A 288358-nucleotide genomic window follows, 5' to 3' on the forward strand; every position below is an offset into this window, starting at 1 on the left:
TGGATGAACTGTACAATGGGTACAGAGTGAATAGGGTTAATAACGTGAGAGTCCAGTCCATAGCGAGGCCAGCAGGGGATCTTCTTGCATGTAGACAAGTCAGCCGCTCAGAGACGCCAGCAACTGATGCAGAGGAGAGGTCCAGACTTGGAACAGCTAGCGCTCCCTTTGTGGAAACTGATCCGTGGACAACCGATAACATCTCTGCACGGGAAAGTGGAGCAAAGCAAAAGAGAGAGACAGCTGATCAACTGGTCTAACTGGTCTGGGACTTAAATGCTTCTACTGAGGTAGCATCTCTAACTGTTAGCAGTAGGGCATTTGAAAGTACTGGAGCCCAAATAGAAAACGCTCGATAGCCCACAGCCTTTTTTGGTCAATGGGAATCACTAATAAACAGGAGTTCTTAAAATGATCCGATCCACCTGTAGAACTCACGATCCACTCGTCCCTCTCTTGTTAACAAGACTCCGAGGTACTTGAACTCCTCCATTCGGGTAAAGATCTCTTCCCCAACCCAGAGATATCACTCCACCCTTTTTCGGGCGGGATCCATGGACTCGGACTTGGAGGTGCTAAGTCTTATCCCAGTCGCTTCACACTCTACTGGAAATCAATCCAGTGAGAGTTAAAGATCCTGGCCAGATGAACCCATCAGGACCACATCATCCGGAAAAGGCAGAGACCTAATCTTGCAGCCACCAAACAGGATCCCCTCAATGTCCTGATTGCGCCCAGAAGTTTTGTCCATAAAGGATATGAACAGAATCTGTGACAAAGGGCAGCCTTTGTGGAGTCCAACCCTCACTGAAAATGGGTCCAGTTTACTGTCGGTAATGCAGACCAAGCTCTGACACCCATCATACAGGGAGCAGACCGCCACAATCAAACAGTTCAATATTCTATACTTCCTGAGTACTCCCCACAGGAATTCCCGAGGGGATCGGTCGAAACTCTAACGTGCAGGTTTTGAGCAACAAGAATTGCCATTCCAGTCAGAGTGGAAGAGTGTCCAGCTCCTCTCGAAAGAACTACTTCCATAGCCCTTGCTGTACGTCAAAGTGAGTCCGAATATATCTAGCTGTAACTTCTCCATCTCGCGCACCAGCTCAGGCTCCTTACCTCCCAGCGAGATGACGTTCCACGTCCCAAGTGCTAGCTTATGTAGCTGAATATCAAACCGTCAAGTGCCCTGCCCAGCTTACCCTGCACCCCACCTCTATGCCCCCTCTTATGAGTGGTAAGCCCATTGGAGGGGGGTCTCACATTTCCTTTTCAGGCTATGCCTGGTTGGGCCCCATGGCGCCGGCCACTGCGCTCACCATCGAGCCCCATCTCCGGGTGAGAGACATCTGAGTCCTCATTGTTTCTTCATCATAAAGGTCTTCGAGCTGCTCTTTGTCTGATCCCTCACCTAGGACATGCTGGTCTTGGGAGACCCGACCAGGGGGCATAGAAGTTCCCGGACAATACAGATTATTTGGACACATAAACTCCTCTTCCACGATATCATGGCAGCTCAGAAATGAGGGCTGCTAAAGCATTGGTTATTAGTAACTTGACAATGAGTCAGAACTTCACATTTTATAAGGCAGTGATCGGACGTTTCTTTAGAGACTTAGACTTAAATTTAGATTTAGACTTATTTTTCTTGTCATTAAAATGTGAACATTACAGTCCAGATAAGAACAACAATGTGTTGCATTAGCTCATTGTAGTGCAGGATAAAAGAGCAAAAAAGTGCAGATATAAATAAATAGATAAGGGTCAATTATCCATAAACATTCTCTACAAAAACTAACAGCCACTCGTTAAGCGAGACTAATCTGCGATACCTCGGCCCGAAACAAGTACTCGTTGCCCAGACATCTTTCTGGCGAGATTACAAGTCTGAGCTATTTTCCTCTTGGTAATTTCTGAATGTATCATCCTCGTGTCATTGGAGCCAACATGTACAACCATGATTTCATTGCTAGTGGTGCATAGAGCCTGCCGTACGTGTTTACTAGGCATGTTGCGAGTAAGCTCCTTAAGACAAGCTTCAATTTCGGGTGCTGTGGCCCCAGGAATACACTTAATTATGGCTTGTTTACCAAGCAGCATATTCTGGGTGATGGAGTCCCCTATGACTAAGGTGTGGCGTCCGGTAGACTGGGGTGTGGGACTAGCTAAAGGGCTCAATCTATTATGCGTCTGAACCGATTCACTTAGGCTTGTAAGCCGCCTAGGGCTGCTACCACCTGAGCTAGTCAGCTCGGTACAGATAATGCTAGGAAACGTGTCCCCTGTGTCTAAAGTTACAAAATGACTCTGCTCTGACTGGCGGACACAGTCTTCTAGTAGAGCCAACCTATCCATGAGAACGGTGCACAAAAAACAGGCAGCCATACTCACTTTGTTTCTTTCGCTTAGTCGAGTTATTCCTATCTTCGGAGCACAGTGGTTACAGACCGGAACTAGCTTAGTTTTTCTAGCTCAGCAACTGTCTAGCTGAAAGTGAGGCGGTTAAACGGAGAGTGGGTACTTTGTTAGTTTGATTATATTAACAAATGCGTTGGAGAAGAAATAAAGAAAGCTGTAAAACAATTAGAAAGATAGCACTTAGCTTCAAACAAGGGCACTCACGTTTCGCCGACACCTGGAGTCACTGTGCAAAAAGACAACAACAAGCATTGGGCTTTTGAGACAACTGGCTGGATCTAGCTGGGGTGCTGGCGGTGTTATACTTTGTACAGCCACCCTTGCTTTGGTCCACTCTTCCGCTGAGTAGTAAATTTGAAGTGAATTTACCGTATATAGCGCTTTTCCCTATTGACTCAAAGCGCTTTACATAGTGAAACCCAATATCTAAGTTACATTTAAACCAGTGTGGGTGGCACTGGGAGCAGGTGGGTAAAGTGTCTTGCCCAAGGACACAACGGCAGTGACTAGGATGGCGGGGACGGGAATCGAACCTGGAACCCTCAAGTTGCTGGCACGGCCACACTACCAACCTACTCAGTGGCCTAATGGTAAGTGTCCGCCCTGAGATCGGTAGATCGTGAGTTCAAATCCCGGCCAAGTCATACCAAAGACTATAAAAAAATGGGACCCATTACCTCCCTGCTTGGCACTCAGCAATCAAAGGTTGGAATTGGGGGTTAAATCACCATAAATGATTCCCGGGCGCAGCACCACTGCTGCCCACTGCTCCCCTCACCTCCCAGGGGGTGATCAAGGGGATGGGTCAAATGCAGAGGACAAATTTCACCACACCTAATGTGTGTGTGATAATCATTGGTACTTTAACCGAGCTCTGCCGCCCCTGCACACCTGCTTGGTGTCGTCGTGCTCACACTCGTCTCATAGATAAGCCGATTAACGACGCTTTGCTTTTGGAGACTGGATGCTTGCGTCCCACACCAACGGACAATCTTTCCATCTTAGCAAGTATTCAACGATTTGAGCTTTGTTGCAAGAGAGCCATACTGTGTCTTGCATGCCGGGCACTGAAGCCTGGGAACCTTCTTCCTCTCCGGCTTCTGTCTCCTTCTCTTAGAGGACATCGGTAGCTTAAATCGAGACACCCATTTGTACCTGCTGCATTGGAATTGCTAAATGACTTCAACCTCTGAAAAGGCAGTGTAGCAAACTGGGCGGACAACAAATGGAAGAACATGGAATGGCGGGAAAACTCTTTTAGACTCCATGATTACATAACTGAGGCCAGTACATCACTAACGGTAATATGCTTTCCCAGGCCTGCTTGGGTCAGGCTTGATTGCCTTTGTACTGGCGTCTGCCTCCTCCGCTCAACTTTGTGCAAACATCATAACATCCTGTCCCATATACCGCCATCCTAACGGGAATCGTGGTCTGGCAGCTGTGGACAAGAACTTGGTCAGTTGGCTGTTAAACACTTGCCCAGCCATATTGTGGTTACACCTCTAATCAACATCTTTATCAACATCCAAACAAAGAGGAAGAAGAAGGTTTAAAGGGCGAACAACAGCAGCGTGAGGTGCAGACAATCCTCTAGTAGAGCTAACCTATCCATGAGAAAGGTGCACAAAAAACAGGCAGCCATACTCATGTTGTTTCTTTCGCTGAGTCAAGTTATTGCTGTCTTCGGAGCTCAGTAGCTTCGGACCGGGATTAGTTTAGCTCTGCCAGCTTAGCAGTTAGCTAGCTGAAAGAGAGGCGGTGAATAAGAGAGTGGGTTCTTTGGAAGTTTGATAAGACTACTAAATATGTTGGAAAAGGATTAAAGACAGATGTACAACAATTAGAACCACACAGATAGAAAGATAATCCTTACTGTAGCTCTGAGTGGCATACCTTGGCAAAAATAAGGCATTGCAATTGCACATTTTAGTGTTTATCATTGAAACCATAAAACAATGAAAATTATGAAAATAAGTATGATTATTTATGTCCATATTCATGAATATCTGCAACAATACAGGTGTAAAATTGCCAAATTATCCCACAACTGCTAATTTCCCTCTGTTGAGCCCAAGCAGGTAACAGAAATAAGATAACAAATACAAAAGCACAAATAAAAACATTAAAAAAAAATGAAAATAAATATAATAAGAGACAGAGACATGCTACTGGTATTGCAACAATATCAAATGAAAATAATGATGCATTGTGAAGGCCAAATACTGGATGGCGTCACAGTCAACGTGCTTGAGAGTACTTTCCTTTTCTGTGCTGTTTTTCAAATAATCAGAATGTCGAAGGGAATGTTTTGATTTTTAATTCGTCTGTTAGAATAATTATGTGTAAGTTATCACACAACTCTTATGTTTAAAGACCGTTGCTATAGTTATTATTAATTGTGCTGAAGTTGTACTTTCTATCTCTGCAAAGGGGAAAACTTGCAATCCAAAGATTGCGAGTCGTCTCGTATCAGTGTTTGTGTCCAGACCTGGCCTGCTGACTGCCAAGGGCGAACATCCTATTCGTGCCGCAGGCAAAACAGAGATTGGGCGATATCACGAATGTCAGCACATTTGTATTTCTGAATAGTCATATATGGTGTCTAACTTGGGATGCTGAAATTACCCCCCTTCCTTCAGAAGCAACCTATGTGATGTAACCAGGAACCTCCAAAATACAAAGAGGAGCATGTGGGACTGGACCTTAGAGCGTTGTGGGAGACTGTAATTGGGTGTGCAGCCCCAAACTTCTCCCCTCATTGAGCTAAATTGAACTCTGTCTGCATGATTCCTTTTTTCTTGTCTGTTTAATAGATGTCATCAGTGTTTGAACCTGACATTGTCATACAGCATTCAGAGCTGTGTGCAGCAAGAAGGGTCCTGATATTACCAATGCAGCTACATGCGACCAGAAAGATTTCTAACTTTAACTACGAAGTAAAACTCTAGTAGTACAAGAGGTTAGTTCCAAAACATAAAGAAATTGCGCATTTTGTGATAAAAGCATGAAATTTGGTACACTTATAGCCAACGGCATTCTCAAAAGATTTAGATGTGGAGCCATCATAATTTTTCAACATGGCACCCATGGCAGCCATTTTTCAAAATGTCCACCAGCAACAACTGTTTTCTTATGAATGATGGATTTAATATGATATTTCAGACTTATTTACCATTCATACTACCTGGTAAATGTCTTTTGGATAGTGGAACATTTTCATTGAAAATTCAAAATGGCCGCCAACTGGTTAGATATGGATAATCTCTATGTTTAATTATACATTTATCTTGATGCAGAATTTGAATTGGAAACTTTGGAATTTCTAAGAATCTTCTTTCCATCTCAAAATACTCATGTTAAGCAAGGGAAACCTAGGGTCTATCACCAGGGAAGACTAGTCACACTCGCCTTCACAGACACAAAGGGCTGTGCACTGTAAGTGGAATTTTTTGCACTTACACTGCCCAACACAACCCTTCTTGCATTTGCATGAGACAAGTTCATAACTTGACTGGCCTGCATCTGGTAGGCATGTCCAGAAGGATTCATAGTCCCCCTCAGGTGACTTTGACCAGCCCCATTCGGACGGTGAAGGTCGTTCTGGTGTTGACACCAGGACTGTACCCTACACGTGCCCTCCTTGGTGTACAGCTCTCTTAACATGCTCTTCTAGGGCAGCCTTGGTAGGGGGGATTGTTTGCACATTGTGCCTCTTTGCAAATAACTTCCTCCTTGCCGTATTGATTTCTGTACTTGTGCTGGTTCGGTCATAGACTAAGATAACACACCTCTCAATTGTGGCCATTACCTCCTGTGGTATGTCATCTGGGGCTGAAGACACTTTCAACAGGGCATGTGTAAGTTCTAGAAGCACAGACCATACAGCCCATGCAGTCTTTTTCCCATGGCCAACAAAGCCTGACACAGTGTCACAACCCGTCAATGCATGGAACACTGGTAGTGCACATGCTTTCTCGGGCCCGAGCCCTACTGCAATTTCATGGGCTGCCAAATATCGAAAATTCTTACCAGTACCAAAAGCCAACCAAAGCTCATCCTCTGGTTGTAGAGTCTGAGCCTCTGCCACAGACAGCACCACAACATCAGTATCAACTGTTTGAATCATAATTTTGTGGTGGCCGTTTCTTGCTGCATGGGCTACGTGCAATAACATGCGATTATCTGCTTCCTCATGCGTGCAAGGAGCAATCGATGTCCTATCTGGGAGAGGTGGCTTGCTAAGGAATCCCATGTCACTTGTGATGACAAGCTGCTTATCATCCTGCACAAACCATCTGAGCAGAGCTTCCGAGAAAAAGACAAACAACTCAGTCTTATTGCTGTCATCCCTAAGAAAGTTTTGCCAGTTCCTGGGAATGGCTGCATCACCTACCACACGTCTCTGAATTCCAGTGCCACGCTTTGCTCTCGTAGCAGCTTTCATAGAGTCAGATAAGTAGCGGTCCCACACCAGATCAAGCCTGTACACAGTTTCAAACTTTCTGGTCAGATATGGAATGAAGATCACATGGGCATAGTCATTGAAGGTTTTTACTGAACTTGGTTTCGGCATCTGGATGATGGCTGCCTCATCTACAATGGTGCAGGTAACCTTTGGACTGTCAGAGTATGCATTGTGAACTTGTTCCAGGCATGGAAACAGATCACTTTTCACTCCCAGTCGGAGACCTCCCCCATCAGAAAGCGCTGGTGGAAATGGTTGGTTCTCGTTTCGAAAGAACTCCTCTAGGTTTCCATCTGGGGTCTGGCAAGCAATGAGTAACATTGAAAAGAGCTCCATGTCCTGTTTGAGAGAGACCAGTTTCTGTTTCGGTTTTGATACTCTCCTCACGGTTGAAGTACCAAACACCTGAAGCTTATTTCTTGGTATGGTGTTGTCCACTGTCTTAGTTCTCTCAACAAGGCGTTCTGTGGTGAAAGCTTCAAATTGGTGCTCTCCTATCTGCCTCACCTTTCTGTCTACCTCAGCAGTTGAAGGTCCAGCAAGTTCCTTTGAGTGGAGAATAATCAGGTCCTTGCTTTCCTCTTCAAATGGATTTCCAAAGTGTTCCATTGCACTCACCAAATATTGTACATCTTTGACAAATGAGACCTGGAAACTTGTTGTTTGGTCATGGTGACGTGTGTTATCTGATTTCTTGGAATCAATCTCAAACTCCTGTATGGATTGTGCAATTTCTGGTCTTGCTACCATCCATCGCAATAGTGTAGAGGGGTTGTCAGTAAGGCCCACAGCACCACCATCTCCTTTAATGCAAGCATTCATCTTTTACCAGTGGTCACCAAGTGTAACTACTGTGGTCACCATTTCTGAGTTTGAAGGAAGCTTCTGGCCGATTGTAAAGTTCCAAATTTGAATTCTGCACAAAGAAAAGGAAATAAAAAATAATACTGGTTTGACACCGAGATCACCCATATCAGTAAAAGTGATGGCTGCAATCTTGAAGATTTCAGCCATCTTGAATATTTAATGACACATTTAGATTATCCAAAAGACATTTACCAAGTACTATGTATGGTAAATAAGTCTGAAATATCATATTATATCCATCATTCATAAGCGAACAGTTTTTACTGACAGCCATTTTGAAAGATGGGTGCCATGGGCGCCAATTTGAAGTTCATGGTGGCTCCATATCCAAATCTTTTGAGAATGCCTTTGGCTATAAGTGTACCAAATCTCATGTTTTTATCACAAAATGCACGATCGTTCTGGTTACCAGCTGCACTATGGTGGCTTTTAGAGGGGAATCACATTTTTTATGACTTTTGCCTATCATTTACAGTTGGTATGTGAGACAAGAACACAATATTTTCCTCTTTTTATACTAAAAACCGAGGGAACTACTTTTAGTAACACGACTCTCTGATCATGGAAGTAATGTAGGTACTGCAGCTATTGAAATACTGAGCTCCTGCTACTGTTGCATCGCCTCTGAGTTGATAAATCTTTGTGCTAAATCATAAATCCCGTTTTAAACTTTTATAGTAGAAGGTTGTGGCCATGACCATACACCTGAAGACATCGCAAGGGTGACGTGACAAAAGATGATCAATGACTCTGACCTTTTCTTTTTTACCTTGGTAAGGATTATGACAATTCCATCATCTAAATGGGTAACACAAGTATAGTGCTGAAAGATAAAAACATCCCATCAGTCGGCATCCCAGTGAGACATTAGACAGTAAGTGATTGTTTTATTGTGTTTGTAGTTTGTTTTTCTAGTTTAGCACTTCGTAATACTGATATGATGCCCAGTATTTCACTGTAGCACCCAGCTTTTAAGACAAAACAAACTCCTCTGTGTATTCAGGCTTTAAAATATAAGGTTCTGGATCACATTTCTCCCAAAGTAGATGTTGACTTCCATGAAGTCTGCCACGTTTAGTAGTTGTAGTCAGAGGTGGGTATAGTAGCCAGAAATTGTACTCAAGTAAGAGTACAGTTACTTTATAGATGTACTACTCAAGTAAAAGTAAGGAGTAGTCACCCAAATATTTACTTGAGTAAAAGTAAAAAGTATGTTGTGAAAAAACTACTCAAGTACTGAGTAACTGATGAGTAACCTGTTCGTTTAATGATGACGGCAACAAGTAATGCGCAAAAACATAAAAATAGCAATTAACCAATTCAGAGCCAGGAATATCTCTTAAGCAACTAAAACACAAATATATATTAAATAATATATACCGTATTTCCTTGAATTGCCGCCGGGGCGCTAATTAATTTAAAACTTCTTCTCACTCCTGCGCTTACCAAAGGCATGCGGTAAAAGTAAGCATGCGCTAATTATTTTAAAAGCTCTTCTCACTCCGGCACTTACCAAAGGCATGCAGTAAAAATTGGAGTGTGATGTAAGCTTGGACCTTAAATCCTACTGAATAGCTCTTAATCTTCTTCTCTTTATGCAATTTCAAATTACCGGCATTGAAATCAGCCTCTTCCATTTTTAAAATGATGACAGGGGAAGTGTCACTCATGACGTCACGAGTTTGACCAGGCGGTAATACGAAGCATGCGCTAATTTTTTGCGAAGCGAGTTTGACCCGGCAGTAATTCAAGGCAGGCGCATACTATATGCCCTGCGGCAATTCAAAGAAATACGGTATGTTTCATTTCATGGTTAAAGGGCAACATTATCACAATTTCAAAAGGGTTAAAAACAATAAAAATCAGTTCCCAGTGGCTTGTTTTATTTTTCAAAGTTTTTTTCAAAATGTTACACCTCCCGGAATATCCCTAAAAAAAGCTATAAAGTTTTTGATTTTCGCTATTTGCGATGCGACTGTCCATTTCCCTGTGACGTCATACAGGGCTGCCAATACAAACAACATGGTGGTTACCACAGCAAGATATAACGACATTTTTTAAATGAATTTTACCTTTGCAACCTCATTATACTATTGGCCAAGTTTTTTGCTCATAAATGTAAGTTTGTCAATACCCGACCTGTTTTTTGCGCCTTTAAAAAAGATTTAGAACTCTACATTAAAACACTCTGCCTCTAACAACCAAAAAGCTCTGAAAACGATGATGCTGTGTTCGAAATTTAAGTTATTTACTGAGATTGAGTGAGCCTATGGCTTTACATTTTGTTTATTATATATATATATATATATATATATATATATATATATATATATATATATATATATATATTATATATATATATGTATATATATATATATACATACATATATATATATATATATATATATATATATATATATATATATGTATGTATATATATATATATATATATATTGCATTCTATTTTAGTTACTCTGAATGTACAACCCCCTGACGCTGTTTTGTACGGTTTTTATACTGTTTTGTACTTACTTTGATTATTATTTTCAACTGTTTGTAAATGTTGAAATGTATAAGTAAAGGTTTATAAAAATGTTTGCAGTTAATCATGTGACCGCCTGGCTCTGTTTGATTGGCATAACGGAGTCAAACGCCACCAGTGACTGCATTTGATTGGTGAAACGTAGTCAAACGTCACCAGTGACTGCATTTGATGAAACGCAGGCATGTGATGGATCCTACTTTGAAGGTCTGTCCGACAAACCAAAACAAACAAAGCATGCATTAACAGATCGATAGTAGCGAGCTGAATGTAGATAAATAGAGCGGAGTAAAAGTAGCGTTTCTTCACTATAAATATACTCAAGTAAAAGTAAAAGTATGTTGCATTAAAACTACTCTTAGAAGTACAATTCATCCCAAAAGTTACTCAAATAGATGTAACGGAGTAAATGTAGTGCGTTACTACCCACCTCTTGTTGTAGTTGAAGGAAATGCAAATGTTGTGATGCGCTCTGTGAGATCAATGGGTTGCCATAATGTCCATGTCATGCTTAAAATAACCAACATACTTAACTGTTATACGGTGCAGTAGGTAAAGTTTAATTCTTGCCCAATTTTCTGAAACATTAAAGAGTGGGTGTAGATAAGCTGCAGTGAGTTCAATAAACCACCAGGTTTCTAATTTCGAACATTAAATATCTTGTCTTTGCAGTGCATTCAATTGAATATAGGTTGAAGAAGAGTTGCAAATCATATAATTCTCTTTTTATTTACGATTTACACAACATGCCAACTTCACTGGTTTTGGGGTTTGTAGATCTAATCCCCATTACTTGAATTTTTAGCAAGCTGTTGCAAGCTTCTATTAACGAGAATACAAAAAAAAAAGACATGTTTTCTTGTCTGTTATTGTCCCTTTAGCCGTTGTCTAGTTGAAGGGGACTTGTAACATAAAATACAGACACTTTGGACTTATTCTTATTTACTTTGGTTTTATTTAACAAAGGAATGTAAAGGTAACACACATCACATGAATCTACTCAAGCGAGGCCTGGCAGCTTACGTCGGTGTGCGCTCATCAGCTGTGTTGGCTGTCCGCTGGACTGAGCAAGTCAGCGAGAGAGTGCGTCTGGCTCCACTTCTAGGCTTTATTTCCTAGACACCATTAAGAACATACATTGTCACTTTTACGAAAATATCTATTTTCTAAAGATATGAGTTCATTTTGAATTACAATTTATTTCCCTTCTAACAAATCTGTTTTGAATGTTTGACAGATTTTTTGTGTATGCTTTGTATATTATTTTTAAGATTTTATAAACTACCAAGGGCTTCACGGTGGCAGAGGGGTTAGTGCGTCTGCCGCACAATACGAAGGTCCTGCAGTCCTGGGTTCAAATCCAGGCTCGGGATCTTTCTGTGTGGAGTTTGCATGTTCTCCCTGTGACTGCGTGGGTTCCCTCCGGGTACTCCGGCTTCCTCCCACTTCCAAAGACATGCACCTGGGGATAGGTTGATTGGCAACACTAAATTGGCCCTAGTGTGTGAATGTGAGTGTGAATGTTGTCTGTCTATCTGTGTTGGCCCTGCGATGAGGTGGCGACTTGTCCAGGGTGTACCCCGCCTTCCGCCCGATTGTAGCTGAGATAGGCGCCAGTGCCCCCCGCGACCCCAAAAGGGAATAAGCGGTAGAAAATGGATGGATGGATGGATAAACTACCAATTCATTAAATTTCAATAAGTTTACCTGTTTGAATCTTTTGTTTGTGGGTTCCCTGAATGCATTTCCTCTTATGATTCTTATGGCTCTCTTCTACAAACGCAAGATAAGATTTAGATGTGTTTTACAATGGTTTACATATTTAAAGGCCTACTGAAACCCACTACTACCGACCACACAGTCTGATAGTTTATATATCAATGATGAAATATTAACATTGCAACACATGCCAATACGGCCTTTTTAGTTTAGTGAATTGCAATTTTAAATTTCCCGCCAGTTTCTTGTTGAAAACGGCGCGGAATGATGACACGTACGCGTGACGTCACGGACTGTCAGGAAATATTAGCAGTTGCACCACTCGCGGCTAAAAGTCGTCTGCTTTAACCGCATAATTACACAGTATTTTGGACATCTGTGTTCCTGAATCTTTTGCAATTTGTTCATTTAATAATGGAGACTACAAAAAAACAATGCTGTTGGTGGAAAGCGGTGTATTGCAGCTGTCTTTAGCACCGAGACACAGCCGATGTTTCTTTGTTTGTTGTGAAGCGGTCATGTTTTCTCTACGTCAACCAGCATGTTTTTGGATAGGGAAATTGTGATATATACCTTACCGGAGAAATCATTGGATTATTCGTCGTCCTGCAGCAGCGGCAGCTGTGAGCTTGGCTCCTCGGCTTCTCTCTGAAACACTTCGTGTTCACCGCAGCCATCCAACCTCGAGGTATGTCTTTATAATCTTTTACAATCTTTAAAATCTCACTAACACACTATTAAAACAATAAGCAGATAAGGGATCTTCCAGAATTATCCTAAAAATGTGTGTAATTACATCTGAAACGCTCACACTGCCGTCGCCCGGAGCCGTCGCTTTTTTTTTTTCCACAAATCTTTCATCCTCGCTCAAATTAATGGAGAAATTGTCGCTTTCTCTGTCCCAATTGCTCTTACTGCTGGTGGCTCCCATTAAAAACAATGTGAATATGTGTGGAGCTCTGCAACTCGTGACGTCACGCGCACATACTTCCGGTACAGGCAGGGCTTTTCTATTAGCGACCAAAAGTTGCAAACTTTATCGTCGATGTTCTCTACTAAATCCTTTCAGGAAAAATATGTCAATATAGTGAAATGATCAAGTATGACACATAGAATGGACCTGCTATCCCCGTTTGAATAAGAAAATCTCATTTCAGTAGGCCTTTAAACACAGTATGTGAGATATGTAACAAACAGTAAATTATACAGAAAATACTGAACAATGCTTTTTGAGTCATCAATTCCTTCCCCTTTGTCACATCTGTGAGGGCGCATGGCTGCGATTGTCATGTTCCTCAGCAACGCAGGAAGCAAGCAAAAGTAGCGTGGAGGGAAGATGAAGTTTATTTTAATATATTTAAAGCAGAATCAAAAATACAAACTCAGGAAGCTAACAAGTGTGGAGCTAAACAAAACCAAAATGTCAACAAAGGGTGAAAAAACGAGGAAAGCTAGACTGTACAAATTACATGAGAGCGAGGAAAGAAAACAGGAGAAACGTCAATGTTGCCTCCAGCAAACATTGAACCAGCAACTACTGCTGGGTGACAGAAAACTATAAAGGGGAGTGAGTAACCTAAACACCTGGTGGGAACACTACTTGCTAAACTAAGACAGGTGAGGAGAATCAGTGCCCATGGAAACCAACAGAAAACAGGGAAAGAGGGTGCACCCAGGAAACAGACTAAAGCAGAAACATTACCAAACATAAAGCATGCCATGACCCGTGTAACGGATCATGACACCCTTGTGTAAAATAGCAACAGTTTTAGATGCATTAACCTTTGTATAATTAATATGTGATGTCCATTGTCATCAGTCATAACACCCAAGAACTTGATCTCTTTTGTTCTTTGAATATCAACTCCTTCAACATATAACGAGGCATTCACACTTTTCTACGACTAGAAAATAAATTAAGGGAATAAGCGGTAGAAAATGGATGGATGGATAAATTTAGTTTTACTAATAATCAAGGATACTGTATTAACATGAAGCCATCTGTTAATTTAATGAATTTGATTTCAACCACCTATAGCACAATTTGTTTTACTATTGTAAAATAGGGGTTGTGTCACTTGCAAAAAAAAATACACTTAAACAGTTTGGAAACCATGGTAATGGTCCATGGACCGATCCTTGTGGTACTCCACAACTGATATTATGTAAGGCAGATTTTCTATTGTTAACTTTTACAAACTGTTTTGTATTTTTCAGACAACTTTTGACCCACTCCTCTTATTCCATATTTTTACAATTTGTCCAATAATATTTCATGATCGAGCGTAGCAAACGCTTTTTGAAGTTCTACAAAAATACTTACCATTGTTTTTCATTGGTCTCCCCATGTCTAGCATTAAAAGATTACAGTTGGTACAAAATGCGGCTGCTAGACTTTTGACAAGAACAAGAAAGTTTGATCACATTACGCCTGTACTGGCTCACCTCCACTGGCTTCCTGTGCACTTAAGATGTGACTTTAAGGTTTTACTACTTACGTATAAAATACTACACGGTCTAGCTCCATCCTATCTTGCCGATTGTATTGTACCATATGTCCCGGCAAGAAATCTGCATTCAAAAGACTCCGGATTATTAGTGATTCCCAAAGCCCAAAAAAAGTCTGCGGGCTATAGAGTGTTTTCCGTTCGGGCTCCAGTACTCTGGAATGCCCTCCCGGTAAGAGTTCGAGATGCCACCTCAGTAGAAGCATTTAAGTCTCACCTTAAAACTCATTTGTATACTCTAGCCTTTAAATAGACTCCCTTTTTAGACCAGTTGATCTGCCGTTTCTTTTCTTTTCTCCTCCGCCTCCCTCTTGTGGGGAGGGGGGCACAGGTCCAGTAGCCATGGATGAAGTGGACCGCTCGCCTGTGCATCGGTTGGGGACAACCCTGCACTGCTGACCTGTCCCAGCTTGAAAGGTCTCCTGCTGGCCCCACTATGGACTGGACTCTCACTATTATGTTACATCCACTGTGGACTGGACTTTCACAATATTATGTTAGACCCACTCGACGTCCATTGCTTTCCCACATATGCGGTCCTCTCCAAGGTTTCTCATAGTCATTCACATCGACGTCCCACTGGAGTGAATTTTTCCTTGCCCTTATGTGGGCTCTGTACCACGGATGTCGTTGTGTCTTGTGCAGCCCTTTGAGACACTTGTGATTTAGGGCTATATAAATAAACATTGATTGACATTGATTGATTGTTTTTCTAACTGTTGCAATTTAAATGTATCCACAAAATCTATTATTAGTGTTGCAGTTATGTGATAAGGATGGAAGCCATATTGACTTTTGCTCAAAAAATTATAACAATTAATAAGGTCTAAGGTCTTTGAGAATTGGTGAACCAGTGATATTGGTCTATATTCGGAGTACTTCTGGCTGTTTCCACCTTTTATAAAGTGATATTATTTTCATGGTTTTCATATAATCTGGGAATACTCCTTCCATTTCCATCCATCCATTTTCTACCGCTTGTCCCTTTCGGGGTGGCGGGGGGTGCTGCAGCTTATTTTAGCTGCATTCAGGCGGAAGGCGGCGTACACCCTGGACAAGTCGCCATCTCACCATAGGGCCAACATAGATAACCAGACAACATTCACACTCACATTCACACACTAGGGCCAATTTAGTGTTGCCAATCAATCTATCCCCAGGTGCATGTCTTTGGAGGTGGGAGGAAACCGGAGTACCCGGAGGGAACCCATGCAGTCATGGGGAGAACATGCAAACTCCACACAGAAAGATGCCGAGGCCGGGATTGAACACAGGACTTTCATATTGTGAGTCACATGCACTAACCTCTGGTCTACCGTGCTGCCGGAATATTTCTTCATTAATCACAAAGTACAAATGTGAATCGCTCAATAACTGAATATATAATGAACAGCATGTTCATGTCTACATATTCGTTTATTTGGACTCCGCTTCACTATTGGTAATATTTCAATCTTGTCCACTTTATCAAGAAAAATACAATGAATATTGTCTGTTATTGTTTTTTCCATTATTTTATCAAGTTTAACTTTTGGTATTTGTTTAGCCAAAGAAAGGCCGATGTTGACAAATCCATCCATCCATCCATCCATTTCTACCGCTTATTCCCTTCGGGGTCGCGGGGGGCGCTGTAGCCTATCTCAGCTACAATCGAGCAGAAGGCGGGTACACCCTGGACAAGTCGCCATCGCAGGGTCAACACAGATAGACAGACAACATTCCCACTCACATTCGCACACTAGGGCCAATTTAGTGTTGCCAATCAACCTATCCCCAGGTGCATGTCTTTGGATGTGGGAGGAAGCCGGAGTACCCGGAGGGAACCCACGCAGTCACGGGGAGAACATGCAAACTCCACACAAAAAGATCCCAAGGCCAGGATTGAACACAGGACCTTCATATTGTGAGGCACATGCACTAAGCCCTGTGTCACCGTGCTGCCGTAATACTTCATCATTAGTCACAAATTACAAATGTATCAGTCGCTCAATAACTGAATCTGTAATGCTCTTTACAAACGGCATATTCATGTCTACATATTTGTTTCAGGTCTTATTTGGACACCGCTTCACTATTTGTAATATTTCAATCTTGTCCACATTATCAAGAAAAATACAATGAATATTGTCTGTTATTGTTTTTCTTATTATTTTAACCAGTTTAACTTTTGGTATTTGTTAAACCAAAGAAAGGCCGATGTTGACAAATATTTTATTAAAATCAAGCATCTTTTTGTGTCGTTCTTGCCTTTTCCGGGCTTTTAATTACTGTCAATGTGTACCAACTTGTGGGAAACACTATGTACAGTAAATAATCATTGATATCAAATAATTACTATTAATTTTGCCATAATTGTGCAGCTTAACCCCACACTACAACCTCAAGTTGTCAATCTATTAGTTATTGTCAATGGTGTTTGCTGTGGTTGTGTTACTTACAGTAGCAAGCTGTATACCATCAATGATGCAATATTTAATATAGAGAAATTCTCAAGTTTGTGTGAAGTGTACATATTGAAAAAGGAAGGCGTTCATTAGTGTGATTCATAACTGTCTAATGCGTTCTTTCTTTTGCTTCCTCATTTGATCTCATCTGTTCTAATGTTTGAAGACATCATTGCATTGCTTTAGCAACTCAGCATAAAATACAGACTGATAGTATTTGTGGTCTATAACAGGGTGCAGCCTTGAACACCAACCACGCTTAATGCAGCCTCTCATGTCAGTCTGGTCAGTTCTCTCCATGCTTGCATGAAATTGCGTGTTTTACATCCCAAAATAAACTGCTCAAGGGTTTGAAAGCTATCATGAAATACGCTGAAGCTTTTTAGAAAACTGTATTTCTTGAACTAATTATAGACCGAAAATTATCCCAAAACCTCAAAGGAGTATTAGAATTTGATTGCAGCACCCCGTTAGCGAGGAGTTCAAGTAAAGTTCAGAGTTAAAAAACAAAGTCTTGCATTTGGTGAAAAAGTTGTGTTAACATATGTTGGTATTCATGAAGGTGCCTAAAGGCCCTGTTTTCCCAAGTTACTGTGTATCCTTTTTCACATACTGTTCAGGGTTTGTTATTTTTTTTGTGATAAATATGTCCTGGTTTTCATGCTGGGCCGATCAATTAATTAGACGATAAATTAAAATTAACACAGTAACTTTAATGTCATTGATAAATTGCCATGTCTGTCTCTGTAAATCGCTCTCAGCACCTGAGACGGTTTATTCAACAGCAGAACTTAAATAAACAGAGTGAATCTTTTGTCAGTCATCCACAATCTTTATCTCAGCTTACACACACAGGAATCACGGGCAGAGTGTGGGAAAATTTCCGCTTTAAAAGAATGAGCAAGATGAGCCCATCAACATGTACAAACGAGCAAGTGTTACATGTTTGTTAAAAGGGTATGCAACAAAAAAGACAACAAAACAAACCACCCATCGCAGTTTCTCCAACTGAAGAAAAACTGCCCTTCAAGATTTTCAATTGTTGTTTACGTATTCAAAATAAATAAAAGTTATTGATTTTTCATTTACATCAGGTAAAAAAAATAATGAAAATGTCAAAGAAATACATTTGAAAACAAAACTTTCATTATTATCATATGAAGTATTATGATACACCAGTACTCAATTTGGTCTCTAAAATTGCTGACAATAATATTCATTATCAGCAATATTTGGTAGGACAATATTTCATCTGTCAATATGTATTGGTACAGGCTTATAATACTTACTAGGTTAAAAATCTTTTTATTCAATTTATGTCAAATGGGTATGTAAAGTACTGCGATGTATAAATGGTAGTCACCATTTGAGCCAAGCAGAACAAAGTGGAAATGCCAGCACGCGTATGTTGTCCTTTGGAAGAAAATTACTGAATACATCAACGGCTTAAGGTTATGTCATCAGTAAGTACTTAAAGTTTTACGTTTTTGACTTGCCTTCTCAAAGAAATATTCAATCTTCAGATAAGTCATTTTTGTACGGAAAGAACCATGTCTTTTTATGCAATTAATCAAATAAATTTACTTGCAAAGAAAACTATATGTCATGATCCTCAGTTCGGATCATGGCATATTCTGGTTTTGTTCTGTTTTGTATCACATCCTGTTAGTATTTTGTCTTCCTTAGTTCCTGGTGGCACTTCTTGTTTTGTTCCGTTTCCATTGTAACACATTTGTGTCACCTGCCTTTTGTCTTTCTCGCGCACCTGCCTTTTTGATTATCCCCTCTATTTAAGCATGCCCTTGTTTGTCATTCGTCCTCGCAGTCTAATTTGCTATTTCATGCAACAGGTGACGCCGCTATCCCCGCTTGTGGTAAAGATTATTTTTGTGTACTTTAGCTTCCACGCTATTCCCTTGTTTGTCTATTTCCCTAACTCACATGCTAGCGTCTTTTGTTCTTTCTAGCTCACATGCTAGTTCTGTTGGTTTGTCTCTAGTGCCTTTGTGCAAGTATTTATGTTCTTAGTTTGTTCTGTAGTGTTAGATACATCCTCATTCTTACATTCACGCTGTGTCCATTCCGCCTGCACGATTGAGAGAACTTACCCGCATCAACACAATGCCAACGAAACGTCACACTATATTTTTTGACCAAAATGCAAGTTTCGTTTACATATCAAATATTTTTGTTTACATTGCGAATGAACTTCAATCATACGGAGCTTCCTCTGAACAGTATTTTAGAAGGTGTTTCATTAGTCGGTCTGAAGACTGGCTTGAAGTACTGTGAAGGAGGACTTATTTTAATACTGCAAGAATTTGAGGATTAAGTCAGGAACTAATTACGGTATTAGGCATAATATAATAAATTGTTGAACTATCCAAGTTGTATTGTTTTCTTTTGCTCTAACGTGATTCAAGTACATTGTTTAATCATGCATTGAAGAAAAACAACAACAAAACAAAACAAACAAAAAAATATATATATAAATATGTATATATAAATATACATACATATATATATATAAACATGTTTACTTATTTATTTTTGATTATTTTATTTAAAAAAATGTTTTTCAAGAATATTGTTTGCCCATGTATATAAATATATGTATATATATATATATATATATATATATATTTATGCACGAGGCCACAGGGAAGACCCCCGGACACGTTGGGAAGACGAAGTGGCTGAACGAAGTCATACCAAAGACTATAAAAATGGCACCCAATACCTCCCTGCTTGGGACTCAGCATCAAAAGTTTGAATTGGGGGTTAAATCACCTAAAATGATTCCTGGGCGCGGCACCTTGCTTCCCACTGCTCCCCTCACCTCCCAAGGAGTGAACAAGGGGGTGGGTCAAATGCAGAGGACAAATTTCACCACACCTAGTGTGTGTGTGACCAGGGGCGTCACCAGACAGATTTCACTGGGGCACGTGCCCCAGTGTTGATCTGCAGTGCCCCAGTAAAAATTTCACCAATTAAAAAAAAAAAACGCTTCAGAGTTTTAAGTCTACATAACATAGACAACAGCGCACATACTACTTAGTATGGTAATTGATTGCTACTGTATTTACTCCACGTAACGATGAGCACATGGCTACTTAATATGGTAATTTATTCACGTGTGGATCGAGACTTCGCTTGAGAGAGAGAGAAAGAGAGAGAGAGAGAGAGAGAGAGAGAGAGAGAGGGGGGATGCGAATCACTGCTGAGGTAGGTAACGTTAGCCAACAACAATTTGTTAATTATATTATATTGATTTTGATTTGACTCAAACTGTAACTCCTATATGGATATCAGAAAGTTATTCGCCCGCAGCAGGGAAGAAGCACAGGAATGAGAGATGTAAGTGAAGTCCTAGCTAGCTAGGCAACATCATTGTCTTAAGTTGATGCTAAGTTAGCTAACGTTATTCCTTGTATCAAGACAAACATATTCATTTGCTGTACGAGCTGTCGGGGGAATTTCCAATGAACATGAAACATAATGTTGGTTATTGTCTGCTGGTTCTGCATCAATGATGATTTGGAGTAAGCATGTGTGAGTTGAGTGCTTCTCAAATGGTTTATCTTCAGGAAGGAAACATTTTTTCCATATCAAGTCGTGAGCCAAATTTTTAAATCATTCAAGTTTATTTCACAGAAAAATAGCACAGTGGACTTGTCTTGTTAATCGGTGTGAACTCGACTAAAATAATCTTGTTTTATCACCATAAAAATGGCTACAGCTAAAGCATCTGGTTTTGTTTCCAGAAAAAATAGTAACATTTCTGTATTTGTTTTTAGAAAGATGGCTTAAATTATCGGGTTTTGTTGCCCCAATTAGATTTTTTTTTTAAATATTTCCATGTCTGTCCTAAGTCCTCCTCCAGCTTGTTAGTCGGTTTGCCTTTTGCTAAAATACTCACTAATAGTCACTAGAAAAATGGCTAAAAATATCTGGTTTTGTTGCCACAATTTCATTTTTTTGTCCCTTAACTTTTTTTTTTTTCATGCACACATTTGACTGCGACTCCCTGTAAATGACACACAATCCACTTTTATGTCACGACCCAGCAGTTGGGAACCACTGGTCAACTGTATAACAGTTACTGTAATGTACATGTCTGTCCAGAGTGATTGACCACTTTGCAAAAATTAAAACAAGACTTTACAGTTTACTTCTCAGAAAATGATTCCCTGAACAGACACACAACAGTTGTTCATTTATTCTACTACTGTGGCTTTATTGCTTTGTGTATATTTTATAGTTTTGTGTATCTGAAATAGGATTAGCCACATTGCCATAAATGGAAATTAAATAATATAAAAGAACCCAGAGATGTAGGGGTGCTTTATTTTTTGTTTTACTTTTGTAGAGGTTAAATTTGCAGATGATTACTGCAATATATATTTCAAAAAGATTCATTGCTCTTCCTTTTTGCTTTTACCAGTAGCAGTTTAGAAGTCTGGAGTAAAAAAGTGCACAAGTAGGTCAAATGCATTAGTTAATTTCAGGTGGTTAATCAAAGATCCACACAACATAATCTGATATGATTTCATAGTTTAAAGCACTATTTATGTATTTTTTATGATAAATAAGTGCTAAAAATGTTTTTGCTTGCGCGCTTTGCACGCTCACATGAATTATTTGTGCCCCAGGTGTGCCCCAGTACAGTATTAGGTCTAGTGACGCCCCTGTGTGTGACAATCATTGGTATTTTAACTTTAACTTGTAAAACCCTGGCAAAAATGATAGAATCACCTGATTTGAAGGATGTTCATTAAGTTGTTTAGTTCTATAGTGAAAAACATAACATACATGACACAAATTCTAAGTGGTTACTTGCTGGCTTTAAGAAACACTATAATAACGCAAGAACATACATTGTCTAGTCAATAACAGTTTCAGTTTCAGATCAAGCAGAATGAAAAATATGGAATCTATCTATCCATCCTTTCGGAGTCACGGGGCAGCTGGAGCCTATCCAAGCTGCACTCGGGCGGACAGCAGGGTACACCCTGGACAAGTCGCCACCTCATCGCATGGTCAAAACAGATAGACAGACAACTTTTATAATAACATTTACCTAGTAAATTGTCATTTCCAAAGCTGGATAGAAATCATATTCAGTGATGGATAACAAATCTGCATTGGCCAAGGTGGTGATGCTGGAACTTTTGTTGTTGTGCCGTTCCAATGAGATTTAAGAAGACGACTGCCTGGAGAAAAAATGCAAATGTCCACAGTCAATGAAAATATGGGGTTACATGTCAAGTTATGGCACTGGGGAGATGGCTGTCATTACATATTCAATAAATATACAAATTGACTTTGATATTTTGGAAATGTTTCTTATTCCATTTAACCGGTATAGCTCGGTTGGTTGAGCGGCCATGCCAGCAACTTGAGGGTTGCAGGTTCGATCCCCGCTTGCACCATCCTAGTCACTGCCGTTGTGTCCTTGGGCAAGACACTTTACCCACCTGCTACAAGTGCCACCCACACTGGTTTTAAATGTAACTTAAATATTGGGTTTCACTATGTAAAGCGCTTTGAGTCACAAATATAATTCACTTCACTTCATTGAATTGATGTTTGGGGATGATAAAAAAAAAAGTTTCAAGATGATAACGCATTCTACTATCAAGCAAAAATGGTAAAACCTTTCCTTAAACAAAGATGTTTTTAGGTCAATATCATGGCCCTGCAAGTTGTCCTGATTTAAATACAATTGAAAATCTCTGTTGGAAATCGAAAAAAATTGTCCAAGACTTCAACCTGCAAATCTGATCAACAGCAAAGTTGGAGCAACGTTGATGAAGAGTGCTGTTTGTCACTCATCAAGTCCATGCCTCAGAGACTGCAAGCTGTTACATAAGCCAGAGGTGGTGCAAGAAAGTACTCGCGATATATATCAGTGTTTTTTGTTTCATGATTCCATATTTTTTTTCACTCAGAATTGAAAACAGACACTGTAAAATTGTAACTGTTACTTACAACCGCAATGTATGTTCTTGATCTCTTTGAGTTTTTCTTTAAGCAATAAATATTCCATTTGCAATTATTACAGTGCTGTGTCATGTCTGTTAACTTAATGAACATCCTAAAAGTCTGATTTTACAGGGGTTGTATGTACGTACGTACATACGTATGTTTGTCACCCAGTATGTGCGGAAGCCAAAGCACATCTATATTCTGTTTTGGCGGGATTTTTTCTCATGATTTACTCTCTGGGTGATTCCAGATAAACAACACAGAGAGTAGCGAGCAAAAAAAGAGTCTTTAATCAGACAAAACAGGTGATTACAACAAAAAGGACTGATCCAGGAAAAATAGCAAACTGTATCATCAAGCTTGCAATGACGCTATTTAGGAGATGCAACAAAATCAATGTCACTGGTGGGAGGCAGACAGTGGCATGAAGAAATCAGCATAAACAAAGAAAAACAACAAAAGGGTGTCTTCAGGGGAAGTCAGGATGACTGAGCACAAGGTAGAAACAAAAACTGCAAAATGGCTAAGCAACATAATACTTAGCAGATATACTAGCCACAGGAGACATAGGAGTTGGAGGCAAACCACTGTAGCCCTACATTTAACTATCTTAATTGCAGAGGGGGTCGAGTGTCGGTAATCAAAATATTGTTTTCCTGTCTGGTAAAATGCATGTCATACCCAAATTATATCGTGTGTATTTTATTTACCTGCTCAGTGGCCTAGTGGTTACAGTGTCCGCCCTGAGATTGGTAGGTTGTGAGTTCAATCCCCGGCCCAGTCATACCAAAGACTATAAAAGTGGGTCCCATTACCTCCCTGCTTGACACTCAGCATCAATGGGTCGGAATTGGGGGTTAAATCACCAAAAAAGATTCCCGGGCGTGTCCACCGCTGCTGCTCACTGCTCCCCTCACCTCCCAGGAGGTGATCAAGGGTGATGGGTCAAATGCAGAGAATACTTTTGCCACACCTAGGGTGTGTGTGACAATAATTGGTACTTTAACTTGAACTTTATTGGGATAATATTAAAAGTATATCCAAGACTTGAGGCTATCCCTGCACCAACTCGTCCTGGTCCACTAGCACACAAACGTACATGCACACGCATGTTCGGACCCACACACACACACGCACACACCCATCTCGTTCTCTTCAGCAGCGAGCTACTGACCCTAATCCAAAAGTGCTGCTGTCACTTGTACTTACCCCAGCAGTGTCTGATGACTCTACAGGGGAGCGCAATGAAGACACAGTTTGGCCATGACATATGATGTCCCCAAATTCCTGATCAGAGCTCTCATTTGTATTCGACTGTTGGCACTTGTTTGCTCCTTCAACTTTAATGGCTGTGGTGAATTGGACAGGTGTGCTATTTTTTCCATTATTTTACCTTTTGATTTCTCTCAATATTGAAATATATACGTGTATTGTTGTATGGACCATAGGGTCTGATCTACTAAAGGTTTGCATTTATTAAAAAAATGTGCAAACCTAAAAGTGCATACAAAGCTGACCTACTAAAGTTGTGTACCAAGGATTGTGCCGATCAGATTATCCAAATGCTGAGTGCAATCTATTTAGCGCAGGGGTCAACAACGCGGTGCCCGCGGGCACCAGGTCGCCCGTAAGGACCAGATGAGTCGCCCGCTGGCCTGTTCTAAAAATAGCTCAAATAACAGCACTTACCAGTGAGCTGCCTCTATTTTTTTAAATTGTATTTATTTACTAGCAAGCTGGTCTCGCCTTGCTGGACATTTTTAAATCTAAGAGAGACAAAACTTAAATAGAATTTGAAAATCCCAAAAAATATTTTAAAGACTTGGTCTTCACTTGTTTGAATAAATTAATTTATTTTTTTAGAAAAAATCCAACCTTAAAAATGATTTTAGAATTTTTAAACACATATACCTTTTTACCTTTTAAATTCCTTCCTCTTCTTTCCTGACAATTTAAATCAATGTTCAAGTACATTTACTTTTTTTATTGTAAAGAATAATAAATACATTTTAATTTAATTCTTCATTTTAGCTTCTGTTTTTTCGACAAAGAATATTTGTGAAATGCTTCTTCAAACTTATTATGATTAAAATTCAAAAAAAATATTCTGGCAAATCTAGAAAATCTGTAGAATCAAATTTAAATCTTATTTCAAAGTCTTTTGAATTTCTATTAAATTTTTTGTTCCGGAAAATCCAGAAGAAATAATGATTTGTCTTTGTTAGAGATATAGCTTGGTCCAACTTGTTATATATTCTAACAAAGTGCAAATTGTATTTTAACCTATTTAAAACATGTCATCAAAATTCTAAAATTAATCTTAATCAGGAATGACTAATGATGTTCCATAAATTATTTTTTTCAAAAAGATTTGAATTAGCTATTTTTTCTCTTTCTTTTTTTCGGTTGAAGTTTGAATTTTAAAGAGTCAAAATTGAAGATAAACTATGTTTCAAAATTTTATTTTCATTTTTTTCCGTGTTTTCTCCTCTTTCAAACCGTTCAATTAAGTGTTTTTTTCAGAATTTATTCTCTACAAAAAATCTTCTATAAGAGGAAAAAAAATGTACAATGGAATGACAGACAGAAAAATGTCTTTTTTATATATATATAAATTTATTTATTAAAAGTAAATTGAGCAAATTGGCTATTTCTGGCAATTTATTTAAGTGTGTATCAAACTGGTAGCCCTTCGCATTAATCAGAACCCAAGAAGCAGCTTTTGGTTTCAAAAAGGTTGGTGACCCCTGATTTAGCGTATCCGTCTTCAGTGTGAGGGAGGGAAGTCAGTATCCACGTCAAAGTTGAAAAACCTGCCTGTACATAGAAGGTGGTCTGTGGCACCACCTACAGTATTTTCCACCAATAATGCTAATTCTAACAAGAAGGACTCCATCCTTATGAGTGATACTGTGCTGGTAGAGGTAGCTTTAAAGGGAAACTGCACTTTTTTGGAATGTTGTTTATACTTTTCAATCATTATGAGAGACAAGCAGATGGATGTATTTTTAATGCATTCTGAATCACAAACAAACGTAAATGAAAGTCTGCTAATGAAGCTAATGGACGTTCCTCTTTTCGGCCCATAACGCCTTTATAATAAATACATCGAAAATGCGGCAACAATACATAATTTTCATTTCATGACTTGAATTTGAACCAAGAATTAGTGATATTGTTATTATTAGGACTGACGCAGACAAATTATTTTTAGGGGCACAATGTCAAATAGAGCTAACAGATTTGTGCTGCTATGTTGACATGCTTTCCCGCCTTGGAGCTCGTGAAAGTTCATTGTAAATCATAAATATGGCCTTTCACCTTAACAGTAAAATGATGTGGACATAAATTGAGAAGTTGGTAAACTTTGACAGCCAATTTAAGTCCCGGAGATGGCGAGAAAGACCTGCAAAAGACAGTTTTTTTTAAACTCTTTTGTGAAGACTATGATTAATTTTTTAATCTAACCGGGAATATGACAACATCCTAAGACAGCAGCCATCATAGTGACAGCAGACATTGTACAGCAAGAGATGTTTTATTATGTTTGTTGGCTCTCATAAAGTCTGCAGTAAGCAGTAATGATGCCGTCGAAGGAAAAGGCGAATGTTAAATGCGTTTTTTTATTGTGCAGCCGTGTGCTTAAAATGATCAAATATTCATATTAACATGTAAATATTACATATTATTATGAAAGTGCTAGTTACCACATTACACATATTCTTACAGTGTTTATAAAATGTTGATGGAGGTGTTCAAGTGTTATTTGAATCGCTTTATAGAGCAATTCATATAGTCTCCATTGGAAGCGGACTTTTGATAACATTTATTTATTAGTTAGAATGCATGAACAAGAAAAAAAAAGTATGTGCTTGTCTTTAACATAAACAATTCCAACATTTCAAAAGAAGTGCAGTTCTATTTTAAAGTGTTTTTTTTTTTTTTTTGCCACACAATACTTGAATGCAGTGCTGCACGATTATGGCTGAAATAAAAATCACAATTAGTTTCATCAATATTAAAATCATCTTTAACATGTATTTTTGGTTTTTGATGATTATTAGTTTAACAATTTTTATTTTTACGTGATACGGGATTAATTTAGTTCTATTTAACCATTTATAATAGTTTTTTTTTTTTTTACCATCCATCCATCCATCCATCCATCCATTTTCTACCGCTTATTCCCTTTCGGGGTCGCGGGGGGCGCCGGCGCCCATCCCAGCTGCAATCGGGCGGAAGGCGGGGTACACCCCGGACAAGTCGCCACCTTATCGCAGGGCCAACACAGATAGACAGACAACATTCACACTCACATTCACACACTAGGGCCAATTTAGTGTTGCCAATCAACCTATCCCCAGGTGCATGTCTTTGGAAGTGGGAGGAAGCCGGAGTACCCGGAGGGAACCCACGCATTCACGGGGAGAACATGCAAACTCCACACAGAAAGATCCCGAGCCTGGATTTGAACCCAGGACTGCAGGACCTTCGTATTGTGAGGCAGACGTCCATCCATATTCTACCGCTTTTTCCCTTTTGGGATCGTGGGGGGCGCTGGTGCCTATCTCAGCTGCAATCGGGCGGAAGGCGGCGTATACCTTGGACAAGTCGCCACCTTAGGTTTTTTTTCACATTAATTTAAATTGTGACAGCCAAAATTGGGATTGTGAAGAAAATCAAATAAATTGTGCAGCCCTACTTCAATGCAGAGGAAGGGGATTCTAGTGTAATGACTGCAATAAGTGTTGTCCCTCCTTTGCATCTTAAGAACTGTTTATTTTTTGACTAATATTTTTTAAAACACCACAATAGAGAGAAATCCTTCTTGCCTGGGCATGCACCCCTCCTCAGGTCCATAGTTGGGCTATTAGAAATACCTCCCAGTATAAAGCAGTACAGTTCCTCAATTATCATATTCCACAGTGCTAATACCACTGTGAGCAATAATGTATTGGAAAATATTAAATTATGTATAAGTGTAAAGCATTCATAATCACAGATGCTATTGTGTGTGTGTGTGTGTGTGTGTGTGTGTGTGTGTGTGTGTGTGTGTGTGTGTGTGTGTGTGTGCGCGTGTGTGTGTGTGTGTGTGCGTGTGTGTGTGTGTGTGTGTGTGTGTGTGTGCGCACGTTTTTTTTTTCTCGCTCGGTGTATTAACACTCAAAACAACAACGAGATGTGCAACTCATTGAATGTTTGAGTTACTGCTTTAATCTGTTACAAGTATCAGCTGATCAAGGAATATTGCAGTTTTTCTGGAAAAAAAAAGCGCAAAAGTAGTGATGTATACAAAACAGATTAAGGTATTTTCCAGACTCTAAGCCGCTACTTTTTTCTAATGCTTTGAACCCTGTGGCTTATAAAACGATGCGCTATTTTATGGATTCGTATTAGCTAAAGCCCATTATGTTTTATATTCAACAAATGGTTTTCCTGTAACATCAACAGTTACACTAAAAAGTTGTCTTATTGCTTGTGCTATTGCGATCTCTTTTGGATTGAGTTCCTCATTGCAAGTCCTGCTGGTTGTAATTGTACTTCCTGTTTCATGCTTTGGAAGTATAAACGTCCATAGTGGTTTTTGCTCGAAAATATTCTACATTCATCACACAAAGCAATGTTTGTAAGTTTTACAATACAACTAAAACCATTCATACTTAATGAATGGTCCCATGTCTGATGTCTGTAGGAGTGTTTTCATGCAGACTTGCACATGCTACTATAAGGTAATCAAACAAATGTTGTTTGCATTAGCGAATATTAGCCCTGTGATGAGGTGGCGACATTTTCATGGTGTAACCCTGGCTTCCGTCTGAATGCTGCTGAGATAGGCTCCAACACCCCCCTGCGACCCTGAACGGGACAAGGAATAGAAAATGGATGGATGGATTAGGCATGAGATGGGAGGTTGTGTGTGGGGTTAGTGAGTCCCAACTAACGTCTATAAAATGCACCGTTTGCACCTTCTCTTGTGACTGGCGGGTGGTCAGCGCCATAAAGCTGAGCGGGTCCCTGGGTAAATGGGGCGCGGACAACCAACAGGACAGACTAAGTTCAACAGCCCAGTAAGGCAATTAGTCTAGGAGAAGGATCTCTGATATAAAATACCCCTTCGAACCCGCACCAAGCCAGCGTGGAAGGTGTAGGCTAATAACCAGCATGAAAAGTACGCCGAGAAGACGGCCTCCAGTCCCCAGCAGTTCCAGAGCTCCAGACCAAGATGGTGGTTCGTTAAGGCAAGGAACAGGGGGTGCTAAGAATCCCTGGGTTCATACAGGCCGTCATTGGGATCTGCGAGTGGCAATGGCAGGGAGCAGCTAGAGATCGTTCACTACGGCAGAAACATGCTGAGGCTTTCGTCCAGCAGTGGACTGACAACGGCTGATGATGATGATTACATTGATATGAATCACAAGTGTATGTCTTATTATTATTAACTCACAATAACATTATTTTTGTATCATATTATATTTCGTAAATTCACTAAAATGCCGTAGGAGTTATTAAGTCCGTCCAGCTGCTTGAAGAGCTAGCCCACACAGCTAGTGGGTCCATGGCGATGTTTTGTGCTTTGTATGATCAGCCATTTCACTGCCATTTTACAGGCACTATTTGGAAACAATTAAGGTATAAAATACTTAATTTAACCTTTAGCTATGCAGGTTGAGTGCAACTTAGGTTGTGTATGATAACTTTTTAGCCAGGTGCTTTCTGTGAGGGGTTTTAAAGGCCTACTGAAACCCACTACTACCCACCACACAGTCTGATAGTTTATATATCAATGATGAAATATTAACATTGCAACACATGTCAATACGGCCTTTTTGGTTTACCAAATTACAATTTTAAATTTCCCGGGAGTTTTGTCTTGAAAACGTTGTGTAATGATGACGTGTACGCAAGACGTCACAGGTTTATAGGAAGTATGAGCGCTGCACACACACACAGCTAAAATGTGTCTGCTTTAACGGCATAACTACACAGTATTTTGGACATCTTTTTTGCTGAATCTTTTGCAATTTGTTCAATTAATATTGCAGAAGTCAAAGTAGAAAGATGGAGTTGGGGAGCTTTAGCATTTAGCCACACAAACACAAGGTGATTCCTTGTTTAAAATTCCCGGAGGTGAAACTTTTCTATGGATCTGAGCGCGGTCAAGCGAACATGGATCCCATCCACATGTCAACCAGCAGGTTTCGGTGAGAAAATTGTGGTTAAAAAGTCGCTTCTTACCGGAGAAAAGCTGAGCTTGTGGCGTCCGTAGCTGCCGTCGACTCCACCTGGGCGTCAACACACCCGTGGACAAACATCTCCGACTATCAGGTAATATCAAACTCACTAAAACACTAGCAACACAATAGAAAGATAAGGGATTTCCCAGAATTATCCTAGTAAATATGTTTAAAAACATCAGAATCTGTCCATATGCAATCGCGTTTTTTTTTTTTTTCTATTCCGTCGCTATCAATATCCTCAAACACGAATCTTTCATCCTTGCTCAAATTAATGGGAAAATTGTTGTTTTCTCGGTCCGAATAGCGCTTTTTGTTGGAGGCTCCCATTATAAACAATGTGAAGATGTGAGGAGCCCCCACACTTGTGACTTCATCGTCTACGACTTCCGGTAGAGGCAGGGCTTTTTTCGTAAGACCGAAAGTTGGGAACTTTATCGTCGATGTTCTCTACTAATTCCTTTCAGCAAAAATATGGCAATATCGCGAAATGATCAAGTATGACACATAGAATGGACCTGCTATCCCCGTTTAAATAAGAAAATATAATTTCAGTAGGCCTTTAATAGTAATATTTACAAATATTATGTGTACTACATCTATGACTTATAGTCCAGGGCGGCTAATTTATGTTAACGCATTTTTTGGTTCTAAAATTTGTGGCTGCAGCCTAAATACTGGTGCTATAGCATGGAACATTTGGTATATGTACATTTGGCAGACGATAGAGATGTATGATAATGCATATTGGTTACACACTCCAGCTGTGTCCTAAAACCAGTGGTCCCCAACCTTTTTGTATCCACGGACCGGTCAACGCTTGATAATTTGTCCCACGGCCCGGGGGGAGGGATCCTTTTTTTTTTTTTTTTTTCTTTGTCATGAAAAAGGGGATTTATTGTCATGAAAAAGGGAGGTTTTTGTGGTTGGTGCACTAATTGTAAGTGTATATTGTGTTTTTTTATGTTGATTAAAAACAAAAAAACAAAAAAACGTTTTGTTTTTTTTAAATAAAAATGAATAAAAAATTATTCTGCGGCCCGGTACCAATCGGGACACTACCGGGCCGCGGCCCGGTGGTTGGGGACCACTGCTAAAACATTGACAGTGACAAGCTGCAAACATGACCTCATTGCAATGTAGCGTCACAGCGGTAAATAAATGATCTTTCTAACAAGATTCTTGACAACGGAAAGAACGAAGAACAAAAGGAACTTTTGAGTTGCATCTGTGTGTTTCCAAACTCTAATTTGTGGCACAATCTTAGTCTACTCTTTAAACTATTGTGCAGTTAAATATGGATTGATAATTTTTGCAAACTTAATTTCAATCCACTAAGCTACGAGAAGTGGACTGACTATTTTGAACATATTTACAAAGGAATAACTTGTATTCAGCTGAACGTTGAAGGGCAACTCCAGCTGCAACCTTGTTATTTCAGGATATTTGTTATACAAAGGAGGCAGTAAACAAGTGGAATGAAGCTAAAGCACATCAAATGTTCACTATTATTTTTGTCCCAGGCTGTAACAGTAGTCAGCTACACCCCATTCGTGTTATTTATAGACTCAACCCGAAAAAGCGAACGCTAATGCTAATAGTTTAACACTAAATTTGAAGTGTTAGTGTTGTCGCTTTGAGAAAAATACTGACATCTAATCTTTATACATTGTTTTTTTACAGCTGAAATAGATCACAGGGGCTAGAACTTTTAATGTAAAATCTTGTGCACTTTGTTTTTAAATCAGATCCTTTTCATATCGTACTACTTTATTTATACTGAACAAAAATATAAACACAATACTCTTTTTTTGCTCCCATTTTTTATGAGTTAAAAGCAAAGACTTAAAACGTTTACTATATACACAAAATACCTTTTCCTCTCAAATATTGTTCACAAATCTGTCTACATCTGTTTTAGTAAAGATGTTTTATTTGCCAAGGTGATCCAGTCCACCTCACAGACGTGGCATATGAAGATGGTGATTAAACAGCACCATTATTGCACCGGTTTGCCTTAGGCTGCCCACAACAAAAGACCACTCCGAAATGTGCAGTTTTATCACACATGCCGCAAATGTCGCAAGTTTTGAAGGGGCATGCAGTTGGCATATTGACTTCAGGATTGTCTACCGCAGCTGTTACCCGTGAATTAAATGTTCATATTTTGACCATAAACCGTCCCCAAAGGCTGAAACGTTGTACATTTGTATGCACGTACAACACTTAGAACTTTTAGCATGTGGGATTCAATTATGGAATGGATTAAGTAAAGAAGTTTAAAAATGTACTGATTTGATCCAGTTTTAGAGGTTGTTCAAATGAATCGTGCTTACAAAGTACAAAGAAGAAGAATTATGAGAAACACTTTCAACCTTATTGAAAATAAGATATTCTTCATCTCAGTATGTGTATCATGACTGACTTAATTATATATAACAAAACTGCTTTATGAATCATTCACGGATGTCATTGTGCTACAAAAAGAAGTCAGTAAATGAACATACGTATTTGTAAACTGTTACGGCCACGGCACATTCCAATGTGCCCTCATCTTTGCGCTCTGCTTGCCGCGCCTTGGGACGCGGCCTCGGCAAGGCTGTACCGATCAGCAATCAGCGCACCTGAACCTGATGAGAGGGAGCTGTATAAAGGACCAGTGGACCTAAGGATCCATGCGGGAACTATGTTTAGCCTTTGTGTACCGTAAGCCGAAGCCTTATCGCTCTCTCTCTCTCTCTCTCTCTCTCTCTTTCTCTCTCTCTCTGTATCTCTCTCTCCCTGCATTTTCCCTCCGTGTCTTACATCCTTGTTTGTTCTCCCGTAGTTCCTTCTCAAGTCTTCCGTTGTTTTCCCCTGTGGCCCTTGGGACTGCTTTCCTTGACCCTCGCCAGGACATGGGCCTTGTCAGTCCTCTCCTGCCCTGGACCACCTGCCTGCCCCACGGACCGCATCATTCCTTCGCTCTCAACACTTGGTAACACACACCTCAGCTAACTACACACATAGCCTTACACACACACACACTTTTGGGTTTTTGACACTCTTCATTTCCTTGGTGCAGTTTATTAGTTAGTATTGTTTATTATTATTATTATATATATTGAATATATATATCATAAATTATTGAACATTATGTTTTGGACACTCGGATGAAGAGAGGGGCGGAGCTTTCTACCGATCACCACCTGGTGGGGAGTTGGCTGCGATGGTGGGGGAGGTTGCCGGACAGACCTGGCAGGCCCAAACGCATTGTGAGGGTCTGCTGGGAACGTCTGGCAGAGTCTCCTGTCAGACAAAGTTTCAATTCCCACCTCCGGAAGAACTTTGAACATGTCACGAGGGAGGTGCTGGACATTGAGTCCGAGTGGACCATGTTCCGCACCTCTATTGTCGAGGCGGCAGATCGGAGCTGTGGCCGCAAGGTAGTTGGTGCCTGTCGGGGCGGCAATCCTAAAACCCCTTGGTGGACACCAGCGGTGAGGGATGCCGTCAAGCTGAAGAAGGAGTCCTATCGGGTCCTTTTGGCTCATAGGACTCTGGAGGCAGTGGACGGGTACCGACAGGCCAAGCGGTGTGCAGCTTCAGCGGTCGCGGAGGCAAAAACTCGGACATGGGAGGAGTTCGGGGAAGCCATGGAAAACGACTTCCGGACGGCTTCGAAGTGATTCTGGACCACCGTCCGCCGCCTCAGGAAGGGGAAGCAGTGCACTATCAACACCGTGTATGCTGCGGATGGTGTTCTGCTGACCTCAACTGCGGATGTTGTGGATAGGTGGAAGGAATACTTCGAAGACCTCCTCAATCCCACCAACACGTCTTCATATGAGGAAGCAGTGCCTGGGGAATCTGTGGTGGACTCTCCTATTTCTGGGGCTGAGGTCGCTGAGGTAGTTGAAAAGCTCCTCGGTGGCAAGGCCCCAGGGGTGGATGAGGTCCGCCCGGAGTTCCTTAAGGCTCTGGATGCTGTGGGGCTGTCTTGGTTGACAAGACTCTGCAGCATCGCGTGGACATCGGGGGCGGTACCTCTGGATTGGCAGACCGGGGTGGTAGTTCCTCTCTTTAAGAAGGGGGACCGGAGGGTGTGTTCCAACTATCGTGGGATCACACTCCTCAGCCTTCCCGGTAAGGTTTATTCATGTTTACTGGAGAGGAGGCTACGCCGGATAGTCGAACCTCGGATTCAGGAGGAACAGTGTGGTTTTCGTCCTGGTTGTGGAACTGTGGACCAGCTCTATACTCTCGGCAGGGTTCTTGAGGGTGCATGGGAGTTTGCCCAACCAGTCTACATGTGCTTTGTGGACTTGGAGAAGGCATTCGACCATGTCCCTCGGGAAGTCCTGTGGGGAGTGCTCAGAGAGTATGGGGTATCGGACTGTCTTATTGTGGCGGTCCGCTCCCTGTACGATCAGTGCCAGAGCTTGGTCCGCATTGCCGGCAGTAAGTCGAACACATTTCCAGTGAGGGTTGGACTCCGCCAAGGCTGTCCTTTGTCACCGATTCTGTTCATAACTTTTATGGACAGAATTTCTAGGCGCAGTCAAGGCTTTGAGGGGTTCCGGTTTGGTAACCGCAGGATTAGGTCCCTGCTTTTTGCAGATGATGTGGTCCTGATGGCTTCATCTGACCGGGATCTTCAGCTCTCGCTGGATCGGTTCGCAGCCGAGTGTGAAGCGACTGGAATGAGAATCAGCACCTCCAAGTCCGAGTGCATGGTTCTCGCCCGGAAAAGGGTGGAATGCCATCTCCGGGTTGGGGAGGAGACCCTGCCCCAAGTGGAAGAGTTCAAGTACCTAGGAGTCTTGTTCACGAGTGAGGGAAGAGTGGATCGTGAGATCGACAGGCGGATCGGTGCGGCGTCTTCAGTAATGGGGACGTTGTACCGATCCGTTGTGGTGAAGAAGGAGCTGAGCCGGAAGTCAAAGCTCTCAATTTACCGGTCGATCTACGTTCCCATCCTCACCTATGGTCATGAGCTTTGGGTCATGACCGAAAGGATAAGATCACGGGTACAAGCGGCCGAAATGAGTTTCCTCCGCCGGGTGGCGGGGCTCTCCCTTAGAGATAGGGTGAGAAGCTCTGCCATCCGGGAGGAACTCAAAGTAAAGCCGCTGCTCCTTCACAGCGAGAGGAGCCAGATGAGGTGGTTCGGGCATCTGGTCAGGATGCCACCCGAACGCCTCCCTGGGGAGGTGTTTAGGGCACGTCCAACCGTTAGGAGGCCACGGGGAAGACCCAGGACACGTTGGGAAGACTATGTCTCCCGGCTGGCCTGGGAACGCCTCGGGATCCCCCGGGAAGAGCTAGACGAAGTGGCTGGGGAGAGGGAAGTCTGGGTTTCCCTGCTTAGGCTGTTGCCCCCGCGACCCGACCTCGGATAAGCGGAAGATGATGGATGGATGGATGGACCACCCCCTGGTGTCCGAGCCGTCATCTCCCTCTGCAAACATAACATAAACGCTCTGAAGTGGAAAAGGGGTAGGATTAAAACAGCTTTGCTTTTTCCTACTCCTTTTTGGACATGATGTAAAGAGAAAATATTTGAAATGATGTGATGTATTATGCTGTAAGTGTGTTCATGTTCAAAATTAACAAAAGAAAGAAAGATAATTTAGCAGTATATCCAACCGGCCCCACAACCGCGGACCACATGTAACCACACCAGCCCAGGACCTCCACATACAGCAGGCACACCTTCAGAATCGTCTGCGATCAGCCACCCGCACATGTACTGCGACAATTGTTTTGCATAACAGAATCATTTCTCCACAAACTGTGAGAAACCATATCTGGGAAACTCATCTGCATGCGTGTCAGCCTCACTGGGGTATCGATCTGGCTGCCAATCGTCGTCGTAACTGACTTGAGTGGGCAAATGCTAATCTGGCATGTTGGAGAGGTGTTCTCTGCACGGACGACTCCCGGTTTTCACTGTTTAGGGCAGATGGCATGTGTGGCGTCGTGTGGGAGAGCAGTTTGCTGATGTCAACATTGAGAATGGAGTGGCCCATGGTTGGGGTGGGGTTAAGGAATGCAAGTGCATTTTATTAATGGCATTTTGAATGCACAGGGATATCGTGACGAAATCCGAGGCCCATTGTTGTGCCATCCACCCGAAACCATCACCTCATGTTGCTGCATGACAATGCACGGCCCCATAGTATCAACCATTGAGCATCTTTGGGAATCTGTGTATACGAGATCGTGTTCCAGTTCCTGCCAATATCCAGCAACTTGGCACAGCCATTGAAGAGGTGTGGACAAACATTCCACAGGCCACAATCAACAACCTGATGAACTCTATGTGAAGGAGATGTGTTGCACTGTCAGGCAAATGGTGATCACACCAGAGACTGACTGCTTGTCTGACCCCTCTGACCACAAAAAAGCAAAACTTCACATTTGAGAGGGGCCTTTTATCGTGGGCAGACTAAGGCACACCTGTGCAATAATCATGCTGTTTAATCAGCATCTTCATATGCCACACCTGTGAGGTGGGATGGATTATCTTGGTAAATAATAAATGGTCACTAACACAGATTTAGACAGATTTGTGAACTATATTTGAAAGGAGTAGGTCTTGTGTGTGTATATAGTAAACGTTTTAGAAAAATAAAAATCGGGAGCAAAAACAAAAGTGACAACAAAAGTACATATTTGTTCTTACTCTTTAATAAAATGATTATGACTTATTTATGTTTGTTTACATGATATCAATGTATAAATATAGTGTACCACTCACTCATATGTCACTTAGCTTGTTTTGTATAAACTACCATGAACTGTGAAATGTCGTGAAAGTTAAACAGGAACCTTTAGTTCTATAAATTCCTGATCTTCAAGGTCAAGGTCAAGGTTCAACTTTATTGTCCCCGCGGGGAAATTTTTCTTGGGCACAGTGCATCATTCAATCAATCAATCAATGTTTATTTATATAGCCCTAAATCACAAATGTCTCAAAGGACTGTACAAACCATTACGACCAGGACATCCTCGGAAGAACCCACATAAGGGCAAGGAAAACTCGCACCCAGTGGGCAGGGAGAATTCACACCCAGTGGGACGCCAGTGACAATGATGACTATGAGAAACCTTGGAGAGGACCTCAAATGTGGGCAACCCACCCCCCCTCTAGGGGACCGAAAGCAATGGATGTCGAGCGGGTCTAACATGATACTGTGAAAGTTATTGAACTTTCATAGTATGCCACTATGGATTACCATAGTGGCTCCAACACAGCCACGAGAGTTCAGTTCAAAGCGGATCCTAGACAGCAGCGAGAGTCCCGTCCACAGGAAACCATCCCAAGCGGAGGCGGATCAGCAGCGTAGAGATGTCTCCAACCGATACACAGGCGAGCGGTCCATCCTGGGTCCTGACGAGCGGTCCATCCTGGGTCTTGACTCTGGACAGCCAGTACTTCATCCATGGTCATCATTGCTTTCTTAACATACACAAAAACACAAGCACAGACACAACCACAACCAGACAACTAACATTTAAACATCAGAACATGGAGCTTGATAGACATAGGTGGCACTTTGGTGGAAGATGGCCTAAGCATGCAAATAAGTGGTCGAAGAAGAGTTTGTCTTGATAATTTAAATGGTCAGTGCAAAATATTTATACTTGACACTTCTCCCAGTTTTTTTTTAATGTTTATTTGAAATAGGGACAGATACAGAAACATACATATCTTTAGTCATAGATACAGTATTGACGGTGTTCAATTAATAACCATGTATTCCGAATTAGTATGAAAACAGACAAGCTAAATGTAATTTGCTCTTTATTTTACTTATTCAAGAGACATAATCCTAACAATTTTAGTCAATTAGCTTTGCGTGCGCAATCAAGTTGTATTTAATACACGCAACCCTTTAGTAGATCAGACCCCAAATGTATTACGCTCATCTGAGTGCATGGAAATATGTGCTGTTTTCACTTTAGATGTCAGTCCTATCCATTTCCGTGTCCCTGATGTGGGCCACTTGTTTGCGTTACTGCACCCTCACAGAAGTTTCCAGGCTGAGCACTTTTCCTGGGCGGATGTCAAATCTATGCAGTCATCACTGCAGCACAGCAAGAAAGCAAGTGAGTGAAAAACTGAAATATACATCACAGCATGCTTCTCTTTGGAAATCTTTCTGCAGTCTCTGGAGGTGCTTGCCTGCTCTTTAGTCACTGATAGCGTTACCTGAAACAAGATGCAGTGCAAAACCCTCCGAATGTAGCTGGGTGTTATGTCGTGTGAATATCAATCGGAATCAGACGGAAATTAATCAGGGATGCAGAAGGCTCTCGATGTTTCCAGCTAAAAAAAAAAAAGAAAAAGTGAATGTGATCACATGGACGTCACACTGCAGCATTTTACAGGATCAGGGTTAGACAATGAGATAATCTGCCACTGAAATGAGCCATAATTATGCATAACAATGTACGTGAATGAGTGTGTGTCCATGAATATTCTCTTGGCAAAGATGAATGTATTACTCAAAAGCGTGTTAACGCCTCGTTAACAGTATTCTTACTTCCTTTGCTGCAGTGAAGAAAACGTAAACTCCGGATTTGTGCATGTTGGTGCTTCTTTCAACATACTGTATGCTCTCTTATAATTTTTTTTTTTCCCCCAACCTTCCGAAGGTGTACATGCTGGTAAATAGTGCTTAGTATTCCAGACTCCCCACTATGTTGCAGAGGCTTCAGACTGAGCTATGACTCATCACGGACGCTCGGCGAGAGCTCTGAGGTCAGGCACAAAAGAGTGCAGGCAGGCAAAGTGGCAGAGGGATGTACTGAGTGGAATATGCCAGGTTAGAGCCATTAAACTAAAAATAACCTCTGTATAGCACCATGATTCAGGAAATAAAAATAAATAAGGCAGGGAAAGCTGCCAAATATGAATGTAACCTGCATCTGCAACTATATGATTAGCACTACAAATACGACAAAAGCAGTCCAGTAGACCAAACTGCCAATTAAAAGTATCAGATTCAGTCTTTAGAGGAAAACGTCTATATACGTTTTTGGAATGTATCCATTCATATTTTTGTCCATTTGTGATGTCATAGTCCACTGACCTTGGACCTGATAGGGGATATGTTGGCTCCAGGCTTGTGCAAGATTCTGAAGTGAATTCCAATTATATTCCATTAGGGATTCACAATATATATTTTTCAAGCCCATACTGATAGTGTTGTGTCGTTCGCGAACGATTCGTTCGAACGAACAAATCTTTTGAGTGAACGTACTGAAACAAATCACTTCATGAACTGATTCGTTCCTTTCTCAGTTCAGTTGAGCTCCACCGCGACCATGCCGGCATGAGTGGAATTGGCGCATTCTGTGACTCACCGAACCCTCGACGTCGGCGAACGACGCAGCCAGCTACTCATCATGGGGGCGGGGTAGGGATTGAGTGAACGATTCGTTCACCGCGGATTAACGACATGAATCACTCAGTGAACGACAACCCTCTCGCTCTCTGCTCGCCCCAATGCCGCGAGTGATTCTCCTCCCGTCGCGGAGATATTTTTCATGTCATTGGCATCCGTTCTGCATTCATTCTCCAAGCTAACGGCTAATGTTGACTCAAGCCACATGAAAAAAAACACACACACGAGCCCCGTCCCCATTATCTCAACACATAAAATTGTTATTGCATATTTAAGTTGATATTTCCATTTTTATATTTTTAAACGTAAGCTACAGAAATGTTTGTTTTTATGTTGGCATTTCTGGCACTTGGTTTAATATTTGTTTTCTTTTATTTAAGGTAGCCGATTTATTTTCTTTTTGTTTGCACATTTAAGTTGATATTTTCTTTGTTATATTTTTAAAATTAGGCTACAGAACATTTAATCTTTATGTTGGCATTTCTGGCTCTTAATTTATTTGTTTTAATTTCCATCCATCCATCCATCATCTTCCGCTTATCCGAGGTCGGGTCGCGGGGGCAATTTGAAGGTATTTATTTTCTTTTTGTTTGCATATTTAAGTTTAAATTTATTTTGCTACAGAACATTTAGTTTTTATGTTGTCATTTATTAAGGGTTGTTTATTATTTGTTTTTGCAGGGAGCGATTCACGTCTGTCGCCCTCTGGCCCACAGAACTGTAGCTGAGTAATTCACGAACCTACAAGAACTGACTGATTGTCGCTGAGGACGTGAATCACGTTTGCGCTGCACTCACTCACTCATTCAGAATCAGGACTCGCGATTCGCGAACCTACTGACACAGAGAAGTGACTGTGTCGCGGAAGATGACATCACATTGAGGCTCTCATTCAGTCACTGTGCGTGTCGTTCATCGGGTGCTGAGGGCTTGTGTCGTTCGCGAACTGACACACACCGAGATCTGCCGCGGGGGAAGCTGTTACTGACTGACTCATGATTCGCCGACATGCACACAGAACTGCTGCTGCAGAAGTGTTTCGGTGAACACATTTTTTGAACGAATCAATTTAAGGAACTGATTCTAGTGATTCAGTACAGTCAAAAGAACTGCTGATCCCGTCATTACATACTGATACTGATAACCTCCCACATTTATTATTTTTTAAATGTTGATTTAACTGTAGTTTGTGCAAACCATTATTTGTGGCTGGCTTTTCTTTATCAGCAGGCGTCTGCCTGGGTCGTCAACACACCATCTTAACGGTGCTGGTGTTTCAGGTGGCAGAAAAGGTTTGATGTGTTAATCAATGTTTTTTTGGTGCAGATAGCACACAAAGGGCCTGATTCACCGAGATCCAAACAGCAGGCGCTGAACAATGTGTGTAATCCATAAAATATTGTTTACTGTGTGTACGATTGTAAAAAGGTGCAGACTGCCTAATTTGAGTATTTTGCGTTACTATAAGGAGGAATCACCACAGAGACACTGTCATTTACTGCATAGACCGCGTTGTCATAGATAGATAGATAGTACTAGATAGATAGTACTTTATTGATTCCTTCAGGAGAGTTATTTCAGGAAAATTAAAACGCGCCTACCTGTGGCGTTTTGCTATGTTTTCAAACAAGCAGCAGACATGTACCACTTTTTATGGGCATTTTAGAAGCAGTTGTGCAGTGCATTTACATTGAAAACAGTTGTTTGGGGTTATTTTTTTTACAGCTGAAAGTGATTTCATTGAAAGTACGCAAAAAAATGCATACTTAAGGAATTTTTTTTCATATAAGATATGTTTTGATTATATATTCTATATGGAAAAAAATAAACATCATTACACAAATAGTAAAGAACACTAAAAGACATACATTTAATTTGTTTTAATCAGCCCCCTTCATTATAAAATGAAGTTGCTGAATCGAAGATATGTCTAATGTTTTTTTATTTCTGACCCTCCAAAATGTGGACTCACACATGTAAGACGGGGGTTTAACTTAAGTCCATCGTCTGTGCATTGCAAGCACAGATCCTGCAACCGTGTGTATAACAGTCAGTACAATGCAAAATAGTGCTCACAAAACGTTGATGAGTGTTGATAAAAAGCATTGTGTGTGTTAAATGATTAGATTTGCATTTTCTCTTTCAAGTATTGTGGCCGTTTTGAAAATATATATTTTCTGATAATATATTTTGCATATTAATGAAGACAAAAATGCAAAGTGGATTTCACACCTTATTCTGCTCGTTTAACAGACGCAATCCACTCTGCAGACGTTTAGTAGATTAGCTTTGCATGTGATATCAGGTTTGCACATGTTTTAGTACACGCAAAATGTCTAGTCAAATGAGTTACCAGGCCCGATTAACCCACCCTAACCGACCTACAGTACGGTATGGGTCATCTAATTGGAGCTGTTGTTTTAATATGTTATTGGAGCTTTTTTGAAATGTTATCAAATTTATCGGTTTGATGCCATAATGTACCATATATTCCGAAATATTAACCACTACTTTTTTTCCACTCTTAGCTGTGCCTTTTCTTTTTTGTATAGTTTCAGTTTCGTAATTTCCCCAAAATGTCGCCATGGCGCAGTGACCAAACCCATGTCAGAGCCAGTGGGCCCAATGACGGGGCTCCTAAACCCAAATAATAAAGCTCATTGGAACATCATTTTACAACGTGAATGGTAATGGTAATGTACCAGGTTTTGAAAATTTAGCCAGCCAGAAACTTTTGCTTGGATTTGCATTTTCTTTACATATGTTTATTTTCTTGCTTTCGCCAAAGCATCAGCACATTCACAGGATGTAGACAAATTATTGACCAAATTTTATTTTTATTTTGCCTTTCACAATATTTATGTAAAACAAGAAGACATATGTTTTTATTTTTTTATGCCTTATGAGTCATAAATAAATATTAGCTAACACCCAACTATTCTTATACCAACAATGGAGTCATTGGGTTCGCCTCAATTCCACCCCCATAGCCCCCTAAATAAGAATAAGTTGATCATTATAATATACCCGGAAGTAATGTTTTAGATGTTGATACATCTCTTTAAAACATGCTATAAAAATGCATATCCACTGAATATCCATCCATCCATCCATCTTCTTCCGCTTATCCGAGGTTGGGTCACGGGGGCAGCAGCCTAAGCAGAAAAGCCCAGACTTCCCTCTCCCCAGCCACTTCGTCCAGCTCTTCTCGGGGGATCCCAGGCGTTCTTAGGCCAACCGGGAGACTCGTGGCCTCCTACCAGTCGAACGTGCCCTAAATACCTCCCTCGGGAGGCGTTCGGGAGGCATCCTGACCAGATGCCCGAACCAACTCATCTGGCTCCTCTCGATGTGGAGGAGCAGCGTCTTTACTTTGAGCTCCCTCCGGATGGCAGAGCTTCTCACCCTGTCTCTAAGGGAGAGCCCGCCACCCGGCGGAGGAAACTCATTTCGGCCGCTTGTACCCGTGATCTTATCCTTCCCGTCATGACCCAAAGCTCATGGCCATAGGTGAAGATGGGAACGTAGATCGACCGGTAAATTGAGAGTTTTACTTTTCGGCTCAGCTCCTTCTTCACCACAACGGATCGATACAGCGTCCGCAATACTGAGAATGCCGCACCAATCCACCTGTTGATCTCATGATCCACTCTTCCCTCACTAGTGAACAAGACTCCCAGGTACTTGAACTCCTCCACTTGGGGCAGGGTCTCCTCCCCAACCTGGAGATGGCACTCCACCCTTTTCCGGGTGAGAACCATGGACTCGGACTTGGAGGTGATGATTTTCATCCCAGTCGCTTCACACTCGGCTGCGAACCGATCCAGTGAGAGCTGAAGATTTTGGCTAGGTGAAGCCATTAGGACCACATTAGATTTTAGATTTAGATTTATTGGTCTCCGTGGGGAAATTCATTTTCACTGCCGTACATTTAAACATATAGACATTGCACATCACTAAACAAAAATAACAAAAAGACATCATACATGACCAACACATTTACAGGCTTTATCAGACGGGTCGGCCAGGCCTGCTGTTTAGGGCGGCTATAGCTGCAGGGATAAGACTTTTCCTGAGGCCGGCCCTCCGGAATTTGATTGTTCTGTACCTGCGCCCTGATGGTAGTGGGATTATGTATTTGTGTAGCGGGTGACTGATATCCTAGACTATTGTGTTTGCCAGTTGAGTGATGGACGGGTGGTTTAAATCGGAAATGTTTAGTGTGGGTAGGCCGATGATTTTAGCTGCTATGTTTGTAACGCGTGTGAGTTTGGTCCGGTTGGTTACAGAAAGCATGGTGAAAAAACATGCGTAACAGTACATAAGGATGGGTTGAACAATGCTTTGGTAAAGTAACAGCATTAGATATGGTGCTAGGTACAGTCCTTTGAGTTTTTGGATGGCTGACAGTCTTTGTTGACTTCTTTTTTGAATGTCTGTGGTGTGCAGATCAAAGGTGAGTTTATTGTCCAAAGTTACACCCAGGTATTTAAAAGTGTCAACTGTTTTGACTGTTTGTGTGTTTATGATGATGGGGTGCTGAGGTGAGGGGGGGTTGAACCATATTTCTTCTGTTTTATTGACATTGATTTCCAGATAACCGGCTGTGTGTGACTGTGAAATGTTTGACTGTGTTTTGATAGTCCAGGATGGATTGACTGTTTGAGAGGAGTGCGAGAATGGCTGTGTCATCTGAGTATTTTAAGTATTGTATGTTGTGGTGGGTGAGATGCTACGGCAGAGACCTAATCCTGCAGCCACCAAACTGGGTCTCCTCAATGCCCTGACTGCGCCTCGAAATTCTGTCCATCAAAGTTATTCACAGAATCGGTGACAAAGGGCAGCCTTGGCGGAGTCCAACCCTCACTGGCAACGTGTTTGACTTACCGCCGGCAATGTGGACCAAGCTCTGACACTAATCGTACAGGGAGCGGACCGCCACAATCAGACAGTCCGGTACCCCATACTCTCTGAGCACTCCCCACCGGACTTCCAGAGGGACAAGGTCGAATGCCTTCTCCAAGTCCACAAAGCACTGGTTGGGCAAACTCCCATGCACCCTCAAGAACCCTGCCGAGAGTATTGCGCTGGTCCACAGTTCCACGACCAGGTCAAAAACCACACTGTTCCTCCTGAATCAGAGGTTTGACTATCCGGCGTAGCCTCCTCTCCAGTACACCTGAATAAACCTTACCGGGAAGGCTGAGGAGTGTGATCACATGATAGTTGGAACACACCGTCCGGTTCCCCTTCCTAAAGAGAGGAACCACTACCCCGGTCTGCCAATCCAGAGGTACCGCTCACGATGTCCACGCGATGCTGCAGAGTCTTGTCAACCAAGACAGCCCCACAGCATCCAGAGCCTTAAGGAACTCTGGGCGGATCTCATCCACCCCCGGGGCCTTGCCATCCAGGAACCTTAACTAGCTCAGCAACCTAAGCCACATAAATAGGAGAGCCCACCACAGATTCCCCAGGCACTGCTTCCTCATAGGAATATGTATTGGTGGGATTGAGGAGGTCTGCGAAGTATTCCCTCCACCGATCCACAACATCCGCAGTCGAGATCAGCAGAACACCATCCGCACCATACACGGTGTTGACAGTGCACTGCTTCCCTTTCCTGAGGCGGCGAGTGGTGGTCCAGAATCACTTCGAAGCAGTCTGGAAGTCCTTTTCCATGGCTTCCCCGAACTCCTCCCATGTCCGAGTTTTTTCTTCCACGACCGCTGAAGCCGCACATCGCTTGGCCTGTCGGTACCTGTCCGCTGCCTCTGTTGTCCTATGAGCCAAAAGTAAAAGATAGGACTCTTTCTTCAGCATGACGGAATCCCTCACCGCTGGTGTCCACCAACGAGTTCTAGGATTACTGCCACGACAGGCACCAGCTACCCTGCAGCCACAGCTCCAATCACCCTCCTCGACTATAGAGGTGCAGAACATGGTTCACTCGGACTCAATGTCCACCACCTCCCTTGTGACATGTTCAAAGTTCTTCTGGAGGTGGGAATTGAAACTCTCTTTGACAGGAGACTCGCCATCGCAGCCAAATCACCACCAGGTGGTGATAGGTAGAAAGCGCCTCTCCTCTCTTCAACCGAGTGTCAAAAACATGGGGCTGAAAATCCGATAACACAACTACAAAGTCGATCATGGAACTGCGGCTTAGGGTGTCCTGGTGCCAAGTGCACATATGGACACCCTTATGTTTGAACATTTGAACTTTCCACATTGGCTCCTCTCGAGAGAACTGGTTCCGGGGGCCCCCTGAATATATAATTTATAGTAGCCACAAACCAGAGGATACATTTTAAACAGGGATACCATTTTTTTTGGAATAGTTAAAAGGTTTTATGGAATGATAAATGAACATTATACTAGGAATGTAAATGATGCATGAGTTTAATAAATGGATGACTGATTTAAATATTTTACAAAAAGATGTCATGAAATGATATTTGTATGCTTTAGACACATTAAAAATAAGATCAGTCAATTAAACATCTGTAAATGTTGTTTAAAATGGGTACAGTTGATAACAAGTTATGTATAAAGTGTCATGCAGCTGATGGAACGTTTACTCATTTAGTGCGGGGATGTCAGAAAATAAAATGTTATACATGTCACATATGAGCAGGATGGCTTGATTGTGTTGTTGTTAGACAACAAGTCTTCTCTTATTCTTGGAAAAAAAAAAAAAGATCTTGCTTCTACATTTTAGCCCATATTTTTATTGCAGGAATCAGTCATCACACCACTGCACAGACCGTTCTCAACAGAGGCTAAACGCTGCCATTCAACTACAATCTCACAGACAGGCGGAGTGGAAAGCACATAGGGTAAGGTGTGCGTGGGAGAAAGGCACACCGGATAAGAGTTGGTAGCACATCTGATAAGAGTGTTGTGGCTAAAGGTGTAGAGCTGAACAAGCGACAGACACAGCAGGGACCTCTTACTCAATTTATGGGCAAAAACTTAGAGGCACTCAGCTTGCAACACAAGCATCAATCACAACCCTGTGATTGACTTATTTATTCCACAATTACCACCTTCGCATTTAATCATGCAAGCTCAAGTGCTCAATGAAGGAACAATAGCCTTTGTCCCAATACTATATATAGCATGATGAACCATTGCCAACGTTGACAAGCAAAATGAATCTCAAAACAACTCAGTGTTTCTACTTATAGAAAATTGGTGAGGGGAAAAAAACACATGCATGGAGATTTGTTGCAAAATATGGTTTGCAACCTTTGGATTTGAAACTGCATCTTAATTGTATTCTACACTTCCCATTGAGTTGACTATCCAACAGAGGTGGGTAGAGGAGCCAAACATTGTACTTAACACAGATGTGTTCAAAATGCTTTTTTCTTTTATCGGCTCACAATATATCCTAAAGACAAATTAAACGTTTCCCGGATTAGAACATTACATAAAACAACTATGCCCCTAAATAGGGGACCTGAAAAAAACTAAACTGCCGACGAGCCATGGGTCATGATAAACATGTGTACACATTTTTTAATTTTCTAAAGCCCTACAAATGGTTTTAGTAGGCAGAATGATATTAGTTGAAAATAATAATATTTGGAAATTAAATATCTGAAGGGATCAGATATTACACTAATTTGCTTTGCTGACTACAACAACAAGTTAAGTTGTGGATGTTTTGTTTAAATAGTTCAAAATGAATTGATTGACATCTGTTGTATCTGTTTTAGTATCTTTAATGTACAAAATGTATCAAAGTGGACTCTGGAACGTTTGAATTTTCCGTATTTTCGGCCCTTGCTGGAAAATTTTGGACACCCGTGCTTTCGAGTAATATGACTCAAGTCAAAGTACAAAATGGTTGTGCAAATAAAAAAACTACTCAACCACTGAGTAACAATTAAGTATTTTTAATGGTGTGTGTGAGAGAGAAAGAGAAAAAGACAGATCCAGTATTACAGCATGTATTACAAATTATGTACGTCTTACTCTCACTTATGATGTTATAACAGGCTTAATGTTAGCATATGCACAACAAAAACAAAAAACATATACAACTTACCACAACTTGGTTTCTCTAGTTAGAAGTAGCATTCTTACTGCTGCTGTGACCCAAGGTCAGCTCCATATTTATACTTTTGACTGTCAATCAGAATGTGCAATAATGTTATGTTACTTACTGTGCCTTGTATATAAAATTTATATTTTTTACTTTTTTTTTTTATTTTTTACTTTTGGCTAAGTACCGTGTGACTTGTTGAAGGGTGGACTAGCAAAGTAAGATTTTCATTTCACGGCAAACTGTCTGTTTGTGCATATGATAATAAAACAATCTTGAATCTTGAATCTTATATATGAATTTTTCTACTGACACAGATGACAGCACACAATTTAAATGTCTTACTCAAAGTCTGTTGATGACAAACCCCAAGATGCAGAGACGGTGGCAGGCATTGAATAGGAAAACATGATTTAATTAAAATACTAGAACAAGAACAAACAAAAGGGTACTAAGAAAAGGCGCACACGAGGCAGATAAAAAACTTGCCAATGAACAAACAAACTGGAAGCAGGGAACAAAAGACAGTATGCTACAAACAGCTACCGAATATAGTTTACAATGACACGACCAGTAAAAGCGACAAGTAGAAATGACATTGACACGGCACCACACGACCATAATCCAGCACAGACTGGATGGGAAGGCAGGTTCAAATAGCAACTGGCTGATTGACACCAGGTGTGGCCAGGTGCCAATCAGTCACAGCTGAGGGGGACACAGCACGCAGGGAGACAAACAGGAAACAGAACCAAAACAAGAGCACTGACAGGAAATACTACACACACACACAGAGGAAAAACTAAAACACAACCAAACTGTCAGGGGCAAGCCTGACAGTAGCCCCCCTTCCCATAACGCATACCAGACGTTTTAGAAAACCGACACCCGACCCCCAAAATAAAAAAGTTCAAAGTCACGGGAGGGTGGAGGGAGGACAGGGAGGTGGGCCGCCAGGCCAGGTGTCCCTGCAACCAGCGGGGAAGAGTCAGGTGGTGACAGCGAGTTCAATGCCGCTGCAATTGGCAAGGCGGTCGCCCACGGAACGACCATATCTGTGGCCGACAAGAGGATGATGGCGCCCTCTGCTGGCCCACCGGAAAGGATGTTGGCGCCCTCTGCTGGCCCACCGGAGAGGATGTTGGCGCCCTCTGCTGGCCCACCGGAGAGGATGGTGGCGGCGACCCCTGAGGCCCACCGGAGAGGATGGTGGTGGCGACCCCTGCTGGCCCCCTAGAGAAAATGATGTTGGCTACCCCTGCTGGTCCACCGGAGAGGATGGTGGTGGTGACCCCTGCTGGCCCACTGGAGAGGATGGAGGTGGCGACCTCTGCTTGTCCACCCGAGATTATGGTGGTGGATCCCCCTGCTGCTGGCCCACCGGAGAGAATGGTGGTGGCACCCCTTGTCGCTGGCCCACCGGAGTGCGTGGTGGCGTCTGCTGGCTCACCGAAGTGCGTATTCTGTCAAAGATTGTTGATGACGAACCCCAGGATGCAGAGACGGTGGCAGGCATTGAATATGAAGATGATTAATTGAAATACTAGAACAAGAACAAACAAATGGGTACTACCAAAAGGGTACTACCAAAAGGTGCGCACAAGGCGGATAACAAACTTGTTTATGAACAAACAAACTGGAAGCAGGGAACAAAAGACAGTAAGCTACAAACAGCTACCGAATATAGCTTACCGCTACGCTGCAATGACACGACCAGTAGGAACGACAAGTAGTAATGACATTGACACGGCACCACACGACAATAATAACCAAGCACAGACTGGATGGGAAGGCAGGTTCAAATAGCAGCTGGATGATTGACACTAGGTGTGACCAGGTGCCAATTAGCCGCAGCTGAGGGGACACAGCACTAAGAGAGACAAACAGGAAACAGAACCAAAACAAGAGCGCTGACAAGAAATACTACACACACAGAGGAAAAACTAAAACACAACCAAACTGTCAGGGGCATGCCTGACACTTTTCTTCCTAGTTTGTGTCAGGAAGTGTTGGTGACGAACCACAAGATGCATAAATGGCAGGCTTGTCGCATGCAGGAAAATATGAGTTTTATCGTCAAAAATAAAATGCAGCAACTTAGGAATCAGGAACCAGGAACAGGCAAACTGCAAACAGCTAACAGGAACCAACATAGAGGAAACCAGGGAGAACTGGAGACAGCTAGTAATACTCCAGCACTGACTGGAGGGCGAGGCAGGTATAAATAGACCTCTGATTGGCAATTTCCACCAGGTGTGCCAGACTGCCAATCAGGTACAGGTGAGGGAAACAAGCGCTCAAGAAGACGTGCAGGAAAAGGAACCAAAATAGGAGCGCTGACAGGTAATAAAACACAAAAACAGAGGAAAAAACAAAACATAACCAAGCTGTCCGTTGTGTTTTATCATTTTTCCCTGCATTCTCCTTTTCATTGTGATGTCTGTTTCCTCAGCTAATTAGTCCCCAGCGAGGGGCAGACACAAGGCACACTTGCCACCAATTTCAACCTAGGATTATTTAAGCTCATCACTGACAGCTTGGTCTTGCCGGTTATTGTCTCCTGAACCTCCCACGTGCATGCGCCTGCTTCACTTTGTCAGTCTTGGTATGTTGTCTCTCCTTATTCCTGTTATCCCTCACCTCTTTGTGTTTGTTTCCTAGCCTGCCTGAAGTCACAAGGATTCTGTGTTGGACTTTATGCTTTGCTCAGTGTGCCCTGGCCTTTTTCACTGCCGACGACTGAGGAACCTGTTTTTGTATTCATGGTGTGCGCTTCTACCCCATCGCCTTTTGTTACACTTTTTGGAGTCATTACATTTGTTTCGCTTTTTGTAATTCAACGTTGCCGCCCGTCTCTGCATCCTGGGGTCACCCCCTTGATCATTTCCTAACACTGTCAGTCAGAAGCCTGACAGTTTGTAGGTAAACATTGAAGAGTTGTGCAGAATCAACTGATGTCATGTCACTTTTTACAGGAATACTCAGGACCTTCGTATTGTGAGGCAGATGCACTAACCCCTTCTTCCACCGTGCTGCCGATTATGATAACTTAATTGATAAAATGCAAAGCCAATGTATTCAATGTACAGGGAAGGCGTGGCGCAGTGGGAGAGTGGCCGTGCGCAACCCGAGGGTCCCTGGTTCAATCCCCACCTAGTACCAACTTTGTCACGTCCGTTGTGTTCTGAGTAAGACACTTCACCCTTGCTCCTGATGGGTGCTGGTTAGCGCCTTACATGGCAGCTCCCTCCATCAGTGTGTGAATGTGTGTGTGAATGGGTAAATGTGGAAATAGTGTCAAAGCGCTTTGAATACCTTGAAGGTAGAAAAGCGCTTTACAAGTACAACCCATTTATTTATTTATACAGTAGGCCTTTTACGTGGAGCATTTTATTATTGTTTTTTAGTTCCAAAAGATCAATAATGATGACTAAAAAAGACATGTGACGTGCCAGTCCTCTGACTTTGTTGAGAGCTGTTACTAATGAGCGAAAGAAGTGCGTCCTATTGAAGTGTTTCCTGTTTTGCTGTCAAAGGATAAAGCAAATGTATTGGTCACATGTTTTTTTCTCTTAAAGTTACACACACATTGATGCTTTGAAGGACACAGTAGTGCTTGTGTTTCATAAGGCATCGAAGCTTCAGTATCGTTTGACCCATCACTAGTTAAAAACCAACAGAGGAATATAGCGGAAATGTATGTCGACATTCCATAACAAATATTGAACAATCAGCATCAAAGTGGATATGCATACAGACAATGAGGGTGTGTTTCATTGTTCCAATGGGAGGAATGTTGAATGGCATTCCCTGAGAGCAGCTGTAAGAGATGACTGCTCCTTCTGGCACCGCGGGGGCTGCCACCTGTTGCTGCAGGTGCTGCACGAAGTTGTCAACAAGTGCTGCATGGAGCACGATGTGTTGGTCGTGAGAGATAACAGCTTGTGGCATTCTTCTAACACACCAAACCCCACGAGAACCAGATCCGACCCAAGACTGAACTATCTTGTGCCAACTTTGTCCTCATCTAACATGCTTCAGGGGACATTACCATTAAAGATTGAAGAAAAAAACCAAGACATTACTATAAACTTAGTTGTATTTTAAAGGCCTACTGAAATGAGATATTCTTATTTAAACGGGGATAGCAGGTCCATTCTATGTGTCATACTTTATCATTTCTTTTGCCATATTTTTGCTGAAATGATTTAGTAGAGAACATCCATGATAAAGTTTGCAACTGGAGAAAAGTCCTGCCTCTACCGAAAGTCGCAGACGATGACGTCACATGTTGATGACTCCTCATATATTCACATTGATTTTAATGGGAGCCTCCAACAAAAACAGCTATTCAGACCGAGAAAACGACACACTCCCCATTAATTTGAGCGAGGATGAAAGATTCGTGTTTGAGGATATTGATAGCAACGGACTAGAAAAAACAACAACAAAAAAAACAAGTTAAAAAACAAAAAACGCGATTGCAATTGCGTTGCATTGAGACGAATTCATATGTTTATAGAGACATTTACTAGGATAATTCTGGGAAATCCCTTATCTTTCTATTGTGTTGCTAGTGTTTTAGTGAGTTTAACAGTACCTGATAGTCGGAGGTGTACGTCCACGGCCGGGTGTTGACGCGCAGTGTCTCTGGGAAGTCGACGGCAGCTGTATGGACGGCACAAGCTCAGCTGATATCCGGTAAGAAGCGACTTTTTAACCACAATTTTCTCACCGAAACCTGCTGGTTGACATGTAGTCGGGATCCATGTCCGCTGTGATCCATACTAAAGTTTCACCTCCGTGAATTTTAAACAAGGAAGCACCGTGTGTTGGTGTGGCTAAAGGCTAAAGCTTCCCAACTCTGTCTTTCTACTTTGACTTCTCCAATATTAATTGAACAAATTGCAAAAGATTCAGCAACACAGATCTCCAAAATACTGTGTAATTATGCCGTTAAAGCAGACGACTTTTAGCTGAGTGTGTACGCAGCGCTCTTATTCGTAATAGCCCGTGAAGTCTTGTGTACACGTCATCATTACGCGACGTTTTCAAGAAAAAAGTCCCGGGAAATTTAGAATTGTAATTTAGTAAACTAAAAAGGCCGTATTGGCATGTGTTGCAATGTTAATATTTCATCATTGATTTATAAACTATCAGACTGCGTGGTGGGTAGTAGTGGGTTTCAGTAGGCCTTTAAACAGACTGTAGTTAACTGGTGGTTCTTTGACGGAGCTCATAACTCATAATAATTGTATGTCAAATCCATCCATCCATCCATATTCAACCGCTTATTCCCTTTGGGGTTGCAGGGTGCGCTGGAGATTAATGTTCCAAATTTAGAGTGATTAAAAATCAGTGATACCGTTTTGAGCCCCCCCAAAACAGCCAAATTTTAACATACTATTTCATAAGAAAACAACAAACTTTAAACAAAGTTGTTTAACAAACAACACAATAGAATATACCGCAAGTAGGGATGGGTACTAAATTTGGTACTTCAGTACCAATTTCAATCAATTAGTGTAGTGTTACTTTATTAGTGCCGGTATATATTGAACAACCCTACACCATACGCTTGCTACTGATTAGCATTAGCAATTTCACATGGCGATTTTAACACCCCACAATTTGAAAATGAAACTAAAACGCACGATACAATCAAAATTGTTGGTCTGTAAAAATAAAGACTCTTTTGCAACACACTGTAGTCTATGCAATACTTCCACCTAACGTCTTGGAATTGCAACTACATGCAAAGTCTACTATATCATACTTGCAATTAGATCAGAAGTGTAGAAGCTGGACAGCACCCTTATTACTATCAGTGTTAATTATCATATAATAACATATATTTTATGTTTAAACAAATTAACATTCATGATCACATGAATAAACACTAAAAGCACACACAATTTTTATTCTTAAGTACCAGTATGGAAGGTGATTGTTATGGTTTGCAGAGGGAAGATGACGGCAGACCCCAGGTGGCAGTAATGTTCAATAATTGATTATATATAGACCATGTATATAATAATAAAACAATAATAATATAAACTAAGGCAAAAAAGGAGTTTGACAAAATCCAAGAGTGTGTATAGTGTAAGACTATGTGTGTGGTTAGCTGATATGTGTGTTACCAAGTGTGTTGGACGAGATACGAGGAAGTCCAGGGGAGAGAGAAGTCTAATGGTTCGAGTCCAAAGCCAGGGAAGTAAAAGATCAAGGGAGGCGGTCAGAGTCCAGAGGAAGATTCGGGGAAAAGTGAGACGCAAAGCTCACTTTCCAGGCGACGGAGGGTACTGCAGGGGCGACACAAGAAAACACACTGAGATCACGGAGGGGCAAAACACTGAGGGAGCAGGATTACATCAAGCAGAATGATCGCTTACTGTACGCCAACTGAAGACTATACTCCGGCGCTGTATGGCAGGTTGTGCGAGCTTATGAAGGCAGCTAGTTCATCCCAGACAGGTGCGCTAATTACAGATCTCCTGCAGCCGTGCGGATGTGCGCACAGACGGATGAGTGGCGTTGGCCGAGGTCTGAGCCGTAACAGTGATACCATATTAGTTCGAATGCGAAATGTACCCATTCCAAACAACAAACAATTACAGTAGTTTTATGATCTAATAGTGTACTGCATTTACTTTTGAGAGTAGACTTCCATGGTATGGCCTGCTAGCTGCTTCTTCATTAAAAACACAATCAGCAGCTTCTCCATATTTTGATGGATAAATGTCTGCAGTTTTATTATTTATTATTTATTTATGATTTGTAAGTCCTTGGCTGGCGTTAATACAATCTTTAAAGAAGACTAACGCTTCATTATAGTGCAGATTGCTATGCTAGTACTGCTTCGCCAAGTTATGTTTTTCCTTTTTTGCAGACTTTTTTCCTTTAATTTAATGACCCTACCACGTCAAACACATTTGAAATTGCAAATTAAAGCAAATAAAAAAATTTAAAAAACTGACATAAAGGTTGTATCCCCCAAAAATGTGTAAAGTGGGTAAGCGAAGATATTACTGTATTTAAAAAGAAATGCAACATGCATGCATGGAAGTGATAGTGCAGCTCATGTGTCATGGCAATCAGTCAAATGAGTTTAAGAGGCAACGGCCAATTAAAGTTCACAAAGCGAAAGCTAAATGTGTGTTAAGTCATTTAACAGCTAATTATGAAGCTGTCACACCACCAGCCATTATTTATTCTCATTTAGCTTTTACTAACGTCTCTTTTTTTTTTTTGCTCCAATGCATTGTGGGTCGAATATCAACATTATCGTCATACTGAAACTAAAGGATTTCTATTGAGAGTAAAATAACTCTAACCTCATCAGGTCTTGGAAAAGGCAATGTTCCGAATCAGCAATTTTTAGTTATGGCTTGTAGAGAGAATTAGAACAGAGCAAGTGAGTGAGAAGGACAGTTCTGGAAGAAAAAAGTGGAATATGATTATTGAGTTAAAGAAACAAATCGACTTGGTGAAGCAGTTGGAGTGTATCAGTGCTAGTTTGCACCAAACTGAAGCAGGTGAGTACAATGCCAGCCAAGGATGTGCAAATGATATCCAAACAGTGACCATGTATCCATGAAAATATGGAGAAGCTGCCTAATGGTGTTTGACAAAGAAGGAGATACTGTAGAAGTCCACTCTCCAAGGGAAACACTGTACAATATATAATTTAATAGAATAGACCACAATAGAACTTCATTGTAATTGCACTGAAAGAGTCCAACAAATTAGTTTTTAACACAACCCACAATATACAGTTTCAGGGTATACAAAATGGGACGACGGATGGGTGGCAACCTGGCGGCCCCCCGTAAAGAGGTGGGAAGGGGAGGTAAAACAAACTCCCAAACAAAGCTTCTATGATTTGAAACACATGCGTTTTGAGGTAAGAAGTCAGTCAAAGACCTAACTAAGCTCACAAGGTATATTATTGTGTGTACCTATTGATGTCATCACAGAAGTGAAGTGAAGTATATTTATATAGCACTCTTCTCTAGCGACTTACACCACTTTACATTGTGAAAGCCATTATCTAAGGTACATTTAAACCAGTGTGGGTGGCACTGGGAGCAGGTGGGTGAAGTATCTTGCCCAAGGACACAACGGCAGTGAGTAGGATGGCGGAAGCGAGGATTGAACCTGGAACCCTCAGGTTGCAGGCACGGCCGCTCTACCAACCGAGCCACACTGCCTCTAATGAAATATGATCTTTTATATGAGGGGTGTCACACTCTTTCCTCACTGCACAAGGTTATTTGTCTCTGTCAAAGAAATAGAGATGTATTAACTACAGCCATGGGCGGAGCTAAAGGGGGTATCCCTCAGCCGGGGTCCACTGAGGCCCGACATGAAGTCAACTTATTAAAGGTTTTCATACATAATTTCATCTTGTTGATACAAGTGGAAATTAAAGAATAATATAAAGGCATATCCCTGGCATCTAAAATGGGGAAAAGGGGACCAGTGTCAACTATCAGCTGATACAGAGACTGGGAAAGCAAAGAAGTGGTTGTGTGACACGCTCGCAATGTTAATGTATTGTTCCTTGCTGCAGAAAATAAAGTGGTTTATCAAGTCAGGGCCAAGTTTACGTGCTTCTGCTTCTCTGGAAGGACAGAACAAACTTTTTTGTGGTTCGCTTTATTATTACTTCTTTTATTACCTGATTACACACGAATATGTGAGCTCTCGTTAAGGGCTGCTCTTTTTTGCTCCCCGACAGAGCCTCAACAGAACGGCTGTGGGGACTGCCGAACGGCAGAGGGCGGCGCACTCCTTCGGTGAAACTTGTCCGCGGCAGTTTCGCATTCAGTGGAAATACATGTATGTATATGTATACATATGTATGTATGTTCATGTACTGTAGTTTTGGGAAAATAAGGAACACTTAAAATCCTTTCATTTTCTCAAAACTTGACAGTGTGATTTATAACCCTGTGCGCCGAATGTACAGAATCATTTTCGGTTGGGCTTACAGACCTCAAAGCTATTTTGTACCTGGTGAAATGATAAGTCTCACCGTAAGATACATGTGTAGACTACAATATGACTCAGGTAAACGACACAAAAATGTTATATGTTCCTCTGAAAATATAGAACATTACACACGGCACTCAAAAATATATCTAAACGTTTTTGTACAACTTTGGTAGGATTTGTATACTGAAATATGACTCAAGTAAACAACACACAAAATGAGTGTGTTCCATTGAAAATATAGAACATTACACACGGTGCTCCAAAATCGATCAAAATGTTTCAGTACGACTTTGGTAAGCTATGAAGCCGCACCGCTTGAAGGATTGTACTGTGCTTCAACATACGAGTATTATTATGACGTGTGTATAAGATAAGACATATCTGGTGTTTTGTTTCGCAATATTATGCAAAAGAGACTTTTCTTTCCTTCTGTTACTTACTGATCTGCATTTGGGTTTTGCAAGTCCTGAAAATTTGCCCGCGTCCGCCATTGTGGTGCGTGCCAACACCGTAATCTTCTTCTTCTTCTTCTTCTTCTTTTTCCCTATCTTCGTATTATGTGACATTGATCCTCCGCTGTTGTCTTTTGTACAAACCCCGTTTCCATATGAGTTGGGAAATTGTGTTGGATGTAAATATAAACGGAATACAATGATTTGCAAATCCTTTTCAACCCTAATTCAATTGAATGCACTACAAAGACAAGATATTTGATTTTTAAACTCATAAACTTAATTTTTTTTTGCAAATAATAATTCACTTTGAATTTCATGGCTGCAACACATGCCAAAGTAGTTGGGAAAGGGCATGTTCACCACTGTGTTACATCACATTTTATTTTAACAACACTCAATAAACGTTTGGGAACTGAGGAAACTAATTGTTAAAGCTTTGAAAGTGGAATTCTTTACCATTCTTGCTTGATGTACACTTTAAGTTGTGCAACAGTCCAGGGTCTTGTTGTCGTATTTTACACTTCATAATGCGCCACACATTTTCGATAGGAGACAGGTCTGGATTGCAGGCGGTCCAGGAAAGTACCAGCACTCTTTTACTATGAAGCCACGCTGTTGTAACACGTGGCTTGGCATTGTTTTGCTGAAATAAGCAGGGGCGTCCATGATAACGTTGCTTGGATGACAATACTGTATACAGTATGTTGCTCCAAAACCTGTATGGACCATTCAGCATTAATGGTGCCTTCCCAGTGGTTTAAGTTACCCATGTCTTGGGCACTAATACACCTCTATACCATCACAGATGCTGGCTTTTGAACTTTGCGCCTATAACAATCCGGATGGTTATTTTCCTCTTTGTTCCGGAGGACACCACGTCCACAGTTTCCAAATATAATTTGAAATGTGGACTCGTCAGACCACAGAACACTTTTCCAGTTTGCCTCAGTCCATCTTAGATGAGCTTGGGCCTAGCGAAGCCGGCGGTGTTCCTGGATGTTGTTAATGGCTTTGGCTTTGCAAAGTAGAGTTTTAACTTGCACTTACAGATGTAGCGACCAACTGTAGTTACTGACAGTGGTTTTATGAAGTATTCCTGATCCGGTGTGGTGATATCCTTTACACACTGATGTCGGTTTTTGATGCAGTACTGCCTGAGGGATCAACGCTCTGTAATATCATCGCTTATGTACAGTGATTTCTCTAGATTCTCTGAACCTTTTGATGATTTTACGGACCATAAATGGTAAAATCCCTAAATTCCTTGCAATAGCTCGTTGAGAAATGTTTTACTAAAACTGTTCGACAATTTGCTTACAATTTGGTGACCCTAACCCTATCTTTGTTTGTGAATTACTTAGCATTTCATGGAAGCAGCTTTTATACACAACCATGGCAGCCACCTGTTCTCATTTAGCCTGCACACCTGTGGTATGTTCGAAATAAGTGTTTGATGAGCATTCCTCAACTTAATTAGTATATATTAGTATATTAGTATATACAGGGACGGCGTGGCGCAGTGGGAGAGTGGCCGTGCGCAACCCGAGGGTGCCTGGTTCATATCCCACCTAGTACCAACCTCGTCACGTCCGTTGTGTGCTGAGCAAGACACTTCACCCTTGCTCCTGATGGGTGCTGGTTGGCGCCTTGCATGGCAGCTCCCTCCATCAGTGTGTGAATGGGTAAATGTGGAAGTAGTGTCAAAGCGCTTTGAGTACCTTGAAGGTAGAAAAGCGCTATACAAGTACAACCCATTTATCATTTATATTGCCACCTTTCCCAACTTCTTGGTCACGTGGTGCTGGCCTCAAATTCTAAAGTTAATGATTATTTGCAAAAAAACAACAACATGTTTATTAGTTTGAACATCAAATCTGTTATCTTTGTAGCATATTCAACTGAATATGGGTTTAAAATGATTTGCAAATCATTGTATTCCGTTAATATTTACATCTAACACAGTCTCCCAACTCATATGGAAACAGGGTTTGTAATATAAAGTAGAGTAAAGTGCTTACTTACAGTATATCTGTCATTAAACTCGCCATGAAAGCGCTAAAAACTACTGATGTAGTGAGTTTACATTATTCACCCGAGTAACTTTATTATTAGAGAGTTCAGGTCAGACGGTTTTTCACGGACAGATTTAAGGGGTTGATGTTGCACTAGTGAACTACCGATAAGAAGATGCTGCTCAGCTATTGATTTAAGTAAAGTCTAAATGTCATTAAAACAGCTAGCTCCATCTTTTGACACTTTTTCCACTTCTGTCTTTGCACACTACACCGCTACAACAAAGATGACGGAGAAAAGACGCTGTCAACGGTGAGCCATGTAATAGGACCGCCCACAAATTGGAGCATCTTGAAGCGACTGTCAGAAAGCGGCTTGAAGATGATCCGTCAAACATAATCCATGAAACATTTTGACCAAAGAACCACCATTACATGTGATGTAGACCGCAAGGAAGAGTTTTCTATTTAGAAAAATAAAAAGGTATAAAGTTTGAAAATAGACTTGACCAAACCCGCTCATCGGTATTTATATATGCGTGTGTATTTATGTCTCTATTCCATTATAATATCTGAGTCTGTGTATTTTATTGTACTGTTTATGATGTCTGATGTCAGTGATGTCTAACTTTTAAGTACATCTTTTTTTTAACTGACTTTGTTGTATGTACCATCAACCTGCCAGAGACTGTAGATGGAAATTACCCTTTCCAAACAATCTTGCACTTTTTTTTTCTAATGCCCATGGGCAATGCCCCAAGTTTCAAGTAAATATATGCAATACCGTGAGTCTATTAAGTATTTTGGGTTTGACCAGAAGAAAGCCACTGGGTTTGACTCTGACACCTGTGTTCTATACCATGACTTCAGTTTAACCCGAAACCCCATATTTAAAAGGAGTATTTTGACATGTATGAAATCTATATTTAAGGGGCCTTTCAGGACAGACATGCAAATACGACACAATTGTCGAGAACACCAAGTCATGACTTTAAAGATGTAATGTATATTTAATTTACAATCCATTAGCCAGCTATTTTCCACACACGCCTACACCTGTGGCTCCACCTGCAGCTCTGTCTTTGCATTAGCACTGCAACTGTTAATTTTTTTCCACAATATGAATAGCAATCATAATAAGTATAAGAATAATAATCCATTTAAAACAGGAATGCTGTCAATAGATGCACTCATCCCTCCTTGCATTCTTGTGAAATAATTGTTGATGTTGTCTCATCCAAATACATTGCAGCAGGGTTTAGCAAGTGAACTGTTATTCCACAGCGCTCTCTTGTGGTCGTACAAAGTATCACACACCTTGCCGTGTTTATGCAATTTACACAATTATATGGTTTATTGATTTAAATTCACAGCATTAGTTGGTTGTGAGCACTTTATGTGCACAACTGCCATAACCAAGTTACTTTCCAATACGACAATTTTATTACAAAAATGTATGAGTAAACTAATAGGCGTGGATATTGTCGTCATGTACAAACTGTATTATTACACTGGCACGGATTTCTTGCCAAGGTTCAAAAGTGACACTGGCATCAGTGATCTTCAGGTTGTTGATGTCCTGTATCTTGGTTTAATACATGTAATCTTAAACATAATTTGATTAAAAAAGAAATAAGTCCAGAAAAGTGTTATCGATAGTAAACCAGCTGACCAGGGAATTGTATTATTTATGTTTTTGTTAAAAACAAATCTAATATGTTTTTTTTAAACTCAGTAGTCTTTGTGGTATCATACCACACAAACACACATGCATTGATGCCAACTGAGATGCATTTATCACACAGGTTTCAAAAGGCTCATCAAGCTCACATCAATATTCTCCATGGTTTAAGTTATCATTTGTCTTCTTTACATTCTCAGGCAGCTTGTCTGCCAAGACAAATGAGATATTGTATTGGTATAACTCATGCTAAATGTGTTTGTGTGCTAATTTTTGCTGCCACGCTCCATCAGTCAGCTTCAAATTCTTCTGCCAACACCCTGACAACAATATCGCCACTGGTACACACTTAAAACGATGACGAAAAAAATACAACCATACAGTGTCATAGAGAGCATTATTGTGTTAGCTGATGCACCTTTGAATCTTATTTGATGATGCAGGCCGTATACTGTTGTAGTATGTCAGTGTTTTTCAACCACTGTGCCGCGGCACACTAGTGTGCCGTGAGATACAGGCTGGTGTGCCATGGGAGATGATCTAATTTCACCTAATTGGGTTAAAATATTTTTTTGCAAACCAGTAATTATAGTCTGAAAATTATGTGTTGTTGAATGACTGTGCTGTCTAGAGCTCGGCAGAGTAATCGTGTAATACTTTTCCATATCAGTAGGTGACACCCGATAGCTAATTGCTTTGTAGATTTCGAAAACAGCGGAAGGCAGCGTGAAGGTAGAAAGGTGTCTAATTCTTAAACCAAAAATAAACAAAAGGTAAGTGCCCCTAAGAAAAAACATTGAAGCTCAGAGAAGGCTATGCAGAACAAAACTAAAACTGAACTGGGTACAAAGTAAACAAAAACAGAATGCTCGACGACAGCAAAGACTTACTGCATACTTTCCACCAACCTTGAGACCTCCGAAGTCGGGAGATTGAGGGGGGAGTATATTTTTAGCTAGAATTCACTGAAATTCAAGTATTTCTTTTATTTATATGTATATATATACAGTATATATAAATTCAAGTATATATATATATATATATATATATATATATATATATATATATATATATATATATATATATACTTGAATTTCAGTGTTCATTTATTTACACATATACACACACATAACACTCCTCTCTACTCATTGTTGTATTTGAAAGTGCAATGCTTTGCAGCCAGTAGCAAAACCTTTGAAGGAGCAAAGGTATGGGCAGCATCTGGGACATTTAATATGCAGGAAAGGAGTGAGTTTAGGGTTGAATTGTCCATCCTCGTTCTATTCTCTGTCACTATCTTTTTTTGGACATAACTACTTGCCGTGGTTTTGAAGCAATGCATAATGGGATTCCGGATGTTGTGTGTTAGTGTATTAACGTGCTAGCTGGAATAAACACACGCTGAGAAATAGCTCCGTGCCTGCCTAATTTATGCGTTATAGATAAACCTATGGATAACGGAGACATATATAATAGTGTCCTTCCTGTTGTGTGTGCAGTTGTGCACTCTCCAAAAGCTGTAGATGTTATAACGTGACTGGGCCGGCACGCTGTTTTTATGGAGGAAAGGTGGACGTGACGACAGGTTTTCCTCACTCAGGTCTGGCTGGAAATCGGGAGAAATTCGGGAGAAGGGTTGTCCCGGGAGATTTTCGGGAGAGGCACTGAAATGCGGGAGTCTCCCGGAAAATTGGGGAGGGTTGGCAAGTAGGACTTACTGTGGAGCAAAGACAGCGTCCACAATGTACATCCGAACATGACATGACAATCATTAATATCTCCACAGAGAAAGATAAAAACAACTGATATATTCTTGATTGCTAAAACAAAATAGATGTGGGAAATACCTCTCAAAGGAAGACATGAAACTGCTACAGGAAAATACCAAAAAGTGAGAAAAAGCCACAAAAAAGTAATGCAAGACAAGAACTAAAACACTACACATAGGAAAACAGCAAAAAAATCAAAATAAGACACAACGTGATGTGACAGGTCATGACAGTGCACCTACTTTGAGACAAGAGCTATATTGATGCATGGTCGGTTATGGTTTATGGTCATATCCAACAATTGCGGCAACAACGTTTTACTGTCATCTGAGTTTCGTTTTAATGATTTCTGCTGGTGGTGTGCCTCCGGATGTTTTCTAAGCAAAAGCCTTGGTTCAAAAAGGGTTGAAAAAAATGGTTTAAACGGCATTGCTGTGCAGAACAGTTTGCAGACAAGTAACTAACTGCAGTATAATCAGTCCTTTTAAGTCAAATTCAACATAAACTGTACTTCTGGTATTTTAAATGCAGCATTAAAAGACCCATAGTCTTTGTATTTGACATACATTTTATGAATCATTTCTTAATGTATTTTTTGCACCTTAAAGTAAATCTGCCAGTCAATTCCCATAACATCACTTAGATTTTGAGTAATCCTTGAAAAACTAACTGTACTTGGATGCCGCCCACTCTTGGTGCCAATTTCCTTGCACAGAGTCATAGACAGTATCCATCCATCCATCCATCCATCCATTCATCTTCTTCTGCTTATAAGAGGTGGAGTCGCGGGGGCAGCAGGCTAAGCAGGGAAGCCCAGACTTCCCTCTCCCCAGCCACCTCGTCTAGCTCTTCCCGGGGGATCCCGAGGCGTTCCCAGGCCAGCCAGGAGAAATAGTCTTCTCAAAGTGTCCTGGGTCTTCCCCGAAACTCCTCCCTTGGGAGGCGTTCGGGTGGCATCAGGACCAGATGCCCGAACCACCTCATCTGGCTCCTCTCAATGTGGAGGAGCAGCGGCTTTACTTTGAGCTCCCTCCGGATGGCAGAGCTTCTCACCCTAACTCTAAGGGAGAGCCTAGCCACCCGGCAGAGGAAACTCATTTCGGCTGCTTGTATGCGTGATCTTGTCCTTTCGGTCATAACCTATAGCTCATGACCATAGGTAAGAATGGGAACGTATATCGACGGGTAAATTGAGAGCTTTGTCTTCTGGCTCAGCTACTGCTTCACCACGACGGATCGATACAGTGTCCGCATTACTGAAGACGCCGCATCGATCCGCCTGTCGATCTCACGATCCACTCTTCCCTCACTTGTGAATAAGACTCAGATGTGCTTGACAGTGGATAGTATGGATAGAGAAATGTAAAACTTTTATTTTGATTACTTCATTGCCTACCATAGACAACATAGCCTGTATTCACTCATGCTTGTACAGCATTTGAAAGGGACACATCAGTAGAAAAGGACTTAAAATAGAATATTAGCAGCTCTGTCATGGCGCAGACTCGAACCCGCCTCCCTCCTGCAACTGAGTGTCACAGTTCCTCTTCTGGCTGCTCGCCCAGACACGCCCCCGCTCATGCTGAGCGCAGCATGCCCACGCTCCGACAAGCCTGCAGACAATAGGCAATCTGCAAACCTGAGACTGATGAGGGCGAGCTGGACCAGTGGACCCAAAGATTTATGCGGGAAATTAGTTACCTTTTTGTGTACCGTAAGCCTTATGCTGTCTCTCTGCGTTGTTTCTGACGTCCGTTGTTTCTGACGTCTCTTCTCTCCTGCCCTGAATTATCTGCCTGCCCCTCGGACTGCCTTGTTCCTTAGCTCTCGACAACACTTGGTAACACACACTCTCAGCAAGACAAGTGTTACAACAGCGTGGCTATGTTAAAAATAGAGTGCAGGTACTTTCCTGGCCCGCCTGCAGTCCAGACCTGTCTCCCATCGAAAATGTGTGACGCATTATGACGCATAAAATACGACAGCGGAGACCCCGGACTATTGAACGATTGAAGCTCTACATAAAACAAGAATGAGAAAGAATTCCACTTTCAAAGCTTCAACAATTAGTTTCCTCAGTTCCCAAACGTTTATTGATTGTTGTTAAAACAAAAGGTGATGTATATTTATTGTTAATTATTATTTGCAAAAAAAAAATAAAGTTTATGAGTTTGAACATCAAATATCTTGTCTTTGTATTGCATTCAATTGAATAAGGGTTGAAAAGGATTTGCAAATCATTGTATTCCGTTTATTTTTATATCTAACACAATTTCCCAACTCATTTGGAATCGGGGTTTGTACAAAAATTACACAATTCAGGATTAAGTTGCTACAAAACACATACTACACAGCATGAAATTGACTCCAAACCTCTGTAGTTGACGTCAGCAGGCTGATGCAGGCCCGCCCACCTTTTGAAGCGAAACAGGTGGACGTTCCAATACATCCTAAAAACTCTTTAGAAAACAAGCCTAAAACCCACTACTGTGTTGATAGTTAGGGGAATTGTACATGAAGATATCCACTTTAGGTCCAGAAGTGTGAAATACAATGTTGTCATTAATAGAGGGATATACAATTGTAGCTGATATAGGCACCAGCGCCCCCCGCGACCCCAAAGGGAATAAGCGGTAGAAAATGGATGTGTGTGTATATATATATATATATATATATATATATATATATATATATATATATATATATATATATATATATATATATATATATATATATATATTAGGGCTGGGCAAAGATTCAAAATTTTAATCGAAGTTAATCGCACTTTTTCTCCGATTAATCGCGATTAACTACATTGTATACGGAAAGCCCAATAATGAATTCAAAAGTAGTGTGTAGTGCACCTTTATTGGAATATTCTCCCACATGAACAAAAGCGCCAAAACATTTGTTGTGCAAACACAATTCAAATCATTCCTTGTTAAACAGTAGCAGTTAAATAGCATATTTTATGAAAATCAACTCAAAAAATGTAAATACAAACATTTAAGCTTATTTCCACTGCCAGGGTATTCAAGGTATCCTGTTTGTTATGGCAAATAAATATAATCTACATACAAATCTCTGAGCCACAATCATAACATCCGAACAGGCAATTTCTGAGGTAACAGCAGGAACATTTTTTTTTATCAGGGATCTTATGTTTAAAAAACCTATATTATAGGTAGTGGGCTGTTTTAGGGAATTTTTGATTAAATTATCCATAGTAGCAGTATTAATAATGTTGTGTTTATTATGCGTAGTGCACTTAAAATAATTACGACCATATCTAGGAATTGATATGGTGGGAATTTTCCGATTGTTTGCTTGGTGCTTTGATAAACTGAACGCATATACATGGTACTATATTGTGATGTTATGAGCCAGGGAATAAAATAACTACCCTACCCAGCATGCAACAGGAGTGAGGAGCATGCGCGGTAGCCCGGTAAAGGTTGTGTGTCGCCATGACGGCATCTTGTATGAAAGTAAACGTTAAGAACTCAGCCAAAACTCCTCGTCTGCATTATTCATTAATAGAAAGACAACGCATATACTCTGCTGCTTCACAGGCCGCTGGATGTAGCCGGCAAAGTATTCCCATGCTAGCTAGCCGGTCTAGCAAGCACGCGTCATTCAGTCCAAAACGGCCCGATCTATCCACATTCAGAATTGTCTGGCGGTCGTAAGTGATCCCGGAGTGACCACGCTGTAAGCCAGCCATGAAATTTGCAGAATTGTCCGGTATTTTTGCCAAATCTTCCATCTTTACCAAGAGCCCCTCCACGCCGAAGCCCGTCCGGGCACCGCCATCTTTGTAAGAAAAGGCGTTAACAAAATAAAAGCATGCAAAGAACATACGCAAATACGCGATAAAATAATTGTCGGCGTTAATAGATTGATGAGTTAACTCGTAATTAACGCATTAATTTGCCCACCCCTAATATATATATATATATATATATATATATATATATATATATATACAGTATGGGCTGGGCAGCACAGTGAAACAGGGGTTAGTGGGTCTGCCTCACAATACAAAGGTCCTGAGTTTTCATGGGTTCAATCCCGGGCTCGGGATCTTTCTGTGTGGAGTTTGCATGTCCTCCCCTTGACTGCGTGGGTTCAGTCCAGGTACTCCGACTTCCTCCCACGGCCAAAAACATGCACCTGGGGATAGGTTGATTGGCAACACCAAATTGTCCCTAGTGTGTGAATGTGAGTGTGAATGTTGTCTGTCTATCTGTGTTGGCCCTGCGATGAGGTGGCAACTTGTCCAAGGTGTACACCGCCTTCCGCCCGATTGTAGCTGGGATAGGCACCAGCGCCCCCCGCGACCCCAAAGGCGGTAGAAAATGGATGGATGGATATATATATATATATATATATATATATATATATATATATATATATATATATATATATATATATATATATATATATATATATTTTTTTTTTTATATATATATATATATATACATATATATATATATATTTATATATATATGTATATAAAGTATGCTTATATATATAGTATGTCACGTTCATAGTAACAACCACACAATGTGCATCTTTTATTCAGGAAGAAAAAAAATCACATCAATCTTGTGTAGTCACTCTTTTTGTATTATACATTTTGATGAATAATTTTAATTTCGTGTTGACTCAAAACAAATTAAACCGTATAAACATGAAGACATCTTGTTTCCACCCACATTAGGACGGTGCTGCTCCAGAATATAGAATGTCAAAAACACAGCATTTTTATTTACAGTTTATTTACAAACTTGTAAACTTCTCCTTGGAGAGAGGGTCACTTGGTAGGTCAAATGAAGGTCATGTCTTGTCTATCATGTGCTTCACATCAGTGATGTGCTCTCAGGAAAACTGGCTGTTCTAATATTAAATAAAAACATATAATAAAATCAAGTAAATGCTAATATTTGCCCAATGTAAATGCATTGTTTGTATAATTTAAATCGTTTCCCAAATGTTCCGAAGTAAAAATAGCTGAATTTGCACATGTCATGATCAAATTAAGGGCAGCGATTTAAGATGATTGCACAATCCCACATAAACTGGATTGGATAGCCAGTGCCTGTTTCTGTTGGTCATCATGTTGCAAATATAATGTTAGTATAGCATTTATTATACAACATAACTTGTTGAATACAGCCTGTGTGAGAGTTTGACAATATTTTTTTGGCACAACAAACACTAAGCTGCAGATAGATGTCATACATTGAGGTGCACATAACTGTAAAGTGGTGGGGGTGTTTGTGAGCTGGCAGGTGCTTGTCACTGCTGTTTTTCTACAAAGAGGAAAACCCATATTCTGGCTTGTTCCTTTTATGTACAGTAGTCATTTACAGTAAACCAAAGAGGTTCATTAGGTCTTAAAAAAAGTATGCAATTTGGTATTCTTATAGCCAGACCTGTGTGTTTATTTTCGTACCTGACGGTTTGTCACTTGACAAACCGTCAGGTACGGAAATAAACAGAATGGTGACGTCATGCAGTGGGTTTTAGAAAATAAACATGGCACTTTTTTGGGCAATTTAAAGGATGCTTTTTAGCGCTATGCCTATCGATCGGCTTGTTCATGGTGGCTAGCAATGCAGCTAATGGGAGCCATCAATTCTACCACTGAATCACTTTAAAAATGTATTCACAAACCGTCACCAATACTTCATTTACGTTCCATAACCTGTATTAAAACCAAGCTGTAGCGACATTGTCATCGTCAGAGTGAACACTGAGAAACTATTTTTGTAGTGTAGTAACACATTGCCGTGCTACAGTATTAGCCCTCTTTCTTTTCTTATAAAGTGTAATTTCACTGCTTTTTTTACATCATGGCCAGGGGACTACAGAAGAAAACTAGCCTTCCGGCTAATTCTGGCTTTTTTAACCATAGGTGGTCGTGTGTTTTTATGACATTGCATTGTCCACTTTGAAATAAACTAATCTAATCTAATTGTCATAATCAGTACACAACACAAAAGAGTAGGGTGGATCATAAATTTGTGGTGTAGTATCAGTATGTGATCTATACCAGAGTGATTACCTCAATATTTTTATTCTCTCAAAATATTTTTTTGTTGTTTTTGTTAATGTTTACAAATTCAGTGAATAATTCCATGGAAACAGGAGGAATTTGAGGGCAAAAACAAAAGGATTTAAACGAGTAGTACATAGTAGTGTTTGCTTTTGTTCAGTTATTGTGTAATATCGCAGCAAGGCTCAGATGATAGAGCGGCTGTGTTAGCATATAGAGCAGGTTCTTAACCCGGGTTCGATGAGTCTGTCTCACGGGTTTGGTGGAGCTTCCGCCGCGGAGGGCAAGAGTAAGACACACCCAACTCATTGTGTCAATTTGTGATGACACGCCCCGCTTGGCCAACACTGGCTGCAGATGATGATGTAGTGGCTGGTTACGGAGTGTTAGTCGATGGCTTTGGCTGGGGGGCGGGACGACCAGGGAAGTTGCATTGTTGATAGGAAGTGGGGATTCGAGTTTTGCCGGGAAAGAGGAGAGACGCACATTGGAGCTGTTGTGTGGTTAAATTGCATCTTGTACAATAAAGACAAGACAAATAAAAAAGAAGTATGAGCCTACATTCCAGGGATTATTACAATACATTGCTTGGCCAATCCGTGCTACAGGGAATTTATTACACTCCGTAGTCAACGTGTGACTGTCAATTCGTGATGACACGCCCCGCTTGGCCATTACTGGCTGCAGGTGATACATTGATTGGCCAATCAGTGCTGCGGGGAATTTAGTACACTCCGTAGTCAACATGTGACTGTCGTGGTAGTACGTCGTGTGATTTATTTCTTGATGTTTTAATCCATACTATGTCGAGTAAAAAAAGGAAGTGGTCGGACGAATATGTACAACATGGATTCACATTTATCACGGAATGTGATGGGACCCAGCGTCTTATCTGCATGATTTGCAATGTCAAGTTGACCAACTCTAGTCTCACACCGGCAAAACTAAAGGAACTCTCCATGAACCTACATGAAGATGGGGAATACAAGAACACAACACTTGCTGAATTCAAATTGAAGCGAGCCAGATTTGATGAGAAAGCCACTCTGCCTGCTTTTGGATTTGTACCCATTAAAGGGGAACATTATCACAATTTCAAAAGGGTTAAAAACAATAAAAATCAGTTCCCAGTGGCTTGTTGTATTTTTTTAATTTTTTTTTCAAAATTTTACCGGTCCCGGAATATCCGTAAAAAAAGCTTTAAAGCGCTTGATTTTTGCTATTTTCCTGTGACGTCATACAGTGCTGCCAATGTAAACAAACACCGGCGAATACCACAGCAAGATATAGCGACATTAGCTCGGATTCAGACTCGGATTTCAGCGACTTAAGCAATTTAACAGATTACGCATGTATTGAAACGGATGGTTGGAGTATGAAAGTATTGAAGAAGAAACTGAAGCTATTGAGCGAATAGCTATTGACGCTATTCATAGCCATAGCATGGCCGAATAGCTGCGTTAGCATCGCCGGTAAAATGTGCAGATAAAACGATCAGGACTTTCGCATCTTTTGCCACTGGAACAACTTAAATCCTTCGATTGGTAAGTGTTTTTTTTGCATTAAATGTGGGTGGAAGTAAACGTAATATAGTTGCAAATGCATCTGCAAGTTATCCATACATCTCTGTGCCATGTCCACTTTAGCACCGCCGGTAAATATCATGTTAGCATCGATTAGCATAGTATGTTAGCATCGATTAGCTGGCAGTCAACATCAACAAAACTCACCTTTGTGAATTCGTTGACTTTATAGTTGCAAATGCATCTGCAGGTTATCCCTACATCTCTGTGCCATGTCTGCTTTAGCACCGCCGGTAAATATCATGTTAGCATCGATTAGCATAGCATGTTAGCATCGATTAGCTGGCAGTCAACATCAACAAAACTCACCTTTGTGAATTTGTTGACTTTATAGTTGCAAATGCATATGCAGGTTATCCATACATTTTTGTGCCATATTTGCTTTAGCACCGCCGGTAAATAGCATGTTAGCGTCAATTAGCGTAGCATGTTAGCATCGATTAGCTGGCAGTCACGCCGCAACCAAATATGTCTGATTAGCACATAAGTCAACTATATCAACAAAACTCACCTTTGTGATTTAGTTGAATTTATCGTTGGAAATGCATCTGCAGGTTATCCATACATCTCTGTGCCATGTCTGTCATCGCCGGTAAAATGTGGCGACACTTTGGCACATTCAATGGGGGTCTGGCGGCAGACACTTTCGCATCTTCGGGCCAGTGGTGCAACTTGAATCCCTCCCTGTTAATGTTGTTACACCCTCCAACAACACACCGACGAGGCATGATGTCTCCAAGGTTCCAAAAAATAGTAGAAAAAACGGAAAATAACAGAGCTGAGAGCTCTCTGTTATTTATAAATGGCGGCTGTATTACCTCGTAGACGTCACGTACAGACGTCATCGCAAAAAGAGCGATAAACAGAAAGGCGTTTAATTTGCCAAAATTCACCCATTTAGAGTTCGGAAATCGGTTAAAAAAATATATGGTCTTTTTTCTGCACCATCAAGGTATATATTGACGCTTACATAGGTCTGGTGATAATGTTCACCTTTAAGAAACCGTTCCTCACAGCATCGTACAAAGTTGCTTACCTGATCGCAAAGCAAGGCAAGCCAGACACCATTGATGAAACACTCATAAAACCAGCTGTACTAAAGATGACAAATCTGATACTCGGAACAGCGGCCGAAGGTAAATTATCCCAAACTCCTCTTTCAAATGACACCATCAGCAACAAAATAGAGTATATGAGTAAAGACATCTTGGCTCAAGTAGTCGCTGATCTGATTTCAAGCCTGGCAAAATTCAGCCTTCAACTCGACGAGTCCACAGACATTTCTAATCTAAGCCAGCTTGCTGTTTTTGTGCGCTATGTGAAAGACGACATGATAAAAGAAGATTTTTTATTTTGTAAGCCTTTTACAACAACAACTAAGGCAGTGGATGTGAAGAAGCTTGTGGATGACTTCTTCAGAGACAACAATCTTTCCTGGGATATGGTTTCTGCAGTTTGTACGGACGGAGCTCCAGTCATGCTGGGAAGAAAGTCTGGTTTTGGCGTGTTAGTAAAAGATGATGCACCACACATCATCGATACGCATTGTATTCTGCACAGACATGTGTTGGCAACAAAAACATCGCCTCCAAAAATGGCAGAAGTATTAAAAACTGCAGTGGAATGTGTGAACTATGTGCGAAATAGTGCTCTGAGGCACCGCATCTTCAGTGAACTGTGTAAAGAAATGGGCTTTGAATTCGAGGTACTTCTGTACCATTCTAATGTTCAGGGGTTATCCCGGGTACAAGTGCTGAATCGTGTTTTTGCCATGCGTGTGGAATTAGCCCCGTTTTTGCAAGAGCACCAACATTGTCATGCAGATTGCTTCAAAAATTCCGAGTTGATTCTCATTTAAGCATACATGACTGATGCATTTGCAGCTCTCAATAATTTCAATCAGCAGATGCAGAGTGGTGGAGTCAACATCATGGAAGCGGAAGAAAACCTGAAGGTTTTGTAAAAAAAGCTACCGTTATGGAAACGACGAACAGAGAACAATAACTTCGCAAACTTTCCCCTTCTTGACGACTGTGTAAGTAAGATCAAAGATGTGTCTGGATACGGACTTAGATGAGCTTGCAAAGTCTCTCGACGGATACTTCCCTACAAGAGAGTAATATCCAGCATGGGTGAGACAGCCGTTCACGTTTGCTGTTGAGACAGCAGATGTCAATGATGAATACCTCGACGAAATCATTGAAATTCAGCAGAGCCAGGTTCAACAGCAATTCTTCAGAACAACAACGCTCTCAACATTTTGGTGTCAACAAATGGAAACGTATCCAGTTATTGCTAAGAAAGCAATATCTTTGCGAGCAATCATTTACGAGGATGCTGGACATAAAAACGAAGAAAAGGAACAGACTTTGCTGTGAGAATGACATGAGAGTGCAACTTGCCAAGGTGAAGCCACGCATATCTGAAATGGTCTCTCAAAGGCAACAGCTGAAGTCACACTGATTAGCAGGTGTGTAAATTGTTGTGAGTTCATGCACTGTGTTGGTTTTGTTATTTGAACAAGGTGATATTCATGCACGGTTCATTTTGTGCACCAGTAAAAAAAATATATATCTATGTCTTTGGCTGATTGACTGATTGATTGATACTTTTATTAGTAGATTGCACAGTTCAGTACATATTCAGTACAATTGACCACTAAATGGTAACACCCGAATAAGTTTTTCAACTTGTTTAAGTCGGGGTCCACGTTAATCAATTCATGGTACAAATATATACTATAAACATAATACAGTCATCACACAAGTTAATCATCATAGTATGTACATTGAATTATTTACATTATTTACAATCCGGGGGGTGGGATGAGGAGCTTTGGTTGATATCAGTACTTCAGTCATCAACAATTGCATCAACAGAGAAATGTGGACATTGAAACAGTGTAGGTCGTATTTAGTAGGATATGTACAGCCGGCAGAGAACATAGTGAGTTCAGATAGCATAAGAACAAGTATATACATTAGAAGTACATTTGAGTTGTTTATAATCCGGGGAGATGGGATGTGAATGGAGGAGGGTATTAGTAAAGTGTTGAAGTTGCCTGGAGGTGTTGTTTTAGAGCGGTTTTGAAGGAGGTTAGAGATGCACTTACTTTTATACCTGTTGGGAGTGCATTCCACATTGATGTGGCATAGAAAGAGAATGAGTTAAAACCTTTGTTAGATCGGAATCTGGGTTTAACATGGTTTGTGGAGCTCCCCCTGGTGTTGTGGATATGACTTGAATTAAAAAAAAGATAATTTTTTATTTTTCACTAAAGAAGGGTTCGGTGAATGCGCATATGAAACTGGTGAGGTTCGGTACCTCCAACAAGGTTAAGAACCACTGATATAGAGGGTTACAGGTTGGATTCCAGCCCTCGCCATTCCAGTCACTGTTGTTGTGCAGTCCTTACGCAACGTTACTCACCTTGTAGCTTAAAAGATGTAGATAATGGGTTTCACAATGGGAAGTCTCAAGAGACAAAGCGTGATACAGATATACTCTTATTGACTTTTTTTGCTCAATTGTAGGCAAAGATAGAGAAACAGGAACTAGTTTACATATTGTGTTGATGTTGTTAAAGGGGAACATAATCACCAGACCTATGTAAGTGTCAATATATACCTTGATGTTGCAGAAAAAAGACCATATGTTATTTTAACTGATTTCCGAACTCTAAAAGGGTGAATTTGGCGATTGAAACGTCTTTCAATTGTTCGCTGTCAGAGCAATGACCTTTCACCTGTGACGTCACAACAGGAAGCAATCCGCCATTTTCTCAAACACATTACACACACCAAGTCAAATCAGCTCTGTTATTTTCCGTTTTTTCGACTGTTTTCCGAACCTCGTGTGTTGTCGGAGGGTGTAACAACACGAACAGAGACGGATTCAAGTTGACTTATGTGGAGTGTGTTAATCATACATATCAATGGTCACGGCATGCTAATCAATGCTAACATGCTATTTAGGCTAGCTGTATGTACATATTGCATCATTATGCCTCATTTGTAGCTATATTTGCATCCAGCCTTTCCCTCCACCCACATTTAATGCCAAACAAACACATACCAATCGAAAGATTCAAGTTGCACCAGTGGTCAAAAGATGCGAAAGTCCCTCGTTTGTTCCGCACACCTTGCCGACGATACCGTTGCTACGACAGAGATGGCACAGAGATATGTGGATATCCTGCGACACTCAAAGCAGATACATTTCCAACGATAAATTCAACGAAATCAGAAAGGTGAGTTTTGTTGATGTTATTGAATAATGTGCTAATCAGACATATTTGGTCACGGCATGACTGCAAGCTAATCGATGCTATCATGCTATTTAGGCTATCTGTATGTACATATTGCATCATTATGCCTCATTTGTAGCTATATTTGCATCCATCCTTTCCCTCCACCCACATTTAATGCCAAACAAACACATACCAATCGACGGATTCAAGTTGCACCAGTGGTCAAAAGATGCAATTGTTGGTTAGAAGGCGATCGCCGAATTCGTCCTCGTTGCCGCTGTCTGTCGTGATATGGCTCAATAGCTTCAGTTTCTTCTTCAATTTAATTTTCGCTATCTGCCTCCACACTCCCACCATCCGTTTCAATACATGCGTAATCTGTTGAATCGCTTAAACCGCTGAAATCCGAGCTAATGTCGCTATATCTTTCTGTTCTATCCGCCAAGTTTGTTTGTATTGGCATCAGGAAGTGACCTCACAGGAAAATGGACGGGTGGATATAGCGATGCTGAAAATCAGGCACTTTGAAGCAGTTTTTCAGGATATTGCGTGATGGGTAAAATTGAGAAAAAAACTTCGAAACTAAAATAAGCCACTGGGAACTGTTTTTTATTGGTTTTAACCCTTCTGAAATTGTGATAATGTTCCGCTTTAAACCTGTCAATAGCACACAACATGAACAAAGTGAAATATTTACAGTTAATACATGTGTTTGGAATCATCCGATCTCACACATGGATCATCGGAATTGGCAGATTATTTTCTTCAATGTTGTTATCCTAATGTGCAAAAATGTCAGTGCCTCACCAGCCATGTACCTGACCGCACGCCACTGACTTGAATGATTTTATTGCTGTCATTTATTTACAATCAACATGCATATCAGCAGGATTTATTTACAAGTACAGGTTGAGCAGAACAATATCCAAATCATTATTGTGCTACAATATTAATACAAGTCACATGAAGACGTCCCAGGTGGTCGCCAACATAACATGAGGTATTTTTTCCACACGTCCTACAACATGATAAGGAAAATGGTTCAGTCCATCTCTGAAAAAAAATGTCCAACCTTATCTATTGTCCACATTTGATGATTTTTTTTTCTGGCAATTTTGATGAAAGTCAAAACTACTAAGACATGGTCGGAAGAATCATATGTCCGTGACTTTTCATCATGCACTTTTCAAGGTTTTGCCTTTAGATTCCATGTATTTTTACAACATTAATTACTTTTATAACCGTTACTTAACTGGAAGATTTCTTCTCAAATCGTTTATGTAACATGTTCAATTTGTCACTGCTTCCATAGGACACGTCAGTCGTATACGTTAGAACAGAACCCTGAAGAGCCCGACCTTTTGGTCTAAGAAGAGGCATCATTGACAATCAAAGCATCGGGTTAGTTATTTTCTTTCTTAGTAAAACCCAAACAAACCACAAACAAAAGTTATATATTGAGAAGCATGCAGGAAGAAACCATTAAGGAAATAGTTTGTCAGTTTTGACGCCATCAATACAAACAGTGAAACGACGCAGATGAAATAATTACACAAGGCAATGAATTATGCTCTCAGTAATCACCTCAGTAATTTCACTGAGTAAATGTTAAAAAAGACTGAATGAGGCAACAATAAAATCAACAAGCAGCTTCGTCCTGTTGTCTGATGTATGAAATGTTCACTGACAACATGCGATCATCGGAAAATGTACAACTCTTCTAATCTTTGGTACACATCATTAGTTGCCAGTGATGCTGCTTCACTGAAAGATAGCAAACAGACTACATCCCGTTTAAGGAAAACAGATTTTTTGGGGGGATCTTGGCCTTTATCCACAATCCTTATGTGGGACAAGACATGTCTTTCTCTTTTCGTGTATTTGAAATACTGAAAAAATGGTTGTACGAGGCTACCAACAATTCATCTACTCCGCTCCAAAAACCGCCAACAACGTTGCAGTTACATGCTGTGACCAGCGTATTAACCAAGCTATAGCAACATTTTTATGGTAAGCGCTTACTACTTTTCTGCGGTATTGACACATTACCTTGCTCACACTGCTCCTCCGACCACTAGCGAGTAGCCAACTACTAGCTAGCTTGAGCTGCTAATAATGTTGGTAGTGACCCGCCAAGAAATAAAGAAGAAAAAGAAGGAGCTTGAGCTGTTGCTGCCTTAGTAAAAGTTAATGCTGTTATAAATCATGACTCTATCACCTGTATAGTAGAAGGTTGCGGCACCAAGCTAAGAAGTTGGTCAACTTGGAAAATCCACATGCTACCAACTTGATGCGCTATTTTCTCCCAACAAATAGATAGATCAGGAGTCACCAACCTTTTTGAAACCAAGAGCTACTTCTTGGGTACTGATTAATGGGAAGGGATACCAGTTTGAATTGCCAATTTGTTCAATTTACCTTAAATAAATCTATATATATAAAAAAAAATGATATTTCTGTCTGTCATTCCGTCATACATTTTTTTTCCTTTTTCGAAATGGTTTTTTGAAGAAAATAAATGATGAAAAAAACACTTAATTGAACGGTTTAAAAGAGGAGAATACGGGAAAAAAATTTAAATACAATTTTGAAACACAGTTTATCTTCAATTTCGACTATTTAAAATTCAAAATTCAACCGAAAAAAATTAAGAGAAAAACTAGCTAATTCAAATCTTTTTGAAAAAATAAAAAAATATATCTATGGAACATCATTAATAATTTTTCCTGATTAAGATTAATTTTAGAATTTTGATGACATGTTTTAAATAGGTTAAAATCCAATCTGCATTTTGTTATAATATATAACAAATTGGACCAAGATATATTTCTAACAAAGACAAATCATTATTTCTTCTAGATTTTACAGAACAATTTTTTTTAAAAGAAATTCAAAAGACTTTGAAATAAGATTTAAATTTGATTCTACAGATTTTCTAGATTTGCCAGAATAATTTTTTTGAATTTTGATCATAGTAAGTTTGAATAAATATTTCACAAATATTCTTTGTCGAAAAAACAGAAACTAAAATGAAGAATTAAATCAAAATGTATTTATTATTCTTTACAATAAAAAAAAAATACTTGAACATTGATTTAAATTGTCAGGAAAGTAGAGGAAGGAATTTAAAAGGTAAAAAGGTATCTGTGTTTAAAAAACGTAAAATCATTTTTAAAGTTGTATTTTTTCTCTAAAATTGTCTTTCTAAAAGTTATAAGAAATAAATGCATTTATTTAAACAAGTGAAGACCAAGTCTTTAAAATATGTTCTTGGATTTGTCTCTCTTAGAATTAAAAATGTTGAGCAAAGCGAGACCAGTTTGCTAGTACATAAATACAATTTAAAAAATAGAGGCAGCTCACTGGTAAGTGCTGCTATTTGAGCTATTTTAGAACAGGCCAGCGGGCTACTCATCTGGTCCTTATGGGCTACCTGGTGCCCGCGGGCACCGCGTTGGTGACTCCTGAGATAGATAGTACTTTATTGATTCCTTCAGGAGAGTTCACTCAGGTAAATTAGAATGGAACACAGCATAAGACCATCACAAAATCTCCAGGAATTAGTTTTATTTGTTGAGGTTTATTCTGAATTTCGATAGATAGATATTACTTTATTGATTCCTTCAAAAGAGTTTCTTCAGGAAAATTTAAATTAGCAGTTCAAGAACAGAAAAAGTGCTGAACAATACAAAATCCTATCAGTCCGCCTCCCTGTAAGGGCGGACAACGTAAGTCACTGTTTGAACTTTTCATTTGAACTATTTAACAATAGGGCTACGTGATAATGCAGGATGGCTCTCGCAAAGCGGTAGCAAACACTCAAAGTGCTTTCTATGTTGCGGTTTCACAGAGCAACGGAAGTGTTCCTAACTATGCGCCCAGGAAAGAAGTTGCAAACCAAAGTGCTGTAAATGATAACATGTTATCATGAATGTGCTCGCTATTATTTCATACATGCTCATAGCATGTAAATAAAACTGTGTTGGATGGTTCTAGAGGGCTTTATAGATGGAATAGATCACATCCACATTACTCGCATTGTTAGCTGCCTCTTACTAGCAGTTTTTCACTATATAGAATTCACAGAAAAGCGCGTGTGGGTTTTTGCCTCACACAAAGATTGTTACTAATGACAAACATAAAAAATAAAAAGTGCAGTTCCCCTTTAAAGTGGCAGTTCTCATTCAATACTCAGCTAAGTTTGGTTCATGTATCACTCTAAACATGTCTTTATATGTCCTTCAAATTAATATATTGCTACACTGCATCTGTTTTCTTTCTTAGATATTTTCTTTTAAGAGACTATTTGGTTTGAAAGGGACTTAATGTGAACCAAAATCCCCCAAAATAGTAATTTGGGAGTTTGAGGCAAACATCCTTGCAAATAATAAAAACAATGGAATAATGGAAATGATTTGTTGATACAAGTTACACAGAACATAAAATGACCAAAATGTTTGTTACAAAAAAACATCCTCAATTACATCACATGAAATAATTCAAATATTTAAAAAGAAGTCAAGCAGCAATATAGTTTCTGTAAAAACAATACTAGCGATCACTTTGAGATACATAAAACTGTTACGTACGGAATAGCATTTACAAGTGAGTACGTTACCAATATGACTCCAATGGAAATATTCCAAGAACAAAAAAGCAGCCACAGATCAGAAGAATTTGTAAGAAGTATACAAAGTATTACATTTGTGTATCTTGTAAGCAGAAATCTGATGATGAACTGCTTGGAATTTTCACAGCAGCTAAAAGGTATTAAATATGACGTTACTTTTAATTTAGCGATCCATGCAGAAGAGATGATCAGTGCTTTCACCATTGTCTCAATTATATACCATAATTTCATTTCAACAATAATATTATGAAATAATATACTTGATATATGTTATGAACATCCATCCATCCATTTTCTACCACTTATTCCCTTTTGGGGTCGCGGGGGCGCAAACAATATCAGGGAATTTTTATAAAATATTGTATACTATTGGCTTTCATAGAAGAAGTCAGAAAACAACAAGGTTTTATAGTTTTTCAAACGCTTCCATCATCAGTGAAATCCACCATTACTCCTCTTTTTCCACTCACTGACTCGGCATGTGTTCCTATTTCACTCCAAGGCAGAGAGAGAAAATTAATACCGTATCAATCCATCACAAGCGAGACTAAAAGAAAAACGACCATTTGTCCTCACTCAGCGCCGCAGGACATTTTGGCCATCAAGTCATAAATTACTATCTTCTCCGTGTTATCCGCTAACCTGAGCAGAGACATAATTGCAATAATTGTGCTACGGTGATAAATATGCATATCCTTGGAAGAATTTCTGAGTTTATGAAACCTCACCAGTTTGCATTGAGGAGGCTGAAACAGCTACGAAACCAAACTTCAAGTATGTGCTCACATATCAAAACAGTAGCATAGGCCATGAAGGCATTAACTCTTTCCTTCTCATAAACCCAAACATAAACACAGAGATATTTAAGATCAAAGGAATACTGGTATAGATGCTAAAAGTACAGATAATATGTCCAGTAGAGAAGGTTAACCATAACAAAAGACAATGGAAAGGTGACTCTGGAATAGTTGTCTATGTGATGTGGGTTCTTTATATGACAGCAGCTTATGAAACTAAGGACTTTTCGAAGGGTGGCCAAAACTGTGAAGCACCAGTGGGTGGGTTCTGGGGGCGACACTTCGGGTTTGGGCTCGCTGCCTGTCGGGCTTGACGGGCTGACGGCCAATTCGGTGGAGGCGGGAGCAGGGGCAGGACTTGTGTCGGGCTCCTTGCGTCTGTTGGTGCGATGCGTGGAGATGGTGGTGACGATGCCGTTCATGTCGTCATCCAGGCTGTGCATTTGATGGCCATACTAAAGAAAATTAAAAGACAGCGTTAAAGGGGAACATTATCACCAAACCTATGCAAGCGTCAATATATACCTTGATGGTGCAGAAACAAGACCATGTATTTTTTTAACCGATTTCCGAACTCTAAATGGGTGAATTTTGGCGAATTAAACGCCTTTCTGTTAATCGGTCTTGTAGCGATGACGTCAGAACGTGACGTCACCAAGGTAATACACCCGCCATTTTCATTTTCACATTACAAACACCGGGTCTCAGCTTTGTTATTTTCCGTTTTTTCGACTATTTTTTGGAACCTTGTCGGAGGGTGTAACAACACTAACAGGGAGGGATTTAAGTTGCACCACTGGCAAGAAATCTGCCGCCAGACCCCCATTGAATGTACCAGTGTCTTCACATTTTACCGGCGATGCTAAGACAGACATGGCACAGAGATGTATGGATAACCTGCAGATGCATTTGCAAAGATTAAGTCAACGAAATCACAAAGGTGAGTTTTGTTGATGTTGTTGACTTATGTGCTAATCAGACATATTTGGTCGCAGCATGACTGCCAGCTAATCGATGCTAACATGCTACGCTAATCGATGCTAACATGCTATTTACGCTAGCTGTATGTACATTTGAAACTAGATACCCACATTTAATGCGAAACAAACACTTACCAATTGACGGATTTAAGTTGCTCCGGTGTCACAAGATGCAAAAGTCCTGATCGTTTGGTCCGCACATTTTACCGGCGATGCTAATATGGCCGCCATGCTATGGGTCACTTCATTAGGTACACCCATGCTATGGCAGAATAGCGTTAATAGCTATTCGCTCAATAGCTTCGGTTTCTTCTTCAATTTCGTTTTCGCTATCTGCCTCCATACTCCGACCATCTGTTTCAATACATGCGTAATCTGTTGAATCGCTTAAACCGCTGAAATCCGAGTCTGAATTCGAGCTAATATCGCTATATCTTGCTGTGGTAACCGCCATGTTGTTTGTATTGGCAGCACTGTATGACGTCACAGGGAAATGGACAGTCGCATCGCAAATAGCAAAAATCAAGAACTTTAAAGCTTTTTTTAGGGATATTCCGCGAGGTGTAAAATTTTGAAAAAAACTTCGAAAAATAAAACAAGCCCCTGGGAACTGATTTTTATTGTTTTTAACCCTTTTGAAATTGTGATAATCCCTTTTAACCATGAAATGAAACATACCGTATTTCCTTGAATTGCCGCAGGGCATATAGTATGCGCCTGCCTTGAATTACTGCCGGGTCAAACTCGCTTCCGAAAATGAATTAGCGCATGCTTAGTATTACCGCCTGGTCAAACTCGTGATGTCACGAGTGACACTTCCCCTGCCATCATTTTCAAAATGAAGGGGGCTGATTTCAATACCGGTAATTTGAAATCGCATAAAGGGAAGAAGAGTAAGAGCTATTCAGTAGGATTTAAGGTCCAAGCTTACATCACACTCAAATTTTTACCGCATACCTTTGGTAAGGGCCGGAGTGAGAAGAGGTTTTAAAATAATTAGCGCATGCTTACTTTTACCGCATGCCTTTGGTAAGCGCAGGAGTGAGAAGAGGTTTTAAATTACTTAGCGCCCCGGCCGCAATTCAAAGAAATACGGTAAATAAAACGGCTCTCAGTGGCGGGCAGACCTCCACCTGTTCACTGTTAACAAGTACGCAGTGGAACGTCAATTTACGAACCTCTCATTGTACAAACTTTTCAATATATGAACCACAGATCGGATAAAAATATGCTTTGAGGAACAAACGTCTTTGTGTAAGAGTGCTGCTCTTAGCGACTGCGCTTTGCAAGTTTTTTTTTTTTTTAGTCTGGTTACATTTTTTTCTTGTTTTGCGAGCTCAAATTGAGTCCAAACGAAACAACGAACAAGCAATGTGTGGTTTGAAACATTCAGGAAGTATCCACAGTTTTGTTGACACAGCTTTCCCCACCTCTCCTTCTTCGGCTACACAAAAAAGTTAACCGACAAGGTAAATTGGATTTATTTTTTATTACTAATCATTTTAGTGACCTGACTGTTAAAGTTAAGGAGTTTTGTGATTTCAAACTGTGAGTGCACCACAGGGCTAGTGACAATGTGTACACATGTCGACAGGGCCGCTGCAAATGAGGACAGTTCAGGTTGTCATGAGGGCAGTTCTCCGGCCTTTTTTGTCTGTAAGTCCCCTACCCGGTCATCAGTTGCAGGTCTTCTGCCAGTCAACCGAGCCCACCTGCTTTTAATCAACCACCTGACTTAAACCCTGACTCTCCACCCAGCAAGTGCCAGTTCGTTCGTTGCCTGCGGTACAATCCAGCCTGAGCTCACTTACTCTGACCTTTGTCCTGAACCCTTTGTGATTCCTGTTTTTTGTATTTCCTCAGGTGTAAAACAGACTTCTGACCCGGTTTTCCTGGAGCTGATTTTTCATTACTACTGAGTTATTTTCTCCAGTGATTTTTGGTTATTGAATAGAGATTTTTTACTGATCTGCATTTTGATTATTTTTTTTGTTGAGGCCCCAACACAGGTAGTAAATACATTAAAAAGTTGATCCATCACTCCGTGTTATGTTTGTTTGATTAACAGCTTTTTTTATACATCTTTATATTGTGTTAAAATGTGTACAAACATTTATAATATATGGTCTTTTGTCAAGTCTGTAACACATTATTCATATTTAAATTGATTTTTATAGAGAAATGTGTTTCAACATACAAACATTTCTTTTTACAACCATGTTTGAAAACCGATTAAGTTCATAAGTGGAGGTCCCATCGTGATGAATATTTTCTGTATTTTCTGATGAATGGAGAAGGACGTAGACATTACAACCAGATAGTACAGTACTGTATTCATGATATTGGACAGCGACCAACAACAAAGAAGTGAAACAGTGGTCATCCTGGACATTCCAGGGCAAATTCTTATTCATTGAAAGTTCTGCTGAGCACTGGTAGCCAACAAGCTGGAAGTGTTGTACTGTCAAGTCATCGTTTAGTGCAGCTCTTCAAAAGGCCTACTGAAACCCACTACTACTCACCACACAGTCTGATAGTTTATATATCAATGATGAAAAAATAACATTGCAACATATGCCAATACGGCCTTTTTAGTTTACTAAATTGCAATTTAAAATTTCCCGTGAGTTTCGTCTTGAAAACGTTGTGTAATGATGACGTGTACGCATGACGTCACGGGTTTTTAGGAAGTATGAGCGCTACGCATACACACAGCTAATTGTTATCTGCTTTAACGGCATAATTACACAGTATTTTGGAGAACTGTGTTGCTGAATCTTTTGCAATTTGTTCAATTAATATTGGAGAAGTCAAAGTAGCAAGATGGAGTTGGGAAGCTTTAGCCTTTAGCCACACAAACACACGGTGATTCCTTGTTTAAACTTCACGGAGTTGAAACTTTCCTATGGATCACAGCGGACATGGATCCCGACCACTTGTCAACCAGCAGGTTTCGGTGAGAAAATTGTGGTTAAAAAGTCGCCTCTTACCGGATATCAGCTGAGCTTCTGCCTCCCGTACAGCTGCCGTCGACCTCCCTGAGACACTGCGCGTGGACGTACACCTCCGAATATCAGGTACTTTAAACTCACTAAAACACTAGCAGAATTATCCTAGTATATGTCTCTAAAAACATATGAATCTGTCTCAATGCAAAGCAATTGCAATAATGTTTTTTTTTTTTCTAGTCCGTCACTATTAATATCCTCAAAAACGAACCTTTCATCCTCGCTCAAATTAATGGGGAAATGGTCATTTTCTCGGTCCGAATAGCACTTTTTGTTGGAGGCTCCCATTAAAAACAATGTGAATATGTGAGGAGCCATCACACGTGTGACCTCATCGTCTGCGACTTCCGGTAGAACCAGGGCTTTTCTCCAATTGCGAACTTTATCGTGGATGTTCTCTACTAAATCCTTTCAGTAAAAATATGGCAATATCGCAAAATGATCAAGTATGACACATAGAATGGACCTGCTATCCCCGTTTGAATAAGAAAATCTCATTTCAGTAGGCCTTTAAGGTATCGGGGAGTGAGGTTTACACAATGTACAATCAGACAGCCACAATAGATGGCATTCGTGAACCTCACTCCCTCGACGTCGCTCTCTTCCGATTAGACAAACCAAAACAATTGAATTATTTTCAGATGGCCGAGTGGTTATGATCTTGGATTCTAAAGCCGATGGAAATATTTCCTTTTCGATTCAAACTTGTTAATATTTCAGTGCTGGTAATACACAGCTGCACCTTCTTAACAATACATATACAGTCTCGATCAAAAGTTTACATACACTTGTAAAGAGCATAATGTCATGACTGTCTTGACTTTCCAATACTTTTGTGATAGAGTGACTGGAGCACATACTTGTTGGTCACAAAAAACATACATGAATTTTGGTTATTTTATGAATTTTTTATGGGTGTACAGAACATTTGACCACATCTGCTGGGTCAAAAGTATACATACAGCAATGTTAATATTTGGTTATATGTCTTTTGGCAAGCTTCACTGCAATAAAGTGCTTTTGGTAGCCATCCACAAGCTTCTTGTTGAATTTTTGACCACTTATCTTGACAACATTGGTGCAGTTCAGCTAAATTTGTTGGTTTTCTGACATAGACTTGTTTCTTCAGCATTGTCTACACAATAAAGTCAGGACTTTGGGGAGGCCATTCTAAAACCTTAATTCTAGCCCTATTTAGCCATTCCTTGACCACTTTTGACGTGTGTTTGGGGTCATTGTCCTGTTGGAACACCCAACTGGGCCCAACACCCAACATCCGGCCTGATGATTTTAGGTTTTCCTGAAGAATTTGGAGGTAATCCTCCTTTTTCATTGTCCCATTTAAATCACCAGTTCCATTCTCAACAAAACAGGCCCGTAGCATAATGCTACCACCACCATGCTTGATGGTAGGATGGTGTTCCTGTGATTAAAGGCCTCACCTTTTCTCCTCCAAACATATTGCTGAGTATTGTGGCTAAACAGCTCAATTTTTGTTGAGAGTTGTAGAAATTACTGGAAACTCAAGACAGCCATGACGTTATGGTCTTTACAAATGTATCGTGATCGCGACTGTATTGTCTATATTATTGTATTTTTCTATAATACGTGTTGATACTTTGCAAATGTAATTGTAAATATCATATGACCGGTTGGAACGTGAAGCTTTGTTACATACTGTGTGCAATGACAATACAAAAATTCTAATTAGAATGAAGCCAATTTACAAGAAACTGCAGCTGAGGACGTTAATAACTGCCGATAGTAATAGAAGTGTCTCACCATGAGCATGTGCGTGTCACTGTAAGTGAGGGTGCAGAAGTGGGCTACAGCGTACTCTATGAGGGCCCCAAAGATAAAACTGAAGCAGATTCCCAAGTACACATCAATAGCTTTGATGAAGCAGTTGGCGTTGGGCAGCGAAGTGCGGGCCCCCATCATCAGAGTGGTCATGGTCAACACTGTGGTCACTCCTGGCAAGGAACACAAACACACTATAACAACACACTATAGTAACACAGTCACACATTACAATAATCAATTATTATAAACATGCTGCAGTGTTTCCTGACACACATAGTCATGTACTACAAGACGCTAAATGTTTATAAAGACATTATAATATCTGTGAAAGTAGATGTTAGTTACAAGTAGATGTGATCGTAACTGTTTTTTTTTTAGCACACAATCCATCCAGATGAAGCAGTCTTAAAACTGATTTGTTTAACCACTTAATTATGCCTTATGGGCCGTGTAGAATTGTTTGGCATGAAAACTGAATGCTGCACTTAAAAAACAAAAACTTATTAAATATGCAACCATAACTCGGGCTCACCATGAAGTCAGCAAACTAAATCGTGAAGTTTCCTATCTGAATCGTTATGGCTGATACACCTGAAGAAGCATCATGTTCTTAAATAGCAAACATTAACAACGACAGGCCGGGAGATGTGTGCATTAAAGCTCACTCAGTAAATTCCATCTATCCATCCATCTATTTTCTACCGCTTGTCCCTTTTGGGGTGGCGGGGGGTGCTGGAACCTATTTCAGCTGCATTTGGGCGGAAGGCAGTGTACACCCTGGACAAATCGCCACCTCATCGCAGGGCCAACACAGATAGACAGACAACATTTGCACTAACATTCACACACTAGGGCCAATTTAGTGTTGCCAATCAACAATTGTAAAAACTCAGTAATATTTATATTGTCTCTGTTCGTATCGAGAAATACATTTTATTATTGGTAAATGTAGTGGCAGAGTTTCCTGGCACCTTCACTGTACTTTAAAGCAGTGATCCCCAGAACTTGGTTGTATAAAATGTTTGTTTGAAATTACATGTTTTTATTTCATTGTCTTCTGCCTATCTTATTTTGAAAGGATCTCCACTCATGTCCATACCTCAAACCAGTGGTTTTCAACCTTTTTTCAGTGATGTACCCCCTGTGAACATGTTTTTATTCAAGTACCCCCTAATCAGAGCAAAGCATTTTTGGTTGAAAAAAAGAGATAAAGAAGTAAAATACAGCAATATGCCATTAGTTTCTGATTTATTAAATTGTATAACATTGCAAAATATTGCTCATTTGTAGTGGTTTTTCTTGAACTATTTGGAAAAAAGGATATAAAAATAACTAAAAACTTGTTGAAAAATAAACAAGTGATTCAATTATGAATAAAGATTTCCACACATAGAAGTAATCATCAACTTAAAGTGCCCTCTTTGGGGATTGTAATAGAGATCCATCTGGATTTATGAACTTAATTCTAAACATTTCTTCACAAAAAAATAAATCTTTAACATCAATATTTATGGAACATGTCCACAAAAAATCTAGCTGTCAACACTGAATATTGCATTGTTGCATTTCTTTTCACACTTTATGAGCTTACATTCATATTTTGTTGAAGTATTATTCAATAAATATATTTATAAAGGATTTTTGAATTGTTGCTATTTTTAGAATATTTAAAATAAAAATCTCATGTACCCCTTGGCATACCTTCAAGTACCCCCAGGGGAACGCGTACCCCCATCTGAGAACCACTACCTCACACTAACACACTTGATTGAACCTGGTGGTTTCAGTATGCGAGCAAAATAAGTTAATGGTAGATAAGGACAGGGGTACCATTGATTTTAAATTAATGTGAGTGTATTTTTGGTGTGATAATGCAGTCGTCTTTGGTGTGATACATGTAACTATGAAAATAGTGATACACATGAAAAGTCAGTAAAGGTAAAGTTTTTTTAAATCAATAACACCCCATTTGTGTTGCAATGTATACAATGATAACAAATAAATGAAATGCAGTCTTTATAAAAATAAATTAATATTAATTCTGGCATAGTGTTATGCATTACGTATATGCAAAATTATAATATTTATTTGTGTAAAGAATTAGAGCTAAAAGAGAGTTTACTTTCTACTTCATATGTTCATACTAGCACTAGCAATGATACAGTTTTTGAAAATCAGATGAATCACAATTCTAAATATGGATTAACCATGATTAATAATAGGTTCTTACAAACTTGAATGATTGAAGTTAACTTTAAAAAGACCACCAAATATGCACACATATCAAGTGTTAGTGTCAAAATGTCATCCAAGAACATTTTTAAATGTTTTACTTGAATGTCATTTATTTGCTCAAACCTTGGTAACAGTTTTATCTAAAGTCCAGTTGGAGTCTCCTCATTCATCTTTGGACTGCCGTATGCATTAACCTGATCACTGACTGTAACCATTCGAGGTTAAGGTAAAGAAGCATGTGCAGTCAAAATAAATTGTGTAATTAATCTGTGTATATACATGATTAATGCAAAAAATTGTGATTAATTATTTAATTGAGTGCACGGTTATTTTGACATCCCTATTTACAAGTATCAGTACTGTTATTGCAGGTTTATTTCACATATTGATGGCGTCATTGCTTTTGACTTCTACATACCTATACAAATCCGGGCTGGAACAGAGGACAGGGATATCCAGAAGGAGACCCATGAAAGGACCACCAGCAGGCTTGAAGGGACATATGTCTCCAGGATGAAGTACAGGATGCTCCTCTTTAGTTCAAAGTGGAATACCAGCTTTGGGTAGTGACCTATTACACAACAGATAAAAAGTGGGTAAGTTGACATTCTATTAACAGGTACTACTATTTTCTAAAAGAAGACAGTGATTTCCTTGTATTTTCATATAGTTACTTGAAAAAATGTACTGTTACATAATCATAATTAATACTATCTGTCTTATCGCTAATATCTAGCACTTTTGTCCTATATCTTTACAGGTGAACTGTTTGAGAGTGCATAAGGGATAATTAAAAGACTAATTCTGACCAGCGCTGAAAATGGAAAACAGGTAAAGTACTAATTTGTTGTAATTCAATAATACTAAAACCATTGGGTATTTTACACAAATTAGCATACAGCTATAGCAAGCACAGAAGTATCTTAATGAATCCCCGAGGGGAAATGGAGATTGACTTGAAAGCATTAGCTCAAAATGCTTAGCAACGCTTTTCTGTCAAATTATCCATCCATCCATCCATCCGTTTTGTACCGCTTATCCCTTTCGGGGTCGCGGGGAGAGCTGGAGCCTATCTCAGCTACAATCAAGCGGAAGGGCGGAAGGCGAAGTACACCCTGGACAAGTCGCAAGACCAACTCAGTTGGACAGACAACATTCACACTCACATTTTACAAAATATATTATACAGAATTACATAGTTAAAGTACAATTATGTTGAGCTATCTATAGGGTCATGGTAAGCTGGGGCCTATCCCAGCTGAGTTTGTACAACCTAGACTGTTCGCCAGCCAATCGCAGGGCACATAGAGGCAAACACCCATTCCCCCTCACATTCATACCTATTAAGAATAGATTGTATTTACTTGACTTCATGTCCGGCTCGTTAACTATGCGAGGCTCGAAGTGGTGGGTTAGCAAGTGTCTGTTGTCATAGCGAAATGGGTGGGATTTAGGCTTTCTCTGAGTAAAATGCCCTATGCCTGCATTGTTTTAGGCTGTTGGAACTGTTCAAATCGCTAAGGATAAATGATTCTTCAGAGTTCCTCAAGAGAATCAATTAGGGCGAAAGAGTGCAAGACTTCACAAAATAAATTGAGGAAAGGTGTACGCACTCCAGTCCAAAGGAGCAGTGTTTGAGCTCATCACTCAGGCTGTTCCATATTTTCACCCCACAGACTGAGACACAAAAATTGTTCCCTGTGCTAAGTACTGAAGCGTGTTTAAATCGCCTCCGATTGGCTGTTCTGTCGTGTTTTTTACTATGCTTTGCAGCGGCACCTGCATGTCATAATTACGACAACAAGCTGGACAAAAAAGTACAGATACGTGCTTTTTTCGAACAGAAACACTGTGTTTGAGTGATTGATTCGTTGGCGTACCACTGGTGGTTTGTGATTTATATTTTTGAGTGGAAATTACATTTATATAACGTTTTAGATTTAGGTTTAGCCCAGAATTTTAAATCTTTGACAGACCCAGATGGGAACTGGTACCAAAAAATACTGGCACTCTGTACACATCACTAAACACATGTGCATGTAAAATGCGTCAATTGCGTGACTCTCACACTGATTGTGTGAGTGTTGGCCGCCCTGTGGTAAAGCAGCACTAGCACTAGCGTTGGCTGAACTGTAGTCCTAGTCCTAGCTTAGTGACAATTTGGTCTCAAAACTGGCAGTGAGGTTAATGCACTCATTTTCAAATAGTGGGGCAAAGGTTGCTGTGATATTCCTGGAGTTGTCTGAAAGACAAGGGACTTCCAATACTAGCATAGTTTTTTTTATCCTTGAACCATACACTTTGCTTTGTTTTTTGGCTGAAACCAGCTATATTGGGCTCTAAAAGGTTGGTGAACACTGGCCTAGAGGCTGCAGCTACCTAAGAGATGGATAAGCATTTTTGTACAAAAGAGTTTCCTGTGTGATGGTAACATTATACAGCTTTATTGTAAGTGTATGTGTGTTCTGTGTTGGGAGGTGGAGCTTTATTTTTTCTTGAGTGTAAAATGTATGTGTGGCGCCCCCTGTTGGATGTGCAAAAATATGCTTGCAAACATGAAATTCAGATATCATTGAGCCTTTTATAATCATTAGACCAGTACTTCTTATCGGGCAGGATATTATAAGTTATCAGGGGGGCGTGAGAAAAAAATACACGTCTTTAGTGCGGTAGCATGTAAGTTTTGGTGCCAACAACTCATAGAGAGGTTTGTATAGATTAAAAAAAAAAAACCATATAACTATTATTATGTTCTCATTCGTATTTCCATTTTTTGGGGTGGGGGCCGGGGGAGCAGTAGAGATTTCCGATAATATCAGGCTGGCGATATTATCGGCCAATAAATGCTTTAAAATGTACTATCGGAAAATATTGGTATCTGTTTCAAAAAGTAAAATGTATGACTTTTTAAAACGCCGCCGTGTACATGGACGTAGGGAGAACTACAGAGCGTCAATAAACCTTAAAGGCACTGCTTTTGCGTGCCAGTCCAATCACATAATATCTACGGCTTTTCACACACACAAGTGAATGCAAGCCGTACTTGGTCAACAGCCTTACAGGTCACACTGAGGGTGGCCGAATAAACAACTTTAACACTGTTACAAATATGTGCCACACTGTGAACCCATACCAAACAATAATGACAAACAAATTTCGGGAGAATATCCGCACTGTAACACAACATAAACACAACAGAACAAATGCTCAGAACCCCTTGCAGCACTAACTATTTCGGGACGCTGCAATATACCCCCCCCACAACAAAATTAGGCATAATAATGTGTTGATTTCACGACTGTATATATCGTGTCAATTGATATCGGAATCAGTAATTAAGAGTTTGCCAATATCGGAATATCGGATATCAGCAAAAAAGCCATTATCGGACATCTCTAGCAAGCATTATGGATTATTTAGATGTGGCATTGGTGTAACGCCTGCATTATCGCAGACTGCGAGCTAGGAGGAGATAGCGGCGTGTACCAGTGCTTGCTGTTTTACTGGACCATGGAGTGTCGTTGTCTCTGTAGCCTGATGATCAGTTTCGAGGCTGTTCTCCTATCAACCATTTATTATTATCACTCCTGAGTGGTGAGTACCTGTTAGTAAATAAGTGTGTGGAATATATCATTAAAGCTTAAAGCGTAAACAAGTGGCGTTTTTATAAGTACGTCTCTCCATGAGTGTTCTCAATGTGTAACAGACACTCTTAGCAGAGATCTACTGTTCTGAGTGTATGTATTTTCAACCAGAGAAAACAGACATTTTTTTTGCGCATGAGAACTTGATCCAAGGAAAAAAAACAGTTATTTATGTAATGAGATCAAGAAGGCAAAAAAATAAAGGCATACACTTAGCTTTAGGGTTGTTTGGTCATGCTGACGAGGCTGTCTGATGACAAAAGTTCTCAGCGCATGTTTACGGGCAACCAGGGCTCCACCCATGTGACACAGCCACATACTTCTATCGGATAAAAAGTATGAGGAGCATTCGGTTACCAGTTTCATAGATGGCCTCTGACACAGAGGTGTAGTGGTCCTCCACTGTGTACTGAGCCAGCTGCAGAGTGTCTAGGCCGCTGACAGACTCATTCCCTCTGGTCCAGTAGAACATGACATCGTTGATATTGTAACCCCCTATAGAAGGAGTAACAGATGGAAAGTGAAATACAAATGCTAGAACATTGCACCAAATTAGTTTTAGAAAAGATTTGTCAGAGGAAATACATAATTTACAATCTAAAAAAAAAAAAAAAAATACATACCGTTGATGGAATATTAACAGAAATTATGCATTTCTTTTGATTACACTCAGTGTAGTGCACTCTTGGTCAAATGGAATAAACTTGGTGCATTAAGCTTGTGTCCTCGTATGACACAGCACAGCCAATATTATGATGGCTGGTAGAAGATCATGTAGCATAGATTGTCAGTAAAGTAAAACAAAGCACTGATGAGGACACCTTGTAAAGTGAATTAACTGCCATACTAAGTTCTGCACCTCCCACGGTTAAGTTGTCATGGGATTACAAGCTTCAGTTGGCGGCAAAGTCCCTTTTGGAGCACTACAAGTGCACATCAATTTATAAAAGTATCCATAAAAACTACTTTAAAGAGGATGGGTTCCTCTCAAGAGGCGTATGCTGTGGGCAATTCAGTGCAACATTTCATAACACCAGAAACCGACAAACTAGAAAAACCTCCAAGAAGCTTTCAAAACATTGTTTTGTTCAATATGTTCGACCCACTGTGGAAAGAAAAAACAAAACATTTTTGTTGTGATCAAACTAAAACAGCTTGAAACAAAAGGTCCGATAGGAATTGTTCAGGGATATGCAGCCGTCCTGTAAAAGTCCTGATGAAAGGCATAACTATTGCCTTGTATGAAACAAAGGAATAATACCTTATGCCTTGTACAATATGCTTGGTATGGTAAAAAGCCGTCACCAGAAATGTACCGTAAAAATAACAGATGCACCGTTTTTAAATGTACAGTAATTTGTTTTTTTGTAAAGACTTACAGTCAATTTCTGGCTGCCAGTTTGTTTGTTTTTTACCGCAAAATTTACAGATTTCTTTTTACAGTGTAATGTGATGTACATGTAGTACATGTACCGTACTTTTCGGAGTATAAGTTGCTCCGGAGTATAAGTCGCACCTGCCGAAAATACATAATAAAGAAGGGAAAAAAAACATATATAAGTCACATTTTGGGGGGAAATTTATTTGATAAAACCCAACACCAAGAATAGACATTTGAACGGCAATTTAAAATACATTAAGAATAGTGAACAACAGGCTGAATAAGTGTATGTTATATGACGCATAAATAACCAACTGAGAAGGTGCCTGGTATGTTAACGTAACATATTATGGTAAGAGTCATTCAAATAACTATAACATATAGAACATGCTATACGTTTACCAAACAATCTGTCACTCCTAATTGCTAAATCCCATGAAATCTTATACGTCTAGTCTCTTACACGAATGAGCTAAATAATATTATTTTATATTTTACGGTAATGTGTTAATAATTTCACACATAAGTCGCTCCTGAGTATAAGTCTGCGACTTATAGTCCGAAAAATACGGTACTTGTTCATGTATTAGTTTGTAAGCTTTATTGAGCATGAACAGGTTCAAATCCAATTCAGATCTCCTGTAAACCGCAATAATAACACAAGTATAAAGGCAATGTCCACATGAACAGAGATACTTTCAAAACCACATATCCAGGTTTGAAACAATCTCCATCTACACAAGACTAGTTTCAAAACAGTCTATCTATGTCTACACACAAACGCATACACCAGCTGGCATACACATTTTGTGCATTCAGAAGCCAAAAGCAGCCACAGCTGACTTGGTGGCATTACGCCTCTGTCAATATGATGTTTACTGTGATATACTACATGTACAATGACAAGTACTTTATCTTTATAACCAACCCAAATTTACATGGAGCCCTTTCCAGGGAACGTTATACATATTTTCTTAAAGGATAACTTTTTTTTTTATAATCTTGCCTACCATTCACAATCGTTATGTTTGACAAGAACACATATGTTTTTCTTGTTTTATAAAAATATTTCTTTCTTTCTTTCTGTATTTCTTTTATTTGGAACATGAACACACTTATGGTATAATACATTACACAATTCCATATAATTCTCTGTACATCATGTCCGAAAAGGAGTAGGAAGAAGTAAAGGTTATTTAATCTTGCCCTTTTCCCACTTCAGAGTGTTTATAAATACAATTATTTGTGTTTTGTAACACAATTACATCAGTGAATGATTAATACAGCAGATATTGTAATAGATAATTAAGTCAGTCATGATGAATGCAGCTGAGATAGGCTCCAGCGACCCCCCGCGATCCCAAACAAGGGACAAGCGGTAGAAAATGGATGGATGGATGATAAACATACTGAGATGAAGAATATCCCATTTTCAATAAGGTTGAAGGTTTTTCTCAAAATTCTTCTTCTTTGTGCTTTTAATTTGAAAAACCTGTTGAACTGGACTATATCAGCACATTGTTTAACTTCTTTACGTAATCCATTCCATAATTTAATATTTTAAATAGTAAAATTAATGCGATCAAAAGTAACCGAATTACTTTTAAAACAAAACAGTCCTTCCTTAAAGGGGAACTCCACTTTTTGGGGGATTTTTTCCTATCGTTCACAATAATTATGAAAGACATGACGATGGATGTATTTAAATTTTTATTTTTTTGCATTCTAAATATTGAATAAATGCGACCAAAAGTTTGTTTACAATGGACCCTATGGGAGCCACACAAATCCAACTACAAAGCCCTTAAAAAACATCCAAACATCTCCATTGACATTCCATAAACATGATATAAGTATATAGTATGTTATTTAGTAACGGGCATATTTATAATAACTTTCAATATTAATGTATTTTGATAATTTTAAGCATAAGCATGAAGCAACATTCTCTTTTTTTTAACATTATCACTGATTATTACTCACTGCAGGTTATAGAGAGCCAAGAAACATAATAAAACATCACTTTATGTGTACGGTCTGCTGTCATGCTAGGATGTTTATATATTTCCATTTAGATAAAGAATGGACCATATGTCTTTTTGTGCCATTCTTGGTATTTCTGGTACCAAATTGGGTGTCAAAATGTCCCAACTTGTCGGATTATATTCTCTTCCTTCTACTATGCAGGTGAGAGGCATTATTTATGATCTACAATAAACTTGCACAATGGAGTATTGTTGGCGTTGTGTGGATGTTTTTTTATTGGGTTCAATGGGCAGAATGGAGGATCTCCCATTGGATCCACCGTAAGGGGACTCAATTTTTTTGTTTATTTACGAGTTAAAATGCATTAAAAAAAACATCCGTTGTCATGTCTTTCATAATGGTTGTGAGCGATAGGGAAAAAAAAAAAAAAGTGCAGTTTCCCTTTAACAATCCTTGTGTAAGACAAGAACACATATGTTTTTCTTGTTTTATGCATTCTAACTACTAATTAAATGCAAGCAAAAATTATCTTACAATGGAGCCTATGGGAGTTGCTCTTTTCTGCCTATGAACTGTTTAAAAAAACATCCAAACACCTCCATCAATGTTTTATATACATTATGTAAGTATATATGTAATGTAGTAATGTGCACATTTATAATAGCATGTAATATTTATGTATTTTGATCATTTCAAGCAAATTAGTTTTGCAAACGCATCGCAACGTTAGCTTTTCCCTTCAACAACATTGCTGATTATTACTTACTGCAGACTTCATGAGAGCCACCAAACATGATAAAAAATCTCTTACTGTACAATGTCTGCTGTGACTGGGACACCGACTGTTAGGATGTCGATACATTTAGATAAAGAATGACTAATAATCCTCGTAGAGAAAAAAGAGGTCGAACCAAGTTTTTTTCAGGCCTTTCTCGCCATTTCCGGGTCTACATTGAATGCTAAAGTTGACCGACTTGTCGGATAATGTCCACATCCTTCCACAATCAGGGTGAGAGGCATTTTTTATGATATAAAATAAACGTCCACAAGCTGCGAGGCAAGAGAGAAAGCAGCTCTCCATCTGATGATGTCAATATAGCAGCACAAGCTACTATGTGATTACGGCGCCACTATAAATAGTCTGTCTGCATTACGCTTATAATAACAATATCACTAATAATTGGTTAATATTCAGGCCACGAAATGTAAATGGAGTATTGTTGCGGGTATTTAGATATTTTTTTACAGGGCCTTATGGGCGGAAGAGAGAACCTCCCATTGACTCCATTGTAAACTGAAATTTTTTTGTGTTTACTTACGAGTTAGAATGCTTTAAAATTTTACTTGAACTTGAACGGTCAACTTCGGTGATGATTATTGGTTTAAAATGCATCCATCTTCTTGTCTCTTGTAATGAGTGTGAACGATAGCCCACATTTTAAAAAAAGTGCAGTTCCGCTTTAAGGGCCTAAAACGGGGGTCATCAGCCTGTGGCTCTCTAGGCGCATGGGGCTCTTTAGTGCCACCCTACTGGCTCCCTGGAGCACTTTTAAAAAAGGGAATGAAAATGGAACAAGATGGGCGAAATGCTTTTTGTTTGTTTTAGTGTGTTTTTGTTTGAGGACAAACATGACACAAACCTTCCCAATTGTTAGAAAGCCCACTGTTTAAAATGTTTGTGTGTATGCTTCACTGATGAGAGTATTTGGTGAACATTGTTTTGTTTTACTAATTACGGTGGTTCTTGAACTCATCATACTGTGGACTGTGACACAACAGTTTGTTTTATATTTAAAATATTTCTCTCCTTGTATCCTTGTAACAGTTGTATGCTGTGCGTGAATGCACAAAGGTGAGCTTTGTTGGTGTTGTTGACTTGTTGGGGTGCTAATCAGGCATGACTGTAAGCTAATCAATGCTAACATGCTATTTAGGCTAGCTGTATGTACATACTGCCTCATTATGGCTCATTTGTAGGTATATTTGAAATTAATTAATATCCTTTACCTTTATCCTCTGTATATAATTTAGCTTTGTGTTTCTCGGAATGCATTGTCTGTATAGACTTAGACTTAGACAAACTGGGAAATTGTTCAACACAATAGCTCAATTACAATGATGGAGAGTGTAAGGATGGAAAGGACAATGCAGGTATAAATAGACTAGATATAGCAATATAAAATACAACATCTGCAAATATATACAATATATACTTAATATGTGTACAGTATATTATGTATACAGATATATTATGTCTATAACATATATACAATATATACCAATTACCATGTACAATATTACTGTATATGTGGCAGCCGCAGCATAAAATAGAGAGTAAATCCAGCATAAAATAGAAAATAGACATTAAAAACAAAGAGAAGTAGCTGACATGTAAGGTGTCAGGTAATAGACGGATATCATCTATTGCTGTATGGGGAGTGATTATACAGCTGAATGGAGTGCGGAAGGACGGAGTTCTTGAATCGCACAGTGCGGGAAGGAAGCTGAAGGAGCCTGTTGGAGTATGAACTCCGCTGTCCCTCAATTGTCTGATGGAGTGGGTGGGCAGAATTGTCCATAATGGCCAGTAGTTTGTCCAGTGTCCTCCTGTCCCTCACTGACACAAACGCCTCCAACTACGAGCCAATAGTTTGGCCGGCTTTCCGGATCAGTTTCTCGATCCGGTTTGAGTCCCTTTTGCTGGTGCTGCTCCCCCGATAAACCACTGCAAAGTGCAGGGCACTGGCCACAACAGACTGATAAAAGATCTCCAACAGCTTGCTGCACACATTAAAGGTCCTAAGCTTCCTCAGGAAAAAAGAGTCTGCTCATGCCCTTCTTGTAAACAGCTTTGCAGTTGTCCTTCCAGTCCAGTCTGCTGTTCAATTGCACTCCCAGGTACTTATACTGCCCCAGTACTGCCACCTCCCGGCCCTGGATCTTGATGGGCTCCACCGGGGTCATGCTCTTCCTGAAGTTGATGAACAGCTCCTTGGTCTTGTCCAAATTAAGGACCAGATCGTTCGCCTGAGCCCACTCCACAAAGTCAGCGATCAGTGTCCTGTACTCCAATTCCTTTCCCTCTCTGACACACCCAACCACAGCAGCGGTATGTAATATTGGCTGCATTTCTGTTGTTGTTTGTCTGCCATGTTGTTCCAGACCACAGCAAACATTACCTAGTGTCACGGTTTGGTATTACAAGTGTGGCGAGGAACCCAAGGATGCAGACACACGAAAGGTGAGTAAAACAGTCTTTACTCAGTAGAATGTACTTACAACTAAGGGTGCTCCAAAAAGGAGAGAACTAAGGACGACGAAGCAAGAAGGTAAACTCAAAAAGGGCTTCGTGGCAAAAACAACAAAAGTTATCCAATCTAAACTAAAACTTGGGCTGGAGTTTGCAAGACCTGCAACTACAAACTAAGACACAGGCTGGATGGCACCAGGAGCAGTCAGGAACAAGCGTAGCAAAATGCAGGAGAGGTCTCGGAGTGAAGCCACAGGGTTGAATCGCCAAGTGCCATCCAGCTGCCAAATTGCAGGTTAAATATCCTCAATCAAAATTAGAAACAGCTGTGCACGTCTCGCAGCTCCACTCACGACAGAGACGGGAACTGCAGGGGGAAGAGAACTGAAGTGAGGTCACAAGGTCAACTGCACCAACAAAGGAAACTGAATACAAACCACTAGGTGGCAGCAGGTGGTGACAGTATCCCCCCCCCCTTAATTAACGGACGCCACCTGGCGGACCTACTGGCTTCTCAGGAAATCTACGATAAAAATCAGTGATTAAGGATTTATCAAGTATAAGAGAAGGAGATATCCACGAGCGATCCTCTGGCGAGTAACCCTTCCAGTCAATCAGAAACTGCACCCCCTTGCCTCGCCTCCTGGCGTCCAGAATGGTGTTGACAATGTAGGCCGGATGACCCTTCACCTGCAGAGGAGCTGGGGGGGACACTGAAGGGGGACTAAGGTCGCTTGACTCAACGGGCTTCAGGCGGGAGACATGGTAGACAGGGTATGACTTGAAGGACTTAGGTACCTTGAGTCGAGCTGTGACAGGGGTGATCATCCGTTCCACCTCATATGGTCCTATGAATCTGGGTGCCAGTTTCCTTGACTCTCCTGGCAGCGTAACGTCTCTGGATGAGAGCAAAACCTTTTGGCCGGGTTTGTAGTCAGGGGCTGGTCTTCGGTGACGATTAGCCACGGTCTGGTTTCGTCTGGCAGTTTGAGACAAGGCGGCACGGGTATCACGCCAAACACGGTGCGCCCGGCGCAGGAAGGCATTCACGGAAGGAACTGCGGACTCAACCTCCTGAGAGGGAAATATAGGAGGTTGAAAGCCATGCACAACATGAAAAGGAGACCGGCCAGTAGATGAACAAATGAGGGTGTTACGGGCATACTCCACCCAAGGGAGATAGGTGGACCACAATGCTGGATGTTGGTGACAGACACATCTCAAGGCCGCTCCTAAGTCCCGGTTGGCTCTTTCGGATTGTCCATTAGATTGAGGGTGGTATCCTGATGACATACTGACGGTCGCCCCCAACAGGTTGCAGAATGCTCTCCATGTAGCCAAAGAAAACTGAGGTCCTCTGTCAGATACCACATCCATTGGGATTCCGTGAAGACGAACCACGTGGGTGACCAGCAATTTTGCCGTTTCCAGGGAGGAGGGAAGTCTACGAAGGGGGATAAAATGTGTAAACTTAGAAAACCTATCAACAATGGTGAGGATAACAGAAAACCCCCTGGAGATGGGTAGACCTGTGACAAAGTCCAGAGCAATGTGCGACCATGGACGAGAGGGGATGGGAAGGGGCTGCAGCAACCCCGCCGGAGCCATATGGGATGGTTTGCTCCTGGCGCAGACCTGGCATGCGGCCACAAATCTCCTAGTGTCCTTTTGAACGGTTGGCCACCAAAATCGCTGAGTCAGTAGGAAGTCAGTGCGTTTGGCCCCGGGGTGGCAGGCGATCTTGGAGGAGTGAGCCCAAGACAAGACTTCTGAACGGAGAGTCTTTGGTACAAAAAGGCGACCAGGGGGGCAACCAGCCGGAGTAGGAGAGTCCCTGGTAGCCTCCGACACCCGCTTCTCAATTTTCCACTGTACTGCACCAATGATCCGGGACTGGGGAATGATGGTCTCTGGGGGGGTGTCTTCTGTAGAGGGAGAGAACATCCTCGACAAGGCATCAGGTTTAACGTTGTGTGACCCTGGGCGAAAAGTGATGCAATAATCAAACCCTGTGAGGAATAGTGACCAACGGGCCTGGCGGGGATTGAGGCGGTTGTCCAAGCGGATGGAAAGCGAGATGAGCTCTTCAAGGGTCTGGGTCTCGTCACGGGCCGCCAGCTTGTCTTGGATGCGGGGGCTGAGACTAGCCAGGAAAATTCCCCGCAATGCTCTCTCCTCCCAGCCGCTCTCTGCTGCCAGGATCCGGAAGGAGATAGAGTGGTCGGCTACGGAGAAAGTCCCCTGTCGAAGCGCGAGGAGGCGGCTGCCTGCCTCTCGTTCCCTCACAGGATGGTCAAACACACTGCACAGCTCAGCAGAGAACAGGGTTAGACTAGAGCAAAGTTCTGGTTTGCTCTCACATACCTCTATAGCCCAGCGTGCTGCTCTTCCGGCCAGTAGGCTGAGTATATATGCCACTCGGGCGGGATCAGATGAATATGAGTGAGGCTGCTGTGCAAATACTAAAGAGCACTGGTACAAAAAGAGTCTGCATTTACCAAAGTCCCCTTCATACCTAGATGGGTGTGGTATGCTGGGTTCCCGGGCACAAAAACTCGGTGTCGAGACGTCGGGGGAACCGAGGTTTGCTGCTGCCGGTTGAACTACCTTTGGGTTTTGTAGCGGATGAGGGACAAGCATGCGGGTGTGCATCTCCCGCACCAGTGCTGTCAGTTCGGCCAGACTTTGATCATGTTGACTTATTTGCTGGCCATGAGCCCTGAGGGCCCGTCGAACTGGATCTTCGTCTGCGGGTTCCATCTTGACTTGGCGATTCTGTCACGGTTTGGTATTACAAGTGTGGCGAGGAACCCAAGGATGCAGACACACGAAAGGTGAGTAAAACAGTCTTTACTCAGTAGAATGTACTTACAACTAAGGGTGCTCCAAAAAGGAGAGAACTAAGGACGACGAAGCAAGAAGGTAAACTCAAAAAGGGCTTCGTGGCAAAAACAACAAAAGTTATCCAATCTAAACTAAAACTTGGGCTGGAGTTTGCAAGACGTGCAACTACACACTAAGACACAGGCTGGATGGCACCAGGAGCAGTCAGGAACAAGCGTAGCAAAATGCAGGAGAGGTCTCGGAGTGAAGCCACAGGGTTGAATCGCCAAGTGCCATCCAGCTGCCAAATTGCAGGTTAAATATCCTCAATCAAAATTAGAAACAGCTGTGCACGTCTCGCAGCTCCACCCACGAGAGAGACGGGAACTGCAGGGGGAAGAGAACTGAAGTGAGGTCACAAGGTCAACTGCACCAACAAAGGAAACTGAATACAAACCACTAGGTGGCAGCAGGTGGTGACACCTAGCTTGCCAAAGATTGTAATAAATCTATTAAAAGAGGATTGTCAGGCTTGTCCCTGACAGTTTGGCTATGTTTAATTTTTCCTCTGCGTTTGTCTTTGTTTCCTGTCAGGGCTTTTATTTTGTCTATTTCCTGCTTGTTTCTCTGAGTGTTGTGTCCCCTCAGCTGCGGCTGATTGGCACCTGGCCACACCTGGTGTCAATCAGCCAACCACTATCTAGACCTGCTTTCTCCTCCAGTCAGTGCTGGATTATTGTCGCTAATACTTGTCGATGTCATTTATACTTGTTGTTCCTACTGGTCGTGTCGATGTCAGTGCAGTGGTAGCGGTAAGCTTTATTTGGTAGCTATCATCTCCGGTGGGCCAGCAGCAGGGGGCGCCACCATCCTCTCCGGTGGGCCAGCAGAAGGTGGGCGCCACCACCATCCTCTCCGGTGGGCCAGAAGCAGGGGGCGCCACCACCATCATGTCCGTTGGACCAGCAGGGGTCGCCACCACCATCCTGTCCGGTGGACCATCAGGAGTCGCCACCACCATCCTGTCTGGTGGGCCAGCAGAGGGCGACACGATACTCTTGTTGGCCACAGATGTGGTCGTTGCATGGGCGACCGCCTCGCCAATTGCGACGGCGTTCAACTCGCTGTCGCCACCTGACTCTGAGTGCTGTGTCCCCTCAGCTGCGGCTGATTGGCACCTGGCTACACCTGGTGTCAATCAGCCAGCCACAATTTAAACCTGCTTTCTCCTCCAGTCAGTGCTGGATTATTGTCGGTAATCCCTGTCGATGTAATTTCTACTTGTCGTTCCTACTGGTCGTGTCGATGTCAGTGTAGTGGTAGCGGTAAGCCATATTTCCTAGCTGTTTGTAGCTTACTGTCTTTTTGTTCCCTGCTTCCAGTTTGTTTGTTCCTAGTACCTGTTTGCTGGATTCCTGTTCCCTGCTTCCAGTTTGTCCTCCCAGTTTCTGGTTTGTGTATCTTCTTTTTTAAAATATTTTTGGACATTAAATTATGTTTTCTTGCAAAATGCCTGCCGCCTTCTATGCATCTTGGGGTTCATCAACAACTCAACCTGACAGAAAAATCCAGCCTAGTATGAACCCCGCGGAGATTTCCATGGCGGAGAGGCTTAACAAAGTGTTATAATTGATGGCTAAATCGAGGAAAAGCTTTGCCTCATTTTGCAATCCCTCCCACCCATCCCTGTCCTATGTTGGCGTCCCGGGGGACGTCTGGGATCTGTCCCTTGAGGGGTGGGGTGGGGTGTGGGGGGCTAGGAGTAGCTGTGTAGCTGGGGAGCAACAGCTCCTTCTCACCCCAGTGGGTCTGCAACAGACGACACCACCATCTCAAGTGGGTCTACAACAGACGCCACCATCATCTCCGGTGGGCCGCCAGATGCCACCATCATCTCCTGTGGGTCTGCAACCTACGGCGCCATAATCTCCGGTGAGCCAGCAGCAGGGGGCGCCACCATCCTCTCCAGTGGGCCAGCAGCAGGTGGGTTCCCCCACCATCCTCTCCGGTGGGCCAGCAGCAGGGGGCGCCACCATCATCATGTTCGGTGGACCAGCAGGGGTCGCCACCACCATCCTGTCCGGTGGACCAGCAGAGGTCGCCACCACCATCCTGTCCGGTGGACCAGCAGGAGTCGCCACCACCGTCCTGTCCGGTGGGCCAGCAGAGGGCGACACGATACGCTTGCCGGCCACAGATGTGGACGTTGCATAGGCGACCGCCTCGCCACTTGCGACGGCGTTCAACTCGACGTCGCCACCTGACTCTTCCCCGCTGGTTGCGGGGACACTTGGCCTGGCGGCCCACCGCCTTGTCCTCCCTACACCCTCCTTTGACTTTGGACTGTTTCTTTTTTTTGGGGGGTTGGGGGGGGGGGGGGGGGGGGTCTAGAACGTCCGGTATCCATTATGGGGAGGGGGGCTAATGTCAGGCTTGTCCCTGACAGTTTGGCTATGTTTTAGTTTTTCCTCTGCGTTTGTCTTTGTTTCCTGTCAGCGCTTTTATTTTGTCTATTTCCTGCTTGTTTCTTTGAGTGTTGTGTCCCCTCAGCTGCGGCGGATTGGTACCCGGCCACATTTGGTGTCAATCAGCCAGTACGGTTTAGACCTGCTTTCTCCTCCAGTCAGTGCTGGATTATTGTTGGTAATACCTGTCGATGTCATTTTTACTTGCCGTTCCTACTGGTCGTGTGTGGAGCGGTAGCGGTAAGCTATATTCCATAGCTGTTTGTAGCTTACTGTCTTTTTGTTCCCTGCTTCCAGTTTTTGTGTTCCTAATCCCTGTTTGCTGGACTCCTGTTTCCTGCTTCCAGTTTGTTTGTCCCTGGTTCCTGGTTTGTGTTTTTTCTTCATTTTTGAACATTACATCACGTTTTCATGCCCAATGCCTGCCACCATCTCTGCATCTTGGCGTTCGTCATCAACACAACATGACAAAGACAGTCTGCCGTTTCCTTAAACCTGGACACACACATATACCGTTGGCCATTAAAAGCCGTCATTTCCAAGAGTTATCTCACCTTCTGAGTAGCTTATGATTTACTAATGGTTTCTAATGTTGTAAAAATGTGTAGAATAAATATTATATTTCAATATTTCTGTCAACGAAGATTTGCTTCAGCCAGCGACACATAGTCATTTTGATAGTAGGCTATTATATACAGTACAAACCCCATTTCCGTATGAGTTGGGAAATTGTGTTAGATGTATATATAAACAGAATATAATTATTTGCAATCATTTTCAACCCATATTCAGTTGAATATGCTACAAAGACAACATATTTGATGTTCAAACTGATAAACATTTTTTTTTTTTAAATAATCATTAACTTTAGAATTTGATGCCAGCAACACGTGACAAAGAAGTTGGGAAAGGTGGCAATAAATCCTGATAAAGTTGAAGAATGCTCATCAAACACTTATTTGGAACATCCCACAGGTGTGCAGGATAATTGGGAAGAGGTATAATTGGAGGTATGATTGGGTATAAAAACAGCTTCCATTAAATGCTCAGTAATTCACAATCACGGAACGGGTGTGGGTCACCACTTTGTGAGCAAATAGTCAAACAGTTTAAGAACAACGTTTCTCAAAGTACAATTGCAAGACATTTTGGGATTTCATCATCTATGGTCCATAATGTCATCAAAAAGTTCAGAGAATCTGGAGAAATCACTCCACGTAAGCGGCATGGCCGGAAACCAACATTGAATGACCGTGACTTTCGATCCCTCAGATGGCACTGTATAAAAAACAGACATCAATCTCTACACGATGTCAGCACATGGGCTCAGGAACACTTAAAAAAAACACTGTCACTAAATACAGTTTGTCGCTACATCTGTAAGTGCAAGTTAAAGCTCTACTATGCAAAGCGAAAGCCATTTATCAACAACATCCAGAAACGCCGCCGGCTTTTCTGGGCCCGAGATCATCTAAGATGGACTGATACAAAGTGGAAAAGTGTTCTGTGGTCTGACGAGTCCACATTTCCAATTGTTTTTGGAAATATTCGACATTGTGTCATCCTCCCCTGCTTATTTCAGCAAGACAATGCCAAGCCACATTCAGCACGTGTTAAAACAGCCTGGCTTCGTAAAAAAAGAGTGCGTTTACTTTCCTGGCCCGCCTGCAGTTCAGACCTGCCTCCCACCGAAAATGTGTGGCGCATTATGAGCGTAAAATGCGACAGCGGACACCCCGGACTGTTGAATGACTGAAGCTCTACATAAAACAAGAATATGAAAGAATTCCACTTTCAAAGCTTCAACAATTAGTTTCCTCAGTTCCCAAACGTTTATTGAGTGTTGTTAAAAGAAAATGTGATGTAACAAAGTGGTGAACATGCCCTTTCCCAACCACTTTGGCATGTGTTGCAGCCATGAAATTGTAAGTTAATTATTTGCAAAAAAAAATAAATGAAGTTTATGAGTTTGAACATCAAATATCTTGTCTTTGTAGTGCATTCAATATGAATGTGGGTTGAAAAGGATTTGCAAATCATTGTATTCCGTTTATATTTACATCTAACACAATTTCCCATTTTATATGGAAACGGGTTTTGTAGACAGGTCATGTGTTGCCTTTATTATAACACTTATATATGGCTTTTCATTATATGCGGCTCCAGACAGTTTTGTTTTTTGTATTTTTGGTCACACAGAGAGATCCCGAGCACAGGATCGAACCCAGGACCTTTGTATTGTGAAGCACATGCACTAAACCCTGTTACACCATGCTGCCCCTGTGTCCCTGGAAATTAAGTGTAACAGCAGCAGCTTCATTTCCATCAATGTAGGGTGAAAATAGCGGTGTGTTTACCTCTAAACATACCGCCATTAATCTTCGTGTGTGTAAAGCCAGCAAGGCAGTGTTGTTTTCTATATACTCTGAATTTTGGTGTCAGTGCACAAACGTTATGCCATCAGAGGAGTTCAAATTCAAGCCGTGGACATGCATTCGTTGAGGAGAGAGTTTTGGATCGCTTTCCTCTGGCCAGTGTTTACAAAGGTATGTGTTTTGAAGGCCAAAAGGCCCAAATGCATAAAAAGTATGCGTTTATTAAAAATCCATGTTCGGTTGTTTAAACCGAGCACCGTTATCATATCATATCATCGGCGATCACTCGAAACGAGTATGATAGTTCTCCTGTTGGTGGGTCTGGTCATCTGTGAGTCCTAAGGTGGCTGTAGAGGCCGATTCGTGATCCACAGACTGTATTGCAGTGGGGGCATATGTGGGTGATTGTCGTGGTAGTAGTGGTGGTAGTGGTGTTGGTCTGAGGAGCTGTTTTGGTAGTGGATCTCTCCTTTCTTTGTTGCCTCTTGGTTTCCGCGGCACGGTGGAGGTCCTTTTCTAATTGTGCTGTGTCTTCATGGACCATCCTGCTCCACAAATCCCTCTGTTGGGCAGCCTCCTCCCAGGTGTTGAGGTTGAAGCACCATTTCCTCAGGTATATTTTTGTCAGGACTATGACATGGATTGGTTTTGCTTCTTCGATGCAGAGATGATTTGGAACGAGTCAGGCGTGGATGTGAGTACATGGTTATTTATTAATACACTAAATACAAAAATAATCAAACAAAGGGTGCTCACAAGGAGGTATAAGACTAAGCTACAAAATACAAACAGGAAACAAAAACACTTGCACGATGGCATGAATTAACTACAAACATCAACAGCACGATGGCATGGCTATAAACAACTAAAACAAAACACTTACTGTGACCAAAAACAAGTGGCATGAAAAGCAAGGAGCGTGGCAGGTGATCAAGGGCATGGAGCATGAGCAGGATAGGTAGGCAAAGTTCCCAGACCGATGAACAGAAAGCAAATGACATAAATTGAAAACAGGTGTGAGAGGCTGAGGATCGGGGCGTGACTAGGAGAACAGGTGGAAACTAATGGGTAGCCATGGTGACAAAGAAAACAAGGAAGTGCAAACGCAAGAGCTTAATGTCCAAAAAACTAAGGAAAACATGATCAAACATAAAACCAGATTAACAGGCATGACAATTTTGAGGTTCTTTATACCCCTTCTTCTGCCCCCCTGATCATATCATACTGGGGACGGCGTGGCGCGGTTGGGAGAGTGGCCGTGCCAGCAACCTGAAGGTTCCTGGTTCGATACCCAGCTTCTACCAACCTACTCACGTTCGTAGTGTCCTTGAGCAAGACACTTCACTCTTGCTCCTGATGGGTTGCGGTTAGTGGCTTGCATGGCAGCTCCCGCCATCAGTGTGTGAATGTGTGTGAGTGAATGTAGAAATAGTGTCAAACCGCTTTGAGTACGTTGAAGGTAGAACAACGCTATTCTAGTATTACCCATGTACCATTTATAATTGCAGTGCAAGTGTCCCCAATGCTGTGGCCAGTATTTGTACCTCACTTCTTTGGTGTAATTCCCACATTGTTCACTAGAGAGAGCAAGAGATACAAAAGTGCCAAGGAAGTGTTGTTTATTGACTGTACTGTACATTGATTACCTGACATAAAGCCTTGTATTACTTGCTGGGTTATGGACTCTCTGAATAATTAACTAGAAGTGTGCCTTATAAAGAGCAATTGTTCAGAGCTATTTGTTTTCCCCCATCTTGCCTTGACAACTATGGGCTCAAGCGCATTACAGTATACGAGGAGGAACTAACACAGCACACTTCTTGGTTCCTTTAAAATACAACGGCTCACAGGTTACTGCTCACCAAATGTACGTTACAGCAGATATATCTTTGACACCGTGTGCTGTCAGAAGCTACTAAATATTTGACCACAATCCTGATATTAAAACTCAATGTTCTCCCCACAGTGGCACTGTTTAAAACTGACTTTTTGCATAACTTCGAAAGAAATAAATATTTGACAACATAAACACATGCTAGCGAGGAGGGATAATAAAGGGGAAAAAAAGGCAAGATAAAGAAGGAAAGAGAAAGTTGAAGAAACTGAGTGAGAGACGAGAGATGCAGATATTTAGCCAGGATTTATTGAGGCAGTGGAGGAAGGAGCTGTTATCCTCTCAGTTACTTAACTTCAACCTCCAGATGTCTTTTTGTCTGTTAAGGAGGATTGTGGCTCCTGTACTGTTTCGTTTGGCACTGAGGTCTTGGTGGGCTTTTGGAAGGGACCGGAATAGGCTAAGCCTGCATCATTTAAAAGTAACACGTTAAGAGTGACAGCAGATCCATGTGGGTGGATGAAACTGGAGATGGGGGCTTTTTCCCCCCACTATTGTAGGTAATTCAGTTTCTATAAACTTGTACTGATAAAGATGCCTCAGCTGTCTTCCTGATAAAATTAAATCAGATAACTTCTTTTTTGTACCACAGGGCACACCGGATTCTAAGGCACACTGCCGATGAGCAGGTATATTCAGGTCTAGTTTCATTATAAGCAGCATTAATATTGTTGTTGTATGTTTAAAACAATTTCTTAGAGATAGATAGATAGATAATACTTTATTGATTCCTTCAGGAGAGTTCCTTCAGGAAAATTAAAATTGACATAACATGAAATGGTGGTTCCTGAGCAAAATGTTTCACATATTATATTTTACTGACCATCTCTTCAAGATTCACCGTTTTGTGGGCGGTCTTATTTAAGTAGCTTTACTTCAACCGCATCTTTTCCACGCCATCTGTGTTGTACTAGTAGTTTTTACCACTTCCATAGCGAGTCTACTGAAGGACATCAGTTAGAAATGTACGCTATTTTGTACTATTAATGGCAACAGTGGAGGATGAATGCACCACAACAATAGGATAGAGAATAAATGGAGCTTACCTACAGCCCGAATGCAGCTGAGATAGGCTCCAGCACCCGCCCCTCCTGTGACCCCAAAATGGACAAGCGGTAGAAAATGGATGGATATTTACAACCGTTTAGTTTGAACTGCAGTGGTGGACGTGTGCAAATTTCCGGTACTTATGCAGATTCCAAATACGCAACAGCAGGAACTAATTGGTAAGAAAAGTTGGTTTTGCACAAAAGTTCGAAAGTCTCCTAATAAGTGCCATTTTGGGGTCCTTATATACACACCATAATAATACCTGTATGTTGAAGCACAGTACGTCTGATAAACCAAGCGGCACGGTTTCATAGTTTACAAAGGTTGGATTTACACATTTTGACATATTTTTGAGTGCTGTGTGTAATGTTCGTTAATCTCAATGAAACGTTAACGTTTTGGTGTTACTTCTTTCTACACATTTAGTCCACATGTATCTTTTGTGTGACTGCCATCCACCGGTCAGACTTATCATTACAAGATGTACCAAATAAAGTTGCTTTGAAGTTGGTGAGCACAACCAGGACTAATCAGTACATTAGACCCACCGTGTTATAAGGAGCCCAGTCGATTTTTAAGAAAATGAAGTAATCTAAGAGCACCTTACCACATTATCTTTTTCTTGCCACTGTCAATGGCAGTACATGTTACTCCAAGTTTCTGTGGAGGAAATTTTAAAGACTGTTTACCTCAACACCTGTGACTCCCACCTTGGGATCCAATGTGTTGCACACCGCGATACAATCAACAGATTTATAGTTGAAAAAAAACAAAAAAACTAAATGTATTATTCACGTTTCAACAGACAACCTACTCAGTGGCCTATTGGTTTGAGTGTCCGCCCTGAGATCGGTAGGTTGCCAGTTCAAACTCCGGCCGAGTCATACCAACGACTATAAAAAGGGCACCCATTACCTCCCTGCTTGGCACTCAGCATCAAGGGTTGGAATTGGGAGTTACATCACCAAAAATGATTCCCGGGCGCGACCACTGTTGCTGCCCACTGCTCCCCTCACCTCCCAGGGGGTGAACAAGGGGATGGGTCAAATACAGAGGACAAATTTCACCACACTTAGTGTGTGTGTGACAATCATTTGTACTTTAACTTTAACAATCGGCACCAATTCAGTGGAATAACCCTATAATGGTCAAGACAATCCTCAGGATAAAGCAATAGAGTTTTGCTGATGAAACAAAACCTAAAATGTTGTCTTTTACAGTGTCCATCAATACAAAACTCTTTTGTGTCAACGCAGAATTACTGACACAGTTGTTATATTAGATCCCAAAGATTGCATAAAGCAAAGCTTATGTCGTACTAAAACAATCCAACGTGAATTTAGATACAGGACTTACAGCTCTCCAGTTGGAGTGTGCAGGTCTGCTTGTCCATGGGGTACTTTGTCAGATCCATGTTACAGGCCACAGTGGTGGTAATCCTAAAGAACATGAATGTAGAAGTTGTTAAACAATCCAAGACTTTAACAGTGCACAAAATATTGATGACATATTTGGTACTACAATTATAATTTAAGATTTTACACGTCTTGGAATAAACAATTAAAGGGGGACCTATGATGATTCTAATCTACATTTAATACACGTGCTTGAGGTATAAATTCCGATTGATAATTTTGTTTATTTCCGGAATCATGCGTTACAATATGTATATATATTGCTTTTATTTTTATATATTCAATAAAAAACATTATTACTATGAACCTCATTTAGACATATTTTATTTATATTAAAATGTTTCGACATTTTGAAAAAAAAAAAAAACGTCTACAATTTGACTTGATTTATTAAAACTATTAAATTATAGAACATGGAACAATGTGCCATTTCCTAATATGCTTTATTCTAGCCAAGTATAAATGGAGGTATATTTTTGTTAAAGTTTAGTGAGTGTAAATTATTCTTAGTATTTAAACCAAAACCTCTGTTGGACATAACCAATTATTCATTTACAGTATATATATATATATATATATATATATATATATATATATATATATATATATATATGGTTATATGGTTGACATATATTTATATAAACTGTATATATACTCGATTTATCGCACGTTTGTCTGCGATATAGAACATGACTATATCGTGCTATTCGGGTATACGTCCTCACGCAGTTACTTTTAGCTGCGGGCATAACACTACAGGCTCTATATATATATATATATATATATATATATATATATATATATATATATATATATATATATATATATATATATATATATATGTATATATATGTATATATATACATATATATATATGTATATATATATGTATATATATATACATATATATATGTATATATATATATATGTATATATATATATGATGAGTACAAGATGGCGGCGCCCGGACGGGCTACAACATCGAGGGGCTCTTGCTAAAGATGGAACATTTGGCAGAAATACCGGTCAATTCTGCAAACTTCATGGCTGGCTCACATCGTGGTTACTCCGTGATCACGTACGACCGCCGGACACTTCTGGATGTGGACATATCGGGCCGTTTTGGACTGATAGACGCGTGCGTGCTAGACGTGCTAACTAGCATGGGAATAATTTGGCGGCTACATCCAGCGGCCTGTGAAGCAGGGGAGTATAGTAGCAGCGGGGGCCGTCTACAGAGCAGACGCCAGCGGTGTGATCGGAACGCGGATGCCGAGCGGGGCTAAAAACAAAGCAGAAGGCTAATCCCCACAGAACACCACTTCCCTCCATCCTGAAGCCGGATTTAAATGGAAGATGCGAGACTACTGGTCCGGGTAAGGAGTCAGTTAAATTAGAACAAGTTTTTTCTGCTTTGAGAGTTTCAGAGTTGGACATGTGTTCTACCGAGGTGGCTAACTATGATGCGTGCAGTTTATCAAAGCAACAAACAAACAATCGGAAAATGCCCGTTACTGAGGTGGCTAACCATGATGCGTGCAGTTTATCAAAGCAACAATCAAACAATCGGAAAATTCCCGTCGTATCAATTCCTAGATATGGTCGTAATTATACTAAATGCACTGGGCATAATAAACACAATATTATTAATATTGCTACTACGGATAATTTGATCAAAAATTCCCTAAAACAGCCCACTACCTATAATATAGGTTTTTTAAACATAAGATCATTGTCTCCCAAAATGTTGTTAGTTAATGATATTATCAGAGACAACAATCTTAACGTCATCGGTCTCAGCGAAACCTGGCTTAAACCAAACGACTTTTTTGCGCTAAATGAGGCATGTCCTCCTAACTTTACACATGCGCATATTGCCCGTCCGCTTAAAAGGGGTGGGGGGGTCGCACTAATATACAACGAAAACTTTAACCTTAGTCCTAATATAAATAATAAATATAAATCGTTTGAGGTGCTTACTATGAGGGCTGTCACACCGCTGCCTCTACACCTGGCTGTTATCTACCGCCCCCCAGGGCGCTATTCGGACTTTATCAATGAATTGTAAGAGTTTGTTGCTGATCTAGTGACACACGCCAATAATATAATCATAATGGGGGACTTTAATATCCATATGAATACCCCATCGGACCCACCGTGCGTAGCGCTCCAGACTACAATTGATAGCTGTGGTCTCACACAAATAATAAATGAACCCACGCATCGCAACGGTAGTACGATAGACCTAGTGCTTGTCAGGGGTATCACCGTTTCCAAAGTTACGATACTCCCGTATACTAAAGTATTGTCCGATCATTACCTTATAAAATTCGAGGTTCAGACGCATGTTCGTCAAACTAATAATAATAATAATAACTGCTATAGCAGCCGCAACATTAATACGGCCACAACGACAACTCTTGCTGACCTACTGCCCTCGGTAATGGCACCATTCCCAAAATATGTGGGCTCTATTGATAACCTCACTAACAACTTTAACGACGCCCTGCGCGAAACCATTGATAACATAGCACCGCTAAAGTTAAAAAAGGCTCCAAAAAAGCGTACCCCGTGGTTTACAGAAGAAACTAGAGCTCAGAAATTATTATGTAGAAAGCTGGAACGCATATGGTGCACGACTAAACTTGAGGTGCACCATCAAGCATGGATATGGTTTAATAACTTATAAACGCATGCTTACCTTAGCTAAAGCTAAATATTACTCAAATCTCATCCACCGTAATAAAAACGATCCTAAATTTTTGTTTAGTACGGTAGCATCGCTAACCCAACAAGGGACCCCTTCCAGTAGCTCAACCCACTCAGCTGATGACTTTATGCAATACTTTAGTAAGAAAATTGAAGTCATTAGAAAGGAGATTAAAGACAATGCGTCCCAGCTACAACGGGGTTCAATTAACACTGACACGATTGTATATACGGCGGATACTGCCCTCCAAAATAGTTTCTCTTGTTTTGAGGAAATAACATTAGAGGAATTGTTACAACGTGTAAATGGAATAAAACAAACAACATGTTTACTTGACCCTCTTCCTGGGAAACTGATCAAGGAGCTCTTTGTATTATTAGGTCCATCAGTGCTAAATATTATAAACTTATCACTTTCCTCGGGCACTGTTCCCCTAGCATTCAAAAAAGCGGTTATTCATCCTCTTCTTAAAAGACCTAACCTCGATCCTGACCTCATGGTAAACTACCGACCGGTGTCTCACCTTCCCTTTATTTAAAAAATCCTCGAAAAAATTGTTGCGGAGCAGTTAAATGAACACTTAGCGTCTAACAATCTATGTGAAACCTTTCAATCCGGTTTCAGGGCAAATCACTCCACGGAGACAACCCTCGCAAAAATGTCTAATGATCTATTGCTAACGATGGATTCTGATGCGTCATCTATGTTGCTGCTCCTCGATCTTAGCGCTGCTTTCGATACTGTCGATCATAATATTTTATTAGAACGTATCAAAACACGAATTGGTATGTCAGACTTAGCCCTGTCTTGGTTTAAATCTTATCTTACTGATAGGATGCAGTGTGTCTCCCATAACAATGTGCCCTCGGACTACGTTAAGGTAACGTGTGGAGTTCCCCAGGGTTCGGTCCTTTGCCCTGCACTCTTCAGCATCTACATGCTGCCGCTAGGTGACATCATACGCAAATACGGTGTTAGCTTTCACTGTTATGCTGATGACACCCAACTCTACATGCCCCTAAAGCTGACCAACACGCCGGATTGTAGTCAGCTGGAGGCGTGTCTTAATGAAATTAAACAATGGATGTCCGCTAACTTTTTGCAACTCAACGCCAAAAAAACGGAAATGCTGATTATCGGTCCTGCTAGACACCGAACTGTATTTAATAATACAACTCTAACATTTGACAACCAAACAATTAAACAAGGCGACACGGTAAAGAATCTGGGTATTATCTTCGACCCAACTCTCTCCTTTGAGGCACACATTAACAGCGTTACAAAAACGGCCTTCTTTCATCTCCGTAATATCGCTAAAATTCGCTCCATTCTGTCCACTTAAGACGCTGAAATCATTATCCATGCGTTTGTTACGTCTCGCCTCGACTACTGTAACGTATTATTCTCGGGTGTCCCGATGTCTAGCATTAAAAGATTACAGTTGGTACAAAATGCGGCTGCTAGACTTTTGACAAGAACAAGAAAGTTTGATCACATTACGCCTGTACTGGCTCACCTGCACTGGCTTCCTGTGCACTTAAGATGTGACTTTAAGGTTTTACTACTTACGTATAAAATACTACACGGTCTAGCTCCAGCCTATCTTGCCGATTGTATTGTACCATATGTCCCGGCAAGAAATCTGCGTCCAAAGGACTCCGGCTTATTAGTGATTCCCAAAGCCCGAAAAAAGTCTGCGGGCTATAGAGCTTTTTCATTTCGGGCTCCAGTACTCTGGAATGCCCTCCCGGTAACAGTTCGAGATGCCACCTCAGTAGAAGCATTTAAGTCTCACCTTAAAACTCATTTGTATACTCTAGCCTTTAAATAGACTCCCTTTTTAGACCAGTTGATCTGCCGTTTCTTTTCTTTTTCTTCTATGTCCCACTCTCCCTTGTGGTATGGGTCCGGTCCCATCCGGTGGCCATGTACTGCTTGCCTGTGTATCGGCTGGGGACATCTCTGCACTGCTGATCCGCCTCCGCTGTGAACGGGACTCTCGCTGCTGTGTTGGATCCGCTTTGGACTGTACTCTCGCGACTGTGTTGGATCCATTAAAGATTGAACTTTCACAGTATCATGTTAGACCCGCTCGACATCCATTACTTTCGTCCTCTCCAAGGTTCTCATAGTCATCATTGTCACCGACGTCCCACTGGGTCATTATTGTCACCGATGTCCCACTGGGTGTGAGTTTTCCTTGCCCTTATGTGGGCCTACGAGGATGCCGTAGTGGTTTGTGCAGCCCTTTGAGACACTAGTGATTTAGGGCTATATAAGTAAACATTGATTGATTGATTGATTGATATATATATATGGTTGACATATATTTATATAAACTGTATATATATATATATATATACTCGATTTATCGCACGTTTGTCTGCGATATAGAACATGACTATATCGTGATATTCGAGTGTACGTCCTCACGCAGTTACTTTTAGCTGCGGGCATAACACTACAGGCTCTTCCCACTCTTTGTTGTCGCTCCTTCTCACAGAGACTTAAAACAAGCACACCTTCTTACACACGTCACGTGTGCAACATCACACGCCCTCCCTGAGCAGAGAGATAGCTACATAGGTAACATTAGCTGTGATGCAAACGGTGTGTTGCGAGTGGTAATACGAGAGAGAGAAGGTACGAATCTGGTAACAAATGGAGGAAGAACTAATTCCTAAGAAAAACAGCATTGGGTCCATCGTATGGCGGTGGTTTGGCTTCAAGCAGGGATATGTTGAACATTTATGCGGTGGAATTGTTGCTACAAAAAGTAGCAGCACTGCTCATTTGTAGCATCATTTGAAACGTCACCCGCTATAGAATAAAGAGTGCTTCAAACTCTGCGTGTCAACATCTCCGTTTGGTGTCACACCAACAAAATGCCGAAGCAACTATTTCCACATCAACACCGTAGGACATATACTATTTGATATGTAGCTCATTTATATGTGAGACTTATTGAGATATCTTGGGTGACATCTTACACAAAAGTGCACTTTATTTAATGTTTAACAATTGCAGTGGCTTTCTGTACAAAAAGTACACTTGAATTTAATGTTTTTTTGATATGTCATCTTAGTGACATCATGCACAAAAGTGCACTAAAAGCTTGTTTTAAAATGCATCTGACAATATTACACTTTCTGTTTTGGAAACGACATGAATGTATGTGCCACTTCTTAATAACAGTTTAATAAATACAGTTTTGGTCAATTGACTTACTTGTGAATTCCACCTCTGCATGAAAGTTTAAAATGAGCATATATTAAAGCAGTATGAAGAAGAAAGTTTTAATGTAGACACATAGAATCATCTTCCTTCTGTGATTATATGTATCAAGTGTTAATTCAAGGCTAAGGCATAATATTGAAGTATATATCGCGATATGGTCTAAAAATATGGAGATATTAAAAAAGGCCATATCGCCCACCCTTAATATATATATGTGTATATATATATATCTCCGTGTATATATATACATATATATATATATATATATATATATATATATATATATATATATATATATATATATATATATATATATATATATATATATATATGTATACATACATACATACATGCATACATACATACATACATGCATACATACATAAAATGTATGCATGCATGCTTTGGAGCCCCTGCCTCGGAAGAAAATAATGTTTGCCTTGGTGCCCTAAAATATGAGCCCTCCTTTAAGGCAACACTTGCCTTGACCTTAAAAAGTTAAAATTCGAAGCCTGCAATTCTTCACAAAAATAAAAATTCCAAGTTTAGCAAATGCCTGTTGTACATCCAACATGTTGATTATAAAATAATGTACTGATTAATTAACCTTTTGAAGTGTATACTCTCCCGTACTCTCTGAGAACAGTCAATTATTTACAGCAAGATTAAACAATATTCAGGCATGTCTTCAATACATACGGATGCACTGGAGAAGAAAGATTAATTAGTCTTACTTCTATTATATTATCTGTCAGAACCAGATGGTTGACATCCTTTTTTGGACAGCCAATGATAAGACTATATAGGGATTTCAAGGTGGTAAGTATGCCATACAGTATGTATTAGACAGGTAACACAGTCAGTGATGGAACACAGTTTTGATATATTTGTGCATGTGGCCCCGGATTCTGATTAGCACCCCATCTGTCCTGTCCAATGTCCCCAAATGATCTCTCGCTTTACCGATCTAAATTTGATCCCAAATGTGTTATTGTGAATGAATGCCCTTGACTAATTCCTTAATGAAATTCCTCCTCTGAATCACTCTCCAGTACATTTATCTCAGTGCTTTCTCATGTATTCCCTTAGGCAAAGAACTGAAACATTTACCAATGCATCATCACTTCATTCCTCAGCTCACTCTTTTTACATTCCCCATGGAAGAACCCCTCCACCCCCACAGTCTATAACGTACATTCAGGTATAGAAAATGGATGGTTTGGAAAACATTTCACAAAATGAAATATACAACATACTTGCCAACCCTTCCGATTTTTCCGAGAGACTCCCAAATTTCAGCGCCCCTCCAGAAAATCTCCGGGGCAACCATTCTCCCGAGTTTCTCCCGATTTCCACCCAGACAGAAATTTTGGGGCGTGCCTTAAATGCACAGCCTTTAGCTTCCTCTCCAACCTGTCGTCAAGTCCACTTTCCCTCCGTACTAACAGTGTCTGCCCTGCCACATACTATGTGAGGCTTTTTACCACACACTTAAGCGAATGCAACGCATAGTTGATCAACAGCCATACAGGTCACACTGAGGGTGGCCATATAAACAACTTAAATACTGTTGCAAATATGTGCCACACTGTGAACCCACACCAAACAAAAATGACAAACACAGTTCAGGAGAACATCCGCACCGTAACACAACATAAACACGACAGAAAAAATACCCAGAACCCCTTGCAGTACTAACTCTTCCGGGACGCTACAATATACACCCCCCGCTACAACCAAACCCCGCCCCCCCAAAACAACCCACCTCAACCCCCCTTCCCCCTGAATTTGGACGTCTCAAGGTTGGCAAGTATGATATACAATGGTAGCTCGGTGTGGTACATTTGCTTTGCAGGCTTGCATGTTCCCTCTCACTGAGCATGCATGGGTTTTCTGCCGTGACACTCTATGGTAAATTTTCAATTTTGAATTGAACAATTACTGATATTATTGATAAACAGTGGTAAAACTCCTGATGGCTATTATTAACATTTCAAATTACAAATATCGTAAAACCATGATTGAACCGCATTTTGATACCTGGACTGATGCTGTTGCTCTTTTCTAAAGAAGCAAGCTAGCGTGCAAATCGCTATCTAGCCTAAATGCAAACATGAATATTAGACACATTAACGTCTTACCAAGTACAACGTAATTTCTCATTCACAACTTATATTAGAATATTTTCTGTCTGAGTAACTAAGCTCTTCAACTGTACACATTGAACCTATAGTTGTGCTCTATGAGAGGTGAACATGGAGTGCCATACACAGAGGGACAGAAAGTGAACCCGCAAGGTGTTTTACAAACCAAAATTGTTTACATTTAAAAAGAATAAGAATAGCATAAAATTAAAATAATACTATGGCTCTTAAAAAGCCAGAACAATGTTCAAAGTTTATTTTGCCAAGGAAAGTTTATTGTGTATGTAAATTCAAATACAATTAAATACAACTCGGTCATTTGATTTAAGTGTTTGTACCAACATTTTCGGCCTACATATTTTAAAAGCCCCAGTTGTGGACACTGAAACATAAAAGTGTTCATTTATAAACTAACTGCTGGAGAGGTCACTGAGTGTGGTTTTCGTCCTTCTTCTCGTTCTGTGTGCTCAAACCGTTAATATTGTCTTTTTCTGTTTTTCATGAGTATTGTACTAGTATTATACAAAACCCAAAACCAATGAAGTTGGCACGTTGCGTAAATCTTAAATAAAAACAGAATCCAATGATTTGCAAATCCTTTTCAAATTATATTCAATTGAATGAACTTCAAAGACAAGATATTTATTGTTAAAACTGAGAAACTTGGTTTTTTTTGCAAAACAATCATTAACTTAGAATTTAATGGCAGCAACGCATTGCAAAAAAGTTGGCACAGGGGCATTTTTACTACTGTGTTACATGGCCTTTCCTTTTAAAAACACTAAGTAAATATTTGGGAACTGAGGAGACCAATTTTTGAAGTGGAATTCTTTCCCATTCTTGCTTGATGTACAGCTTGAGTTGTTTGACAGTCCGGGGTCTCCTTTGTGGTATTTAAGGCTTCATAATGCGCCGCACTTTTTCAACGGGAGACAGATCCGGACTACAGGCAGGCCAGTCTAGTACCCGCACTCTTACTACCAAGCCACACAGTTGTAACACGTGAATAATGTGGTTTGGCATTGTCTTGCTGAAATAAGATGTTCCTTGGATGGCAACATATAGTATGTTGCTCCAAAACCTGTATGTACCTTTCAGCATTAATGGTGCCTTCACAGATGTGTAAGTTACCCATGCCTTGGGCACTAATACACCCCCATGCCATCACAGATTTGTTCACAAAGTAGTAACCCTCACCCCATCCTAGTTTGAGAATGACTGAGCGTTTCATGGAAGCTGCTTTTATACCCAATCAAGGTACCCACCTGTTCCCAATTAGTCTGTTCAGCTGTGGGATGTTCTAAATAAGTGTTTGATGAGCATTCCTCAACTTTCTCAGTCTCTTTTCAGACATCATATTCCAAATGAGGTAATATTTGCAAAAAATAACAACGTGTTTCAGTTTGAACGTTAAGTAGCTTGTCTTAGCAGTCTATTTAATTTAATATAGATTCAAAAGGATTTGCAAATCATTGTATTCTGTTTTTATTTCCGATTTACACAGTGTGCCAACATCACTTGTTTTGGGTTTTGTATGTCTGGGTGGGTGTCCTACTTAGGAAATAATTTTAGCGATCACATTTAGTTCCCCTTAAAACATTCACATGTTGCATAATAAGATATATGCTGTGATACATGCAGGGGATAAAGTGTGCATTCCTGTAACTTTATGTCTGTAAAATCATTACAGTTTTTTATTAGCATTTCTGTAATCAAGTATTAACCTTTTATGATGAATATCCATAAATCAACATTCTTAATAAATGACAATAGAATAAGTACACATCTGATTGGAGACTGTGAGTGTACAGTTTGTGTTTGTTTCAACATAATAAGAGTTATAAGCATTTACCTTGCTAGAAAAAAACAGCGACACACCTGCAACCAACTTTTTGTGTGGCCATAAATGCATCAGTGGCTAAGTCTAATGAGTGTGTCTTTTGGCGCAAGTGAGAGCAGCTGCTATTGATGTGACAGATGAAAGAGAGTTGGGCGTGGTTTGTGGGGCAGAAAATGACCATGGGTCTCATGTTTTAAGAGTTACGTGGATTTCATACTAAAAATTGGCCTACGTTCAAATGCAGAAAACATTCAGACGTATTTAAGTGTGCGCACTCACTAAATCCAGCACAATTCTTGGTTACATCCCAATAAATGTGGAATTGATCGCAAATGTTGGTTCGGCCAGGCACGCCCAGGCCACGCCTCTTATTAAAACGCGAATTGTGTTGAAATTAGCCATGTGCCTGACATCTACACACTCTGCCCAATCAGAATTCAGTCGTAGTCGGGAGGACGCGCCTCTTTCTTGTGTTTACAGCGAACGAAAGGGGGTTGATATTTTGGGGTTGTCAATGATGTGGAGTCAGAGAACCGCACCCAGGAACAAATAAAAAAAAAGTGGTACCACATCAGGAAGGAAGTTTGGAAGATGGACCAAAACTGAATTGGGTAGAACAGATATGTCCTCCTTCCAACATCTGTAAAGCTCGACGGAACTAAGAGGGAATACCCGACTCAATTTTGTCCACATCAATGTCTTCCCCCTCTGTTGATTGCATAGCTGCCATTTATCTATTTACAGCAGTGAGGATGTCTCCCATGTGAAATGTTCCTTCTTTTTACTCGATTTTGCTGTGACAATCATTGAGGGCAATACAGTATATTAACTCACATGGTGAGTCAACATATTTCAAGATTGAACAGTGGCTCCTACATAACCCACTGATAAGATTAAAGGATAGTAAAGCATACCATATACTGCATAAAAAAAAACAAAAAAAAACATAATCACAGTCGTCACTCACCTGAGCATCAACAAACTCAATTTTGGTCAGTCTACCTAACCTAAAATCTAATCCATGCACTGAATGAGTGCAGGATTTAGGCTTGTGCTCACAAAGCAATATACTGTACACAGCACCAAGCTCTTTGTATTGAAATATCACATGCTGCTCCTCTCCTACAGCCCTTTGATAGCAGCATTGACACAATTCCCTGATCTGCAATTCTGTCTCAGCTTCTACCCACGCTTCTTCATCACCCTTAGCCAAACACTTCTCCATTCCCCAGCCTGCATTTCTATTGCATCCAAACAAAAAAACAGCCAACGACCTGATAAACCAGTAATTATGTCCGCAATCTGACCTCAGTGCGTAAAGGACGGTTCCATTTGGAAAGATGCGAATCAGTCTATTTTCCACGGTGATGTCATGAAGAAAAGACTTCTTGGAGTCCACAATGAAGGTGTCGGGTACCCAGAGGAGCTCCACGAGCCGTCCGTCGAGGCTCAGACTCTTGTTGCCTTCAAAAACCAAACGCTCATCTGTCCAGCGCTGCCGGAGGAATATGGTGGCTGTGTAGTCCTGAAAGATTGTGCCACAAAGGTTATAACAATGCCAATGGATTTTTTTGCTAGGCATGTCCAAATATGCTGACCGACAAGCAATAATTTCAAAAACCATGACTTTCCGGTGTATTTTTTAAACTGTTTTCTATTGCTGGATATTGATGGTGTCAGGTCCCTTAGCCCCTTTGTGCCTAAAGCAATTGGGTCCAGAAATTACCTAAGTCAGCAACTTAGCTTCCATGTCAGAGAGCACAGCTTGCTGTGTGCTACTGTGTGTTTGTATATCAGTGTGGCAAGTAGAGGTGAGTACACTCCACATTTGAATCAATATGTTAACAATTCCCTGAACATAACTAGCAATTGATTCCGAAACTCAAATAATAAAATCCCTTGTGTTAACTTTAACAATTCATAACGATAACTGAGATGTCCAGTTGTTAAATATCAATCAATCAATCAATCAATCAATCAATGTTTACTTACATAGCCCTAAATCATGAGTGTCTCAAAGGGCTGCACAAGCCACAACGACATCTTCGGCTCAGATTCCACATCAGGGCAAGAAAAAACTCAACCCAATGGGATGACAACGACAAACCTTGAAGGTGTTTTATTTCCACAGCCATACACCTTGTGCATTGTAAAACTTGGTTTATGAAACATGCTGACTGTTATCATGCTATCGTGAGCACACATGCTAAATTTTAGCATTTTTATGTAAACATGCTACTGTTTTAGGCTAGCTCTGTGGCTTGTCTTGTCCAGTTACACCTAAAACTCAGGGATTCAGACACTCGGCACCATCTAATAACTCGGCGGCTTCCGGCAACCCCTGACCAGAGGTCCAGGGCACAGATAGCAAGCCCATCCAAATTTTCTAGTTACACATTATTATTTTATTGTAACATGCACCTTAATTGTAGTTAGTAGTCTTCATTGCTCATAAGTTTTCTGTGCATGACTGCTGTTTGCGGGTGAGTTATAGCAATTGTCCAGATAATTTGTTTACATTCTGGGGTGATATGTCATCAATTCATGGCTTCTGATGAGCTCGGCAATGGATGGGCAGCAATCAAGAGGTGATTATTGGAGGAGGACTATTTCTCTATTTCTTGAAGTAAAACGCTCTTTCTGTTCATCAGTCTGTACTAAATTTGTCTTAATTTTTAAATAATTCAGTTTCTTAAATTTTTACCCCTCATGTGAAGTCCCAGTTTTAATAATCTATCTCTAACACAACTGTTTGCCAAACGCAATGTGGCTTTTGTTCCACTAAGGTGCTATAGGAGCTCTCAAGCTCCGGATCCAACCGATACCTACAGCTTTCCACTGCTATCGTGTTGTTGGTAATGTTTTAGTGTGTTTCAATGACACATGTGGTTATTATGATCAACACAGACATAGAAAAATATCGCTATTTTTGGTGAACTGCTTGGATTATATCATTTTAATGCAAACTATGCAGTGTTTTAATTGCTGTCTTACATTTCAATGACATTGTCTGAATTGTTGTACATGGACGTTTAATTCTTACATCACAAACTAAAGTATGAATAAGGCAATTGTGGATGAGCTGAATGAATGAGCTCGATGCTGTTTTAAAGTGTTGTAATCGATTAATTAAAGTTTAAATATATAGTCCTTAGTCACAAATGCCTCAAAGGACTGCTATTGCTATTATTATTGTTGTCTACTGATTGACAAAACATACATGTATTTTTATGTATTGATTTCATTTTGTATACAAACATGGGTTAGTGTCAAAATATGCCTGTTAGGAGACTTTTTTCTTCCCCGGCCGGGACGGGCTAGCGTCATGTCACGTACAGTATCTGAAGTGTCTTCTTTCAGAATATCCTGACACTTACTAGACGGGTAGGTTTTTATAACATGAATTTAAAAATATAGATTTATTTCAGCTTCTGTGAATTTACTTTGTTGTTTTTGGTGTAAACTACTTAGGAGTCCCCAAACTAGACAATGTGAGCCGGATTCGGCCCGCCATCATCTACAAATGTAGGCACTACAATCTGCTCAATACTGTACTGATTAACATTACAAAAGAGAACCGTGGGATACTTCTTGTGTTTCCTTATTTGTATTTGACTTTATCAAATGGAAATATTTAGTGTTTGGGGCAGCCGAACCGGAACAGGAAAGAACAGAAAGAAAAAAGAAAAGACAACATTTTTTTTAAATTAAATAAATAATAAATAAACACATAAATAAATGTTTTATATACATATACACACACACACACAAAGCCTGGCCAGCATCAGAATTATTTTAACCCAATATCGCTACCCGGGTCAAAAACTTTGGGGACCCCTGGTGTTATCAGTTCTAAACTGCCCACCGGCTTGTTCTTCTTCGCTTGTCGATATCGTAGTGAGGAACTGGTTTCCAATCGCATAATCTTAGTGTGTCAATCTGATTCTCCCAAAGCCAAACACGATCAGATTAAGTTGTTTCTGGATCATTTTGAGCCAAATTATTTGAGGACTAATTTAGTGCATAGAAAAGTACTGAGTGTTTTAGCCCATTCCTACAGTTAGATTCCTACAGTCTTACTGTCAATGACAGTAAGTGTTTTTACGGTAATCCGAGGGCCAGCAGTCACAGTAGTTATGTGAAGATCAGACTTAGATACAAAGCAAATTGGGTACTTTCTTACCTATTAATTTATTTTATACTGAAGTAGCTTTGCGTGTAATGCTACTGTGTTGGTGTTGCTCTATTCTACTGCTGTTGTTGATATGTATGTGATACTTAATTGTAGTTAGTAGTGCAGGAGTACTATAGAGCAATTTCTCACAACCAATTTAGAAAACAGAGACTTTTCTAAACAATTGTAATGTTTTTGTTTTTTTATTGAAATCCACAACACATTTTATCCATGTTCATTCTGGTTGCCTTATTGTGGAAAAATGTAAGATTGTATTCGTTATTTCACTTGGTCAGTTATACAACACTTAAAGCATGCAGTTATGCAAACTAACTGCCAGATATTAAGAGTAGTCCTAAAAAAAATAAAAAAACAAGCATTGTCTTTGCATAGATTGATGAACAAATATTGTCTTACCATGTTGATCTCTGAAATGGTATCAATGCTGGCAATGTCCAAGCTCATACCAACGGTAACAGGACCATCTAGAAAAAAAAATATAAACAGTTTTCTTTTGCATGTGTCTCATATATTAATTGCATATTTATTTTAATGTCACTGAATGATACAATATTATGGGTAATCCAAAACCTTATCCTCATAAGTACCAATGACCTTATATTTTGGTACAATTAATAACTATCATTCGTTGTGAAATCATCCAGGAATTAGAGTTGTTTTCCCTCTATCACAATTAAAAATTACTACTTACTGTATCACTTCTAACATTTCAAAAAGAAAGCGGGTGTCTATGGTGCCTTCTGTTTCTCTACTGTAATGGGTTAGGATGTTTTGTAGACAAGTCTGACAGTGTGGACACATAATAAAGCTCTGCCATCTTTGAAAATTCCTTGCAGCTAAAAAAGGAAATAGCAAGAAATAATTTATATTAAGTCAGAACAATCCCAATTGTACCAAAGTTCATAGGGTGTTTAAGTGTCCTCTGTTTAGCTGAACAATGGAATATTTTTCGGCACGAAAGACCTTCTTCATGATCCATTTTTAAATATACCGTGCAATACAGACTCCACTAATTACAGAAGGAACAAGAATAGGCCAGCAAGTCTACATTAAACAAATAAATTAAGATTTTCCCTACTGCAACTCCCCCTCCGATGTAATACATTTCTAGTAAAACACAGTTTGCATCTAGCCCAGATTTACTGTAAGTAATTTTCCTTACTTTAAAATAAAGCATACACCTAAAAATGTATATTGTACGACATGCTGTTCTGTATATATATGTTTTTCATTTCCTCTTTGTGTTTCTCCAAGTAGTTGTTTCCTGTTTTCTGACAATTTTTCTTTCTGTTTCATTACCATGACGACCAAGGGAGGGAGGAGTACCTGCGCACACCTGTCCACAATCACCGTGATGGCATTTAAGCCAACCTGATTCACCTTGGGCTGTTGGATCTTTGATTCGTGCCCCAACATGTTCTTTCCACACCATTTTTGCCTCTGTTTCATGTCATTCCAGCTTGTTGTCTTTTGTTTAGTGTGAGATGGTGACTTGTCCAGAGTGTACCACGCCTGATATAGCGCTGAGATAGCCACCAGCACCCCCCGTGACCCCGAAAGGGACACGCGGTAGAAATGGATAGATAGATGATTACTTGGTACTTCTTACCCCAGCCTTCCTGATATTCGTTTTACTCTATCCTTAGATATATATTTATGTATATATATATATATATATATATATATATATATATATATATATATATATATATATATATATATATGTTCTGTCTTTCTCTTTTTCGTAGTTCTGTCGTTTCACTAGCTTCTCCCACTAGTGTCACTAGTTTTTTGTCACATTTAGAATTACATTTCCCCCTTGATCACTTCACTTATCTTCTCTGCAGTCTTCCTTTTGGTCCCTGTGGTCAGATCCTAACAAAAGATCCCACCATAGACATGGACACCGCAGAGACAGACCCCCTTAAAAAAGCTTGTCCATGAGCATGCCCAATGTACGCACCACCAGGAGAAACATCTCACCGAATTGGGTGCTGGTGTGAGCGGTCTTGCTGCACGCCAAGAGATTTGGATGGAAACCATCGAAGTCCAACTTACCACCATTGCCGCCTTGCTCCAGCTTGGGGCATCCGTTCGTCACACGCAGACTCCTGCTAATAGCGTCCTGTTTTACCCGGAGCTTTTTTCTTGTGACTCAGGTGATGTCAGAGCCTTTTCTGTCCAGTGTTCTGACCATTTTGAGCTTCAGCCAGCCGCTTTCCAAACCGAGCAAGCTCAAGTCGCGTTTGCCATCTCCAATTATGGGAATACTCGATATAGGGGAGGTTGTGAGACCATGAAGCAGGTTGTTGAAGACAGATACAGTGGATAGTGGCCTCGAAATCCTGGTTTCTTTGCTCTGTCCGGCCATTAGTCTGCGGGTGATACCCTGAGGACAAACAGACTAAGACTCCCACTGCCTTGCAAAAGGCCTTCCAGATGGCGGATGTGAACTGGGGGCCGCTGTCGGGGACCACATCTGCGGGGATACAATGGAGCATGTAGCCTGGGTAGGGCTGTGAAGTGAGCCTTTTAAAAAAAATGATTGACCATGATTAAATTAAAGTACCAATGATTGTCACACACACACACAAAGTGTGGCGAAATTATCCTCTGCATTTGACCCATTATCCTTGATCAGGATGATGGGTCGTCCTCATTTGACCATCATCCTTGATCAGGATGATGGGTCAAATGAAGACGACAGTGGGGCCGTTAGAAGGCGGAAGTGCTGTGAGACCAGGCCAATGTCAGATCATGGTCGAAAAGGGATGGAGGGAGGTCTTGGATGTCCAGCGGGAGCCTGGTGAGAGGGCTTTTTTTGCGGGAAGAGACAGAACAATCTCTGCCAAACTCCTTGACATCTGCCCTCATGGAAGGCCACCGAAACAGCTGTGCCAAAAGACAAAATGTACGGCTAACACCTGCCAGTCTGTAATTGTGGATCCAGAATAATGTATTGGAGTGGAGCTTGGGACCGACAAACGGCTGACCAACAGAACATTCAGCCAGAGCAGCTGGGTCCTTAAAGGCCGCCTACACCTCTTGTTCCACATCCTACCGGAGGCCCCTGAAGATCTGAGATGCAAGAAAAATTGCTACCGGGGGACGGTTATCCTCCACCACCGGGGAGTGTAACCTGGAAAGTGCATCAGGCTTGCCATACAAGAAACCTGGACAAAAAGTCAGGGTGTGACTAAATCTGGATAACAATAATGCCCACCGTGCCTGTCTGGGATTTAGTTTTTGGGTGGCATGAATGTAGGCCAGGTTTTTATGATCAGTGAATTGAGTGATTGGTCTTTGAGAGCCTTCCAAGAGATTGTGCTACTCCTGCAAGGCTAATTAATACTACGGCCAAAATGTCCCTGTTGCCAAGGTCATCATTTCTTTGAGCCGAAGTCAGGCAACGAGAAAAGAAGGCACAGGGGTGTATTTCACCACAGGAGTAGTCGCGCTTAGAGAGGATGGCCCCCACAACAGAGTGCCCGATAATCCATACAGGGTCTGCAGCTAATGGTGAGGAAGAAGGACGCAAGAGAATTAAAAATATATAGCTCAAAAGCCTCACGTTCTGGATTGGATATATTAAAAAGGCAAGATGTAGGGAGGGAGGCACCGAGAAAGTAAATGCGGGGGTAATGGCGTAGCTTGTTCCTCGCTGAACACCTCACGCAAGTCATGGTACATATGTGGAACAATAAAGAGATCGACCTCCTCTGGAATTACATTAACAATCGGATGGAGACACAGACGTGCAAATCTAAGACTGTGTGAATGGCAAAAAACACTCCACCTAAAAATATTAAATTTTTTCCAGTCAATATGTGGACTGTTCATGATGAACCATATGAGAAAGCACTACAAGTTCCAATTGTCAGGGATAGGACAAAACAATTGGTGCTCTATATGATTCCCCGACAATCGAAGGGTATGAGAAGCAGTCTGAAATGCTGTTTTGGCCAGCAGACGCCCGTCTAGTGAGTGTACAACTTTGGTTATCTCAAGCGGCAACACAGGTATATTATTTGTATCCTGACCTACTCTTCATTTAAAAAACAGTCATCAGGTCCAGAATCAATTCAAGTTTTACTGTCTAGGTTGTAGGTAGACCAGGACAGCATACCTGAAAGATACAGACGCTGGCAATGAGTACGGTGGAGGAAGAGCCAACATCAGTGTCACCCCACTAGGAGCATTGAACTATACCTGCTCACGTGGCCGCTGAATCGCAGGTCGTACAGGACACCGGGTGATGTTGTGGCTGACTTGTCCACATTACTGGCAGAAGTGTAGTCGCAAATGCTGACCTCTTTCGACTGATGCAGCTCTTCCAAGCTGTATCGGTTCCTCCAAGAGCTGCATGGAAGGCGGCCCGGATGTGCAGGAAGATGGAAAGATGGGTGTGGGATTCCCCTCCGTGTGGGATTCCCCTCCGTCAGTGTCGATCCTCTCGTTGTTTGTTGAGTCTCCTCTTGATACGGATAGCAAGGGCAATGAGCTCATTGATGTCCTTGGGAATGTCAATAGACACTATGTGGCTTTTTATGCAATCGTCCAAACCCTGACTAAAGGCGCCCAACAAGGAAGCTGAATTCCAGTCACTCTTCGTGGCGAGGGTACGAAACTGGATAGCATAGTCAGATACAGTCTTGTCGAGTCTTTTGAAAAGTCAATTCCAAGAGAATGAATGTCGCAATTTATATTTCATTGTAACATTCTTGCTGGCACAAAATCTGGCATTGTTGCGCTCAAATAGCCTCACCAATTTGGCCACACGGTTGGTTGTGTTTTTGATTGTTTCTTTAATTTAATGAATATCATCCGCTTGTTCTTCTAAGCACTCTCTTTAACATCCACTATCTCCTTTCCAATGGTTAGAATACAACGTTATGTCATTCTCTAGCTATAAGCTAATGCTAGCAAGTAAGACAGGATGTTTAGGGGCTAACGGTGGGGAAGTTCACAAGTCAAATTTATGTCCACGAACTAAAGCATAAAAAAGCCAAGAGACACCACCTATTTCTCGTGAGTGAGGTAACACTGTACCTCAGTCCTACAGGCGGTAAAAAATGGATGGATGGATGACTGTGCTTGTGGACCCTACATTACATACATACTTGCAGAATGTACAGTCATGATCAAAAGTTTACATACACTTGTAAATAACATAATGTCATGGCTGTCTTGAGTTTACAATAATTTCTACAACTCTTATTTTTTGGTGATAGAGTGATTGGAGCACATACTTGTTGGTCACAAAAAAAAACATTAATAAGGTTTGGTTCTTTTATAAATTTATTATGGGTCTACTGAAAATGTGACCAAATCTGCTGGGTCAAAAGTATACATAATATTCGGTTACATGTCCCTTGGCAAGTTTCACTGCAATAAGGCGCTTTTGGTAGCCATACACAAGCTTCTGGTAAGCTCCTGGTTGAATTGTTGACCACTCCTCTTGGTGCAGTTCAGCTAAATTTGTTGGTTTTTTGACATGGACGTCTTTCTTCAGCATTGTCCACACCTTTAAGCAAGGACTTTGGGAAGGCCATTCTAAAACTTTAATTCTAGTCTGATTTCGCCATTCCTTTACAACTTATGACATGTGTTTAGTGTCCTTGTCCTGTTGGAACACCCAACTGTGCCCAAAACCCAACCTCCAGGCTGTGATTTTAGGTTTTGAAGAATTTGGAGATAATCCTCCTTTTTCATTGTCTCATTTAAAACACCAGTTCCATTGGCAGCAAAACATAATGGTAAATGGGTTGTACTTGTATAGCGCTTTTCTAACCCTTTTTAAGGAGCCCAAAGCGCTTTGACAGTATTTCAACATTCGCCCATTCACAAACACATTCACACACTGACGGCGGGAGCTGCCATGCAAGGCGCTCACCAGGCCCCATCAGGAGTAAGGGTGAAGTGTCTTGCCCTAGGACACAACGGACGTGACTAGGATGGTAGAAGGTGGGGATTGAACCAGTAACCCTCAGATTGCTGGCACAGCCACTCTACCAACTTCGTCACGCCGTCCCCAATAATAATACTACCACCACCATGCTTGACGGTAGATTGTGTTCCTGGGATTAAAGGCCTCACCTTTTCTACTCCAAACATATTGCTGGATATTGTGGCTAAACAGCTCAATTTTTGTCTCATCTGACCACAGAAATTTCCTCCAGAAGGTCTTATCTTTGTCCATATGATGTAAAATGAAACATAAATTGAATTTTTTGTGACCAACAAGTATGTGCTACAATCACTCTATCACAAAAAAATAAGAATTGCAGAAATTATTGGAAACTCAAGACAGCCATGACATTATGTTCTTTACAAGTGTATGTAAACATTTGACCACCACGGTATATAAAACAGGGTTGAAGGTTTTTACAGGCGAAATAAATTGCATCCACATCATTGTGAGCTGCCTCTTATGAGCGTTTTTTTTTTTCATTATCGAGAATGCACAGAAAAGGAAAAAAAACATGTGTTCATGTCTTACAACAAGATTATGGATAATGGGCAAAATTCACCAAAAATTGCAGTTCCCCTTTAATACAGTAGTTGTTAATTATTATAGGATTATATGATAAACCAATTGAGTATCACAGCAAGCTTTGTTTTTAATAACAATTTCCCAAGCCATTTGTGCAGCTACATGTTGTTGCCTTTATCTTACTCTCAAAAAAGGGCCTCAGGTACTTGTTGTATCCTTTCATCAACTTCTGAATGGTTGGAGGCAAAATTTCTCCTTCCTTCACTTCTGCATTGAGCATGGTGTTCTCTAACAACCTAGAGGTGGACAGAAATAAATACAATTAGTAAGATTGTCTTCATTATTATACAATTTGTCACGCTTATGCATTGCAAACATTGCAAACATACATTTTGTCTCCCTTGCAAACTGACTGTGTACTGTATCTATAGCGTATTCGGTTAGTGCTGCTACAAATCTTGTAAACACATGCTGAGAGAAGACACAGCAGGATACAAATTGGTAAATTGGATTTTTTTTTTTAAAGAAACGGTGAAAAGGAAGCACACACATGAAAGGCTCATTTCAATTGTTTTCACTCACTTGGTTTCAGAATATTTGATCCACACCATCCAATCTCCCATGCTCATGTGTTTTAATTTGTCGCTTTCAAGAAATGAAGTCTTTTATTGTATGAGTGCTATCCTTACAGGCTCAATGGAGTGTGGGAAGATATTGCCAGCAATTGCAGCATGCACAAAGAAAAAGGTTCTCATTTTCAGCTGTATGTGTTTGTGGAGACGGCGTGAACTAAAGGCAGAAGATTTTCTTGTGAAGAAAATGCAGCTCCTGGGCAAATGCTCTGATGTAAGAAGGGAATGAAGGAGCAGAGATTAAGCCATGTGTGGAGAAAAGAGTCGTTTTGCCTATACACGCTGACAGCATCAGGTTCTGTCATTTCTATTCAACAACGACTAACATTTGTGAAATTGAAAAGCAAGATGCAAAATGATGGCGACACAACACCCTCTAAAACCATAGTCAAAATGCCGTGTTGGAAACACAAAATGTCATATTCAAAAGCAAAGAACAATTTATTTACCGGTCACCTTGCAATTTCTTGATCATTGCAAAACATTGTTGTCATTAAGCTGAACAATAATATACAGTTCAAATCCATTCATGAACCCTTTAATAACTGTAGAAATGTTCTAAAGCATACATCAACATTTCCATTTCAGAATGACAGATTTGAAAGAAAAATGAGGGTAAATATGGGATTTTCCTTTTAATGACAAATCACTGTTAAAAATGTAATGAAAAAAAAAGAAAGTAGTCAAACTCAGCGCTAACAATTGCGTCATCAGCTATGACGCAAACGCTTAACAGTTTGCATGTCTCAAAAAAGAGTTCTTATTAGGGTTGCAAAATTCCAGGAATATTCAAAGTTGGAAACTTTCCATGTGAAATAACGGGAATGTATGGGAAAAAAGGGGACTTAGCGAGAATTAATGGAAAATTAATGGGAATAAACATTGAATGCAACATGTTAGATCATGCAGCATGACTACTATCCAAAACAACCTGATTTAATGCAAATTCAATAGAAATTTAACCCTTCACTGTGCATTCCTCCATCACATGTGCAGGGCATTCTTCCATCATGTGCACGGATAATTCCCAGCATGCTACACACTACAGCACAGCTATTGAGGCCATACTAGTATTTGAGCCCAAGCACTTCATCCAGTCAGGTAAGTTTTGAGGATATTACTGGGGTAAATGTATTTGATCTGTGTACATTTGCAAATACTGTGCAAAGAGCTACGTCAAAAATGCCACAAAGATGCAGCAGCGTATAGACAAGTGCCCAATAATATATAATTATTGTTATTCCCCATTACTTCCCATATATTCCCAATAATTCCCATGGACGGTGTCCAACTTTGAATAATCATAAAATGGTCAATATTTCCAAACTTCCCGAGCCTAAATTCTCGTGGTAAATTTCTGGAAAGTTTTCGGAAATTTACCGGAAACTTTCCACCCCTTTGCAACCCTAATTCTTAGTGAGGAACTCTGTAATACTATGTTGTGAAAATGAAAAAAAATAAATACATTCAACGACTTTGGCTGAGGTGCTTATTACTGCTAATACAGGACCATGCCAGGACACTGTGATAAACTCGAAACTCCTAATAGGAATCTGTGGCTTGACACAATAAACGATGTATGGAAAATGGAGAAAATGGCTGATGTGGACAATTTACTTAGATATATGATATGCAGTACTTTTATGTATGATTTTGTGCCTCGGGAAAATATTTACAGCGCTTTATTGTTTCCACATGTTATGTTACAGCCATATTGCAAAACGGAATAAATCAATTTTTGTCCTCAAAATAGTACACAAATACCCCATGGTAACATGGTAACAATGTTAAAACATTTTCACAGCCTTTGCTCAATAGTTTGTTGATGCACCTTGAGCAGCAATTACAGCCTCAAGTCTTTTTGAATATGATGCCACACGCTTGGCACACATATCTTCAGGCAGTTTCGCCCATTTCTCTTTGCAGCACCTCTTTAGCTCCATCAGGTTGGATGGAAAGCGTTGGTGCACAAACATTTTCAGGTTTCTCAAGAGTTTCATTGTACTGAAGTCTGGGCTCTGGCTGTGCCACTCAAGGATGAAAAGAGTGGTTCTGAAGCCATTCCTCTGATATCTTGGCTGTGTGCTTGGGGTTGTCCTGCTGTAAGATGAAACGTCGCCCTAAATGTGAGTTCAGGAGTGCTATAGAGTAAGTTTCCATCCAGGATGTCTCTGTACATTGCTGTGTTCATATTTCCCTTTATCCTGACTAGTCTCCCAGTTCCTGCCGCTGAAAAACATCCCCACAGCATGATGCTGCCACCACCATGCTTCACTGTAGGGATGGTATTGGCCTGGTGATGAGCGCTGTCTAAATTTCCTCCAAATATGATGTTTGGTATTCACGCCAAATACTTAAATCGTTGTCTTATTAGACCGGGGAATGTAATGTTGTGGGAGTATTTCATGTGCTTCTTACTAAGGTATGGCTTCCATGGCTCTACCATGCCAGCCTGATTTGTGGATTGCTGCAAAGATTGTTGTCCTTCTGTAAGGGTCTTCTCTGTCCACAGAGCAGTCCAGAGGTCACACGCGCCCCCCGGGAAACATGCTTTTTTTTTTTACCAGAATATGTTGAAGAGTATGTAGCCCTTGGAATCACTGTAATCACGGTGGGAGACAACGAACGGCCGGTGTGTTGTTTCCTTTAATGTTTGTAAATTTGCAATGTAATGCCGTAAAATTATACTATATACGGTGGAGAGTGTGTGTGTGTGTGGGGGATGTGAGGGCGTCGGGGGCTGGTTTCAAAACTTCTTCCATTTACGGATGATGAACGCCACTATGCTCATTATTGAGACCTTCAAGGCAGCATATATCTGTCTGTACCCTTCATTCAGATTTGTGCCTCAAGACAATCCTGTTCCGGACGTCTACAGACAATTCCTTTGACATCAGTCTTGGTTTGTGCTCTGCCATGCACTCAAGGGTGGGATCTTACATATAAACACGTATGTGCCTTTACAAATTATGTCTAACCAACTGAATTACCCCAGGTGGACTCAGATAGAGCTGTAGAAACATCTTGAGGATGATCAGTTAAAACAGGATGCCGCTGCCCAGCAAAGGCTGTAAATACTTACAGTATGTGATAACTTAGTTTTTTTCAATACATTTGCAAAAAAGTTTCAAAATATTAGTCCTTATGGGTTATTATGGAGTATTGTGCGTAGATTGGGACAAAAATGAATTTATTCCATTTTGGAATAAGGCTGTTGTCACGTGTAGCGGGTCGGGTCGGGGTTTGTTCTCCAGGAATGCAGGACGGACAGCTCTGGACGACAGCGTGAGATAGGAGATTATTTATTAATCATACACGTACCAAAAAGACATAAACAAACACAAAAAAAACCTGCCGATCGCACGGGAAGCTAAGGCAACAACTTAGCACAGGAATACACCAAAGTGACAGTTGCATACCACAAACAATGAAGCCCACACCGACTGCGGTCTGGAATCGTCTTTAGGGGTGGGTTGAGGGAGGAAAGTAGAAGGGTAGAATCCTCCCCTTTAAATTGTCCAAAACGCCCCCCCCCCCCTCACCTGGGATTGTGTGGGAGGACAGAAAGAAAAAGTCTGTGACGTGGGCGGGGCATGAGTCCTTAGGGGCGGAGTTAGAGTTACTGGTGGCAGAGGTGACTGAAAAAAAATGCCTCTGACATCATTACCAACTGCCGGTAGAGTGACGACATCAAAGGGGGACGACGTAGCTATGTCTTTGACGCGCGTTTCCATTTGTCTTATAGCCCGGTCTGTGAACTGTTTGGCAAAGTAATGGATTGGATTACCAACCAAAGGCGGCAAGGAAGACTGGGCTGCTTGAGGAATATTGGGGGAACGAAGCGTCTTGACGGCGAAAAGACGCCTATCTGGCTGGCTTCCATCTTCACCAGCGCGTCTCCATCACCTCATGGTCCGTTTGCGGAAGAACGGAGGGTGGCTTTATTCTGTAACATGTAGCGGGTCGTGTCGGGGTTTGTTCTCCCGGAATGCAGGACGGACAGCTACGGACTACAGCTGTGGCGAGCAACGTGGATAAATAGTTCTCTGACTAGTGCTCAACAGCAGGTGAACGTGCAAAGCAATAATCAGAGGCAGGTGAAACCAATTAGCACCCATGATATCCAAAGACATGCACCTGGGGATAGGTTGATTGCATTGGCAACACTAAATTGGCCCTAGTGTGTGAATGTGAGTGTGAATGTTGTCTGTCTATCTGTGTTGGCCCTGCGATGAGGTGGCGACTTGTCCAGGGTGTACACCGCCTTCCGCCCGATTGTAGCTGAGATAGGCGCAAGCGCCCCCCGCGACCCCAAAAGGGAATAAGCGGTAGAAAATGGATGGATGGATGGATAACCAAAACAAACACCTGAAGTGCACAAAACAGGAACTAAGGGAGTCCAAAACTAACAGAACATAACTAAACAGAACATGATCCGGACCACAGATCATGACAGCTGTAACATAACAAAATGTGGAAAAAGTAATGCACTGAATACGTTTGGTATAGAGGCACCCTTTAATGACAACAAGGACGAAATAAAGTATTCCCACAATCATATTTTGTTTTGATTTGTTTGTGTGTATGTATTGATTTCTCCTAAGGTGAGCACATTTTTCAACAGAGATATCTACTGTATGTCTGAATCAAGTCATGACGTTTTAAAAATTAAGTTAAAAAAAACAAAACAGTTCTCGGCTTCTTCACAGAGTTTATAATTTGTCATTTCTTCTTCAATGTTATGGAAAGTAGGAGGAAGTTTGTCGTATGTTTCGATGAGACTTTTGTATACCACAAGTATAAACGTAGAATCAGAGGCTTATGGTTGTAGTAAAGATGTTTGGCAAATTTGCCTTCCTCAATTGATCCAAGATCATTTTAAAAGGGAATTGATTGATTTTATCGATACTAGAAATAGGAAAACGGCATACTTTATAAGAAGTTTAGCACTTTTAGAAATAAGGACGTTATTTACCCGTCTGTGACGTTATCCGAACAAAAATGGCGAATGGCTTCGGTGGTCGAGAAAGGTCATAACAAATGTCCATCCATACATCCATTTTCCTCCGCTGGTCCCTTTCAGGGTCTAAGACAATATCATTAATTGCAACACAAAAACTTTAGCTACAGCACGATTGGAAAGGCCACAACAAAGACAAACGACACAAAGCAATATTATAAAGCCACAACTTAAAATTAACCCACAGATGATGTGACTGACTTTCGGAACACAACAACAGGCACCCAAGGAAAAGTTATACCATGAGAAACACATTAATACAAGCGATAGATCAAGGATGCTATGGAAATCAGGAAGCGAGGGACCGAGCCCATCAACAGGGATGAGGGGGTATACATGCTTCCACACACCTGGGACACTCTCCTTCATGGTGAGGAACATAACACAGATATGTTGGTTACTAAAGTTTTATTGACATTTGCTGGAATGTTAAAAATATGAGCAGAACATGTTTCCTCTTGTTAATTCAACTATAAGTGTTGGTTGCACTCTATTCAAATAAAATGCAAATGCATGGGTCACTTATTTTTTGTTCGCCTGCTTGTTTGTATCCATAATTCATTTATATATAATTCTCTTACAAGAAAAAACAGGAATATAGAAAACTTTACCTGCAGTGTTTTCCATATTCCTGTCATTTCTTGCAAAATAATTATGTATAAATGAATTATGTATACAAACAAGCAAGTGAACGGCCACTGCATTTGCATTTTATTTGAGTGAAGTGCAACACTTTAAGTTGATATATATGTATAAAGGGTCCATATTGTGTGAATGTGAGTGGGAATGTTGACTGTCTATCTGTGTTGGCCCTTTGATGAGGTGGCGACTTGTCCAGGGTGTACGCTGCCGTCCGTCCATGTGTAGCTCCAGCACCCCCAGCGACCCCAAAAGGGACAAGCGGTAGGAAATGGATGGATGGATGTGTGTGAGTATGTATATATATATATATATATATATATATATATATATATATATATATATATACACATACATTTATATATATATATATATATATACACACACATACATTTATATATATATATATATATATATATATATATATATATATATATATACATACATACATATATACACACATACATTTATATATATATATATATATATATATATATATATATAAATGTATGTGTGTATATATGTATGTATGTATATATATATATATATATATATAAATGTATGTGTGTATATATATATATATATATATATATATATATATATATATATATATATATATAAATATATATATATATATATATATATATATATATATATATATATATATATATATTAGGAGTGGGCAAATTAATTACAAGTTAACTCATCAATCTATTAACGCCGCCAATATTTTATCGCACATTTGCGTATGTTGTTTACATGCTTTTATTTTGTTAACGCCTTTTCTTAACAAGATGGCGTTGCCCGGAAGGGCTTCGGCATCGAGGGGCTCTTGGTAAAGATGGAACATTTGGCAAAAATACCGGACAATTCTGCAAATTTCATGGCTGGCTTAAAGCGTGGTCACTCCGGAATCACTTACGACCGCCAGACAATTCTGAATGTGGATAGATCGGGCCATTTTGGACTGAATGACGCGTGCTTGCTAGACCGGCTAGCTAGCATGGGAATACTTTGCCGGCTACATCCAGCGGCCTGTGAAGCAGCGGAGTATATGTGTTGTCTGTCTAATTATGAATAATGCAGACAAGGCGTGTTGGCTGAGTTCTTAACGTTTGCTTTCAGAGCGTGCATATCACAACATACAAGATGCCGTCATGGAGACACAACCTATACCGGGCTACCGCGCATGCTCGTCACTCCTGTTGCATGCTGGGTAGGTGTAGTTCTTTTTTCCCCTGGCTCATAACATCACAATATAGTACCATGTATATGATGCGTTCAGTTTATCAAAGCACCAAGCAAACAATCGGAAAATTCCCATCATATCAATTCCTAGATATGGTCATAATTATTCTAAGTGCACTACGCAGAATAAACACAACATTATTAATATTGCTATTACGGATAATTTGAGCAAACATTCCCTAAAACAGCCCACTACCTATAATATAGGTTTTTTAAACATAAGATCCCTGATAAAAAAAATGTTTCTGCTGTTACCTCAGAAATTGCCTGTTCAGATGTTATGATTGTGGCTCAGAGATTTGTATGTAGATGATATTTATTTTCCATAACAAACAGGATAACTTAAATACCCTGGCAGTGGCAATAATCTTAAATGTTTGTATTTACATTTTTTGAGTGGATTTTCATAAAATATGCTATTTAACTGCTACTGTTTAACAAGGACTGATTCAAATTGTGTTTGCACAACAAATGTTTTGGCGCTTTTGTTCATGTGGGAGAATATTCCAATAAAGGTGCACTACACACTACTTTTGAATTCATTATTGGGCTCTGCGTATACAATGCAGTTAATCGCGATTAATCAGAGAAATAGTGCGATTAACTTCGATAAAAAATGTTAATCATTGCCCAGCCCTAATATATATATATATATATATATATATATATATATATATATATATATATATATATATATACCCATTAATCCATTTTCTACTGCTTGTCCCTCTTGGGGTGACGGGGGGTGCTGGAGCCTTTTTCAGCTGCACTCGGGTGGAAGGTAGCGTACACCTTCGACACGTTGCCACCTCATCGCAGGGCCAACACAAATAGACAGACAACATTCACACTCACATTCACAATTTAGTGTTGCCCATCAACCTATCCCCAGGTTCATATCTTTGGAGGTGGGAGGAAGCCCACGAAAGTCACAGGGAGAACATGGAAATACCGGTCCCCACTTTCATTTTGTTCTGTCAATGTTGCGCCAGAGTCAAAATAATTGCCCAGGTGTGCAGTAGATCATGAATGCAACACTTCCACTTACTGACCAAGCAATACTTCTTGTTTTTAAAAAAGGCTTGCACGTTGAATCAATTGAAACAACAGCAGTAATTTGAAATTAAATAATTACAGGGAGAGCAAACACAGTCTCTTTTTTTCATGGATTTAGGCATTTAACATCTCAGGCACCACACTCACAATGTTGATGCAGTAAAAATTCAATGTATTTTTAATTGATGTAATTTTAATTCAATGAGTTGCAGCTGGTGATGGGTACCAAATTTGGTACTTTTATTGGCAAGAACTGAATTCTGGGTATCGATTCAAGTAAAAACAGTGCGATATTTGTCACGCGTGATGTCATGCCTGTTTCATCGTCAAGTGTTCGAGCCTGTGTTTAGTCTGCAACCAATCACTCAAGACGCACTCTGAATAGACTCAAACCGTCTCTATGTAATACAACACATGTCCGGGCTTACAAAGAAACTATGCCTGATTAAAAAAAATGCCCCAAACTTAAAGTAAGGCTCCAGTTTTCCACAATTTGCTATCATGATGCTAATTTACATTGGCTTTTTTACATACATATGACCAGCGACGTGCAGTCAGGGGAGGCATGTTAGGCAGTGAATCACATGCCATCATGGAAAGAAAAAAATGTAAAAACAAAAAAAATAATAATTAAATTGTTATATGTATTCAGTGATTATACTTTATAAAATTCTTTTCCATTTAACTTTACCAGTTTTAGATTCTTTTTATTCAAAATCACTGAATTTTCCCATTTGCCGTTCAAATACTAAGAAGAGACTTCCGGTGAGTCACAGCCAGTTGAGCCTCACCATGGATTGCGCAATGACTCTGCTAACTGCTGGCTGCTGTGCAGTGAGACCGTATTGCTATATGAATTATATTATACATTTCCATAGTTTAGTTAGCGGAGGTATATAATGTACAGTGTATTTTGTCAACAACTATGCGTGTAACATATTTCTTGTGCTGGGCAATCATAAAACGGCTGCGAAGACGCACAGGGTGAGGCACACAGTTCTCCTGCCTCATGGTAGAGGGCGCTAGTGATCCCAGGGATCATTCTTGCGATTACTCGGCTGCAGAATAAGTGACAACAAGCTACAGTTAGCAAGTCAAATGCAGCGGCAGCGATCGTTTATTTTTTCCGCTCCCCTGGACTTTTAACATGGATGATTACATATCTAAAATAAAACAGTTTTCTAAACTGGACTTTCAATCGAAGCAGGAGGTAATAATTAAAGGAAGACCAACGCCGGAGCTAAAAGGTTTGCTTCAGACAGTGATCTCCATCAAGACAGAGATACTTTTAAAACTGAAAAAAAGATAAGGAAGACTTCTATAAACAAGTTATCGATGCTTTTGTTCAGAAGGAGCGGCGCATGGACTTCATTTATAAGCTTTGGTAAGACCATAATAATGTTTTTTTTATGAAATGTGATTTTTTGTGTGCTACAGTTTGTATGTGTAAAGAATGCTGGCATGAGCTTTTAAACATAACCTGTTAACTGCTGCCAATCAAATGGTGAATACGATACTCTTTAGGGTTCATATGTTTATAAATAAGACTGTGATTAAGTCAGTGCCTCACCAGCCATTAACCTCACCACACGTCACTGCATATGACTGATAAGCATTAGCGATTGTACGTGGCAATTTCAACACCTCCACATTTGGTAGTTAAAACTATAACCAAGCAAGTGTGTAATAAGTACACTATTTATAGTATAAGGATTTTGGGTGTAGGCCTTCAAGGTATAAGGCCTTTGTGTGTACTAAAACGTGCAAACTTCATAGCAAACGCAAAGCCAATTTACTCAACATGTGCACTGAGAATTGCGTCCTTTTAGTGAGCAGAATAAGGAGCACAATCCATTTAGCGTTTCTGTCTTCATGAATATGTGGAATATATGCTAATCATCACAACTACCACACTACTGGAAGGAGAAAGTGCAAATATAATGACTTACTCTGGCAAAAGAAGACAAATCAGCTTACAGCGGAGTGAATGGGAGGTCCTCATTTCAGCCTGTAAAACCCAATTAAAAACATCCAAAAAGTGCCAACAATACTCCATTTGCATTTCCTGACTTGAATATTAACCAAGTATTAATGATATTTTTATAATAAGCGCTAACGCAGACTACCTGTTTTTAGGGGCGCTGTGATCATGAGCTTATGTGCCTATGTTTATATCATCGAGTTGTCTGCTGTTTCCTCGCTTCCCTGCTCCTTGGAAGTTTATTGTAGAATATATATTATGCCTCTCGGCTGAGGATGTTTTCCGGCAAGTTGGTACACTTTGACAGCCCATTTAGACTCGGAAATGGTGATAATGACACACAAAGATGCTTGTCTTCACTTTCCTTTTCTTCGAGAGGATTAAGAGTAATCCTTCATCTAAATGGGACATATTAACATCCCAGCACTCCGCATCCTATTGACAGCAGACCTTATACAGTAAGTGATGCTGAATTATGTTTGTTGTCTCTTATATACGCTGCAGTAAGTAAAAAAAAAAAAAAAGCGAACGTTGTGATGAGTTTTTGAAATTTATGCCAAAAATTAGCAAAATAGGTAAATATTAATATATTAACCTTAAGGAAGATGTTTGGATAATTTTTAAGGGCTTTATAAGCAGAATAGAGTGGCTCCCGCCGGCTCCATTGTAAGCAGACTTTTGATCAAATGTATTTAATATTGTGAATGCATTTTTAAAAATCTATCCGTCGTCATGTTCATATTGATTGTGAACAGTAGGTAACATTCCAAAAACAGTGCAATTCTCCTTTAAGGGGCTGATTTAAATATTTTCAATTGATGTCTTAATGTATAATGTTACAATATGTATTTTCTTGCATATTCTTTTTCACAAGAGGCGCACTGAAGAAAAAAAAAATGGTTTCAATGTAGATGCACTGCAGGACTGCTTCCAAAGGGCCCATAAAATATGGTACATGTCTGCTGCATCTTTACAAACTGTGACGTCTTGGTGGCATCGTGGCGTGTGTTTGCGTTCTCGTGGTGCAGCGGAGATGGAACACAGCGTAAAGGTAGGAATGATGATTTATTTCTGACTACAAAAACGAACTAATAACAAAAACACTTGCACAAGGCACTATAGACAAACCAACAGAACTTAGCATAGGAGCTAGAAAGAACAGAAAGTGCTAGTATGTAAACTAGGGACAAGGAAATAAACAAAATAGCCTGGAAGCTAATCGAATAACAAAAGTACTTTACCACAATGCAGGAATGCGACATCATCTGTTGCGTGAGGCAAACTATAGTCCGAGAACAAAAGGCAAACAAAGACAGGCATATATAGGGGCAGAAATCATCAAGGGCAGGTGCGCGTGATCAAAAACCAGAAACAGGTGACACTAAATGCGTAACTAGGCAACCGAAACAAACCAGGAAGTGCCACCGGGAACTAAAGACGTCAAATACAAAACAGGCTGTGATAACAAAACAGAAACAAAACCAGAATATGACATGGTCCAAGACGTGGACCATGAAACAAACATACTAATGCGCAACAGGTAATAGCATTATAGAAATGTGCAGTAAATAATCGAGTGTCTTTGTGGTGATGCCTCCGTATAGTACCCACAAAAAAACAAATTTACATAAGGCAGTCTGCACCAATGTTCAATGGCACACAGTGTTAGTAGATCAAAATCAACACACCGACTAAAATTACACACTATTTTATAGTTTGCACACGCTGTTTAGCATTGGGTATTTGGATAATAGTAAATCATCCTTTGTGGTGTGCTGCAAAACACTATACTGGCATATTCAGCTTAAAAGCAAACGCTACTTCCTCGTTATGTAACAAAGCGATAATGTATCTTGATATTGAAGAAATGCAGTTTATTTGCGGTAATTAAAGTGATTATTACTAACTTAGGGAAGTAGCTGTTTCTGGACTTCAGCTCGGCATTCAACACCATTATCCCGCAGCACTTGGTGAGCAGACTGGCCCCCCTTGAATTCAGTACCCCCTATGCAACTGGCTGCTTGATTTCCTCACAGACAGACACCTCTGTGAGAGTGGGCGACAACATTTCCCCTCCAGTGCCATCTCCCTGAGCACCGGCTCCCTCCAGGGCTGCGTCCTGAGTCCGCTGCTGTTCACGCTGAGCCAGGTCTACTAGTAACCACATTGTTAATTATGCGGACGACACAACAGTAGTGGGCCTCATCCGTGAGAACAACGACATGGACCAGAGGCAGTAGGTGAAACATCTGGTTGACTGGTGCAGAACCAACAACCTGGTCCTGAACGTCGAAAAGACCAAGGAGATCATCGTCGACTTCAGGAACCACCCGTCCAGCCACGCTCCACTCTTCATCAACGGCACAGCGGTGGAGATAGTAAGCAGCACCAAGTTGCTGGGGGTGCAGATAACTGACAATACACAACAGAGCTCTTGTAAAAAGAGCTCAGCAGCACATGCACTTTTTGTGTCGGATGAAAAGAGCACAGCTCCCTCCCCCCATTTTCACCACATTCTACAGAGGCTCTATAGAGAGCATAATGACCAACTGCATCTCTGTCTGGACTGGAACCTGCAGTGCCTCAGATTAGAAGTCTGCAGAGAGTGGTGAGGACGGCGGAAAAGATCATCAGGACTCCTCTTCCTCCTATCCGGGAAATCGCAAAAAGCCGCTGCCTGACCAGGGCTCATAAAATCTGCAGAGACTCCTCCCACCCCCACCAATGACTGTTTTCACTGCTGGACTCTAGAATGAGGTTCTGCAGCCTCCGAAGCAGAACCTTCAGGTTCTGTAACAACTTCTTCCCTCAGGCCGTAAGACTCTTTAACGCATTATAATAATCCCCTCAATTCCCCCCAAAATGGATTAATTTACTAAAATATAAAGACAATATAACATACATACATAAACCTGGATGCATATGCTAACGTGAAAAACATTTATCCGTGCAGGAATCTATTTATTTATACCTACACCTTATTGCTTTTTTATCCTGCACTACTATGAGCTAATGCAACAAAATGTTGTTGTTATCTGTACTGTAAAGTTCAAATTTGAATGACAATATAAATGAAGTTTAATTCTAAGTCTAAATCTATGACCCACACTGGGTATGGAAATACACAATTAGCTGGAGGTCTAAAAATAAATACTATCTTAGATAGAAGGGATCTGCATTTGTGATCAGCATTGAAAGGCATCAATCGTTTAAGGATGGCAATCACATAGTTTTTCAAGAAAATCGGCCGATACCCATCAGTGGCCGATCGATCGGGTCATCCCTAATAATAATGCCATAAAAAAGAATATCCCCAACTCTCGTTTTGCCTGTCCTATCTGTGAAAACACCTTGAGGCCTCCGAGTGGAACTGCTGGAAGTGACAAGTCTCTTTACATACGAAAGGCAAACAAAAAGTCTTCTTAGCGAGGCTCAGGTCTCGATCCACCTGACTGTGTCAAATCAGCTAAGACAGCTGGGTAAGTCGCTCCCAGCACCTTGTTGCTATGCTGCATCCAGTCTCACTCACTTGGCTTGAAGCCTCTTGTTTCAGGATAAGAAAACCAAGTTCTTGACAGCAGTGACGATGCTTTGCCTCTGGCACACTGTATTAACATATAGTGCTCTCAGTGTGACCCTAGTTACATTCTCAAATAATCCATCAAAATGATTCCATGCTTGCATTTGTTTTTTTGTTATTATAACTGCTTCAAAAAAAAAAAGGCTTATTCAGAGCTGAATGTGAAAAAATTAAAAGGAGGTTAAGAGGGATTATGGACAGTTCTAAAATATGTACCACACCTCTGGCCAGGCACAATAGGCTCCAACTAATGTGAAATTGAACAAAATAGCGGTAGAAAACGTAATGATTCACAAACAATTGCAAAACTATATAGCAGTTAAATAATGTTTAAAGGGGACCAATTACAACAAACTAACTATTAGTACCTGTTTTTGTGTATTGCAAAAGTCCCGAAAACTTGAAATCAAACCGATATTCATAAAGGGGTACATTATCACCAGACCTATGTAAGCGTCAATATATACTTTGATGTTGCAGAAAAAAGACCATATATTTTTTTAACCGATTTCCGAACTCTAAATGGGTGAACTTTGGCGAATTAAACGCCTTTCTGTTTATCGTTCTTTTTGCGATGACGTCAGAACGTGACGTCACCGAGGTAATACAGCCGCCATTTTTATTTCCTTGAACACACCGAGTCCCAGCTGTGTTATTTTCCGTTTTTTCGACTATTTTTTGGAACCTTGGAGACATCATGCCTCGTTGGTGTGTTGTCGGAGGGTGTAACAACACTAACAGGGAGGGATTCAAGTTGCACCACTGGCCTGAAGATGCAAAAGTAGACATTTTACCGGCGATGACAGACATGGCACCGAGATGTATGGATAACCTGCAGATGCATTTGCAACGATAAAGTCAACTAAATCACAAAGGTGAGTTTTGTTGATGTTGTTGACTAATGTGCAAATCAGACATATTTGGTCGCGGCGTGACTGCCAGCTAATCGATGCTAAAATGCTATGCTAATTGATGCTAACATGCTATTTACCGGCGGTGCTAAAGCAGACGTGGCACAGAGATGTATGGATAAGCTGCAGATGCATTTGCAACTATATAACGCAGCTATTCGGCCATGCTATGGCTATGAATAGCGTCAATAGTTATTCGCTCAATAGCTTCAGTTTCTTCTTCAATACTTTCATACTCCAACCATCTGTTTCAATATATGCGTAATCTGTTGAATCGCTTAAGCCGCTGAAATCCGAGTCTGAATCCGAGCTAATGTCGCTATATCTTGCTGTGGTATTCGCCATTGTTTGTTTGTATTGGCAGCACTCTATGACGTCACAGGAAAATGGACAGTGTCTTGGTAGAGAGCGAAAAAAAGGCACTTTAAAGCTTATTTTAGGGACATTCCGGGACCGGTAAAATTTTGAAACAAACTTCAAAAAATACAACAAGCCACTGGGAACTGATTTTTATTGTTTTTAACCCTTTTGAAATTGTGATAATGTTCCCCTTTAAAACAATCTTTCCTTCCTCCATACTTCCTCCGAACGAGCTGTTTGGAATCTGCCCAATTGGTGACGTCAGCGGATATCTCCACATGGTAAACGTTTTACCCGAAGAGCTTTGTTCAAGTCAACCATTGTAGTCTGATGCTGTGGTCAGTAAGTCCCTTCTTTTTCTCTATCCTCTTGTTGTGGAGCAGACTGACTCGTACATGCACATGCATTCTGTTGGCATTTGTAATGCATAGTAGCGTAGAGCTCTAAAGGCGCATTTCGAAGAAACAGTCAGAAAGTGCCTTAAGATGGTCTGTAAAAAAGAATCAAGGCAACACTTTGCAACAAACCACCTTAACATCTTCTGTAGATCACAAGGAAGTGTCTGAAATAAAAACAAAAAAATCATGACCCATTTAAAAATTTGACTTTGAATTAGTCATTACATTTACTCACTGTTACAGACTTGGACAGCAATTTAAAAGAGAATATTGACTCAAAGACTTACAAATAACAAGTAAGTCATGCTGTAGTTATGATAGCCATTCAAATACTAATCACACAGTAGTCACAAACGGTACAACGTCAATACCAGCTCTGCCTTTTGATGATGGGCAAGCAGCATAAGAAGCTTATAGGAGGATATCAAGGTTATGCGCAGCAGTTTAAGTGGAACATGAACTTGAGTAATTAAACTACTCATGCATACACAAGAATCCTTTCTATTCTTGAACGTCAGTAGCTCTCTCCCACAGTTGAGAGTGTGCTCCACAGAGAGCACATTTTCCCAGGGTGCAAGCTGACAGACTTGACACACCTGCCCACTGGGCTGCCTATCAAGAATATTAAGATGACACATTGAGGGCCCACAACTGAGCTGAGATACCTTGCAGACAGGAAGCTTGATTTAAGACTTTTTGTAATCCGTCCCCCTAAAAATGATGGTATGTATGAAGAGTTCAGGCGTTAAAAACGATAAACACCATTTTGCGGATTTTGAGTTGTGGGTACTACACCATTCTCTACCAGGAGCTAAAATCTAATTCCCCGCAAAAGCAACTTATTGCATTTCACTGTTGAATATTCTGTTTTCCTTCAGAAAGTGCTCTGCTCTCTTTGTGGTACAAACACATCCATTAGACCCATCAAAATTTGATGACATCATCCAACGTCGGCGTCCATGTTCGCTCGCTCCATGTCTGTTCTGCTCTCATCGTAAATTAATTAACGCATTATGAATGATTGTTTTAAATAAATCAGTGAGTGTGTGGTGCTCTTGTCTACTTGGTGCATAAAAAGACATTGTCCCGATAAATCTGAGCAGTCCGTAAGCAAGACAGGTCGACAGTGTGGTCAGAAAAATTCCATCTATTGTCTGTGTACATTTTGTACAGGATGAATGACAAATTGAATTGTGTGTTTACTCTGCTGTTGTTGTCTTGTTATGCAGCTGTCTGTCAACGTAACAATGTCAGGATGCAGCAGTCAATGTAAAACCCGGATTCTCCTACGCAGGGTTCACCCAAAAAAGGTGTTTATTTTGGATGAAATGTATTAATTACACTGATGAAATAAGCATTCCTCTGAAAAAAATAGCTGTTTTCAATTTTTTTTTGTGTTAGGTTGGCACCATATAGGATTAGTATGTTTTGGAGTTATTTTGGAGTCATCCGTTTTTGCTGCAAAATTTGTACAAAATGTTTTTAATTTTAATTTTGTTATTTTTTTAATTTTTTTTTTAATTGGGAGTTTCATTTTGGTTGTTGCAAACACTTCAATTGCAACCCACATGTGCAGGACAGCTGTTTTGTGAAAAGCTTCACAAACAAACATCGATTTACCTAATGTAAGTAAAATGAAGATATCCGTTTTTGAACATGAACTCTTCACATATATTTTTCTGCAAAAATGTATGATAAAATCATCTGTAAAATATATACATGTTTATCAAGCAAAGTGTCCTGCACATAAACTTGATTGTATTTTTAATATATACATTTTAAAGTCGTACGCACAAGCACAAAAACGTACCATATTTGTCCCTTGAGATGCCCAAATTACTGTTTCATGTTATTTTTTTTTTTATATGATAAAAAAAAACGTTTTTGGTAAGTCACTTTAATGTGCTTAGTAACCACTGGTGGTCTAACGACAAATGTTCGATTCACAGCCATTCTGGTGGCAGGAAGGCCAATCTGGCTTAAAAACTAAGCTAAAACCATTCATGTGATTGAATCCCTGTGGCGACCCCTGACAGTTATAAACCATCCATCCATCCATCCATTTCCTACCAATTATTCCCTTTTGGGGTCGTGGAGGGCGCTGACGTCTATCTCAGTTGTATATAGTTATAAACCGAAAGAGAAAAAAATATATATATACTTCGTGTCAACATGTTATTTGCATAAATGTCGCATGGTTATAGTCAATGTGTTTGCTAATTCTATGTTAAAAACGCACTACTGTTAATTTCAGTATGGTTACTCAAGTGAGTCATATTCTGCTCGAAGATTAAAAATAGCTGTCCAAGATAGGCTAATACGCATTTTGAGTCTTCGAAAGGGCGCAATATCGGATTCAGAGTAAAAAAAAAAAGGTTTTGGCATAAAGTTTAAGGTTTTTTTGAGAGGCTTACAAAAAGCTAAAGGCACTACTGCACTTACATGGAAGTACCAATTTATACCAAATATATGTTTTCAGTAAACCAAGACTTTAGGAAAGGGTTACCAAGTGTCACTTGAAAACGGAATTGTCCCATACTCATTATAACCAAGAAAGCTGACAATGCTTATGTGCATATTGTTGTACTTGAATGCCAAATATTTTGTATAGGCCTGTGTTGAGGGTTAAATCACCAAAATGATTCCCGAGTTCGGCCACCGCTGCTGCTCACTACACCCTTCACCTCCCAGGGGGTGGAACAAGGGAATGGGTCAAATGCAGAGAGTAATTTCACCACACTTAATGTGTGTGACTATCAGTGGTACTTTAACTTAAACTTTAAAAATGTAATGTTCTCACAGTTTTCTATATCAAAAAGTGTAAAAAATAAAACAACACTACTTGAAAATGATTTCAGTGTAGCACCTCCTCCATGTTTGCAGAATGTGTAAATGGTATGATTCAAAGATTCAATGGTTTGTAGTGTCTAACTGTGGGTGTAATACAATTGCTAACTATGGAAACAGAAATAAATGCGCTGGGAAAATAAGTTTCGGTAGTGCATAAAATTACAAAAATACAGTAAATATTGTTGTGTGTATACATATTTATAAATATATATATATACATATATATATATATATATATATATATATATATATATATATATATATATATATATATATATATATATACATATATATGTATGTATGTATATATATATATATATATATATATCCATCCATCTTCTTCTGCTTATCCGGGGTCGGGTCGCGGGGGCAACAGCCTAAGCAGGGAACCCCAGACTTCCCGTTCCCCAGCCACTTCGTCTAGCTCTTCCCGGGGGATCCCGAGGCGTTCCCAGGCCAGCCGGGAGACATAGTCTTCCCAACGTGTCCTGGGTCTTCCCCGTGGCCTCCTACCGGTTGGACGTGCCCCAAACACCTCCCTAGGGAGGCGTTCGGGTGGCATCCTGACCAGATGCCCGAACCACCTCATCTGGCTCCTCTCGATGTGAAGGAGCAGCGCTTTTACTTTGAGTTCCTCCCGGATGGCAGAGCTTCTCACCCTATCTCTAAGGGAGAGCCCCGCCACACGGCGGAGGAAACTCATTTCGGCCGCTTGTACCCGTGATCTTATCCTTTCGGTCGTGACCCAAAGCTCATGACCATAGGTGAGGATGGGAACGTAGATCCACCGGTAAATTGAGAGCTTTGCCTTCCGGCTCAGCTCCTTCTTCACCACAACGGATCGGTACAACGTCCGCATTACTGAAGACGCCACACCGATCCGCCTGTCGATCTCACGATCCACTCTTCCCTCACTCGTGAACAAGACTCCTAGGTACTTGAACTCCTCCACTTGGGGCAGGGTCTCCTCCCCAACCCGGAGATGGAATTCCACCCTTTTCCGGGCGAGAACCATGGACTCGGACTTGGAAGTGCTGATTCTCATTCCGGTCGCTTCACACTCGGCTGAAAACTGATCCAGTGAGAGCTGAAGATCCCGGTCAGATGAAGCCATCAGGACCACATCATCTGCAAAAAGCAGAGACCTAATCCTGCGGTCACCAAACCAGAACCCCTCAACGCTTTGACTGCGCCTATAAATTCTGTCCATAAAAGTTATGAACAGAATCGGTGACAAAGGACAGCTTTGGCGGAGTCCAACCGTCACTGGAAATAAGACAGTCCGATACCCCATACTCTCTGAACACTCCCCACAGGACTTCCCGAGGGATACGGTCGAATGCCTTCTCAAAGTCCACAAAGCACATGTAGACTGGTTGGGCAAACTCCCATGCACCCTCAAGAACCCTGCCGAGAGTATAGAGCTGGTCCACAGTTCCACGACCAGGACGAAAACCACACTGTTCCTCCTGAATCCGAGGTTCGACTATCCGGCGTAGCCTCCTCTCCAGTACAACTGAATAAACCTTACCGGGAAGGCTGAGGAGTGTGATCCCACGATAGTTGGAACACACCCTGTGGTCCCCCTTCTTAAAGAGAGGAACCACCACCCCGGTCTGCCAATCCAGAGGTACCGCCCCCGATGTCCACGCGATGCTGCAGAGTCTTGTCAACCAAGACAGCCCCACAGCATCCAGAGCCTTAAAAAACTCCGGGCGGATCTCGTCCACCCCCGGGGCCTTGCCACCGAGGAGCTTTTTAACTACCTCAGTGACCTCAGCCCCAGAAATAGGATAGTCCACCACAGATTCCCCAGGCACTGCTTCCTCATAGGAAGACGTGTTGGTGGGATTGAGGAGGTCTTCGAACTATTCCTTCCACCTATCCAGAACATCCGCAGTTGAGGTCAGCAGAAAACCATCCGCCCCATACACGGTGTTGATAGTGCACTGCTTCCCCTTCCTGAGGCGGCGGACGGTTTTCCGGAATCGCTTCGAAGCTGTCCGGAAGTCGTTTTCCATGGCTTCTCTGAACTCCTCCCATGTCCGAGTTTTTGCCTCAGCGACCGCTGAAGCCGCACACTGCTTGGCCTGTCGGTACCTGTCCACTGCCTCCGGAGTCCTATGAGCCAAAAGGACCCGATAGGACTCCTTCTTCAGGTTGACGGCATCCCTCACCGCTGGTGTCCACCAAGGGGTTTTAGGATTGCCGCCCCGACAGGCACCAACTACCTTGCGGCCACAGCTCCGATCAGCCGTCTCGACAATAGAGGTGCGGAACATGGTCCACTCGGACTAAATGTCCAGCACCTCCCTCGTGACATGTTCGAAGTTCTTCCGGAGGTGGGAATTGAAACTTTCTCTGACAGGAGACTCTGCCAGACGTTCCCAGTAGACCCTCACAATGCGTTTGGGCCTGCCAGGTCTGTCCGGCATCCTCCCCCACCATCGCAGCCAAATCACCACCAGGTGGTGATTGGTAGAAAGCTCCGCCCCTGTCTTCACCCGAGTGTCCAAAACATGTGGCCGCAAATCCGATGACACAACTACAAAGTCGATCATGGAACTGCGGCCTAGGGTGTCCTGGTGCCAAGTGCACATATGGACACCCTTATGTTTGAACATGGTGTTTGTAATTGACAAACTGTAACGAGCACAAAAGTCCAATAACAAAACCCCACTCGGGTTTAGATCCGGGCGGCCATTCTTCCCAATCACGCCTCTTCAGGTTTCACTGTCGTTGCAAACATGAGCGTTGAAGTCCCCCAGTAGGACAAGGGAATCACCCGGGGGAGCACTTTCCAGTACTCCCTCGAGTGTACCCAAAAAGGGTGGGTACTCTGAACTGCTGTTTGGTGCGTAAGCACAGACAACAGTCTGGACCAGTCGCCCCACCCGAAGTCGGAGGGAGGCTACCCTTTCGTCCACTGGGTTGAACTCCAACATGCAGGCTTTAAGCCGGGGGGCAACCAGAATTGCCACCCCAGCCCGTCGCCTCTCACTGTCGGCAACATCAGAGTGGAAGAGGGTCCAGTCCCTCTCGAGAGAAGTGGTTCCAGCCGGAACTTATCGACTTCGCGCACTAGCTCAGGCTCTTTCCCCCCCCAATGAGGTGACGTTCCACGTCCCAAGAGCTAGCTTCTGTAGCCGAGGATCGGACCGCCAAGTGCCCTGCCTTTGGCTGCCGCCCAGCTCACATTGCACCCGACCTCAATGGCCCCTGCTATGGGTGGTGAGCCCATTGGAGGGGTGACCCACGTTGCCTCTTCGGGCTGTGCCCGGCCGGGCCACATGGGAACAGGCCCGGCCACCAGGCGCTCGCCATCGTGCCCCACCTCCGGGCCTGGCTCCAGAGGGGGGCCCCGGTCACCCGCGTCCGGGCGAGGGAAATCTGGGTCCATGTTTTGTCTTCTTCATAGAGGTCTTCGAGCTGTTCTTTGTCTGATCCCTCACCTAGAACCTGTTTGCCTTGGGAGACCCTACCAGGGGTCATAAAGCCCCCGGACAACATAGCTCCTAGGATCATTGGGACACGCAAACTCCTCTACCACGATAAGGTGGCAGCTCATATATATATATATATGTATATATATATATATATATATATATATATATATATATATATATATATATATATATATATATATATATATATATATATATATATATACATATATATATATATACTTGCAGTGTCTGTATAAAACATTGGGCAGCACAGTGTAACAGGGTTAGTAAATGTGCCTTACAATACAAAAGCTCTTGGGTTTGATCCTGGGCTCAGGATCTTTCTGAGTGGAGTTTGCATGTTCCCCCCGTGACTGCGTGTGTTTCCTCCGGGTGCTCCGCCTTCCTCCCACCTCCAAAGACATGCACATAGGTTGAATGGCAACACTAAACATTGGCCCTTGTGTGTGAATGTGAGTGTGAATGTTGTCTGTCTATCTGTGTTGGCCTTGTGATGAGGTGGCGACCTATCCAGGGTGTACCCCGCCTTCCACCCGAATGCAGCTGAGATAGGCTTCAGCGACCCCCTGCAACCTCAAAAGGGACAAGCTAGAAAAATGTATGGATGGATGGATGTATCTCAAATCAGCACTGCCCATTAAAAGACATTGACATCACTTTACCCCTGCTTGGTGCCTCTGAATTAACACAATTTGAACATACAGTTTACATGTACAATGAGTCAAGGTCAATAAGGCTGAGATAGCAGCGAGTAATGACATTGAAAAAGCAGATATTCCTAGTTATGTGCTGGGAGGGTTACTGTCACACGAAGCTGGGAAGCAGCGATATACTGTTGGTGGTTCATTTTGTGGCGGAGTGACCGACCGCTGGCAACCCGGATCAGCCTCAGGCATGCGCCAGAAGGCAAGCGGTGATTGGAAGAGCATGCCTCGGCAGGAACAGGAAGTCGGTTAGAAGGCTGTGAAAGATGGACGGCTGCCAAAGGTTTGGTTTCCAATGATGAGAAAACAAAGATACAGAACCCGTTTCCATATGAGTTGGGAAATTGTGTTAGATGCAAATATAAACGGAATACAATGATTTGCAAATCCTTTTCAACCCACATTCAATTTAATGCACTACAAAGACAACATATTTGATGTTCAAACTCATACATTTTTTTTTTTTTGCAAATAATAATTAACTTAGAATTTCATGGCTGCAACACGTGCCAAAGTAGTTAGGAAAGGGCATGTTCACCACTGTGTTACACCTTTTCTTTTAACAACACTTTGGGAACTGAGAAAAATAACTTTCCTGGCCCGCCTGCAGTCCAGACCTGTCCCCCATCGAAAATTTGTGGTGCATTATGAAGCGTAAAATACCCGGACTGTTGAAAGACTGAAGTTCTGCATAAAACAAGAATGGGAAAGAATTCCTCTTTCAAAGCGTCAATAATTAGTTTCCTCAGTTCCCAAAACATTTATTGAATGTTGTTAAAAGAAAAGGTTATGTAACACAGTGGTGAACATGCCCTTTCCCAACTACTTTGGCACATGTTGCAGCCATGAAATTGTAAGTTAGTTATTATTTGCAAAAAAAAAAATTTGTGAGTTTGAACATCAAATATTTTGTCTTTGTAGTGCATTCAATTGAATATGGGTTGAAAAGGATTTGCAAGTCATTGAATTCTGTTTATATTTAAATCTAACACAATTTCCCAACTCATATGGAAAAGGGGTTTGTACTTGCATGTTGAGGTGTCATGATCCCTGGCCAAATCATGTTTTCTTTAGTTATGTTCTGTTAGTTTTGGACTCCCTTAGTTCCTGTTTTGTGCACATCTGGGTTTGTTTTGGTTACCATGGGTACTAATTGCTTCTGATTAGTATTCGGCACATTCACCTGCTGCAGAGCACTAATCAGAGAGCTATTTATTCACGTTGCTCGCCACACCTTGTCTGGCTTCACTGTTTGTGAATGTAACAGTTACGTTAGGTATTCCTTTTTTTCTACGCTTTGATTCCTTTGCTAAGTCTTGCCTTAGCTTCCCGTGCATTAGGCCCGCTTGCTTTTTGTTTTTTGCCTGTATTTTGTAAGTTGGATGATTTATGAAAAATAAATCATATCCTACCTGCATGCTTCGTCCGGAGTTGTCCGTCTGCATCCCGGGGCAACAAACCCCGCAGTAAGCTGTGACCCCCCGCCGTGACATGTGGTACTTGTAAGTTAAGGTACCACTATACTGTAAAAATATTGAACAGTATATTTGCCAAAATACATATTTCCCCTTTTGACCAAAGCATATCCATTCCCCTTTTAAGGAAATTGCACAGTCACTAACAACACTCTAGAGAGGAAAGCTGCCATGTTGTTTTAATGAACTAAATGTTAAAAATCTTGAATTAAGAAGGTTTGAACAGCTATTTGACAATAAAAGTATATTTTTGTCAGTACCTGATGTTTAAAATAGGGTGGATGAATTACAATTATTCTACAAATTACGTTGGTTTCAACTGTACCATGAATTGATTCACGTGGACCCCAACTTAGACTAGTTGAAAAACTTATTCGGGTTTTACCATTTAGTGGTCAATTGTACGGAATATGTACTGTACTGTGCAATCTACTAATAACGGTTTCAATCAATCAATCAATCTGTGTACAGTCAACTGTAATTGATGACATTTGGAGCTCAGTAGTAAAGCAGCAACCCTGTGACTCTGCACTTTGAAAACCATATACAACATTGATTGATTCAGTTCAGTGAATCGGCAATGCTTATCTGTCGAAAGGAAATATAAAATAACGGCAGCATTGTGTCAAGAACCTACTAATCAATGAGTGAAACCAGGCAAGGAAAACAATACTAATTAGCTGATGTACATTCGTTCTTAGACAACAACAAATCAATAATACCATATTGCATTTGATTACTGCATAAAATGACGGTTAACTTCTTTGTGACTTTAAAAATGTATGTATTTCCTCCTTAAGGGGTCCTTACTTCTATAGCACAGTCAGTGAAACACAGTATGTGACATTTGAGGCTGTAGCTGGGCAGCTTTAACAACCACTGGATGGCCTCCATCGCCCTATGCATTCTGTGGCCTTAAGGCTATGCTAATGTGTGGTGGCTTCACGTTGGAGGAATCCGTTCAGACATCGTTCCATGGAGGTGCCTTGGAACAAGAGTCAAACCCTGTGGCAGAATATGGCTTTTCAAATCCTGTTTCATGACATAACCTCCCCAAAGACCTCCGAACCTCCACCAAACTCTTCTTCCCAACCTTCATTCAATTCACACCATGCATCAGTCCAGCCAGCTCTAGCAGATTTCATAACAGATTAATTTGGACGAACATTACCCCCCGCAGAGAGCCGAGTAACACTCTCCAAGGGCGTCCTTCGCTTTTCTTCCTCCCACTCAGCAATACGCTCCTATCCACGTCTCGCTGTTCTTTCACCGATTCATGTCGTTATCATCTTCTAGACTCCAAAGCGGGCTTTTTCTGTGGTGCTCAAATCTCATGTGTTTGTGATTGTATTTGCACAGGGAGCTATATGATTGCATTTTTCAGCATTCTGGGGTGTTTGCAAGGATACACTACAGACTAAGTTTCTTGCTGTGCTTGAACCTGTGACTCACCGGGATTATTCTTATTTTTTCTTTCATACATTTCCATGAGATTATTTTCTGCCACATTCATTAAAACTGCAACTTATACTGTCATACTAGCAACAAAATATATTTTTTTTCTATCAAGAGACTATAAAAGGAAGAACACATCCATATCATTTGCTTTGAAGGACACAAATGTAATAATTTCAGTTATAATATCAAAAAAAAAGAATTATATTTACTTATGCACCAATACAGGCTGGATCTACGTGCAAACTCAACAGCACATGCAAAATTGATCTACTAAATAGGTGTGCAGAATATGTGTCTCTTAAACACAGTCAATTCAGCCTTTCTGTCTTTGTTAATATGGTAAATGGGTTGTACTTGTATAGCGCTTTTCTACCCCTTTTTAAGGAACCCAAAGCGCTTTGACAGTATTTCCACATTCGCCCATTTACACACACATTCACACACTGATGGCGGGAGCTGCCATGCAAGGTGCTCACCAGGACCCATCAGGAGCAAGGGTGAAGTGTCTTGCCCAAGGACACAACGGACCTGACTAGGATGGTAGAATGTGGGGATTGAACTAGTAACCCTCAGATTGCTGGCACAGCCACTCTACCAACTTCGCCACGCCGTCCCCTAATATGCAGAATATATAAATGATAAATGGGTTGTACTTGTATAGCGCTTTTCTACCTTCAAGGTACTCAAAGCGCTTTGACACTACTTCCACATTTACCCATTCACACACACATTCACACACTGATGGAGGGAGCTGCCATGCAAGGCGCCAACCAGCACCCATCAGGAGCAAGGGTGAAGTGTCTTGCTCAGGACACAACGGACGTGACGAGGTTGGTTCTAGGTGGGATTTGAACCAGTGACCCTCGAGTTGCGCACGGCCACTCTCCCACTGCGCCACGTATGTTAATTATCATAACGCTTACCATATTAGGAGCAGAGAATTCAAACACAATTATTTAGCACACGCAGTGTGATTTATAAAAACTGAAATTGTTCTGCAGCCACCATTGTGCGTCTTTATTCAGTGCGTCTGAATTGGCAATTGTTCTGCATCTCCATCTTACGTAAGCTTGTCAATGTATATTCGTCTGTGAAAAATAAAAAAATGATAGACATATCATCCATACAGCAATGTCATTTTATATTTTTATAGTTGCTTGATGACTTAACTGGCTTATTAACATAAATTAAATTGATGTGTTTTGGAGTCGGATAGCGATTTTTTTTACTGACATTTGTTTTTTCATTTAGAATATATATTATAAACATTTCCCTTGTGGAAAAAATGCATGTTCTCACATTTGAAAGATTCAGAGCACGCTCGCAGTTATTGTCAGGATCTTCCATTGCTTCCAAAATGCCCAGAAAAAGTGGTGCATGCCTGCTACATTTTTCAAAACAGAGCAAAACGGCACACGTAGGTGCATGATCACATGAATATGAAGTAAATGAGTGTCTCCATGTTGAAAACCACATAGTGTATGCAAAAACCTTGTTTAAATAGGTCGCCCTGCACCAGTAATCAATTGTACACCAGTCACACGTAACACGCATACCAATAGTAAGCGCAATTCTCTCGCTGTTTATTGCGTGTTATTCTTCGTATATTAGGCTAGGAATGGATATCGAATCTGGTCATTTTTGGCACCGACCAAATCTTGCCAGTCTTACCAAGCCCCGATTCATGTAAAATCTTGTAAAATGGTGCCATGTTACGGTACAGGTTGTGTGTGTCATCATCACCAGCTGCAGACTCGGCAGGCTCTGGTTAGGTATCTATCGATAAACACATTTCAGGGACAACCGCTGTAAAACCCCCAACGGTTAGTATTACGGTTTTATATTAAAATTACGGAAAAATTGTGATTGATCATTTCACATTGATAAACTCACGGATTGAATGGCGCTAGTGCACTAGCTTAAATGCTGACATGAAAACAAGAGTCAATAACATCTTTCACTTTCAAGAAATGACATACTTCAACTTAAACTTATATAAACACATTACTGTTTGAAAAACTAAGCTATTCAAGTGTGCACATTGAACCTACAAGCTGGGCCGTCATGGAATAGAATGATTGATCCAAGAAATAAGAGATGGAAGTTGTTTGACGGTGCATTCAAGGACCTCTGAAAAGAATAGGACAACCAGATAGCAGAACGCCTACCAGAAAAAATAAATATCATCCATCCATCCATCCATTTTCTACCGCTTATTCCCTTTCGGGGTCGCCTATTATTTGCAACGCACTTTTCAATTAAATAAGTCTGAAAGTGTTAAAGTGCAAATACATATTTCAAACAAGAAACGTTTAACCAATAAAACTGATTATGGACTAAGACCAAAACACTTTTAATGAAGCATAAGAAACACAAAACCTGTTTGTTTATTTATTTTAGTTATTTAAAAAAAAAAAATCTAAAGACTTCAGTGTGTGTAGAAGTGCTTTTTGAGCACATTCAACAATATTGCAATGATAATACCATTGCATATTTTGGACACCATACCCATGATACAAGATATAGTCCATCCATTTCCTACCGCTTGTCCCTTTCGGGATCGCAGGGTTACTGCATTCGGGCGGAAAACAGATTCATTCCTAACACTTGGCCTTCACCCCAGCAGCACTGAGAGCAGACTCAGCCAAACTGCCTCCTGGTAATAATACATTTTTCAATGGCATTTTTTTATTGCTGTTCCCTCCCCTTTGTGGCTTTAAATATTGTAAAAAAAAAAAAAAAAGCTATAACAACTATATCATACTCACAATAAGCTTTTTTTTTAATGTTCTAATGAAAATATAAATTGTATTATTAAAAATAAATAATATTTATTAACACAAAAAGTACCAAAAATTGGTACCGTAGAGTACCCATATTGATTTCCAGGTAATGGGAATTGGCATACTATCAGTTTGAATGTGAAAAGGAACCAATCCCTATTTTAAGCCCTATATGTACTAATCCAAGGGGATTTAATTTGAAATTAGAGTAAGGTTAAAAATGTGAGTCAGTGAGTCAGCTGCCAACTTTAAAAAGAGTGGCTCTTTAAAATGCTGTCTGACAATCTTGCACTTTCTGTTTTGAAATTACATGAATGTTTATGCCACTGCTTAATAACTGTTTAATAAATACACTTTTGTTAAATTGACTTAGTTGTAGCTGAGATAGGCGCCAGCGCCCCCCGCGACCCCTAAAAGGGAATAAGCGGTAGAAAATGGATGGATGGATGGACTTAGTTGTGATTTCCCTCTCTGCATGAAATATTAAAATTACTATATATTAATGCAGTATGAATAAGGATGTTTTAATTTAGACACATAGAATCATCATAGTGGTGTGATTATATGCATCAAGTGTTAATTCAAGGCTAAGGCAAAAAAACGTGATACATATCGTGTATATTTTGCCCAAAAATATTGAGACATTAACAAAAGGTCATATCGCCCAGCCCTACAGACAACTATTGATATTATTACTTTTTACACAGCATACCTGTGACTATTCACCAATATGCATCTAATGTTTTATTTATGTAGCATTGCTCTAAAAAGCCATTCGTCAATTTGACGTTAAATAACATGAAGTGTGAAAATGCATGTCTATGTGTGTGAGTGGAAAAAAATAGTGTCATAGAGGGAAAATGCACCTTGACAAAAGATATTCGACAGGCCGAACGCCTGTCCAAAAAATAAGCGGTTCATGCTTTGATGACTAGAATTCAGCATTGTTATTTTTCAGCAACTAAGCCTCTGATAGTCCTCGCTGTGGCCCAAGTCCAACATCCCGCAAGGAGTGCTGGAGACAAAATTGACCTGGGTGCTCTGTCAGATGTTTATGGATCTAAACTCCAACTCACCTCCTAATGTAGTTATTGAAAGACACTGATCTGAGAATAAGCCACTCTATGATACATTGATGCAGGCATAGTCTCCTGAGTGGGCTCCACTGTGGTACTTTCTTGATTGTACCTCACCGGTATCCAAAATATAACTACAAATTCATGGTCAGACCACACTGTAAAGCACCACATTGTCAAATTGTTTTTGATACTGTATAGCAATGGTTCTCAAATAGGGGTACGCGTACCCCTGGGGGTACTTGAAGGTATGCCAAGGGGTACGTGAGATTTTTTTTAAATACTCTAAAAATAGCAATAATTCTAAAATCCTTTATAAATATATGTATTGAATAATACTTCAACAAAATATGAATTTAAGTTCATAAACTGTGCAAATAAAATACAACAATGCAATATTCAGTGTTGACAGCTAGATTTTTTTGTGGAAACGTTCCATAAATATTGATGTTAAAGATTTATTTTTTTGTGAAGAAATGTTTAGAATTTACTTCATGAATCCAGATGGATCTCTATTACAATACCCCATTTTAAGTTGATGATTACTTCTATGTGTAGAAATCTTTATTTATAATTGAATCACTTGTTTATTTTTCATCAAGTTTTTAGTTATTTTTATATCTTTTTTCCCAAATAGTTCAAGAAAGACCACTACAAATGAGCAATTTTTTGCACTGTTATACAATTTAATAAATCAGAAACTGGTGACATAGTGCTGTATTTTACTTCTTTATTTCTTTTTTTCAACCAAAAATGCTTTTCTCTGATTAGGGGGTACTTGAATTAAAAAAAAATTCACAGGGGGTACATCACTTAAAAAAGGTTGAGAACCACTGCTGAATAGCATATAGTATGTAAAACAGATGTGCCATGATTTTGGTTACAGCTTATTTATAAATCAGATTTCAAAAACAGAATAATGTTAAATACAATATATGCACTGTACGTTTTAGCAAAATACAGCAATTTATGGACACACTCATAAAAAGCCCTAAAATATCTATTTTTGATACTCTTAAGTAGTGCTGTGCAATGTGAACAATATTAATCGTAGTACAGAATAAAAATGTCTATCGCACCATATAACTCCATCCTTCCATCTACGTATTTTCTACCGCTTGTCCCTTACGGGGTCGTGATCGTTGCTGGAGCCTATCACTGTTGTTTATATCGTAACTGTAATGTCTGGGATGCTGCTTTGCGGTAACATTTTTATATCACTTGAAAAAACTTTAAGGAGAGAACCGGCGGAGCATAGATATCAACAACGTGTACTAGCAGAGACAGCAAGCAAAAAGGAAGCTAAACCAACATCTATCCATCCATTTCCTACCGCTTATTCCCTTTTGGGGTCGCGGAGGGTGCTGGTGCCTATCTCAGCTACAATCCGGCGGAAGGCGGCGTACACCCTGGACAAGTTGCCACCTCATCGGAGGGCCAACACAGATAGACAGACAACATTCACACTCACATTCACACACTAGGGCAGTGGTTCTCAAACTTTTGTTGTCATCCCCCACTTTGGACAAGGGGGAGTTTTCAAGCCCCACCTGCCCCCATCGCCCCAACAGGACGCTAATGCCAAGCTTAAAGGGGAACATTATCACAATTTCAAAAGGGTTAAAAACAATACAAATCAGTTCTTAGTGGCTTGTTTTATTTTTCAAAGTTTTTTTCAAAATTTTACACCTCCCGGAATATCCCTAAAAAAAGCTTTAAAGTTCTTGATTTTCGCTATTTGCGATGCGACTGTCCATTTCCCTGTGACGTCATACAGGGCTACCAATACAAACAACATGGCGGTTACCACAGCAAGATATAGCGACATTAGCTCGGATTCAGACTCGGATTTCAGCGGCTTAAGCGATTCAACAGATTACGCATGTATTGAAACAGATGGTCGGAGTATGGAGGCAGATAGCGAAAACGAAATTGAAGAAGAAATTGAAGCTAATGAGCGAATAGCTATTGACGCTATTCGGCCATAGAATGGGTGTACCCAATGAAGTGGCCCATAGCATGGCTGTCTTATTAGCATCACCGGTAAAATGTGCAGACCAAACGATCAAGACTTTCGCATCTTGTGACACTGGAGCAACTTAAATCGGTCGATTGGTAAGTGTTTGTTTCGCATTAAATGGGGGTATCTAGTTTCAAATGTGCATACAGCTAGCGTAAATGGCATGTTCGCATCGATTAGCATAGCATGTTAGCATCGATTAGCTGGCAGTCATGCCTTGACCAAATATGTCTGATTAGCACATAAGTCAACAACATCAACAAAACTCACCTTTGTGATTTCGTTGACATAATCGTTGCAAATGCATCTGCAGGTTATCCATACATCTCTGTGCCATGTCTGTCTTAGCATCGCCGGTCAAATGTGCAGACACTCTGGCAAATTCAATGGGGGTCTGGCGGCAGATTTCTTGCCAGTGGTGCAACTTGAATCCCTCCCTATAGTGTTGTTACACCCTCCGACAACACACCGACGAGGCATGATGTCTCCAAGGTTCCAAAAAATAGACGAAAAAACGGAAAATAACAGAGCTGAGACCCGGTGTTTGTAATGTGAAAATGAAATGAGTGTGTTACCTCGGTGACGTCACGTTCTGACTTCATCGCTAAAAGACAGATAAACAGAAAGCCGTTTAATTTGCCAAAATTCACCCATTTAGAGTTCGGAAATCGGTTAAAAAAATACATGGTCTTTTTTCTGCAACATCAAAGTATATATTGACGCTTGCATAAGTTTGGTGATAATGTTCCCCTTTAACATTTTCAAATCTATTGAACATCAGGTAACATTCAAGTTGTATACATTCAAACTCAATAACATAAAATAACATCAAGTTCAAAAATAAATAAAAGAACTGTGCCGCTGTGGTATAACTTGCATCAAGTTCAATAATAAATAAAACAACTACTCTGCCAGTTTTCTTTGAAAGAAATCAAGTGGCTTATTGACGTGATTGGGGTGTGTGGTCTCAAAATGTCTCTTTAATTTGTTGGGTCTCATGCTGTCTGCTGCTAGCGGTTTTAGACACAGAACACAAAGGGGTCTCTCCTCTGCCCCCACCACTGTTGCCGTGAATCTAAGAGCAAGATATCCTTCATCATATTTCCTTTTCGGTTGGCTTTTTGGTTGATTAAGCCTGTCAGATTGTTGTTTCTCTGCAGGCGCTGGCTCGACAACCTTTGAGGTGCGAGTCACAAATGTATCCATTTTGTGTAATAAAGGTTGTTCCGCTTAGCCCCAACCCCATTAGTTACTGTTGCTATGTCTGTCAAACTTTCGCTCCTACCTAGAAATTTAAAGCCTAGAGGAAAAATAAGTAACTTACAAATTTTTTGTATAGCGGATTTCACAGAGAGAATCACAGTGATTTACAGTGTGTATAGAAAATGAAAGCATAGTAAAAATAAAAATTTAGGGTCCACCCTGAGACTGGAAAGTCGTAAGTTCAAACCTGGGCCAAGTCATACCAAAGACTATTGCCATTACCTCCCTGCTTAGCACTAAGCATTAAGGGTTGGGCTTTGGGGTTAAATCACCAAGCCGAGTCCCGAGCGCGGCCACCGCTGCTGCTCACTGCTCCCCTCACCTTCCAGGGGGGTGTACATGGGGATGGGTCAAATCCATCCATCCATTTTCTACCGCTTGTCACGTTTGGGGTTGCGAGGGGTCGCTGGAGCCTTTCTCAGCTGCATTCGGGCGGAAGGCAGCGTACACCCTGGACAAGTCGCACAGGGGTTAGTGCATGTGCCTCACTATACGAAGGTCCTGAGTTGTCCATGGGTTCGATCCCGGGCTCGGGATCTTTCTGTGTGGAGTTTGCATGTTCTCCCGTGAATGCGTGGGTTCTCTCTGGGTACTCCGGCTTCCTCCCACTTCCAAAGACATGCACCTGGGGATAGGTTGATTGGCAACACTAAATGGTCCCTAGTGTGTAAATGTGAGTGTGAATGTTGTCCGTGAGTGTGTTGTTCCTGTGATGAGGTCAAATGCAGAGGATAATTTCACCACATATACTGTAGTGTGTGTGTGACTATCGTTGGGACTTTTCACTTTAACTTCAGTTTAGTTTGGTTTAAATGACCCACCTCAAGTATTTTTGGGATATCAATTATGCAACAGCTTATAGGTGATTGTCAGTGACTGGAATGATTTACTTGTTGAATCCGGCATTATTGCCATTGTAGATTATTAACGATTGCAGCTGATTTGATGTCAACGTCTCTGATTCAGCAATGTCACCTTGTCCTTTTGCTTTTTTTTACTGGTGAACTTCATGATATTGATCTGTTTGATGGTATTCGTGCTGGACATTGAAGCAAATGTTTTGATGTTATTAAAAACCAATTGCAGAAAAATGCCCCCTTATTGCTCATCTTTGTGTTGTTCTCCTCTTTTCCTCAAGGCCTACTGAAACCCACTACTACCCACCACGCAGTCTGATAGTTTATATTATCAATGATGAAATATTAAAAATTGCAACACATGCCAATACGGCCTTTTTAGAGTTTGTCTGCTTTAACGGCATAATTACTCAGTATTTTGGAGATCTGTGTTGCTGAATCTTTTGCAATTTGTTCAATTAATATTGGAGAAGAAAAAGTAGAAAGACGGAGTTGGGAAGCTTTAGCCTATAGCCACACAAACACACGATGATTCCTAGTTTAAAATTCCCGGTGGTGAAACTTTACTATGGATCAGAGCGGTCAAGCGAACATGGATCCCAACCGAATGTTAACCAGCAGGTTTCGGTGACAAAATTGTGGTAAAAAGTTGCTTCTTACCGGAGATCAGCTGAGCTTGCGCCGTCCATAAAGCTGCCGTCGACTTCCCTGAGACACTGGCGTCAAGACACCCGTGGACACACACCTCCGACTATCAGGTACTGTTAAACTCACTAGAACACTGGCAACACAATAGAAAGATAAGGGATTTCCCAGGATGATCCTAGTAAATGTGTCTAAAAACATTGAATCCGTCCGAATGCAATCGCCTTTTTTTTTTAACTTGTTTTTTTTTTTTTCTAGTCCGTCGCTATCAATATACTCAAACACGAATCTTTCATCCTTGCTCAAATTAATGGGGAAATTGTTGTTTTCTCGGTCCGAATAGCTCTTTTTGTTGGAGGCTCCCATAAAAAACAATGTGAGGATGTGAGGAGTCATCAACGAGTGACGTCTTTGTCTGCGACTTCCGGTAAAGGCACGGCTTTTCTGTTAGCGACCAAAAGTTGCAAACTTTATCGTCGATGTTCTCTACTAAATCCTTTCCGCAAAAATATGGCAATGTCGCGAAATGATCAAGTATGACACATAGAATGGACCTGCTATCGCCGTTTGAATAAGAAAATCTAATTTCAGTAGGCCTTTAATGATTACAGCTGATTTGATGTGAACATCTCTGATTCAGCAATGTCACCTTGTCCTTTTGCTTTTTTTTACTGGTGAACTTCATGATATTGATCTGTTTGGTGGTATTCCTGCCGGACATTGAAACAAATGTTTTCATGTTATTAACAACCAATTGCAGAAAAATGCCCCCCTGTTGCTCATCTTTGTGTTGTTCTCCTCTTTTCTTAACTGGCCTTGCCTAAGGCCTGCATGTGATCTGCAGTCTAGTCACAATCACATTGTTCATGTGTGCGTCAATTCATCTGTGATGGGCAGTTTTTAAAAAGAGAGCATCCTCCTCTGACTTTCACTCAATTAATAGAGAGTTAAAGACAAAAATCTCAAAAGGCCAAACAGAAATACAAATCTCAGCTTGAGCATAAATTGGTTACAAATACCATTGACTTTGCTTGGTTTAGTTTAAAAATATTGCAAGCCTCCAAAGCTCAAAGAGTAGGTAGATTAGTACAGATGGCTTTGACTCAGACATTGAGCTTGCAAATGCTTTAAATGGGTTTTACAACCATTTTGAAAATAAGCATGATTTTAATTTAAAGATCCAGGAGCAATATCTGTATGGAGATGCCTTTTTGGCAACCCAGAAAAGGTGTGCCCAAATTGGCAATTCAAGGCAGCGTTCGGAAATTGGGCAGAACAACGAAAACAGAAAGTGTCAGGAAAATAAGAGCACTAAACAAGAAATATTCAAATGTAAACTCCGGAAAACATCACAATATAGTAAGGCCTGACATAACCGATCCTCACACAACACTGTTCTCCAGGTTGTGTCTTCAAGAGTTTGAACATATTACACATGTTCAAGTCGCTCGTAACGACTTGTTAGTGGCATGTTCTGCAGATTTCAGTTGTTTGGTGGTGGTTGATTGACTTTCAATCCAGACAAAAAAAAAACAAATAATTTCCTCTTTACCAAGACAATAATCAATTTTCAGATTAAGACATGCACCTGGGGATAGGTTGATTGGCAACACTATATTGGCCCTAGTGCAGCGTTTCTCAAAGTGTGGGGCGGGCCCCACTGTTGGGGAATAGAGACATAACAGGTGGGGCGCGAGGAACTGGAGGAAATTTCACTTGTATTATTTTCATTTTTTTCATATACACCATCAAACAGATCAATATCATGAAGTTCACCAGTAAAAAAAAGCAAAAGGACAAGGTGACATTGCTGAATCAGAGACGTTGACATCAAATCAGCTGCAATCGTTAATAATCTACAATGGCAATAATGCCGGATTCAACAAGTAAATCATTCCAGTCACTGACAATCACCAATAAGCTGTTACATAATTGATATCCCAAAAATACTTGAGGTGGGTCATTTAAACCAAATTACACTGAAGTTAAAGTGAAAAGTCCCAACGATAGTCACACACACACTACAGTATATGTGGTGAAATGATCCTCTGCATTTGACCTCATCACAGGAACAACACAATTAGACGGACAACATTCACACTCACATTTACACACTAGGGACCATTTAGTGTTGCCAATCAACCTATCCCCAGGTGCATGTCTTTGGAAGTGGGAGGAAGCCGGAGTACCCAGAGAGAAGCCATGCATTCAGCGGAGAACATGCAAACTCCACACAGAAAGATCCCGAGCCCGGGATCGAACCCATGGACAACTCAGGACCTTCGTATAGTGAGGCACATGCACTAACCCCTGTGCGACTTGTCCAGGGTGTACGCTGCCCTTCCGCCCGAATGCAGCTGAGAAAGGCTCCAGAGACCCCTCGCAACCCCAAACGTGACAAGCGGTAGAAAATGGATGGATGGATTTGACCCATCCCCATGTACACCCCCCCTGGAAGGTGAGGGGAGCAGTGAGCAGCAGCGGTGGCCGCGCTCGGGACTCGGCTTGGTGATGTAACCCCAAAGCCCAACCCTTAATGCTTAGTGCTAAGCAGGGAGGTAATGGCAATAGTCTTTGGTATGACTTGGCCCAGGTTTGAACTTACGACTTTCCAGTCTCAGGGTGGACTCTCTAGTCCAGCGTTTCTCAAAGTGTGGGGCGGGCCCTACTGGTGGGGAATAGAGACATGACAGGTGGGGCGCGAGGAACGGGAGGAAATTTCACTTTTATTTTATTTATTTTTTTCATATATATTCCTAAATTTTTATTTTTTACTATGCTTTCATTTTCTATACACACTGTAAATCACTGTGATTCTCTCTGTGAAATCCGCTATACAAAAAATTTGTAAATTACTTATTTTTCCTCTAGGCTTTAAATTTCTAGGTAGGAGCGAAAGTTTGACAGACATAGCAACAGTAACTAATGGGGGTGGGGCTAAGCGGAACAACCTTTATTACACAAAATGGATACATTTGTGACTCGCACCTCAAAGGTTGTCGAGCCAGCGCCTGCAGAGAAACAACAATCTGACAGGCTTAATCAACCAAAAAGCCAACCGAAAAGGAAATATGATGAAGGATATCTTGCTCTTAGATTCACGGCAACAGTGGTGGGGGCAGAGGAGAGACCCCTTTGTGTTCTGTTTCTAAAACCGCTAGCAGCAGACAGCATGAGACCCAACAAATTAAAGAGACATTTTGAGACCACACACCCCAATCACGTCAATAAGCCACTTGATTTCTTTCAAAGAAAACTGGCAGAGTAGTTGTTTTATTTATTATTGAACTTGATGCAAGTTATACCACAGCGGCACAGTTCTTTTATTTATTTTTTAACTTGATGTTATTTTATGTTATTGAGTTTGAATGTATACAACTTGAATGTTACCTGATGTTCAATAGATTTGAAAATGTTAAAGGGGAACATTATCACCAAACTTATGCAAGCGTCAATATATACTTTGATGTTGCAGAAAAAAGACCATGTATTTTTTTAACCGATTTCCGAACTCTAAATGGGTGAATTTTGGCAAATTAAACGGCTTTCTGTTTATCTGTCTTTTAGCGATGAAGTCAGAACGTGACGTCACCGAGGTAACACACTCATTTCATTTTCACATTACAAACACCGGGTCTCAGCTCTGTTATTTTCCGTTTTTTCGTCTATTTTTTGGAACCTTGGAGACATCATGCCTCGTCGGTGTGTTGTCGGAGGGTGTAACAACACTATAGGGAGGGATTCAAGTTGCACCACTGGCAAGAAATCTGCCGCCAGACCACCATTGAATTTGCCAGAGTGTCTGCACATTTGACCGGCGATGCTAAGACAGACATGGCACAGAGATGTATGGATAACCTGCAGATGCATTTGCAACGATTATGTCAACGAAATCACAAAGGTGAGTTTTGTTGATGTTGTTGACTTATGTGCTAATCAGACATATTTGGTCAAGGCATGACTGCCAGCTAATCGATGCTAACATACTATGCTAATCGATGCTAACAAGCCATTTACGCTAACTGTATGTACATTTGAAACTAGATACCCACATTTAATGCGAAACAAACACTTACCAATCGACGGATTTAAGTTGTTCCAGTGTCACAAGATGCGAAAGTCCTGATCGTTTGGTCTGCACATTCTACCGGCGATGCTAATAAGGCAGCCATGCTATGGGCCACTTCATTAGGTACATCCATGCTGTGGCCGAATAGCGTCAATAGCTATTTGCTCAATAGCTTCAATTTCTTCTTCAATTTCGTTTTCGCTATCTGCCTCCATACTCCGACCATCTGTTTCAATACATGCGTAATCTGTTGAATCGCTTAAGCCGCTGAAATCCGAGTCTGAATCCGAGCTAATGTCGCCATATCTTGCTGTGATAACCGCCATGTTGTTTGTATTGGCAGCCCTGTATGACGTCACAGGGAAATGGACAGTCGCATCGCAAATAGCGAAAATTAAGAACTTTAAAGCTTTTTTTAGGGATATTCCGGGAGGTGTAAAATTTTGAAAAAACTTTGAAAAATAAAACAAGCCACTGGGAACTGATTTTTATTGTTTTTAACCCTTTTGAAATTGTGATAATGTTCCCCTTTAAGCTTGGCATTAGCGTCCTGTTGGGGCAATGGGGGCAGGTGGGGCTTGAAAACTCCCCCTTGTCCAAAGTGGGGGATGACAAAAAAAAGTTTGAGAACCACTGCTCTAGTCTAACCACTAGATAATCTTACTCATCTCACCATGTGAAATATAACTTACTTCACCAAGTATTATTTATGAATTTATTTATTTATTATTGTTATTACATATGGACTATAGTGTGAATAAATTGAGAACAGGAAGTGAGAATTTTTTTTAACAATTGGTATGTAAAGTTAAAGGGGTTTTGATTAAATAAGCACTGCTTCTTCCTACTCTTTTTCAAACATGTTGAATAGAGAAACTGGAAATTGTGATGTTTCATGTTGTATGCATGCATGTTTGAAATAAACTCAAACTCACCTAAACTCAACATCAGCGCTCATGTTTTCTCGCTTCGTGTCTGTTTTGTATGATTATAACTTACTTAAAGCATCAATAATGAGTAACTTAAATGAAATCAGTAGGTGTTGATGCCTTTGCCTTCTGGGCGCAAAGATACATCTGAGGGGTCTGTACATGAGCCCTGTGTACATAATGCACACAATACGTTTGTAGCCTCTACTCTCTCAAATGTTTATTCTGCAAGAATGTTAGTCTGTTTCTGCAAGGTTTTATTCTATTCAGCATTCCTCTGTAAAAAAAACAACAAAACAACAACTACAAAAACAACAAAAATATATTTGTTTTCACAGATGTTTAGTGCCAGTCTGGCACCTATAGGATTGGTCCGTTTTTGCAAAGACATGTTTGGAGTTATCTGCTATTGCAGCAAAATTTATACACAGTTATGCACATTTAACATTCTATTTATGTGAATTTGAGACTGTCATTTTGTTTAATAGAAAAAAAAAAATTGCAACCCACATCAGCAGGAGGGCTGTTTCATGAAAAGCTACACAAAAATCATTGGAAACGAGGAAAATGGAGATATATGTTTTTTTTTTTTCATCTGAACTATTCATATAATAATGTATAAACTGTAAATATTGAGGTATAATATGCAGTAGTACTAAATTTGACATGCCACATAGAATTATTGTTAACAGTTACCAACAAGGTAACACAAACAGGTACTTTAGCAACTCCTCTAATGTGTGCTGGAAAATTAATTTGCTGATTGTGTTTCTAATTTACCAAACTAACAAAGTCTATGTGCACAGAATCATTGAACAAACACCTCCAAAGCTCCAGGGTCCAACTAAAAGTGCAAGCAAAAATCAGGTGCATTGGCCAAGACTCTTAATACCATGAAAATACTTGCTGGTTTCGTTTTCATTTTTTTACAAAACCAAAGATCTTATGTGTGCCTTCCTCTGAGATTGTAATACATCAATTATGTGGATAATGTGATTTAACAAGAGCAGGCAAGCTTTAAATTGATTCTGTTATAACAAATAACTCATGTACAGCACAGTAGTTAAATGGGAGGTATTTTTGATTTGTTGGCAGACTTGCAGGTTTCTTACCCACTTCAATCCTGTAACAATCATTTCCAGAATTATTTACACAATGGGAGAGTTTTTAGGATTTTCTCAACCTGGGATTTTCTGTGTTGATGTAGTGACAATTGCCATATTAACAGCGTTGCGGCCATCGCCCTCCGAAATTGGGCTTTACTGAAGGTTAGGGTGTATTTCTAAATGTTTGGCAAATTTCCCTCTTCAGTTTGGTGTGGAATTAATATGCAGTTTTGGTTCATTTAATAGTTAAAGCACATTTGCATTATTGCAATCAGTTGATAAAACATTATAAAATATTTTTACAAAAATCTACTGCTCTGCTTGCATGTCAGCAGACTGGAGTGGATCCTGCTGAAATCATATGTATTGAATGAATAGAAAATCATTTCAAATAGGGAAAAAATAGTTTTTTAATCGAGAATCGTGTTAAATTGAAAAAAAAAAAACAACGATTTTGAATCGAATCGTGACCCCAAGAATCGATATTGAATCAAATCGTGGGACACCCAGAGATTTGCAGCCCTAATATATATCTATAAAAAAAATATACATACATATATATACATATATATATATATATATATATATATATATATATATATATATATATATATATATATATATATATATACATACATATAATCCCCGATTACGTGTAAAAACAGCTGTGAAAACTTAAAACAGATAATATCAAAATAGACGTTTTGCCCTAAAATTGTAACAACGCAATTTAGATATTTAATGTTTTATTTAGTTACATTACATACAGTATGTAAGCGTGTTTATATATGTGTGTGTCTGTGTATGTGTATATATTTACTGTCCATATATATATATATTTTTGTATGTATATATATATATATATATATATATATATATATATATATATATATATATATATATATATATATATATATATATATATATGTATGTATATTTATATATAGATATATATTAGGGCTGCGAATCTCTAGGTGTCCCACGACTTGATTCAATATCGATTCTTGGGGTCACGATTTGATTCAAAATCGTTTTTTTTTTTTTCAATGTAACACGATTCTCGATTAAAAAACGATTTTTACCCGATTCGAAAGGATTTTCTATCCATTCAATACATAGGATTTCAGCAGGACTTACGCCAATCTGCTGACATGCAAGCAGAGTAGTAGATTTTTGTAAAAAATTGTTATAATTGTAAAGGACAATGTTTTATCAACTGATTGCAATAATGCAAATTTGTTTTAACTATTAAATGAACCAAAACTATGACTTATTTTATCTTTGGGAAAATATTGGACACAGTGTGTTGTCAAGCTTATTTGATGCGATGCAAGTGTGAGCCATTGTTTTTTCTTTTTTTTTATAAATGTCTAATGATAATGTCAGTGAGGGATTTTTAATAAATGCTATGTTGTAATTATAACTAATATTAATACTGCTGTTGATAATCATTTTTGTTTCACTACTTTTGGTTTGTTCTGCGTTGTGTTTGTGTCTCCTCCCAATTGCTCTGTTTATTGCAGTTCCGAGTGTTGCTGGGTCAGGTTTGGTTTTGGAATTAGATTGCATTGTTATGGTATTGCTGTGTATTGTTCTGTGAGATTGATTGATTTAAAAAAAAAATAGATTTTTTTAAAAAAGAGAATCAATTCTGAATCGCACAACGTGAGAATCGCGATTCGAAATTCGAATCGATTTTTTTCCACACCCCTAATACATATACATATATACATATACAAACTCCGTTTCCATATGAGTTGGGAAATTGTGTTAGATGTAAATATAAATGGAATACAATGATTTGCAAATCATTTTCAACCCATATTCAATTGAATATGCTACAAAGACAACATATTTGATGTTCAAACTGATAAACATTTTTCTTTTGCAAATAACCATTACTTTAGAATTTGATTCCAGCAAATACTGATAAAGTTGAGGAATGCTCATCAAACACTTATTTGGAAGATCCCACGGATGTGCAGGCTAATTGAGAACAGGTGGGTGCCATGATTGGCTATAAAAACAGCTTCCCAAAACATGCTCAGTCTTTCACAAGAAAGGATCGGGCAAGGTACACCTTTTTGTCCACAACTGCGTGAGCAAATAGTCAAACAGTTTAAGAACAACGTTTCTCAAAGTGCAATTGCAAGAAATTTAGGGATTTCATTAACTACTTTCCATAATATCATCAAAAGGTTCAGATAATATGGAGAAATCACTCCACGTAAGCGGCATGGCCGGAAACCAACATTGAATGACCGTGACCTTCGATCCCTCAGACGGCACTGTATCAAAAACCGACATCAATCTCTAAAGGATATCACCACATGGGCTCAGGAACACTTCAGAAAACCACTGTCACTAAATAGAGTTCGTCGCCGTATATGTAGGTGCAGGTTAAAGCTATACTATGTAAAGCGAAAGCCATTTACCAACAACATCCAGAAACACCGCCGGCTTCTCTGGGCCCGAGATCATCTAAGATGGACTGATGCAAAGTGAAAAAGTGTTCTGTGGTCTGACGAGTCCACATTTCAAATTGTTTTTGGAAATATTCGACATCGTGTCATTCGGACAAAAGAGGAAGCAAACCATCCAGACTGTTATCGACGCAAAGTTCAAAAGCCAGCATCTGTGATGGTATGGGGGTGCATTTGTGCCCAAGGCATGGGTAACTTACACATCTGTGAAGGCACCATTAATGCTGAAAGGTACATACAGGTTTTGGATCAACATATGCTGCCATCTAAGCGCGATCTTTTTCATGGACGCCCCTGCTTATTTCAGCAAGACAATGCCAAGCCACATTCAGCATGTGTTACAACAGCGTGGCTTCGTAAAAAAAGAGTGAGGATACTTTCCTGGCCCGCCTGCAGTCCAGACCTGTCTCCCATCAAAAATCTGTGGCACATTATGAAATGTAAAGTACGACAGCGGAGACCCCAGACTGTTGAACGACTGAAGCTGTACATAAAACAAGAATGGGAAAGAATTCAACTTTCAAAGCTTCAACAATTAGTTTCCTCAGTTCCCAAACGTTTATTGAGTGTTGTTAAAAGAAAAAGGTTTTCTAACACAGTGGTGAACATGCCCTTTCCCAACTACTTTGGCATGTGTTGCAGCCCATCCATCCATCCATTTTCTACCGCCTATTCCCTTTTGGGGTCGCGGAGGGTCCTGGCGCCTGTCTCAGCTACAGTCGGGCGGAAGACGGGGTACACCCTGGACAAGTCGCCACCTCATCGCAGGGCCAACACAGATAGACAGACAACATTCACACTCACATTCACACACTAGGGCCAATTTAGTGTTGCCAATCAACCTATCCCCAGGTGCATGTCTTTGGAAGTGGGAGGAAGCCGGATTACCCGGAGGGTACCCACGCAGTCACGGGGAGAACATGCAAACTCCACACAGACCGATCCCGAGCCTGGATTTGAACCCAGGACTGCAGGACCTTCGTAATGTGAGGCAGACACACTAACCCCTCTCCCACCGTGAAGCCTGTGTTGCAGCCATGAAATTCAAATTTAATTACTATATGCAACAACAAAATTAAGTTTATGAGTTTGAACATCAAATATCTTGGGTTTTTTGTGCATTCATTTGAATATGATAAATATTTATTTAGGTAAATGTAAACTAACGATTTAAATATTTATCTTGATTAATCATATTTTGTTTATAGTTAACTCTGGATTAATGGCAGCTAGATATCATGTTTTTGTCATTAGTAAGTGTAGATACCCTGGACGGATCATTTTCAAGTTTTAACACCATGAATGGACAATTAATTTGCTTTAATGAAATGTGTTTTAAATATTGTGCTTTTTTAAACAGCATAACACAAAAAGGACAAAGAGGTTTTTAATGACAATTAAAAAAAAGCCTGCTGTGTGTTAGTGTCTTGTCAGATTTTTTATTTTGTAAAAATACAGATTTTGTATTCCTGCTTCAGGAGCACTTGCATTCAGAGAAGGAGGTACATCGTCTATAAAAACCAATAACACATTGTTATGATTATCGCTGCATGGTATTGTTTGAACCTTCTCTATTTATTAATAAAATGTAATATTCAGTCTTCTAATCATCCTGTAATTGAGCACTCGACAAGAAAATGGACGAGTGGATAAGTCTAATAAGGATTCAAGGAAAAAAAAATACACAATATTTTAGCCAGCCACAAAAATCCCCCCTTGCATCCCCAACCCCAATATTTTTTAACTAATGTACAACCATTTCTTTAGGTGCAAATATCCAAGAATTACATTACAAAACATCTCTGACATAGTATGATCGTGATGTAAGATATTTTTATTTTGTTAATGTAGTTAAAACGGATTTATGGCGTAGCGCTTTTATTTTGAAACCGTAAAAGTATGTAGTTGGTTTGACAAAGTGTATTGAAATGTATTGATGTCGGATCGAGTATTTGCAATAAAAAAAAGTCCCCTTTCGACTTCCTGTCTCCCGACTTTCATTTCTGTTGAGCTTTTATGTAATCTAACTTACTACTCCAGTCACAGTAACAATGTACATTTTATTATCGCTCCACTTTAACTGTAATCTAAACAGAAAAGTGAAGCAGCACCCACGCATACAGCAGGCATTTACTGCATTGATGCCGTCTCGGTAAGAAAATAATCCTTTCTTGTCGGGAGAACAACTTGATATGGCTTTGAAGTTGATATTTCCATAAGGTAGTGTTTTCAACGACTGTGCTGCGGCACACTAGTGTGCCGTGACATAGTGTCTGGTGTGCCATGGGCACACCTATTTGGGTTAAAAAATTTTTTTGCAAACCAGTAATAATAATCTGCAAATGTGCCATTGTTGAGTGTCGGTGCTGTCGAGAACGCGGCAGAGTAACCATGTTGTACTCTTCCATATCTGTAGGTGGCAGCAGGTAGCTAATTGCTTTGTAGATGTCGGGAACAGGGTTTGTTGTGATCACAATATGCAGGCGACAGCATTCAGGTAAAAAGGTATCTAATGCTTAAACCAAAAATAAACAAAAGGCGAGTGCCCCTAAGACAGGGGTCAGAAACCCAAAATGTTGAAAGAGCCATATTGGACCAAAAATAAGAAAACAAAATCGGTCTGGAGCCGCAAAAAATTCTAAGCCTTATATAAGTCGTATAATGAAGAAAACACACGATGTAAGTGTCTATATTAGCTATATTAGCCGACTATCAAAGGCTGGTGCAAATCTCCGTTGACAGAAATGTTGTATTTCATTTTTAGCCAACACATTTTTGTAACATTGCAAAACATTAGTAAAATGGGGGCTTCTCAGAGGGTGAGATTACTTTCAGCCATTGATTGACCAAATATGCCTGATTAGCACTCCAGCAAATAAATGAAATCAACAAAGCTTACTTTTTTGCATTCACACACAGCATAAAACTTTTGGTGGACGAAATGAGACAAAGAAGGTGTGGCATAAAACTTTAAATAACTTTTCTGTGGCAGCATCGGAAAAAGTTACAAACGGAATCGCTGACATTAGTAGGACAAAACGGTGCTTTCCAAATACTCTCATCAGTGAAGCATGTATAACATAAACTGTGGGATTTCTAACAATTAGGAAGGTTTGTGTCATGTTGTTCTCCGACAGAAAATATATTACACATCTCTGAAAGAGGTCCAGGGAGCCACTAGGGAGGCGCTAAAGAGACGCATGCGGCCCTAGAGCCGCGGGTTGCTGACCATGCCCTAAGAAAAGGCTTTGAACCTTAGGGAAGGCTATGCAAAACGAAACTAAAACTGAACTGGTTGCAAAGTAAACAAAAACAGAATGCTGGACGACAGCAAACACTTACAGCGTGTGGAGCAGACGGCGTCCACAAAGTACATTCGAACATAACATGACAATCAACAAAGTCCCCACGAAGAAGGATAGCGACACATTAAATATGTTAATCACCCGTTAAAACACATGAATGCCTTATTGAAATTTATAGTAAACGCGCTATTTGCACATTAACTTTGACAGCCCTTATACATACATACACACACATATATATATATATATATATATATATATATATATATATATAGACTGCACTCCTTTTTTGCTCTCTCAAAAGACACAGCCCTCTGCGTGGAAGCTTAATAGATCATCTTAGTTTGTACATGTTTCAATACATGCAAACCTTCAGGCCCTCTGTGTGGTTAATGTGCCTTTGTGATGGTTTTAGAGGTGATGACAAGCAATAAAAAGGCCAATGGTTCTACAAGGCACCCTGTAGTTTGTAATTTTGATATCATAGAATAATGGGTTCGGAAATAAGAATATCCCTCACTGAGTGACATATTGGTGTTAGTGATACCGTGACTAAATGCTGTGGAAATTTGGATGGCAAAAAATCCCAACAGAGAGAAAGATATTGTTCAAGATAGGGGATCTGCGATTAACGCTAATTAATATGAAAAAAGGTGTCTTAAGTCAGCAGAAATGAAAAGAAAAGTTTAACTATGGCTTCAAATTGGTAACACAGGGCACTTTAAATAGAGCCATTGCAGTTCAAGAGCATCTGAAATGTATCAGTGGTAAATTTCAGAGGAAAATGTTGATTCTGTTTGGCAGATAAATATTCTAGTAACGCTCACGCTTTATTTATTAAAACATTCAATATGTAGCTAATGTTGTGTGCAGTCATGTATCGTTCAATATTTAATACGAATAGAATAGAATAGAATGGAATACAATAGAATATACAATGTATTGTAAAACTTGACAGCATGACTAAAATACAGCTGGCCACTCTGTTAGGTGCAGTTGAAATACAATAAAGACAATTAATAACATGCTAAAATTAAATACACAAATACAATTGCGAACATCAGTTCAACAGTGGAAAATAGTGCATGCTATTTCAATCATTCATCCATCCATCCATCCATAGTCTACCGCTTGTCCCTTTTTGGGGTCGCAGAGGGTCGCCGGAACCTATCTCAGCTGCATTCGGGCAACTCGCAACCTCAAAGTTTATTTATACAGCCCTTAAGTGCCCCAAGGGCTTCAAAAACCATAACAGCATCCCTAGATCTGCACCCACATTCGCGAAACAAAAAAATCAACCCAATGGGACAATGAAAAACCTTGGGAGGGACCACAGATTATCCAAATGGCCCATGGGTAAAAACGGTTTTAACTCTGTCCTGCAGCGAGACCAAGCAGTGTCCTCTAGGGAGGGTTGGCCGATAATCTTATCCGCTGTCCTGGTCCCCATCAGCGGGGCTTTCATGTCTGCAGCAGAGCGGGCGGAAAACGACAGAGTTATGCAGCGCATCAGCACTGGCTCTTTGATGATACCTGCAGTTTCTCCTCAAGTTGGTTCCTCTGCAGCACAGGAAGTAGTGGGGTCTCTGCTGTGCCTTTTTGATCCGTGCTAGACTGATGACAGTCCATGTGAGGTCCTTGGAGATGGAAGTTCGCAGACTCTTAAAGGAGGCCACCGTCTCCACACATGCTCCATTTACTACAAGGGGACCATGTCATCCTTTCTGTCTCCTAAAACAAATTACCATCTCCTTGGTCTTTGTGATGGTCAGCTTCAGATTGTTCTTGGGGCACCACCCTGCCAGTGTCGGTATTTCTTCTCTGTAAACTGTTTCATCACCCTTCTCGGATTACGCCGAATGGTACACAGGCAAAGGGACTACTTGTAGTTTGTTATGTGCAATGTTTAACTATACGGGCAGAATTTCAGAAACATTTTTTGGTTGAAAACGAAATCATACAAAAACTGGGGCGTACGTAAAATGAGTTAGGTGCAATGTTCCCTCTAAGGTGCACACTTGCGCATTTGCACACTACTCACGCATCCTCTGCGCGCAGCCAATTATGCCACATACAAAATCAAATCCCATCTGAACTCTAAACAAAATAAACACACGCAAATGTATTCTGTATGATTTCACAGTTGAACTGTGAGTGACAGGTGACAACTAGCGGCCAAAACATGAAATACAATGTTCATCAACACTGTTTGATTATTGTTTTTTTGCAATTATCAACATCTGATGAGACGCTTTAATAGCAGTGCCGTGTAATGAGTGGGTCTGGGTGGGCTAGGACTGCCCACAGAGTAATATTTGCCCGCTCTGGGCTGGAAGCTGTTTATTTTATTTTATTTTAATGTATTTATAAAAAAAAAGATGATCAGTAATCAAAACAAAGGCACGTTGACTAAGACGATTAACCAAGTAACTGACATGTTTGTAAATGTACGAATACAAGACAAAGAAGTTGACAATAACACAATCCAAACATATTTTATTTCGTTTTGTTGATGGGTGTGGCAAATTCGGAATGTATCCAATCACAGCTCTTGAATGGCCAGTCAGATGCTTTTCCTTGCGGGATAAGGAAGTCACCTCCAAAACCAATATGTGTGGCTGTAACATCTAATATTTGTACACCCGCGAAATAGTGAAGAGGACAGATTTAATTTTAACTCCTATTATCCCATCAGCAGGCCAGTCAACGTTTCTGATATTAACACAACTCTAAATCTAATCCATTATTTGCTGCTATCAGTGTTGCGCCAAAAACTGATTCCGTGTCAAAAATTGATTCTTGCCACCGCTCTGCGAAAGCACATACTGCTTTTGGGCTTTTTCTGTCCACAACTGATTACTAACTACATGCAGAAGAAGCACTTATATTTGCGGATATGGTAAGGATGTTTTTAAAATTATTCAAGCCTTTATTGTGTCCGAAAAATGACAGAGTTTTCCATTTTTATGGCAATAATGAGATAAAACAGTAAATGACTGTTGTTGTTCTGATGTTAATGTGGTGAAATATATTTCTTGATTGCAAGCTACATACAATAATAACTGCTCTTTGTTCATGCACATATTACATATCAATCAAGTTTTCGGATGTATTCATTCAAGAGAGTTACATATTTCATAATAAATTACTGTTTACGTGTTTTATATCCGTAAAATAATTAAATATATGATAGAGTACCTACAGTACTGTACTGTTTATGTGTTGAAATACCCTTTACAAAGCTTAAATCAACCTTAACAACATCTTACTAATTCTAAATAATATTTTGATATTGAGACATCTCCTAAGGGTATTCTAGTAATGTATGCACAGATGAGATGTATCAATATCAAAATATTACTTTGCCTCACTTTTTGGCAGCCAAAAATACATTGATTTAATGAATACATCCAAACACTTAATTATTATTTGTGATGTGCTTGAAAAAATAACAGTCAGTACTGTATGTAGCTTCTAAAGAACAAAAAGGTTATAGGACAGAAACTAGCAACGCTGAGATCATTATCCATGCATTTGTTACGTCTCGCCTCGATTACTGTAACATATTATTTCCGGGTCTCCCCATGTCTAGCATTAGACGGTTACAGTTGGTACAAAATGCGGCTGCTAAACTTTTGACAAGAACAAGAAAGTTTGATCATAGTACGCCTATACTGGCTCACATTCAGTGGCTTCCTGTGCACTTAAGATGTGACTTTAAGGTTTTACTACTTACGTATAAAATACTACACGGTCTAGCTCCAGCCTATCTTGCCGATTGTATTGTACCATATGTCCCGGCAAGAAATCTGCGTTCAAAGGACTCCGGCTTATTAGTGATTCCCAGAGCCCAAAAAAAGTCTGCGGGATATAGAGCGTTTTCCATTCGGGCTCCAGTACTCTGGAATGCCCTCCCGATAAAAGTTTGAGATGCTACCTCAGTAGAAGCAATTAAGTCTCATGTTAAAACTCATTTGTATACTCTAGTCTTTAAATTGACCCCCTTTTTAGACCAGTTGATCTGCCGTTTCTTTTCTTTTTCTCCTCTGTCCCCCTCCCCCTTGTGGAGGGGGACATTCTTAATCCAACATGAAAGCAACAATACACAGTTGGAACAAGGAGGAGTAACCCTTCTCAAATTCCATTTGTGCTATCAATGAAAACCCACAGAACATAGAAAGCAGACATTAAAGGCCTTATGCAAGCATTTTCTATTGTATGTTCTATAACACTGGTACTGTGTATGGAAATTATGACTACATTCGATGTATGACTTCAGATATTCCATTCATGTCTGTACAGACTTATTCCAGTAGATAAATGAGTGACATCCATGACCCTTTATGCCCCTGTAATCTTTAAAAAGAAACCAAGAAACTCTTGCCCTGAGGTTAAGGTCTTTGTTGTTTTTTCAACGTCACATTGGTGGCCACGTGCGTTGGTAAATGGTTATACAACATTTGTATTCCAATGATGGAGGGCAGCTAATCATTCTTAATCGCAATAAAGCTCTCAAAGCTTATGATCAGAGGTCTGAGGGTTTGCTGATCAGCGTATAGGCATTGCAGTCTCTCCAGTGTCTTTCATCAAAGCTAATGCTGGGTTCCACCCCCGTCCAGTTTTCACTTGGGGACGCAAGCATTCAGTATAGCAGTTGTTCACTTTGCACCAGCCGCGTAATATAAAAGGGAGACGAATGTAAAAGCCACAAAAAAAACAAAAAACAGAATGCAATAGAGTGGATCATAGAAATACTTTTCACAAGATTTAAAAGGTTCATTTGAATTGCACATTTTAAACAATGTGGTTGACAACATTCTTTTTACCCATTGCATATAATTTCTTTACATCTGAGTCTACCAATTAGGCATTGAGCGATGAAAGACAATGTTGGACTTATCCATGCATGGTTAAGAGGAATCAGTGCAGAAAATGTCAAATTTTAAAAAGTACTAACCAAATTTCGTTGTTCACGTAAAATCAAACAAAACAATTCTTGAAACTTGGGTTGTACATCCGGTTTCAGACTTCTCACCGGAAGCACTTGGTAAGCAAACAGACATACTTGTAACAGACTTTGCTCCACCTTTGCTAATACTCATTAATGCTACTTATTTCAGCACCTCCACATCTGGTGATGAAAACTACAACTAAGCTGCACATTACAATCCAACAGCTGGTAATAATAAGTACAATACTTAAAGTATAAACACTTTAAAAAAGACGAGATATTTCACTTAATGCTATAAGACTACTTCCTGACTATGGCAACACACCGTAGTCAATAAACTACTGCCATTTAAAAAGTCTTGGAATTGCAACTGCATGCAAAGTCTACTATATTATACATGCAAATGAGATTCCGAAGTGTAAGAAAACAATACATAACATCTATACTGTGACGATTGCGTGGCATTGTGATGCGGGTTCGTTCTCTCTTGGATGCAGTCGGGCTCGGACACAGCGTGAAGGTAAGAAATAAATGATTAATTAAAAATGAAATCAGACTTTGACATTAACTAACAGAACTAGCATGTGAGCTAGAGGAATAACAAAAAGACTTAGCATGGAAGCTAGCAAAACCAAGGCATAGTGCGGAAGCTAGCAAGTACAAAACTGGTCACCAGAATCGGGAATCAAGGTCGTCACTGTTGTGCAAACACAAACTAGGAAGCAAGAAAGAATGAACAAAGAAGGCAGACTTGAATCAAGGTGGTAATCACAAGGCAGGTGCGCGTCAAAACCAAGACGCAGGTGAAACTAATGCATAACTATGGTGACCGAATAAACAAGGAAGTACAACCAGGAACTAAAGAATTAAAACACTAACAGAACATAATACAAAAAGACTCAAAACCTAAACATAATATGATCCGGGCAGCGGATCATAACATGGACATCACAAATCAAATACAGATTTAGATACATTTTTAATATTAAATAAACAAATACATCCGCCCGATTGTAGCTGAGATAGGCACCAGCGCCCCCCGCGACCCCAGAGGGAATAAACGGTAGAAAATGGATGGATGGATGGATTTTATTATAATCACCAAAAACAGGTCCCGTTGAGGATCGACACTGAATTGGTACTGTATTGGTTTAAATGTGAAAGGTAACCATCTTATGCAATTGATGATGTCGATTTGGTCAAAAGACACTCGTGTGATTACAGGGCGCCATGACTGCTACTAACTTTGAGCTGATGCCATGTGTTTTTGGCCCTTTCTTGTTACTATTTCGATGTGTAAAAATGCCCTGTTGTGCAGCATGGAGCTACACAACCTTGAGTATTGTGGATTTTGGCAAATTTCCACACAACCCAAAGAGAAAACAAGTACGGGAAGGGGAAAGTTCGGCAACAATATTGGAGAGACACCGATTACAGGGTCTTGTGCGAAGTAAACACATGACACAACGTCTGCGTTTTGTTTAGGATATAACACAGAAACTAATACAAAAAATAACAGAAGAAATAAATAAATTAAAGAGATGGTTTGACAATAACAGACTATCTTTGAATCTCAGTAAAACTAAAATAATGCATTTAGGTAACAACAGAAGAGAAAGTTGGCAATATATATTAATATCTTATTGGCAACAACAGTGAAACTTGGAGAGGCCTGATTGGGAAGAATGGCTGCCAGGATCTGAACCTGATTGTTGTTTTGTTATTGGACTTTTGTGCTCGTCACAGATTGTCCCTAACAAACACAACGTTCAAACATAAGGGTGTCCATATGTGCACTTGACACCAAAACACACAAGGCCACAGTTCCATTATAGACGTTGTAGTTGTGTCATCAGATTTGCAGTCTCATGTTTTGGACACTCGGGTAAAGAGAGGGGCGGAGCTTTCGACTGATTACCACCTGATGTTGAGTTGCCTCCGATTGTGGGGGAGGATGCCGAAAAGAACTGTCGGGCCCAAACGCATTGTGAAGTTCTGCTTGGAACGTCTATCAGAGTCTCCTGTCAGAATGTTTCAATTCCCACCTCTGGAAGAACTTTGAACATGTCATGACGGAGGCCCTGGATATTGAGTCGGAGTGGACCATGTCCCGTACCTCTATTGTCGAAGCAGCCGATTGGAGCTTTGGCTGCAAGATGGTTTGTGCCTGTCGTGGCGGTAATCCTAGAACCCGCTGGTGTACACTACTGGTGAGGGATGCAGTCAAGCTGAATAAAGAGTCTTATCGGGTCCTTTTGGCACATGGGACTTTGGAGGCAGCTAATAGGTACCGACAGGCCAAACGGTGTGCGGCTTCTGCGGTTGCAGAGGCAATGGAAGGAGTTCGGGGAAGCCATTGAAAACAACTTCTGTGCAGCTTTGAAGTGATTCTGGACCACCATCCGCCGCCTCAGGAGGGGGAAGCAGTGCACTGTCAACACCCTGTGTGGTGAGGATGGTGACATTGACTGCGGATGTTGTGGAACAGTGGAGGTAATACTTTGAAATCCTCCTCAATTCCACTAGCACGTCTTCTTATGAGAAAGTAGAGCCTGGGTAATTCTGTGGTGGGCTCTCCTATTTCTGGGGCTGAGGTTGCCGAAGTAGTTAAAAAGCTCCTCAGTGGATGAAATCTGCCCGGAATTTGCCCGGAGTTCCTTATGGGTCTGGGTGCTGTGGGGCTGTCTTGGTTGACAAGACTCTGCAACATTGCGTGGACATCGGAGGCGGTGCCTCTGGATTGGCAGACCGGGTGGGTGGTTCCTCTCTTACAGAAGGGAACCGGAAGGTGTGTTCTAACTATCGTGGGATCACACTCCTCAGTCTTCCCAATAAGGCATTTTCAGGTGTACTGGAGAGGAGGCTGAATTAGCGCTTATAGTAACAATATCATTAACAGTTGGTTAATATTCAAGTCACGAAATGTAAATGGGGTATTGTTGGTGCTTTTTGAATGGTAATTTAGAGGTCATAATGTGCGGAATAGGCAACCTCCCATTGGCTCCAATGTAAGAGGACTTTCATACACCTTTATTTACTAGTTAGAATGAATTTAAAAATGCATCTTTTGTCTTGTCTTTCATAATTGTGAACGAAAGACATAATTCAAAAAAAGTGCAATTCCCCTTTAAAGCAAAAACATTTCCTTAGTAGTCGGACCCTTGCTCAACTTCTACTGGTCGAATAATCCAATAATATATTCTTTTATTACCCTGCAATTACCACATTTAGGGTGTTACAGTACTATTTAACGATGTTTTATTGATGCGAAATATTGCAGCATACACACTGTACATACAACCACCCACACATTAACATTCCAAGTGGTAGTTTACTGAAGAAAACTGCTCGTATGTAAGTAAGAAAACTAAATTGTATACCGTATTTTTCGGAGTATAAGTCGCTCTGGAGTATAAGTCGCACCTGCCGAAAATGCATAATAAAGAAGGAAAAAAACATATATAAGTCGCACTGGAGTATAAGTCGCATTTTGGGGGGAAATTTATTTGATAAAACCCAACACCAAGAATAGACATTTGAAAGGCAATTTAAAATAAATAAAGAATGGTGAACAACAGGCGGAATAAGTGTACGTTATATGACGCATGAATAACCAACTGAGAAGGTGCCTGGTATTTTAACGTAACATATTATGGTAAGAGTCATTCAAATAACTACATAGAACATACTACTAAGCACTAGGCCACCTACTCAGTGGCCTATTGGTTAGAGTGTCCGCCCTGAGATCGGTAGGTTGCTAGTTCAAACCCCGGCCGAGTCATACCAAAGACTATAAACATGGGACCCATTGTCTCCCTGCTTGGCACTCAGCATCAAGGGTTGGAATTGGGGGTTAAATCTCCATAAATTATTCCCGGGCGCGGCACCGCTGCTGCCCACTGCTCCCCTCACCTCCCAGGGGGTGAACAAGGGGATGGGTCAAATCCAGAGGACAAATTTCACCACACCTAGTCTGTGTGTGACAATCATTTGTACTTTAACTTTAACATGCTATACGTTTACCAAACAATCTGTCACTCCTAATCGCTAAATCCCATGAAATCTTATATGTCTATAGTCTCTTACGTGAATGAGATAAATAATATTATTTGATATTTTACTGTAGTGTGTTAATAATTTCACACATAAGTCGCTCCTGAAATAAGTTGCACCCCTGGCCAAACTATGAAAAAAACTGAGATTTATAGTCCGAAAAATACGGTGTATGAAAAAATAGTTTAATTTGCAATGCAGCAATTTTTTTAAAATTAATTGAATGTAAAAGGGGCCATACATGTATATTTTTTTGTAAAGTAAGATGTCTTACTACAATTGCACTGTAATCATATTATTCTGCATTAAATCTTATGAATATTTCACAGAATCATCACATACCGTATTTTTTGGACTCTAAAAGGCACATAAAATCCTTTAAATTTCTCAAAAATTGAGAGTGCAACTTATACCCCGGTGTGCCGAATGTACATTTTAATTCTGGATGTGCTTACAGACCTTGAAGCAATTTTATTTGATACATGGTGTAATGATAAGTGTGACCAGTAGATGACAGTCAATCTTAAGAGATACGTGTGGACTGCAGATTGACGCTAGAATTACAGGTTAGCAAGCAAGCCCAAAACTGAGATGTTTCATTGAAAACTTCAGAACATTGAATACGGTGCTCAAAAATCTGTCAAAATTTTTCAGAACAACTTTGGTCAGATACGTAGCCGCACTGCATGATGGATTGTTGGCGCATTACGGCTACCATAGTCGGCGTACTGTGCTTCAATTTACGGGTATTATCACGGTGTGTGTATCAGGACCCCAAAATGGCACCTATTTTTTGGGACTTATTATCCGGCATTTTTTTTTGGACCTCTTATACAAAACCAACTTTTACCTACTGGTGCCTGCTTTTGTGTGTTTGGAATCTGCTTTAGTCCCAAAATGTGTGCGCGTTAGCGTTGTCGTCCGCGCCGTAGTAAATTAGCTTCTTTTTTTGTTGACCCTTTTGTTGTGAGGCAATCATTCTCCGCTGTTACAACTTCTAATATAAAGTAACATATAGTTCTGACTAATGTCTGTCAGTAGACTTACTATGGAATGCTACAATGTACTTGTACAAAATAAATGACAAGAAGAAGATTGTGTTGAAGGGGAGCCAAACGATGATCAGAGGGCAACTTGAAAATGGTCTGTAAAAAAAAATCCATGCACCATTTTAAATAAATAAATGGGTTGTACTTGTATAGCGCTTTTCTACCTTCAAGGTACTCAAAGCGCTTTGACACTACTTCCACATTTACCATTCACACACACATTCACACACTGATGGAGGGAGCGGCCATGCAAGGCGCCAACCAGCACCCATCAGGAGCAAGGGTGAAGTGTCTTGCTCAGGACACAACGGACGTGACGAGGTTGGTTCCAGGTGGGATTTGAACCAGTGACCCTCGGGTTGCGCACGGCCACTCTTCCACTGCGCCGTCCCATTTTGACCAAAGAACCACCATTACATGTTATGTAGACCACAAGGAGGTGTTTTAAATGAAGTCAACAAGTATATATATATATATATATATAAATATATATATATATATATATATATATATATATATATATATATATACATACATACATATTAGGGCTGCGAATCTTTGTGTGTCCAACGATTCGATTCATTATCGATTCTTGGGGTCGCGATTCGATATTTTTATCGATTTTTTCGATTCAACGCGATTCTCGTTTCAAAAACGATATTTTTCCGATTCAAAACGATTCTGTATTCATTCAATACATAGGATTTCAGCAGGATCTACCCCAGTCTGCTGACATGCTAGCAGAGTAGTAGATTGTTTTTTAAAAAGCTCTTATAATTATAAAAGACAATATTTTATCAACTGATTGCAATAATGTAAATTTGTTTTAACTATTAAACAAACCAAAAGTATGACTTATGTTATCTTTGTGAAAACATTGGACACAGTGTGTTGTCAAGCTTGTGCGATGCGATGCAAGTGTTAGCCACTGTGACACTATTGTTCTTTTATTTTTTTATTTTATAAATGTCTGATGATAATGTCAACGAAGGATTTTTAATCACTGCTATGCTGAAATTATAACTAATATTGATACTGTTGTTGATAATATATGATATATATATGATGGATGATATATGTATGATAGATATATATATATATATACATATATATATATGATGTATGATATACGTATGATATATATATATATATATATATATGATGTATGATATATATACATATATATATAAATATAAATATATATATATATATACATATATATATACATATATATATATATATATATATATATATATATATATATATATATATATATATATATCATACGTATATCATACATCATATATATATATGTATATATATATATATATCATAATATAACTCCTTTAATCTGCCCTATGGTGCAGAAAATACTGTACATTTTGGGTGAGACGAAATGTACAGTATATATATATATATATATATATATATATATATATATATATATATATATATATATATATATATATATATATATATATATATATATATATATATATATATATATATATTATAATATAACTCCTATATATATATTAAAATAACTCCTTTAATGCGCCTTATGGTGCAAACAATACTGTACATTCTGGGTGAGACATAGTGCCAATAGAAGCTTTATCTGAGGCTTTTTTAGTCATAACAGATAATTTGACCATGTGACCTCGACTGGTGTGTCTGTCTTTCTGATCTGTTGAGGCCTAATCAGATGTGCTTAGCAACATGGATAATGCATTAATGGAATTTTAATGTGCTTTGTCCGAGGAATGGTGCCGACCGTCAGAGTGCATAGTTGACACAAAATGATGCAGCTTTGCAAGAAGCTTTTGGTGGTGTTACAAATTACAATCCGACATGAACTAATTATGTTTCCTGCCAGTTAAGATAGCTTTGTGTATGCAAATCCCAGCGGTAGTATTTCTACTTATGTAAGCAATCTTACCTGCTAATGAGGAAGACGGACAAGAGGGTCCCTGCAGATGCAAATGGACCCATGGCTGCAGAGGAAGCGAAGAGGCTTGGTAGATTTTAACTGGAGTAACAAAAACACAACAAAGAGTAACATGAAATTTAGCGTGATGCAAGACAGGGCGAATCGTGTCGTATGTTGCCTTGAAAAATCTAACTTTTTTTTGGATCAGTATTGCAACAAAAATTTCAAAACTAAATCATTTTTAAATCTAATGGCATGCACCACAGACAAAATTGTCCATTTTCAATCTTTGCAATATTGTGCTTCATATATAGTTTAGTGTGGAGGTAACCAAGTAATGGTTTTTGCTATCTGATCACCTCAAAGGCCCCTCTATCTTTCTGGCTGCACCATGGGGACATGCCTTTGGGATATTCTCTATACAGCATAATGACAGCTTGTTAATGACTTCCCACTGCGAAGACCGCATGGCTCCAAGCTGCAGATTTGGTTGTAAAGCAATAAGGGACATTGCGGTTTCCGTCAGTGAGGGTCCCTTTGTTTCCTTCTCTTTGCACTTGAAGATGAAAGGAGACCAAAACTCTTCTGAGACAAGTACCTTCACTATTGGGAATCCAGCGGAAGGCAAACTAAGCTAAGGAAATATTTAATCATCTTAATTAAGAAAAAATAAATACATGAATAAGAAGGGGTGAAAGCATCTCTCTTGGTAATGCTGTCTCAGTGGCTTTAGTTTTGGTGAGATAATGCATGTGTGTGGGTGTGTGTATAAATAAGAACAATCAAATAATAAAAAAGCCCCTAAGGTCAGTCAACATGCTCACTGATGCAAAAAGTTGAGCACCTTCAAGCTCTAAAGTCAAACACCTCTGGAGAAATGCATTGTTTCAAATTTGACCTATAACAGAAGTTCCAGTATTACCGTATTTTTCGGACTATAAGTCAAAGTTTTTTTCAGAGTTTGGATACTCCGGAGCGACTTATGTGTGAAATTATTAACACTTTACTGTAAAATATCAAATAATATTATTTATCTCATTCGCGGAAGAGACGAAGAAAATGTCAGCAATCGTCATACACACGTCAACCAATAAGAATTCGGCGGGGGAGGGTCATGGCAGAAGTGCATTGTGGGTTATGGAATGCTAACTGCTATATGCTATATGCTACGGCCGTAGCTATTAAAATGGATCATTTCATCGTTGGCGGTAACTTATAAAAACTGAGAATGGCTGAACAAAAATGCCACCGAAAAGGAAATCATGTACTGCAGATTACAGAATAACAAATAATATTATTTATCTCATTTACGGAAGAGACGAAGAAAATGTCAGCAATCGTCTCACACACGTCAGCAATCGTCACATACACGTCAACCAATAAGAATTTGGCGGGGGAGGGTCGTAGCAGAAGTGTATTGTGGGTCATGGGATGCTAACTGCGATATGCTACTGCCCTAGCTATTGAATTGGATAATTTCGACATTGGCGGTAACTTATAAAAACTGAGAAGGGCTGAACAAAAATGGTACTGAAAAGCAAATCATGTACTGCAGATTACAAGCTGGACGTAGTGAAATATGCAGCAGAAAAAGACAAGAGGAAGCGGCGCATACCTTTGGAGTTGACAGAGTTGTTTAGAAGCGACATCGAGGAAGAAGATTTCATGGGATTTATCTATTAGGAGTGACAGATTGTTTGGTAAATGTATAGCATGTTCTATATGTTATAGTTATTTGAATGACTCTTACCATAATATGTTACGTTAACATACCAGGCACCTTCTCAGTTGGTTATTTATGCGTCATAAGAGGTACTCTTATTCAGCCTGTTGTTCACTATTCTTTATTCATTTTAAATAGCCTTTTAAATGTCTATTGTTGGTGTTGGATTTTATCAAATAAATTTCCCCCAAAAATGCGACGTATACTCTAGTGCAGGGGTCACCAATGCGGTGCCCGCGGGCACCAGGTAAGACCAGATGAGTAGCCCGCTGGCCTGTTCTAAAAATAGCTCAAATAGCAGCACTTACCAGTGAGCTACCTCTATTTTTTAAATTCAATTTATTTACTAGCAGGCTGGTCTCGCTTTGCTGGACATTTTTAAATCTAAGAGAGACAAAACTCAAATAGAATTTGAAAATCCAAGAAAAGATTTTAAAGACTTGGTCTTCATTTGTTTAAATAAATTCATTTATTTTTATACTTTACTTCTTATAACTTTCAGAAAGACAATTTTAGGGAAAAAATACAACCTTAAAAATTATTTTAGGATTTTTAAACACATATACCTTTTTACCTTTTAAATTCCTTCCTCTTCTTTCCTGACCATTTCAATCAATGTTCAAGTATTTTTTTTATTGTAAAGAATAATAAATACATTTCAATTTTATTCTTCATTTTCGCTTCTGTTTTTTTGACGAAGAATATTTGTGGAATATTTCTTCAAATTTATTATGATTAAAACTAAAAAAGATTATTCTGGCAAGTCAACAAAATCTGTAGAATCAAATTTAAATCTTATTTCAAAGTCTTTTAAATTTCTTTAAAAATGTTTGTTCTGGAACATCTAGAAGAAATAATGATTTGTCTTTGTTAGAAATATATCTTTGTCCAATTTGTTATATATTATAACAAAGTGCAGATTGGATTTTAACCTATTTAAAACATGTCATCAACATTCTAAAATTAATCTTAATCAGGAAAAATTACTAATGATGTTCCATAAATTATTTTTTTTATTTTTTTCAAAAAGCTTCAAATTAGCTTGTTTTTATCTTCATTTTTTTTTCGGTTGAATTTTGAATTTTAATGAGTCGAAATTGAAGATAAACTATGTTTCAAAATTTAATTTACATTTTTTTTGTGTGTTCTCCTCTTTTAAACCATTCAATTAAGTGTTTTTTCATCATTTATTTTCTACAAAAAAACTTCCGTAAAAGGACAGAAATACCCATTTTTTTTATAGATATAGATTTATTCATTATAGGTAAATTGAGCAAATTGGCTATTTCTGGCAATTTATTTAAGTGTGTATCAAACTGGTAGCCCTTTGCATTAATCAGTACCCAAGAACTAGCTCTTGGTTTCAAAAAGGTTGGTGACCCCTGCTCTAGTGCAATGTATATATGTTGTTTTCCTTCTTTATTATGCATTTTCGGCCGGTGCAACGTATACTCCGGAGCGACTTATAATCTGAAAGATACGGTATGTATTTTTGAAACACTATGGAACATTCTACTGCATCACAATGAGACTGAACATACGTATTATGGGTCTACTGAAAATGTTACCCAATATGCTGGGTCTAAAGTATACAAACAGCAATGTTAATATTTGGTTACATGTCCCTTGGCAAGTTTCACTGCAATAAGACGCTTTTGGTAGCCATCCACTAGCTTCTGGCAAAAGATAAGATCTTCTGGAAGAAAGTTATGTGGTCAGATGAAACAAAAATGGAGTTGTTTGGCCACAATACCCAGCAATATGGAGGAGAAAAGGTGAGGCCTTTAATCCCAGGAACACCATACGTACCGTCAAGCATGGTGGTGGTAGTATTATGCTCTGGGCCTGTTGTGCTGCCAATGGAACTGGTGCTTTACAGAGAGTAAATGGGACAATGAAAAAGGAGGACTACCTCCAAATTCTTCAGGATAACCTCAAATCGGCATAGCTCGGTTGGTAGAGTGGCCGTGCCAGCAACTTGAGGGTTGCAGGTTCGATTCCCGCTTCTGCCATCCTAGTCACTGCCGTTGTGTCCTTGAGCAAGACACTTTACCCACCTGCTCCCAGTGCCACCCACACTGGTTTAAAAATGTAACTTAGATATTGTGTTTCACTATGTAAAAGCGCTTTGAGTCGCTAGAGAAAAGCGCTATATAAATATAATTCACAATTCACAAATCATCAGCCCAGATGTTGGGTCTTGGGCGCAGTTGGGTGTTCAAACGGGACAATGACCCCAAACACACGTCAAAAGTTGTAAAAAAAAAAAATGGCTAAATCAGGCTACAATTAAGTTTTTAGAATGGCCTTACAAAGGTTCTGACTTAAAACTGTGGACAATGCTGAAGAAACAAGTCCATGTCAGAAAACCAACAAATTTAGCTGAACTGCACCAATTTTGTCAAGAGGAGTGGTCAACAAATCAACCAGAAGCTTGCCAGAAGCTTGTGTATGGCTACCAAAAGAGCTGTATGTATACTTTTGACCCAGCAGATTTGGTCACATTTTCAGTAGACCCATAATAAATTCATAAAAGAACCTAACTTCATGAATGTTTTTTGTGACCAACAAGTATGTGCTCCAATCAGTCTATAAAAATAACAGTTGTATAAATTATTGGAAACTCAAGAAAAGCCATGACATTATGTTATTTACAAATGTATGTAAACTTTTGACCGCGACTGTATATAAACTCTGTGCACCACACACAAACATCTGTAGCAATGCACTCCAGAAAACCAACACATGACAAAAACATGGCATATAAATATTATTTAATTCATATCATGTTTTTTACACATAACTAATTACAGTGCATCCAGCTTTGTTGACGTTTTGAATGTTAAACTGATATATATGTGTTTTTCCAGGCAGATACGCAACATCTGTAATGAATGGTCCATTCCTGATAAAAGGGATGACATGTTAAAGTTAAGAGCAGCAACGTTTTGAGTATGTTTCCAAAGAGACACTGCCATGGCAGTTCCCTGAGGTGAGAATTTTATTTTCCATTACAATCACAGAGATATGACGACTTTTGTGAAGTATGTCAACGTTCTGTTTGTAATCACTGTGCTGCGCCTGTGCTTTTAGACTTTATTGATTCATTATCATCTATTATTACACCAAAAATGTGGTTCACTTTACTCTTTCAATGTGTACTCCGTCTAATTTTAATTGTGTTTGACTTACTCTTCTGTTGTGACCAAATAGTATTATCTTTATTTTACTGTGTTTCAAGGATATTCTGTTTTTATCTAACTAGGGCTGGGGGATATGGACAAAAAAGTATATCTTGATATATTTTTACTTAAACTCGATATTTGATATCTCAATATATTTTCCTCTGAAAATTTTTATATGAAGGTATTCATTTTTGAGTAAAATTCACTGAAATTGAAGTGAATGACAACTACACTGTCAGTGGCACTTTTATTAACCCAGTTGGTCAAGATGGGTATTAACAGCACATAAAATAAACTGTTAAAGTAGCACATACAATTTTACAAATCGAAAAACATTCTTTCTACGTAAAATAAATAACGTAGCTGTACAAATAATACAAAATGTACCAAACTCAGATAAAAAATAAACTTGCATGCATTGCACTTTTTAACTCCCAGTCGACGATGTAATGGACTGTAACACAATCGTGTAATGCCCGTAGCTAAAAGCAACTGTGTGAGAACATATACTCAAATACTCACAAAATATTCATTTTCTACATCGCACAGAGACAGAACCTGTGATACATCAAAAATATTTGATGTATCGCCCAGCCCTACATCAAACCCATCTATCCATCCATTTTCTACCGCTTGTCCATTTCGGGGTAGGGGGAGAGCTGCAGCCTATAGCAGCTGCACCCGAGCTGAAGGCAGACCATCTCTTCAGTTTATTCAGCATTTAAGTCTCACCTTAAAACTCATTTGTATACTCTAGCCTTTAAATAGACCTCCTTTTTAGACCAGTTGATCTGCCGCTTCTTCCCCCCCTTGTGGAGGGGGTCCGGTCCGATGACCATGGATGAAGTACTGGCTGTCCAGAGTCGAGACCCAGGATGGACCGCTCGTCGGGACCCAGGATGGACCGCTCGCCTGTGTGTCGGTTGGGGACATCTCTACGCTGCTGATCCGCCTCCGCTTGGGATAGTTTCCTGTGGACGGGACTCTCGCTGCTGTCTTGGATCCGCTTTGAACTGAACTCTCGCGGCTATGTTGGAGCCACTATGGTTTGAACTTTCACAGTATCATGTTAGACCCGCTTGATATCCATTGCTTTTGGTCCCCTAGAGGGGTGGGGGGGTGCCCACATTTGAGGTCCTCTCCAAGGTTTTTCATAGTCATCATTGTCACTGGCGTCCCACTGGATGTGAGTTTTCCTTGCCATAATGTGGGTTCTTCCGAGGATGTCGTAGTCGTAGTGGTTTGTACAGTCCTATGAGACATTTGTGATTTAGGGCTATATAAATAAACATTGATTGATTGATTGATTTATTTTGTTATTATTTATATCAGCTTCTGTGTGTTCTCTCCTGAACAAAACCCAGACGTTGAGTGGTGTGTTTACCTCGCACAAGACGCTGTAGTTGGTGGCTCTCCAGTGCTGATGGCGAACCTTAACTTTCCATTCTTTTTCCCGGATTGTGGGGAATACGATATGGGTAGAGAACCCCCATGCCGCACAACAGGAATTTTTTACATGTCAAAAAACCAACGAGGAAGCGCCGCAAACACATAGCATCAACTCAAAGTTAGTAGCAGTCATGGCCCCCTGTAGTCTTAATTAAACATTGAGGAGATTGCCTGAAACCGAGTTGGCCATTCTCTCCTTACACACGACACTGGTAGCTGGCTATTAGCGGCCGTGGAAGCAGTGTGAGCAAGTGCGTCATTAAGCCAGAATAGTAGTTCCTCTGTATTAGTTCTTATGGTAACAATGGAAGAGAATCAATGAATCCCAATTACCCGCATTGTTAGCCACCTCTAACTAAAAGGTTTTCAATGTAAAGGGAAAGACATGTGTTCTTGTCTCACATAGGGATTGTGGATCCATCCATTTTCTACCGCTTCTCCCTTTCAGGGGGTGCTGGAGCCTATTTCAGCTGCATTCGGGCGGAAGGCGGGGTACACCTCATCGCAGGGCCAACACAGATAGACAGACAACATTCACACTCACATTCACACACTAGGGCCAATTTAGTGTTGCCAATCAACCTATCCCCAGGTGCATGTCTTTGGAGGTGGGAGGAAGCGGTAGTACCCGGAGGGAACCCACGCAGTCACGGGTAGAACATGCAACCTCCACACAGAAAGATCCTAAGATCCAGGATCGAACCCAGGACCTTCGTATTGTGAAGCACATGCACTAACCCTTGAGCCATAATAGGCAACATTTCCAATAGAAAGTCCAGTTACCTTTTAACAGCAGCAACTTGTTTGCCTAAGAAATAATTAAACGCAAAAATAAGTGCACGCTTGAGTTCTTGTTTTTTTTATAGATATAAACGCACATCATCAACATTGAAGTTAAACAAAATGTTCTACCGTGTGCCGCCATACATATCAAGGCACACATACATCGTTCTCATGTGCGCTTTTTTGTGCTCTTTTGTTTCAGCTGTGCGGAAACTATGTGTATTTAAAGTTTCGGGAATGCCATGTGTTCTGGACTTTGTCAAGTCTTACTAATTGCATTCAATAAACAATAACTCAAAGCAACATAATGTAAATAAAAGCTTTTTCTCGTCAATGTAATCGTTGAAGCCCTATATATGGCATTATAAATGCATTTGTGTCAAAATATTGGGGTCTTATTTAAAGTTAATAAAAAATTTGCACGCAATTAATCATAATAATCAAAGTTCAAAAGTGTAATTAATTATATTGTGTTTGACAGCACTATATTGGACAAATGGTAGATGAAAATGTTGTCCTGGTTGTGGAGAGACGCAGCCGACGGGCTGTCAGCGGGCTGAGAGGAGCGGTCCTGACCAAGATGGAGGCCAGGAGGTGGGGCATGCGGCGGAGAGGAGAGTCGTGACGCACGCGGAGCGGCACGGCAGCGGCAATCCGAGTCAGGTGCGTACAAAACACACCTGCTCACAATCTCTCCATCTGCGGCTGCAGCATAAAAAGGGCGAGGGAGGAACGATCGTGTCAGAAGACGGTGGAGGAACGGCAGCACACGACGACGACAAAAGCGACCCGAGAAAAGATGAGCCCCCACGGAAGACGCAGCACCTGGCCACCGAAAGGCGTGCCAAGACGAGCAGCCAAGAAGGTCGCGCTAGAAAGTGGCGTGACCGACTGGGACACGACGCAGTTTGTTGAAATTATAAACAAGTGTCAACCTTGTTACGATGTGTCTTGCATCCATGGACCTTGCAACCCACACGAGGATGGCAGGAAGTCCGTCACATTGGTATATTTTGCAGCCAACATAATTATAATTGTGGTGTTTATTATTACAATTGTAAACACAGTATGTAAAATCATCTTCTATATTTTCATTATTGCTTTGTCAGAAATCAGAATAGATGCTTTTTTTTTTTTTTAAATAATCATACATTAAAAGTGGTTGCAGGATAAATTTATGTTTTTACTCATAAAAAAATACATTATTTATCTTTATTTTACAGTTTACAGGAAGTGGCAAAACACTTTTATTCAACCCATTTTAAATGTGCCGTGTTTAACTTTAAATCTAAATAAAAAGTATTTTTTTTAGTTTTTTAGGGGAACTGGGCATAGAAAATGAGATCTATGACAAATCTATAGCCAAATAATTATATTGTTCTGAGTGAAAAAAAATAAAAGATTTTTATGGATAAACAATCTTGTTTATAACATGTGATCATTGGAGCATTTTATTGACAGTTAAAGCTCTGTTTCATTGCAATCAATCCGATGAGTGCTGCTATTTCAGCTGGGAATGAGATGCTTGACCAACTGACACCTAGCATCCCCTGAGTCGTATCAGCAAAGCTGACAAATCAATGTGGTGGAGGCAGTTCAATAGCACATACTGTAAATAGTCAAATAAAGAGGAGGCGAGAGGAACATTCCCCTGCAGAAAAATCTTTAAAGAGCTTTAAACTTAAAGCTAGTTTTTGGTCATACATGTATTTAATCATTAGTAGCAGTTCCTTTTATTTTTCTGTGTAATCCTGGTCTATATTCTGATCTATTTATTTAATTTTTTTTTTGGGTTTATTTTTGTATATTTAAAGAAATATCTCGATCCTGGGGCTCAGTCATGTTGAACTGCAATTATGTCGTCGTTGCACTGACAGATAGGCAAGTTTTTATTTAGGTCCACTATCTGTGAGTATCCCAACAACACCACTCCTCAACTTTAAAGAAAACAAAGGAATAGACGTTAGTATGAGCGAGCAGTGAAAGATTGCTCATGATCCACTCACATAGAATCAGATGTACTTTTGCCATGTTTCTACCAAAATATTTGACACATCAGACTGACCCATTGTAAATAATGTAAATAATTAAATGTATATACTCTAATGATTAACCTGTGTGATGACCTAATTATGCTGATAGTATATATTTGTACTATGAATTGATTTACGTGGACCCCGATTTAAACAAGTTGAAAAACTTATTCGGGTGTTACCATGTAGTGGTTAATTGTACGGAATATGTACTGAACTGTGCAATCTACTAATAAAAGTTTCAATCAATCAAACCTAGGGTGCTGAAACAGGTGCTTTTCCTCCCATAAACAACAAGGCTTGGGACCCCGGACACAGTTAATTTTAAAATGCTGCTCCTGGACATGCAGCACCAAAAAATGACCCACTTGTTCTGTCCGTCCAACACATAAGCTTAGACAGACATACAGAAGTGATGGGCAATACCAGATTTAATGATTTAATATGACGCTGATTACTCTTTTTTTTTTCCACTGTCAATACTTTGTGTGGCATATTTCACTTTAATAAAACATGTTCCAAACATTTAGAAACGTTTGTGTATTTTTCATAACATATTCATTGATTGTTACCACCGCTTACCTTCATTAGGGTCATGGGTAAGTTGGATACTATCCCAGGGTAAGAGGAAATTTACAACCCGAAAAAAAACCATTAACTAATATTTACTACAAAGCTTCGATTTGTATAATTTTGCTTGGAATAATCATTACAATTTGGACTACATGGTTTGCTTGGAACTTTAAATATTTGGAAGTAGTTTCTGCATGGCTGCAGCAATAGAGAACACATGAGAGCGGAGTTGTGTGTGTACTGTAATGTATGTGGCGGCAAACACCAGTTTTTTATACACTCATTTAAAAATGCAATTTTAATGTTGATGATGTGCATTTATTATAAAAAATAGAATAAAGGTTATTGTAAGCAAAACAATAAATACATCAAGTATTCTTCCTAAAATATATTTTAGGGAACACTTTGAGGCTATAAAGTGTGTTTTATTTGATTAATCGAACAAAGTAATCAGTTTATCACTCGACTAATAAAATCATCAATAGTTAACTCGATTACTAAAATAATCAATGGATGCAACCTTATTTTTACTCAATTTAACCTAAATACAATATTTTCGGTTTTAAAAGCCCTTGTTCAGCATGGTGTTACAGGGTGTTAGTACATGTGCCTCATAATACGAAGGTCCTGGGTTCAATCCCCGTGCGCGGGGTCTTTCTTTGTGGAATTTGCATGCTCTCCCCATGACTGCCTCAGTTCCCTCCAGGTACTTCGGCTTCCTCCCACCTCCAAAGACATGCACCTGGGGATAGGTTGATTGTCAACAATAAATTGGCCCTAATGTGTGAATGTGAGTGTGAATGTTGTCTGTCTATCTGTGTTGGCCCTGCGATGAGGTGGCGACTTGTCCAGGGTTTACCCCGCCATCCGCCCAAATGCAGCTGGGATAGGCTCCAGCACCGCCCTTGACTCCAAAATCCCTTGTTTTAGTATGATTTGTTCAAGGAGAAAATTCTCACGAAATATGTTTAAAATTGTATACACATTCTTAGTTTTTAATAAGATTAAACATATGATGGTGACCTTTTTTATTCATTTAGTATAGCAAAATAATTTACCATAAACCCAAAAAATGTTGTACTTTAGCTTACAGTAATAGTCCAGTCAAAGTCAAAAAGACCCAAACTGATTACCACATGGTGTGGAAAGCCAGCGAAATGTCACCGCCACGGAATGGCACTGCCCTCTGCCATCCCGCCAATCCCCACAGCCGTTCTGTTCGGGCTCTGCTGTGCAGAGAAATAGCGCAGACTTTTATGAGATCTGGCGAATCCCAGCATAATAATGTGATGAAGTAAACACTGAAGTAAACACACCGAAACGTCTCAAGTATTGCCGTCCATCTGTACTCACAGGAGGGCGCATCTGCGACGGCACTGATTAATTGACTTGACTTGTGGAAAAAACGACATTTTGCTAGGAAACGACAGCTTTATTTTGTAGCAAGTGACAACACAACAGTAACATCACACACACACACACACACACACACACACGCTCAAACACACACTTACATGCTTAAAGTTGTCCATCGAATCCGATGACGACAATCCATCTCTATGTTTTGTGAGTCCTCATGTGGCTGAACAGAGCAAACAGAGCAGGTGAAGACATTGACTGGCGGTGGGAGTGTGGCAATGGCTTCATGCCTTCCTTGACGCTTCCTGGCTTGTTGATCTCCTCATTCCTCTTCAAGCTTATGAACTCCTTGTTGGAGGAGCTGCCGCCAGGTGGAACGTTGGGCTGCAGTGTCCTCCAGCTGGGTCGGGTTCTGGCCGCATTTCTTCATGTGAGTCTGTATTTGATCTTTATAACATTTTTCGGGGCCTCCTGCCAAGCGGTGACCAAGATGAAGCTGACCATAAAGCACCTTGCTTGGTAAGCGTTCTTCTGGCATCCTGATAACGTGGCTGGGTGACTGTAGACTCCACACTGGTGCAGTTGGTCTTGCAGAGTATTTGTAAGCACCTGATGTGTAAGGCCTCCAGTATCCTGAGGTGGCGGCTGTACAGGTCCACACTTCATAGCTGTAGAGGAGGGTTGTCATGACCACAGCTAAATAGACCGCTACCTTGGCATGTAGCTTAAGCTTTGTTCTGGAAAACCCTTCCCCTAAGTCTGCCAAAAGATGCTGACGCCTGCTTGATCCTGTTTTGAACCTCCCTGTCGATACTGCAATCGTCAGAGAGAAAGCTGCCAGGGTATTTGAAAGAGTCCACTACTGCAAGTGGTTTATTGTCGATGGTTGGTGGATGAGGTGGAGGAGTGGATACCCACTGGCATATTACCTCAGTTTTTGCCACGTTGACAGAGAGGCCCAGTCCACCGTAAGCACTTGCAGTGGCTGAGAGGGTAGCTTGCAGCACTCTCAGTGTGTGGGCCACAACTGCGCAGTCATCTGCATATTTGAGTTTGATGACTTGCACAGGTGTGACTTTTGTGACTGCTTGGAGCCTACAGATGTTAAACAGGTTCCCGTCAAGTTGGAAGTCGATGGTAACCCCACTGCCTTTCTTGATCCTCTCATGGAGCAGCAGTGTCACACACAGGAGGAAGATATTAAACAAAACTGGAATAAGAACGCATACCTGGCGTACACCAGTGCACACCTTAAAGGGTTCTGATTCCTGATTGCCAATAGTCACGCGTGACATCATCCCTTCATGGAATTCCCTTAGGATATTGACAATCGTCTGTGGGCAGCCGAACTTCAGGAGGGTATTCCAGAGAAGCTTCCTGTTGACAGTGTAAAAAGCCTTCGACAGGTCAATGAAAGCAACAAAGAGGTCCTGGTGATGCTCCCTACACTTCTCCTGAGGCTGCCGTGTTGTGAACACCATGTCCACAGTGCTCCTGTTCTTCCTAAAACCACATTGTGACTCCGGCAACAGGTTTTCCGTGATGTTCATCATCCTGTGTAGCCTGACTTTAGCCAGGACTTCACCAGCAACAGCCAGAAGTGAAATGCCACGACTGTTGCCACAGAGGGACTTCTCCCCCTTGCTTTTGTAGATGGTGATAATATTGGCCTCTCTCCACTGCTTGAGGGACAAGTTTTATGCTTCCACACGTTGCTGATGACAAGGAAAAGGGCACAGATGGAAAGGTAGCCTCCTTGCTTGAAGATCTCTGCAGAGATGCTGTCAGGATCAGGGGACTTGTTGTCTTTCAGAGACCTTATTGTACTCTTAACCTCTCCAAAGGTTGGTGGAAGGTCAAGGTCATAGATGGTTGGGTAGTCAGGTAGTTCCTCCAGAACTGAGGGGTCTGTTGGGGCGGGCTGATTTAGCAGAGTTTCAAAATGTTCTGCCTATCCTTTGGTGATGAGCTTCTGGTCTTTTATGAGGGTTGTACCATTGTTAGACTTCAGCGGGGAGACAGCGCAGTTTATTGGGCCGTAGATGTTTTTTACTGCATTGTAAAAGTTGCGCATATCAGTTTTTTTGGCATGAGGTTGTATTTCAGGTGCCTTTGATATCCTCCACTCATTCTTCAGGGCACCGAATTTTGACTGCACCTCCCTTCTGGATGTTTGCCCTTGCTGTCAGAGCACAGCTGAAGTGGGGTTGTTGAGTACAGCATTGTGTGCTGTGAACATGTGTTTGAGCAAGGTGGTTAGTGTAGCTGTGTTGTCATCAAACCTGTCCTGATGCTTTCTGCGCTTATAGCCAATGGATTGGGATGCTGCCTCATAGACTCTGAAGCTGATAGAGGTCCATTTGTCATCAATGGAGTCATCGCTCTCCAGAATATGCTCGATGTCTTCCAGGTTTTCGCCCAAAAACAGACAAAGATTGTCCCGAGCAATAGGATCTGCTAGCCGGGTACATGCCTCTTCTTCCCTGAGCAGGGTGTGCTTGCACCTGGAGCCTGGTTATGATTAGCTGGTAGTCGGTCCAACACTCAGCTCCTCTCATTGCACGAGTAGTGATACGTCTTTTATGTCCGAGCGTCTCACAATGGCGTAATCAACCAGGTGCCAATGTTTGGAGCGTGGGTGCATATAGTATGTTTTGTGCTTATTTGTTAGTTGGAAGATGGTGTTTGTAATGGTCAAGCCATGCTCAGCACAGAGGCATAGCAGTAGGCCGTTAGCACTGGTTTGTCCAATGCCATGCCTGCCAATAACACCACTCCACACCTTTTTGTCCTTCCCCACTGTGGCATTGAAATCACTCAACAAGAAGATCTTGTCCTCCTTAGGTGTGCGACGGAGGGCCTCATCTAATGAACGGTACAAGCGGTCCTTCACATCTTCCTTTGATGGTCCCCTCCTGGAGGGTATCTTTTCCGGAAGAACGTATAACCTTGCCCTTCTTCCTTCAGGGATCCTTCATCCAGGAGTCTTGTTTCACTAAGTGCAGCAATATCAACATTGTAGCGGTTAAGTTCCGCTGCAATGAGTGCAGTTCTGCGCTGGGGTCTATCAGTGGTGATGCTAGTGTCCAGGGGTGTCCTTATGTTCCATGATGCCGGTTTAAGAGGGATTATTTTATTTGCTTTATTTCGACCACGGAGTGGAATTCCCGACAGGTGCGGCAGCCTGTCCAGGATGGCTTTGAGTGGGCATTGTTTGGGTCACCTTTTCTAGGCCCTTCCATAGTTGGGGTGAGCAGTGCAATCCAAAATAGGGCTGCTCAGCCATGCAAGGGTCTGCCGAGAGCAGCTGCCACTCGAAATCAGCTACCAGCAACCATAGATACTGGTGTGCAGGATTTTGACGAGGAGCTTCCGGTGCATTCATACCTGCTCTTGTTATCGGACACCCCATCACCACCAGACTTTGTTTCATTTCCGGTAGCTGGTCTCACCAAGACAGAGATGATACATGCGCAGGAGCTTGTTTAAAGTGCCACTGGGGGTGTGCATGTCCCAGCAGCACTTATTCACTGTTAGAGGGTGTGATCCGGTGGCAAGGGGAACCAAAGATGACCGGCACTCTTCCACAGTTGCAGTAGGCTGTCAGAGCTCCAGCTTTTTGGAGAACCGCCTGTCGTGTGCTGCCAACCACGTTGCTTTTCTTTCAGGATGTGCTCCCCTAGCCTTTGTCTTCCTAGACTTACCCACAAGGCAGCGGGTATCCCTGGCTAGGGGGAAGTCAGGTACTAGGCCTTTGCTAAGGGCCACCTTGGGTAACGGTAGTTAAGGGGTTAACCTCCTAGTGCCCCAAGACCCACGGAAATGAGTCTCCACTGCCGGATGCACTCACACACACACACACACACACACACACACACACACACACACACACACACACACTCGCACACAAACACACACACACACACACACACACACACTTACATACTATTTAACTCCTAAAAACACTCCTGTTTCCTCGGGACCCAAATCAGCTGGTATTTGACACAGGCCCCCATACAGCTGCCCGGGATATGCCTGTATCCATCCATCCATCCATCTTCTTCCGCTTATCCGAGGTCGGGTCGCTAGGGCAACAGCCTAAGCAGGGAAACCCAGACTTCCCTCTCCCCAGCCACTTCGTCTAGCTCTTCCTGGGGGATCCCGAGGCGTTCCCAGGCCAGCCGGGAGACATAGTCTTCCCAACGTGTCCTGGGTCTTCCCCGTGGCCTCCTACCTACTACTAGGGAGGCGTTCGGGTGGCATCCTGACCAGATGCCTGAACCACCTCATCTGGCTCCTCTCGATGTGAAGGAGCAACTGCTTTACTTTGAGTTCCTCCCGGATGGCAGAGCTTCTCACCCTATCTCTAAGGGAGAGCCCTGCCACACGGCGGAGGAAACTCATTTCGGCCGCTTGTACCCGTGATCTTATCCTTTCGGTCATGACCCAAAGCTCATGACCATAGGTAAGGATGGGAACTTAGATCGACCGGTAAATTGAGAGCTTTTCCTTCCGGCTCAGCTACTTCTTCACCACAACGGATCGGTACAACGTCCGCATTACTGAAGACGCCGCACCAATCCGCCTGTCGATCTCATGATCCACTCTTCCCCTACTAGTGAACAAGACTCCTAGGTACTTGAACTCCTCCACTTGGGGCGGGGTCTCCTCCCCAACCCGGGGATGGCATTCCACCCTTTTCCGGGCGAGAACCATGGACTCGGACTTGGAGGTGCTGATTCTCATTCCAGTCGCTTCACACTCGGCTGAAATCCGATCCAGTGAGAGCTGAAGATCCCGGTCAGATGAAGCCATCAGGACCACATCATCTGCAAAAAGCAGAGACCTAATCCCGCGGTCACTAAACCGGAACCCCTCAACGCCTTGGCTGCGCGTAGAAATTATGTCCATAAAAGTTATTAACAGAATCGGTGACAAAGCACAGCCTTGGCGGAGTCCAACCCTCACTGGAAATGTGTTCGACTTACTGCCGGCAATGCGGACCAAGCTCTGGCACTGATTGTACAGGGAGCGGACCGCCACAATAAGACAGTCCGATACCCCATACTCTCTGAGCACTCCCCACAGGACTTCCCGAGGGACACGGTCGAATGCCTTCTCCAAGTCCACAAAGCACATGTAGACTGGTTGGGCAAACTCCCATGCACCCTCAAGAACCCTGCCGAAAGTATAGAGCTGGTCCCCAGGTCCACGACCAGGACGAAAACCAGACTGTTCTTCCTGAATCAGAGGTTCGACTATCCGGCGTAGCCTCCTCTCCAGTACACCTGAATAAACCTTACCGGGAAGGCTGAGGAGTGTGATCCCACGATAGTTGGAACACACCGTCCGGACCCCCTTCTTAAAGAGAGGAACCACCACCCCGGTCTGCCAACCCAGAGGTACCGCCCCCGATGTCCACGCGATGCTGCAGAGTCTTGTCAACCAAGACAGCCCCACAGCATCCAGAGCCTTAAGGAACTCCGAGCGGATCTCGTCCACCCCCGGGGCCTTGCCACCGAGGAGCTTTTTAACTACCTCAGCGACCTCAGCCCCAGAAATAGGAGAGTCCACCACAGAATCCCCAGGCACTGCTTCCTCATAGGAAGACGTGTTGGTGGGATTGAGGAGGTCTTCGAAGTATTCCTTCCACCTGTCCACAACATCCACAGTTGAGGTCAGCAGAACACCATCCGCACCATACACGGTGTTGATAGTGCACTGCTTCCCCTTCCTGAGGCGGCGGACGGTGGTCCAGAATCGCTTCGAAGCCGTCCGGAAGTCGTTTTCCATGGCTTCTCCGAACTCCTCCCATGTCCGAGTTTTTGCCTACGCGACCGCCGAAGCCGCACACCGCTTGGCCTGTCGGTACCTGTCCACTGCCTCCAGAGTCCTATGAGCCAAAAGGACCCGATAGGACTCCTTCTTCAGCTTGACGGCATCCCTCACCGCTGGTGTCCACCAGGGGGTTTTAGGATTGCCGCCCCGACAGGCACCAACTACTTTGCGGCCACAGCTTCGATCAGCCGCCTCGACAATAGAGATGCGGAACATGGTCTATTCGGACTCAATGTCCAGCACCTCCCTTGTGACATGTTCGAAGTTCTTCCGGAGATGGGAATTGAAACTTTCTCTGACAGGAGACTCTGCCAGACGTTCCCAGCAGACCCTCACAATGCGTTTGGGCCTCCCAGGTCTGTCCGGCATCCTCCCCCACCATCGCAGCCAACTCACCACCAGGTGGTGATCGGTAGAAAGCTCCGCCCCTCTCTTCACCCGAGTGTCCAAAACATAAGGCCGCAAATCCGATGACACAACTATAAAGTCGATCATGGAACTGCGGCCTAGGGTGTCCTGGTGCCAAGTGTACATATGGACACCCTTATGTTTAAACATGGTGTTTGTAATGTGCAAACTGTGACAAGCACAAAAGTCCAATAACAAAACACCACTCGGGTTCAGATCCGGGCGGCCATTCTTCCCAATCACGCCTCTCCAGGTTTCACTGTCGCTGCCAACATGAGCGTTGAAGTCCCCCAGTAGGACAAGGGAGTCACCCGGGGGAGCACTTTCCAGTACTCCCTTGAGTGTACCCAAAAAGGGTGGGTACTCTGAACTGCTGTTTGGTGCGTAAGCACAAACAACAGTCAGGACCCGTCGCCCCACCCGAAGGCGGAGGGAGGCTACCCTTTCGTCCAATGGGTTGATCTCCAACGTGCAGGCTTTAAGCCGGGGGGAAACCAGAATTGCCACGCCAGCCCGTCGCCTCTCACTGCCGGCAACGCCAGAGTGGAAGAGAGTCCAGTCCCTCTCCAGAGAAGTGGTTCCAGAGCCCTTGCTGTGCGTCGAAGTGAGTCCGACTATATCCAGCCGGAACTTCTCCACTTCGCGCATTAGCTCAGGCTCTTTCCCCCCCAGTGAGGTTACGTTCCACGTCCAAGAGCTAGCTTCTGTAGCCGAGGATCGGACCGCCAAGTGCCCTGCCTTCGGCTGCCTCCCAGCTCACATTGCACCCGACCTCTATGGCCCCTGCTATGGGTGGTGAGCCCATTGGAGGGGTGACCCACGTTGCCTCTTCGGGCTGTGCCCGGCCGGGCCCCATGGGAACAATCCCGGCCACCAGGCGCTCGCCATTGTGCCCCACCTCCGGGCCTGGCTCCAGAGGGGGGCCCCGGTGACCCGCGTCCGGGCGAGGGAAATCTGGGTCCATGTTTTATCTTCTTCATAGAGGTCTTCGCCTCATATACAGTCTTCGCCTGTATATGCTTCTTAAATTTTGGACCTCCAGAAACAGCATGACCTCATCCAAGAGAAAGTTTACTTAATGTCTGTCCTTGCCAATTTCGACTTATCAAAGTGTAAAATACGATCCACCTTCAAGACGGACAATTTTATTTTTAAAGCAAACGGGCTAATTTATTTTGTGTTTTTGCATGACTTACTATCCAACACAAGCAGATTTTGGCTAAATTGAACTGCCGTGTTGCGGCGACGGGCAAAAGCATAAAAGCTTGCGTATAATTTTCGCATGAATGCGAAACGTCACCGCCATCTTAGTGCCGTTTTGCATCCTGTGGAAATCAGGAGTTAGTATGCATGATTCCAAGGTGTCACTGGACACACCACACAGCAACAGTAAAATAGCCAAACAATCATTGTCAAAAGCCTTCAATAAAAAGTGTTCTTAAATAGTGAGGTCAAATGTTGATGTATCCATTTCACTAGTCATTTGTCATTGTTTTCTGTGTGAGTATATATAATTATTTTGATAAAATATAATTTGTATTTACGTTTTCTGGGTTTCTGAAACAGATTATTTGGACCTATAATACTTGTCGTGTGAAAAATTGTACCATTTCCATACAAAGCGGTCTTGGTCTGCCTGTTCAATGATTTTGACGAATCTTTTGAAAGGGATTAAAACCCAAAAAACTGACGCTTTTAATACTTTTTTGAAATGTAAAAGATGGTTAGCAAAAAACCTCAAAAGTTATGGGCAGATTTTCATCTATGTCTCAGGAAATGGGAAAAGTAACACATATATATTTTAGGGCTGATCCTGGCCCTGTCTCCACCCACAGAGACAAAGATAGGAAGCTTTGCTATGTGTCTTTCATTCCTCTATAAATAGCTCAAAAAGCTATGTGCACATACAAGTAGGTAGGGCCTGGTGGAGGTCTGTGCACTCTGAGTGCTTTGCTCGTTTATCAATTTGTATAAATACTGGTATCGATGTATTGATACATTTGGAATCAATACTCCCATTACTTACATACATGTCCAGATGGGGTAGTGTGACATTATAGTGATTTTCAATGCTACCAGATAGCCGGCCCTAAAAAGTATGATACCATGAGAGAGACCCACTTGTCTGAACACTATTGGTTCCTTTTTAGAATAAAAATAAATATGGACTATACATGCAAATGAATTTACCCCATAGAGTTATGGAAACAAATTCCAGAATAATACATAATTAGTGTATTCTAATTTTGCTGAAGCTGGCACTGGCAGTATGAGCTAAGACACAATGGCAATCCTACATATTTCACCCGGTTCCATATGTGACCTAAATACCGTAGCTGTAAAATAGTTAAATAATCATGATCAGTTTGCTCACCCGGGAATATGGGCCATATGTGGACAAATGTCCCTGTGGCAATTCCAAGAGTGCCTTGACCAGCTCCATTCAAGTCCCACATCTGCTTGACTCTAGGAACCACTTCGAAGGACACTGTCATGTTTCAAGGGTGGGAGTCTTCCGAAGCGTCGCATGTCACGAACCGTGGGCATTTTGATTTAAAAACGACTTGAAAAGGGCATAAACATACATAACAACATATGTCAGGCAAAACTGAGTCACTTTCATTGTGCTTCAGCTTTTATTATAGGCATAAGTGAGTCACATATGGCCTCAAAGCTGCTGGCCATTGCTCAGTTAATCACATTTCTACTCAACATAAGCTGTGATTTTCTGAAAATTGAACTGGAAGTCATTAAGTTTGGCGGTGTAAAAGTGTTTATAAAACATAACCAGCTGGTACATACTGTATGTTTTGTTAACTGTTCATAAAAATATCAAAAATATATGTATTTATGGTGAGTGCTATTGACAGTGTAACAATAACAACACATTAGTTCCTAGTTTTCTGTTGTTGAATACATGTTTGAGCAAAGTCAAAAGTACACAAAAACTAAACAAAAAACAAAAACTGCAATAACATATTAAATGGATTTCATATTGAGTTGTGAATGAACCAGATGGCAATCCAAATGCACTTCTAAAGTGCAGAAAGCTTGAATAATATTTCAATTTTGTTTGAAAACAAATATCTGCACACGCAGCCGGTTTATTAAAAACATGGCATTAAAACTAAAAAAAATAAAGACAACTTCAGATTGTTTTCTTTGTCTTACATTAACCAAAAATAGAACAAAATGATTCGAAAAATATTAAAATTAAAATAAAGAAAAAAATACCGGCAGCGGTAAAGTAAAAAAGGAAAGTAAAAATTGAATGAATATTTATAACTGAATAAATTTACATTTGCAGAAAAATGTGTTTTCGTTTTTTTTAATGACTTACCGTATTTCCTTGAATTGCCGCAGGGCATATGGTATGCACCTGCCTTGAATTACTGCCGGGTAAAACTCGCTTCGCAAAATAATTAGCGCATGCTTAGTATTACCGCCTGGTCAAACTCGTGACGTCACGAGTGACACTTCCCCTGTCATCGTTTTCAAAAAGGAGGAGACTGATTTCAATACCTGTAATTTGAAATCGCATAAAGGGAAGAAGATTAAGAGCTATTCAGTCGGATTTAAGGTCCAAACTATTGAATACCAGTATGCTAAAAAGAATACTAAGCGGCTATGTTTTATTAATATACCGGTACCTGTGGAGAGGGGGAGACGACGGTCCGACAGACAGGCAGGGCACGCTGGAGCCCGGCCCAAGATGGCGGCGAGGAGACGGCGAGCTAGCGGAGAGGAGAAGCGGAAGAGCGACCTGGACTGAGGTTTTATTGAGAAATAAACAAAGTCAAACTGCTCAAGCCATGTCCTTCCTTGGTGGTCCTGGGAACCCGCAAGACGACGGCTTGAAACCGTCACAATACCGTAGATGTGTGTGTCAAATATGAGTCATTAAATGACTCCCACCTCCTGGTGGTAGAGGGCACTAGTGATCCTTCTTGCGACTACTCGGCTGCGGAAGAAGTGAAATGAGTGACGGGATATGTGTTGGGACGGATATGACGGACCTTTTAGGATGTAACACTCCTATGCTGGCTATGTAAACATCCATCCATCTATTTTCTACCGCTTATTCCCTTTGCGGTCGAGGGGGGCGCTGGTGCCTATCTCAGCTACAATCAGGCGGATGGTGGTGTACACCCTGGACAAGTCGCCAGCTCATCGCAGGGCCAACACAGATAGACAGACAACATTCACTCTCACATTCACACACTAGGGCCAATTTAGTGTTCCCAATCAACCTATCCCCAGGTGCATGTCTTTGGAAATGGGAGGAAGCCGGAGTACCCGGAGGGAACCCACGCATTCACTGGGAGAACATGCAAATTCAAAACAGAAAGATCCCGAGCCCGGGATTGAACCCTGGCTACTCAGGACCTTAGTATTGTGAGGCAGATGCACTAACCCCTCTGCCAACCGGGCTGAAATAAAGCATGTTCCAGTCCTAAATACCCAGTGTATTATTTATACAATAACACTTCCTGGTGGCATCGGTCGGATAAAGAGATCACCCACGGAGCAGAACGAGAGGGGGAGTTGTCCGAGGATAATTCTGTCGTCGCCCGTGAGGAGCCGAGCTAACTGAAAACAGCGGTCTGCACGTCGGGAGCAACCCAAACGAGAGCGCGCTATGGCTACACACCGACTGACCATGAACTGTACCAGCAAGAGTGAGCAGCATGTGTTTATTAAAATAAAACAGTTTTCTAAACTGAAATTTCAATCGAAGCAGGAGGTAATAAAGGAAGATCTCCATCGAGACAGAGAGACTTTTAAAACTGAAAAAAGATAAGGAAGACTTCTATAAACAAGTTATCGATGCTTTTGATCAGAAGGAGCTGGCATGGACTATATTTATAAGTAAAGGTTTTTTTTTTTATTAAATGTGCTTTTCATGATGGTATCCATCCATCCATCCATCCATTTTATACCGCTTATTCCCTTTCGGGGTCGCGAGGGGCGCTGGCGTCTATCTCAGCTACAATCGGGCGGAAGGCGGGGTACACCCTGGACAAGTCGCCACCTCATCGCAGGGCCAACACAGATAGACAGACAACATTCACACTCACATTCACACACTAGGGCCAATTTAGTGTTGCCAATCAACCTATCCCCAGGTGCATGTCTTTGGAAGTGGGAGGAAGCCGGAGTACTCGGAGGTAACCCACGCATTCACGGGGAGAACATGCAAACTCCACACGGAAAGATCCCGAGCCTGGATTTGAACCCAGGACTGCAGGACCTTCGTATTGTGAGGCAGACGCACTAACCCCTCTTCCACCGTGAAGCCCGATGGTATCCTTACATCACACTCAAATTTTTACTGCATGCCTTTGGTAGGTGCCGGAGTGAGAAGAGGTTTTAAAATAATTAGCGCATGCTTACTTTTACCGCATGCCTTTGGTAAGCGCATGAGTGACTACAAAAAAGATGGTGGACTCTTTAAAAAACTAAAAGAGAAAATACCAACTTCTGCCTGTAGGGGTCATGTATCTCTATGACATCTGGACTACAAAAAAAGATGGCGGATTTCTTAAAATAAATACAAAAACGTATTTGCGGCCCGATAAATTATTGTATTTTTTAACTCTGGTTTAGACCACGCCCACTGCATGTGATGTGATTCCCCCACAGCCCCCCCTCCCCCTGAAAAAAAGGTGTGTTTAGGCCACGGCAACTTTTGATGCCCTACCACCTAACCCCCCCATGAAAAGCTTCCCTCAATGCCCGGCTAGCCGCCTTCAGAAGGGATCATTTTTTGGGGGGATTGTGTCCATTAATTTTTAAGTAAGACGAGAACGCGTTTTTCTTACTTTTATATCCATTCTAAATATTATATAAATAAATAATGAATAAATAACAAAAGTGCGCTTAAAATGGAGCTTATGGGAGTCATTCTATTCTACCTATAAAAGCCCTTTCAAAAATATCTAAACTCCTAATCAAAGTTGTGTATACACACCAGGGTTTTCCGCACTGTTTTTTGGTTAAGGCCGCCTTAACAACAAAGAGCCACAGCCTAAATTTAAGTGTTTAAAAAAAAAATAAAAAATAAAAAAAAAAAAATATATATATATATATATATATATATATACATACACACACAGGTATATATATTTATTTATTTATTTTTTCATATATTTATTTTATTTTGTATTTTTTTGTCCTGTCCAGCTTCTCAGGCAAATCATATAGTTGATGTAGATGCCCATTTCGGCTGTTCAGGTTTACTTTATAAAAGAGAAGTGTAGCATACTTCTCTTCTTGCCTTTTTTGTATTTGACATTATTAATTTGACATTATTAAATGTATTTATATTATCATTTTGTGCTAAACTAAAGTCTTAACAAGCTGCTACACCTCATACTGCCTCTTCCAGTATGTCTCTGCAGCACCCAGAATTGTCCCACCCACACAACCATCTGATTGGTTACACACAGACCGGTAACAGCCAATCAGCATTGCGTATTCAGAGCACATGTAACTGCCAATCAGCAGTGCGTATTCAGAGCGGTAACAGCCAATCAACAGTAAGTATTCAGAGTGCATGGAGTCAGTGCTCACGGCAGAGGCAGGCAGAGAGAAGAGACGGGGCGGGTTAGCAGAAAGGTGTTTAGCTGGTAAACATAAGGCAGCGGACTCTCCCCACATTATAATAAACACCTCGCAGTCAACTATTAGTAACATCTTTATAAGCCCGTTGACGTTCTAGAAACATAAGCGGCAGCTCAGCTCGCTCGCAGTTCTTGAGGTGAAGGCTAATTAGCTTTTAGCGAAACGTTAGCTCATTTTGCGGTGTGTGCATGTGTGTGTGTTTTACAGACAGCTAAGCCCTGGCTGTCTGAGAGAAAGTCAAGCATTATTGACCTACAGTTGACAACTAAGTCATTTCACTGTACCTTTTTCTGTGTTGAAGCAGCATAAAAGGACATTATGTTAAATGAACAGTTTATGTCTTTGATAATCGATATAATAATGTGACTGCATCATAAAGCCTACATGAACTCCATGGTGTTCAGGGATGAATGGTCTCTCCTATTGCTATTGTACTATTTTTTTCAGCTATAGTTACATTAATCATTAGTAATATAGCAGCCTAGTTTTGAATGGAAGGATCGCTGCTATCACACGTTGATAACAATCAACTGCAGGCTTCCAAAATGTTGTAATAAATTGAGCATGATGAGTTGAACATATGTCAGCATGTGGCCCCACTTTTAAGTCTTTTTTTTTAAACATTTATTGCAAACACTTATATACAGTAAGTCATTAATTTGACTGAGTCATCATTTTGTCTTAGTAAGTCAATATTTACCAAGTCAAAATAATCACATACTTAGTATCTCAGGTAACTAGGACTGTTTTGTGTTTTTTTTGTTTTTTTTACTTTAGGGAAAAAATATCGAAATATATATCGTATATCGCCATTCAGCAAACGGAGCGAAAAACGCAACCAAAATGTGTAGGCTTCTTTATGCGAAGACCTGACCTACTTCACCACAGTCTGTAGTATATTGCGCCCCCAGGCAGCAATGAGATGGAGACGTGATGGTGGCGACAGGGCCAAATTACACTGTTCCTTTCTCCCCTGGAGAAACACCACCTTAACTAACAAATATTCTGCGAGAAACACTGCACACTGTAAGTATATATGTAATGTAGTAACGGGCACATTCATAATAACATGTCATATTTACGTATATTGCTTATTTTAAGGTTTCCTTTTTCCTTAGACATCACTGATCACTATTAACTGCAAACTTCAAGAGAGCCAACAAACATAATACAACATCACTTACTGTACAATGTCTGCTGTCACTAGGATGCCAACTAAAGGGGGAGGGGGGTTGAACCACGCGCAGACCAAGCGTCTTTGAACTGCATACACCGCCACAAACAATTTTACATGTAAAAAAAAACGTTGTGGGGTCCCTATGGTTCTCAAGGTTCATGATTCATAATGGGTGATTGACGCATGACCAGGGTTTACGTTTGGTGTTCACACATTCTTTGGCAGGACACTGCAAATTGTCGAACCGCCATCTAAACCTACAATGTGTAAAGGCACATTAAGCAATACTGCTGACATACTTTTAATAAAGCTTGCGGAGCCTGCGTCCCCTCTGGCGGCGTCTTGTTTGATTTATAGTTCTTCTGTAGCAGGGGGCGCCAGACTTGTAATTCTCCTCTAAAACACTAAGGGGGCAGTGTCTCTTTGTGTAGAAACCGCAGCTGTCGCTGACTAGATATTTACCAAGTGATTACAACCACACCACAAACATCTTTGTTAACGTTGGAATTAATCATTCAGAATCATGAGTTTACTTTCTAATGGACGTTTTACTTATAAACCAGAAGAAAAATTCTTCCATGAAAAAGAACTGTGCAATTTTCAAACGAGTCGCAGCAGAGGAAGAGTGAATTTCTGAACCATCAAATGTCTGAGGTTTTAAACTGTAATATTCCTACGATGTGTTGTATAACGTGATGCCCAAGTTAATAGCGGCTTCGGCTCTGGTGGAGTGCTAAAAATCCGTTCAAATTCAACGTGCGGCCTATGGGCCATTTTCTGCAGGCAGCCAGTTTGGTTTTTTTAGTTGGGCCTCGACATGTGAAAATTTAAGTTCACCTCTTTTGATAAACATTGAATTGTTTTTAGCATCTTTAATGTACAAAGTGTATTAAAATGCCCCACCAAATTATTTTATTTTTCATAATGCGGCCCTCGGTGGAAAAGGTTTGGACATCGCTGATTTAGTGCAGTTTCTCATCCATAGGACCGGGAGCCCATTGTTCAGAGCTGTGTATAGAGCGAGTATGGCCAACTCTCTGTGAAAGTTGGTAGCAAACATGGCGCCCTGTAGTCACGTGACTTTGATCCATCAGAGAGAATATTGCCAGAGGATCTCCTAAATCAGGGGTCAGGAACATTTTTGGCTGTGAGAGCCCATCATCCATCCATTTTCTACCGCTTATTCCCTTTAAAGTTGCGGGGGGCGCTGGTGCCTATTTCAGCTACAATCGGGCGGAAGGCGGTGTACACCCTGGACAAGTCGCCAACTCATCGCAGGGCGCTGAGAGAGCCATGCAAGCCAAATATTTCAAAATGTATTTCCGTGAGAGCCATATAATGTTTTTTAACACTGAATACAACTAAATGCATGCATTTTTAAGTAAGGCCAACATTTTTAGAGTATAATAAGTCTCTTATTCTTTTTAATAAAATTGTTATTCTAAAGCAGTGATTCTTAACCTGGGTTCAATCGAACCCTAGGGGTTCGGTGAGTCTGCCTCAGGGGTTCGGCCGAGGTCAAAACACACCCGACTCATCGTCTCAATAAAAAATTCTCCGTATCGGCGTATTACGGATACGGCAACAGCAGAAGTCCTACTGATTTGCAGGTGTGTATTTTGTTGTGAGTTTTTGCAGTATAGTGTGAGTTTAGTGTTTGTTTTCTTCTTTGAACAAGGTGATGTTCATGCACGGTTCATTTTGTGCACCAGTAAAAAAACATGCTAACACTTTAGTATGGGGGACATATTCACCATTAGTTAGTTGCTTATTAACATGCAAATTAGAAACATATTGGCTGTTAACTAGTCATTATTAAGTACTTATTAATGCCTTATTCGGCATGGCCTTATTATAACCCTAACCCTCTAACACTAACTCTAACCAAATAACTCCAAATGAAGTTTTTGTTACTTAGAATATGTTCCCCTAGTGTCCCAAAACCTCTAAATTAAGTCTTTGTTACTTATAATATGTTCTCCATACTAAAGTGTTACCAAAAACACATAACTTGGTCTTGAATTTAAAAAAATATATACATTTTATTTTTCACTAAGAAGGTGTTCGGTGAATGCGCTTATGAAACTAATGGGGTTTGGTACCTCCAAAAAGGTTAAGAACCACTGTTCTAAAGTTAACCAATAATACATATAATACTTCTTACCATTAATGCGACAACTTGGACAGGTGCGAGAGAAAATGGATTGTTGGATTAAAATGCATGAGAATGTTTTATTATTCAAACGTTATTTTTAACACTGTGATTACCAGCGGAATTATTTATTACTAATCGTGTTAAGCAAAGTCAGCTAAGATTTATCTGAGAGCCAGATGCAGTCTTCAAAAGAGCCACATCTGGCTCTAGAGCCATAGGTTCCCTACCCTTGTCCTAAATTATTGGTTAAAAGCCCGTCACGTAACTACAGGGTGCCATGTTTGCTACCAACTTTGAAACAGAGTTGGCCACTTTGTCATTGTTGGGCCGGGAATGCCCCCTAGAGGGCCACTAAAAAAATTGTTGTTATATCAAACAAACAGAAGAAGTCTGGAGTTTATATATCCAGCCATCCCATCCATATATATAATATATCATATATAAGTTTCTTAAGCACAAAAAGTATGACGCAAGTGGTCGATCTGTATATTCATTTAAACTTAAATTATGTTTAAGAAACATATACTTGTATCATTATAATTGATTATCAATGTAGTTCAAATGTACTGTATTTATTTTAGTAATGCCTAATTTAGTATGGACAATTATTTCTCATCATTTGTTTGCAGTATTTTTGATTCGTATTTATTTTTGTAATTTGCCTAACCTAAGCCTTGATGATAATAATTATGATTAAGACATGGTTTAATATCATTTGATAAGGTTGTTAACCTTTTAAACTGTAAGTAGATATGATTATTGAACATGATTAAAATAAAGAGTGAAATGGCTAATTCAGCTTAAATATTTAAATGTTGGGCGGGCCCCTCTGTAGTGGAAAAGTTGGGCCCAGAGGTCAAAAAGGTCAAGAACGCCTGATCTAGAAGAAGAAACCTACTGTACTGAATTTGGTTTTCATTTGGATTGGTTTGCTGTCATTGTTTTTACATTCTATGTGCACTACCGCATCACAGTCAATTCTATTTTTCTATTAATTATAATTTGTTTATGTTACGTTTGGAACGCATGGCTGCGATGGTTGTATTAATTCCCTCCAATGCAGAAAGACAAGCAGCAGCTGCGAGCAGGTATGAGTCTGTCCTTTATTCTAAAAAATACACAAAAACTCAAGACGCTAAACAAACATGGAGCCAAAAACAAATAGTCACCAAGGGCGAACAACGTGGAAGTTTCTAAGCAGGGAAAACACATATGCGTGGTGAAAAACAAGACGTTACGTAAATGTCGCAAAAGCGAGCAATGACCCAGCAACTTGTGCTGGGTGACTGAAAACTATAAAGGGGAGTGATTAACCAAAACACTGGTGGGAACACTAATTACTAAACAAGGGCAGGTGTGGAGAATTGGTGCCCATGGAAACCAACAGTAAATGAAAGGAAAGAAGGTACAGTCAGGACTAAAACCTGGGAAAAAAGCTACTAAACATAAATCAAGCCATGACCCGGGTAACAGATCATGACAGTTTATGATCTATTTCGATTAGCCTATGCTATTTATAATCTAATTATATTTAAATGATTATGTAAACACTATGTGTCGCACGTGCACTGGTATGACAATACAAGTTCCTTGATTCTTAAATTAAAATAATTGCAACAAGGTTTCCATATGTGAACCAATAGACTGATGATTATCAATGCCAGAGGGGAGCATTGAGAGAGTCCTCCTGCCCGAGCAAACTGATCGAAGCACCGAGGCGACGCATCTCAATGTGCGCTGTGACCAATTTCCATCGAGACCCACGAAGCACGCCTGGGGCGCAAAGTGGCGTAGTAAGCTTTAAATCTGATGGCGGCTCCCTTAGTTGGTGGCGCGTCCCGATGGGCCTTGGGTCTCCTATCTCTTTCTGAATCAAATTGTCGAATAGTCAACTATTCTAAGAAATCCCTATAGTAATACTGCGTTTGCAATATGTAATAAAAAGTGCCAAAATCTGAGCTCCGTAGACGTACACAGGCCCAGTGTTGTTATTGAAAGATTGTCCAAGTTGTATGCACACGTTTGACATGTTGACATATTAGTATCTTTATTAAGTTAAAGTTAAAAACTAATGATTGTCACACACACACTAGGAGTGGTGAAATTACTCTCTGCATTTGACCCATGCCCTTGTTCCACCCACAGGGAGGAGCAGTGAGCAGCAGCGGTGGCTGCGCTCGGGAATCATTTTGGTGATTTAACCCCCAATTCCAACCGTAGATGCCAACTGCTAAGGAGGGAAATAATGGGCCCCATTTTTATAGTCTTTGGTATGACTCGGCCAGGTTTTGAACTCACAACCTACCGATTTCACGGCGTTGTTTACAGGTACTATTTTCAATCAATCAATCAATCAATCAATCAATGTTTATTTATATAGCCCTAAATCACAAATGTCTCAAAGGACTGTACAAACCACTACGACTACGACACCCTCGGAAGAACCCACATAAGGGCAAGGAGAACTCACACCCAGTGGGACGCCAGTGACAATGATGACTATGAGAACCATGGAGAGGACCTCATATGTGGGCAACCATCCCCCCCCCCCCCCTTAGGGGACCGAAAGCAATGGATGTTGAGCGGGTCTAACATGATACTGTGAAAGTTCAATCCATAGTGGCTCCAACACAGCCGCGAGAGTTCAGTTCAAAGTGGATCCAAGACAGCAGCGAGAGTCCCGTCCACAGGAAACAATCTCAAGCGGAGTCAGATTTCAATTCTTATCACACTCCACTAAAGCATGTAGAACCTAAACCGACACCTGTTCTCTGATCAAGCTTGCGAATAAAGCAGGAGAAGATACACAACAAAAACTACAAATTGTAATACCCCTGTCAGCCTGTAGGTATCATAAATCATAATGACTTATGGACTGTCACACCGTGGTGAGGAAAGTCCTATTTTGAAGTTGTCTGGCAAACTTCCTGTTAGGGCTGGGCAATATTGCCTTGTTTTAATATCGCAATATTTTTAGGCCATAACGCGATATACGATATATATTACGATATTTTGCCTTGGCCTTGAATGAACACTTGATGCATATAATCACAGCAGTATGATGATTCTATGTGTATACATTAAAACATTCTTCTTAATACTGCAGTCATATATGCTACTTTTAAACTTTCATGTAGAGAGGGAACTCACAACCAAGTAAATTGACCAAAAGTGTATTTATTAAAGTTATTAAGCAATGGCATAAACATTCAAGTCATTTCCAAAACATAAAGAGCAAGATTGTCAGAAACATTTTAAGTGTCAAATAAAAATGAGCTTCATAATAGGAAATCAAATAGTATTCGTCCTTTACTATGTGGTATGTTACTATGGTTATGAAAATCTCTTCATTCTCTAGCGAGTTACTTTTTAAATGATGCAACATATTAGCAGTAATGCTACTTTTTATAGCAACGCTTGTACCGCATGCTTGACTAATAACGATTGTCTGTTAGGCATATTCCCACTTGAAGCCGAATCACCGCCAGACAATGGAAACCCTTCTGTTTTTATTGGGAATTAAGTCTTCCTTCATTTGTTACCGGATTCGCACCTTCTTTCTCTCGTACGGCTGCGTCAGCAACTAACGTAGCCCAGTCTGCTACCGCTCTGCTATTTGAGGGCGGACACGTATGTGACGTATGACGTGACAGTATGTGACGAATGTAAGAATGTTCGCCTGCTTGTCTGTGAGAAGGAAAGACAGGAAAGAGTGGGAAGAGACTGAAGTGTACACCCGCAGCTAAAAGCAACTGCGTGAGAACGTATACTTGAATATTACGATACAGTCATTTTCTATATCGCACAGAGACAAACCCGCGATATATCGTATATATCGATATATCGCCCAGCCCTACTTCCTGTCTTATTTTGAAAATTCTAATCCTCCCCCCTCGATTCAGGCTACTTGCCTTTCCTCCTGTGTCACTGGTCTGGTGTCTCTCCTGATTGCCTGATTGTGCCCACCTGTGTCACCCTCCTTCAAGTGTATATAGTCCTCCTCTTCCCCTGTCTTGTTGCCAGAGTATATTGTCTTGTCACGTACCGCCAGCCTTTGGCCACAGCCTCGAACCAAGTTAATAAGTATTGCCTCGCTTTATTTATTGATTTCTTTGTTCTCTCTAAGAGAGTGATTTTCGTTTGGTAAGGTTTTTTGGTCAAGTCTTTTTGTGTCAATTTCATAGTGCCTTGCCTTCCTTTTTTCCTCCTTTTGGAACGCTTTTAGTTTGCAGTACTCTCAGCACTTTATAACATACTTTCTGTTTATAGCTTCTCGGCTCCTCTGCATATGTGATTCACCTTTTTTGTAGATAATTATAAAATTGTTGTTTTCTTTGTTATTAGATTTGTGTAGAACTTTGCTATTAGTCTTTTCCTCCCTATGGAGTGATTTTCCGTTTATTGCCCTATGCTACATATCCTTTGTTACGCGAATGTATCAAAGATAGATTTTTCGTAGCCACTTTGTTTTAATCACTCTGTCCAAGAGATATCAAAGAAAACTGTCTAAATAAAGTCTGAGTCAATTGGCTCTCTTCTGCACCTGAGTCCTCATTCTCGCCAAGACCTAACATTGACTACATTCAAGACGGTTGATGGCTTAAAAAACTACAAGTTGTAATATCCTTTTCAGCCTGTTGGAATGATAAATCATTATTGACTTAATAACTACAACCAAGATGGCGGACAGCTTGAAAAAACTACAACATTAAAATGGCGGTTGGATATGACGTATACTTCCTGTTTCCGGTTTAGGCCATGCCCACTTCCTGGGGTCATAACTCAGTCTGATGCTGGCGCTGTCACGCCAAATTTCTTCTCCCCACAAAAACCTTCCCCCCATTTACTTCTGGGGTCATGTTTAATACAGACGTTTTGTTGACGCTATATTATAAAAATATAACGCTATATTATAAAAATATAACGCTATATTATAAAAATATAACGCTATATTATAAAAATACAGACGTTTTGTTAACGCTACATTATAAAAATATAACGCTATATTATAAAATACAAAAGTTGTGTTAACGCTATATTATAAAAAAAATTAAAAAACTATTTACAAACACAAGCTATGGGATGACATAAGAGGAAACGTGACCCCGGAAGTAAATGCGTTATCCCATAGCTTGTGTTTGTAAATTGTTTTTTTAATTTTTTTTATAATATAGTGTTAACAAAACGTCTGTATTTTTATAATATAGCGTTATATTTTTATAATATAGCGTTAACAAAACGTCTGTATTTATATAATATAGCGTTATATTTTTATAATATAGCGTTATATTTTTATAATATAGCTTTAACAAAACGTCTGTATTAATCATGACCCCGGAAGTAAATGGGGGGGGATGCAGGGGGGAAGAAATTTGGCCTGACAGCCCCCCTTATAGAGGGTCCGAGGTAGCCACACCTACTTCCTGGGAGGTCATAAATGCCCCCTCACTTCTGGTCATAAAACAATCCCCCACAACCCCCGCTGACCCCCCTTTTTTGGTGGGCTTAAATCTTTTAGCAGGCTTCACATCAAACAGTATATTTTCATAACTTTGTTTTAAATTTGCTGGCATTGATGTTGAAATTGATTAATGAATGTTCTACACCGAAAACAATGACGAATTAGCGTCAGTGTTAGTGTAAGTATTTTGCCCTAATCAAAAGTGACTTTTCTGAAAACTATTCAGCAGCTCTTATCTAAGCCTTGGCCACATTTCTTTAAAATGTAATCGCTGAAAAGTAAAGCCTGAGGGAGAGCGATTTATCCGAAGAAGCTTCTGCACACTGTGACATTTTAGAAATGGACAATACCAGAAGGATTTACGCCGTCACTTGATATTATCTATGACGGATGACAGTGTAACACAGAGTCGAGGAAAGGTCCTCCATGACCATAAACAGAAAATGGCACAACTTGCCAAATGAACCACAATATTTTGATGCACCTGCGCTGGAAACAAACCTGATGAGTCTGAAATTCTGCTTTTGCCGTGTGCAAGTGCCAGAAAGTGGCGCCATGTGGTCTCCACCTGAGAGCACTGATGTGCTCAGTGGGATTCCCAGCGACGCTTAGTAATGCTCACGTTCAGCTTGCAAGTACAGGGAATAGTCAATAAACAGATAAAGCACTAAACCTGATGGATTAAATCAATATGGGGAAAAAAAATAGGTTTAATGCAGCTAAGTCTGCATCTCGCCAGCCATCGGAGGAAGAAGCACAAACAACATGCAGCGCTGGAGTTGTGATGATAACACTCAGCATTCCCACTATCGCTCCTCAACTGTTTATGTAAATTACATTCCTCTCCCCTCCAGTCGCTGTTTGTGATGGTTGGCCTGCATTGTCAGATCCGAGAGCATGCATGGCAGCTGGCACGTTGGAACTGATGAGTGAACAAAATCTGGACCAATTAAGTATGCCTTGCAATCTGGGTTTGTTCCATAGACAAAAAGGCATTATGAGTGTTTCAAAGAATTTGTGAAATTAGAGACGGCCGTGGGGGAAACTCAAGATGAAGATTTACAGGCTAAGTGTTGTGGAACCACAGCATTAGTGCTATATCTTCATTAATCAGTTCAAAAATTCAGCCAACATTGAAGAGAAATGAACAACATTTCTAAAAGCAACAGATCTTACATCATAAAAGGTTCCAGTTGCTTGTGTTGCTAATAAATTATCATCTCGTACAGACCTGGGCAAATTAAGGCCCGGGGGCCACATGCGGCCTGTTGATCTTTTCAATCCGGCCTGCCGGACATTCCCAAATAATTTTTTTAGATCTTTAAGATGGAAAGTGTAGCTGCCATTATGATGTGCAGTCATGTTTTGTAATGACTGTAAGTCTTCAACTACACAAAGTATTTCAATGGTTGGAATCTGCGCTTATGGATGATATACCAGTTACTATGGTAATCTAATTAGTTACTATGGTCATCTAATTAGTTACTATGGTCATCTACGTCACAGCAGCTCAGACGAGGCACCAAGCAGTGTGGTAGGGAAGCGTTTCCACAAACGCGGAAGTAGATTTTCATAACAAAGTTCTAAAGCTTAATGAAATATAGAGTATAATAGAATAGAATAAAATAGAAAGTACTTTATTAATCCCTGGGAATAATTCAGCAAATATCAGTTGTATCAGATTGTAGGTGGGTTTATTTTGTACCCTTCGCGTTCATATTTCACTGTTTGTTACATTTGTGTTGCGTTTCACTTAATTGTGTTGTGATCCGGCTTCCGGATCACACATCTAGTATGTTTAGTCCCCTTTTGTATTTTCCTATTATGTTTTGGACTCTGCCGATCCCTTTGCTAGTGCACTTCCTTGTTTACATTCATCACCATGACAACTTAATTTGCTCCTCCTGCACGCTCCGTCCACACACCGGTTTGTTATTACGTTCTCTGTATTTACGCCCACCTGTTACCTTAGCTCAGTCTGGCTGTTTCATTTGCTTTATGCAACAGTTACGTGTGGTTTTCTCTTTTGCACTTAGCCTGCTAATTCTTAGCTTCCCTCCGCGCGCCCGGCTCGCGCCTCTATATGGACTTGTGAACTCTACCCTAGCTACCTTTAGCATTTAGCTTTCCGTGCGTTGGCACACCTTTTCTTTTCGCGTTGTACAAGTGTTCCTTTTGTTGTATTTTATAATTAAAACTTCCTCCTACCTTCACTCCTGCCTGCTCCCGTCTTTGGCATCTTGGGGCCGACACCTCGCGCATCGCAATGCGCCCACCAAATCGTAACAGATTGTAAAATATGTCGATCGAAAGGGGGTGTGACATTCATATTTTGTCAATATTCAGTGTTTTATCGTTCATAGAAAAAATTAAAATTCCATTACGTTTTTTAATTCGGTCTGTCATAACGTTTTTAGCATTCAATCAGACATTATTGTGCTGTTTTGTATTACATATACCGGCCCCCAGACCCATTTTTTTCTTCAAATGTGGCCGTCGAGACAAAATAAATGCCCAAGACTGGTCTGGTACAAGAGCCATTGTGAGTACTAATCGACTGCAAAAGTGCGCAGTATACTCAGGGGGAACTTCCAATAGCCAGTCCCCCGGTTGACAAGCGGCGAGCAACTGATTATGTGTCTCCATACACTGTGTGGAAGCTAATAATAATCACCTCCGATACAGAAAAATAAACTGCCTTTCCTAGTATCTTAAATCAGGTTACATTATCACCGGAGGAGGAAGTTAAACATGTTACACACAGAGAGCAAGCCGGTAGCAGGAATGCTAATAGCTTAACTATTCACTAAGTTAGCTTTAAACATCAAAAAATGAGTGCTGAGCAAACTTTAAGACGCGTAAATGGAACTGCATTGCAGCAGAAAGTAAGCAGTTTTTAACAACAAATTCACAAGTGGATTACCGTATTTTTCGGACTATTAGGCGCGCTTAAAATCCTTTCATTTCCATCCACGTAATAATTCTAGTTTTGCTTAACGACCTCAAAGCAATTTTATTGAGTACATGGCGTAATGATAAGTGTGACCAGTAGATGGCAGTCACACATAGGAGATACGTGAGAACTGCGGGTTGACGACCTCTGTTCAATAAATGACGTTCGCAAGTACAAGTAAGCAAGCAAGCCCAACACTTTGATGTATGAATATAGACCATTACACACGGCGCGCCAAAGTCTGTCAAAATGTTTTAGTAATACTAAAGCCTCACTCCTTCATAGATTGTTGGTGCATTACGGCTAACGTAGTCAAGACGCACGGTGCTTCAACAGACGGGTATTATTATGGTGTGTGTCACACCGCGTTGAGGGAAGTCTTGTCTTGTTGGTTTTTTGTCTTGTTATTTGCATATTTTATTTTGAAAATCAACTCTTCTTGTTCCAGATCACGGGCCCTTCCTTTTGTGTCACCAGTCTGACGTCATCCCTGACCCTTGATTGTTTCCACCTGTTGCCCATCACCATCATGTCCTATTTAAGCTCATGCCTCCTCTTGTCCTGTGCCAGATCGTCCCGTGCTTACGTGTCTTTCTAGCCTTCATGCCCATGTCCATGTCGATATCCTTGTCTTGCTTATTCCCTTGTTTTCTTCTTTGGATCAAGAAATCAATTGCTGTAATTTTGACTTTTACTTTTTCCTCTTTGGAGCGCCTTTTGTTATCCTAGCCTACGTCCAACCTAATTGATGAGTTTTTGTGTTTTTTCTAAATTCCTTTTCTTCCACTAAGATTGAGTGATTTTTTGTTTATCCGTATTAAGTATATATTTAAAGCCTTTTTGTTCTTCCTCCTGTTGGAGCGCTTTATGTTATTTTTATAGTAGATATGACTTTATTGTAAGTTTTTTATTTTGTTAGTATTTTCCTCCTATTTTTTTGGAGTGATTTTTGGTTTATCTTTTTCCGTAATTATTTCCGCAGATTTTTTGTTAATTATTAAATGTGTAATACTTTTGCTCTGGAGGTTAAAAGTTATTTCAAAATAAAAGCTTTTTTGGAACTTCCTCTCTGCATCTGGGTCCAAGTCCTGACAGTGTGTGTATAAGTAGCCCAAAATGGCACCTCTTGGGATACATTATCTGGCGTTTTGTTAAGCAATAATAATCAAAATCAACTTTTCTTACTTATTGGTTCCTGCGGGTGCGTATTTAACATATGCTCAAGTCCCAAAAATGTGCACGCGTTCGCCATTGTCGTTTGCGCCGTAGTCAATAAGCTCCTTCTTTCTCTCTATCCTCTTGTTGTGCGGCATTCATCCTCTGTTGTTGCCATTTCTAATACAAAGTAGTGTACAGTTCTGACTTACATCTGTCAGTAGACTCGCTAGAGAAGCACTAAAAACTACCGCTACAACAAAGATGACGCGGTGAAGACGCAGTCAAAGTGAAGAAACCTAATTAAGACGGTGCATCCTGAGGAAACGGTCAGAAAGCTGCTTAAAGATGGTCTGTAAAACATAATCTACGCATTATTTTGACCAAAAAACTACCATTGCATGTTATGAACAATACACAGGAAGTGTTTTAATGTAGAAAAAAAATACATTATGACCCTTTTAATGCACCTTATAATCCGGTGTACCTTATTGTCTGAAAAATAAGGTGGATTAATAAGTGTCGAGAAAAGTGTGTCAGCATTATCACACTCAGTACCCAACATTTAAGAGTTGGACCGATCGATCCATAAATTGGTTGTGTTGATAGCAAGGATAGTATCAGTATGTGATCGACGTTAAAGTGTTCAGGACTTTTTTCTTCTGTTTATGTCAATCTTTACAAATTCATAATAATTCCCTGGACACATGAAGCCTATGAGGGTAAAAGCCAAATGATTTAAATAAGTAGTAAATTGAATGTTTGCTTCTGTTTAGTTATTGTGTGCTGTTTCCATTTGTCTTGTATAAACGATTGAATGTAACTAAAGAGAATGAGGAACGAGCTATCCACTTTAGCCGACAGATATTATAAAATGTATTTTGTGGCAACTCAAACTTTGACCACAGCGTTAGTTCATATTAATTGTAGAAAGACGCTTTACATCATTTTCAGCAGACTGCATTGCAAAATGAGTGACTACGCTCTCCTCCTCTCACGAGAGATCCACCCTGGATTCGGACCAAATGAATCCCTTCCATACTATATGTTTGTTTTGATAGTGTTAATCAATTTTTTTATTGCTAATTTAAGGTTGCGACTTTACTATAGTCACATTGCAAAGGAGTGAAACCCAGAAGAGCCCACAGCGCAAAGAACAACAGCTGGACGTCGTGACTACCTCGCCGGTGTCGTGTCAGAATTCGTATCCCCGTCGCCTTTTACTACCCCGACTTCTGCGGACTGTGTGGAAATTCGCTGGGCGTGCCTCATCGTACAAATGTGCCCCACTGTTATTACACAGCGACAGGTGTGGAAGCATTCTTGTCTCCTTGGGCGAGCAAGATTAATGACTAGTCATAGTACTAGAGTCACTGTACTACACTATTGTCGGAATAATAGTTGTGTTTATTTAGTACATAACATCTGGCTGCTAAACAAATGATTTAAGACGACAGTTTAATTGACACTTGTTTTTTTTACACAGTTGACACTTATTATATGCAAGTGTTTCTGTTGCCATTGTTTATATTAATATCCTCTGTATAAGCACAAAAAATGCAGACATTGAGTCTATTTCATTTAAGGGCAGAATAAAAACATGGTCTTGCGCTTGTGTATTTTACATACTAAAGTAATACAATGTGTGTACTTCAACATGGACGAATGATGTTGATGAATCCATCTGATGACTTTGTGTTTTCAGACCAGAACGCCAGAATGTGTTAATATTTCTATACATTGTACATACCTGTGCACACTCACCCATGAATTGATTAACGTGGACCCCGACTTAAAGAAGTTGAAAAACTTATTCGGGTGTTACCATTTAGTGGTCAATTGTATGGAATATGTACTGTACTGTGCAATATACTAATAAAAGTTTCAATCAATCAATCCATCAAGTTACTGTACTATAGGTGAAGTAAAGAACAACAGCCTTCTACCATGTATTCTTAAGTTATGTAAATTAAGAGGAGAAAACTATAATTTACCTGGAATATTGATTTTTGTATCATGTCAAGTAAGAACAAATATAAAAGACAAATGTATTTCAGTTTTAGGAGTTACAGTAAATGGTGGAACAAACTCAGTGATGAGTAGGGTTGGGTATCGAGTAACGAGTATCGATTGGAACCGGGACTAACTTTCCAAATTTCCCAGAATCGTTCAAAAGTTTACATTTCGATTCCTAGTTTCGATAGCCAGTCCGCCGAGCGGAAAAAAAGAATAAGTCTGCCAACCGGAAGAAGAAGCCGCTGAACACCAACGAAGAAGTGCCCACCGCCGGAAGTGTTAGGATAGCCGAGCCTATGTAGCCGAGCGTTGGCGGTCAAAAGGGTGGCTTTATTTTACTAAAAAAAATGAAATATCGGCGAAATGTAACACGTGCGACAGGACTGTTTCGTGCTTAGGAGGGTGCACGTCGAACATGATGAAGCACCTCCGAGTTCATGGAGTACAAATAAATTCGTATCCCGTCTTCGACGCGCTGCGCCGACCGTCCTCCTCTGCCTCTTCCTCTGGCTCCAGCTCCGACGCCCAGCCTGGCATCTCGGTGACTGCACTACAGTTCGAATCCGGCAAGTAAAACAATATATATATGTAATAAATAATGTGCTTTACGCCAACGTTGAGGCAGCTAACAAATTAGGCCCGCGTATTTTTTCATAGACAATATACAACCTGCTAGCCAGGCTCCGCGATGTGCTCAGCGTAGCGGCAATGGGGAAGATGTCGGTGCCACAGACGGGAGAGTGCCACAGAAAGGTCACAGCACACATAGTCAAAAGACTGCATCCCTTTTCAGAGGTGGAATCTCCAACATTTAGGTTAGTTAAGCAATAACGTTAGAGCTAAGCTATTGATACTGGGCTAAACAGTAACAGCAACATTACATATTTGTTTATGTTTGCAGGGATATGGTGAAAACTCTCAACCCAAAATACATACCACCTTCCAGGGACTACCTGGCAAACACATTGATGCCGGCATGGTACAGGAAGAATTGGAATCGAGAATCTTTAGGAATCGGAATCGAAACAAAGAATCGGAATCGGAATCGTTCGAATTCAAACGATACCCAACCCTAGTGATGAGTTGAAGACATGTAGTTCTTTGTTAAGGTTTAAGAAAGCCTTGAAAGGTAAAATAATGGAAAATTATAAAATATACCGTATTTCCTTGAATTGCCGCCAGGTATATAGTATGCGCCTGCCTAGAATTACTACCGGGTCAAACTCTTTTTACAAAATCATTAGCGCATGCTTAGCTTTACCGCCGGCTCAGGATCAACGCCGGGTCAAACTCGTTTCGCAAAATATTATTTTTATTAGGGCATGTCTAGAATTTCTGCCGGGTCAAACTCGTTTTGCAAAATAATTATCATATGCCTAGAATTTCTGCTGGGTCAAACTCGTCACGTCACGAGTGACACCTTCCCTTTCATCATTTTCAAAATGGCGGAGGCTGATTTCAATAATTTGAAATCGCATAAAGGGAAGAAGATTAAGAGCTATTCAGTAGGATTTCAGGTTCAAGCTATTGAATATGCTAAAAAGAACAGTAAGGAGCTATGTTTTATTAATATACCGTAGCTGCGTGTATCAAATATGAGTCATTAAATGACTCCCGCCTCCTACTCGGCTGCAGAAGAAGTGACAACAAGCAGCAAGACTGAGCAGCGATAGTTTACTTTTTTCCTCTCGCTTGCACGTTTAACATGGAGGATTACATATCTAAAATAAAACAGTTTTCTAAACTGGACTTTCAATCGAAGCAGAAGGTAATGAAGGAAGATCTCCATTGAGACAGAGAGACTTTTAAAACTGAAGAAAGATAAGGAAGACTTCTATAAACAAGTTATCGATGCTTTTGATCAGAAGGAGCTGCGCATGGACTTCATTTATAAGTAAAGGTAAGACCATAAAGTTTTTTTTATTAAATGTACTTTTCATGATGGTATCCTTACATCACACTCAAATTTATAAGCGCAAGCCTAAATTTACCACATGCCTTTGGTAAGCGCCTGAGTGAGAAGAGGTTTTAAAATAATTAGCGTATGCTTGCCTTTACCGCATGCCTTTGATAAACGCCAGAGTGAGAAGAGGCAAAATAAAATAAAAAAGTGCAGTTCCACTTTAAGTCAAACCCAGCTGGAACACTTTTTTGCTCTTCCTAATACAGCGCTACCTCAATTGTCTTACGCTTGTTACAAGCGAACATGGCTGCAGTAGCTGTGACCCCGGGTTGCAAGAGACTGAAGTACCACTTGCAGGTAAGATACGTATTTTAATATCACAAGGTAGTAAGAGCAGTTAAATGCAGTAACAAAGACAAAGGTTAACTTCTGCCACTGACTGCAGGGCAGGCTGGCTTGTAAGTAAGCCTAATTGGCAACCATGAAGAGGTGTGCTCAGGTTGCCAATCAGGGACAGGTGAGGGAAACGCTCAGGTCAGAGTGGTGAAGACAGACAGGAAGTGAACAAATATAAGAGCGCTGGACAGGAAACAGTTTTGGTATGATTCGGTTTGAGAAAAAATATGTTGGTTTTACTGGGACTAAATACACATTGGAGACCCAGTCTTTGTGCTTTTTTTATTGAACCATAGACAACACAGACACCATATAGCCAAATAAAGTTGTACCACATAATTCAATCAAAAAAAACTAGGGCCTACACTCCCCGTTTACAAGACTGTTATTGACCGCAACACATTGCTATGGTAAGTCCAGCCAAACAATCAAGGAGTAATGAGGCGTTTATTGGCTATCCTTTATGATATATATATATATATATATACATATATATATATATATATATAAAATATATATATATATATATATATATATATATATATATATATATATATATTATATATATATATATATATACTGCGATGAGGTGGAGACTTGTCCAGGGTGTACGCCGCCTTCCGCCAGATTGTAGCTGAGATAGGCACCAGCGCCACCCGTGACCCCAAAAGGAATATGTGGTAGAAAATGGATGGATGGCTGGATATATATATGTATACAATGCCTGATAATATCGGACTGGCGATATTATCGGCCGATAAATGCTTTAAAATATAATATTGGAAATTATCAGTATCAGTTTCAAAAAGTAGAATTAATGACTTTTTAAAACGCTGCTGTACGGAGTTGTACACGGACCTAGGGAGAAGTACAGAGCTCCAATAAACACTAAAGGTACTGCCTTTGCATGCCAGCCCAATCACATAATATCTACTACGGCTTATCACAAACACAAGTGAATGCAATGCATATTCGGTCAACAGCCATACAGTTCAAACTGATGGTGGCCGTATAAAACAACTTTAACACTGTCACGACGCGGAGTCGAACCTGCGTTTCCTCGGCGCTGGAGCTGTATGCGCCTCCGCTAACAGTGCGCCAACAGAGGCCTCTGCTCACAGTGCACTCAGACTCGCCCTCACTCGTGCTGAATGCAGCACGCCCGAGCATTAACAAGCCTGCATCCGGTCAAAAATCAACACACCTGGATTGATGAGAGGGAGCAGCATAAAAGCCAGCAGACCCGAGGAACCTTTGCCAGAACGTCGCCATCTTCTCAGTAAGCATTACGTCTGGCATTCCCTCCCCTGTGTTTTGCTCTTTTCTCTCTCCGAGTCTCCCTTGTTCATGTCCCTTGTGTTTTCCTCAGTGACTCCCGTCTTCCGTGATCGTACCTTGCCTCTCGACATCCATCCGGATTCCTGACTGCCTTCCTCGATCCACGACCTCCCTGCTCAGACCCAGACCACGCTACCATCGCTCCTGCCCCCGACATCTTGCCTGCTCACGAACTGCCTCTTCGCTTTGCCCCTCTGGATTCGACGAAGGATACAACCAACACTCACAGACAACAAACCCTGGTAACATTTACATTATTAATATTACACATAGTCATCACTCATTCACCTAGAGTAGCATACACACGCCATGTCTCATCAAAGGTTTAAATAAACCTGGTTAACCGCAGTTGTGCCCAGGTTGTCGTCTCCTTCCCTCCTCTGTACATAACACACTGTTACAATAATGCGGCACACTGTGAACCCACACCAAACAAGAATGACAAACACATTTCGAGAGAACATCCGCACCGGAACACAACATAAAAACAACAGAACAAATACCCAGAACCCATTGCCGCACTAACTCTTCCAGGACGCTACAATGTACACCCCCCCCACACCTCAACCCCGCCCCCCCTACCCCGCCCGCCTAAACCTCCTCATGCTATCTCAGGGAGAGCGTGTCCCAAATTCCAAGCTGCTGTTTTGAGGCATGTTAAAAAAAATGATTTTTTTGTGACTTCAGTATTAAATATTGCAGTGCCATGTTGGCATTTTTTTCCATAACTTGAGTTGATTTATTTTGGAAAACCTTGTTACATTGTTTAATGCATCCAGCGGGGCATCACAACACATTTAGGCATATTAATGTGTTTATTCCACGACTGTATATATCGGTATCGGTTGATGTCGGAATCGGTAATTAAGAGTTGGATAATATCGGATATCGCGAAAAAAAACATTATATGACATCTCTAATATATATATATATATATATATATATATATATATATATATATATAATATATATATATATATATATATATAATATATGCATATGTGTATATATATATATATATATATCGTCCCAAATTAAATTAGGACATGTAATTACAAAACAAGGTATACTGCAAAAACTGGACAGTACAGTTCACTTATCAGCTCACTTTTAACTATTAAAAAAATAGTTCTCATTAAACAAATTAACTTTATTTACACATTGAATAGCACAGTAGTATCAAAAATTGGTACTTTGAAAACCTGTACTGTATCAATTAAAATGTTAAAGGTACCGTCCCTAGTCGAGTGATTGCATACGTTGATTACTTAGACTTAGACTTCCTTTTTATTGTCATTCAAATTTGAACTTTACAGTACAGATAAGAATGAAATTTTGTTACATTAGCTCATGTATCGCAGGATAAAAAAGCAATAAGGTGCATAAATAAATAAATAGATTAATGTACAGATAAATATATTGCACATACAGATAAATACACAGCTGCTCTTGGAAGAGTCCCCGCACTTTAATAAAGAAGGTGAGAAACACTATTGAATTCAAGAAAGAAGTCATAACAAAATATGAAGATGATGTTCTTGGCCTTCTACCCCCTCCTCTCCTTCTTCACTCCCTCTTGCAATCTTCAATCATTATATATATATATATATATATATATATATATATATATATATATATATATATATATAGGCTTCACAGTGGAAGAGGGGTTAGTGCATCTGCCTCAGTCTGCAGTCCTGGGTTCAATCCCTTTCTGTGTGGAGTTTGCATGTCCTCCCCGTGAATGCGTGGGTTCTCCGGGTACTCCGGCTTCCTCCCATCTCCAAAGAAATGCACATTGGGATAGGTTGATTGGCAACACTAAATTGGCCTTAGTGTGTGAATGTGAGTGTAAATGTTGTCTGTCTATCTGTGTTGGCCCTGAGATGAGGTGGCGACTTGTCCAGGGTTTTCCCCGCCTTCTGCCTGATAGTAGCTGAGATCGGCGCCAGCGCCCACTGCGACCCCAAAAGGGAATAAGCAGTAGAAAATGGTTGGATGGATATATATATGGCTTCACGGTGGGAGAGGGGTTAGTGCGTCTGCCTCACAATACGAAGGTCATGCAGTCCTCGGTTCAAATCCAGGCTCGGGATCTTTCTGTGTGGAGTTTGCATGTTCTCCCGTGAATGCGTGGGTTCCCTCCGGGTACTCCGGCTTCCTCACACTTCCAAAAACATGCACCTGGGGATAGGTTGATTGGCAACACTAAATTGGCCCTAGTGTGTGAATGTGAGTGTGAATGTTGTCTGTCTATCTGTGTTGGCCCTGCGATGAGGTGGCGACTTGTCAGGGTGTACCCCGCCTTCTGCCCAATTGTAGCTGAGATAGGCGCCAGCGCCCCCCGCGACCCCGAAAGGGGATAAGCGGTAGAAAATGGATGGATGGATGGATGGATGGATATATATATATATATATATATATATATATATATATATATATATATATATATATATATATATATATATATATATATATATATATATATACGTAAATTGTGTGTGTGTGTGTGTGTGCATTTCACATTGTTTTCTGCATCATTATTCTCTATAAAAAGTTGTTTCTGTTAATAGTTTTTGGTTTCTCAAACAGATTCCTCCTGTTATGGGAAACATATTTAGGTTTTTCATACGATTCGGTATTCAACGGACCCTCTGGAACGGAATAATAATATATACAACCAAGGTGCTACTGTAATGTCTTTAAATATGACCTTGAGGGGAAAATCAATCAACATCAAGAGGATGCATGGCTCAGCAAAACTTGTTAACCCCCCCCACACAAAAAAAAAACAAAAAAAACATGCAGAATATTTCCAAACAATAGAATGGGGAAAAGGCGGTAGGAAATGGATGGATAGTGTGATGGTGATTCCACACTGGCTTTTTGACATTGGTTAGAACTCGCATCCTTCAAAGTTCGAACCCCTTTTGCAGACTTCAAACGTGCCTTTTGCATGCACGGCACGCTGCAGGCTGAAGAGAAACGTTGGACATAAAGACAGAACACTACAAAATAAAATACCCGTTTTGTCAAAAAAGAACGGTGGAGAATCAAAAATATGCTGCAATTCAAAGTAAGGTTCAAAAACGACATTTTACCTTAAATTGCCGACGTTGAAGGTCTCACATGTCAGCGCATCCTCGACACCAAATGTGCGCAATCCGCAAGAGAAGACAGCTCCTCCTGTGCGCGTCCGTCCTGCTGCAAAGGTTCTTGTAAAGACAACACTTGCTGAATTTGTGCTCGCATAAGAACGCCAACAGAAAAGGTTGTGCTCAGTCAGCAGATTTCCACGACCCGCTGTGGGATGGGCGCGCTCCTGCGCAATGACGCGCGCGGGGGCTTGCAGCTGATGTGGAATCCTTCGCAAAATGATGAATGTCTTGAAAATATGACAAAGTGACAGCTGTGTCACCTTATGTTGTGTGGTTAAAACCATTCCTACAACAATGAAAATGTATGCAAATATCTATATGCTTCTACTCAGTGTGACAAATATGAACAATACAAATATGAGTTTCATCCACTCTGCAGGGATTCCCATCAGCAAAATGAAAATGATTGTAGCCTAAATGGAATGGGTATCGGCACACAACATGCACACTGTGTCTATTTAGGCGCTTTGAAGAAATCAAGTGACAATAATCCTGTCAGCTCAAATTTAACGCTTGGCAGCAGCACCTGCAGCTATTATGCTTCCTAATCGACCACATTAAGCACGGTCTGCTTTAATAAAAAAGAAACAAAATTAAATGCAGGAGTAAGGATCTTGTGCCAAACCCTCTCATAACCTCACTGTTTTGCTTGTGGAGAGAACAAAATGCCCGCGGTTGGGGTCATCCACTGCTCCTTTGTTAGCTCTCCTGTGCTTTTAGCGGTTGGTTGACAAGGCAGTGATAGTGCAACTGCCACCATTCATGCAGGAGAGGGGGCATGCTTCCTTGTTTCCCCACAGCCTTTCAGTGCAAGCGTGTTCACCAGCAGGATGGTCAAAGTACTCCTCCAGGGACGCTGCTTTCTAGGTGACCCCTGACCTTTGACCCAAATGGGGAAAGTGGGGAAAAGGGAATATAATCAAAGCAGGGTAGAGCTTGACAAAGGGTAATGCTGGAAATGAAAAATCATGTAAAATGAGAAATTATATACGACAAGGGTGTTTCATAGCAAATGTTACCACATACATCTAGCGCCCCTCACTTCATTACCGATAAGAATTCAAATGTCCACTATCATGTTCGATTGCGTCCGGTGGTGCGCAGCATTTGTGAAAGCTTGCATGGTGAACAATTTTACTGATATTGATTCCTGGCCCATGATATGTCAGGAAGATTTGTAAACTTATTGGTAATGATTAATTAGTTATTTTGCACAAGTAAATATTATTTGATAATTTGTCACAGCGCTTGCGCAATCCCTCATGCCTTCTGCTGCAAGCTCGGCTGACACCTCCGCTTGAGGCACACCAGGACACGCCCCTGCTCGCTCTGGCTGCAATGAGGCCACCAGCCGGCAAAGCAGCAGGCAATCAGTAATCAGCGCACCTGGTACCCGTAGATCCAGTGCCAGGACATAGTTCACTCCTCGTAGTGAGCATCTGGCTTCCCTCCTGCGTACTTGCGCTCTCTCTTTGACTTCCCTGTTCCCGTGTCTTATGTCCTTTGTGTTCCTTGCAGTGCCTTACCTGTTCCCAGTGATCAAGCTGTGTGCCTCGACTGGATTTTGGACTGCCTCCCTTGATCTTCAACCCCATGCTTGGACACGGACCTCGTTGCTCCTCTATAGCCCCCAACCGCTTGCTTGCCCACGGACTGCCTTCTTGCTTTGCCCCTCTGGTCTGGTCTGACAGAAGATTCATCCAACTCACACTTACAACAAACCCTGGTTAAATTAACATTGTGTATTCTACACATTGTTTTGCACCAAAGACATTGAGTAGCATACACATCCCACACACTCATCAAGAGGTTCAATAAACCTATTGAACTGATTCTTGCTTTGGTGTCGTAGCCTTTCCCCGCCGTACATAACATAATTCCTTTCCCATTAATTCCATTACTACAACAAGTGCATTGTATTAAAGTTTATTTAAAAAATATATAACAACAAGTATATATTGTTTCACATAAATAAATACATTATTTTTTTTGCAAGGGCAGGATTTCAAAATATATTTCTATTTTGGGCCCCGAATGGGCCAGGGGGCGGTCTTGAAAAAAACAACTGGAACTTCATGAAAAAAATTACTTGGAGAGAACACCCTTTCGCAAGACCTACATCCCAACAGGAAAAATGTCAGAAATCCAGACAGTGATCCGGATCATCTCCAAAATGTAATCACTTGCCCCTTTTCAAATTTCTGTCATTCCCTAAAAGATCAATCAAAACGTGCTGCAACTTTTTGTGAAGCAGATTGAAAGAAAAGGAGTGAAGCCTCTTCCCAGCAGGCACAAGACATTGATACAATGTTGATTATACATACTTTTCCTTTAAAACTAACTTTGAAACAACGTTGCAAAATAGTTATATTTGTGAATAAAGACAATGTTGATGTCCAACGTTGTATCCATGCTGTTGGTTGGGAAACGACCAAATTTCAGTGGTCAAATCAACATCACAACCTGACATTAAATAAACGTCCTCAAAAAGTCGGTTGTTTCAACTTTGTATTTGTGTTGAAGAATATTGGTTGGGAAATGACCAACATTCAATGGTCAAATCAACATTAGAACCCAACATTGATTAAACGTAATCAATAAGCATGTTTTTTCAACAATATGTTTGATTTGCTCTAGTTGTACATAATTTAACAAGTTCTCAACATTTTTTTAATGTCTTGTGCCTGCTGGTTTATCGTCAGTCACTGTCTGTGTCTCTGTGTCTGGAGGCGGGGTCTCAAATTTACACACACAGAAGCTGAAGCTCTTAATGTAAACAAACATCGTAAAGCTTTCAAACAATGTAAAGTAACATTGTAGAAATGATATGGATCAACTCCAAAATGTAATTACTTGTTCCTAGATGAATATGGATCTGCAACGTCTTGAGGTATTTATAGCATAATGAAAGCACTGGAGTGAACCTTCAATTAAGTTGTCAACTGTCTTTGTTTCTGTAGGGCAGTGGTTCTCAAATGGGGGTATGCATACCCCTGGGGGTACTTGAAGGTATGCCAAGGGGTACTTGAGATCTTTTAGAAATATTCTAAAAATAGCAACAATTCAAAAACCCTTTATATATATATTTATTGAATAATACTTCAACAAAATATGAATGTAACTTCATAAACTGTGAAAAGAAATGCAACAATGCAATATTCAGTGTTGACAGCTAGATTTTTGTGGACATGTTCCATAAATGTAGTTTATGTTTAAAATATTATTTTTTTGTAATTAAATGTTTGGAATGAAGTTGATGAATCCCGATGGATCTCTATTACAATTGCCAAAGAGGGCACTTTAAGTTGATGATTACTTCTATGTGTAGAAATCTTCATTTATAATTGAATCACTTGTTTACTTTTCAACAAGTTTTTAGTTATTTTTATATCTTTTTTTCCAAATAGTTCAAGAAAGACCACAACAAATGAGCAATATTTTGCACTGTTATACAATTTAATAAATCAGAAACTGATGACATATGTAACAGGGTCAATTTCGTCTTGTAAATAATGTATTTTCAATTTTTTTATTATTGTTATAATTACACAAAACATGTAAGTTACATGTAAATACCTGAATGTTGTTTGATGTTTTGTCAATGTGGAACCATTGTCTCGTTGTCCCTACTGCAATAATTACTGTGACACCTGTCTTTTTATATGCGTTGGACACGCCCTCCAACTTCCCTTTTTGTCTACGATAACGGGAGAGGGGCTCGACGATGGCAGAAAGTTTTTGATGACAATTGTATTCTATATTATCAGTAAAGTGCAGTGGAGAAACCCATGGTGTCGCTCGTGTTCCATAAATCACACATAACGCAGAGGAAAAGACCACCAGTTACCCATAGTGCTGTATTTTACTTCTTTATCTCTTTTTTTAACCAAAAATGCTTTGCTCTGATTAGGGGGTACTTGAATTAAAACATGTTTTACAGGGGGTACATCACTGAAAAAAGGTTGAGAACCACTGCTGTAGGGCACACACACACAGGTTATCATTTGGAATGGGGACCAACATTCTGATCATCACTTGTGGGGACCACCCTTTCTACAGGTAATGATGGCACATAAAAATAGGTAAAATGAACACTGCCCAGTTAGCTCATACACTTCTTTAAAGGCCTACTGAAACCCACTACTACCCACCACGCAGTCTGATAGTTTATATATCAATGATGAAATATTAACATTGCAACATATGCCAATACGGCCGGTTTAGTTTACTAAATTGCAATTTTATATTTCCCGCGAGGGATCCTGTTGAAAACGTCGCGTATGATGACGCGTGCGCGTGATGTCTCGGGTTGTAGCGGACATTTTTTTTCTAGCCCGATCCAAGCTATGAGTAGTCTGCTTTAAACGCGTAATTACACAGTATTTTGGACATCTGTGTTGCTGAATCTTTCGCAAATTATTCAATTAATAATAGAGAACTCAAAGCAGAAAGATGGAGGTGGTAAGCGGTGCACTGCAGCTGCCTTTAGCAACACAAACACAGCTGATGTTTTCTTGTTCAAAATTCCCGAAGGTGCAGCTTTAATATTGAACAGAGCGGTCAAGCCAACATGGATCCCGGCCACATGTCAACCGGCAGGTTTCGGTGAGAAAATTGTGGTAATAAGTTGGCTCTTACCGTAGACATCAGCGGAGCTTGCGTCCTGCTGCAGCTGCGTGGCTTCCCCCAGAGACACTGGCGGTCACCACACCCGTGGCCCCACCCCTCCGACTTTCAGGCACCATATAATCTCACTAAAACACTAATAACACAATAGGCAGATAAGGGATTTTCCAGAATTATCCTAGTAAATGTGTCTAATAACACCTGAATCGCTCTCACTGCCCTCACCTTTTTATTTATTTATTTATTTTTAACTTTTATTTGTTTTTCTAGTCCTTCACTTTCATTATCCTCATCCACGAATCTTTCATCCTTGCTTAAATTAATGGGGAAATTGTCGCTTTCTCGGTCTGAATCGCTCTAGCTGCAAGTGGCTATGATTGTAAACAATGTGAGGATGTGAGAAGCTCTACAACCAGTGACATCACGCGGAAATCGTCTGCTACTTCCGGTAAAAGCAAGGCTTTTTTATTAGCGACCAAAAGTTGCGAACTTTATCGTCAATGTTCTGAACTAAATCGTTTTAGGAAAAATATGGCATTATCGCAAAATGATCATGTATGACACATAGAATGGACCTGCTATCCCCGTTTCAATAAGACAATCTCATTTCAGTAGGCCTTTAAATCTCTGTATTGATGAAGTAATGTGCTGATCATTCTTACTGGGGAACTTGGGGAAAAATAGTTAATATGGTTAACAGGGACCAAATAATTTTGCATAATTCACACACATTTGTACCTGACTACTGAGACCCATTAAAAAAAAAAGCTCAAATTAAATATGACCTGATCCTCAGAATACAGCACTACAGCTGTCCTCTTATAGGACGTTTCACCACTTAAATGTTAAAGCAAATCCTGCATCTTCTGTGACATTACTGAAAAGTGCTTCTCAGGCAAATCATATAGTTGATGTAGATGCCCATATCCGCTGTTCAGATTTACTCAGAGGTCCCCTAAAGGTGACTGTGTCAACAGATTTATGTCCCCGTTAAGTAAGCATTGCCAGAAAACAAACACACACAAACACACACACACACACACATATATATATATATATATATATATATATATATATATATATATATATATATATATATATATAGAGTTCCTTAAAGTTCTGGATGCTGTGGGGCTGTCTTGGTTTACAAGACTCTGCAGCATCGCGTGGACATCGGGAGCGGTACCTCTGGATTGGCAGACCGGGGTGGTGGTTCCTCTCTTTAAGAAGGGGGACCTGTAGGGTGTGTTCCAACTATCGTGGGATCACACTCCTCAGCCTTCCCGGTAAGGTTTATTCAGGTGTACTGGAGAGGAGGCTACGCCGGATAGTCGAACTTCGGATTCAGGAGGAACAGTCTGGTTTTTGTCCTGGTCGTGGAACTGTGGACCAGCTCTATACTCTCAGCAGGGTTCTTGAGGGTGCATGGGAGTTTGCCCAACCAGTCTACATGTGCTTTGTGGACTTGGAGAAGGCATTCAACCGTGTCCCTCGGGAAGTCCTGTGGGGAGTGCTCAGAGAGTATGGGGTATCGGACTGTCTTATTGTGGCGGTCCGCTCCCTGTACAATCAGTGCCAGAGTTTGGTCCGCATTGCCGGCAGTAAGTCGAACACATTTCCAGTGAGGGTTGGACTTCGCCAAGGCTGTCCTTTGTCACCGATTCTGTTCATAACTTTTATGGACAGAATTTCTAGGCACAGTCAAGGCGTTGAGGGTTTCCGGTTTGGTAACCGCAGGATTAGGTCTCTGCTTTTTGAAGATGATGTGGTCCTGATGGCTTCATCTGACCGGGTTCTTTAGCTCTCACTGGATCGGTTTGCAGCCGAGTGTGAAGCGACCGGAATGAGAATCAGCACCTCCAAGTCCGAGTCCATGGTTCTTGCCGGAGACCCTGCCCCAAGTGGAGGAGTTCAAGTACCTAGGAGTCTTGTTCACAAGTGAGGGAAGAGTGGATCGTGAGATCGACAGGCGGATCGGTGCGGCGTCTTCAGTAATGCGGACGTTGTACCGATCCGTTGTGGTGAAGAAGGAGCTGAGCCGGAAGTCAAAGCTCTCAATTTACCGGTCGATCTACGTTCCCATCCTCACCTATGGTCATGAGCTTTGGGTCATGACCGAAAGGATAAGATCACGGGTACAAGCGGCCGAAATGAGTTTCCTCCGCCGTGTGGCGGGGCTCTCCCTTAGAGATAGGGTGAGAAGCTCTGCCGCTGCTCCTTCACATCGAGAGGAGCCAGATGAGGTGGTTCGGGCATCTGGTCAGGATGCCACCCGAACGCCTCCCTAGGGAGGTGTTTAGGGCACTTCCAACCGGTAGGAGGCCACGGGGAAGACCCAGGACACGTTGGAAAGACTATGTCTCCCGGCTGGCCTGGGAACACCTCGGGATCCCCCGGGAAGAGCTAGACGAAGTGGCTTGGGAGAGGGAAGTCTGGGTTTCCCTGCTTAGGCTGTTGCCCCCGCGACCCGACCTCAGTTAAGCGGAAGAAGATGGATATATATATATATATATATATATATATATATACACATACGCACACTTTCTTGTATTTGGTATCTCCTTGAGACCTGATAAAAATGCCTACCTCTTTATGACCACCCTTTCTAGATATATAAAGATTTACAACATTAATAATATATACATACTATGCAAATATAAAAACGGTAAGTTTTAACTATTTTACATCTTCATCATGTATTTCGAATTATTACAATGTGTCTCTATATATATATTTATTTATTTATTTTTAATTAATTTTGGGGCACCACGGTGGATGAGGGGTTAGTGCGTCTTCCTAACAATACGAAGGTCCTGAGTAGTCCTGGGTTCAATCCCGGGCTCGGGACTGTGGAGGTTTCCTGCGTCTCGCCCGGCTTCTTCTGGTCACAGTATCACACAGCTCAGGATACAGGTTTGACACAGTATTTAATACATCTTTTACTTTACACAATTGTCCGTCTGTTCAGCTTCTCAGGTTTGACACAGTCTTTAGTACATCTTTTACTGTACACAATTGTCCGTCTGTCGAGCTTTTCAGCTGTCTCTTCTTTGTCTCTGTGCCTCTGTCCTGCGTCTTCCTGCGTCCTCATGTCTCTCTCCTTTCATGGTCTCCAGCGCTGCTAATAAAGGGAACAGGTGATTAGATCACTCGTTCCAGCTGAGGTATCCACTCACCTGTTGGCTGCTTCATGGCCGGCCCCTGCACACACCCCACCCGCAGGGGACGCGCGGAACGCGCCCCTCTCCACATGCTTCCACCGCCAGACACAGGCCGGGCACCCGTCAGGCCGCGCCCACTCCCCCTCATCCCCCCCCCCAATAGCGGAGCGAGAGAGGAAGTCGGCCACGGCCATCTGAGGTCCCGGCCTGTGGACCACCTGGAAGTTGTAGGGCTGCAATGCGAGATACCACCGGGTGATCCGCGCATTGGCGTCTTTCATACGGTGGAGCCACTGGAGAGGTTTGTCATCCGAGTAGAGACTGAAGGCCCGCCCCAGCAGGTAGTAGCGGAAGGCCCCGAGCGCCCATCGGATGGCGAGGCACTCCCTCTCCACCGTACTGTACCTTGCCTCCCAGTCCGACAACTTCCGGCTGATGTACAGTATGGGGCGATCGACGCCCTCCACCCGCTGAGTCAAAACGGCCCCCAGTCCCCGGCCCGACGCGTCCGCCTGCAGACAGAAAGGAATGTTAAAATGTGGCATGCGCAGTACCGGCTCCTCACAAAGTGCTTTCTTTACCTCCTCAAACACCTGCTGGCACCGCTCCGTCCACTGGACCAGGTCTGGAGCACCCTTTCGGGTGAGGTCCGTCAGTGGGCTGGTCAGGTCTGCAAACTGGGGAATAAATCTACGGTAGTAGCCCGCCAGTCCCAAAAACTGCCTCACCTCTTTTTTTAGTCTTGGGGGGTGGACAGGCCGCAATTGCCGCCGTCTTGTCAACCTGTGGCTGCAGCCTCCCCCGCACCCCAAGTGGTACCCCAGATACTGTACCTCCCTCCGGCCAACCGCGCACTTCGCAGGGTTGGCGGTGAGCCACGCCCGCCTCAAGGACTCGAGCACCGCCCCCACCCGCCTCATGTGATCTTCCCAGCTGCTACTCTGGATGATAACATCATCCAGGTAGGCAGCCGCGTATGCAGCGTGGGGTCGCAGCACCCGGTCCAGGAGGCGCTGGAACGTGGCAGGCGCACCGAACAACCCGAACGGGAGCGTCACAAACTGGTATAAACCATCCGGAGTGGAGAAGGCCGATTTTTCCCGGGACTCTGGTGATAAGGGAATCTGCCAGTAGCCCTTGGTTAAATCCAGTGTCGTGAAAAAACGAGCAGTGCCCAGCCGATCCAGAAGCTCGTCGACCCGAGGCATTGGGTACGCGTCAAAACGTGACACCTCATTCACCTTGCGGTAATCCACACAGAACCGCACAGACCCATCCTTCTTCCCTACAAGAACGATAGGGCTGCACCATGCGCTGTGGGATTCTTCTATTACTCCTAACTCCAGCATGGTTTTTAATTCGTCCCGCACTATTTTGCGTTTGTGCTCGGGAAGCCTGTATGGCCGAGACCACACCGTAATCCCAGGGCTGGTCTCAATATGATGTTGGATGAGATCCGTGCGCCCGGGCCGCGAGGAGAACACATCTGCATAGCGCCGCTGTAACTCAGCAACCTCCGGTCTTTGAGCCAATGTGAGCTGGTCATCACAGGGAAGAGGAGAAGAAGAAGCAGAGTGCGGGATCTCTGGCCCCAACTCCTCCTCCTCTCTCACTACCGTCACCATGGAGACAGGCTCGGCCTCCCTCCATGCTTTCAGTAGGTTTACATGATAAATTTGTAAGCCTCCACCTTGGTCCGAGCGCCGAACCTCGTAGTCCACATCATTTACCTGCCGTGTGACCTCAAAGGGTCCTTGCCACTTTGCTAGTAATTTTGAGCAGGAAGTTGGGAGTAGTACAAGTATTTTTTCTCCCGGTGAACATTTTCTCAGCTGGGTTCCTTTGTTGTACGTACGCTGTTGCCGTTGCTGGGCGCGGAGCAAATTTTCGCGTGACAAGTGCCCCACCTGGTGGAGTTTTGCTCGCAGGTCCATAACGTATTGTATTCCGTTTTTACTGCGGCTTGAACCTTCCTCCCAGCTTTCTTTAATTAGGTCCAATACGCCGCGCGGCTTCCTTCCATATAATAACTCGAACGGTGCAAAACCGGTAGAGGTCTGGGGTGCCTCCCGCATCGCAAACATTAGGGGATCCAGCCATTTATCCCAATTAGGTTTGTCCTCGTGCGTGAACTTACGGATCATGGTTTTCAGCGTTTTATTAAACCGTTCCACCAGCCCGTCAGTCTGTGGGTGGTATACACTGGTGCCGATCGCTTTAATCCCCAATAACCCGTACAGTTCCTTTATCGTGCGTGAAATAAAGGACGTGCCTTGGTCCGTCAAAATCTCTTTCGGGATTCCGACGTGGGAAATGACCGTGAAGAGTGCTTGCGCCACACTCTTGGCAGAGATGGAGCGCAGCGGCACTACTTCGGGATACCGCGTTGCGTAATCCACCAGAACTAACACAAATTGATATCCCCGTGTGCTTGGGTTAAATAGTCCGATGAGGTCCATCCCAATTCTTTCTAACGGGACCTCCATGAGTGGTAATGGGCGCAAAGGGGCCTTCGGGACGGCCGCCGGGTTTACCAGCTGGCAATCCGGACAGGCAGTACACACACCAGCGGCATATGTCTGCCCGGATGCCTGGCCAATAGAAACGGACCATGACCCGATTGAGTGTTTTCTTGTACCCCAAGTGGCCAGCGAGGGGATTGCAGTGCCCCGCCGGGAAATGGTTTTCCAGGTTTTGGCACCAACAACTGGGTGGACTCCTCACCTGTTTGAGTGTCACGGCTCACTCTATATAACCTATCCCTAATAATCACAAAGTGGGGGAATACCTGCGTTTTCCACGGGCGCACCTGCTGACCGTCTATGCAAACAACCTGGTCCCAGGCCGCCCGCAAAGTTTCATCGCGGGACTGCTCAAGGGGAAAATCCTCCGTGGATTGCCAGCGGAGGGCCGGTGGGGCCTCCCGCGAAGCCCCTGCCGGTTCCCGCCTGTCAGTGTCGGATGAATCCGCGTCGCCAGCGAGTACTGCGCGGATATTCCCCTGTCCTACAGTCCGTGAACGCATCCCCACACATTGTGTCACTAACTGGTTAAACCCCGGCCAATTTGTTCCTAAAATTATGGGATGCCTAAGGTGCGCGCTTGCGGCAACCTTAACATTATGCTTTTGACCTTCATACCTAATTTCCACTGGCACAATCGGGTACTCGTGCACATCCCCATGAATACACCTAATTCTTCCCAGTGTCGCCTTCCTCAACACCCTGGGTCGAACCAGGTTTTGGTGCATCATGGACTGTTTACAGCCCGAATCCACCATTGCCCGGTATGTACTCCCTTGTATTCTTACTGGGACACAGTACGTCTCCCCCGGATCGGGGGCGGGTGCTGGGATCCCGACAACCCGCATCACATGCCCCACCTCCATTACGGAGCACTTCTAGCGAACGTGACCGGGTTGACCGCAACCCCAGCACACTGGCCCGGGCGTCTGAGGCGCCCTCTGTGAGGGAAGCCCTCTCTTGACAGCGCTGGTACCCTGAAACAGACAAGGAGACAGTGGATTAGCTCCCCGGTTCCCCCCTTGTTGGATGCCCATGTGTGTGTGACTGGGTGCGTGTGTGTGTGTGCTTGTGTTGATTGTTCAAGGAGGGTACCTGATCCTTGCTTCCCAGTCCTCCGGCCAGGTGAGGGCGCCACTCCAGTGCCCGTCGGTCTGGTGGTGGGAGTCGTCGGCGTGGAGCTGGGATGGGCCTTTCCGCTGCCTTCGGTGTGTTGTCCCTCTGGACCGCTAGGTGGTCCTCAGCCAGTGCCACTGCTGTTTTTACCTCCGTTGGACGGTGGTATCTCACCCATGCTGCGGTCCTGGGCGGGAGGGCGTCGACAAAGTGCTCCAGGAGGATTCTTTCAACCACTCGAGGATCTTGACCATTTGCTTGAAGCCATCTGTTCGCCGCGTCCCTCATTTGCTGCGCCAGGACGAATGGTCGGTCTTCTTGGCCCAATTTCATCGCTCGGAACCTCCTCCGGTGATCCTCCGAGCTGCTGCCGACCCGATCTAGGATGGCGTGGCGTAAGTTGTCGTACTGCATCCTGGCGGCTGCCGGGAGGGCCAACGCCGCTCGCTGTGCCTCCCCCACCAGAAGCGGCAGCAGCTTCACTCCCCACTCTGCCCCTGGCCATCCACATGAGGTCGCCGTGGCCTCGAAGACATCCAGGAAGGTGTGGGGATCTTCTGCTTCCCCCATTCGCTGCATGGATATCGCTGCTCCCCCTCCTCCCCATCCATCAGCTGCTGGATTTAAAAAAAAAAAAAAAAAGTTGTACTTGTATAGCGCTTTTCTACCTTCAAGGTACTCAAAGCGCTTTGACACTACTTCCACATTTACCCATTCACACACACATTCACACACTGATGGAGGGAGCTGCCATGCAAGGCGCCAACCAGCACCCATCAGGGGCAAGGGTGAAGTGTCTTGCTCAGGACACAACGGACGTGAGGAGGTTGGTACTAGGTGGGATTTGAACCAGGGACCCTCAGGTTGCGCACGGCCACTCTCCCACTGTGCCACGCCGGCTTGCTGCCGATACCTTGGCAAGCACTTGCCCGAGCGCCTCCAGGGGTGATGTGGTGGACATCGTCGTGGTTTGCTTAAGTTGGGTGCCAGTTGTGGAGGTGTCCTGCGTCTCGCCCGGCTTCTTCTGGTCACAGTATCACACAGCTCAGGATACAGGTTTGACAAAGTATTTAATACATCTTTTACTTTACACAATTGTCCGTCTGTTCAGCTTCTCAGGTTTGATACAGTCTCTAGTACATCTTTTACTTTACACAATTGTCCGTCCGTCCAGCTTTTCAGCTGTCTCTTGTTCGTCTCTGTGCCCCTGTCCTGCGTCCTCCTGTGTCCTCATGTCTCTCTCCTTTCATGGTCTCCAGCGCTGCTAAAAAAGGGAACAGGTGATTAGATCACTCGTTCCAGCTGAGGTATCCACTCACCTGTTGGCTGCTTCATGGCCGGCCCCTGCACACACCCCGCCCGCAGGGGACGCGCGGAACACACCCCTCTCCACAGGGACCTTTCTGTGTGAAGTTTGCATGTTCTCCCCATGGCTGCGTGGGTTCACTCCGGGTACTCTGGCTTCCTCCAACCTCCAAAAACATGCACCTGGGGATAGGTTGATTGGCAACACTAAATTGGCCCTAGTGTGTGAATATTGTCTGTCTATCTGTGTTCGTCCTGTGATGAGGTGGCGACTTGTCCAGGGTGCACACCGCCTTCCGCCCGATTGTAGCTGAGATAGGCACCAGCGACCGCAAAGAGAATAAGCGGTAGGAAATGGATGGATGGATGGATGGATGGATTTTGGCCAAAGGGGGCACAATTCAGTTACTTACACACACTTGTTTTTACATATGTTGGCCAGAGGGGGAGCAATTAAAATGTTTATACACACTTGTTATTTTATATGTTGACCAGAGGGGGAGCACTTTTAAGACCGACACACTGTCAATTTTAAAAATCCCTCCTTTATGGGACAACTCTAATTTTGATAGATTTCACCACCAGGGGTGCAAATGAGACATTCTACTGTTTTATGCAATGATTTTCCGGATTGGGACCATGATTTCTGTCCCAATCCGGGTCGTCATATTGAAGGTACTTTTCCTTGCTGATGTCTCAAATAGGGTAGAAATACAAGAACACACACACGCACACACGCACGCATGCACACAAACACACACACACACACACACACACACACACACACACACACACACACACACACACACACACGCACACACACACACACACACACACACAAACAATCCATCCATCCTTTTTCTACTGATTGTCCCATTCGGGGTCACAGTGGGTGCTGGAGCCTATCTTAGGTGCATTTGGGTTGAAGACGGTGTACACCCTGGACAAGTCTCCACCTCATCGCAGGGCCACACACACAAAAATGTAAACATATGGTAACATTGTAGAAATGATCTATATCAGCCCTAAAATGTAATGAATTATTCCCTATCCCATTCTGGACATTGTCTGAAAGTTTCATGAAAATCCGCTCGTAGCTTTTTGAGGTATGTTGCTAACTAACTAACTGACATGCCAAAGGCAATGATTACATGGCCGAGGTAATAAGGTTAATTTAACCCTTCGCCTCGTCTGTTCATTAGCATTCTAAGTTGCCTTTAGGACCACAAAACTGTGAAAGGTCAAATGTGCACAAAGTGGTCGCACATTACATGAAGATATAATAAGATCCTTACTTGTAATTTGGACTAGTCATTAGACAACACTTTTACACAGCATTGTTACTCTTGAAAATTAATTTACTTTCCTGTTTACATTTTGTCAGAAATTTGCTTGATGCTTAGTGACCTTTGGAATGAACATGACATTTTAGAATAATGACATAATGTGACTATGTTCTCTTCTTGGTCTTGCACACGTACATTGTTGCATTAGCATATGGCATTATTATGTTGCCAAATAGTTACTTAACATTTTTAAACTCACGGGTCAACGGTCTAATAGATCACTGTGTCAAATTGAAGGCCCAAAGGCCAGATCAGGCCTGCCACATAATTTCATGTGACCCGGAAAAGTTGGAAATAATATGCGTCAATAAAGTACTTCATCTTTCTTACTAAAGATATTTGTTCTTTCCATTTTGACAGAAGAAACTGTATCAACTGCAATTTTTCAAACGTTAATATCACCTGACCATGCAACAAATACTACAAACCCCGTTTCCATATGAGTTGGGAAATTGTGTTGGATGTAAATATAAACGGAATATAATGATTTCCAAATCATTTTCAACCCATATTCAGTTGAATATGTAACAAAGACAAGATATTTGATGTTCAAACTGAAAAACATTTTTTTTTTTGCAAATAATCATTAACTGTTTTCATTTGATGCCAGCAACACGTGACAAAGAAGTCGTGAAAGGTGGCAACAAATACTGATAAAGTTGAGGAATGCTCATCAAACAATTATATGGAACATCCCACAGGTGTGCAGGCTAATTGGGAATAGTTGAGTGCCATGATTGGGTATAAAAGCAGCTTCCATGTAATGCTAAGTAATTCACAAACAAGGATGGGGTGGGGGTCACCACTTTGTAAGCAAATTGTCAATCAGTTTTAGAACAACATTTCTCAATGAGCTATTGCAAGGAATTTTACCATCTACGGTCCGTAAAATCATCAAAAAGTTCAGAGAATCTGGAGAAATCGCTGCACATAAGCGATGATATTACAAACTTCAGGCGGTACTGCATCAAAAACCGACATCAGTGTGTGAAGGATATCACCACATCGGCTCAGGAACACGTCATAAAACCCCTGTCAGTAACTATAGTTGGTCGCTACATCTGTAAGTGCAAGTTAAAACTCTACTATGTAAAGCCAAACCCATTTAACAACAATATCTTGAAACGCCGCCGGCTTGACTGGGCCCGAGCTCACCTAAGATGGACTGATGCAAAGTGGAAAGGTGTTCTGTGGTCTGACGAGTCCACATTTCAAATTATATTTGGAAACAGAGGATGTGGTGTCCTCCAGAACAAAGAGGAAAATAACCATTCAGATTGTTATAGGCGCAAAGTTCAAATGCCAGCGTCTGTAATGGTATAGTGGTGTATTAGTGCCCAAGGCATGGGTAACTTACACATCTGTAAAGTCACCAATAATGCTGAAAGGTCCATACAGGTTTTGGAACAACATATGTTGTCATCCTAGCAACGTTATCATGGACGCCCCTGCTTATTTCAGCAAGACAAGTGTTACAACAGCGTGGCTTCGTAAAAAAAGACTGCAGGTACTATCCTGGCCCGCCTGCTGTCCAGACCTGTCTCCCATCAGAAATGTGTGGTGCATTATTGATTGATTGATTGATTGATATATTTTTATTTCAAATATGCAAAAAAAAACAAAACAAACAAGAGCAAGCATGATCCAATATGAAAACAATGGAGTATAAAAAACAAATGAGCATTCGACTTTTTTTTTTTTTTTTTTTTTTTACATATTTGAAAAGGAGTGAGAAGTATACACTTATTTAATCCCACCCCTTTTCTTTAAATCATAAATTACTCTGAGCTCGAACTTCCTTGTTCACTCTATGTACAAACTTAATGAACTTGTATATAAATAAATGATAAATATATACATACATATGCACACTACACACATACATAGCCACACCGTTACCACAAGTGCTCATGGAAATAGTATCATGAAAAAAAAAATAGCAGTACCAGTGCCTCAATGGGCAGCCCCTAACTCTTTTGTAACACAAGAAACCCAATATCAAAGCCCTTCTTCATGTCTGTACCTCTGGAATACCATGTACCTAAACTTCTTTTTAAACAGGTTTATGTTTGGACATCGCTTTAACTCCACATTCAAACCATTCCATAGTTTCACTCCACAGATTGAAATACAAAAACTTTTGATGGTCGTTCTACAACTAAGCATTTTGAAATTAAAATTTCCCCTTAAGTTATAATCCCCCTCTCGTGTGCTGAACAATTTTTGAATGCTTCCTGGGAGTTTATTTATTTTGGCTTTATACATTATTTGTGCAGTTTGATACAAAATAATATTGTTAAATTTCAATATTTTTGACTGTAAGAATAGTGAATGAGTATGGTCCAGATATCCAACCTTGTTGATGATGCGTACAGCTCTTTTCTGAAGTATAGTTATTGAGTTTAATGAGCTTTTATAATTATTCCCCCAGACTTCCACACAGTAGGTTAAATATGGTAAAACTAATGAATAGTAGAGAATGTGGAGTGATTTGTGATTTAGAACCTGCTTTGCTTTATTTATTACTGAGATGCTTCTTGACAGCTTAGACTGTACATGTTTTATATGTGGTTTCCAGTTAATTTGATAATCAATCGTAACTCCAAGGAATTGTATTTCAAAAACCCTTTCAATATCCACCCCATCTATTTGTATCTGTACCCTTGTTTCACATGTCCTCTTTCCAAACAGCATTAACTTAGTCTTAGTCAGGTTTAATGACAATTTATTATAGTCAAACTAAGCTTTTAGTTTACTCATTTCTTCCATAATGACTTCCTGTAATTGATTTAAATCATGCCCTGAACAAAAAATATTAATGTCATCAGCAAATAACACTAATTTCAATAATGTAGACACTTTACAGATATCATTGATATACAGGATGAACAATTTTGGCCCCAACACTGACCCCTGGGGGACACCACGAGCAATGTCCAAACACGATGAACAGCAATTCCCCAACTTCACAAACTGTTGTCTCTTATTTAAGTAACTTTTAAGCCAGTCTAGTACAACTCCCCTTTTAAAAAAAATAAGCGTATTTTACGCTTCATAAGCGTAAAATACGACAGCAGAGATCCTGGACTGTTGAACGACTGAAGCTCTACATAAAACAAGAACGGGAAAGAATTCCACTTTCAAAGCTTCAACAATTAGTTTCATCAGTTCCAAAACATTTATTGAGTGTTGTTAAAAGAAAAGGTGATGTAACACAGTGGTGAACATGGCCTTTCCCAACTACTTAGGCACGTGTTGCAGCCATGAAATTCTAAATTAATTATTATATGCAAAAAAAAATAAAGTTTATGAGTTTGAACATTAAATATCTTGTCTTTGTTGTACATTCAATTGAATATGGGTTGAAAAATTTGCAAATCATTGTATTCCGTTTATATTTACATCTAACACAATTTCCCAACTCATATGGAAACGGGGTTTGTACATCATGTGCTGCTGCCTTGGAGGCTTTTTATGTGTAAGTACATTGCATTTATACAATACTTGCTTATATTAACAAATCTGTTTTTGACTGCAGTATTTTTCAAGTCCGGCACTTACTGTACATACAGTATGTGTAATAAGTAAACACGCTACAGGGCTGCCTGTATCAGAACGCTTAAAGTCCATACGGAAAGTATTCACAGCGTTTCACTTTTTCCACATGTTGATGTGTTAATTTATCGTACTTATTTACATCTAACACAATTTCCCAACTCATATGAAAACGGGGTTTGTATATTATTGTATACTGTATTAATTAAATCCATTTTAATATAATAAAACATATTTTAATATATGTTACGATTGGGTCACATGTTACAGCGTGGGACAGAACGCCGGACATTGCATGCAGGTAAGATTATGATTTAATGTCCTTAAATCATGCAAAGTACAAACGTACAGGAAAAAAACCAAGAGACGCGTGCTGAAGACAAAACTTAGCACAGGAATCAAAAGCATAGAAATGACAATTCTTCCAACGTAATTGTTGCTTAAAACAAATCAGGAAGCTGGACCGAGAGTGGCACACAACATGAATAAGTAGCTCTCTGATAAGTGCCCGGCAGCAGGTGACTGTGCCAAACACTAATGAAGGCAGGTGAAACTGATCAGCCCCAATGGCAAGCAAAACACAAACCCAGGGGTGCTGATAACAGAACTGAGGTAGTGGAACTAATAGAACAAAACTAAACAAAACATGATCCCGGCAACAGATCATGACAAATATTTGCTTGTCTCCTTGACTTATGATTGCGAAGCACGTTATTCATCAATTTGTAAAAAATAACTAAAATCTAATAACCAAATGCACATGTGATTGAGCAATAATGTCATGAAGCGATTATACATTTATATTCATATATTCACAGGTACAAACAACCCTCTGAAGGCATCCATAACTGCAAATGAGTTTCACACCCTTGCAATACATGAATTAATTCTCACGACTCCACAAGAACACAGATATTCTTTAAAAATTATATTTTCTGTGTTTTCATGCAAACATTTTAGTCCTTATAAAACAGCGCTTTCGGAAGAAGTATGGAAAAAGATTTTTAAAAACTCCTACTTCAACTACACTACTTGTGTATGTGTGAAACAGTGCAACCCTGCAAATGTTGGGCTCCAATCGGCATCCAAATAATTCACACTGATTGAGTTAAGTCGAGCAGTGCGGGCAAATGAACTAAAAGCCATGGGACATGTTAATAAAACTGAGCGTGGAATTCTGACTAACTGTATACAAATAAAACGAATCAACCGCCATTCATTCCAATGAATACATTAGAATGCATATGCAAGCTTTATAAGACCCTTGGCTGTCAGCTCATTGTCCAGCGCAGCTCTTAAGATGTCAGAGAGGGAAGTGTGCCCCAGGATTTTGTTGGGTACATTTGCATTGCATTGTGGCTGTGCTGCAAGTTTGCTGCATGCTACAATGGTCCGACAACACTCCCGAGCTGCCTGAGGAGAGAGGCACAGCTCTGCTTCGTTCTTGCAATGAAATTGCATGTGACAATTGGTATGTGGGATACATTTCACAACAAGAAGAGGTGTGGAATTCATTAGATTTGTATTTTTGTCCTGATTTTTGTGCTTTTAACATGGGAAAGTAACCTTTTTTTAGACATTAGGCATTTTATTCTGAAAAACAACCAGTTTTATTTGTTGTACTTCCTGCTAATAAGTGTCATTTTGCTTTACCGTTGTCGGTGCGAAATTGGGCTGGCTTTGCGTCGACATTTGTTAAAAATAAAAGCCTTGTGAATTTGCATCGGAGAGCTCTGGAGCATTGAAGCTAGTATGGAGTTGAAACTCACAGGGTATCTCGGCTCAGCAGCCGCACCGAACACACTCTCAGTGGAATTTATAGGTTACACTTCTTACATCCACAACCACACTATGGCCTCCTTTAAACTCATGGAGGGGTAAAAGTTGCCTTTTAGGTGTGTGTCATGAGAAGTGTGCTACACCATGACATGCTTTAAATCTTAATTACCGTATTTTTCGGATTATAAATCGCTCCGGGGTATATGTCGCACCGGCCGAAAATGCATAATAAAGAAGGAAAAAAACATATATAAGTCGAGCTGGAGTATAAGTCGCATTTTTGGGGGGAAATTTATTTGATAGAATCCAACACCAAGAATAGACATTTGAAAGGCAATTTAAAACAAATAAAGAATAGTGAACAACAGGCTGAATAAGTGTACGTTATATGACGCATAAATAACCAACTAAGGAGGTGCCTGGTATGTTAACGTAACATATTATGGTAAGAGTCATTCAAATAACTATAACATATAGAACATTTTATTCGTTTACCAAACAATCTGCCACTCCTAATCGATAAATCCCATGAAATCTTCTTCCTCGATGTCGCTTCCAAACAACTCTGCCAACACCAAAGGTATGCGCCGCTTCCTCTTGTCGTTCTCTGCAACATATTTCACTACGTCCAGCTTGTAATCTGCAGTACATGATTTCCTTTTCGGTGCCATTTTTGTTCAGCCCTTCTCAGTTTTTATAAGTTACCGCCAATGATGAAATTATCTATTCTAATAGCTACGGCAGTAGCATATAACATATAGCAGTTAGCATTCCATGACCCACAATGCACTTCTGCCATGACCCTCCCCCACCGAATTCTTATTGGTTTGGCGTGTGTGTGACGATTGCTAACATTTTCTTGGTTTCTTCCGCGAATGAAATAAATAATACTATTTGATATTTTACGGTAATGTGTTAATGATTTCACACATAAGTCGCTCCCGAGTATGTGTCGACTTATAGTCCGAAAAATACGGTAACAACAGAACGCGACTAATTGAGTTGAAGTTACTGACTTATGGTTTCTGGTTTCATTTTGTGCAACTAATAATGCACATGGACGATTAATAAAGTATCAACAATGTCTCCAAAGCTCCATGTAAATGAGCACTGATTTTAAAGCTGTTCACACGCCATTGTTCATGTTGTACGGCAGACTACAATGGCAGATGCGCGCACATTTTCCAGACTTATGCAGATCCCAAATACACATCAGCAGGTACCAGAAGGTAAGAAAATTTGGATTCGCATTATATTGTGAAACAAAACGCCAGATAATATGTGTGCTAATAAGTGTCATTTTGCTTTTCTTATACACACACTATAATAATACCCGTATGTTGAATCACAGTACGTCCGACTACGGTAGCCATTATGCACCAACAATCCAACAAGCGGTGCGGCTTCATAACTTACCAAAATCGTACTAAAACATTTTGACAGATTTTAAAGCGCCGTGTGTAATGTTCTATATTCTCAATAGAACATTTTAAGTTTTGGTGTTGTTTACTGGTGTCATCTTGCAGTCTACACATATCTCTAATGTGTGACTGCCATCTACACTTATCATTACACCATGTACCAAAAGAAAATAGCTTTGAGGTTGTTAAGCACAACCAGAATAATTCCTTTCATTAGGCGCACCGGTCATAAGACAAACAATCGATTTTTGAGAAAATGAAAGGATTTTAGGTGCGCCTTACAGTCCGAAAAATAAGATTGTGTCTATGTAATATGTTATAATGCGTAATCAAGTCAGACATTAATATCAGATGCGGTCGATATCAGCAAAAACCTGATTATATTGGCTTGCATCTAAAATCTCCGATATAGAGGGAATCAGGAAAGTATTCACAACACTTCACTTTTATAAAAAAATATATGTTATAGCCTAATTCCAAAATAGAGTGAATTAACCCATCAACATGTGTAAAAAGTGAAGCGCTGTGAATACTTTTCGTATGCACTGGAAGCGTTCTTATACAAGCAGCCCTGTAGCGTGTTTACTTATTACACAATCTGTACGTAAGTGTCCATACTTGAAAAATAATGCAGTCAAAAACAGATTTGTTAATATAAGCAAGTATCAAATAATTATAGTTGCAATGTACTTACACATACAAAGCCTCCAAGGCAGCAGATGTGTACGCATCATTCAGTTCACTGCATCATGAGCTTAACTTTACAAAATATTGTGGCCACTTGGTGTTGCGAAAAACACAATCACCACTCCACTCCATTTAAAGAACGCATTAAATCATGATCTGTCAGCTTTGCCGCTGCCTGTCTCCTTTTTGTTGCAGTGCCTGATTTCTGGGTCCCAGGTCAGAGTCACCTGATACTAATTTCCTACTGTCTATTTAAGCTCTCCAGTTTATTCACTCAACGGCAGTAAATTCCTGATGGTAAACCCTTCCAGTCGTGTTCATCTGCTCTGCTTTGGCTCCACTCACGCTTCTCGTTTCCTGTGGCTCAGCCGTGTGCAGTGTTCAATGTTACCTCTCCACATCTTTTCTGTGTAATTTCTGTTGCTACACGCTTTATGTGTACATCCTTAGTTATTTTCCCTCACTCCTTTTAGAGTGCACTTTTTGTTATCATTCTTATTTATTTGTTGCTTTGTTTTGGGGTCCTCCACCGGCAAAGCCAATTGTGACACATTAATCCAGTGTTTTTCAACCTTTTTTTAGCCAAGGCACATTTTTTGCGTTGGAAAAATCCGGAGGCACACCACTAGCAGAAATCACTTAAAAAACGAAACTCAGTTGACAGTAAAAAGTCGTCGTCACAATTTTAGGATATGACTTTAAGGCATAACCAAGCATGCATCACTATAGCTCTTGTCTCAAAGTAGGTGTACTGTCACCGCCTGTCAAATCACGCCCTAACTTATTTTGTATTTTTTGCGGTTTTCCTGTGTGTAGTGTTTTACTTCTTGTCTTGCGCTCCTATTTTTTTGGCATTTTCCTGTAGCAGTTTCATGTCTTCCTTTGAGTGATATTTCCCGCATCTACTTTGTTTTAGCAATCAAGAATATTTCAGTTGTTTTTACCCTGTGATGAGGTGGTGACTTGTCCAGGGTGTATCCCGCCTCCCGCCCGATTGTAGCTGAGATAGGCTCCAGGAAATGGATGGATTATCCTTCTTTGTGCGGACATTGTTGATGGTCATGTATGGATGTACTTTGTGGATGCCGTCTTTGCTCTGCAGTAAGTCTTTGCTGTCGTCCAGCATTCTGGTTTTGTTTACTTTGTAGTTCAGTTTTAGTTTTGTTCTGCATAGCTTTCCCTAAGCTTCAATGCCTTTTCTTAGGGTCACTCACCTTTTGTTTATTTTCTTGTTTAAGCATTAGATACCTTTTTTACCTGCACACTGCCTCCCGCTGATTCCAACATCTACAAAGCAATTTGCTACCGGCTGCCACCTACTGATATGGGAGAGTATTACACGGTTACTCTAGACAACACGGACTCTCAACAACAACATCATTTGCAGACTACAATTACTGGTTTGCAAAAAACATTTTTTGCAAACCAGTAAGGTGAAATTAGATCATCTCCCACGGCACACCAGATCGTATCTAGTGTGCCGCGGCACACTGGTTAAAAAACACTGCATTAATCCATTACAAACTGTAAATACTAGAGGTAAGTGTTGTTAAGACCTACAATTGTTGTCTCTTTGACTAATTTTACTTGAATAAAGCCTTTTCTAACATTCCACACAACAAAATAATGACAATTTTTTTCCATGAGTCGTGCTGATATCAATATCAATATCGGTATCAGCCCATACTTAAGTCTCCAATATTGGTATTATATTGAAAGTGAACATGTTGCATCTGGAGACCCCTAATGTGGAGAAATATTTTTTTAAACCACACTTGTGTGCATTGAAATGTATTCACATGTTTATGGTAACAGGTGAGCTAGAGCCTATCTTAGCTAACTTTAAAGGTGGCAAACACTCTGAACTGTTCTTTAGTCGATCACAGGGCAACGTCAAAATCCAGCAGTAGAAAAGAAAACGCAAAATAATATTACCAATTATTTCAGAAAACTAATCAAAACTGTTTTGTCTAAATGGCTGAGATCAAAAGCGAATACCGTGTCTCAGGACAAGAAGATTACCGTATTTTTCGGACCGTAGGGCTCATCGAATTATAAGGCGCAAAGGAGTCTATTTAGGTCTATTTTTATACAATAGGCGCACCAAATTATAAAGCGCATTAAAGAGATCATACTGTATTTTTTTCTTAAATTTAGAACTCTTCCTTTTGGTCTATGTAACATGTAATGGTGGTTCATTGGTCAAAATATAGCATAGATTATGTTTTACAGACAATTTTCAAGTCGCTTTCTGACCGCCGCTTTAGGATGCGCCATTTTATGGGCGGTCTTATGTGGCCTACCTTCAACAGCTGCTTCTCCCCGTCATTTTTGCTGTACCGATGTAGCGTATAAGGAGTCGAAGAAGTGTCAAAAGATGGCGTTAACTGTTTTAATGACAATCAGTCTTGACTTAAATCAATAATGGAGCAGCATCTCCTCATCCGTGGGTCACTAGTGCAACAACTACGCCGTAAATGTGTCCTGCGAAAAATCGTCCAACCGAAACTCTCAAATAACTAAAGTTCCATGGGTGGCTTATGTAAACCCTCTCCTCATATAGGTTTGAGCACTTTCATAGCAAGTCGACTCAGATGTAAGTTAGAAATTTACGCTACGTTATATCAGAAATGGCAAGAGGGGAGGATGAATGTCCCATAACAAGGAGATAAAGAAAAAGAACAAGCACATCGACTACGGCAGGACACAGACTAAAATGGCGAATGCGCGCAAATTTTCAGGACTTATGCAGATCCCAAATACACATCAGTGGGTACCAGAAGGTAAGAAACGTTGGTTTCGCATCATATTGCGAGACAAAATGCCAGATAATATGTCTGCTAATAGTTGTCATTGTTGTGAACTAGGCAAAGGGAAGGCGGAAAGGCAGAACTGTGTTTTTGAAGGTTTATTTAAACCTTTGATGAATGTGTATGCTACCACAAGTGAGTGAATGCAGACTATGTGTGAAATTTAATAATGTGAATTTACCAGAGGTTGTTGTCAGTGCGTGTTGGATGTATCTTTCGTCGAATCCAAGAGGGTGAGGTGAAGAGGTTGTCAGCGGGAAGGCAAGCAGTCGGGGGCTGGAGAGAAGCAACGATGTCAGAGTCCAAACAGTGGTCAATGATTGAGGAAGGCAAGCAACAATTCGGGAGGAGGTCGTGAGGCAAGGGCACGATCACGGAAGACATTGTGGAAGACACAAATCACATCAAGACAGGAACAAGGAAGAGCACAAAAAGGCGAGCAAGGAACGAGGGAGAGGTGCCAGACGTAATGCTCACTCGGGTGAGATTGGCTACGTTCTGGCGAAGGTCTCCTGGCTTCGTTCCCTCTCGTCAAGTCCAGGTGTGCTGATGAGTGATTGCCATCAGCCATGTCGCTGCGTGGGCGTACTGCGCCCAGCGCGAGCGGGGGCGCGTCCGAGCGAGCAGCCAGAGGGGAATTGTGAGACTCAGAATTATGAGAGACACGGGTTCGAATCCGCGCCGTGACAGCCATTTTGCTTTTCTTATACACACAGCCTATGTTGAATCACAAAATGTCTGACTACGATAGCCATAATGCACCAAAATCCATCTAGCGGCGCGGCTTCATAGCTTACCAAAATAGTACTAAAACACATTGACAGATTTCTGAGTGCCGTGTGTAATGTTCTATATTCTCAATGGAAGATTTAAAGTTTTGGTGTTGTTTACTGGTATCTTCTTGCAGTCTACACATATCTCTAATGTGTGTGTTATGATCCGCCCCTCCTGGATCATGTATGGTTTTGGGTTTTGAGTCTGTTGTGTTTCTTGTTTATTGTTTGACTCTTCCGATTCTTGGTTTGTGCACTTCCTTGTTTGTATTTGTCACCATGGTGACTTGATTCGTTCACCTGCTTTTGTTTGCACACCTGTTTTTCATTAGAGGCGCTATTTAACCGGCCTGTTTCAGTTACTCGTTCTCTCCTCTTAGTCTGTGTTACATACAGTTTGTGTTCACAAGTGACGACTCGGTTTTCAGGTATTTTGTATTCGCTAGCTTCTACGTTTAGCCTCCTTGTTTCTTTGAGTGTACTCGCTAATGCTTCCGCGCTTAGCCACCTTTCGTTCGCCTAGCACCAATGCTAGTTAGCTCTTTGTTTTGCCTTTGATACCCAGTGTTTTTGTTATCAGCCTGTTTTTAGTTAAATAAATATTTTATTCTTGCCTGTACGCTGTGTCCGAGCCCGAACTGCATCCAGGAAGAGCACCTCTCGCACTACTATGCCACCGAGACGTCACATTAAGAGGAGAGGCTCTTTCGCTGCGGGCAAAATGGAGGTCGATGACGGAGAGACGTGGGCCATCCTCCGAGCCATGGAAGCGGAGTCACTCCGCTGTTCGCCGGACGCGGACATGATCTGGGGGCCAGGTGGGATTCTGGTCCCGCTTCACTCCATCCGGCCCAGTGAGGACGACGCCCAGCTGGTGGCTGTGCTGCGGAGGTAGCACAGCTGCTTCCCACTAGGCCCCAGCCTCCTGTGCGTCCGCCTCCAACAGTAGTCCGGCTAGCTCCTCCTAGGCCGACGCCCCCAGTAGTCTGGTTAGTACCACCTAGACCTCCTCCACCGGTGTTCCTTTCAGTTAAGCCACAGCCCCCAGCTAGACCTCCTCCCCCTGTGTTCAGTCCTTGCCATAGTAGTAGTCCTAGTTGTAGTCTTAGTTCTAGTCCCAGTCCTATTTTTTTGTGAGAGAACGAGTCCTTGTATGAGTCCTTGTCTTTGTCCATGCCCTAGTCCAACCCTGAGTCCTTGACTGTTTCCTAGTCGTAATTCAAGTCCTAGCCCTCGTCATAGTCCCTGTGGTAGTCCGACTCGTAGACTGAGTCGTAGTCCGAGTCCTAGTCCTTGTCCTAGTCCTTGCCCAAGTTATTGCCCAAGCCCTAGTTCGACTGCTAGTCCTAGTCCTTGCCCAAGTTCTTGCCCAAGTCCTAGGCGGACTCCTAGTCACGTTCCCCGTTGTAGTCCCAGTTCTGTTCGTAGTGATAGTCCTAGTTCTTTTCTTAGTCCCTGTCTCAGTCCTCGTTATAGTCACAGTCCCTGTCGTAGTCCTAGTCCTAGTAGTATTCCTATTCGTAGTGGCCGCTCAAGTCCTGTTCCTAAGCTGGTTCACACACCAGCCCCTGACTCCGGTCTGGATTCCACTCCAGCACCTGCCTCGAAGCTGGTTCACGCACCAGCCCCCGACCCAAGGCTGGATCCCAATCCAGCACCAGACTTTTGGCTGGATCCCACTCCAGCTTCTGCATCAAGGCTGAATCATACTCCAGCATCTGACTCTTGGCTGGATCACTCTCCAGCACCTGACCTCCGGCTGGTTCACTCCAGCACCTGACCTCTGGCTGGATCACACTCCAGCGCCTGCTTCAACGACGACGACTCTGCCTGTTCCCGCTCTGACGACGATGCTTCCTGTCTCCTTGATGACGACGGTGCTGCCTGCTTCAGCTGGTGCACCCACAACTGCATCATCTGCGGAACCAGCGCCGTCTTCTTTTGCTGCACCAACACCAGCTTCGTCTGATGCATCTGCTCCTCGGCCGGCACCAGCGGCTTCTCCTCGGCCGGCACCAGCTGCTGCTCCTCGGCCGGCACCAGCGGCTGCTCCTCGGCCATAGATTATTGTCTTCCAAGGAGCTGTCTATGCATGTATACATGAAATATGTCCAATATCGTCTGATATCCTTGAAGTTCCAACAGTTCCAATTGTTAATGCATAGGATCTTTAGACAGGTGACCTGACAAGGTCAGCACTTTGAAGGCCATAAAGCTCACAACCTCTTTTAGTAAGCTGACTTGTAGATGCACCCCTCTATCCTCCTGCTATTATATTTCAAAATGTCACCACATGCACTTGAACCCTCACATTTTCAACATATTTTACCCCAGGTTATTACAGTATGTGCATATTTGGTACATGTTTTATATGTTATTTAAATTTTAGTTAAAGTTGCAGCTTCAAAACTAAACCTTTTGTACAGTGATGTTTTGGCTCTCAGCAAAGTGCGTGAAATGTTATTCATGCCTGCTGAGTTCCAAGGAGATGAACATGAAAGTATTTTTTTTTTCCAATGAGTCAGCATGAGACAGAATCATCACCCAACCATCGAATACTTCCTCTGTCCTCTCCAACAATTTAACATGTAACCACAGAGCAAGAAGGGCTTGCAAGCATATTTGCACGCCCATGAATTATGCAACACTTCATTTGCTACAAATCTCCACAGTAAAACAATTCACCTGTTGAGAAAAGGTTCAATTCCTTTGAAGGGTGACCTTGCCTTACTTCTTCATCTGGGTGATGGATTTCTTTGCAAAGCCTCAAAAATCACTTATACACAATTTATTGCAAAAGGCCTTGCCGAGCAGGTTTAATGGGGCATACCAATCAAATGGCTTGAACTGTCCTTGAATTGGGAACCAGAAGATCAATATCTGCGATATATGTGTGTAATTTAAGGATTGTCATTTTAAGAAAAAATGTTATGCAACTACAAGCATTGCTAACTGTGTACTGTGCAGGAGCTGCAACTCTGTCTTTAATGATATTTTATTTAATTACATTTTTGAATTGTTACATTTTCACAACGTTACATTCTCACAGTGTGTAGGGTTTTCACACAATACTTGTGCATACATAAACTGCTTGAAAAAGGCAAGTATGGCTTTATAAAATGGAATTAACATGTCAACATATGATTTATCTTAGAAGATCACCATTTTTTACTGGTTGGTTGTCTTTTGTCACACAAAAAATGCACACACAAACATACTCAGACTTGCTGCATGCATCTTTTTCGCTTTTTTTTAATACAAAAAAAAATCACATTCGTTACGTGGAAAAACACACCACAGGGTTTCTCCTATATCCCCACCCTCTACACACCCACTTTTAACCAAGGAGGGTCAATGTAACGTACCTAATGAATGGAGAACAGCTGACTGATAAATGACACTACACCATGAAAAAACAGCAAGCAACAAAAGACCAAAAGACAAAAACAAAGAAATTAAGGTGCTTTTGGGTGTAGTGGAGATTATAAAAATCATCTTTCATAGCCAAAGAAGTGATGTTAGAAATTGTCAACGTATGGTGAGTGGCGACATTTGACACCCGAGACAAAGCTATAGTCTATTGAGATAAACAAAAATAAATAGGAATACTTTCATTCCACTCCCAAAAATTTGAGGTAATAGCCACAGGTGGTGCAAAATAAAGCCATACTTGCCAAAAAACCCCATTTTTATGAGAGAGTCCAGAATTTCAGTGCTCCTACCAAAAATCTCCCAGGGCCACTATTCTCACAAATTTCTACACCAGCCTTCACTGGGCGCCGTTTCTAGTCTTACAATATTAACAGTTACACTTCAAAGTCAACTCAACACGCACTTACAACAACCCCTGGTAATATTCATTGTAAACGATTCACATTGTCCTGCAAAAACACATGGTAGCATACACACTCCACCGCATCATCGAGGTCAACAAATACCCCTTGTGCTGTACTTGTCTTTCTGCCTCTGTGTCGTCTCCTTTCCCCGCCGTACGTAACACTTCGGCTATACAGGTGAGATGCATGGTTTATAACCTATAATTAACTTTTGCGAACACAAAAGTAATAAAGCAGAAAGCAGTTCAGGTACCTTCTTTATCTTTTGGTGGGTCACAATTGTTATGATCCGCTGTCCGGATCATATTCTGTTTTGAGTTTTTGGGTCACTTGTGTTTTCTGTTGGTTTCGGACTCCTTCGGTTCCTGTTTCTGCACCTCTGAGCTGGTTACCATAGTTACTTATTATTTTCACCTGCCGCTTGTGTTCCGGACGCACACCTGTTTGTAATCACTGACATTATTTAAGCCTGCCTTTTCCAGTCAGTCAGTCAGTCTGGCTTCTTTATTTACGGTCACAAAAGTTTTTGCTTGTCTCCGAACCCCTGCTAGGTATCATAGCCTGTGCTAAGTGTAGCCTTAGCTTCCGGTGCACTCGGCACCTTATCCAGTCGGTTGGTTTTCTGTTTTGTACCTGTTCTGTGTCATTTTTACTATTGAATCAAGTCCTTACCTGCAAGTCTTGTCCGGATTCGTCCTTTGCATCCTGGGAGAACAAATCCCGCATCAACATGCGACCCGGCCGTGACAACAACCAATGTTATTAGCAGCTCAAGCTAGCAATTAGCTAGTAACTGTGTAGTTATGTCTAGTTTCTTGGTTCCTCCTACAATAACATAATAATAACATAATTATGTTGTATTTGTGCACTGACAATAAAGATCCACCCATAACAATGTCGCTGCAGCTTAGTTAATATGCAGGACAAACCATGTAGCTGGAGCATTGTTGGAGTTTTATAAATGTGTATTTAGAGTGCTTTAAAAGTCTAATAGATCGTATCACCATTACCTGCATTTTTAGCGACCTCGGACTAGCAGTTTTTTACTATTGAGAATGCACAGAGAATAGAAAGGCATATTTGGTCTTGCCTCACATAAAGATTGTGAATGATTTTCAAAATTCAAAAGTGTAATTTGAAAAAGTACCAGTCAGCGATTTCCGTACTATCAATCAAAGCATCAATCAAAGTTTATTTTATATAGCCCTTAATCAAAAGTACCTCAAAGGGCTGCGCAAGCCATAATGACATCCACTGCTCTGAACCTACATCCAGGCAAGAAAAAAACTCAAAACCCAAAATAGGAGAGAGCAGAAACCCTGGGAAGAGGCCGCATATGTGGGGACCCCTCCTGGGTCTTCCTGGGTGAACCTCCCAATGGACGCCAAGTGGGTGCAGTTATTGAACTATTCATAATGTGAGAGTCCAGTCCATTATGAGGTTACCAGAGGTTCGTATAGTGTTAGTATCAGCATATTCATGCTCATGTCAGTGAAAAGTTTGCTCGTTTTCCCTTTTTTTAGAATCAGACTATAGCAGTTGTGTTACAATATTAAATACAATTAACTTGGAAATGTACAAAGGTACTGAGTAGTCCTCTGTTCAATCCCAGGCGCTGGATCTTTCTGTGTGGAGTTTGCATGTTCTCCCCGTGACTGGGTGGGTTCCCTCCGGGTACTACGGCTTCAAACCCACTTCCAAAGACATGCACCTGGGGATAGGTTGATTGGCAACACTATATTGGCCCTTGTGTGTGAATGTTGTCTACATGTATTCGTGTTGACCCTGTGATGAGGTGGTTACTTGTCCAGGGTGTACGCCGCCGTCGGCCGGAATGCAGCTAAGTTAGGCTCCAGCAACCCCCGCTACCCCAAAAGAGACAAGCGTAGAAAATGAATGAATTAATTTTTTGAAGTTGTTGTAGCTCTTGCCTCATTGTATTACTCTCTTGATAATCCGGTAATTGTTTGGCCAAATGGCAGCAACAGGAAGAGCAGCTGTTGTTGCACTCGTGCCGTAGTTTCTACAGGCAGGTATAAACATATTACCAGGTTCTCAATAGTTTTTCAATTGGGGGAGGGGTTAAAACATTTCTGTTGCCTGTGTGGGCGGCATGACAGCGAAAAATAATTGAGAACCACTGACATAAAGCCTCTCAAATTTCAGAACAAGTACTGCATATGATGAGATGCAATTCAAGAGCTACTGTACTAAAATGCCACATCTCAACCAGTATAAGAGTAACAATGCACCACATACTCTATAAGCTACGTATAATTTGATTAGTCAGCACATCCCTTGTTTTTCGGTCTGCATCCTTATCTTCCATATTTCCTTTAAACATGTTGTCATCCAATTGCTGGCTTATCCAGACATGCCTTTCAGTCGTTCCCGTTCTTGCTTTTGTTCTTGTACTTTTTGTTTTAGTCTCGTATGCCCACACAAACCCAGGAATAGCTTGCATTATTGAAAAGAAGGAACATCTAGGTATTTACTGGCATAATTTGGAACCAATACATGGATCTACTGTAGGCGTGGTTATTTAAAACAAAAATACAAACTGTATGTCTATAATGTTGCCTGTCTCTTTGGTTATAAATGTAGCTGTTTATTTGCTAAACCAGATCAAATCCTGATCAATAATTCCATTACTAATTAATAATGTGTTTAATTTGTTCCACTTTGCAGGAACTAATTAAAAGCCCAACATGTTAGTTTAATTAAGAACAACCATGATACATCATGCATATACTGTATTTGTCACTGCTGTGTTTTTGACTATCGTTACAAAACCTATTGCTACCGTATATTGGGTATATTGAATGCTGATGTAGGTGGAGGAATAATCTAGATGCCTGCCAACTGACCCCTTTTCAAAAACAATCACTTTTACGTAAAAAAAAAAAAAAAAGAAACACAATCAGTGAGCTTTGGATTTTTTTATGTTGCTACTTGTCTCCTGTATTTGTTTTCAATATCCAAAGTTGAATTTGACTATTTTTGTTATCTAGGAAATCTAAAATTGCTTAGCCTAGTATGACCCCAACACAGCACAAAAAAGAAATACGAATAATAACAAAAAGTGCACTCACGAAATAGTGAGGGAAAATAAAGCATGCAGACAGAAGGTGTGGAGAAACAGACATTGCACACAAAAGGTGTGGAGAGGTAACAGTTAACAGGACACGGGCAAAACCACATGAAACAAGTAGCGGGAGTGGAGCCAAAGCAGGAGAGATGAATACAACTGGAAGGGCGAACCGTCAGGAATCTACTATTGCCGAGTGAATGAACTGGAGAGCTTAAGTAGTCAAGGAGAAATGAGTATCAGGTGTGCTTTGCCCCAACAAAAAGACAAGCGGCAGCAGAGCTGCCAGAACATCACTGTTCCCCCTCTCCAAACCCACCTATACGGTGACCCTTGGCGGCCCACCTGGTTTCTCAGGGTAGAGAGAGTGGAAGTCACGCAGAGGGGATGGATCAAGGGTACAGGCGCTGGAGACCCATGAGCGTTATTCAAGACCATAGCCCTCTCAGTCCACTAGATATTGAACACTTCTGCCCCGCCTTCTGTAGTCTAAGATAGTCTTTACAGCGTCTGTTGTAACCGACCACCGATCATGCGCCGAGGACGAGGAGGCGTTGATGGAGGGCACAGCAGACTGGTAGAAACCAACTTGAGATTGGAGACATGGACCGTCGGATGTCGTTTGATGAATGGAGGCAGCTGATGTTTGACCGCCGCAGGGCTGATGATCCTGGTGATCTTGAAGGGCACCACAAACCTGTGAGAAAGCTTCCTGGCGGGGCCAGCCAATGGTAAATCCGGAGACGACAGCCATACATCTGGTCTAGGTTAATAAATTGGTGATTGTATCCTGTGGTGATCTGCCAGCCTACGGTTAGCCCGTTAAAAATGCATCGGGTGTGGGGTCCCTTAAAGGTAGTTGTAGGGCAGTGATTCTCAAATGGGGGTACTTGAAGGTATGTCAAGGGGTATGTGAGATTTTTTTTTAATATTCTAAAAATGGCAACAATTAACACAAATCCTTTATAAATATATTTATTGAATAATACTTCAACAAAATATAAATGTAAGTTCATAAACTGTGAAAAGAAATGCAACAATGCAATATTCAGTGTTGACAGCTAGATTTTTTTTGTGGACATGTTCTATCAGTATTGATGTTAAAGATTTCTTTTTTTGTGAAGAAATGTTTAGAATTAAGTTCATGAATCCAGATGGATCTCTATTACAATCCCCAAAGAGGGCACTTTAAGTTGATGATTACTTCTATGTCTAGAAAATCTTTATTTATAATTGAATCACTTGTTTATTTTTCAACAAGTTTTTAGTTATTTTTATATCCTTTTTTCCAAATAGTTCAAAAAAGACCACTACAAATGAGCAATATTTTGCACTGTTATACAATTTAATAAATCAAAAACTGATGACATAGTGCCGTATCTTACTTATTTATTTCTTTTTTTCAACCAAAAATACTTCGCTTTGATTAGGGGGGTACTTGAATTAAAAAAAAAAATTCACAGGGGGTACATCACTGAAAAAAGGTTGAGAACCACTGTTGTAGGGTGTCCCTAGCTAAATGACAGATAGTTAATAGTAATGGACTTTTATTGGATACATTTGAATACTATCAGTTACATCACCATTGAGACAGTATTATACATATGTGCCAATAGATACAAATGCTGTTAAATAAAGCTGTGATGTAGCAAGCTACTTTTACCATGTAGCATGTAGTGTAGTTTGCTACAATTCTCAGAGGATAGCTTCCCCTGTAACTTAGGTACATTTAATTAAGAGTAACTTGCAGTTTAGCATACTACATTTTCCAAGTAGCTTGCCCATCCCTGGCACCATGCATGCAAATTCTGGAGCTTGGGACGGTGAAACAGATTAGAAGCTAATAAGTTGGGAAAAGAGCATGCCTAGGAGAAATGGTTGCTACTTTTTATTCGACACAGTGCTAGTATGCCTAATCACAAATCTCTAAACTCAACAAAAAAGGTAAGGCATCATTTCCACGTTCATGTAACTGTGGACGGAGTCACATAATTATCCAAAAAATTGGTCTCCTCAGTTCCCAAATGTTTACTGAGTGTTGTTAAAAGAAAAAGCTGTGTTACACAGTGGTTAAAAAAATTAAAAGTTATTGATTATTTGCACAAAAAAAACTTTTCTCAGTTTGAACATGGAATATCTTGTCTTTGCAGTGTATTCAATTGAATATATGTTGAAAAGGATTTGCAAATCATTGTATTCTGTTTTTATTTACGATTTACACAACGAGCAAACTTCACTGGCTATGGGTTTTGTACATTGACCTGATCACCGACTGTATAACAAATTGTAACACCTTTCAGGTAACTATCCGCGGTTAAGGTAAAGGAGCATGTCCATCCATTCATCCAGTTTCTACAGCTTGTCCCTCTCGGGGTCGCAGGGATGGCTTTAAGGCACAAATACATCCATCCATTCATTTTTTACCGCTTATTCCCTTTAGGGCCGCGGGGGGTGCTGGTGCCTATCTCAGCTACAATCGGGCGGAAGGCGTCGTACACCCTGGACAAGTCGCCACCTCATCGCAGGGCCAACACAGATAGACAGACAACATTCACACTCACATTCACACACTAGGGCCAATTTAGTGTTGCCAATCAACTTATCCCCAGGTGCATGTCTTTGGAGGTGGGAGGAAGCCGGAGTACCCAGAGGGAACCCACGCAGTCACGGGGAGAACATGCAAACTCCACACAGAAAGATCCCGACCCCGGGATTGAACCCAGGACTACTCAAGACCTTCGTATTGTGAGGCAGACGCACTAACCCCTCTACCACCGTGCTGCCCGGCACAAATACATGATTATTGCAATCATTTTGTGTTATTATTTACATCCTTAGTTGTGTTATCGCTAAAATGTTTGTCTTCATTTGCCCTTGTGCATTTCATAATAGTGTTTGCACAAATCTGCCAACAACATCCACAACCCATCTGATACCCCTGATTGTCACCGTCTGCTGTCAATTTGTGGTTTGTATTTTCACTTTTCCTTTGTTGGTGCAGCAGACATGGTTTTTAAATTTCTCCTTCCCCTAGAGTTCCTGTGTTCCCCTTATGGGCGGAGTTGTGAGACATGCACAGCTGTTTCCAATCTACCCGATACTACTCAAGCAGCACCTTGACAGCTGGATGGCACTTGGCAATTACACTCCTCGACTCTCCACGTCAAAAGTTTCCTATTATTCCAGAGTTTTTTGATGCTTACCTTTTTGGCTTTTCCCAGTGCCATCCAGCATGGTGTTGTTGTGGTAGTTTGCACGTTTTTGATTGATTGATTGAAACTTTTATTAGTAGATTGCCCAGTTCAGTACATATTCCGTACAATTGACCACTAAATGGTAACACCGAATTAGTTTTTCAACTTGTTTAAGTCGGGGTCCACATTAATCAATTCATGTCTTGCAACTCCAACCCAAGTGTAGTTATTTTTTATATTGGCTTTTGTTCTTTTTTTTTCGGTGCTCATTTTGTTTTCTATTTTTTGCACCGTCGCCTTTTATTATCTCCTGTTTGGATCATTGTTGTGAGTACTTTTCCATAAGTAAAACAACTGTTTTGCTCACCGTCCGTCTGCATCCTTGGGTTCCTCTCTGCTGCATTTAATTGCGTTGTGACACTGATATTACCTTAAGAATCAAATAAGGGTCAACCAGCCAATCTGGGTATGGGAGACATTAATTTGTGATTAAAAGTAATGACTTTTAACTGCTTCAATTGTCTTTCGTATTAAGTGCATTTTTTCAGGTTGGTGTATTCAGCACTTTAAACAGAAGATATTGTTACATTTCTACTGTGGTTCAATTTAGGTGAATATATAAATGCATTTATAATACTAGTCATACAACTTACGTTAGTGTATAAATACAGTTTATGGAGACGGAAGATTTATATGACAAGCGTTTCCTTATTGATACAATGTCATAAATGTGAGTGATTGTTTATCTGCACAAGTTGTGTGATGGATGCACTCCCAGTCTCCTTCTGTCCCCTGGGACAAGCTTTCACAGAGAAATGAGCAAATAAACAAAATAAATAACTTGAATGACATGTGATTGTAAGGAAAAAAACAGCGAACAAAACACTATTGACTCAAACCTGGATTGAAGGATCTGGGTCCAGTGGTTTCACATTGAGCAATGGATTGCAGCTAAATTTTAATGATCTACCAGAATTTCCACAGCCTGCTTTGTCTGCATTTGGGGTCTTTTTGTTCTATATTGTATTTGTCTGCGATCAGGCAACTTTTTTAACAGTGTGTCATTGTGAGAAGAAAACAAATGGCCTCTTCCCGTACGAGTGTCATCAAAATGGATGCATCCGGGCACCATGAGCCAAGAACACACTTTCATTGAATACAGCAGAAAAATAAAAAATAAGCCTTTAATCATAAAGGCTGAGCACAGAAATGTGTTTTTAGTTTCAGGTCATTCTTGTATGACACCTGGATGTAGTCATCTATGGTTTAAATATACTGTCGCTAATAGCTTTGAGATTTGTGAGGAACATAATATAAAAGGTTCATTCTCGGAGTTCAAGGAAACGCTGAATGAATATGCCAAATGCAAATATCGTACATTTCATTGTCATTGCAAAGAGCCTTGGTTGTGAGTGTGTGTATGTGCATGTCTGTACTTCTAAAAGCATGTAGAAGAGGGATGGGCCACTTGCAGGGACACTTTTTCTGTAAAGCAATCACCAATGTGTCCATGGAGGATGATTAATAACCCACTCATCTCTGAATAGGGGAAAGTATTTGTTGAGGTTATCTTTGCGACTTTGGAGTTAACTACAGAACACGTACAACAAATATCAATACAGTCTCCAAAAGCTACTGGTGCATTCCAAGAGTTGTTCCACAATTATATTTATCAGCAAATAATTAAAATAGAATTATGTTTGATTTTCAAATCTGGTTGTGAAGAGATATCTTTGGACAATTGCCACTGCCGTCCATCCATCCATCCATCCATCCATCCATTTTCTACCGCTTGTCCAGTTTTGGGGTGGCGGGGGGTGCTGGAGCCTATCTCAGCTGCATTCGGGCGGAAGGTGGCGTACATCCTGGACAAGGCGCCACCTCATTACAAAGCCAACACAGATAAACAGACAACATTCACACTCACATTCACACACTGTTGGCTATCAACCTATCCCCAGGTACATGCTTTTGGCTGTGGGAGAAATCGGAGTACCCGGAGGGAACCCACACAGTCAGATCCCTAGCCCGGGTTTGAACTCAGGACTACTCAGGACCTTCGTATTGTGAGGCACATGCTGTTCCACCATGCTGCCCCACTGTCCCTCCATCACATGTTTTTATTTAGATCGCAATTAGTTGACTATGGAAGTCCTACGAAAGTCCTTCCGAATGATTAATGTGGTGGTATCCAAACTATGGCCCATTGGCCAAATGCGGCACGCTGGTATCTTCAGTCTGGCTTGCGAGACGTACCAAGTTTTTTTTTTATCAAGTGTAGCCATCGCCATATCTAGAATTAAATTTTGAATAATATAATGTCTGATGTTGCAAAAATGCCACCATTTTGTAAATATTGTTGGTAATTTTGGTAAACGACCATGAGTTTTATATTGAAGAAAAATAAGCATAGAATCAATTTTTATGACCCATTTCAAACAACCTTTTCCTGTTACAACCAACACAGAAAGTCAACAGACATGGCCGCACATGAAATACAACCTTTATACTAGACTTTGTGGTCATTTAAAGAAATGTCTAGGCATCAGACACAATTTAGAATTACACCCAGATAAATCCACTTCAAGGCATAAAGGGTAACTTACAAAACAGTTCCTCTCCATACTTTGCCATGTTTTGCACATTTTAGTTGCTTTGTATTTCTGATTGATTACAAAACTTAAAGGATCACTAAAGTAAACAAGGTTGGCGTTAAACTTTCATGTACTACTATTTAATGTTTTACCGTTTATACTTTCAATTGCAGTGTTTTCAGGGTCTGTTGTATAGGGACAGGGGTTGTTAACAGTTAGTAATATGTTTTAGTTCAGTCTAGTTTGCTTAAAATAAAGCAACCCAAATTGTCTCTGATCATTTCCAAATATTGTAAATGCTACATTCTTTATTTTTGTATAAATGATTGTTATTACGCTAAAAATAGGGCTTAATCGCAAGTTGTACTGTATTCTTAGATGTTTGGCAAACTTCCCTCTGCAATTTATGTATGTATGTATGTATAATTACTTTACATGCAGTCGTTTTTGGTCAACAGACAATTTTTCTAAGCATAACGGCCCCCAAGTCAAAAAGTTTGGGTACTGCTGAATTAATGCATGGACCTTGTCAAAGAAGATTTTATAATTCTTTAAAGTGTGCTGAAATTAATTAATCATTTTTTTCTCTTTTTTACTTAATTAACCTTCCCACCCGTACTTTTATTTTCATGTGGTTGAACTGCAGTAAGATAACTTCACACATTAATTACTTGCACTTCTTTTACAGTAAGATAACTTCACACATTAATCACTTGCACTTCTTTTATGGGGAGACAAAGACAGCCTCTACGCGGCCTCCCCACGAGTAGCTTACAGATTCTAAAAGCCTACAAAAGTGAAACTAATGTCCTTACCACGTCTACACACCACAAAAAGCCTAGTTGGTTTAGCGTTACTGCAGCTCAACATTGAAGGCCTTACCACCGCTTAACTCTACGCCATCGAACCAATCGCCATTAAAACAAGGCGAATATAGTTTTATTGCAGGAGACTCACCTTGAAAACCAGGACTTCCTGAAGCTTCCTGGGTACACCCTGACAAACATCACGGCATAACTACATTTGTTCGTAACGATATTTCTTGGTCAGCCATAGCACAGTCCGCAAACAATGCAGAAGTAGAATGAATTACAACTAAAGTGCAAGACACCGCCATCGTCCACATCTACAAGCCGCCTCAGAGTAGGTTTGTCCCAACATCTCTGCCAGAAGTCCCAGCCCCTGCCATGTACAGTATACTGGTGATTTCAACAGCCAGCACACAGACTGGGGCTACAGCAGCTCCACCGCTGATGGTGAATACCTGGCAGAATGGGCCTCGGCCGCCGATACAACACTCCTATACGACCCAAAGGAGCAACGTACTTTCTATTCTGCAGGCTGGAACAGCACCATGAATTGAAAAACGTATTCGGGTGTTACCATTTAGAGGTCAATTGTACGGAAATATATACTGAGCAGTGCAATCTACTAATAAAAGTTTCAATCAATCAATCAATCAATCAATCAATCAAAAAAAAAAAACAACCCGGACTTGGCCTTTTCAAAATGTTGCGACAACGAACTGCTACCAGTAAGACGCATTCTGGACAGGTTCCCCCGATCGCATCACCAACCATCGCTCATAACCATACCATCTCTGGTTCAGCCTTTGGAAGGGAAGGATGTGAGGAGGTGGAACTTCCGGAAAGCAAACTGGGTAGGCTTCACAAGTTAGCAAGCTAACGAGGCAGTTGCTGGTCTACCACAACTGCACCCTACCAAATTGGACATCGCCTATGACTCATACTGCAAGATGATGTTGGCTGCCGCCAACAAAAACATCCCCCGTGGCATGCGCAAAGCCTATGTACCCTACTGGGATGACGAATGTGAAGATCTATTACGCGCCCACACAGAATTAAAAACTAGCGATGACAGGGATATAGAAACAAACCACTTTATCTGCGGACTAAATGAGAAACGCAGGCAATGATGGACGGAGATAGCAGAATCAATCGACTTCACACACTTTACCCGTCGGCTGTGGCAGACCATGAACAAGCTGATTGGCAGGTCGACAACCCCAGCACAATGTCCCATCGCTGCAAATTCCATCATGTCACTATTGCTGCGCAACGGCCGTTTTCTCAATGCAGACAAGGACATCACCGGAAGAACATCGGCGAGAGTCCATGAGCTGCACAGGGCACCGGGCTGTGATCTCAACCTGTCCCACGATTTCACAACACAAGAAATCGGGCAGGCCATCCAACGGCTGAAAACGGGTAAAGCACCAGGCATCGACGGCATCCATCCGGAATACATAAAACATCAAGGCAAGGAGGCAAATGTCTGGTTGCGCTCCTTTCTCTCCATGTGTCTCCGATGTCTGAAGCTGCCACAAATGTGGCTCCTTGCCATGGTGATTGCTCTGCCGAAGCCAAACAAGCCTTTTGGTGACCCCAAGGGATAACGACCCATTTCACTGCTGTGTGTTCCATATACCACGGCCCGGTGGTTGGGGACCACTGCTCTATAAGATTGTCACAGAATCACCACGACGCGTGCGCCTTAAGTTAAAGTTAAAGTTAAAGTACCAATGATTGTCACACACACACTAGGTGTGGCGAAGTTATTCTCTGTATTTGACCCATCACCCTTGATCACCCCCTGGTAGGTGAGGGGAGCAGTGAGCAGCAGCGGTGCCCTGCCCGGGAATTAAGTCACGGCACCCCTTTGCTGTGCAAGCCCACGATTTACTCAGCACAACATCAGCTGATACTTCCAAGGTCACATGGGTCAAGACGATATGGAGAGACCAGTGGAAGTTAGCAAAACCATCTACGCAGTACCACGACATCGATGATTCCACAGACGTCTCCGGCCACAAACTGCCCCGGAAGCAGTGGACAACCCTCAACCGCATGAGGACTGGCGTCGGACGCTACGGAGGAGTGATGAAGAGGTACGGACTTGTGGATAGTGCCTCCTGCGAGTGTGGGGACCCAGTCCAGACAATAGAGCACATAGTCACTAGTTGCCCCAAACACCAGCCACCGAATGGCGAACAAGGTCCGATTGACCTGGCTCGCCTCAACGGAGCTGCAAGTCTGAAGACACACGACAAAATAAGAAGATTTATTTTACCTTACAACACATAGATGGCTGAATTTGAATTGCAATATCCTCCCACGGTAGCCACGTGTAAATCGGCAACATTTATTTAATCTGATCATAATTTGGATTACAACGTTCCTGTGTACGTGGACCCTGAAAAAAATATCCGATCACGACGTGAATTTTCATGCATCACACCTTGAATTGGAATATTTTACTTTGACTTGTGCAACATATGCCGTAATGTGTGAGATAGGCGCCAGCGCCCCCCGCGACCCCAAAAGGGAATAAGCGGTAGAAAATGGATGGATGGATGGATGCCGTAATGGGAAAAGTGTGTTATTGTGCTATGGCGCCATCTTTTAGATGAATTTGGTCACTGCAGGTGCTGAAAAAGGTTGGCTTTGTGCATTTCTGCTTGTCAAACGTAACAGTATTTATTTATACATTTTTGCTTCTCTTCGCTACTTTTGTTCCACCTCTTTTTGAAATGGAGCTGTTCTGTTCCATTTACGTTGCGATAAACACAGTAGGGCTGAACAATTAATCATATTTTTGTTTGGATTTCAATTATGGTTTATGAGGATTATGAAACTATAATATTAATGGGCCGCACAACGTGCATTCAAAGTCCTGAGCTTGTAACAGTGAAACGGATGAGGAGCTAATGAGTGAAAAATAGTATGCCTAATCAATAATCACTAAACTCAACAAAGCCATTTTATTTCCGCATTTACAGTCAAGAAAATAAGTATTTGAACACCCTGCTATTTTGCAAGTTCTCCCACTTAGAAATCATGGAGGGGTCTGACATTTTCACAGTAGGTGCATGTCCACTGTATGAGAGATAGCCTAAAAAGAAAAATCCAGAAATCACAATTTATGATTTTTTTAACAATTTATTTGTGTGATACAGCTGAAAATAAGTATTTGAACACCTGTCTATCAGCTAGAATTCTGACCCTCAAAGACCTGTTAGTCCGCCTTTAAAAGTCCTCCTCCACTCCACTGTATTATCTTGAATCAGATGCGCCTGTGTGAGGTCGTTAGCTGCATAAAGACACCTGTCCACCCCATACAATCAGTAAGACCCAAACATTCAGCATGGCTAAGAGCAAAGAGCTGTCCAAAGACACCAGAGACAAAATTGTACAACTCCACAAGGATGGAAAGGGCTACGGAAAAATTGCCAAGCAGCTTGGTGAAAAAAGGTCCACTGTTGGAACAATCATTAGAAAATGGAAGAAGCTAAACATGACGGTCAATCTCAATCGTAGTGGAGCCCCATGAAAGACATCACCTCGTGGGGTCTCAATGATGCTAAGAAAAGTGAGGAATCAGCCCAGGACTACACGGCAGGACTTTGTCAATGACCTGAAAAGAGCTGGGACCACTGTTTCCATGGTCACTGTTGGTAACGCACTAAGACGTCATGGTTTGAAATCATGCATGGCACGGAAGGTTCCCCTGCTTAAACTGGCACATGTTAAGGCCCCTTTAAGTTTGCCAATGACCATTTGGATGATCCAGAGGAGTCATGGGAGAAATTTTTGTGGACAGATGAGACCAGAATTTACCTTTTCGGTCATAATTCCACTATGCGTATTTGGAGGAAGAAGAATGATGCGTACCATCCCAAGAACACCATCCCTACTGTGAAGCATGGAGGTGGTAGCATCATGCTTTGGGGGTGTTTTTGCTCATGGGACAGAACTTATGTACTGTATTAAGGAGAGGATGACTGCAGCCATGTATTGTGAGATTTTGGCAAAAAAACCTCTGTCCCTCAATCAGATAATTGAAGATGAGTCGTGGCTGGATCTTTCAACATGACAATGACCAGAAATGACCACACAGCCAGGAAAACCAAAAAATTTCTTCGTAACAACCATATCAAGGTTCTGGAGTGGCCTAGCCAGTCTCCATACCTAAATCCAATTGAAAATCTTTGGAGGGAGCTGAAAGTCTGTGTCACTCAGCGACAGCCCACAAACCTGACTGATCTTGAGAAACCTGGTGGTGAACTGCAGGAAACGTTTGACCTCTGTAATTGCAAACAAAGGCTACTCTACCAAATATTAATGTTGGTGTTCAAATACTTATTTTCAGCTGTATCAAACAAATAAATTGTTAAAAAATTATAGATTGTGATTTCTGGATTTTTCTTTTTAGGTTATCTCTCATACAGTGGACATGCACCTACCGTGAACATTTCAGACCCCTCCATGATTTTTATGTGGGAGAACTTGCAACATAGCAGGGTTTTAAAATACTTATTTTCTTGACTGCACACCACTGCTGACGGAGTTACATAATTGGACAATAAACAGGAACTGCTGTTGAGAATATAATGGAAATTGGTATAGATGGGAGGGAAATTATTGTGGGGAGAAGGAACATTTTGGGGGGAAAATAATGCATCTGGTGGCGCTCATTTATTCCCAATACACTCTGTCGCCCTGTCCTAAACTAAACAATGTGGAGACGGCCACTTGAAACCAAAAGCGCAGGTTCCGACAATGACGAGCACCCATGTGGGATTGATGGCAAATTATTTCTCACCAGTCACCACCAAGCAAAAACCGTGCATGCTCAGAAAAGTAGCGTCAGATTTACCGCCCGTCCGAGCACCCACTGGCAGAAATGTAGATCGGCCCCTATGCTTGAAACAGTGACTAAACTATTAAGCTAAAGCGAACAAAAACAATTCATACACTTACAACACATCTCATCTGCTTGTGATTTTGTGAACAACACCATCAATTTACCATTGATGTGCAAACAGAACAGCAGTTGCATCTTGAGAGGTTTTCTTTTCTTTAAACAGCCCTGAACAATAATAGCCTTGTCCGCCACTCCAGTCTGACGAAATCACAATAAAAAAATAAAGGTCTCAAAAAGTACCTTGCAGACCTTACGGAGCGGCATAGCTTGGTTGGTAGAGTGACCGTGCCAGCAACTTGAGGGTTCCAGTTCCCAATCACTGCCGTTGTGTTCTTGGGCAAGACACTTTACCTACCTGCTCCCAGTGCCACCCACACTGGTTTAAATGTAACTTAGATATTGGTTCTCACTATGTAAAGCGCTTTTAGTCACCAGAGAAAAGCGCTATGTAAATATAATTCACTTCACAATTCACTCCATAAAGCGCTCAAAGCATTTTTTGATACTTTTACAAAGTTACTATGCGTTGACCTAAAATACGGTCAAAATGTTTTAAGTATGTATTGCCCCCAACAATGTGAGGATTTTTGCATTTAATTAAGAAACATGTTTTTACATTTTATTTGACACAAAAAGCACACACTGTATGGTGTAAAATAAGTGTAAGAGGTAAAAAAAAAAAGATAGAACAAATAATAAAGATCAAAAACTTAATCTTATTGTTATTTTCAATTCCTATTGTTATTTAATTTATTGTTATTTGTCAGGATTTGCAGGTGACGAACCCCAAGATGCAGAAATGGCAGACGTGACGGAGGAAAACATGACTTTAATGTCCAAAGGAATCCGACAGGAAAACAGGAATTACGAACTAGGATAACACGAACTCAGGGGACAGGAACCAGGAAACAGGCAAACAGGATACAGGAGAACTCGAGACAGAAAACAGCAAACAGCTAACATCTAACAATACTCAAGCAGTGACTCGAGGACGAGGCAGGCATAAATAGTACCCAGCTGATTGACACCAGGTGTGGCCTGGCTGCCAATCAGCCGCAGGTGAGGGTAAACAGTGCTCAAAGAAAGATGTGTGAAGCGGTCACAAAAAAACACAAACACAACAAGACAAGTCACCAAAATAAAAACGAAGGACATTAACTAACCCAAAGCTTGGAGTAAACAGCAGTGACAGTTATTGCTATTATCATTATTATTTAACTTGTGGTTTATTCATTACTAAATTATTATATCTAAAGTTGAATTTTGGTAGTACAATAAACACGTGTTTTCAAATTAATGAATAATCATATAACTAATCAATATTATTATAACTAATCACAATTGTCAGTCACATTGTGTAATTTCTTGAATATGACAGAAAGACACTGGGACTTTTTCTGGAACAGGTAAAAAGAGAATAGGGAAACCATTTTCTGCTAGTCATGTTATTCAAATTTGTGGTAAAAATACAAAGCATGTCCATCCATCCATCCATTTTCTACCGCCTGTCCCGTTCGTGGTCGCTGGAGCCTATCTCAGCTCCATTCTGGCAGAAGATTGGGTGCACACTGAACAAGTCGCCACCTCATTGCAGGGCCAACACAAATAGACAACATTCACACTCAGGGCTAATTTAGTGTTGCCAATCAACCTACAGTATCCCCAGGTGCACGTCTTTGGCGGTGGGAGGAAGCCGGAGTACCCGGAGAGAACCTACGCAGTCACGGGGAGAACATGCAAACTCCACACAGAAAGATCCCTAGCCCGGGATTAAACCCAGGACAACTCAGTACCTTCGTATTGTGAGGCACATGCACTATTCCCTGTTTCACTGTGCTACAAGCTATTCAAAGGGATGTCTCATCCCAGAGAAAAAGACTAGTTGACCAAAGTGATCTTAAATCCTTCCTCCGGCTCATCCTGCAGACTTTTCATCTCCACTTTTGAGAACTGGCTCCATGATGTCCATGTTGAGCCACGTTCTAACAGCCACACCCAGAAAAATAATAGCTATTATAATTTTTGCCATAATGGTCCAGCCTTAATGAACAGGTTGCCACGTGTATTCATGTTACAACATTCTGTGTATGTGCCTGAGGCGAGAAGTCAGCACTTAAAGTCATACTTGCCAACCCTACCGGATTTTCCGGGAGACTCCCGAAATTCAGCGCTTCTCCCGAAAACCTCCCGGGACAAATTTTCTCCCGAAATTCAGACGGAGCTGGAGGCCACGCCCACTCCAGCTCCATGAGAACCTGACTCGATGTTTTGACCCTCTTAAACAGGACAATACTGCCATCTCCTGTACATAGAATAGAATGTCTGTTCTGAAGCCCACAGTAAAGAGACGTAACTTCATCACTTTGCCTGGTTATTGACTCCAACCCAATATATTACACCGTCGACGAGCAAAATGAAGAAACACGCTTGCAAATTCCAGAACAATTGGAAACAAGAATTTCAGTTTATCCAGGAGAGTTGAAAGGGGAAGGGGTATGTTGCCTGTAAATTTTGTAGAACAGACTTCTCCATTGAACACGGTGAACGGATTTTCAGCCATGAACGGTCAGCGAAGCAGAAAGCGTCCGCAGCGTAGCCTCATTCACAACCCAGTTTTATGGCCCATCTTGCAAAATGGAGACCCAACGGTGTATCTTATACTGAGACAAAGATGGCTATGCTGATAGCTGGAAGCAACATCCCGTTCTCATTTGCGGATGTCTACAACAAATCCGTGAGGGATGTTCCCGGATTCGGAGATCGCTCGCCAATACGCAAATGGCAGAACAAAAGGTTACTCAAATAGTGAAAGGTGAGTGTTGTTGTTTTTTTGGGTGACCAGCAAGCACAGTACAGTTAGTAGAACAACTGTGTTTTTATTACTGTGTATTTGATAGGTGCCGTCTGAAATTTAACTATTTATTTTATTTACATATATAACAAAATAAATATATATAGCTAGAATTCACTTAAAGTCAAATATTTCATATATATATATATATATATATATATATATATGTATATATATATATATATATATATATATATATATATATATATATATATATATGAAAATACTCTAGTTGGTGAATTATACACCACCCCTCTTAACCACGCCCTCCGCCCCAACCACGCCTCCGCCCCACACCCGACCACGCCCTCCACCCCCCACCTCCCGAAATCGGAGGTCTCAAGGTTGGCAAGTACGCTTAGAGTCGCTGCAGGGTCGTGAATAAAACAGCTCATTAAGACAAACACTGTATCATTCTTGTATTGTTACATGGACACATGACACTCGAGAACACACTTTTGTTTTTTCTAGTCTCGGTTTTAGAGCAACAAACTCAACAGTAGATGACGCCAATTGTGTACATGTTGGAATGGAGGGAGACAGAAGAAAGTCATTCGTTTCATTCCGAGACTGCACTACTAAAGTAAAGCTGACGTCACAGACATGTGCAGTAAGGATAATTTTAACCCGAATTTCGGAAGATGTGCAACAATCACAATGAGTATTGGCATAAACAACCCGTCTCAATCGGAACTACATTTTGATCAGAACGTGTGATCAAGTCAGAATATTCCGAATTACATTTTCATTCCAATTAGACTTTTAATTAGAAAAACTGTTTACATGTGCAAATGGCTACTGTCATTATATGCATTGGTCAATAAAGTCAGGAAGGGATTATTTTCACTTCATTGCGATGGCAAAATTTGAAGTTTGTCCAAAATTAAAAACATGTCAATGTGCCTTGCTGCAACTATCATGCACTGTATTTCGGTCTGGACATTTTCTGTCCTCTTATCCACATTGTCACTCTCACTGTCTGACAACCTCTAATGGTACGCGGTCTTTTGAACATTAGGACACCATGTGTGCACAGTGTCAAATTAGCAAGTCTGCTGTAGCTTCCAAAAATACATGTTGGACACAAACGTCCCAGCTAGTGTCAAAAAGTCACTTTGTGTAATTTCTTGAATATGACAGAGAGACACTGGGACTTTTCCTGGAACAGGTAAAAAGAGAATAGGGAAACCATTTTATGTTACTCATGTTATTCAAATTTGTGGTAAAAAGACAAAGCATATCTTCGGACAAAAAAACAAGCTATTCAAAGGGATGTCTCATCCGAGAGAAAAAGAGAATTTGAAAAAGATCACATTTCCCCCTCATCTTGCAAAATACTTCCAGTGGAGGGTATAATACAAAGTTGTTGTTTTTTTACTTTAACTCACTCTACTTTTCTACTGAACTTTACAATTGTCCAATGGTGTTTGTCTGGAACCCAAGATGCAGAGACTGCAGGCCAATGCATGGAAAAGCCCTCTCTATTAGGTCAAATGCAGATAACACAAGTATGTGCAGCTGGGAAGTGCACAAAGAGTAAAAATAGGCGTATGAAGCGCCCATCAAATGATCCAGCCCTATTGAGAGGACAATGCTGGTATAAGGCCCTGTCTATATTCCGCTGGATAACTCCTTAAACAAATAACTATTTAGCCTAAACCCAGTGTCAGCCACACTACACATTGTTTAAGGTTCCCCTCCATGGATATTTTTTCACACGGGTAAGTGTAAGTGAATCTCCGGCTCTTAGCTCTTTGTGGACTCATTGATCGTTTATAAACAGTAGATCAGAGAGGAAGTGACGTCAGAATAAACGTGCCGCAGCCAGTTTCATAACAACCGGTTTCTGCTTGGAGGTAACCACTCAGAAGATGGAGACGAGTAATCCAGACATGCCCATGTTTCTCTTTCTTTCTACATGTTGAAATCACACATGAAAATCTTAAGAGAAGGTAACGTGCGATTGCAGCTATTTTATAAAAATATTTTATAAAACGAAACTAACACACAAGAAAAGGGAGGAATGGATTATTAACATGGACGAAATCGTCCTCAAATTTACCCATAAATAAATTGCTTAGGTTAGGTGAACTAGCTGACCCCGTAGGAACTCCCTGAGTTTGTAAATAGTAAGATTCTTTAAATCTAAAATAGTTTTTCTTAAGGATTAGTACAGTCATTTTAACCAAAAAGTCAGTTGGACGATTAAGAGATTCTCTGCGATCCAAAAGATGCTTCAACGCTTCTAAACCCTCGGTATGTGGTACATTTATGTACAAACTTCTGACATCCATCGTATATATAAAACCAACCCAACATATACGTCTTTTAAAGAATCAATTTTGTTAAGAAAATCAGTAGTATCTTTAACAAATGATGCAAGGCGGAAAACTGACTCTTTTATAAGCAAATCAATGTATTTAGAGACAGGTTCAGTAAGAGATTGTGTGCCAGCAACAATAGGACGTACCGGTACAGGCTCAACAATACTTTTGTGAATCTTTGGAAGAGTATATAGTACAGGACATATAGGACTTTTTTTTAAAACAAACACTTGAATTTGTCTAGAGAAATAAGACCTTCATCCAATGCCCTTCCTAGAAAACAATAAACTTCCTTACTAAATCCTCGAGTAGGGTCACATTATAAAGGTGTATAAAAAACAGTGTCACTAAGTTGTCACAACACGTACCTCTTCTCTATACGCACTTCTATTCTGGATCACAACAGCTCCTCCTTTATCAGCTTTCCGAATAATTATACAGTATAATAATTGGTAAATAAAGTAATACAAAAATGTGTGGACAACCATTATAATCGTCCCACATTTTTTTTTATTTTTACTACCCTTTTTTTTTCCTCTTTGTTTTTTTTAATAACTTTTTTATCCGTTACTGTACTGAGTCTGTGACGCTTTGCTAGCATCGTGGTGTGGTTTTTATTCTCTTGTGGATGCAGTTTGAGATGGACACAGCGTGAAGGTAAGAATGATGATTAATTTAAATATAAAAACAGACTAGGAACAGAAAATACTTGCACAAAGGCACTATTGACAAAACCAACAGAAAGTGCTAGCATGTAAGCTAGGGACAAGCAACAGAATAGTGTGGAAGCTAAAGTACACAAACATCTTTACCACAATGCGGGAATAGCGACGTCACCTGTTGCATCAAATAGCAAATGAGAATCCGAGAGCGAGTAACGAAAAAGGCAGCCTTAAGTAGAGACAGAAATTAGGAGGCAGGTGTGCGTCGAAAACACAAGGCAGGTGACACTAATATGAAACTATGGCAACAGAACAGAACAGGAAGTGCCACCAGGAACTAAGGAAGTCAAATAACAACAAGACGAGATACAAAACAGAACAAAACCAGAATATGCCATGATCCGAGTAGCGGATCATGACAGAGTCTCTGATTTGCTTTGTCTAATTTTCCTTTTTGTCTGTTTGTGCACTTTTATTTTTGAAGTTTTTCTTGATTTATCATATCAATTGATTCACCACACCTGTGACTATTTAAGTGCATCACTTCCAAGACCTTGCACACTGACCAAGACCTTGTGGAAAACGGTCTGTGTTTGGTAGCCCCTGTGCAGTTTGTTTTAAAATGAAAAGAATGACACAAGTGTTGCTGGACTTGCTTTTTCTTTAAGTACAATTTTTACCTCTTTATTTTTGTTTTGTTACGTTTTCTGGAGAGTACGTGTTTTTCCTGTATTTTATTTCCCACAGTGTAGCCTAATCAAAGGAAAGGGGTGGAGGGACTTCTCGACAGCTGATGATGAAAAGAGGCTCATTTCCGTGGGTCCATCGAAATAGCAGTAATTGACTCTTCAAAGCTGATGGGTGACCTACTTTTCGCACTGCCAATTATATCATTTCTAATGCTTGCATCTCTTTTAGATGTGGCAAGATCTTCAATAAGCGAGAAATCCGAAAATAATACTCAAGTGTGTAGAGATAAGTTCTACGCACCTGGGAATTAGTATGGGTAACTAGTATGGGTACCGATTTTCGGTACTTCTTTGTGTGTTCATGAGATCATAATGTTATTTGTTTATTAATAAATATAATTATTTTAATGTATCATTGAACACTGGGCTGATAATATTTGGGCTGTCCAGCTATGTCAAGTGTTCTAATACTTCTGAGTCTCATTTGCATGTATACATTCATTTCAGGTTGTTCAAGGTGTGTTGCTGTAGTCAGGAAGTAGTCTATTGGTGTTACTACAAGATATATTTAGCGCTGTAGAGGTGTGTTTGCTTAGCTTCACGTATTGCTTCCTGTTAAGTAGTTTCTTACCCAGTTCAAGACCAATCAATCAATCAATCAATATTTACTTATATAGCCCTAAATCACTAGTGTCCCAAAGGGCTGCACAAACCACAACACAAACCACTACGATATCCTCGGTAGGCCCACATAAGGGCAAGGAAAACTCACACCCAGTGGGACGTCGGTGACAATGATGACTATGAGAACCTTGGAGAGGAGGAAAGCAATGGATGTCGAGCGGGTCTAACATGATACTGTGAAAGTTCAATCCATAACGGATCCACACAGTCGCAAGAGTCCAGTCCAAAGCGGATCCAACACAGCAGCGAGAGTCCCGTTCACAGCGGAGCCAGCAGGAAAACATCCCAAGCGGAGGCGGATCAGCAGCGCAGAGATGTCCCCAGCCGATACACGGGTGAGCAGTACGTGGCCACCGGAGCGGACCGGACCCCCTCCACAAGGGAGAGTGGGACATAGGAGAAAAAGAAAAGAAACGGCAGATCAACTGGTCTAAAAATTGAGTTTATTTAAAGGCTAGAGTATACAAATGAGTTTTAAGGTGAGACTGAAATGCTTCTACTGAGGTGGCATCTCGAACTTTTACCGGGAGGGCATTCCAGAGTACTGGAGCCCGAAATGAAAACGCTCTATAGCCCGCGGACTTTTTTTGGGCTTTGGGAATCACTAATAAGCCGGAGTCCTTTGAATGCAGATTTCTTGCCGGGACATATGGTACAATACAATCGGCAAGATAGAGCTAGACCGTGTAGTATTTTATACGTAAGTAGTAAAACCTTAAAGTCACATCTTAAGTGCACAGGAAGCCAGTGCAGGTGAGCCAGTATAGGCGTAATGTGATCAAACTTTCTTGTTCTTGTCAAAAGTCTAGCAGCCGCATTTTGTACCAACTATAATCTTTTAATGCTAGACATGGGGATACCCGAAAATAATACGTTACAGTAGTCGAGGCGAGACGTAACAAACGCATGGATTATGATCTCAGCGTCTTTAGTGGAGAATGGAGCGAATTTTAGCGATATTACGGAGATGAAGGAAGGCCGTTTGAGTAACGCTTTTATTGTGTGACTCAAAGGAGAGAGTTGGGTCAAAGATAACACCCACATTCTTTACCGAGTCGCCTTGTTTAATTGTTTGGTTGTCAAATGTTAGAGTTGTATTATTAAATAGAGGTCGGTGTCTAGCAGGACCGATAATCAGCATTTCCGTTTTTTTGGCGTTGAGTTGCAAAAAGTTAGCCGACATCCATTGTTTAATTTCATTAAGACACGCCTCCAGCTGACTACAATCTGGCGTGTTGGTCAGTTTAGGGGCATGTAGACTGGGTGTCATCAGCAAAACAGTGAAAGCTAACACCGTATTTGCGTATGATGTCACCCAGGGGCTGCATGTAGATGCTGAAGAGTGCAGGGCCAAGGACCGAACCCTGGGGAACTCCACACGTTACCTTAACGTAGTCCGAGGTCACATTGTTATGGGAGACGCACTGCATCCTATCAGTAAGATAAGAGTTAAACCAAGACAGGGCTAAGTCTGACATACCAATTCGTGTTTTGATACGTTCTAATAAAATATTATGATCGACGGTATCGAAAGCAGCACTAAGATCGAGGAGCAGTAACATAGATGACGCATCAGAATCCATCGTTAGCAATAGATCATTAGTCATTTTTGCGAGGGCTGTTTCCGTGGAGTGATTTGCCCTGAAACCGGATTGAAAGGTTTCACATAGATTGTTAGACGCTAAGTGTTCATTTAACTGCTCCGCAACAATTTTTTCGAGGATTTTTTAAATAAAGGGAAGGTGAGACACAGGTCGGTAGTTTACCATGAGGTCAGGATCGAGGTTAGGTCTTTTAAGAAGAGGATGAATAACCGCTTTTTTGAATGCTAGGAGAACAGTGCCCGAGGAAAGTGATAAGTTTATAATATTTAGCACTGATGGCCCTAATAATACAAAGAGCTCCTTGATCAGTTTCACAGGAAGAGGGTCAAGTAAACATGTTGTTTGTTTTATTCCATTTACACGTTGTAACAATTCCTCTAATGTTATTTCCTCAAAACGAGAGAAACTATTTTGGAGGGCAGTATCCGCCGTATATACAATCGTATTAGTGTTAATAGAACCCAGTTGTAGCTGGGACGCATTGTCTTTAATCTCCTTTCTAATGACTTCAATTTTCTTACTAAAGAATTGCATAAAGTCATCAGCTGAGTGGGTGGAGCTACTTGAAGGAGTCCCTTGTTGGGTTAGCGATGCTACCGTACTAAACAAAAATTTAGGATCGTTTTTATTACGGTGGATGAGATTTGAGTAATATTTAGCTTTAGCTAAGGTAAGCATGCGTTTATAAGTTATTAAACTATCACTCCATGCTTGATGGTGCACCTCAAGTTTAGTCGTGCGCCATTTGCGTTCCAGCTTTCTACATAATAATTTCTGAGCTCTAGTTTCTTCTGTAAACCACGGGGTACGCTTTTTTGGAGCCTTTTTTAACTTCAGCGGTGCTATGTTATCAATGGTTTCGCGCAGGGCGTGGTTAAAGTTGTTAGTGAGGTTATCAATGGAGCCCACATACTTTGGGAATGGTGCCATTACCGAGGGCAGTAGGTCAGCAAGAGTTGTCGTTGTGGCCGTATTAATGTTGCGGCTGCTATAGCAGTTATTATTATTATTAGTTTGACGAACATGCGTCTGAACCTCGAATTTTACAAGGTAATGATCGGACAATACTTTAGTATACGGGAGTATCGTAACTTTGGAAACGGTGATACCCCTGACAAGCACTAGGTCTATCATATTACCGTTGCGATGCGTGGGTTCATTTATTATTTGTGTGAGACCACAGCTATCAATTATAGTCTGGAGCGCTACGCACGGCGGGTC

General features: G+C 40.9%; 1 protein-coding gene across 1 annotated transcript; it reads right to left on the reverse strand.

Annotated features, from left to right (window-relative positions):
• Positions 1–73725: 73725 nt before the first annotated feature.
• On the reverse strand, positions 73726–234939 carry LOC133559271 (gamma-aminobutyric acid receptor subunit pi). The gene is made up of 10 exons (XM_061910877.1): positions 234730–234939; positions 189109–189198; positions 130985–131097; positions 124705–124772; positions 121421–121638; positions 110124–110206; positions 91901–92038; positions 88318–88470; positions 85644–85834; positions 73726–80328 (listed from the first exon to the last, which is right to left on the reverse strand). The coding sequence occupies exons 2-10, from the start codon at positions 189159–189161 to the stop codon at positions 79969–79971; spliced, it is 1377 nt and encodes a 458-aa protein (XP_061766861.1). The 5' UTR covers positions 189162–189198; positions 234730–234939; the 3' UTR covers positions 73726–79968.
• Positions 234940–288358: the final 53419 nt, after the last annotated feature.

This window comes from Nerophis ophidion, linkage group LG09, assembly GCF_033978795.1.
Source record: "Nerophis ophidion isolate RoL-2023_Sa linkage group LG09, RoL_Noph_v1.0, whole genome shotgun sequence".
NCBI lineage: Eukaryota > Metazoa > Chordata > Actinopteri > Syngnathiformes > Syngnathidae > Nerophis > Nerophis ophidion.

What these genes read in the sequence shown, in the direction of transcription:
- LOC133559271 (XM_061910877.1), bottom strand. Translation starts at nt 189,161, where the DNA reads ATGGGTCCATTTGCATCTGCAGGGACCCTCTTGTCCGTCTTCCTCATT. An exon ending in CCTGAGGCCCTTTTTTGAGA is followed by an intron (nt 124,773 to 130,984) that starts GTAAGATAAAGG and finishes TTTTTTTTCTAG; the next exon opens with ATGGTCCTGTTACCGTTGGT. An exon ending in ACCGTCCTTTACGCACTGAG is followed by an intron (nt 110,207 to 121,420) that starts GTCAGATTGCGG and finishes CATGTTCTTTAG; the next exon opens with GATTACCACCACTGTGGCCT.